This window comes from Crinia signifera, chromosome 19, assembly GCF_055691185.1.
Source record: "Crinia signifera chromosome 19, ASM5569118v1, whole genome shotgun sequence".
NCBI classification, from domain to species: Eukaryota; Metazoa; Chordata; class Amphibia; order Anura; family Myobatrachidae; genus Crinia; species Crinia signifera.
Genome location: NC_139226.1, coordinates 116,237,760 through 116,522,988, shown reverse-complemented (window position 1 = coordinate 116,522,988; position 285,229 = coordinate 116,237,760). Strand labels below are relative to the sequence as shown.

The 285,229-nt window shown below is 45.7% G+C and overlaps 3 protein-coding genes across 6 annotated transcripts; 1 reads left to right on the top strand and 2 right to left on the bottom strand.

Annotated features, from left to right (window-relative positions):
- Positions 1 to 100,865: 100,865 nt before the first annotated feature.
- ALG9 (ALG9 alpha-1,2-mannosyltransferase) lies at positions 100,866 to 243,879 on the bottom strand. 2 transcript variants are annotated; one of them, XM_083163218.1, is made up of 15 exons: positions 243,705 to 243,879; positions 240,715 to 240,853; positions 238,231 to 238,365; positions 235,511 to 235,581; positions 231,689 to 231,777; positions 228,704 to 228,839; positions 206,865 to 206,952; positions 205,641 to 205,746; positions 173,386 to 173,508; positions 167,993 to 168,150; positions 159,825 to 159,954; positions 157,284 to 157,431; positions 156,206 to 156,335; positions 128,695 to 128,818; positions 100,866 to 104,148 (listed from the first exon to the last, which is right to left on the bottom strand). In XM_083163218.1, exons 1-14 carry the CDS (start codon positions 243,809 to 243,811, stop codon positions 128,726 to 128,728), a joined length of 1,653 nt encoding a protein of 550 aa, XP_083019344.1. In that variant the 5' UTR covers positions 243,812 to 243,879; the 3' UTR covers positions 100,866 to 104,148; positions 128,695 to 128,725. The 2 variants fall into 2 exon arrangements, with proteins under 2 accessions (XP_083019344.1, XP_083019343.1); XM_083163217.1 differs by having other exon boundaries at positions 128,695 to 128,822; positions 243,705 to 243,876.
- Positions 188,787 to 277,842, top strand: CFAP68 (cilia and flagella associated protein 68). Of its 3 annotated transcripts, none has more exons than XM_083163221.1 (4): positions 188,787 to 188,814; positions 273,195 to 273,399; positions 276,185 to 276,251; positions 277,665 to 277,842. In XM_083163221.1, exons 2-4 carry the CDS (start codon positions 273,196 to 273,198, stop codon positions 277,739 to 277,741), a joined length of 348 nt encoding a protein of 115 aa, XP_083019347.1. In that variant the 5' UTR covers positions 188,787 to 188,814; position 273,195; the 3' UTR covers positions 277,742 to 277,842. The 3 variants fall into 3 exon arrangements, with proteins under 3 accessions (XP_083019347.1, XP_083019345.1, XP_083019346.1); XM_083163219.1 differs by lacking the exon at positions 188,787 to 188,814 and adding an exon at positions 272,141 to 272,284; XM_083163220.1 differs by lacking the exon at positions 188,787 to 188,814 and adding an exon at positions 272,704 to 272,892.
- On the bottom strand, positions 253,690 to 262,239 carry FDXACB1 (ferredoxin-fold anticodon binding domain containing 1). Its single transcript, XM_083163216.1, has 6 exons — positions 262,123 to 262,239; positions 261,151 to 261,336; positions 260,625 to 260,781; positions 258,978 to 259,181; positions 257,976 to 258,134; positions 253,690 to 256,131 (listed from the first exon to the last, which is right to left on the bottom strand). The coding sequence occupies exons 1-6, from the start codon at positions 262,124 to 262,126 to the stop codon at positions 255,012 to 255,014; spliced, it is 1,830 nt and encodes a 609-aa protein (XP_083019342.1). The 5' UTR covers positions 262,127 to 262,239; the 3' UTR covers positions 253,690 to 255,011.
- Positions 277,843 to 285,229: the final 7,387 nt, after the last annotated feature.

Here is a 285,229-nt window from a genome sequence, read left to right as displayed (position 1 = left end):
TTACTTTATATAGATCTGTTTCAACATGCTCTCCACCCTCGCTCCATTCTACATATGGTTTAACATTTTCAGATATTACTACATCCTTTTTCAAATACTGTACAAGGAGTTGAGTCTTCTTACAACTTTATCCTTCCTACCCTATAAATTGATAGGGCGAGTATGTATCTTTGTTCTTATCTACAAGTTTATACTATTATTATATACAAAAAAATTGTTCTTGATCATTGTATAAACGGCTGTATGTACTGTATATGTTTATTGTTAAGAGTCAATTCCCCTGATGAAGTCTTGTTTGACGAAACGCGCCAGGTTATCTTCTATTTTGAAAGTACAAATCAATTAACACTGTGTCTGACTCTGTAAAAGTTTTTATTGTCTGTTTTAATAAATTTGATAAAAGCTGTCCCACTGTTTAATTGTACAAAGGTGGAGGCGGATTTCGAAGCGCACTCTTACTTTATATATATATATATATATATATATATATATATATATATACATACTTGTACAATACTTGAAGACCAAGGTTGGAAGCCACCATCTTAGACAGTGTCAGATTGCTGGTATCAAAGACATAACTATAACATATAACATACATGCACAAACACAGACTAGCTTTCTAAGCTTTTGCAGCTACAGCACAGTCCCTATTTCAACTATCGCTTCTCCCTCTGTTGCTCCCTCCCCATCAACGAGTGTGCATGCACTTGCCAATGCCGGTACCCTGATGTGTCCCACTGCCGCCAATATTGGGTAGTGTGTTTGGGCATTTAGGGTAGGTATTGGTGCTTTTTCTTATGTGTATAAGGGTCAGCAAAGGTCAGTGTACAATAGGTTTGGATAATAGATTGGGCTTCTCCTACAGGCTCCATTAATGTCATCTGGCTTTAGGCCTGTAAGATTCCATGGTAACCATGCCTGTCGTGTGGAATGAGTCAATGTTATGGGTAAATGCACATCATGTAATACAAATATACACACACAAATAATTCATGATATAGAGAAGACCATCCAAGTTTAAGCAGTGATATAACCTGACCTGTCAGACCCTCAAAATAAGGAGAACATGAAAAGACAAGGATTCACTGCAGGGTCACCCATAGGTTGCTGGATGACGCACCACTAGTGACAATGGGGGGAACTAAATTGAATGCAAAGTCCCTCATTGTTCCTTGGCACGTAAATCCTTGCCACGACTAATGCCCGAGGTTATCACAGGCGGTTACACTGTGACTAGCCCAAAGGCATAAGTTCAGTCAGATTTCTGTTCGCACCTGGATTGAGTTGAGGTATGTACAATAAATATATTGCATATCATAAATCCTGTAAAGGGATATAAATGCAGAAAAGGCCATGGGATACATAAAAAAAACTTCCTAGAAACATTTCCTAGAACATTTCCTAGAAACATAGCAATGTTCTTACTCATACAAGACATGCAGGATAGAACATGCTGGGTTTGTATAAAAAGTAATGAGACCATAGTCCGGAAAAAATATTTATTGAAGATATCGCTACAAAGAATTAAAATTCTTAAAAATATGACCCTTGTGTGTCGACACACTTCTGCCAATGAGTTGTCCATGCTTGGAAGGCGCCCTGGAAGTCATTTTCCGGAACATACTTAAAGCAGCACATCAAAGCCACTTTGATCTCTGCTGCTGTGCATGGTGGTGTCCTTTGCGGGCTGTCTTCAGTCAGGGGAACAGGAAAAATTCTGCCTGGGCCAGATCGGAACTGTAAGGGGGCTGGGGAAGCATTGTGATGCCGTTCCGGGCCATGTAGTTGTTGACTTAGAAGCAGGTGTGGCTTGGTGCATTGTCATGATGCAGCTTCCAATTGCCGGCATTGCACTTTCTGGATCATGGCCAACGTCTCCATAGCCGATTTTCGGAGTCCCACACAGAATTTAATCGTAGCCCTGCCCAAATTGATCAATGGAGACCAGGTTGACTTTGGGGCACGTCGTGAAGCCAGGGACAACACGACTAAGGCCACCGACCTGATACATTTCACCTCAGTCTCCTTAACACCCTCTATAATTCTATCAACAGATGCCGAAAAAGCATTTGATAGGGTTGATTGGAGATTCCTGAATGGTGTTTTACGCCACCTCGGCCTGGGCCAGACTTGTCTCCAGAGGATAGAGGCTCTGTACAGAAACCCCACAGCAAGGATAAGGATAAATGGATCCCTCTCACACCCGTTCGACATATCGAACGGCACTAGACAAGGATGTCCATTGTCCCCCCCTCTTGTTTTTACTCTGTATAGAAGCTCTCGCTAGAGCTATTAGATTGAACCCAGACATCTCAAGGCTACAGATAGGGGGACAGAAATATAAATTGGCTCTTTTCGCCGATGACTTACTAGCCGTCATCTCGAAGCCAAACCTCTCCCTGTCAAATCTTATGGTGGAATTCCAGAGATTTGGAGAACTCTCAAATTTTTAAATAAATTATTCAAAATCTGTAGCTATGAATCTTCCAACTCCTAATCATATAATTAATACTCTAAAACTCTACTTCCCCTTTACCTGGAGCTATGTGAAATTGAGATATATGGGTGTATACATTTCTAAAGACCTCTCAAAACTTTTTCCCCTCAACTTTATACCCTTATTAAATTCCCTTCATCTTGAATATCAGAGATGGAGAACCTTCTGTCATGGTTTGGTAGGATAAATATGGTAAAAATGAATTCACTTCCAAAGATTCTGTATAAACACCAAACGCTCCCAATAGCTATCCCTCCGTCTTGGTTCCGATCTGTTCAAAATTTGATTTGCAGTTTCGTTTGGGGATGTACTCCTTCCTGTCCGGACTCCAGAGATTAGCCGCGCAGCCTGAGTAGTACTAGTGTTAGTGTAGCAGGCAGTGTGGTACTTGTGTAGTTTCACGGTGGCAGGCTACGCTACGTTTTCAGCGTAGGCTAAGCTACGTTGTCAGCTTAGCCCAATGGCTGCCTAGTGTAGTCAGTGTAGTGTCCTTGTGGCAGCCCTGCGTAGTCAGCATAGTGTCCCCATCAGGCAGCGTAGTCACCGTACTGTTCCCAGGAGCTGCAGCTCTATCCCTGGCAAGCCTAGTGAGTGCCTCACACAGCATCGATAACCGCCAGATACCCTGCGCTGGCGGATGCCAGCAGAGAGGCGCTCCATCTGTCTGAGATGCGTCCTCCCGACCTGTTCATACCCCCACTATCCACATCGGCGTGGAGTTGACTTTAGAAAGTGTGGTGACAGGATGTGGATTACATGACGTGTATTCTACATCCCCTTGCGGGGCTCGCCATACTTTATAAAATCAAATCCACGCTGACGTGGATAGTGGGGGTATGAACAGGTTGGGAGGACGCGTACTGCGTTCCCTCGCGGGCAATGTAATAAGCGCTGACTGACTACGCTAACTGCGTAAGCTCCGGCTAGCTGCGAATGGGCGGGAACACGACGCTGAGCTGCTGATGCTGAGCTGTCTTGCACCACTCATGTACAGTGCAGTCAAGTGTGCACTGACTTGGACTCAACTGTCTGGACTCTCCTTCCTCCTGCTGAGCCTGAGTATATAGAAGTACTTTCACTTGCCATACTTTGCATAATATTCTGTTGTAACCTCTGTATACATTGTCAATTGTGAACACCAAAATTCTGTATTTTTGAGTGATACTGTTCATAAGTTATTCACATAGGTGAATCTAAGGGGTGCACCGGACCACCCATTAGACCGCTGGCTGCCTCCGCACACACAATTTAATAAAATGACAGCCGGGCTGAAAGAGCTGTGCGCTGCCCAGCTGTATAATCAGGTATAAGCAGTAGGTCCGCCCAATCTATCTTCAATGCTCCCGCTGGACCGCGAGCCAATAGGAGCTTGCGGTCCGGCAGCCAATCAGGAGCGGCCACCAATACCACCAATGCCGCTCCTGATTGGCTGCCAGACCACAAGCTCCTATTTGCTCATGTCCCAGTGGGAACATTGATATCGGCGGACCTGCTGCTTTGCTTAGACTATACAGCCGGGCAGCCCACAGCTCTTTCTGCCCGGCTGTCATTTCTTTAAATTGTGTGCGCCCGGTTTCACTCCCCCTTGACAATGAGTAATTCCTTCCTCCCCTTGACAACGAGCAATTTCACTCCCCTCTGGCAACGAGCAATCGCCCTTGGCAATGAGCAATTCCCCCCCCCCCCCAACAAGCAAATTCACTCCCCCTTTGCAATGAGCATTTAACTCCCCCTTGACTACAAACAATTCACTCCCTCTTGGCTACAATTATGTATTCCCCCTTGGCAATGAGCAATCCCCCCTCCTCCTTGGCAATGTGCAATTTCACTCCCCTTTGCAATGAGCATTTAACAACTCCCTCTTGGCAACAAGCATGTATTCCCCCTTGGCAAAGAGCATGAAGCCCCCTTGGCATTGAGCATGAAGCCCCTGGCATTGAGCAAGAACCCCCTAGCAATAAACATGTAGGTAAACGGCACTTATGTGTCAAATATTTCATGGGCATTATGGTTTGTTATATAGTATGTCATGGGCATCATGATGTGTGGCACAATGTGTAACGGGCATTATGGTGTGTGGCCTTATGTGTAATTGGCATTACGGCGTGTGGCTTTATTTGTAATAGGTATTACAGAGTTTGCTAAAATGTGTAATGGGCATTACGGTGTGTGGTCTAATGTGTAATACCACGCCCCTTTTTGTGGTGACACACCTCCTTTCCATGAGGCCACATCCCTTTTCGCCGCACAAAGGTCCAACCAGCTTCAGAATTTGGATCTGAGACCACCCATTGCCATATTTCTAGATTCGCCTATGGTTATTCACTAATTAATAATGAAATGAATAAAAACAGTTTAAACAATAAATCGTAGCGCTGTTCAATAGAACGTTGCATTTTTAAGCTTTAACCGAGCCTAAGGACAGGGGTCCACTAAAACCCTGATAGGAACCGCACAGAAGCTCGTAGGCGACTGACGCTCGGTGCGTGTTGAAGCTGACTTCCCTCTCCATTGAACCCGTCTGGAGCATGCGCGCTGCGATGTACAGTCACTTTTAGAAAAAAATAGGTCTCATTACATTTTATACAAACCCTGTATTATAACTGCTCTACAATGTGGTAGAAGGTATGGTTGTCACAGTACAAAGCCAATAGCACATTAATCCATGGCACAGTACACATTTTGCATATACCACAATAGTTCCCGATGTTTTGGCTGAGTAGGGTAAGAATGATGCCTTATTATATGGTGGTTGGCTCTCTGGTTGTGGAGCACGGTATTAGCGGATTAGTGCACATTTGCAGACTGTACTGCAGGAGAACTCGGGTATATATAGTTCTGGGGAGATGTTGGGGCATCAAGATGGCTCTGCCCATTCTGTGCCAAGATTTGGGGCAATGTGCAGCAGGGGCTGATACATGAATCAATGCTGACAACGTTGTCAAGTCCGTGGGCCTCCCATTTCTCCCAGACATTCAGAAAGAGGGGGCAGGTATTATGAGGCAATTGTCCTGATTCAGGCCTGTTAGCAAGGCAGCAATTTGTGAAGATGGTCTACATGTGCAATGCAGGTGGGGCAGATGTAACATGCGCAGAGAGAGAGAGAGATTTGGGGGAGTTATTTTGTTTTTGTGCAGATTAGATATTGGCTGCTTAAAGCCCTGTACACACGCTTAGATTTGCTTTAGATTTGATGTTAGATTCGATTTTCTATTAGATCTGGCATTAGATCATCCCATTCGATTTGGCATTACATCTGTTCTTTTGCATTCGATTCGATTTTGATTTCACAATGTAGGCACAATATACTCATTCGATTTACTGGATCCAATTCGAGATTTCCTTGGCTGCACAGTAGATTTTTCTATTCGATTTTGTGAAAACAGGAGCGCGCATCGAATCGAATGCAGATCGAAAGTGTCCTAAAATCCATTCGATGTGAATTCGATTTTGCTTCTATAAGAAAAATCGAATCGAAAACAGGGAAAAATCTAAGCATGTGTATACACAGCTTTAAGGAGCCCATAGACGCTCCGTTTTTGACGGCTCCGTTCTGTACTATGCGATGTGCGCTCCCATGACAGCACAAATCGAAACGCAGATAGACAGGGCAGCAATGACTATATAGTGCAAATGTAATGCAGATAGCAAGAATTGTATGTAAAAAGTACAAAGATAGCAAAGATTGTATAGCACTCGAATCTTCAGTCGAATAGCAAGGGAATCTCACCATATGTACACACCATAATAGTGTGTACACACTGTCTGATTTCTTTCCGATGTTGACGATATAGTCAACATCGGATCGGCATCGGAATCGAATGCAGATCGCAAGGGTTTTAACCCTTGCGATCCCGATCCGATCCCGATGCGCGTTCACGGATCGCAAGCCAGAAAGTCTTGGCTGCCTTGACTATATAGTGCAGATCTGCACTATATAGTCAAGATTTTATGCAAATCGGATGTGCCTTAAGATCCGATCCCGATACGATCTGATCGGATCGTGGATCGCATCTTAAGGCACATCTGACCATGTGTACACACCTTAACACTTCTACTGTATTTATGTTTTAATGTTTCTGTTTATTTTATTTTGAGAAAGTGACACCGCAAAATAAAATGAAAAGAACAATAAAAATACAATGCACAGGAAATGGCGGAATAGAGAAAAAAACACAGCAGAGGCAAATCACGTATGTGCTTTACCCAAACAGAATAGAAACCATTTGCATCAAGGCAAATAATGATTATTGTACTTACATTTATTTGTGTTAGTATTCTGGTCTTCAAAACTTTGTTTTGAGGGGATATCCCACAAATTTTATTTGATAAATACAAATAGTATTACAATTGTAAAACAAGCTCTTCTTTGGGTTTGTCTCACAGATGAAGTGACACCTTGTGGTGACATTTTGCACTGCATCTATACATTAATATTTTGTTATTATCATTAACCAAAATTTATCTTTTTCTAATTTAAAGAGACTTCCTGGTTTATAATGTCCAAGCTCTCACTATATTCATTGTGTCAGTGAGGCTTTCCCTACAGGCCTCATATAATGATCAGAAAATCTTACCGTACAAGGTATTAAAACAAGGGTGAGTTAGGCATGAGGAAATTTGGGAATCGCAACATCAGAATGCTTTGGTTTTGGTCTACTCATTAGGGCTGATTCAGACCTGATCTCACGGGAGCAACGTTTTACTGCCCTGTTATCAGTTAGAGGGAAGAGACACATACACCCGTCACTGGTGTAAGCCGGGCCTGACTTCCGTTAGTTTCCCTAGCGATTGCTCTGGGGGTTCCTTCTTATGTCAGCAAGGGGTGTGCTATACGACCCCGACAGTCTGGTTCCCGACAGTCATTAGCCTGACGTCGGGATCCCAACTGCCCGGAAGGGTTGCCATGGAAGGAACTGCACTGGAGTAACTAGGGCTCCGCAGCCCAAGCAGTGGCAGGGGGGAGCAGGCTCCATAGGGGTATCCGGCGCTGTAACCTGTGGGAGCTGGTGGATGAATACAGGGGGAGGCGAGGTGGTACCTGGGCAGCGTGAAGTAACCGGGGGCTGTGGGTGCAGTGGCGGAGCGGGCAGTCCGCAGTGTCTGGGAAGTGCTGAGTGAGCAGACACTGCAGACAGTGGTGGCAGAATTAGAAAATTCAAAAGATAAGCCGGCCGCTGATTGGCTGAGAGTGCTCTCTCTCTCTCAGCCAATCAGTGGCCTATCTTTTGAATTTTCAAATTCTGCCACCACTGTCAGCAGTGTGCGCTCACTTAGTGCTTGCCAGACACTGGGGACTGCCCACTCCGCCGCTGCACTCACAGCTGCCCAGGACCCCTGACGAATGAAACTGGCTGGTTGCCAGTTGAAACGGCTGTCGGGTCAGCTGTTGTACGCGTGATATGCCTTGCTTCTGAATACAAATGTTTTTGTACCTCTAAACTTGTGAGTGCTGGTTCTTTCCTTCCCCACCAAGGACACACTCAATATATATATATATATATATATATATATACTGTAGCTATAAGCACTTGTCTTTGAAAATAGTCAAGAAACATTTTGAATGAGTGGCCTTGGACATAGCAGGGGTGTCCAGCATCGGTGAAAGTATACTGTACATCAGTGGTGTCAAACTCATGGCCCTCAAGCTGTTCTGGAACTACCCATCCCAGCATGCCCTGCCACAGATTTTATGTAATGGATTGCTAAAACTGTGGCAGGTCATGATGGGACTTGTAGTTCCAAAACAGCTGGAGGGCCATGAGTTTGACACCACTGCTGTACATCCAGCGGCGTAACTATAGCACCGCAGCCCCCGCCACCGCGGGGGGGGGGCACTGTGCATGTGGGGGCGCCGGGGGCTGCGGTGCTATAGTTAAACCCCCCCTCAATCCCCCGCAGACTTACCTATCGCGCTGGTCACGGCGGCTCCGTTCTTCTGCTGAGGACCACCACAAAATGGCCGCCCCCATATAGCACACTGTTCTCTGAAACTGTCTGCTGTATGGGGGCGGCCATTTTCTGGTGGTCCTCAGCAGAAGAACGGAGCCGCCGGGACCAGCGCGATAGGTAAGGCTGTGGGGGATTGAGGGGGGGTTTGCATGGGCGGCGGGGTAGGGGTGCTTGGCGGGGCGGCGGCAGGGGGTGCGCCCCCCCCTAACGGCGGGGGGGCGCCCAAAACGTAGCTACGCCACTGTGTACATCCTTGTGCAGTATGCCTCCAGGTAATCCAGAGCATGTGGAAAAGGTACTGGATGTGCTGCTAGGCATATAGCAGAGTAGGGTTCCACAGTGAGATCCTAACCAGTTCCTGAGTGATACAGTGCAGTGTCTCTGGGCAAAGGCTATTTGACACTTGATCACACGTTTCTCAAATGCACAAAACCATGTTGCACTGCAGGTAGGGCAAATGTAACATGCAGATTTTGGGGAAGGAGTGTTCAAACTGATATCTACTGGTATATTGCATTGTAAAAATAAAGCAGCCAGTATTTACTCTGTACATAAACAAAATAACTCCCACAAATCTAACTTTCTCTGGACATGTTTCATATGCCCCAACAGCAGTGCACATGCTTTTGTCCATTAGAGAAAAAAAATGCGATTTGCGATTGATTCTGAATTAGGCCCAAGGTACAGAGGGGCAGATGCATTAAGCCTGAAAAAGAGAGTAACGTGAGGGTGAAAAAGAGTAATAAAGACTCAGCCAATCAGCTCATACAGTAATTGTCATTTTCAAACACTGCCTATACAATGGCAGTTATGAGCTGATTGGATGGATGTTTATCGCTCTTCATCACCCTCGCGTTAATCTCTTTTTAAGGCTTAATACATACGCCCCAGAGTGCGGTAACTCCATATTGCACCATACCACCATAAATGAATGGCCTGTGCGAGAGATTTAACGGCACTCTGAAGCAGGTGCTACAGACATTTGTTCCTTTGGAGGGTGGAAACTGGGAACTATACCTGCGCACCTCCTGTAAGGTTGGGCTGTGTTAATGAAGAAATACCCAGTGTAAATATACAGTCAGTAGGTTTACAGAATATGGTTGACATGCATTAGGTTAAGGTTGTCAGGAAAAAAAAGGATCAAAAGGTCGACATGCCAATGACGGACACATGTGTTTGGGTGTTTTTTGACCACATCTTGTATATTTCGTGTTCTGAGACCACTATCAATAAAATTGTCATGTCAACCTTTTGAGCATGTCAACCTTTTGTAAATGTCCACCTAATGCAAGTCAACCAGATGTTGTTGACCTACTGTATTGACGGTCTAATCTTACACTGTATATCTATCATCCAGTTACCGTAAGGTTAACACTAAACCATAATACAATGCCAATAATGTGCCTCTCAGTACTTACTTTTCAAAACCAGTTTCAGGGAGATTATAGATGGTAATAGAATTTTGCAAAGCGCCCCACTGAGGGGGCATGTCATGCTCCTCCCAAAGGGCGTATCTAGTTCCATATATAGAGAGACTGTGAACGTGACACCTAGAAGTGTGGGTGTGTCTTTAAAATGACTTATATCCAAATGTAGATGAGCCCCAAAGCAGTTAGTAAGAGTTACTGTACTTGGTAAAGTGCTGGGAAATGGCGCTGATGATTAAATGTAAATGTATCTGTCTCTCATTCCTTTTATCCCCAAGAATGTAACAGTGTAATGTAGGCTAGGTGACATGAGGGAGATAGCTAGACTAATGAGGGAGAGAGGGAGATTGCTGTTATTTCAGGGAGTCTCCTGCAGAATGCAGGAGGGGAGGTAACTATGATGTAACAGTGTAAAGTGGGCTAGGTGATATGAGGGAGATTGCTAGACTAATGAGGGAGATTGCTGTTATTTCAGGGAGTCTCCTGCAGAATGCAGAGGGGAGGTAACTATGACGTAACAGTGTAATGTGGGCTAGGTGAAATGAGGGAGATTGCTAGGCTAATGAGGGAGAGAGGGAGATTGCTGCTATTTCAGGGAGTCTCCTGCAGAATGCAGGAGTGTAGGCAACTACAGTATGCTCTTTTCACACTATTAGATATTTTATTATATATATAGATGTGTGTTAATGTTATATGATGGTTTTTTTCATATTTTTTCAACTTATTGTGATTATTATTTTAACTAGTATTCTATTTTTTCTGTAATTAATTGTTGCACATTTTTTTCCTTCGGCCTACTGCTCTGTGGGAAATTTTGCCTCTGGTTGATGAAATAAGCACATAGTAATCTTTCTACTGATCTGAGCATAATTAGACACATTAAACTGCCTGAACTAAATGTAAATCGCTTTGATCAGACATTTCTTATTCTCTTTATCTGTCCCTAAAGGAACAGGCCTTCAGACATTAGCGTTTGTGCGGGAACATCTGATCACCAGCGTTCTGTGGGTTATAGCTTCAGGATGTACGCAGCTGAATATTGTTGGCCAAATGCACAGCTTTGTGTGGTAGGACTGGATGAAAGCTGCATTCTCTGCTGTTCCATATTCAGCTGTGGATATAGAATGATGATAAAAGATAACAGAACTTGCCTGGTGCTGTCCTACAGAGAGGGACTTCTCTAATTGCTCTCATTCATACAGAGATCAAAGGGCCTATGTATTAATAATCGTGGCAGTGCCGCCATCATTACCAATCCCGCTTGCATTTTTAACATCATTATCCAAAAACACCTTGTACTGTACCTGTGAATTTATTTACCTGCACCGCTACACCCCTGCCTGCACCACCCATGTAAGTAAATGTGCCGGGCGGCCAGTTTGTGTGGGGTGGGGGGGCATCTGCCCAGGCCACTCTCCCTCCTGCCACCCGCTCGGCATAGCCCCCGGCAGCATGGACAGGCCTCACCCTCATCTCTACAGCATTGTACTGGCACTGCCCTGCCCAGGCTGCCTCCACTCCCTCTTGGCCTCCCCTCACTGCTCTTACCGTGGGGTCTCCTCCATCCACTCTGTCACCTCCAGAGCCCACACACAGACTCTTTCGTCACCTCTGGGACCCTGGGCACCGCTAACTGTATATGCAAATGTAATGAGTGGCTGCGGAAGTAAGGAAGCGATGGGATGGTCGCAGTGCCGAGACACAGCCGGGCATGCATATAATAAATTCATATGCATGCCCGTTTGTGCCTCCATTACCCCCAGGAATTTCAGCTTTACCCTATTTGGGGTAATTTACCCAGGTTCCCCGACCACTGCTCTATCAAATCGCAAAAATAACCTGGATATTTGCAGGGTTGCTGCCGGGTCAACCCAGGTCGAGGTGTGGTGTGAAAGCGCCACACCTAATAACCCAGGTCGATCAACCCAGCAATTCAACCTGGGTTATAAGAAAGGTTAAACCCGGGTTGCCATATGTACAATGGGTGACCCGGGTTTAGTGTGAAAGTGTAGCCGGGTCGGACCCAATATCAAGATCCCGGGATCTGAAAGCGGTAATAGGGGTACATTTACTAAAGTATCCAATCAGATTCTAGCTATTATCTTCCAGAAGGTGCTAAATTAATAAAAAGTAGAACCTTATGGGTTCCTATGGGCAACGCTCAATCTTCAATAGAACTCCCATTTTAGTACATTTACCCTGTGTGTGAGTTCTCCAGCACTCGTAGGGACTCTCTCAGAATGACAATGACACTTTGTGGGTCAGCGAGATGTTACTGAGAATTGAGAGAGCTGATTAAAGAATAAAATCCTGCTAAGCAGAGTCGGTAACCTCTCGCTCCACAATCCACCAGCCACGGGAGCTGTTTGCAAACAGACATCAGATGTGGGAAATTTTCCCTGGCCAGACGGCTAAGACAATTAAGCTTTCCTTCAGTAATAAATTGAACCCAATTCAGATCTGACAATGTAACCGGTTTTTAGTGAAAGTGCAAAATGAGCACAATATGCAGCTGCTAATGGCTGACAATGACTGTCAGATTTAACTCTCCTCTCCTCAAAGCTGCTTCTGAATCACTCAGGGCTGCTTGGCTGGGTTACATTGCTGACAGGGAGATAAATGCTGGCTGTTATCAGCAGGGGAAGCGGAGCCAGATATTATTTTAAGGGGCTGCCGCAGCGACAAGTTGTGAAAGTAAAGGTTGCACCATGGAAACCAGAAGTATTCCGAAATAAAAAAAAACTGTTTAATCAATGTTGAACTCTATCATTTCAGTTCTTTTCAGACATGTCTATTCGCAATGTTGTCATTCAGAGATGCTGTAAGATAGACTGCAACTCTGCATAGGACCTGGTTGCATACCTCCCAACTTTTCCAACTGAAGAATAGGGGAAAGGGGGCGTGGTGTATGCAAATGAGGGCACAGCTTATGCAAATTATTTCCAAGGCTTAGTACATAGGCCCAGATCTTGGAGCCTGATTGAGAGTCCATTGTAATTTATTGAGGATATGTATCCCATTTGCACTGTATCATGCACTGTATCTAACATGCATTGTATCCAAACTGCTCTATATCCCGTATCACTGTATCTAACCCGCACTGTATTCCACACTGTATCCAACCCACACTATATCCAACACACTCTGTATCCAGCATTGTATTCAATCTGCACTATATCTAATATGCACCGTATCCCACCCTTTCTGTATTCCGCATTGTATCCAAAGTGCTCTATATCCCGCACTGTATCCGACCTGCATTATATCAGACTCTGGGACAGATGCACTAAGCTTCAAAAGTGATAAAATGGAGAGTGATAAACAGCCAGCCAATCAGCTCCTACCTACCATGTCACAGACTGTTTGACAAATTCTAGGTATGAGCTGATTGGTTGGTTATTTATCACTATCCATTTTATCACTTTTGAAGCTTATTGCATCTGGCTGGCCCCCATACTGTATCAAACCCTCACTGTATCCAACAAACTCTGTATCCTGCATTGTATCCAACCCACACTATATCCTGCACTATATCTGACAAGCACTGTATCAGTCGCACACTGTAACCAACACTATCTAACCCACAATGTATCCTGCACTGTATCAGAAATGCACTGTATCTTGAACAGTATCTGATAAACAATGTATCCGATGTGCACTGTATCCGAGGAGCATTGTAACCCTGTGTGTTAGCTGGTGCAGTGTGGTGTAACCCTGTATGTGTGCCGGTGCAGTGTGGTCATACCTCCCAACTGTCACGATTACAGCGGGACAGTCCCGATTTTCGGGTCCTGTCCCGCTGTCCCACCCGCGGCAGGCATTGTCCCGCTGCGGGGGGTGGCAGTTGGGAGACCCCCCAATCTAATAGAATAGACGCTGTGCGCATGTGCACAGCGTCTATTCTCATATGAAAAGGAGGTTGCGGCTAATTAGCATAAGCTGCACCCTAATTTGCATACGCCCCACCCCCTATTCGGGCGCTCGCGCGTGTCCCTATTTCTTCCCCATACAAGTTGGAAGGTATGAGTGTGGTGTAACCCTGTATGTGTGCAGGTGCAGTGTGGTGTAACCCTGTTTGTGCAGCTGCAGTGTGGTATTTGGAAAGCTTCCAAAAACGGGTCCGCCAGTGTCAAAAAAACACCACTTAAACGTAATCTACCGTTTAAGAGATGCGGTGTGAAAGGGGTTTTACCAGGCAGACCCATTTTTAGAAACGTTTCAAAATACCTGGTCAAAGCCAGTTTTGCGGTCTGAAAGCAGCATTAATTAGTATCTGAGGGATTCTGATTAAACCATCTGTGCTGAAGCCTGGATATCACTAATGCTGTGTACACACGGGGGCGATAGGGGCTATAATCGCTGGGAATATGGTCGCAGGCGACCATATTGCCAGTGATTGGAGGTCGCACCAGCGATAAATCGCCGGGTGCACGCTCCCGTTTTCTGCCCCATTGTAATCGCTGGTCGCAGGAGCTTGCTCCTGTGACCAGCTAATTACCTCTGCGGCTCCCCCAGCAGAGGTTCCTTTTCATCAGCGACCATCTCTGGTCGCTGATGCAAAGGAGAAACTGGACAATATAGTGCTCAGGAATATATTGCTAGCAATATATTCCTGAGCAATATATCTCCCCCGTGTGTACGGGGCTTAAAACCTGCACTGTTGGTGTGCCTTGAGGACCGTGGTTGGGAATGCCTGCATTATATCATGAACTATTCAGTACAACTTTGCCCAAAAATTATGTTATATATATATATCTTTATTTATTTATCTATTAACAGTTTCTTATATAGCACATACATATTCCAAAGCGCTTTACAGAGTATAGTTGAACATTCAAGTCAGCCCCTCCCAGTGGAGCTTACAATCTATGTTCCCTACCACATATACATGCACACACAGACATTCTAGGGTTAATTTTGTTGGGATCCAATTAACCTACCAGTATATTTTTGGATTATGGGAGGAAACTGGAGTACCCGGAGGGAACCCACGCAAGTACGGGAAGAATATACAAACTCCACCCAGTTAGAGCCATGGTGGGAATCGAACCCGTGACCTCAGCGCTGTGAGGCAGCAATGCTAACCATTACACCATCCGTACTGCTATATAATAAGACGCCACAGTAGGACGCCGAAAGTGTTCTTTTCCCAAATGCAAATTAAATTTGTTCAAGGTATTTTAAACATTTATTTCAGTCCACAACCCCTCCCCCTGCTCCTGAGGGAAGGCAGTGTGTGTGATAATGACTCATCCATAACCTGTATTCACATGCCAATTCTTATACTTCTGTCTGTCTGCCGATCTATCTGATATCCAAGGGCTTCTCTCTGCAGCGCAGTGCGAGGGATCCCTTGCGGCAAATGAAAGAACTGTCCTTTGCATTACTAGTCGCATATGTTAGTATGGAAGTGGTAGCCAGCGAAGCTGGGCGGCGGATGTTAGAAGAGATGCACTGTGATACTTCCTTTCCATATTTTCTTGTGAGAATTGAAGATATTTCTGGAGTAAGTGGAAAAAACATGTGGTCCCTAAAATATTCTAAACCAGATAAGCTCTAAATAATACATTTTTGGTACTTTAACCCTTTGACTGCCAACATATCTGTGAGAGATGTTCAAAATATATATATGCTAAAAATGCCATCGGTCACATTTGTTATATAAGCGGGTGGCCGGAAGTACCACATAATTTGTCGTCTACAGCAGGATATCTGTTTGCGGATACTACATCACCGCGTGCCACTGGGTTGAGCCCTTCCTACCATTAGGCTCCCCGTGCCCTCCGGTCAAACTCTACAAGGAGGGTGAGCATTATACAACTGGACCAAGTGTGTTCCCTGACTGACAACATCTTGCGTTTATGCGCTAACAGGCTTCACACAGCTTATCCACTGCTCTAACTTACCTGCTTTGACCTACGCCATTTACCTCTTCCCCCCCTGACTCCTTACAAGCTAACCCACTGGCTTTTTTGCTACTAACCAATCACTGGCTGCTTGACTATTGCATTTATCTGCTTTGTGGATATATCCAGTTACATTATATCTTTTCAGCTTGCGACCTCATTGGAGTGAGATACTCAAATATTATCAACTTAATTGCTTACCTGTTTTTATATTGTATCATACTTGTTTTTAGACTAAATTGTTGTCTAAATTGTATGTAATTTAATTTTTTTATTGTGTATTCTTTATAAAATTTAATACTGAAACTTCAAATGTGTCTGGATACTTTTTTGTTCAGCATGGTTCACAGGTTATCCCATTAGACCCAGCAGCGCAAGTGCAAAAAAAACCCTTTCTGTACTTCTGTGAGACGTAGCAGTCTCATCTGCATCTGCTGCAGCTGGCAATCTAAAAATTAAAACAAATTATTGGTATTCCACCAAATATATATAGAACTACCTTTATAGTTCATTTAGCGCCAGGATCTGTGAACAGGGGTGGACTCCTTTTGGAACCCTCCCCCATTCATAGTTTTTCCCTTTGCTCATATCTGTGAGAGATGTTCAAAATATATATATGCTAAAAATGCCATCGGTCACATTTGTTATATAAGCGGGTGGCCGGAAGTACCACATAATTTTCGGGACCATCCGAGGGAGGGTAGACAAGTGTGACATGTACTATATTTTGCCATAATCCATTATACCCTAACGGTACCAACGGTTCTCAAACTGTGGGTCCTGACTCCAAAGTGGGTCCCGACCTTCTCAGCAGGGGGTCACGACTCCATGTTGCTGACCATCAGGCTGATGATTTTTTTTATCTCAGTCAGTGATTCAAGGAGTCTGAAAAATCTGTTGAATTGTCTTTTATTTCAGACTCCTCCCATCATTTTGTGCCTCCACAATGCTGCCATGTATGTTCTGTCTGCTGACTACACGTGTGATGTGATGGGTTATGATATATTAGACTCCTCCCATCACTCTGTGCCTCCACAATGCTGCCATGTATGTGCTGTCTGCTGACTACACGTGTAATGGGTTATGGTATATTAGACTCCTCCCATCACTCTGTGCCTCCACAATGCTGCCATGTACAGTATGTGCTGTCTGCTGACTACACATGTGATGTGATGGGTTATGGTATATTAGACTCCTCCCATCACTCTGTGCCTCCACAATGCTGCCATGTACAGTATGTGCTGTCTGCTGACTACATATGTGATGTGATGGGTTATGGTATATCAGACTCCTCCCATCACTCTGTGCCTCCACAATGCTGCCATGTATGTGCTGTCTGCTGACTACACGTGTTATGTGATTGGTTATGGTATATCAGACTCCTCCCCTCACTCTGTGCCTCCACAATGCTGCCATGTATGTGCTGTCTGCTGACTACACGTGTGATGTGATTGGTTATGGTATATCAGACTCCTCCCCTCACTCTGTGCCTCCACAAAGCTGCCATGTATGTGCTGTCTGCTGACTACACGTGTGATGTGATGGGTTATGGTATATCAGACTCCTCCCATCACTCTGTGCCTCCACAATGCTGCCATGAATGTGCTGTCTGCTGACTACACGTGATGTGATGGGTTATGGTATATCAGACTCCTCCCATCACTCTGTGGCTCCACAATGCTGCCATGTATGTGCTGTCTGCTGACTACACGTGTGATGTGATGACCGTCTGCAGTAACTTGCTGGGGTCCTGTCATTATTTTTATTGTCTGATGGGGTCCCAGAGCAAAATAGTTTCAGGACCCCTGCCCTAACCAATACAGCTATTGTGTTTTACATTAAGCTAGGGGGATACAGTCATTTGGTCTACAACAAGAAGGTCGACAAGCATTGGGTCGACACCATTAGGTCGACATGCAGAAATGGGTCTACGTTGACATGGGTCAAGCTCGACATTGGTCTAGGTCGACATGGGTTGGGTCGACACAAGCATTATGTTGACATGACCAAGGTCAGCAGTCAAAAGGTCGACATGGGGTTTTTCACTGTTTTTGAGCCGACATGTGCGGACAGGCGGTATTTCATGCCCTACCATCCACTAGGGCGTGGTGGGAGAATAAAATAGTGTGCTAGGCACCGTGCCCAAAGCATTGCGAGCGCAGAGAGCCATGCGAGGGGATGCGGTGCACTTTAACCTGTGTCCATGTCAACTGTGTCGACATTCGGATAAAAAAAACAGTGAAAAACCACCTTGCCCATGTCGACCTAATGACCCTGTCGACCTAGACTCATGTCGATCTTTCTATATGTCAACTTAATGGTGTCAACCTAATGATCCATACCTAAGCTAGGCACAGAACTGTTATTGTAGCACTCTGCATCTGGATGTCCTGATTATCAATGCAGATGTCCTTGTACAACCTTCCATCTATAGAGGTCTCTGTATCTATTGTTGCTGGTATTTCATTTCGTGTAACTGTCGTTGCTGTAATTATTGAGCTTACGGCAGTCATTAAATAACGAATGACGGGGGAAAAAACAGTGAATGCAATTGTTCAAAATAAATAAATGGGCTGGGTGATGTTAGAGGTGTGAATGTCATTATTACACATAGGCAATACATTGTGCGCTAGACACAGAACTCCCTTTATCTCAAGGCTGGAGGATGGGTTCAGAGTAATAATTCAGCAGCCCGGCATTATAACCTGTCAACCTTAGCCATGTCAACATATTTCATGTGTCGAGCCAACCTTTAGTGGTCGACCCAATGCAAGTCAACCGGACCGTATCCCTTTTGTTCTTGTGTCACCCCACCCACAAGGTTCAAACAGGACTGCGATGTCCAGACCAAAACAAGCAGTCACTACCTAACCTGTGGTTGGCCACAGCAGCGTGCATGCACGAAGGCTCAAACTGCACCGGCATCCCAGGAGGAAGCTACCACAGTCTGAGTGACAGCGATGCAGCGTTGGGTGGCTGTAGTCCAAACAAGGCAGGCGTGTCCAGACTGTTCTTGGTGCGTTTTGCTGCAGCCGCATGACAGAAAAATGGCTGCCCTGACCATAAAAGGGGAGTATGCTTGGCCTCGGTTATGTGGGCCTGTACTGGTGGCATGACTCACTCAGCATTTTGGGGGCATGCCCAGCGCTCCTAGACAGCCCCTGGCTCACCTCCATGCACTGAATAGATACTGCGCGCATATTCATGGCATCTATTTAGGGATCGCTATCTGCTTTGCGGAGCAGCAGGTGAGCAAAGGCAATGTGGCATCAGCTGGTTGGGGCCTAGTACTGAGGGCGTGTCCTCATGGCCCAGATGATTGATTTGGGGGGTGGTATAAGAGCAGCTGGGGGAGGTCCTCAGACTCGTGCACATGACATCTAATCAGTCTCTTCAGTCAACTCTGTTTTGCTGTGCAGTACAGCAGTGATCAAAGACTCCCCAGCAGGACAGTGCCAGAAAAGCTGGATTATCCCACTGTAATAGATATAGATGAGAGAGAGGAATGTAACTGTCACCTTAGAGACTGTTTGGAAAACCACAGTTATGAGCTGATTGGTTGATAGTTTATAAAAAAAAAAAAAATAACCCACAAGTCTCATCCCTACAGCATGTGACCTTATCATAGTGATGTCACAATGGGCCCAACAGCATGTGACATCACAATGATGTCACAATGTGCCCAACAGGCACAACAGGCTCAACAGCACAGATCATTTTCATTTCTCTGCATAGAGAGCGAACATGATGGATTGTTTTATTTGCCTCCTGCTATTATTGGCAGGAATGCTTATTAAAGTCTCAGATGGACAGGAAACATCACTTAGTCCACTGAGCGATGAAGATGAAAAGAATATATTGGAGATGACTAATCAACTTTTGAAGGAAAGACTTGCCATGGCCGTTCCCAAAGTGATTGTCACAGAGGGAGCATTGTTAGTCCCAGCTCAAACTCTGAAGACGGCTCTAAGTCGCATGGCTGGTACCGAGGAGCCCGACACAAACATGAGAGAATTACAGCCAACTCCATCAGGCTGGGACTCTCAGAATAATAAGCTAATGCCGGAAAGTCGCATGGCTGGTACCGAGGAGCCCGTCACATACATGAAAGATCTAGAACCAGCTCCAATATATTGGGACAATGAGGAGGACGAATTCCTACCGGAAAGTCCAATGGAAGCTGTTACCGCGGAGCCCGACACCGACATGGAGTCAAATCCAGCATCATCAGATTGGGACACTGAGGATAAAGAGCAAATGTCGGATAGTCCAAGGGCTGCTATTACCGCGGAGCCCGACACAGACATGGAGGAGGAGGAGGAGTCAGCTCCATCTGATTGGGACACCCAGAAGAGACAGCTAATGCCAGTAGGTGACATTAAAGGATATCTTGGGGATCTGAAAGATGACATGAAAGATCAACAAACACAAAGCATCGCCATCATCTGCTTTGCTGCCTTTGTCATCACAATCCTACTTACAGCAGTTGCCATAGCCATTATCTATTACCATCATTTCCGGCAAACCAGAAGATTGGCTAGGTGGACAAATACAAGTTCCAGGCAAGATGCTGATCTAGAAGCTGGCAGTGATTCCAACCCTGAATCATTGGGCTAAAATGTATTTCTGCAGAACATCAGTGCAGAATGTATTCCACAGGCTCAACAGAGTCATGCCCATTGAATGAAGGGTTGAGGGGAAGCTCCGAAATCTTCCAACTGTTCCTGATGGACCATTACCATTGGAGCTCCCATACCCACTGGTCCCATTTCATCATAATCTGAACATAAAACAAACTGGGGATTAGGGCTACTGGCGACACCCCAAAAACAAAAACGACATTGGGCAGCCACCTCATGGGTGTGTTGGAAGAGCTGCTTACCCTGACCACGCCCTCCCTTGAGGGTTGTGCACTAAGAGAGGGAGCTGTGAAGACAGAGATTGGAGGTAGGCGGGACTAAGCGGTCATTCTGATGGGCTTTTAACTAGTTTTATATTAGTCACAGGTAAAACTGCAGCAGAAAGTGAAAGGAAGGCAGCAACTGAAGAAGCAGTATGTGTTTGGCAGAAGCAGCCCTCCATACCCAAACAAGTGTGGCCCCTAATCTTTATCTAAGAACGCTTCAAATAACCCAAGCAATTCTGTCCTACATACAAGCTGCACCTCTTAACCCTTTGAGTGCCAAGTGAATTTGTCAAAATAGATGAGAAAATTTAAAAGCAACATTTTTACTCCTAGTAATGACCTGTAATGTTTACCTTTATATAGGAATTTTTTTTTTTTTTTACACATTTTTGTTTGAATTTATATAACAAATGTGAGTGATGCTGACATTTTTAGTGGCTATTTCTTTTACATCTCTCAGAGCCGTTGGCAGTCAAAAGGGTTAATAAAATGTAAAAAAATAAAGAAAAAGTTATGTCTCAATTTTAAAGTATGTTAAAATATACGAGTAATTAGGGGGTCATTTTGGAGAATGGGTATTTATGCAACAAATGGGTTAACTATTTAGGGGTTAAATTACTCTAAATGGGTATTTAGTGCAGTAACACAAGACTGCACCAGGGGATCTTACACATTATGGCCTTTATTCCGGGAGAGAGTTAGATTTGGGTGGGGTTTTACGTCAAAGTGAGATCTATATTGCAGTGTAAAAATAAAGCAGCCATTATTTTCCCTGCACAGAAACAAAATAACTCACCCAAATCTAATTCTCTCTGCACATGTTACATCTTCCCCACCTGCAGTGCACATGGTTTTGTCCATTTGAGAAGGAATTTGTCTTTGCGAGTGAACCAGAATAAGGGCCTATATTCCCTACTCAGTGTCTGACTGGGGCATAAAGGGCACACTGGGGGACTGCAGAGGAAGGGGACCTTAATAACGCTCTCTCCCAGGCTTCATGTGCCCATACACTACTGTGATATACTGCAGCAGTGTATGGGCCATCCGACCCCCTGGAGCAGCCTGGGACATTCCCGGGTGTCAGGATCATATGTGATACATTGCATGCAGTCCTTTCACATGCGATGTACTCCATGCGACCCCGCTCCCCACCAATGGGAGGGGGATGGGCGATTCGGAGGTCGGACGGGCAGCAGGTCTGATGCACATTGGACCCGAGAGGGGCATCAAACACATCCGATTTGGGCTGATTTCTCTGTCCGATCTATCGGGATCGGCCCAAATCGGACAAGTGTATGGCACCTTTAGTAAACACACCCCCTAGTTCCATCATGTCCACAGTTCCCCCCTTACTTTGGGATCAGCAGTCTACCTGGAATGGAATATTTTACCTGGAATGGCTCGCCACGCTTCGGGTTCACGTTGATCGTGGGGTGGCGTTAACTAATTTTGGGGGGCCATTTCACTGTTCTGGGGTGTTTTGGGGGGTTTCTGGACCATTTAACATTGTTCCCTGTTCATTTGGGTAACTTGAGGCATTTAACATTGTTACCTATGGGAACTCGGGTGCATCGCGTCGGGACCATCGCATGCGATTTTTTAGCACGCATGCGATGCGACCGATTAGATTTTTTTACCTGCGATGCCCCAGATTAGAATCGGTGTGGCTGTGCTAGGAAACAAGTACCACACAAAACAAAACAAAACATGACATGACAAAGAAATGATCAGACAGACAAGATGACCACAAATGGCCTTACATATATTAGGGATATGTCTGGTCCTTTAGCCCACGGTATAATGTGCTCATCTTGAGTACAGTAACACATGTAGATCATAAAATAACAGATCCCTCCAGTTAAACTCAGCCCTGTTCCGTACAGGCCGGATACACATCAGAGCAATGCGCCCGGCCATTACACCGGCTGTACACACTGCACAATGCAGTGATATGACAGCACAATCTGTATTTATCAGCACGGAATGGTCAGCGATATCTTCTCATGACCGTGAAACCCGGCTAAATTATAATCCAGTGGTCACATTAATACTTAGCGGGATCTATGTACTATGTCTTGGAGAGAGATACAACACCAAGCACCAGCTCCTGTCATTTATCAAACACAGTGTGTAATGTGGCAGATCGGAGCTGATCGTCTGGTACTTTAGCTCTCTCCAAGACTTTGTACTACAATGTATCTCATTTTCTCCCTGAGTGTACTTTGCCAGGACTACAATATCTCGGAGAAGCATCCTTATAAGATTTGACAAGGAAGAGGAATTATGGAGGCGATGCGTTTGGTCGTGGCTTCTGATTGGTCCACCCACACTCCCCACTGTACTTCCGTATTGCCAATTCTATAGAACAGAAACCCGTATAACAGCAGCTACATGCAGCATTCTGTTCTGCTCTTGGTATTTGTAGGAGTTATAAATACATCTTAAAGATTAGGTGGTAATAGTACATTATACGCAGCAGTAATAGCAATACACCTACAGTATCATACTTTCTCTCTGCGAGCATTCCCTCAGGACACACCTTGAAAAAGATCCATGTGGGATCGAAACGCGTCGGTGGAGTCTCTCTCTGCATGATTATACCCTTGGAGATCAACAAAGTGATAGGACGGAAAAACCTGGTTTTAAATGTGAGCAGAAGTACGGGGCCTCATTCAATCTGTTCACACAGAGAACAACATCGTTTTCAGGTCAGACCGGTCCTATACAGTGAAGTGGCTCCAGTGTGGTTTTCAACTTTTAATTATTTGTTTAAACAATAAAGGATACTGTATTTATTGAACTTAGTACCCTTATTTCGCTAATCCTTTCATCACAACGGGACGGCAATATGTTTTCCCTTGGTGGAAGGAACAAGAAGGCGAGGAGAAAGACCCACCTGATCTGCGACTTAAACTTGGGTTCTGAGTGAGTAATTTGATTAGGGGGATTCAACCCCACTACATTATCATTTACTACAGATCAAGATACACCATATATGGTGTGATATGTGCTGTTGCTATTTATACCTTGTGAGTGTTTCTTAAAGGGGGACAACCCCCATAAAAAAGCTGCTAATTATAGTTTGCCTTTTTGAGTTTAAAATACGTTGCTTCTGCTGGTTCTACGACCAAACAGTATTACACAAGGGTAGTTGCCCTCCATCTCTCTTGTCATTACATGTATCGACATTGAACGAAAATAGCGACGAGAGACATCAGGATCAAACATATTAACAGGGGAGTATTAGTCTCTCTTTATCAAAGCACCCATATTTCATATATTGAGATATTTTTTTCTACACAGCTGGGCATGGAACAAAGCATGCGTGCAGTATACACATCACATCTGTAAATAGGCTACACCAGTGGTTCCCAAACTTTTTTGCATCACGCACGCTAGATTATCAGAATATTTGTCAAGGTGCAAAGTTTGCTACCGAGAATTTCAGAAAACAATATTAAATTAAATAAGTTGTGCTTATATGTCATCCTTAGGTCCAGTTATGTGTTGCGGGACAGATTTCACTTCTGTTTATCCACATATTTAAAAACTGGAACCACAAGCACTGATTTTGCCTATTACATTGACGATAAATTATTTGAATCGATTCTGGACAACCAAACTGAGGCACCCCTGCAAGTGCTCCGAGGCACCCCGGGGAGCCTAGGCGCATAGTTTGGGAACCACTGGGCTACACGGATAGACAAATACAGCCAATACTAGGATAAAATGTCATTGCAGAGCAAGAAAATTGTTTGCACACAGAGGGGTATTCAAATACTGCCAGAATTTTACACAGGTGAAAAATCGGCAATTTTCGACCGATTTTATGGCGAATTGGACTTGCCCTATTTAACGCCCATGCCAATTTTTCGACTGGTTGGGTATGGGTAAATGGTCTCCAAATGGCTCTTGAATAGAATGATGCCTATAGTGGTTCCGGTTTAAAGCTCTACAGTGTCTAAATAGACAGTCAATAGGTCTACCTCAAAATGTCGACAGGGTCAAAAGGTCGACATAAAAATGGTAGACATGACAAGGTTAATATGAATTTTTCACAATTTTTTTTTTAACCGGCTTGTTCTTACTCCACCATCCGTGCCTCTATATAGCGACGGCTCCTAGTGAGTTCTTCGGTGAGAGACTCGTGAATACGGTGTCTGACCTCACGCTGGTAACAAGATTGACCAGAATAACTTAGTCCTATACAAACCACATATTGATTTTTGTTGAATAATCTGCTTATAGCAGTGGCGGAACTACCACCGGTGCAGACGGTGCAGTGCACCGGGGCCCAAGGGGTTAAAGGGGCCCGGTGCCGCCATCTGCCCGGCATTTTAAAGTTATATATTGTTAATTTTTTTTCTTTAAACGTGTGGCGCTACGCACGGCCGGGCAGTGGGGGGTTTAAGGCCGGACAGCGGGGGATATGCGGCCGGGAAGCGGGGGGTATGCGGTTGGGTAGGGTGGCTGCCAGACAGATATATGGATGTAGAGACAGCAGCAGCGCGCTGTACCTCTGCATCCATTTCCGTCTGGTGAGTGGCAGCTGGGCTTCTTCGGTAACTACAGCAACAGGCAGCCAATCGCAAGGCTGCCTGTTGCTGCTCTCAGTCTCTGAGTCAGACAGGAAGTGATTTCCTGTCTGCTCTGAGGCTGAGCACGGGAGGACTCGAGGAGGAGCAACAGAAAGCAATGGCAGATGCTGCAGCTGACCGAGGTAAGTTACTTTAATCGGGGAGGGGGAGGAGGCACAGAAACCAATTAACACACAATGGGGGACTCACACATTTATAAAAATATGATGGGGCCAAAATATTATACTATAATAACAGGGAACAGGAGGACAGAAAAACAAGTGAATAATATAATGGTGCACAAACCCTACACCCCCCACCAGCCTAGCTTTAACCATACACCCCCTCCCCTGCACCTCAGCTCTAACTATACACTCCCGAGTCCCCACCACTGAAGCCTAACCTTTATTGTACACCCCCCAGTAGCCTACACCTATCTATACACCCCTCCACAGCCCAATGATTCCCCAACCACCTGCATCCTAAACCCACCCATCCCCCTCCACAGCCTAAACTTTACCATACACTCCCCTCCGCAGCCTAACCATACACCCCACTCCAGCCTATAACACTAACCACACATACACACCCCACAGCCTATAACCCTAACCACGCACGCACACCTTGCAGCCTATAACCCTAACTACACACACACACACCCCGCAGCCTATAACTCTAACCACACACACACACACACACACACACACACTGCAGCCCATCTTTGGCGCACACTGTTCCCATTTCGAGGGGGGGGCCTAGGGTTACCACCTAGTCCTTTTAATTCCGGACACATATTAATTACACAGGTTCTGTGGCTGGCTGACTTCAAGACTCCACTTCACCTGATTTTAAACTGCCACAGAACCTGTGTAATTAACTTGTGTCCGGAATTAAAGGGACTAGGTGGTAACCCTAGGGGGGCCCAAAGCATATTTTCGTACCTGGGCCAACAACGCTTTAGTTCCGCCTCTGGCTTATAGTGCAGTGGTTCTCAATCCTCGGTCCTCAGGACCCCACACAGTGCATGTTTTCCAGGCCTCCTCACAGAATCACAGGTAAATAATTAGCCCTACCTGTGGATCTTTTAAAATGTGTCAGTGAATAATGAGTGCACCTGCCGGGTGACCTGGAAAACATGCACTGTTGGGGGTCTTTGAGGACCGAGGTTGAGAAACACTGGCGTAGTGGATTAACACATACAACATACCTCCATGTGTACTCACAAACCACCTATCTATTAGGAACCGGATAGGGAAATGGGAATCTGTGGGTAAAGGTTTGTTTTTAAAGACCAATAATGTCTGTGTTCTGAAGCAGTGCCTGGTGTTATCCATGCTAACCTGCCTAGACAAAATCACTTGCACATATTAAAGAATTGGATATAGATATGTGCATTAGGGTGGGGTGACCCACTGTAATGTGAATATTGTGGGTAAATGGGGCCTGCCACATACTAAACAGACAGTATCACCTGAGATAGTATATAAGAGAGAAGCACTAACCTGTCACTGTGCACAGCCAGCTACTATATACCCCTGGAACGTGACACCCCATTACTATTATAAACCCCTGGAACGTGACACCCCATTACTAATATAAACCCCTGGTACATGACACCCCATTACTATTCTAAACCCCTGGAACGTGACACCCCATTACTATTATAAACCCCTGGAACGTGACACCCCATTACTATTATAAACCCCTGGAACGTGACACCCCATTACTATTATAAACCCCTGGAACGTGACACCCCATTACTATTATAAACCCCTGGAACGTGACACCCCATTACTAATATAAACCCCTGGAACGTGACACCCCATTACTATTAGAAACCCCTGGAACATGACACCCCATTACTATTATAAACCCCTGGAACGTGACACCCCATTACTATTATAAACCCCTGGAACGTGACACCCCATTACTATTATAAACCCCTGGAACGTGACACCCCATTACTATTATAAACCCCTGGAACGTGACACCCCATTACTATTATAAACCCCTGGAACGTGACACCCCATTACTAATATAAACCCCTGGAACGTGACACCCCATAACTAATATAAACCCCTGGAACGTGACACCCCATTACTATTATAAACCCCTAGAACGTGACACCCCATTACTATTATAAACCCCTGGAACGTGACACCCCATTACTATTATAAACCCCACCCCATTACTATTATAAACCCCTAGAACATGACACCCCATTACTATTATAAACCCCTGGAACGTGACACCCCATTACTATTATAAACCCCTGGAACGTGACACCCCATTACTATTATAAACCCCTGGAACGTGACACCCCATTACTATTATAAACCACTGGACCCTGGCTCCCCTATACTGTCACTTCTTACTGTATTATGTCATCCTACTAAATCAATAAGTGCAAACATACTGACACTTTTTTTGTTTGCTTGACTTGGTCGGTGATACTATATGGCAGTGGTAGCCAACCCTAGCCCTCGAGAGCTACCAACAGTTCATATTTTCCAGACAACCTAGCTGCTGCACAGCTGCACTCATTAATCACTGACACATTTTAAAAGATACACAGATGGAGCTAATTCTGATTCTGAGAGGAGACCTGCAAAACATGCACTGTTGGTAGCTCTCGAGGACTAGGTTTGGCTACCCCAGCTATATGGGATAGATAGCAAAGCCAGGAAAGAATTAAAGTAGAGAGAGATAAAGTGCTATCCAATCAGCTCCTGTCATTTTTCAAACACGCCTGTAAAATAGCATCAGTTGATTGATTCGTACTTTGGACCAGATGTATTCAAAAAGTGATAAAGTGGATAGTGATAAACAACCAGCCAATCAGCTAATACCTTTGATTTTTCAAACCCAGCCTGTAACATGACAGTTAGTAGCTGATTTGCTGGTTTTACAGGCTGTGTTTGAAAAATGACATGAGCTGATTGGATAGTACTTTATCTCCCTTCAGTGGTCGACCCAATGCAAGTCAACCTGACCGTATCCCTTTTGTTCTTGTGTCACCCCACCTACAAGGTTTAAACATTACTGTGATGTCCAGACCGTGCCCCAAAACAAGCAGTCACTACCTGAACTGTGGTTGGCCACAGCAGCGTGCATGCATGGAGGCTAAAACTGCAACGGAATCCCAGGAGGAAGCTACCACAGTCTGAGTGACAGCGATGCAGCGTTGGGTGGCTGTAGTCCAAACAAGGCAGGCGTGTCCAGACTGTTCTTGGTGCGTTTTGCTGCAGCCGCATGACAGAAAAATGGCTGCCCTGACCATAAAAGGGGAGTATGCTTGGCCTCAGTTATGTGGGCCTGTACTGGTGGCCATAGGCGTGCGCAGCCCATTTTCTTAGGGGGTGCACCATCACCTCAGGCCGCAGAGTCTGCCACTGCAGCACTTACAGCAGGCAGACACAGCAGGAACCCTGATGACGGCTGGGCTCTGCTGTTCTCCCTTCCCGGCTCCCGTGCCCCTCTGCTACTGCGGGCACCTGGGGTTGGAGGGGGTGCTCTACAGATGGTGCTGACTCCCCAATACTGCTGGGCTCTGCTATCTCCCTCTGCTGCTGGGGGCGCCTGGGGTTGGAGAGGTGCTATACAGATGGTGCTGACTCCCCAATACTGCTGGGCTCTGCTATCTCCCTCTGCTGCTGGGGGCGCCTGGGGTTGGAGAGGTGCTATACAGATGGTGCTGACTCCCCAATACTGCTGGGCTCTGCTATCTCCCTCTGCTGCTGGGGGCGCCTGGGGTTGGAGAGGTGCTATACAGATGGTGCTGACTCCCCAATACTGCTGGGCTCTGCTATCTCCCTCTGCTGCTGGGGGCGCCTGGGGTTGGAGGGGTGCTCTACAGATGGTGCTGACTCCCCAATACTGCTGGGCTCTGCTATCTCCCTCTGCTGCTGCGGGCACCTGGGGTTGGGGGATGCTGCACCGATAGAGCTGCTGGGTGGCCCTGTGCTGACCCTCAATTGTAAAGGGGCGCGGGTGTTGGTATTACCCGTGTCTGCCCCTCTGCTGCTGCCACTGCCGTCCTCCTTCCTTGCTTACCGGCTCTCTTCACCCGGCAGGTCGGCGGGGGTCAGCGTCGCACGCTGTCCCTTCTCCTCACTCCGGCTGTGATGTCACTCCCGCGCTGCTCTCCTCGGCAGGTCGGCGGGGGTCAGCGTCGCACGCTGTCCCTTCTCCTCACTCCGGCTGTGATGTCACTCCCGCGCTGCTCTCCTCGGCAGGTCGGCGGGGGTCAGCGTTGCACGCTGTCTCTTCTCCTCACTCCGGCTGTGACGTCACTCCCGCGCTGTTCTCCTTGGCTCCCGGCGTCTGTGAGTCCCCGCGTCACCGCTTTCACCTGCTGTCCCGGGCCGCCGCTGGCTCACTTCACTGCGGCACCGCTCAGCAGCTCCGCACACGCTGCTCTCCTGACCCCTCGCTCCACGTGAGTTCCCTTCCTCTCCTTCCTGCCTACCCTCCTCCCCTCTCCTGTATCCTCCGCCTATCCCAGGCCATGCAGGCCTGTCAGTCACTGGCTGGGGAGACGTGCTGGGGGCCGTGTTAACCCCTGAAGTGCTGGGGCTTACATCTATACAGCTGACCGCCGCACAGATAAAAAAAAAACCTGTGTGTGTCTGGATCCTTGCGCATCTGACAGGCTGCAGCTGCCGGCCATTAGGAGGTGCCTGTGCACCCCTGGCACCCCCCGTGCGCACGCCTATGTTGGTGGCATGACTCACTCAGCATTTTGGGGGCATGCCCAGCGCTCCTAGACAGCCCCTGGCACACCTTCATGCACTGAATAGATACTGCACGCATATTCATGGCATCTATTTAGGGATCGCTATCTGCTTTGCAGAGCAGCAGGTGAGCAAAGGCAATGTGGCATCAGCTGGGTGGGGCCTAGTACTGAGGGCGTGTCCTCATGGCCCAGATTATTGATTTGGGGGGTGGTATAGGAGCAGCTGGGAAGGTCCTCAGACTCGTGTACATGACGTCTATTCAGTCAACTCTGCTGTTTTGCTGTGCAGTACAGCAGTGATCAAAGGCTCCCCAGCAGGACAGTGCCAGAAAAGCTGGATTATCCCACTGTAATAGATATAGATGAGAGAGAGGAATGTAACTGTCACCTTAGAGACTGTTTGGAAAACCACAGTTATGAGCTGATTGGTTGATAGTTTATGAAAAAAAAAAAAAAAACACAAGTCTCATCCCTACAGCATGTGACCTTATCATAGTGATGTCACAATGGGCCCAACAGCATGTGACATCACAGTGATGTCACAATGTGCCCAACAGGCACAATAGGCTCAACAGCACAGATCATTTTCATTTCTCTGCATAGAGAGCGAACATGATGGATTGTTTTATTTGCCTCCTGCTATTATTGGCAGGAATGCTTATTAAAGTCTCAGATGGACAGGAAACATCACTTAGTCCACTGAGCGACGAAGATGAAAAGAATATTTTGGAGAGGGCAAATCAACTTTTGAAGGAAAGACTTGCCATGGCCGTTCCGAAAGTGATTGTCACAGAGGGAGCACTGTTAGTCCCAGCTCAAACTCTGAAGACGGCTCTAAGTCGCATGGCTGGTACCGAGGAGCCCGACACAAACATGAGAGAATTACAGCCAACTCCATCAGGCTGGGACTCTCAGAATAAGGAGCTAATGCCGGAAAGTCGCATGGCTGGTACCGAGGAGCCCGTCACATACATGAAAGATCTAGAACCAGCTCCAATATATTGGGACAATGAGGAGGACGAATTCCTACCGGAAAGTCCAATGGAAGCTGTTACCGCGGAGCCCGACACCCACATGGAGTCAAATCCAGCATCATCAGATTGGGACACTGAGGATAAAGAGCAAATGTCGGACAGTCCAAGGGCTGCTATTACCGCGGAGCCCGACACAGACATGGAGGAGGAGGAAGAGTCAGCTCCATCTGATTGGGACACCCAGAAGAGACAGCTAATGCCAGTAGGTGACATTAAAGGATATTTTGAGGATCTGAAAGATGACATGAAAGATCAACAAACACAAAGCATCGCCATCATCTGCTTTGCTGCCTTTGTCATCACAATCCTACTTACAGCAGTTGCCATAGCCATTATCTATTACCATCATTTCCGGCAAACCAGAAGATTGGCTAGGTGGACAAATACAAGTTCCAGGCAAGATGCTGACCTAGAAGCTGGCAGTGATTCCAACCCTGAATCATTGGGCTAAAATGTATTTCTGCAGAACATCAGTGCAGAATGTATTCCACAGGCTCAACAGAGTCATGCCCATTGAATAAAGGGTTGAGGGGAAGCCCTGAAATCTTCCAACTGTTCCTGATGGACCATTATCATTGGAGCTCCCATACCCACTGGTCCCATTTCATCATAATCTGAACATAAAACAAAACTGGGGATTAGGGCTACTGGCGACACCCCAAAAACAAAAACGACATTGGGCAGCCACCTCATGGGTGTGTTGGAAGAGCTGCTAACCCCGACCACGCCCACTTAGTGCACAACCCTCCCTTGAGGGTTGTGCACTAAGAGAGGGAGCTGTGAAGGCAGAAATTTTGCAAACACCGCCTGTAAAATAACATCAGTTGATTGATTTGTACTTTGGACCAGATGTATTTAAAAAGTGATAAAGTGGATAGTGATAAACAACCAGACAATCAGCTAATACCTTTGATTTTTCAAACCCAGCCTGTAACATGACAGTTAGTAGCTGATTTGCTGTTTTTACAGGCTGTGTTTGAAAAATGACAGGAGCTGATTGGATAGTACTTTATCTCCCTTCAGTGGTCGACCCAATGCAAGTCAATCTGACCGTATCCCTTTTGTTCTTGTGTCACCCCACCCACAAGGTTCAAACAGGACTGCGATGTCCAGACCGTGCCCCAAAACAAGCAGTCACTACCTGAACTGTGGTTGGCCACAGCAGCGTGCATGCACGAAGGCTCAAACTGCAACGGCATCCCAGGAGGAAGCTACTGCAGTCTGAGTGACAGCGATGCAGCATTGGGTGGCTGTAGTCCAAACAAGGCAGGCGTGTCCAGACTGTTCTTGGTGCGTTTTGCTGCAGCCGCATGACAGAAAAATGGCTGCCCTGACCATAAAAGGGGAGTATGCATGGCCTCGGTAATGTGGGCCTGTACTGGGGGCATGACTCACTCAGCATTTTGGGGGCATGCCCAGCGCTCCTAGACAGCCCCTGGCACACCTCCATGCACTGAATAGATACTGCACGCATATTTATGGCATTTATTTAGGGTTTGCTATCTGCTTTGCGGAGCAGCAGGTGAGCAAAAGCAATGTGGCATCAGCTGGGTGGGGCCTAGTACTGAGAGTGTGTCCTCATGGCCCAGATGATTGATTTGGGGGTGGTATAAGAGCAGCTGGGAAGGTCCTCAGACTCGTGCACATGACGTCTATTCAGTCAACTCTGCTGTTTTGCTGTGCAGTACAGCAGTGATCAAAGGCTCCCCAGCAGGACAGTGCCAGAAAAGCTGGATTATCCCACTGTAATAGATATAGATGAGAGAGAGGAATGTAACTGTCACCTTAGAGACTGTTTGAAAAACCACAGTTATGAGCTGATTGGTTGATAGTTTATAAAAAAAAAAAAAAACACAAGTCTCATCCCTACAGCATGTGACCTTATCATAGTGATGTCACAATGGGCCCAACAGCATGTGACATCACAGTGATGTCACAAAGTGCCCAACAGGCACAATAGGCTCAACAGCACAGATCATTTTCATTTCTCTGCATAGAGAGCGAACATGATGGATTGTTTTATTTGCCTCCTGCTATTATTGGCAGGAATGCTTATTAAAGTCTCAGATGGACAGGAAACATCACTTAGTCCACTGAGCGACGAAGATGAAAAGAATATATTGGAGAGGACAAATCAACTTTTGAAGGAAAGACTTGCCATGGCCGTTCCCAAAGTGATTGTCACAGAGGGAGCATTGTTAGTCCCAGCTCAAACTCTGAAGACGGCTCTAAGTCGCATGGCTGGTACCGAGGAGCCCGACACAAACATGAGAGAATTACAGCCAACTCCATCAGGCTGGGACTCTCAGAATAAGGAGCTAATGCCGGAAAGTCGCATGGCTGGTACCGAGGAGCCCGTCACATACAAGAAAGATCTAGAACCAGCTGCAATATATTGGGACAATGAGGAGGACGAATTCCTACCGGAAAGTCCAATGGAAGCTGTTACCGCGGAGCCCGACACCCACATGGAGTCAAATCCAGCATCATCAGATTGGGACACTGAGGATAAAGAGCAAATGTCGGATAGTCCAAGGGCTGCTATTACCGCGGAGCCTGACACAGACATGGAGGAGGAGGAGGAGTCAGCTCCATCTGATTGGGACACCCAGAAGAGACAGCTAATGCCAGTAGGTGACATTAAAGGATATTTTGAGGATCTGAAAGATGACATGAAAGATCAACAAACACAAAGCATCGCCATCATCTGCTTTGCTGCCTTTGTCATCACAATCCTACTTACAGCAGTTGCCATAGCCATTATCTATTACCATCATTTCCGGCAAACCAGAAGATTGGCCAGGTGGACAAATACAAGTTCCAGGCAAGATGCTGATCTAGAAGCTGGCAGTGATTCCAACCCTGAATCATTGGGCTAAAATGTATTTCTGCAGAACATCAGTGCAGAATGTATTCCACAGGCTCAACAGAGTCATGCCCATTGAATGAAGGATTGAGGGGAAGCTCCGAAATCTTCCAACTGTTCCTGATGGACCATTATCATTGGAGCTCCCATACCCACTGGTCCCATTTCATCATAATCTGAACATAAAACAAAACTGGGGATTAGGGCTACTGGCGACACCCCAAAAACAAAAACGACATTGGGCAGCCACCTCATGGGTGTGTTGGAAGAGCTGCTAACCCCGACCACGCCCACTTAGTGCACAACCCTCCCTTGAGGGTTGTGCACTAAGAGAGGGAGCTGTGAAGGCAGAGCTTGGAGGTAGGAGGGGCTAAGCGGTCATTCTGATGGGCTTTTAACTAGTTTTATATTAGTCACAGGTAAAACTGCAGCAGAAAGTGAAAGGAAGGCAGCAACTGAAGAAGCAGTATGTGTTTGGCAGAAGCAGCCCTCCATACCCAAACAAGAGTGGCCCCTAAGCTTTATCTAAGAACGCTTCAAATAACCCAAGCAATTCTGTCCTAAATACAAGCTGCACCTCTTAACCCTTTGAGTGCCAAGTGAATTTGTCAAGTGAATTTGTCAAATTAGATGTGAAAATTTAAAAGCAACATTTTTACTCATCGTAATGACCTGTAATGTTCACCTTATATAGGAATAATTTTAAATTTTTTTTTTTTTTTTTTATACATTTTTGTTTGAATTTATATAACAAATGTGAGTGATGCTGACATTTTTAGTGGCTATTTTTTTACATCTCTCACAGAGCCGTTGGCACTCAAAAGGGTTAATAAAATGTAAAAAAAATAAAGAAAAAGTTTTGTCTCAATTTTAAAGTATGTTAAAATATACGAGTAATTAGGGCGTCATTTTGGAGAATGGGTATTTATGCAACAAATGGGTTAACTATTTAGGGGTTAAATTACTCTAAATGGGTATTTAGCGCAGTAACACAAGACTGCACCAGGGGATCTTACACATTATGGCCTTTATTCCGGGAGAGAGTTAGATTTGGGTGGGGTTTTACGTCAAAGTGAGATCTATATTGCAGTGTAAAAATAAAGCAGTCAGTATTTTCCCTGCACAGAAACAACATAACTCACCCATATCTAATTCTCTCTGCACATGTTACATCTGCCCCATCTGCAGTGCACATGGTTTTGTCCATTTGAGAAGGAATTTGTCTTTGTGAGTGAACCAGAATAAGGGCCTATATTCCCTACTCAGTGGCCCTTATTAAGATCTGATCGCAGTACAAATTTGTTCTCAAAATGGGCAAAACCATGTGCACTGCAGGTGGGGCAGATGTAACATGTGCAGAGAGAGTTAGATTTGTGTGAGTTATTTTGTTTCTGTGCAGGGTAAATACTGGCTGCATTATTTATACACTGCAATTTAGATTTCAGTTTCAACACACCCCACCCAAATTTAACTCTGTTTGCACATGTTACATCTGCCCCACCTGCAGTGCACATGGTTTTGCCCATTTTGAGAACAAATTTGTACTGCGATCAGATATGAATAAGGGCCAGTGTCTGACTGGGGCATAAAGGGCACACTGGGGGACTGCAGAGGAAGAGGACCTTAAAAACGCTGTCTCCCAGGCTTGATGTGCCCATACACTACTGTGATATACTGCAGCAGTGTATGGGCCATCTGACCCCCTGGAGCAGCCTGGGACATTCCCGGGTGTCAGGATCGTATGTGATACATTGCATGCAGCCCTTTCACATGCGAAGTACTGCATGCGACCCCTCTCCCCACCAATGGGAGGGGGATGGGCGATTCGGAGGTCGGACGGGCAGCAGGTCTGATGCACATTGGACCCAAGAGGGGCATCAAACACATCTGATTTCGGCTGATTTCTCTGTCCGATCTATCGGGATCGGGTGAAATCGGCCCAAATCGGACAAGTGTATGGCACCTTTAGTAAACACACCCCCTAGTTCCATCATGTCCACAGTTCCCCCTTACTTTGGGATCAGCAGTCTACCTAGAATGGAATACCATATGTAACAGGGGTTATAACTCCTTGGTGACAGGGAACAGCCATACATAGCACATCCCATCTGACATAACACTAGTTTGCAGGAATCTATGATCTGCAAACTCTCTTTGTTCTAGGGAATAGGATTGCCACCTAGCAACAGCTGGTGGGTTATGGTGTAAGCCTCCCGACATACGCTGGAATGGTATAGTGAAATAAAATTTTCACTTACCTTACCACAGCCAGGGGAGTAGGGAGCTTAGCTGCTGATGCATGACATGTGCACAGGCAGTGCACATATACTGCAGGTCATGCAGGTGCACTCTAGTCACATGCACCTGCTGTATATAAGGCTAAGCTCCGCCCCCTGAGGTCAGATTTTACAGAAGCTTACAAATGGCAATCCTAAAGTGCAGAGCCGGCCCTAGCCTAAATGACGCCCTAGGCAAGATTTTGGCTGGTGCCCCCTAGCACTGCCACTAGTTCCGCCTCTGACCCTGCTCCCCTTTCCCAGCACCATCAACCCTCATCATAGCAGTCATCATTTTGGTGATCCTAACCGCAATATTTTAAATAGAAACAGTGCACACATTCGGTGCGCAGCCCAAACAGGGGTGTGTTCTTGCTGGGAAGGGGCATGGCCACCCAATAGTACACCCAATTCACATTATGGCACACAGTAGTGCAACTTTATTCACATTATATAATGTGATGGTGTCCCTTATTCACGTTACATCACACAGTAGTACCACTTTATTCACATTATATCATGCGATGGTGTCCCTTATTCACGTTGCAGTGTGTGCTGGGCAGAGGAGAAGAGATGCAGCTGCTGCTGTCACTTAAGGGGAGGGGCCCGTGGCCCCCACTGGGCCCTTCCATCAGACTTTGGCCTGGGTAATTTGTACCCCCTACCCCTTTCTCTCGGCACCCCTGATAATACCACACAGTAATGCCCCTTACACATGACACACATTATTAATGTCCATATAAACATAATGCCCCTTACACATTATGCCAACCTTTATTAATGCCCTTTATACACATAATGACACACATAGTGCCCCTTACACATATGTTGCACATTATTAATGCCCTTATTCACATGACTCACATAATGCCCATTACACATATGTTGCACATTATTACTGCCCTTATACACATGACACACATAATGCCTGTTACACATATGTCACACATTATTAATGCATTTATACATGGCACACATAATGCCCCTTACACATATGCCAACACTATTGCACAACCAACCCACCCGCAGACAGCACTCGCACAGCCGATAACACTGTGACCTCTGCCTCTGCTTGGATACAGATGTTTCCTCATACATCTTGCCTCAATAGGCCATGCAGCTCCTGGCCAGTTCTGCTAACGTTGGGTGCATTTTTTGCTGAAAATTCATCTTATTTGCATTGTGACCAGCACACAAGGAGCTTCCGATGATTAAAATGATATGTGGCATGCCTATTTTCTGTGTGTGACTGTGGCTCTACCTGCATACGGAATGCTATTTTACAGTGATTTCCATGAATACACTATTTCATATGCAGATACAGCCTCACTCACACACATAATATAGGCATGCTGCATATCATTTTAATCAGCAGAAGCTGCTGATGCCCCTAGGCATTTCAAATGCCCTAGGCAATTGCCTAGTTTGCCTATGCCTAAGGCCGGCTCTGCTAAAGTGGAACAAGAGAGAAATACCATTGTATGCAAAGACCATTGTATGCAAAAATAAATGTTAACTAGAACATTCATAACGAACATAGATCAGATCTGAGAAACTCTACTGGAAGGAGTAAGAATGAAACTGGGTTGGACTAGGAACCAACAACTGAAATAACTGCCATGCTGTATTGTAGCCAGGCATGTTATAAACTGAGGCAAACTTGTGAGTATAGCAGAGAAGAGGAAATAATTCATTTCTGATCTTTAGGTGACTGCACTTGTTGCTTCTTCTAGGCCTTTGGAGTGCCTTGAATCAAAGGATAAGTTAGGTATATAACCGAACCTTAGAGAGAACAAGCAGCAGACCTAGCAAGGTACTGGGTGGGAAGGGTGGGAGCTGTTGCTAGGTGGCAATCCTATTCCCTAGAACAAAGAGAGTTTGCAGATCATAGATTCCTGCAAACTAGTGTTTGTTCGTCGGGAGGCTTGCCACCTAGCAACAGCTGGTGGGTAGACTACCACACACCTGGTGGTTGCTCTAAGGAACACAATTCTTTGAGAACCAGAAGGCCTCCAGCAATGTCTAAAGAAAGTCCAAGCGGATGAACAATGTGCAGCTTGCAATACAGGCTGAAATGGTATGCCTCTAGCAGCCATTGAATTAACTGCGTCACAGTGAAGGGGATGGCCTCTGAAGTGGAGTGTCTATTCCAGAACTCTGTATGGTGGAAACTATACACTCCCTGGTCATAAAAAGGTCTGGCAGGATGAAAAATATTCTGGCATGTGAGAGAGAAGTTTGTTTGATGTCTCTCCTTACAGGTACTGTGAGGGGTAAGTAAGTGGATTGGCAATCAACTATACAAAGATCTGGATCTGACTGGTCTCTGACCAGATCACATTCCACCAGAGGTGTGTGCATGGAACTTGTTTTTGTGTGTCCCCGTAGAATAATAAGGAAACCCATTGGCGTAGGGGTCATCCAGGTTCAGATATGTGGTTTGACGAAAACTCAGCCCCTCTGGCTGCAAAGGCAGGGGCTAACAGTGAAGCTAACTTCTTTGAAAGGCCAAAGATATCTGCAGATGGTGGTATAGTGGCCAAGAAGTACAAAAAGGGATTAATGTCCCACCAGGTAGAATGCCGTAGCATGGTGGGCTAGCTAGAATCCTTTAAATATTCTTATTCTCTGAGGCCTGGGATAAGGAGAGCTAGAGTCAAGCCATATGAGCATATCTTGGCATAAGCCAAACCTGTTTCGAATGTGGTGGCAAGGAAGTCCAGAGTTATGCTAGGCTCGGAAAAGGGGGCCTGAAGAAGGAAGGTTAGAGGACTGTAAGGCTAGAAATTCAATTATGGATTGATATCTGGATCTTATTCTAGGCCTAAAACAGGCAAGGCGTGGAAAAGGCAGAGAGGTTGGGAATGGTCTGCAACCTAGTAATGTTGCAATCCACATACAATGTGGAAGATGTTTCAGTAGGTCTGTGCTGCCCTGGAAGCAGTCTATAGATGAACCTAGAGGAAGCCCGGAACCTTGTGAAAAAGGTTGATAAAGGGAACAAAACTCTGGAGGGCCAGACAGAGTATGCCAGAAATATTTGGGTATTTTGGACACGTCTGTTTCAATTTTGTGGATGACCCACAACCGCAGAGCCAGAGGGAAAAAGGCATATGAAAGTGGAATGTCAGCCCGCGAAAAAGGACATAGCATTCATGTGGAGAGTCCCTTGATATTTGGATATGAATGTCAGAACTTGTACGTTTGATGGTGTTGCAAACGTATCCACTTGTGGGTGACCCAAGGTCTTTGCAATTCTGAGAAAGTTCTCTGGTGTGTTATGGCAGCAGTGGGATCTAAATCTACACCTCCGAAGGAACTGGAGAGTCGCTCAATCCACAGTATGACTGGTTATGTATAAGGAAATGGCTGTCTTGTTTAACTCTTCTTGTATGCATGTAGCAAACAGGAGAATGGACCGCTGTACTGCCCACTTCCAGGCATTTATTGCCTGCTGACAGAGAATGCAAGATCAAGTGCCTATTATTCTTTTGAGGTAGATAAACAGTGGTTTTGTTGTCCAGACAGAGCTGAACTGAATTATCCCGTGGGTCTGAGGGAAATACAGAGGATATAGCCAATCTGGCAGCTCTTAGCTCTGAGATTGATATGAGCTTTAGAATCTCAAGCGGTCCACTTCCCTACTACTGTATTGCACTGGGTGAATGCCCCCCAGCCCATGAGGGATGCATCTGATGTGATGACTATGTCTGGAGTAGGAGGTAGGGGAGATCTGGAATAGGAAATGTTTTCCAACTGTGAATCTCCCTGTGGACTATGGGAGATAGTATCATTTTGTCTGTCCTAATCCTGTCAAATAAGGGATGATAGGAGGTTCTGGAATTGTCTGCATATGAGAGGTACGTGGAGAAAACCCAGGATCTGAGGCTCTCATTTTCCTTATCAGCCTAGCCAAGTCTCTCAGTGAAAACTGAGCACCTAAGAAACAGACTTGTATGGCGTTCCACTTGTCTGAGGGAACCGCTATTGATAAAGAAGAGGAATCTATCAAAGACCCCAGAAAGACAACAGATTGGGAAGGTATTAATACAAATTTCTCAAGGTTCTTATGAAAACCTAGATGCCAGAGGAGCGACAGGATAAGATACCTGGGAGAAAAGGGGGACAATTGTTCTGCATGCACTACCAGGAGATTATGTAGGTAGATAATAACAGTGAACCCTTTACTGTCTGAGGTGTGTAATTGCTGCCTTCATGATGCATATGAGTATGTAAGGGGCATTGGACAGTCCGAAATCCATTACAGTCCAGTTGCATGGAACGTCTCTCCACAGGGAACTTAGCAGCCTCCTATGATTTGGATGTTCCAGTATCATGTTCAATGCCTCCTTCGGGTCTGTTTAGCTACAATGTTTAGCTTGGACCAGCCTAAAGGGTATATCTGCTAAACCCTCCATATGGAAAGACCAAGGTTTCATATATATTCAGTACTGGCCTATATGAAAGGTCCTGTTTCCTTACAGGGAAATGGTAGCTGACCCAACCTATTTGCAATTGTCTGCCGACTCGATCTAGCCCTGTTAAAGGGCCAGGGACATTATTTATCCAGCATTCAGAACTAGTGTTCCCTGGATGGGAGCATATCTGGTTAGGAAAAGGAACAAGGGGAATATGCCCCTCCTCCCACCAGTACATGGTAGTCCGCCTAGAGGAGGCCAATGCTCTGGAAAGACAGGGAGGAATCCTCTGTCTTTATTAGGATGATATTCACTTCACCTCTCGTGACCTGTGTCTTGGAGAAGCCTCCTCTGAGCACTCTGTGGCTGTCACATTGCTCTAGGTTCAAACTGCTGGCTCTAACAGAATGACCCTCCTAGCAAACAGGCCCCTTGAAGGGCTGGGGACTTTAGCAGAACTTAACCTTGTGTATGAAGTCAGGACTGAAAGATCAGAATTAGGTTTGGGACATCCACTGATGCAGGAGCTACATTACTGAGATCTGCACTTGCTTGCTGGCAGTTCTGCAGGCATTTGAAATAGAATTAAAGGCCTGGCCAATCATCAGGGTAGCTCTATTATAGGCTTTCAATAGGGCCATTTGGAAGCAGGGAATCTAGGGAGTTCGCTGGAACCCTTTTTACTCTGCCTTATCCAGGGCAAATAATACTGGCCCACAGTGTCAGTTACTATGAACTTTATTTATTTTTATTTATTTATTTTTTGCAGCACTTTTCCCCCCACTTGTGCTGAGAAAGCAGAGTCAATCTCTAGGGTAAAAAGGGCAGGGATTTCAGGAATGCCCAGGTGTTACAGAGAACAATCTGTCCTCCTTAATGAGGGGCTGCAAAAGCCAGCTGGGTGAATTACTACACCTCAAGCACTTGTTCAGGGCAGAGTGTGCTGTGTATAGCATAAATGGGGCATTTCACTTGCCAATGCCACTCAGGTCATTTGCAAATCACTATATTCACCCCTGTGAGAGGATTCACTGGATCTTGTTACATCCTCCAACTCCCAAGCCACTCCCTGTGAGTTAGCTGGGGACTGTGTACTGTGGTGACTAGTCCCTTTTCTGAGCACTAGTCCCTGTTATGAGCTTGTTGTTGAGCATACTGCCAGTGACAGGCAGGAAAATGTGCTGGCCATGGGCAAGAGAGGGTGGTCTGTTACAGACCTCTCAGGTATTCCTACTGCAGGCAATACCTGGTAAAGAGATGTTATTGCCTGAACAGGCATCTCTTGAAGAAATATGTACTGTTGTTTGTTTATTTATTTTTGTGCCTTTCCACAACACTGTGAGAATAGGCAAGGGGAGGAGGAGACTCTGCCTGTCTGGGCTCTCCTTTCTCCTTTTACAGACCTCTCAGGTATTCCTACTGCAGGCAATACCTGGTAAAGAGATGTTATTGCCTGAACAGGCATCTCTTGAAGAAACTCTGCCTGACTGGGCTCTCCTTTCTCCACAGAAACTTCCCTGCTGTCTTCCGACCTGACAGGGTTAAATAACTTTCTCCTCTTAAATAATACCTCATTCTGGCCCTTATTCTGGTTGGTGCGGCCGGAGCCGCACACGGTGCTCCGGCCGCACAAACCAATCCCCGCCCACGAGACGGATCGCCACGGCCGTCCGTACACGGACGGCTGGCGATCCGCATAAAAATGGTGGGGCGTACGCCTCCACCATGGTGGGAGCTGCCCCCTGCATTCGATGGTCGTCGACCATCGAAGGCAGGGCCGCACGCCACAGCAGCTCCCGCAAGCTGAGACCACACGGACAATCGTCCGTGTGATAGCTTGTATGGGGGCTGAGAGCTGACATCCGGCGACGTCAGCTTTCCGCCCCCATCAGTGGCGTCATACCCTGATTAGCATGCATACGCCCCGCGTTTGCATGGGAACGCCCATGAAACGCGGGGCGTATACATAGGGAAATGAGGGTATGAAGCCCCTCACGCCCCTATACGCCCCCTTTGCGGCGGACGAAATACGTCTGCGGCGAATGGGGCTGCACATGCGCAGATTGACCTCTGCGCATGTGCAGACTAAAAACATCGGCGGTACGGCCGCACGCGGGCCGTACCGTCCGATTCAGAATAAGGGCCTCTGTGAGGAAGAGGAGGTATAAGCAGCCACAGCCATGTAATGTTTGGAGGGCCGTTTGTTTTGCTGAAGGATGGGGATTTTATTAGTCTGTCTGTAGCAGACACAGACACAGCTTCCTCCTTCCTTCAGCGCTGAGGTAAAATCTGACCTCAGGGGGCGGAGCTTAGCCTTATATACAGCAGGTGCATGTGACTAGAGTGCACCTGCATGACCTGCAGTATATGTGCACTGCCTGTGCACATGTCATGCATCAGCAGCTAAGCTCCCTACTCCCCTGGCTGTGGTAAGGTAAGTGAAAATTTTATTTCACTATACCATTCCAGCGTATGTCGGGAGGCTTACACCATAACCCACCAGCTGTTGCTAGGTGGCAAGCCTCCCGACGAACAAAACACAGGAACACAGGTGACTTGTTTAAAACTTTTATTTAAAAAAACAAAACATGACAAAGAAATGTTCAGACAGACAAGATGACCACGAATGTCCTTACATATATTAGGGATAGGTCTGGTCCTTTAGCCCACGGTATAATGTGCTCATCTTGAGTACAGTAACACATGTAGATCATAAAACAACAGATCCCTCCAGTTAAACTCAGCCCTGTTCCGTACAGGCCGGATACACATCAGAGCAATGCGCCCGGCCATTACACCGGCTGTACACACTGCACAATGCAGTGATATGACAGCACAATCTGCATTTCTCAGCACGGAATGATCAGCGATATCTTCTCATGACCGTGAAACCCGGCTAAATTATAATCCAGTGGTCACATTAATACTTAGCGGGATCTATGTACTATGCCTTGGAGAGAGATACAACACCAAGCACCAGCTCCTGTCATTTATCAAACACAGTGTGTAATGTGGCAGATCGGAGATGATCGTCTGGTACTTTAGCTCTCTCTAAGACTTTGTACTATAATGTTCTGGTACTTTAGCTCTCTCCAAGACTTTGTACTACAATGTATCTCATTTTCTCCCTGAGTGTACTTTGCCAGGACTACAATATCTCGGAGAAGCATCCTTATAAGATTTGACAAGGAAGAGGAATTATGGAGGAGATGCGTTTGGTCGTGGATTCTGATTGGTCCACCCACACTCCCCACTGTACTTCCGTATTGCCAATTCTATAGAACAGAAACCCGTATAGCAGCAGCTACTTGCAGCATTCTGTTCTGCTCTTGGTATTTGTAGGAGTTATAAATACATCTTAAAGATTAGGTGGTAATAGTACATTATACGCAGCAGTAATAGCGATACACCTACAGTATCATACTTTCTCTGCGAGCATTCCCTCAGCTTGGCATGGAAGGAAGCATGCGTGCAGTATACACATCACATCAGTAAATGGGCTACACGGATAGACAAACACAGCCAATACTAGGAGAAAATGTCATTGCAGAGCAAGCAAATTGTTTGCACACAGAGGGGTTATTCAAATACTGCCAGAATTTTACACAGGTGAAAAATCGGCAACTTTATGGTGAATTGGACTTGCCCTATTTAATGCCCATGCCAATTTTTTGACTGGTTGGGTATGGGGTAAATTGTCTACAATTGGCTCTTGAATAGAATGATGCCTATTTGTAGCTCATGTGTCACGCACCTAGAAGCGGAGCCGTGGTTCCGGTTGAAAGACAGTGTCTAAATAGACGGTCAATAGGTCTACCTCAAAACATCGTCAGGGTCAAAAGGTCGACATAAAAATGGTAGACACATAAGGTTAATTAGAATTTTTCATGATTTTTTTTTCTTTAACCGGTTCTTACTCCACCATCCGTGCCTCTATATAGCGACGACTCCTAGTGAGTTCTTCGGCGAGAGACTCGTGAATACGGTGTCTGACCTCACGCTGGTAACAAGATTAACCAGAATAACTTAGGGCCTTATTCTGATCGGTGCGGATATTCCCGCATGCGGACGGACCGCCGATGTTGATCGTCTGCGCATGTGCAGAGGTCACTCTGCGCATGTGCAGGCGATTTCGCCGCACGGATTCTTTATACGCCGCACAGGGGGCGTAGAGGGGCGTGAGGGGCTACTTATCCTCATTACCCTATGCATACGTTTCATGGGCGTTCCCATGCAAACGCGGGGCGTATGCATGGTAATGAGGCCGTGACGCGTGGGTACGTGGCGGGCATCTGACAACGCCGGATGTCAGCTGCCCGCCCCCATACATGATTTCACACGGACAAGTGTCCGTGTGGTCTTGTGTTGCGGGACCTGGTGGAGCGTGCGGCCCTGCATTCGATGTTCGGCGACCATCGAATGCAGGGGCTGCTCCCAAGACGGAGGAGGCGTATCCCCGTCCAATTTCATGCGGATCGCCACATATCCGCGTACGGACGGCAGGTGGCGATCCGTATGGAAGGCGGGGATTCGCCTGCACGGTTGCGGCCGCATATTCTGATCGGGCCGCACCGATCAGAATAAGGCCCTTAGTCCTATACAAACCACATATTGATTTTTGTTGAATATTCTGCTTATAGCGCAGTGCAGTGGTTCTCAATCCTCGGTCCTCAGGACCCCACACAGTGCATGTTTTCCAGGTCTCCTCACAGAATCACAGGTAAATAATTAGCCTGACAGGGTATTGTCTAATCGCTGTGACCATAAATCCACCCAAAAATGACACAACACTCCCGTTGGATAAAATTGGCCACAGCGGCCATCTTTATTAAAACAATACAAATTTAACAATAACCAAAAAACATTCCCAACGGAGGTGGTCCCCGAGGCCCCCAATAAATCTATCCACACGTTCAAGCACTTCCAGGAGTTCTTACCCCCAGCCGATAGCGATTGGCTCGAGGGCACCAATTGTCAACACCCAGTGCTCATTACTTAACCTCACCCAGGGGAGTCCAGCCCCCTCATGGGGCCCTCCCCGCCGCATAAATAAGCCTCAATGTCACTAACCTCGAGGACCCCCCTCCGCACAGGCCACTGTGACAGAAAAAGACATACTATCAATTATCTACCTAAAACCTTATAAAAAACCGGGAGGGTGGATGGGAGCTGTTGTAAAAAATTCTCCCAGTGTCCCCTTTTCCCGCCTGAACCCTGCTTATAAACCCCTCCAACACCCCGTTAAGCCCCTCCCCCTATGACCCACTCCTCTGACACCCCTTCTATGACTATCCTGCTAATCAGCTCCCTACAAACCCTGTCAGGGGAGCCTACCCCCAGGCTTTGCCTCCAGTTCGGCCCCTACATGACAGGGTATTGTCTAATCGCTGTGACCATAAATCCACCCAAAAATGACACAACACTCCTGTTGGATAAAATTGGCCACAGCGGCCATCTTTATTAAAACAATACAAATTTAACAATAACCAAAAAACATTCCCAACGGAGGTGGTCCCCGAGGCCCCCAATAAATCTATCCACACGTTCAAGCACTTCCAGGAGTTCTTACCCCCAGCCGATAGCGATTGGCTCGAGGGCACCAATTGTCAACACCCAGTGCTCATTACTTAACCTCACCCAGGGGAGTCCAGCCCCCTCATGGGGCCCTCCCCGCCGCATAATTAAGCCTCAATGTCACTAACCTCGAGGACCCCCCTCCGCCACCAAGCACGGGGTTAAACCCTTAACCCCGTGCGCCCCCCCACATCCGGAACGCTGTTTCTACTCCCTCTTGTAGTCCCAAAGACCAAATATCTATCCCCACAGCATTCAAGTGCACACCATCCCCTCTCCAAAATGCCCCGGCACCGGACTCGAGTTCCCTGTGCCTAACCACCACTGCCCCATTCCTAGCCATAAAACGCCCAATCGCCCTGTTAACCTTAATCCGCGCCTTATTGAGCTTGTCAGCCGACCTTGCATCCCTCCAAAATTGACGTGGCACAATGTCCGACCAAACCGTGATCACCTCCGGAAACATTGACCATAAACGCAGGAGATCAAACTTGATATCCCGTATCAACTCCCTAAATGGTCTGCCCCCAAGGTCGTTCCCCCCCACATGTAACACTAATATATCGGGAGCCCTGTCGAGACGAACAAAGCGGTGGAACTCCTGCCATACTCCACTCCATACCATACCGCGCTTCCCCAGCCAGCGGACCAACGCCTCCTCTCTATCCAAACCCAGCTGGCGGCCATTCGGTCTCACATCAGCCCGTAACGCTCCCCAAAAGACATATGAATGTCCTAAAATCCAAATCAGGCACGGAGGCTGCCCTAAAACAGAAAAACACGCAGTCAACCTTAACAATCCCCTAGGTGAACATAAGAACGAAAACGAGACGATTCCCACCGCCCAATACGCTTAATTAACTCATCACCAAACCCCATTCTAGCAGCCTCAGTTGCGGCCCCAATACGGAAAGAGTGCCCAGCGTATTCCTCCCCCTTGAGGCCCAACGTCCGCAGAACTGCTCTGAAAACACTTGTGAACTGGAATCGTGACAAAAAGGACCCATCTGCATGCACCAACAAAGGATCACTTCCCCTGCCACCTCTGACTTCCTTAAACTTCCTTAGTCGTGACACCGGGCACATCTCCGACCCTGGTACAGAGAAGAGGACTACCCTCTTTCCCCTCCCTAACTGATCCGTCTTTGACCTCCTAACCACTAGCTCGACCCTGTCTGCATATAAATCCACATCCTCCTCTAACAACCCCCCTGGCCTGGACACGCTTGGACTCACGAGCTCACCTATCCGCAGTGCACCGAAGAAAGCAAGCGAAAAGGCTACCCCGAACAACCTTTCCTCGAAATCGGAACTACAAACCGCCCCTAACTTCTTGCCCATATTCTGCAACAACTGAAAGGAAACCGGCCTTCTCTGATCCTGGACCACATGGCCTCTCCTCCACCCTTTCAGTGCTTGCGCAATCAGGAAATTCTTAGTGACATCAGGCCTACCACCTGAACGGAACCCAAAAGCCAAACCCGCCATGCAGCGCGTGATTTTTGCCACTGACCAACCAATCTCCTTACAATGGCCTATATATAACAGAACAGCCAACTCGTCATCATCCTCCCTCAAACCTGCTACCTCACGCCATTCCAACCAGCTCCGCCAGTCCTGATTATACGCCGACCATGTATTCGGGGCCAGAGATTCCCTGATGAGCTGGTCAACTACCCGTCCAGCAGATCCCAGAGCCGATTTGGGAACTCGGTCCCCTCCCTGTCCGCCTCTGGCGCCAACTCCCGGAAACGCTCCCACTGTGAACGAGATAAAGAATCCGCAATGCCGTTAGAGACACCGGGGACGTGCCTGGCCACCACCCACAAATTCAACGCCAGACATTCCAATACTAACTGCTGCAAAATAGTGACCACTGGCGGGGAAGATTATCGCAATGAAAACAAATCTTCCAATTGCGGAACAACTCCCCTCAAATCACTACTGCAACTAAAATAGGAAACAACTCCAACAAAGCCAAGTTTTTTACCATGCCCCTCTGCACCCAAGACTCAGGCCACCGGCCCACACACCAATGTCCCTGGCAATATGCCCCAAAACCGACACTCCCAGCCGCGTCTGTGAAGAGGTCCAGCTCCGTGGCCACGCATGCGTCTGACATCCACAACGCTCTGCCATTAAAAGCCTCCAAAAATGTTGCCCATACCCGCAAGTCACCTTTTAATTCCCTACCTAGTCTGACAAAATGATGAGGAAGAACCACCCCCGCTGTCGCTGCTGCCAGCCTCCTGCTGAATATGCGGCCCATAGGTATGATGCGACACGCGAAGTTCAATTTACCCAGCAAGGATTGCAACTCCCGCAATCTAATTTTCTTCAACAGCAATGCCCTCCCTACCTCAGCTTTCAAACCCAGAATTTTTTCTTCAGGCAAGCGGCACTCCATATTCTCGGTATCAATGACAATACCCAAAAAACTGATCACTGTCGCAGGGCCCTCTGTTTTACCAGGTGCAAGCGGGACCCCAAAGTCCGCCGCCACCTTTTCAACCGTCCTCAACAACAAGTCGCAGACCCCGGTACCCCCAGGACCAATACATAAGAAGTCATCTAGGTAATGAATAACTGAACTGCACCCAGAGACATCCTTAACCACCCACTCCAAAAAGGAACTAAAGGCCTCAAAGTAAGCACACGACAAGGAGCAACCCATCGGTAAACATCGATCAACAAAAAACTCCCCGTTCCAACAACAACCTAACAAGCGCAAACTGGTTGGGTGAACCGGCAGCAAACGAAATGCCGATTCAATATCAGTCTTTGCCAACCGGGCCCCTTTCCCAAACCGCTTCACCCACTGAACAGCCGCGTCAAAAGATGTATAAACCACCGAACAGATGTCGGGGTCAATGCCATCATTGACCGACGCCCCCTTCGGAAAAGACAGATGGTGTATAAGACGAAACTTGTTCGCCTCCTTTTTAGGCACCACCCCCAATGGTGAGACTATCAAATCCGGCCATGGTGGCGACCCAAAAGGCCCAGCCATACGACCCAGCTGTACCTCCTTAAACAGTTTATCCTGAACCACCTCCGGGTGTTCCCTTGCAGACTTCAAATTCCTCCTAAAAACCCCTGAAACCCGGACATCGGAAGGTATCTTAAAACCTTCCCTAAACCCTTCCTCCAACAATGCGGCTGTCTGCTGATCAGGATATCTACGCAGATAGCCCAGCATCCTTTCCAGCCGAACCGGCGTCTCCCCCTTTTGCATTACCATCCCGTGACTTCCCCCTGAAGCATTTATTTGCACCATGGGTCCCTCCACACGAGGAACATTCATGCTTGAATTTGCATTTTGCCCCAAAACGGCATGACCCGTCGTTGAAGGCAAAACAGAGTCCCTTCTGCATGGCCGATCCATTTGAAGCCTCCCTCGCCCCCCCCCCCCCGTCCCCACGAAAGGGCTGCCCGCTTTTTTATGGGAGCCGTCACCTTTAACCATAAAGCAATGTCCTTATGATCCCAACGTAAGTTAGGCCGCACCGCCTTCCTCTGTCTAAACTGTTCATCATACCGGAGCCAAGCCAGGCCCCCATACACCCGGTACGCCTCCCCTATCGCATCCATGTAACAAAACAAACCTGAACAATTTTCAGGTGCCTTTTCCCCAATCACGCTAGCCAAAATAGCGAATGCTTGTAACCAGTTCGCGAACGACCGCGGTATCAGCCGATACCGCCGACGTTCTTCCTCCTCCTTCTTCTCCTCCTTACGGGGCCTATCCAGATTAAAACGCTCCAAAGGGAGCAGTGAAAAAATATATCCACGTATTCCCCTTTCCAAATCCTCTCCCTCACTTCCTGCTTTAGGTGGGCCCCCAACGGCCCCTCAAAGCAGACGTACACTCCCCCTTTCGCAGTGTCACCGAGCCTCCCTACCTCCTCTTGCGTCTCCCCGCTGCTCGCTTGAGCCCCCACACTGCTGCTGATTGGCGCACCACTGGCCACCGGCACCCCGCTGCTAACTGGCACCCCACTGCTAGCCGGCACATTACTGCTGACTGCCATGCTACTGCCCACCGGCACCCCACTGCTAACTGTCACACTACTGCTGGCTGGCGTGCTCGCATTCTGCGGCACCCACGCCGCCGCCGGGGACGGCCCCACCCCCTGCCGCAAGCCAGCCAACCAATCTGCAAAACCACTCAATAATTCCGTAAAACCCCTGCTCATTTCCCCTTGGAGGGCTGCCCCTCCCCCCCCCTGACTCTGCGCTAATGCATTAACAGACATAGAGACAGACTCACCAGGCTGCCTGGGGGCTGTGAACCCAGCAGCCGCAGTTCCAGCGTCCTGACGTGCCCCAGCCTCTGTAGAAGGACCAGGTACTTCTCCGTCACCCGCTGACGATGGCATCACTCTTCCCCTGGTAACGCGACCCTCAGGTACAGCGCCAGCCGGCGTGACCTCATTGGGGCCGGGATGTATCAATATTCGCGGGTGTAAGGTGCAGTTACCGTTTATTTATCGTGGTTGTTTCGCCGCCGTTTTGCGGGTCTGTCCGTGTCATGTATTATTTTTTTCACTTTTCTAATATGTTGCGTAATCGGCGGCCTCCTCCGGATAGTTATCGGGTTTTTTTTTTTCCTTTCTGCGCATGCGCAATGTAGTTTGATTTTCCTGTCGTGCGCAATCCACAAATCCACAAAGGATGCAGGGGGACGCACATGTATATTTTTAAAAATATTCAACAAATATATACTAAAATATATTTATATATTTCTGTTCTTAAAATTGCATGCTCTGCACCATAATAAGCCTCACACCTCATCCTACACACCAAACCCTAACATGCCTCATACCTCGCCCTCTGGTGCCTCCCACCTCCAGCAAAACTGCCTCTCCCATCCGACCCTCTGGTGCCTCTACCTCCACCCAAAGTGCCTCCCATCCCACCATCTTGCCCCTCCCACCTCACCTTCTGGTGCCTCCCAACTCCTCTGACCCAACAATATATTATATAAACAATAAAATTACCTTATATATTTAATTTAATATGGCACAACAGTGTATAACGCCACAAAGACTTGGCGAACAAAACCAAGGATGATCATTGCGCTACGAATGTTAATACATTCCACAGCGCATCACCTTGCATTGAACACAATGCAAATGTTAGCCGCACCGGAAACTCTGCGATACTTGAAACCGGCGGAGTTTTTTGTCTTCAAAATTGCGAAACTTTATTAATACATTAAGCGAGGGCACTGTGGATGCGAAAACGGGATGTCAGCGCAGCGGTAAGCGTTGATACATCCCGGCCTGGAGGCGGAGCCAGTTGGGCGCTGCTCGCTCCGTGTACCAGGCCTGCGTTCCTCTGCCTGTACTTCTGCCCCCCTGGCACGACTCACCCCGCGCTGGGCAGCAGCATGCTCCGCATGCCCCACCGCTCCAGGTCCAGTACCCCGCACCGCCGGATCTTCTTGCACGGGGGGGGGATCCCCCCCCGCGCGGAGGGTTCCGCCTGCTATCCGGATTCCTCCCAGACCTGGTCCTGCGGGCGGAAGGTGCCCGGCCCGCAGCCCGGCCTGGAGGGTCCCTGACGGGGCTCCGTGAACGGTGCTGAACCCTAGGGGACACAGATGGGCTGAAGCGCTCCGGAGGCCTAGACCTCCGAGGCCGTGCGCCCGCTGGAGCAGCCTCTTGCGTTGCTGCTCCCAGTCCCCCCAGCAGACCGGACATCTGCTGTTGAAGCCATCCAGCCCCTCTAGTGCCCGCTGCCTCCCTAAGGGCAGCAAGCGCAGCGGATACCTCCGCATCAGCGTCGCCTGGGGAAGCCATGGGAGTTGCCAGAGCTGTTCAGCTGTTGTAAAAAATTCTCCCAGTGTCCCCTTTTCCCGCCTGAACCCTGCTTATAAACCCCTCCAACACCCCGTTAAGCCCCTCCCCCTATGACCCACTCCTCTGACACCCCTTCTATGACTATCCTGCTAATCAGCTCCCTACAAACCCTGTCAGGGGAGCCTACCCCCAGGCTTTGCCTCCAGTTCGGCCCCTACAATACCTGTGGATCTTTTAAAATGTGTCAGTGAATAATAAGTGCACCTGTGCACCTGCCAGGTGACCTGGAAAACATGCACTGTTGGGGGTCTTTGAGGACCGAGGTTGAGAAACACTGGCGTAGTGGATTAACACATACAACATACCTCCATGTGTACTCACAAACCACCTATCTACTCGGAACTGGTAGGGAAATGGGAACCTGTGGGTAAAGGTTTGTTTTTAAAGACCAATAATGTCTGTGTTCTGAAGCAGTGCCTGGTGTTATCCATGCTAATGTGCCTAGACAAAATCACTTGCACATATTAAAGAATTGGATATAGATATGTGCATTAGGGTGGGGTGACCCCCTATAATGTGAATATTGTGGGTAAATGGGGCCAGCCACATACTAAACAGACAGTATCACCTGAGATAGTATATAAGAGAGAAGCACTAACCTGTCACTGTGCACAGCCAGCTACTATAAACCCTGGAACGTGACACCCCATTACTATTATAAACCCCTGGAACGTGACACCCCATTACTATTATAAACCCCTGGAACGTGACACCCCATTACTATTATAAACCCCTGGAACGTGACAACCCATTACTAATATAAACCCCTGGAACGTGACACCCCATTACTATTATAAACCCCTGGAACGTGACACCCCATTACTATTATAAACCCCTGGAACGTGACACCCCATTACTATTATAAACCCCTGGAACGTGACACCCCATTACTATTATAAACCCCTGGAACGTGACACCCCATTACTATTATAAACCCCTGGAACGTGACACCCCATTACTATTATAAACCCCTGGACCCTGGCTCCCCTATACTGTATTATGTCCAGGGCCGGTGTTAGGCGCCGGAGTGCCCCAGGCGGTAGGGGTGCCCCGTCGCTCAACTGCTGGGGGGGGGGGGGGGGTGCGCGCTGTCTCTGCCCGGCGCCGGGGAGGGTGTGTGTGTGTGTTTTGCGATGTCTCAGCCCGGCCGCCGGCAGGTGTGCGGTGTGTCTGCGCCGCAGCGGGGAGTGTGTGTCTGTGTGGTGCGTCTTCCCGGCCGCCGAGGGGGGTTGGTGGATGGGTGCTTGTGATACGGCCGCCGTGCTGCTGGGGGGGGGGGGGGGGTTCACTCACCGAACACCTGCTCCTTCCTCTGGCTCTCCTGCTCCGCTGCTCCTGCGGTGGTAGAGCTTTCCAGCTCACTACCGCCCTCCAGTGGCCGGCACCCTAGGCAAATGCCTAGACCTGCCTAGTGGTGGCGCCAGCCCTGATTATGTCATCCTACTAAATCAATAAGTGCAAACATATTGACACTTTTTTTGTTTGCTTGACTTGGTCGGTGATACTATATGGGATAGATAGCAAAGCCAGTAAAGAATTAAAGTAGAGAGAGATAAAGTGCTATCCAATTAGCTCCTGTCATTTTTCAAACACAGCCTGTAAAATAACATCAGTTGATTGATTCGCACTTTGGACCAGATGTATTCAAAAAGTGATAAAGTGGATAGTGATAAACAACCAGCCAATCAGCTTATATCTTTCATTTTTCAAACCCAGCCTGTAACATGACAGTTAGTAGCTGATTTGCTGGTTTTACAGGCTGTGTTTGAAAAATGACAGGAGCTGATTGGATAGTACTTTATCTCCTTTCAGTGGTCGACCCAATGCAAGTCAACCTGATCGTATCCCTTTTGTTCTTGTTTCACCCCACCCACAAGGTTCAAACATTACTGCGATGTCCAGACCGTGCCCCAAAACAAGCAGTCACTACCTGAACTGTGGTTGGCCACAGCAGCGTGCATGCACGAAGGCTCAAACTGCAACGGCATCCCAGGAGGAAGCTACTGCAGTCTGAGTGACGTTGGGTGGCTGTAGTGCATACAAGGCAGGCGTGTCCAGACTGTTCTTGGTGCGTTTTGCTGCAGCCGCATGACAGAAAAATGGCTTCCCTGACCATAAAAGGTGAGTACGCTTGGCCTCGGTTATGTGGGCCTGTACTGGTGGCATGACTCACTCAGCATTTTGGAAGCATGCCCAGCGTTCCTAGACAGCCCCTGGCTCACCTCCATGCACTGAATAGATACTGCACGCATATTCATGGCATCTATTTAGGGATCGCTATCTGCTTTGCGGAGCAGCAGGTGAGCAAAGGCAATGTGGCATCAGCTGGGTGGGGCCTAGTACTGAGGGTGTGTCCTCATGGCCCAGATGATTGATTTGGGGGTGGTATACGAGCAGCTGGGAAGGTCCTCAGACTCGTGCACATGACGTCTATTCAGTCAACTCTGCTGTTTTGCTGTGCAGTACAGCAGTGATCAAAGGCTCCCCAGCAGGACAGTGCCAGAAAAGCTGGATTATCCCACTGTAATAGATATAGATGAGAGAGAGGAATGTAACTGTCACCTTAGAGGCTGTTTGGAAAACCACAGTTATGAGCTGATTGGTTGATAGTTTATATATAAAAAAAAAAAAAACACAAGTCTCATCCCTACAGCATGTGACCTTATCATAGTGATGTCACAATGGGCCCAACAGCATGTGACATCACAATGATGTCACAATGTGCCCAACAGGCACAATAGGCTCAACAGCACAGATCATTTTCATTTCTCTGCATAGAGAGCGAACATGATGGATTGTTTTATTTGCCTCCTGCTATTATTGGCAGGAATGCTTATTAAAGTCTCAGATGGACAGGAAACATCACTTAGTCCACTGAGCGACGAAGATGAAAAAAATATATTGGAGATGACTAATCAGCTTTTGAAGGAAAGACTTGCCATGGCCGTTCCCAAAGTGATTGTCACAGAGGGAGCATTGTTAGTCCCAGCTCAAACTCTGAAGACGTCTCTAAGTCGCATGGCTGGTACCGAGGAGCCCGACACAAACATGAGAGAATTACAGCCAACTCCATCAGGCTGGGACTCTCAGAATAAGGAGCTAATGCCGGAAAGTCGCATGGCTGGTACCGAGGAGCCTGTCACATACAAGAAAGATCTAGAACCAGCTTCAATATATTGGGACAATGAGGAGGACGAATTCCTACCGGAAAGTCCAATGGAAGCTGTTACCGCGGAGCCCGACACCGACATGGAGTCAAATCCAGCATCATCAGATTGGGACACTGAGGATAAAGAGCAAATGTCGGACAGTCCAAGGGCTGCTATTACCGCGGAGCCCGACACAGACATGGAGGAGGAGGAGGAGTCAGCTCCATCTGATTGGGACACCCAGAAGAGACAGCTAATGCCAGTAGGTGACATTAAAGGATATCTTGGGGATCTGAAAGATGACATGAAAGATCAACAAACACAAAGCATCGCCATCATCTGCTTTGCTGCCTTTGTCATCACAATCCTACTTACAGCAGTTGCCATAGCCATTATCTATTACCATCATTTCCGGCAAACCAGAAGATTGGCTAGGTGGACAAATACAAGTTCCAGGCAAGATGCTGACCTAGAAGCTGGCAGTGATTCCAACCCTGAATCATTGGGCTAAAATATATTTCTGCAGAACATCAGTGCAGAATGTATTCCACAGGCTCAACAGAGTCATGCCCATTGAATGAAGGGTTGAGGGGAAGCTCCGAAATCTTCCAACTGTTCCTGATGGACCATTATCATTGGAACTGGTCCCATTTCATCATAATCTGAACATAAAACAAAACTGGGGATTAGGGCTACTGGCGACACCCCAAAAACAAAAACGACATTGGGCAGCCACCTCATGGGTGTGTTGGAAGAGCTGCTAACCCCGACCACGCCCACTTAGTGCACAACCCTCCCTTGAGGGTTGTGCACTAAGAGAGGGAGCTGTGAAGACAGAGATTGGAGGTAGGCGGGACTAAGCGGTCATTCTGATGGGCTTTTAACTAGTTTTATATTAGTCACAGGTAAAACTGCAGCAGAAAGTGAAAGGAAGGCAGCAACTGAAGAAGCAGTATGTGTTTGGCAGAAGCAGCCCTCCATACCCAAACAAGAGTGGCCCCTAAGCTTTATCTAAGAACGCTTCAAATAACCCAAGCAATACTGTCCTACATACAAGCTGCACCTCTTAACCCTTTGAGTGCCAAGTGAATTTGTCAAAATAGATGAGAAAATTTAAAAGTAACATTTTTACTCCTAGTAATGACCTGTAATGTTTACCTTTATATAGGATTTTTTTTTTTTTTTTACACAATTTTGTTTGAATTTATATAACAAATGTGAGTGATGCTGACATTTTTAGTGGCTATTTCTTTTACATCTCTCACAGAGCCGGTGGCAGTCAAAAGGGTTAATAAAATGTAAAAAAATAAAGAAAAAGTTATGTCTCAATTTTAAAGTATGTTAAAATATACGAGTAATTAGGGGGTCATTTTGGAGAATGGGTATTTATGCAACAAATGGGTTAACTATTTAGGGGTTAAATTACTCTAAATGGGTATTTAGCGCAGTAACACAAGACTGCACCAGGGGATCTTACACATTATGGCCTTTATTCCGGGAGAGAATTAGATTTGGGTGAGGTTTTACGTCAAAGTGAGATCTATATTGCAGTGTAAAAATAAAGCAGTCAGTATTTTCCCTGCACAGAAACAAAATAACTCACCCAAATCTAATTCTCTCTGCACATGTTACATCTGCCCCACCTGCAGTGCACATGGTTTTGTCCATTTGAGAAGGAATTTGTCTTTGCGAGTGAACCAGAATAAGGGCCTATATTCCCTACTCAGTGTCTGACTGGGGCATAAAGGGCACACTGGAGGACTGCAGAGGAAGGGGACCTTAATAACGCTCTCTCCCAGGCTTAATGTGCCCATACACTACTGTGATATACTGCAGCAGTGTATGGGCCATCTGACCCTCTGAAGCAGCCTGGGACATTCCCGAGTGTCAGGATCATATGTGATACATTGCATGCAGCCCTTTCACATACGATGTACTGCATGCGACCCCGCTCCCCACCAATGGGAGGGGGATGGGCACTTCGGAGGTCGGACGGGCAGCAGGTCTGATGCACATTGGACCCGAGAGGGGCATCAAGCACGTCCGATTTGGGCTGACTTCTCTGTCCGATCTATCGGGATCGGGTGAAATCGGCCCAAATCGGACAAGTGTATGGCACCTTTAGTAAACACACCCCCTAGTTCCATCATGTCCACAGTTCCCCCTTACTTTGGGATCAGCAGTCTACCTGGAATGGAATACCATATGTAACAGGGGTTATAACTCCTTGGTGACAGGGAACAGCCATACATAGCACATCCCATCTGACATAAACACAGGAACACAGGTGACTTGTTTAAAACTTTTATTTAAAAAAAACAAAACATGACAAAGAAATGATCAGACAGACAAGATGACCACGAATGTCCTTACATATATTAGGGATATGTCTGGTCCTTTAGCCCACGGTATAATGTGCTCATCTTGAGTACAGTAACACATGTACATCATAAAACAACAGATCCCTCCAGTTAAACTCAGCCCTGTTCCGTACAGGCCGGATACACATCAGAGCAATGCGCCCGGCCATTACACCGGACCCATACACACTGCACAATGCAGTGATATGACAGCACAATCTGCATTTCTCAGCACGGAATGATCAGCGATATCTTCTCATGACCGTGAAACCCGGCTAAATTATAATCCAGTGGTCACATTAATACTTAGCGGGATCTATGTACTATGCCTTGGAGAGAGATACAACACCAAGCACCAGCTCCTGTCATTTATCAAACACAGTGGCCCTTATTCAGATCTGATCGCAGTACAAATTTGTTCTCAAAATGGGCAAAACCATGTGCACTGCAGGTGGGGCAGAAGTAACATGTGCAGAGAGAGAGTTACATTTGGGTGGAGTGTGTTGAAACTGAAATCTAAATTGCAGTGTAAAAATAATGCAGCCAGTATTTACCCTGCACTGAAACAAAATAACTCCCCCAAATCTAACTCTCTGCACATGTTACATCTGCCCTACCTGCAGTGAATATGGTTTTTCCCATTTTGAGAACAAATTTGTACTGCGATCAGATCTGAATAAGGGCCAGTGTGTAATGTGGCAGATCGGAGCTGATCGTCTGGTACTTTAGCTCTCTCCAAGACTTTGTACTACAATGTATCTCATTTTCTCCCTGAGTGAACTTTGCCAGGACTACAATATCTCGGAGAAGCATCCTTATAAGATTTGACAAGGAAGAGGAATTATGGAGGAGATGCGTTTGGTCGTGGATTCTGATTGGTCCACCCACACTCCCCACTGTACTTCCGTATTGCCAATTCTATAGAACAGAAACCCGTATAGCAGCAGCTACTTGCAGCATTCTGTTCTGCTCTTGGTATTTGTAGGAGTTATAAATACATCTTAAAGATTAGGTGGTAATAGTACATTATACGCAGCAGTAATAGCGATACACCTACAGTATCATACTTTCTCTCTGCGAGCATTCCCTCAGGACACACCTTGAAAAAGATCCATGTGGGATCGAAACGCGTCGGTGGAGTCTCTCTCTGCATGATTATACCCTTGGAGATCAACAAAGTGATAGGACGGAAAAACCTGGTTTTAAATGTGAGCAGAAGTACGGGGTCTCATTCAATCTGTTCACACAGAGAACAACATCGTTTTCAGGTCAGACCGGTCCTATACAGTGAAGTGGCTCCAGTGTGGTTTTCAACTTTTAATTATTTGTTTAAACAATAAAGGATACTGTATTTATTGAACTTAGTACCCTTATTTCGCTAATCCTTTCATCACAACGGGACGGCAATACGTTTTCCCTTGGTGGAAGGAACAAGAAGGCGAGGAGAAAGACCCACCTGATCTGCGACTTAAACCTGGGTTCTGAGTGAGTAATTTGATTAGGGGGATTCAACCCCACTACATTATCATTTACTACTGATTAAGATTCACCATATATGGTGTGATATGTGCTGTTGCTATTTATATCTTGTGAGTGTTTCTTAAAGGGGGACAACCCCCATAAAAAAAGCTGCTAATTACAGTTTGCCTTTTTGAGTTTAAAATACGTTGCTTCTGCTGGTTCTACGACCAAACAGTATTACACGAGGGTAGTTGCCCTCCATCTCTCTTGTCATTACATGTATCGACATTGAACAAAAATAGCGAAGAGGGACATCAGGATCAAACATATTAACAGGGGAGTATTAGTCTCTCTTTATCAAAGCACCCATATTTCATATATTGAGATATTTTTTTCTACACAGCTGGGCATGGAACAAAGCATGCGTGCAGTATACACATCACATCTGTAAATAGGCTACACCAGTGGTTCCCAAACTTTTTTGCATCACGCACGCTAGATTATCAGAATATTTGTCAAGGTGCAAAGTTTGCTACCGAGAATTTCAGAAAACAATATTAAATTAAATAAGTTGTGCTTATGTGTCATCCTTAGGTCCAGTTATGTGTTGCGGGACAGATTTCACTTCTGTTTATCCACATATTTAAAAACTGGAAGCCACAAGCACTGATTTTGTCTATTACATTGACGATAAATTATTTGAATCGATTCTGGACAACCAAACTGAGGTACCCCTGCAAGTGCTCCGAGGCACCCCGGGGAGCCTAGGCGCATAGTTTGGGAACCACTGGGCTACACGGATAGACAAATACAGCCAATACTAGGATAAAATGTCATTGCAGAGCAAGAAAATTGTTTGCACACAGAGGGGTATTCAAATACTGCCAGAATTTTACACAGGTGAAAAATCGGCAATTTTCGACCAATTTTATGGCGAATTGGACTTGCCCTATTTAACGCCCATGCCAATTTATCGACTGGTTGGGTATGGGTAAATGGTCTCCAAATGGCTCTTGAATAGAATGATGCCTATAGTGGTTCCGGTTTAAAGATCTACAGTGTCTAAATAGACAGTCAATAGGTCTACCTCAAAATGACGACAGGGTCAAAAGGTCGACATAAAAATGGTAGACACATGACAAGGTTAATATGAATTTTTCACAATTTTTTTTTTTAACCGGCTTGTTCTTACTCCACCATCCGTGCCTCTATATAGCGACGACTCCTAGTGAGTTCTTCGGCGAGAGACTCGTGAATACGGTGTCTGACCTCACGCTGGTAACAAGATTGACCAGAATAACTTAGTCCTATACAAACCACATATTGATTTTTGTTGAATAATCTGCTTATAGCAGTGGCGGAACTACCACCGGTGCAGACGGTGCAGTGCACCGGGGCCCAAGGGGTTAAAGGGGCCTGGTGCCGCCATCTGCCCGGCATTTTAAAGTTATATATTGTTAATTTTATTTCTTTAAACGTGCGGCGCTACGCGCGGCCGGGCAGTGGGGGGTATATGGCCGGACAGCGGGGGATATGCGGCCGGGAAGCGGGGGGTATGCGGTTGGGTAGGGTGGCTGCCAGACAGATATATGGATGTAGAGACAGCAGCAGCGCGCTGTACCTCTGCATCCATTTCCGTCTGGTGAGTGGCAGCTGGGCTTCTTCGGTAACTACAGCAACAGGCAGCCAATCGCAAGGCTGCCTGTTGCTGCTCTCAGTCTCTGAGTCAGACAGGAAGTGATTTCCTGTCTGCTCTGAGGCTGAGCACGGGAGGACTCGAGGAGGAGCAACAGAAAGCAATGGCAGATGCTGCAGCTGACCGAGGTAAGTTACTTTAATCGGGGAGGGGGAGGAGGCACAGAAACAAATTAACATACAATGGGGGACTCACACATTTATAAAAATATGATGGGGCCAAAATATTATACTATAATAACAGGGAACAGGAGGACAGAAAAACAAGTGAATAATATAATGGTGCACAAACCCTACACCCCCCACCAGCCTAGCTTTAACCATACACCCCCTCCCCTGCAGCTCAGCTCTAACTATACACTCCCGAGTCCCCACCACTGAAGCCTAACCTTTATTGTACACCCCCCAGTAGCCTACACCTATCTATACACCCCTCCACAGCCCAATGATTCCCCAACCACCTGCATCCTAAACCCACCCATCCCCCTCCACAGCCTAAACTTTACCATACACTCCCCTCCGCAGCCTAACCATACACCCCACTCCAGCCTATAACACTAACCACACATACACACCCCACAGCCTATAACCCTAACCACGCACGCACACCTTGCAGCCTATAACCCTAACTACACACACACACCCCACAGCCTATAACTCTAACCACACACACACACACACACACACACACACACTGCAGCCCATCTTTGGCGCACACTGTTCCCATTTCGAGGGGGGGGCCTAGGGTTACCACCTAGTCCTTTTAATTCCGGACACATATTAATTACACAGGTTCTGTGGCTGGCTGACTTCAAGACTCCACTTCACCTGATTTTAAACTGCCACAGAACCTGTGTAATTAACTTGTGTCCGGAATTAAAGGGACTAGGTGGTAACCCTAGGGGGGCCCAAAGCATATTTTCGTACCTGGGCCAACAACGCTTTAGTTCCGCCTCTGGCTTATAGTGCAGTGGTTCTCAATCCTCGGTCCTCAGGACCCCACACAGTGCATGTTTTCCAGGCCTCCTCACAGAATCACAGGTAAATAATTAGCCCTACCTGTGGATCTTTTAAAATGTGTCAGTGAATAATGAGTGCACCTGCCGGGTGACCTGGAAAACATGCACTGTTGGGGGTCTTTGAGGACCGAGGTTGAGAAACACTGGCGTAGTGGATTAACACATACAACATACCTCCATGTGTACTCACAAACCACCTATCTATTAGGAACCGGATAGGGAAATGGGAATCTGTGGGTAAAGGTTTGTTTTTAAAGACCAATAATGTCTGTGTTCTGAAGCAGTGCCTGGTGTTATCCATGCTAACCTGCCTAGACAAAATCACTTGCACATATTAAAGAATTGGATATAGATATGTGCATTAGGGTGGGGTGACCCACTGTAATGTGAATATTGTGGGTAAATGGGGCCTGCCACATACTAAACAGACAGTATCACCTGAGATAGTATATAAGAGAGAAGCACTAACCTGTCACTGTGCACAGCCAGCTACTATATACCCCTGGAACGTGACACCCCATTACTATTATAAACCCCTGGAACGTGACACCCCATTACTAATATAAACCCCTGGTACATGACACCCCATTACTATTCTAAACCCCTGGAACGTGACACCCCATTACTATTATAAACCCCTGGAACGTGACACCCCATTACTATTATAAACCCCTGGAACGTGACACCCCATTACTATTATAAACCCCTGGAACGTGACACCCCATTACTATTATAAACCCCTGGAACGTGACACCCCATTACTAATATAAACCCCTGGAACGTGACACCCCATTACTATTAGAAACCCCTGGAACATGACACCCCATTACTATTATAAACCCCTGGAACGTGACACCCCATTACTATTATAAACCCCTGGAACGTGACACCCCATTACTATTATAAACCCCTGGAACGTGACACCCCATTACTATTATAAACCCCTGGAACGTGACACCCCATTACTATTATAAACCCCTGGAACGTGACACCCCATTACTAATATAAACCCCTGGAACGTGACACCCCATAACTAATATAAACCCCTGGAACGTGACACCCCATTACTATTATAAACCCCTAGAACGTGACACCCCATTACTATTATAAACCCCTGGAACGTGACACCCCATTACTATTATAAACCCCACCCCATTACTATTATAAACCCCTAGAACATGACACCCCATTACTATTATAAACCCCTGGAACGTGACACCCCATTACTATTATAAACCCCTGGAACGTGACACCCCATTACTATTATAAACCCCTGGAACGTGACACCCCATTACTATTATAAACCACTGGACCCTGGCTCCCCTATACTGTCACTTCTTACTGTATTATGTCATCCTACTAAATCAATAAGTGCAAACATACTGACACTTTTTTTGTTTGCTTGACTTGGTCGGTGATACTATATGGCAGTGGTAGCCAACCCTAGCCCTCGAGAGCTACCAACAGTTCATATTTTCCAGACAACCTAGCTGCTGCACAGCTGCACTCATTAATCACTGACACATTTTAAAAGATACACAGATGGAGCTAATTCTGATTCTGAGAGGAGACCTGCAAAACATGCACTGTTGGTAGCTCTCGAGGACTAGGTTTGGCTACCCCAGCTATATGGGATAGATAGCAAAGCCAGGAAAGAATTAAAGTAGAGAGAGATAAAGTGCTATCCAATCAGCTCCTGTCATTTTTCAAACACGCCTGTAAAATAGCATCAGTTGATTGATTCGTACTTTGGACCAGATGTATTCAAAAAGTGATAAAGTGGATAGTGATAAACAACCAGCCAATCAGCTAATACCTTTGATTTTTCAAACCCAGCCTGTAACATGACAGTTAGTAGCTGATTTGCTGGTTTTACAGGCTGTGTTTGAAAAATGACAGGAGCTGATTGGATAGTACTTTATCTCCCTTCAGTGGTCGACCCAATGCAAGTCAACCTGACCGTATCCCTTTTGTTCTTGTGTCACCCCACCTACAAGGTTTAAACATTACTGTGATGTCCAGACCGTGCCCCAAAACAAGCAGTCACTACCTGAACTGTGGTTGGCCACAGCAGCGTGCATGCATGGAGGCTAAAACTGCAACTGCATCCCAGGAGGAAGCTACTGCAGTCTGAGTGACAGCGATGCAGCGTTGGGTGGCTGTAGTCCAAACAAGGCAGGCGTGTCCAGACTGTTCTTGGTGCGTTATGCTGCAGCCGCATGACAGAAAAATGGCTGCCCTGACCATAAAAGGGGAGTATGCTTGGCCTCGGTTATGTGGGCCAGTACTGGTGGCCATAGGCGTGCGCAGACCATTTTCTTAGGGGGTGCACCATCACCTCAGGCCGCAGAGTCTGCCACTGCAGCACTTACAGCAGGCAGACACAGCAGGAACCCTGATGACGGCTGGGCTCTGCTGTTCTCCCTTCCCGGCTCCCGTGCCCCTCTGCTACTGCGGGCACCTGGGGTTGGAGGGGTGCTCTACAGATGGTGCTGACTCCCCAATACTGCTGGGCTCTGCTATCTCCCTCTGCTGCTGGGGGCGCCTGGGGTTGGAGAGGTGCTATACAGATGGTGCTGACTCCCCAATACTGCTGGGCTCTGCTATCTCCCTCTGCTGCTGCGGGCACCTGGGGTTGGGGGATGCTGCACCGATAGAGCTGCTGGGTGGCCCTGTGCTGACCCTCAATTGTACAGGGGCGTGGGTGTTGGTATTACCCGTGTCTGCCCCTCTGCTGCTGCCACTGCCGTCCTCCTTCCTTGCTTACCGGCTCTCTTCACCCGGCAGGTCGGCGGGGGTCAGCGTCGCACGCTGTCCCTTCTCCTCACTCCGGCTGTGATGTCACTCCCGCGCTGCTCTCCTCGGCAGGTCGGCGGGGGTCAGCGTCGCACGCTGTCCCTTCTCCTCACTCCGGCTGTGATGTCACTCCCGCGCTGCTCTCCTCGGCAGGTCGGCGGGGGTCAGCGTTGCACGCTGTCTCTTCTCCTCACTCCGGCTGTGACGTCACTCCCGCGCTGTTCTCCTTGGCTCCCGGCGTCTGTGAGTCCCCGCGTCACCGCTTTCACCTGCTGTCCCGGGCCGCCGCTGGCTCACTTCACTGCGGCACCGCTCAGCAGCTCCGCACACGCTGCTCTCCTGACCCCTCGCTCCACGTGAGTTCCCTTCCTCTCCTTCCTGCCTACCCTCCTCCCCTCTCCTGTATCCTCCGCCTATCCCAGGCCATGCAGGCCTGTCAGTCACTGGCTGGGGAGACGTGCTGGGGGCCGTGTTAACCCCTGAAGTGCTGGGGCTTACATCTATACAGCTGACCGCCGCACAGATAAAAAAAAAACCTGTGTGTGTCTGGATCCTTGCGCATCTGACAGGCTGCAGCTGCCGGCCATTAGGAGGTGCCTGTGCACCCCTGGCACCCCCCGTGCGCACGCCTATGTTGGTGGCATGACTCACTCAGCATTTTGGGGGCATGCCCAGCGCTCCTAGACAGCCCCTGGCACACCTTCATGCACTGAATAGATACTGCACGCATATTCATGGCATCTATTTAGGGATCGCTATCTGCTTTGCAGAGCAGCAGGTGAGCAAAGGCAATGTGGCATCAGCTGGGTGGGGCCTAGTACTGAGGGTGTGTCCTCATGGCCCAGATGATAGATTTGGGGGGTGGTATAGGAGCAGCTGGGAAGGTCCTCAGACTCGTGTACATGACGTCTATTCAGTCAACTCTGCTGTTTTGCTGTGCAGTACAGCAGTGATCAAAGGCTCCCCAGCAGGACAGTGCCAGAAAAGCTGGATTATCCCACTGTAATAGATATAGATGAGAGAGAGGAATGTAACTGTCACCTTAGAGACTGTTTGGAAAACCACAGTTATGAGCTGATTGGTTGATAGTTTATGAAAAAAAAAAAAAAAACACAAGTCTCATCCCTACAGCATGTGACCTTATCATAGTGATGTCACAATGGGCCCAACAGCATGTGACATCACAGTGATGTCACAATGTGCCCAACAGGCACAATAGGCTCAACAGCACAGATCATTTTCATTTCTCTGCATAGAGAGCGAACATGATGGATTGTTTTATTTGCCTCCTGCTATTATTGGCAGGAATGCTTATTAAAGTCTCAGATGGACAGGAAACATCACTTAGTCCACTGAGCGACGAAGATGAAAAGAATATATTGGAGATGACTAATCAACTTTTGAAGGAAAGACTTGCCATGGCCATTCCCAAAGTGATTGTCACAGAGGGAGCATTGTTAGTCCCAGCTCAATCTCTGAAGACGGCTCTAAGTCGCATGGCTGGTACCGAGGAGCCCGACACAAACATGAGAGAATTACAGCCAACTCCATCAGGCTGGGACTCTCAGAATAAGGAGCTAATGCCGGAAAGTCGCATGGCTGGTACCGAGGAGCCCGTCACATACAAGAAAGATCTAGAACCAGCTCCAATATATTGGGACAATGAGGAGGACGAATTCCTACCGGAAAGTCCAATGGAAGCTGTTACCGCGGAGACCGACACCGACATGGAGTCAAATCCAGCATCATCAGATTGGGACACTGAGGATAAAGAGCAAATGTCGGATAGTCCAAGGGCTGCTATTACCGCGGAGCCCGACACAGACATGGAGGAGGAGGAGGAGGAGTCAGCTCCATCTGATTGGGACACCCAGAAGAGACAGCTAATGCCAGTAGGTGACATTAAAGGATATTTTGAGGATCTGAAAGATGACATGAAAGATCAACAAACACAAAGCATCGCCATCATCTGCTTTGCTGCCTTTGTCATCACAATCCTACTTACAGCAGTTGCCATAGCCATTATCTATTACCATCATTTCCGGCAAACCAGAAGATTGGCGAGGTGGACAAATACAAGTTCCAGGCAAGATGCTGATCTAGAAGCTGGCAGTGATTCCAACCCTGAATCATTGGGCTAAAATGTATTTCTGCAGAACATCAGTGCAGAAAGTATTCCACAGGCTCAACAGAGTCATGCCCATTGAATGAAGGGTTGAGGGGAAGCTCCGAAATCTTCCAACTGTTCCTGATGGACCATTATCATTGGAGCTCCCATACCCACTGGTCCCATTTAATCATAATCTGAACATAAAACAAAACTGGGGATTAGGGCTACTGGCGACACCCCAAAAACAAAAACGACATTGGGCAGCCACCTCATGGGTGTGTTGGAAGAGCTGCTAACCCCGACCACGCCCACTTAGTGCACAACCCTCCCTTGAGGGTTGTGCACTAAGATAGGGAGCTGTGAAGGCAGAGATTGGAGGTAGGAGGGGCTAAGCGGTCATTCTGATGGGCTTTTAACTAATTTTATATTAGTCACAGGTAAAACTGCAGCAGAAAGTGAAAGGAAGGCAGCAACTGAAGAAGCAGTATGTGTTTGGCAGAAGCAGCCCTCCATACCCAAACAAGAGTGGCCCCTAAGCTTTATCTAAGAACGCTTCAAATAACCCAAGCAATTCTGTCCTAAATACAAGCTGCACCTCTTAACCCTTTGAGTGCCAAGTGAATTTGTCAAGTGAATTTGTCAAATTAGATGTGAAAATTTAAAAGCAACATTTTTACTCATCGTAATGACCTGTAATGTTCACCTTATATAGGAATAATTTTTTTTTTTTTTTTTTTTACACATTTTTGTTTGAATTTATATAACAAATGTGAGTGATGCTGACATTTTTAGTGGCTATTTTTTTACATCTCTCACAGAGCCGTTGGCACTCAAAAGGGTTAATAAAATGTAAAAAAAAATAAAGAAAAAGTTTTGTCTCAATTTTAAAGTATGTTAAAATATACGAGTAATTAGGGCGTCATTTTGGAGAATGGGTATTTATGCAACAAATGGGTTAACTATTTAGGGGTTAAATTACTCTAAATGGGTATTTAGCGCAGTAACACAAGACTGCACCAGGGGATCCTACACATTATGGCCTTTATTCCGGGAGAGAGTTAGATTTGGGTGGGGTTTTACGTCAAAGTGAGATCTATATTGCAGTGTAAAAATAAAGCAGTCAGTATTTTCCCTGCACAGAAACAACATAACTCACCCATATCTAATTCTCTCTGCACATGTTACATCTGCCCCATCTGCAGTGCACATGGTTTTGTCCATTTGAGAAGGAATTTGTCTTTGCGAGTGAACCATAATAAGGGCCTATAACCAGGGGTGCAATTGAGGCGGTACGGGGTGGTACGGCGTACCGCTATATCATAAACCGCCGGCACCCCGTACCGCCATAAGAAAACTACGGACAGTGCTGACTGCGCATGCGCCGGAATACACAATGACGTAATTGTGCTGGCGCGTCCTGCGTGCCGCATCAGCGCAGCAGCGCTTAAAATCTTCAGAGGACGTCGCCGCGGCCAGACCACTTGGTGCCGGCACCGCGGGACTCCTCTGTAGTCTCTGTGTGTGACTGTGACGCAGCAAACGGGAGGCCGTCTGAGATGTAGTGGAGCGGCCTCCGGAGTGTGTATTACTATATTGTAAGTATGGCTGCGCTGCTGCTAGCTTATGTTTCCATCATGTTTCTAGATGGCACTGTTAGTTACATGTATATTTCTGGGCTTGCTTACTGCTGGCAAAGTAACAGACTGTTACTTTGCCAGCAGTAAGCATGCCCAGAAATATACATGTATTTTACATTTCCCAGGCTTGGCTATGTAAGTAATGATATCTGGCACTGGGGCATGTGTTGCACTGTGGGGCATATGGCATCTGGCACTGTGGGGCATATGGCATCTGGCACTGTGGGGCATATGGCATCTGGCACTGTGTAGCATATGGCATCTGGCTCTGTGGGGCATATGGCATCTGGCTCTGTGGGGCATATGGCATCTGGCTCTGTGGGGCATATGGCATCTGGCACTGTGGGGCATATGGCATCTGGCTCTGTGGGGCATATGGCATCTGGCACTGTGGGGCCACTGTGGGGCATATGGCATCTGGCACTGTGGGGCATATGGCATCTGGCACTGTGGGGCATATGACATCTGGCACTGTGGGGCATATGACATCTGGCACTGTGGGGCATATGACATCTGGCACTGTGGGGCATATGACATCTGGCACTGTGGGGCATATGACATCTGGCACTGTGGGGCATATGTGTTGCACTGTGGGGGCATATGACATCTGGCACTGTGGGGGCATATGACATCTGGCACTGTGGGGGCATATGTGTTGCACTGTGGGGCATATGATATCTGGCACTGGGGGCATATGTATGGCACTGGGGGAATATGATATCTGGCACTGTGGGGGCATAAGTGTGGCGCATATGATATCTGGCACTGGGGGCATATCTGGCACTGTGGGGGCATATTAGTAATCAGTTGTGTGGTGTAATGAGCATTATGGTGTGGGGCATAATGTGTAATGGGCATTATGGCATGGGTCATATGTATTGGGTGTGTGACGCGTAACAGGCATTACTGTGTGAATTTTGGCCATGTGCCTTCGGCGTGCAATATTCTAGCCACTCCCCCTAGTGTCATATGACCACGCCCCCTGACCACGCCCATTTTTCACGCACAGTACCACTAAGCCAGTTTTCCTACTTGCACCACTGCCTATAACAATCTGCTTATAGCGCAGTGCAGTGGTTCTCAATCCTCGGTCCTCAGGACCCCACACAGTGCATGTTTTCCAGGCCTCCTCACAGAATCACAGGTAAATAATTAGCCCTTCCTGTGGATCTTTTAAAATGTGTCAGTGAATAAGGAGTGCACCTGCCGGGTGACCTGGAAAACATGCACTGTTGGGGGTCTTTGAGGACCGAGGATGAGAAACACTGGCGTAGTGGATTAACACATACAACATACCTCCATGTGTACTCACAAACCACCTATCTATTAGGAACCGGATAGGGAAATGGGAACCTGTAGGTAAAGGTTTGTTTTAAAAGACCAATAATGTCTGTGTTATGCAGCAGTGCCTGGTGTTATCCATGCTAACGTGCCTAGACAAAATCACTTGCACATATTAAAGAATTGGATATAGATATGTGCATTAGGGTGGGGTGACCCACTAGAATGTGAATATTGAGGGTAAATGGGGCCTGCCACATACTAAACAGACAGTATCACCTGAGATAGTATATAAGAGAGAAGCACTAACCTGTCACTGTGCACAGCCAGCTACTATAAACCCCTGAAACGTGACACCCCATTACTATTATAAACCCCTGGAACGTGACACCCCATTACTATTATAAACCCCTGGAACGTGACACCCCATTACTATTATAAACCCCTGGAACGTGACACCCCATTACTAATATAAACCCCTGGAACGTGACACCCCATTACTATTATAAACCCCTGGAACGTGACACCCCATTACAATTATAAACCCCTGGAACATGACACCCCACTACTATTATAAACCCCTGGAACGTGACACCCCATTACTATTATAAACCCCTGGAACATGACACCCCACTACTATTATAAACCCCTGGAACGTGACACCCCATTACTATTATAAACCCCTGGAACGTGACACCCCATTACTATTATAAACCCCTGGAATGTGACACCCCATTACTATTATAAACCCCTGGAACGTGACACCCCATTACTATTATAAACCCCTGGAACGTAACACCCCATTACTATTATAAACCCCTGGACCCTGGCTCCCCTATACTGTCACTTCTTACTGTATTATGTCATCCTACTAAATCAATAAGTGCAAACATACTGACACTTTTTTTGTTTACTTGACTTGGTCGGTGATACTATATGGGATAGATAGCAAAGCCAGGAAAGAATTAAAGTAGAGAGAGATAAAGTGCTATCCAATCAGCTCCTGTCATTTTGCAAACACTGCCTGTAAAATAACATCAGTTGATTGATTTGTACTTTGGACCAGATGTATTTAAAAAGTGATAAAGTGGATAGTGATAAACAACCAGCCAATCAGCTAATACCTTTGATTTTTCAAACCCAGCCTGTAACATGACAGTTAGTAGCTGATTTGCTGTTTTTACAGGCTGTGTTTGAAAAATGACAGGAGCTGATTGGATAGTACTTTATCTCCCTTCAGTGGTCGACCCAATGCAAGTCAACCTGACCGTATCCCTTTTGTTCTTGTGTCACCCCACCCACAAGGTTCAAACAGGACTGCGATGTCCAGACCGTGCCCCAAAACAAGCAGTCACTACCTGAACTGTGGTTGGCCACAGCAGCGTGCATGCACGAAGGCTCAAACTGCAACGGAATCCCAGGAGGAAGCTACTGCAGTCTGAGTGACAGCGATGCAGCATTGGGTGGCTGTAGTCCAAACAAGGCAGGCGTGTCCAGAATGTTCTTGGTACGTTTTGCTGCAGCCGCATGACAGAAAAATGGCTGCCCTGACCATAAAAGGGGAGTACGCTTGGCCTCCGTTATGTGGGCCTGTACTGGGGGCATGACTCACTCAGCATTTTGGGGGCATGCCCAGCGCTCCTAGACAGCCCCTGGCTCACCTCCATGCACTGAATAGATACTGCACGCATATTCATGGCATCTATTTAGGGATCGCTAGCTGCTTTGCGGAGCAGCAGGTGAGCAAAGGCAATGTGGCATCAGCTGGGTGGGGCCTAGTACTGAGGCTGTGTCCTCATGGCCCAGATGATTGATTTGGGGGGTGGTATATGAGCAGCTGGGGAGGTCCTCAGATTCGTGCACATGACGTCTATTCAGTCAACTCTGCTGTTTTGTTTTGCTGTGCAGTACAGCAGTGATCAAAGACTCCCCAGCAGGACAGTGCCAGAAAAGCTGGATTATCCCACTGTAATAGATATAGATGAGAGAGAGGAATGTAACTGTCACCTTAGAGACTGTTTGGAAAACCACAGTTATGAGCTGATTGGTTGATAGTTTATAAAAAAAACAAAAACACAACAGTCTCATCCCTACAGCATGTGACCTTATCATAGTGATGTCACAATGGGCCCAACAGCATGTGACATCACAGTGATGTCACAATGTGCCCAACAGGCACAATAGGCTCAACAGCACAGATCATTTTCATTTCTCTGCATAGAGAGCGAACATGATGGATTGTTTTATTTGCCTCCTGCTATTATTGGCAGGAATGCTTATTAAAGTCTCAGATGGACAGGAAACATCACTTAGTCCACTGAGCGACGAAGATGAAAAGAATATATTGGAGAGGACAAATCAACTTTTGAAGGAAAGACTTGCCATGGCCGTTCCCAAAGTGATTGTCACAGAGGGAGCATTGTTAGTCCCAGCTCAAACTCTGAAGACGGCTCTAAGTCGCATGGCTGGTACCGAGGAGCCCGACACAAACATGAGAGAATTACAGCCAACTCCATCAGGCTGGGACTCTCAGAATAAGGAGGTAATGCCGGAAAGTCGCATGGCTGGTACCGAGGAGCCCGTCACATACATGAAAGATCTAGAACCAGCTCCAATATATTGGGACAATGAGGAGGACGAATTCCTACCGGAAAGTCCAATGGAAGCTGTTACCGCGGAGCCCGACACCGACATGGAGTCAAATCCAGCATCATCAGATTGGGACACTGAGGATAAAGAGCAAATGTCGGATAGTCCGAGGGCTGCTATTACCGCGGAGCCCGACACAGACATGGAGGAGGAGGAAGAGTCAGCTCCATCTGATTGGGACACCCAGAAGAGACAGCTAATGCCAGAAGGTGACATTAAAGGATATTTTGAGGATCTGAAAGATGACATGAAAGATCAACAAACACAAAGCATCGCCATCATCTGCTTTGCTGCCTTTGTCATCACAATCCTACTTACAGCAGTTGCCATAGCCATTATCTATTACCATCATTTCCGGCAAACCAGAAGATTGGCTAGGTGGACAAATACAAGTTCCAGGCAAGATGCTGACCTAGAAGCTGGCAGTGATTCCAACCCTGAATCATTGGGCTAAAATGTATTTCTGCAGAACATCAGTGCAGAATGTATTCCACAGGCTCAACAGAGTCATGCCCATTGAATGAAGGGTTGAGGGGAAGCTCCGAAATCTTCCAACTGTTCCTGATGGACGATTATCATTGGAGCTCCCATACCCACTGGTCCCATTTCATCATAATCTGAACATAAAACAAAACTGGGGATTAGGGCTACTGGCGACACCCCAAAAACAAAAACGACATTGGGCAGCCACCTCATGGGTGTGTTGGAAGAGCTGCTAACCCCGACCGCGCCCACTTAGTGCACAACCCTTCCTTGTGGGTTGTGCACTAAGAGAGGGAGCTGTGAAGGCAGAGATTGGAGGTAGGAGGGACTAAGCGGTCATTCTGATGGTCTTTAACTAGTTTTATATTAGTCACAGGTAAAACTGCGGCAGAAAGTGAAAGGAAGGCAGCAACTGAAGAAGCAGTATGTGTTTCGCAGAAGCAGCCCTCCATACCCAAACAAGTGTGGCCCCTAAGCTTTATCTAAGAACGCTTCAAATAACCCAAGCAATTCTGTCCTACATACAAGCTGCACCTTTTAACCCTATGAGTGGCAAGTTAATTTGTCAGAATAGATGTGAAAATTTAAAAGCAACATTTTTACTCCTAGTAATGACCTGTAATGTTTACCTTATATAGGAATCATTTAAAAAAAAAATGTAATTTTACACATTTTTGTTTGAATTTATATAACAAATGTGAGTGATGCTGAAATTTTTAGTGGCTATTTTTTTTACATCTCTCACAGAGCTTTTGGCACTCAAAAGGGTTAATAAAATGTAAAAAAAATAAAGAAAAAGTTATGTCTCAATTTTAAAGTATGTTAAAATATACGAGTAATTAGAGGCTCATTTTGGAGAATGGTTATTTATGCAACAAATGGGTTAACTATTTAGGGGTTAAATTACTCTAAATGGGTATTTAGCGCACTAACACAAGACTGCACCAGGGGATCTTACACATTATGGCCTTTATTCCGGGAGAGAGTTAGATTTGGGTGGGGTTTTACGGCAAAGTGAGATCTATATTGCAGTGTAAAAAATAAAGCAGTCAGTATTTTCCCTGCACAGAAACAAAATAACTCACCCATATCTAATTCTCTCTGCACATGTTACATCTGCCCCACCTGCAGTGCACATGGTTTTGTCCATTTGGGAAGGAATTTGTCTTTGCGAGTGAACCAGAATAAGGGCCTATATTCCCTACTCAGGGTGACATTCTATGGGATGAGAGTTTTTCGCACGTCAGTTTTTCGCCCATTATCGCACTGTTTTCAAATCGCATTTTTGCCTTGGATTCGCATATTTAATGAGGTGCGTGTTCCGGCAAGAAAAGTGCGATAATGGGTGAATTTTCGGCATGAAAATGTGCGATTTTTAGGCATGAAAATGTGCGAATTTGAGCTTATGCCACAGCCGGGGGATACTTTTTACATAAGGTCCCCCGGCCGTACCATGAGCACCGTGGCTGGTCAGCCTTGGACGGGGTACCTGGAGGAGTGGGGACCCCCCCAATAAAGGGGTCCCCCCCCCAGGCTTCACCCGTCCAGGGCTGAAGCCCGGGGCTGTCACCGGCATCCCTGGCCAGTGGACGCCGGCCTGATGGGGTTAAATCTTTCAATCCTAACATTGCTTTATACAGGAGAACTACAAGTACCAGCAGACCTCCCCCGCAGGATGGGACTTGGAGAACCACAAGTCCCAGCATGCGGGGCATTAATGGGCCCGCTGGGACTTGTAGTCCACCTGTAAAAAGAATGTTAAAAGAAAACACACACACAGAAAAGTAAAACTTTATTACATACACACACACACACACACACACATCTTACTTTTACAACAATATACTCACCGATCCAGGATCCAGCGCTGGTCTCCCTTCTGCAAAGCCGGCTACCCCTGCACTGACAGCGGGGACAACAGGCTTTCTCCGATGCAGCTAACAGCTTCTGTCGCGTTGTCCCTGCGCAACAGAGGCTGAGAGCGTCTTCGGCTTATGCGTCTCGATGGAGACGCATAGCTCAGCCAATCAGGGCTGAGCTATGCGTCTCCATGGAGACGCATCGCCCAATCACGCTCTCAGCCTGTGACGCGCTGGGACAGCGCGACCTGAAGCTGTTAGCTCCATCGGAGAAAGCCGGTTGTCCCCACTGTCAGTGCGGGGGTAGCCGGCTCTGCAGAAGGGAGACCAGCTCTGGATCCTGGATCGGTGAGTATATTGTTGTAAAAGTGAGATGTGTGTGTGTGTGTGTGTGTATGTAATAAAGTTTTACTTTTCTGTGTGTGTGTTTTCTTTTCACATTCTTTTTACAAGTGGACTCAGGGCCGGCGCCACCACTAGGCAGCTCTAGGCATTTGCCTAGGGCGCCGGCACCCGGAGGGCGGCAGTTCGCCCCTCACCCCCAGCGAACTGTGTAAAAAACTTGCGGCCCCGGCGTCCCTGCAGTGCTGGGGCGGTCAGGGGTGTCCGTGCCGTAGGGGTACCTGCGGCGCCGTCATGTGTGTAAAGCTGGCTGCGGCCGGCGGGGTCCCTCTAGTGAATAGAAAATAACTAGTGCTATGCGCCCAGCGGCGCGGGAAGCGCAAGTTATTTTCTATTCACTACAGGGACCCCGCCAGCTGCAGCCAGCTTTATACACATGTCTGCGCCGCAGGTACCCCTATGGCACGGACACCCCTGACCGCCCCAGCACTGCAGGGACGCCGGGGCCGCAAGTTTTTTACACAGGTACCACCCCCCCTCCCCCCGGCACCGGGGCGCCCCCACCCCGACTCGCCTGGGGCGCTCCGGTGCCTTGCAGCGGCCCTGGGTGGACTACAAGTCCCAGCGGGCCCATTAATGCCCCGCATGCTGGGACTTGTGGTTCTCCAAGTCCCAATGAATCCGTTGAATGGTATTCCTGAATGTCCTATGGTCTCCTGGTTCCGAACCCGTTGGCATAGGATGTTGTTTAGCCAGCCCGGGGGGACCTATATACGGCAGTCCGATAGGTCAGGTGTTTTGATAACGGTGAATTGCTTTAAAGTTGGAAGGACGTGATCCAATAATAGGCAGGTGGTCAACCTTTTCTCCAGATGGTATAAGATGTTTGTTCTCCAAGTCAGGTCTAGCAGCACCAACGTGTTTCGCTGTGTTCACCCACAGCACCCGCTAGCGGGGCGGTGCCGGCTGAGGCGTACAGTCCGCAGGAAGTGAGGTATAAAAAGCCGACCCTCTTCACCATTCACTACACCTTGATAAAGCTGTGGGTGAACACAGCGAAACGCGTTGGTGCTGCTAGACCTGACTTGACCTAACTTGGAGAACAAACATCTTATACCATCTGGAGAAAAGGTTGACCACCTGCCTATTATTGGATCACGTCCTTCCAACTTTAAAGCAATTCACCGTTATCAAAACACCTGACCTATCAGACTGCCGTATATAGGTTCCCCCGGGCTGGCTAAACAACATCCTATGCCAACGGGTTCGGAACCAGGAGACCATAGGACATTCAGGAATACCATTCAACGGATTCATTGCAATTACTGGACACTATCCATGATCCACGCAGGTTATATCAATCTTCCCCCTTTTTTCTGATGTTTATTGACTCTCCATAGGTCCTTAATTTTACCTCATCAGGTCCTTTTAAATTGTGATATATGAATGTTTATATGTGAATAAATTGTTATATTTTTAAATTGATGCATACACCCCTTTTTTATTAGATATAGCGCTGCTCCTCCCCCTTTTTTCCTTTTTCTATATGTTTACATTGGGGAACTGACCACCCCCGGTAGCAGCTGCTAATTAGAAACTTATTCATTACAAGGCGCTCTAAAAATCAACCTAGGTTGATCACTTGCTTCTTTCTCCAAGTCCCAGCCTGCGGGGGAGGTCTGCTGGTACTTGTAGTTCTCCTGTATAAAGCAATGTTAGGATTGAAAGATTTAACCCCAACAGGCCGGCGTCCACTGGCCAGGGACGCCGGTGACAGCCCCGGGCTTCAGCCCTGGACGGGTGAAGCCTGGGGGGGGGGACCCCTTTATTGGGGGGGTCCCCACTCCTCCAGGTACCCCGTCCAAGGCTGACCAGCCACGGTGCTCATGGTAAGGCCGGGGGACCTTATGTAAAAAGTGTCCCCCGGCTGTGGCATGACACTGCGGGCTGTTGGAGCCCGGTGCTGGTTTCAGAAATACGGGGGACCCCTACGCTTTTTGTCCCCCGTATTTTTGGAACCAGGTCCGGCTCAATGAGCCCGGGGCTGGTTATGCTCAGGAGGGGGGACCCCAGTCAAAAAAAATCAACACATTTTTTTTTACCACAGAACCATGCACAGATCTCAATGATCTGTGCAGGGTTCTGGCCAACTCGCATATCAGAACCTGGTCTGATTTTTTGGCGAATTTAAGACACATTTCCCAAATTCGCATCTCATTAAATATGCGATTTGTATACTTTTCAATGGAAAAACATCTGGATGCGAGTTCCGGCGCGAGTTAAAATCGCACTTTGTAAAAGTGCGATTTCGCAGCAAAATTAGCGATTTTTGCCGTTTTTCGCATCTCATTAAATATGCGAAAACGGGTTTTGGGCCGTTTTTTAGCGAAAATTTTGCCAAATAACACAAATCTCATCCCATAGAATGTCACCCTCAGTGTCTGACTGGGGCATAAAGGGCACACTGGAGGACTGCAGAGGAAGGGGACCTTAATAACGCTCTCTCCCAGGCTTAATGTGCCCATACACTACTGTGATATACTGCAGCAGTGTATGGGCCATCTGACCCCCTGGAGCAGCCTGGGACATTCCCGGGTGTCAGGATCATATGTGATACATTGCATGCAGTCCTTTCACATGCGATGTACTGCATGCGACCCCGCTCCCCACCAATGGGATGGGGATGGGCAATTCGGAGTTCAAACGGGCAGCAGGTTCGATGCACATTGGACCTGAGAGTGGCATCATACACATCCGATTTGGACTGATTTCTCTGTCCGATCTATCGGGATCGGGTGAAATCGGCCCAAATCGGACAAGTGTATGGCACCTTTAGTAAACACACCCCATAGTTCCATCATGTGGAATGGTCAAGAGCATGGCAACTACAGTTTAATGCCAAAAAATGCAAAATCATGCACTTGGGTCTCAGAAATCCAAAGACTCAAGATAGTATAAATGGCACTATAATGGAAACTACTGAGGAAGAGAGGGATCTAGGTGTCACTATTTCAGGGGACTTAAAAGCAGGTAGGCAATGTAACAAAGCAATGAAGAAGGCAAGTCAGATGCTTGGTTGCATAGGGAGAGGTATCAGCAGTAGAAAGAAAGAAAGAAAGAAGTAATAATGCCACTGTATAGGTCATTGGTACGACCTCACCTAGAGTATTGTGTTCAGTTCTGGAGGCCATATCTCCAGAAGGATATAAATACATTAGAGACTGTACAAAGAAGGGCAACTAAAATGGAGCATGGCCTACATCACAAAACGTACCAGGAAAGACTAAAAGATCTTAATATGTATACTTTAGAGCAGAGAAGGGAAAGGGGGGACATGATAGAAACTTTCAAATATATCAAGGGCTTTAACAACGTACAGGTGGCAGACATTCTTCACAGGAAGAGGAGCAACAGAACACGAGGACATGCACTGAAACTAGAGGGAGGAAGATTCAGGGGAAATGTGAGGAAGAATTACTTCACAGAAAGAGTATTAGATAAGTGGAATAGCCTCCCATCAGAGGTGGTAGACGCAAATACGGTAGTACAATGTAAACATGCTTGGGATAGGCATATTGATATCCTTACAAAAAATTGAGGATCAAATATGGTTTGAGGTAACATGTTTAAAAAAGATGGGCCAAGTGGTTCTTATCTGCCGTCAAATTCTATGTTTCTATGTCCACAGTTCCCCCCTTACTTTGGGATCAGCAGTCTACCTGGAATGGAATACCATATGTAACAGGGGTTATAACTCCTTGGTGACAGGGAACAGCCATACATAGCACATCCCATCTGACATAAACACAGGAACACAGGTGACTTGTTTAAAACTTTTATTTAAAAAAAAAAAACATTACAAAGAAATGATCAGACAGACAAGATGACCACAAATGGCCTTACATATATTAGGGATAGGTCTGGTCCTTTAGCCCACGGTATAATGTGCTCATCTTGAGTACAGTAACACATGTAGATCATGAAACAACAGATCCCTTCAGTTAAACTCAGCCCTGTTCCGTACAGGCCGGATACATATCAGAGCAATGCGCCCGGCCATTACACCGGACCCATACACACTGCACAATGCAGTGATATGACAGCACAATCTGCATTTATCAGCACGGAATGGTCAGCGATATCTTCTCATGACCGTGAAACCGGGCCAACAGAAGTGATTGTTAATGACCCACGGGAGCACACAGGTGTGTACCCGGCTAAATTATAATCCAGTGGTCACATTAATACATAACGGGATCTATGTACTATGCCTTGGAGAGAGATACTGTACAATACCAAGCACCAGCTCCTGTCATTTTTCAAACACAGTATGTAACGTGGCATACTGATCGTCTGGTACTTTAGCTCTCTCCAAGACTTTGTACTACAATGTATCTAATTTTCTCCCTGAGTGTACTTTGCCAGGACTACAATATCTCGCAGAAGCATCCTTATAAGATTTGACAAGGAAGAGGAATTATGGAGGCGATGCGTTTGGTTGTGGATTCTGATTGGTCCACCCACACTCCCCACTGTACTTCCGTATTGCCAATTCTATAGAACAGAAACCCGTATAACAGCAGCTACTTGCAGCATTCTGTTCTGCTCTTGGTATTTGTAGGAGTTATAAATACATCTTAAAGATTAGGTGGTAATAGTACATTATACGCAGCAGTAATAGCGATACACCTACAGTATCATACTTTCTCTCTGCGAGCATTCCCTCAGGACACACCTTGAAAAAGATCCATGTGGGATCGAAACGCGTCGGTGGAGTCTCTCTCTGCATGATTATACCCTTGGAGATCAACAAAGTGATAGGACGGAAAAACCTGGTTTTAAATGTGAGCAGAAGTACGGGGTCTCATTCAATCTGTTCACACAGAGAACAACATTGTTTTCAGGTCAGACCGGTCCTATACAGTGAAGTGGCTCCAGTGTGGTTTTCAACTTTTAATTATTTGTTTAAACAATAAAGGATACTGTATTTATTGAACTTAGTACCCTTATTTCGCTAATCCTTTCATCACAACAGGACGCAATACGTTTTCCCTTGGTGGAAGGAACAAGAAGGCGAGGAGAAAGACCCACCTGATCTGCGACTTAAACCTGGGTTCTGAGTGAGTAATTTGATTAGGGGGATTCAACCCCACTACATTATCATTTACTTACGGATCAAGATACACCATATATGGTGTGATATGTGCTGTTGCTATTTATACATGTGAGTGTTTCTTAAAGGGGGACAACCCCATAAAAAAAGCTGCTAATTATAGTTTGCCTTTTTGAGTTTAAAATACGTTGCTTCTGCTGGTTCTACGACCAAACAGTATTACACAAGGGTAGTTGCCCTCCATCTCTCTTGTCATTACATGTATCGACATTGAACGAAAATAGCGACGAGAGACATCAGGATCAAACATATTAACAGGGGAGTATTAGTCTCTCTTTATCAAAGCACCCATATTTCATATATTGAGATATTTTTTTCTATACAGCTGGGCATGGAACAAAGCATGCGTGCAGTATACACATCACATCTGTAAATAGGCTACACCAGTGGTTCCCAAACTTTTTTGCATCACGCACGCTAGATTATCAGAATATTTGTCAAGGCACCCCTAGGTGCAAAGTTTGCTACCGAGAATTTCAGAAAACAATATTAAATTAAATAAGTTGTGCTTATACTGTATGTCATCCTTAGGTCCAGTTATGTGTTGCAGGACAGATTTCACTTCTGTTTATCCACATATTTAAAAACTGGAAGCCACAAGCACTGATTTTGCCTATTACATTGCCGATAAATTATTTGAATCGATTCTGGACAACCAAACTGAGGCACCCCTGCAAGTGCTCCGAGGCACCCCGGGGAGCCTAGGCGCATAGTTTGGGAACCACTGGGCTACACGGATAGACAAATACAGCCAATACTAGGATAAAATGTCATTGCAGAGCAAGAAAATTGTTTGCACACAGAGGGGTATTCAAATACTGCCAGAATTTTACACAGGTGAAAAATCGGCAATTTTCGACCGATTTTATGGCGAATTGGACTTGCCCTATTTAATGCCCATGCAAATTTTTCGACTGGTTGGGTATGGGTAAATGGTCTCCAAATGGCTCTTGAATAGAATGATGCCTATAGTGGTTCCGGTTTAAAGATCTACAGTGTCTAAATAGACAGTCAATAGGTCTACCTCAAAATGTCGACAGGGTCAAAAGGTCGACATAAAAATGGTAGACACATGACAAGGTTAATATGAGTTTTTCACAATTTTTTTTTTAACCGGTTTGTTCTTACTCCACCATCCGTGCCTCTATATAGCGACGACTCCTAGTGAGTTCTTCGGCGAGAGACTCGTGAATACGGTATCTGGCCTCACGCTGGTAACAAGATTGACCAGAATAACTTAGTCCTATACAAACCACATATTGATTTTTGTTGAATAATCTGCTTATAGCAGTGGCAGAACTACCACCGGTGCAGACGGTGCAGTGCACCGGGGCCCAAGGGGTTAAAGGGGCCTGGTGCCGCCATCTGCCCGGCATTTTAAAGTTATATATTGTTAATTTTATTTCTTTAAACGTGTGGCGCTACGCGCGGCCTGGCAGTGGGGGGGTATATGGCCGGACAGCGGGGGATATGCGGCCGGGAAGCGGGGGGTATGCGGTTGGGTAGGGTGGCTGCCAGACATATATATGGATGTAGAGACAGCAGCAGCGCGCTGTACCTCTGCGTCCATTTCCATCTGGCGAGTGGCAGCTGGGCTTCTTTGGTAACTACAGCAACAGGCAGCCAATCGCAAGGCTGCCTGTTGCTGCTCTCAGTCTCTGAGTCAGACAGGAAGTGATTTCCTGTCTGCTCTGAGGCTGAGCACGGGAGGACTCGAGGAGGAGCAACAGAAAGCAATGGCAGATGCTGCAGCTGACCGAGGTAAGTTACTTTAATCGGGGGGGGGGGAGGAGGCACAGAAACAAATTAACATACAATGGGGACTCACACATTTATAAAAATATGATGGGGCCAAAATATTATACTATAATAACAGGGAACAGGAGGACAGAAAAACAAGTGAATAATATAATAGTGCACAAACCCTACACCCCCCACCAGCCTAGCTTTAACCATACACCCCCTCCCCTGCACCTCAGCTCTAACTATACACTCCCGAGTCCCCACCACTGAAGCCTAACCTTTATTGTACACCCCCCAGTAGCCTACGCCTATCTATACACCCCTCCACAGCCCAATGATTCCCCAACCACCTGCATCCTAAACCCACCCATCCCCCTCCACAGCCTAAACTTTACCATACACTCCGCTCCGCAGCCTAACCATACACCCCCCTGCAGCCTATAACACTAACCACACATACACACCCCACAGCCTATAACCCTAACCACGCACACACACCTTGCAGCCTATAACCCTAACTACACACACACCCACCCCGCAGCCTATAACTCCAACCACACACACACACACACTGCAGCCCATCTTTGGCGCACACTGTTCCCATTTCGAGGGGGGGGGGGGCCAAAGCATATTTTCGTACCTGGGCCAACAACGCTCTAGTTCCGCCTCTGGCTTATAGTGCAGTGCAGTGGTTCTCAATCCTCGGTCCTCAGGACCCCACACAGTGCATGTTTTCCAGGCCTCCTCACAGAATCACAGGTAAATAATTAGCCCTACCTGTGGATCTTTTAAAATGTGTCAGTGAATAATGAGTGCACCTGCCGGGTGACCTGGAAAACATGCACTGTTGGGGGTCATTGAGGACCGAGGTTGAGAAACACTGGCGTAGTGGATTAACACATACAACATACCTCCATGTGTACTCACAAACCACCTATCTATTAGGAACCGCATAGGGAAATGGGAATCTGTGGGTAAAGGTTTGTTTTTAAAGACCAATAATGTCTGTGTTCTGAAGCAGTGCCTGGTGTTATCCATGCTAACCTGCCTAGACAAAATCACTTGCACATATTAAAGAATTGGATATAGATATGTGCATTAGGGTGGGGTGACCCCCTATAATGTGAATATTGAGGGTAAATGGGGCCTGCCACATACTAAACAGACAGTATCACCTGAGATAGTATATAAGAGAGAAGCACTAACCTGTCACTGTGCACAGCCAGCTACTATAAACCCCTGGAACGTGACACCCCATTACTATTATAAACCCCTGGAACGTGACACCCCATTACTATTATAAACCCCTGGTACATGACACCCCATTACTATTATACACCCCTGGAACGTGACACCCCATTACTATTATAAACCACTGGACCCTGGCTCCCCATTACTATTATAAACCCCTGGAACGTGACACCCCATCACTATTATAAACCCCTGGACCGTGACACCCCATTACTATTATAAACCCCTGGAACGTGACACCCCATTACTATTATAAACCACTGGAACGTGACACCCCATTACTATTATAAACCCCTGGAACGTGACACCCCATTACTATTATAAACCCCTGGAACGTGACACCCCATTACTATTATAAACCCCTGGAACGTGACACCCCATTACTAATATAAACCCCTGGAACGTGACAACCCATTACTATTATAAACCCCTGGAACATAACACCCCATTACTATTATAAACCCCTGGAACGTGACACCCCATTACTATTATAAACCTCTGGAACGTGACACCCCATTACTATTATAAACCCCTGGACCCTGGCTCCCCTATACTGTCACTTCTTACTGTATTGTGTCATCCTACTAAATCAATAAGTGCAAACATACTGACACTTTTTTTGTTTGCTTGACTTGGTCGGTGATACTATATGGCAGTGGTAGCCAACCCTAGCCCTCGAGAGCTACCAACAGTTCATATTTTCCAGACAACCTAGCTGCTGCACAGCTGCACTCATTAATCACTGACACATTTTAAAAGATCCACAGATGGAGCTGATTCTGAGAGGAGACCTGCAAAACATGCACTGTTGGTAGCTCTCGAGGACTAGGGTTGGCTACCCCAGCTATATGGGATAGATAGCAAAGCCAGGAAAGAATTAAAGTAGAGAGAGATAAAGTGCTATCCAATCAGCTCCTGTCATTTTTCAAACACCGCCTGTAAAATAGCATCAGTTGATTGATTCGTACTTTGGACTAGATGTATTCAAAAAGTGATAAAGTGGATAGTGATAAACAACCAGCCAATCAGCTAATACCTTTGATTTTTCAAACCCAGCCTGTAACATGACAGTTAGTAGCTGATTTGCTGGTTTTACAGGCTGTGTTTGAAAAATGACATGAGCTGATTGGATAGTACTTTATCTCCCTTCAGTGGTCGACCCAATGCAAGTCAACCTGACCGTATCCCTTTTGTTCTTGTGTCACCCCACCCACAAGGTTCAAACATTACTGTGATGTCCAGACCGTGCCCCAAAACAAGCAGTCACTACCTGAACTGTGGTTGGCCACAGCAGCGTGCATGCATGGAGGCTAAAACTGCAATGGCATCCCAGGAGGAAGCACCACAATCTGAGTGACAGCGATGCAGCGTTGGGTGGCTGTAGTCCAAACAAGGCAGGCGTGTCCAGACTGTTCTTGGTGCGTTTTGCTGCAGCCGCATGACAGAAAAATGGCTGCCCTGACCATAAAAGGGGAGTATGCTTGGCCTCAGTTATGTGGGCCAGTACTGGTGGCATGACTCACTCAGCATTTTGGGGGCATGCCCAGCGCTCCTAGACAGCCCCTGGCTCACCTCCATGCACTGAATAGATACTGCACGCATATTCATGGCATCTATTTAGGGATCGCTATCTGCTTTGCAGAGCAGCAGGTGAGCAAAGGCAATGTGGCATCAGCTGGGTGGGGCCTAGTACTGAGGGTGTGTCCTCATGGCCCATATTATTGATTTGGGGGGTGGTATACGAGCAGCAGGGAAGGTCCTCAGACTCGTGTACATGACGTCTATTCAGTCAACTCTGCTGTTTTGCTGTGCAGTACAGCAGTGATCAAAGGCTCCCCAGCAGGACAGTGCCAGAAAAGCTGGATTATCCCACTGTAATAGATATAGATGAGAGAGAGGAATGTAACTGTCACCTTAGAGACTGTTTGGAAAACCACAGTTATGAGCTGATTGGTTGATAGTTTATAAAAAAAAAAAAAAACATAAGTCTCATCCCTACAGGATGTGACCTTATCATAGTGATGTCACAATGGGCCCAACAGAATGTGACATCACAGTGATGTCACAATGTGCCCAACAGGCACAATAGGCTCAACAGCACAGATCATTTTCATTTCTCTGCATAGAGAGCGAACATGATGGATTGTTTTATTTGCCTCCTGCTATTATTGGCAGGAATGCTTATTAAAGTCTCAGATGGACAGGAAACATCACTTAGTCCACTGAGCGACGAAGATGAAAAGAATATATTGGAGATGACTAATCAACTTTTGAAGGAAAGACTTGCCATGGCCGTTCCCAAAGTGATTGTCACAGAGGGAGCACTGTTAGTCCCAGCTCAATCTCTGAAGACGGCTCTAAGTCGCATGGCTGGTACCGAGGAGCCCGACACAAACATGAGAGAATTACAGCCAACTCCATCAGGCTGGGACTCTCAGAATAAGGAGCTAATGCCGGAAAGTCGCATGGCTGGTACCGAGGAGCCCGTCACATACAAGAAAGAGCTAGAACCAGCTCCAATATATTGGGACAATGAGGAGGACGAATTCCTACCGGAAAGTCCAATGGAAGCTGTTACCGCGGAGCCCGACACCGACATGGAGTCAAATCCAGCATCATCAGATTGGGACACTGAGGATAAAGAGCAAATGTCGGATAGTCCAAGGGCTGCTATTACCGCGGAGCCCGACACAGACATGGAGGAGGAGGAAGAGTCAGCTCCATCTGATTGGGACACCCAGAAGAGACAGCTAATGCCAGTAGCTGACATTAAAGGATATTTTGAGGATCTGAAAGATGACATGAAAGATCAACAAACACAAAGCATCGCCATCATCTGCTTTGCTGCCTTTGTCATCACAATCCTACTTACAGCAGTTGCCATAGCCATTATCTATTACCATCATTTCCGGCAAACCAGAAGATTGGCTAGGTGGACAAATACAAGTTCCAGGCAAGATGCTGACCTAGAAGCTGGCAGTGATTCCAACCCTGAATCATTGGGCTAAAATGTATTTCTGCAGAACATCAGTGCAGAATGTATTCCACAGGCTCAACAGAGTCATGCCCATTGAATGAAGGGTTGAGGGGAAGCTCCGAAATCTTCCAACTGTTCCTGATGGACGATTATCATTGGAGCTCCCATACCCACTGGTCCCATTTCATCATAATCTGAACATAAAACAAAACTGGGGATTAGGGCTACTGGCGACACCCCAAAAACAAAAACGACATTGGGCAGCCACCTCATGGGTGTGTTGGAAGAGCTGTTAACCCCGACCGCGCCCACTTAGTGCACAACCCTTCCTTGTGGGTTGTGCACTAAGAGAGGGAGCTGTGAAGGCAGAGATTGGAGGTAGGAGGGACTAAGCGGTCAATCTGATGGGCTTTAACTAGTTTTATATTAGTCACAGGTAAAACTGCGGCAGAAAGTGAAAGGAAGGCAGCAACTGAAGAAGCAGTATGTGTTTCGCAGAAGCAGCCCTCCATACCCAAACAAGTGTGGCCCCTAAGCTTTATCTAAGAACGCTTCAAATAACCCAAGCAATTCTGTCCTACATACAAGCTGCACCTTTTAACCCTATGAGTGGCAAGTTAATTTGTCAGAATAGATGTGAAAATTTAAAAGCAACATTTTTACTCCTAGTAATGACCTGTAATGTTTACCTTATATAGGAATCATTTAAAAAAAAAATGTAATTTTACACATTTTTGTTTGAATTTATATAACAAATGTGAGTGATGCTGAAATTTTTAGTGGCTATTTTTTTACATCTCTCACAGAGCTTTTGGCACTCAAAAGGGTTAATAAAATGTAAAAAAAATAAAGAAAAAGTTATGTCTCAATTTTAAAGTATGTTAAAATATACGAGTAATTAGAGGCTCATTTTGGGGAATGGTTATTTATGCAACAAATGGGTTAACTATTTAGGGGTTAAATTACTCTAAATGGGTATTTAGCGCACTAACACAAGACTGCACCAGGGGATCTTACACATTATGGCCTTTATTACGGGAGAGAGTTAGATTTGGGTGGGGTTTTACGGCAAAGTGAGATCTATATTGCAGTGTAAAAAATAAAGCAGTCAGTATTTTCCCTGCACAGAAACAAAATAACTCACCCATATCTAATTCTCTCTGCACATGTTACATCTGCCCCACCTGCAGTGCACATGGTTTTGTCCATTTGGGAAGGAATTTGTCTTTGCGAGTGAATCAGAATAAGGGCCTATATTCCCTACTCAGGGTGACATTCTATGGGATGAGAGTTTTTCGCACGTCAGTTTTTCGCCCATTATCGCACTGTTTTCAAATCGCATTTTTGCCTTGGATTCGCATATTTAATGAGGTGCGTGTTCCGGCAAGAAAAGTGCGATTGAGTGCGATAATGGGTGAATTTTCGGCATGAAAATGTGCGATTTTTAGGCATGAAAATGTGCGAATTTGAGCTTATGCCACAGCCGGGGGACACTTTTTACATAAGGTCCCCCGGCCGTACCATGAGCACCGTGGCTGGTCAGCCTTGGACGGGGTACCTGGAGGAGTGGGGACCCCCCCAATAAAGGGGTCCCCCCCCAGGCTTCACCCGTCCAGGGCTGAAGCCCGGGGCTGTCACCGGCATCCCTGGCCAGTGGACGCCGGCCTGATGGGGTTAAATCTTTCAATCCTAACATTGCTTTATACAGGAGAACTACAAGTACCAGCAGACCTCCCCCGCAGGCTGGGACTTGGAGAACCACAAGTCCCAGCATGCGGGGCATTAATGGGCCCGCTGGGACTTGTAGTCCACCTGTAAAAAGAATGTTAAAAGAAAACACACACACAGAAAAGTAAAACTTTATTACATACACATCTTACTTTTACAACAATATACTCACCGATCCAGGATCCAGCGCTGGTCTCCCTTCTGCAGAGCCGGCTACCCCTGCACTGACAGCGGGGACAACCGGCTTTCTCCGATGCAGCTAACAGCTTCTGTCGCGTTGTCCCTGCGCAACAGAGGCTGAGAGCTTCTTCGGCTTATGCGTCTCGATGGAGACGCATAGCTCAGCCAATCAGGGCTGAGCTATGCGTCTCCATGGAGACGCATCGCCCAATCACGCTCTCAGCCTGTGACGCGCTGGGACAGCGCGACCTGAAGCTGTTAGCTCCATCGGAGAAAGCCGGTTGTCCCCACTGTCAGTGCTGGGGTAGCCGGCTCTGCAGAAGGGAGACCAGCTCTGGATCCTGGATCGGTGAGTATATTGTTGTAAAAGTGAGATGTGTGTGTGTGTGTATGTAATAAAGTTTTACTTTTCTGTGTGTGTGTTTTCTTTTCACATTCTTTTTACAAGTGGACTCAGGGCCGGCGCCACCACTAGGCAGCTCTAGGCATTTGCCTAGGGCGCCGGCACCCGGAGGGCGGCAGTTCGCCCCTCACCCCCAGCGAACTGTGTAAAAAACTTGCGGCCCCGGCGTCCCTGCAGTGCTGGGGCGGTCAGGGGTGTCCGTGCCGTAGGGGTACCTGCGGCGCCGTCATGTGTGTAAAGCTGGCTGCGGCCGGCGGGGTCCCTCTAGTGAATAGAAAATAACTAGCGCTATGCGCCCGGCGGCGCGGGAAGCGCAAGTTATTTTCTATTCACTACAGGGACCCCGCCAGCCGCAGCCAGCTTTATACACATGTCTGCGCCGCAGGTACCCCTATGGCACGGACACCCCTGACCGCCCCAGCACTGCAGGGACGCCGGGGCCGCAAGTTTTTTACACAGGTACCACCCCCCCTCCCCCCGGCACCGGGGCGCCCCCACCCCGACTCGCCTGGGGCGCTCCGGTGCCTTGCAGCGGCCCTGGGTGGACTACAAGTCCCAGCGAGCCCATTAATGCCCCGCTTGCTGGGACTTGTGGTTCTCCAAGTCCCAATGAATCCGTTGAATGGTATTCCTGAATGTCCTATGGTCTCCTGGTTCCGAACCCGTTGGCATAGGATGTTGTTTAGCCAGCCCGGGGGGACCTATATACGGCAGTCCGATAGGTCAGGTGTTTTAATAACGGTGAATTGCTTTAAAGTTGGAAGGACGTGATCCAATAATAGGCAGGTGGTCAACCTTTTCTCCAGATGGTATAAGATGTTTGTTCTCCAAGTTAGGTCAAGTCAGGTCTAGCAGCACCAACGCGTTTCGCTGTGTTCACCCACAGCACCCGCTAGCGGGGCGGTGCCGGCTGAGGCGTACAGTCCGCAGGAAGTGAGGTATAAAAAGCCGACCCTCTTCACCATTCACTACACCTTGATAAAGCTGTGGGTGAACACAGCGAAACGCGTTGGTGCTGCTAGACCTGACGACCTAACTTGGAGAACAAACATCTTATACCATCTGGAGAAAAGGTTGACCACCTGCCTATTATTGGATCACGTCCTTCCAACTTTAAAGCAATTCACCGTTATCAAAACACCTGACCTATCAGACTGCCGTATATAGGTCCCCCCGGGCTGGCTAAACAACATCCTATGCCAACGGGTTCGGAACCAGGAGACCATAGGACATTCAGGAATACCATTCAACGGATTCATTGCAATTACTGGACACTATCCATGATCCACGCAGGTTATATCAATCTTCCCCCTTTTTTCTGATGTTTATTGACTCTCCATAGGTCCTTAATTTTACCTCATCAGGTCCTTTTAAATTGTGATATATGAATGTTTATATGTGAATAAATTGTTATATTTTTAAATTGATGCATACACCCCTTTTTTATTAGATATAGCGCTGCTCCTCCCCCTTTTTTCCTTTTTCTATATGTTTACATTGGGGAACTGACCACCCCCGGTAGCAGCTGCTAATTAGAAACCAATTCATTACAAGGCGCTCTAAAAATCAACCTAGGTTGATCACTTGCTTCTTTCTCCAAGTCCCAGCCTGCGGGGGAGGTCTGCTGGTACTTGTAGTTCTCCTGTATAAAGCAATGTTAGGATTGAAAGATTTAACCCCATCAGGCCGGCGTCCACTGGCCAGGGACGCCGGTGACAGCCCCGGGCTTCAGCCCTGGACAGGTGAAGCCTGGGGGGGGACCCCTTTATTGGGGGGGTCCCCACTCCTCCAGGTACCCCGTCCAAGGCTGACCAGCCACGGTGCTCATGGTAAGGCCGGGGGACCTTATGTAAAAAGTGTCCCCCGGCTGTGGCATGACACTGCGGGCTGTTGGAGCCCGGTGCTGGTTTCAGAAATACGGGGGACCCCTACGCTTTTTGTCCCCCGTATTTTTGGAACCAGGTCCGGCTCAATGAGCCCGGGGCTGGTCATGCTCAGGAGGGGAGACCCCAGTCAAAAAAAAACAACACATTTTTTTTACCACAGAACCATGCACAGATCTCAATGATCTGTGCAGGATTCTGGCCAACTCGCATATCAGAACCTGGTCTGATTTTTTGGCGAATTTAAGACACATTTCCCAAATTCGCATCTCATTAAATATGCGATTTGTATACTTTTCAATGGAAAAACATCTGGATGCGAGTTCCGGCGCGAGTTAAAATCGCACTTTGTAAAAGTGCGATTTTGCGGCAAAATTAGCGATTTTTGCCGTTTTTCGCATCTCATTAAATATGCGAAAACGGGTTTTGGGCCGTTTTTTTGCGAAAATTTTGCCAAATAACACAAATCTCATCCCATAGAATGTCACCCTCAGTGTCTGACTGGGGCATAAAGGGCACACTGGAGGACTGCAGAGGAAGGGGACCTTAATAACGCTCTCTCCCAGGCTTAATGTGCCCATACACTACTGTGATATACTGCAGCAGTGTATGGGCCATCTGACCCCCTGGAGCAGCCTGGGACATTCCCGGGTGTCAGGATCATATGTGATACATTGCATGCAGTCCTTTCACATGCGATGTACTGCATGCGACCCCGCTCCCCACCAATGGGATGGGGATGGGCAATTCGGAGGTCAAACGGGCAGCAGGTTCGATGCACATTGGACCTGAGAGTGGCATCATACACATCCGATTTGGACTGATTTCTCTGTCCGATCTATCGGGATCGGGTGAAATCGGCCCAAATCGGACAAGTGTATGGCACCTTTAGTAAACACACCCCATAGTTCCATCATGTGGAATGGTCAAGAGCATGGCAACTACAGTTTAATGCCAAAAAATGCAAAATCATGCACTTGGGTCTCAGAAATCCAAAGACTCAAGATAGTATAAATGGCACTATAATGGAAACTACTGAGGAAGAGAGGGATCTAGGTGTCACTATTTCAGGGGACTTAAAAGCAGGTAGGCAATGTAACAAAGCAATGAAGAAGGCAAGTCAGATGCCTACATCACAAAACATACCAGGAAAGACTAAAAGATCTTAATATGTATACTTTAGAGCAGAGAAGGGAAAGGGGGGACATGATAGAAACTTTCAAATATATCAAGGGCTTTAACAACGTACAGGTGGGAGACCTTCTTCACAGGAAGAGGAGCAACAGAACACGAGGACATGCACTGAAACTAGAGGGAGGAAGATTCAGGGGAAATGTGAGGAAGAATTACTTCACAGAAAGAGTATTAGATAAGTGGAATAGCCTCCCAACAGAGGTGGTAGACGCAAATACGGTAGTACAATGTAAACATGCTTGGGATAGGCATATTGATATCCTTACAAAAAAATGAGGATCAAATATGGTTTGAGGTAACATGTTTAAAAAAGATGGGCCAAGTGGTTCTTATCTGCCGTCAAATTCTATGTTTCTATGTCCACAGTTCCCCCCTTACTTTGGGATCAGCAGTCTACCTGGAATGGAATACCATATGTAACAGGGGTTATAACTCCTTGGTGACAGGGAACAGCCATACATAGCACATCCCATCTGACATAAACACAGGAACACAGGTGACTTGTTTAAAACTTTTATTTAAAAAAAAAAAACATTACAAAGAAATGATCAGACAGACAAGATGACCACAAATGGCCTTACATATATTAGGGATAGGTCTGGTCCTTTAGCCTACGGTATAATGTGCTCATCTTGAGTACAGTAACACATGTAGATCATGAAACAACAGATCCCTTCAGTTAAACTCAGCCCTGTTCCGTACAGGCCGGATACATATCAGAGCAATGCGCCCGGCCATTACACCGGCTGTACACACTGCACAATGCAGTGATATGACAGCACAATCTGCATTTATCAGCACGGAATGGTCAGCGATATCTTCTCATGACCGTGAAACCGGGCCAACAGAAGTGATTGTTAATGACCCACAGGAGCACACAGGTGTGTACCCGGCTAAATTATAATCCAGTGGTCACATTAATACATAACGGGATCTATGTACTATGCCTTGGAGAGAGATACTGTACAATACCAAGCACCAGCTCCTGTCATTTTTCAAACACAGTATGTAACGTGGCATACTGATCGTCTGGTACTTTAGCTCTCTCCAAGACTTTGTACTACAATGTATCTAATTTTCACCCTGAGTGTACTTTGCCAGGACTACAATATCTCGCAGAAGCATCCTTATAAGATTTGACAAGGAAGAGGAATTATGGAGGCGATGCGTTTGGTTGTGGATTCTGATTGGTCCACCCACACTCCCCACTGTACTTCCGTATTGCCAATTCTATAGAACAGAAACCCGTATAACAGCAGCTACTTGCAGCATTCTGTTCTGCTCTTGGTATTTGTAGGAGTTATAAATACATCTTAAAGATTAGGTGGTAATAGTACATTATACGCAGCAGTAATAGCGATACACCTACAGTATCATACTTTCTCTCTGCGAGCATTCCCTCAGGACACACCTTGAAAAAGATCCATGTGGGATCGAAACGCGTCGGTGGAGTCTCTCTCTGCATGATTATACCCTTGGAGATCAACAAAGTGATAGGACGGAAAAACCTGGTTTTAAATGTGAGCAGAAGTACGGGGTCTCATTCAATCTGTTCACACAGAAAACAACATCGTTTTCAGGTCAGACCGGTCCTATACAGTGAAGTGGCTCCAGTGTGGTTTTCAACTTTTAATTATTTGTTTAAACAATAAAGGATACTGTTTTTATTGAACTTAGTACCCTTATTTCGCTAATCCTTTCATCACAACGGGACGGCAATACGTTTTCCCTTGGTGGAAGGAACAAGAAGGCGAGGAGAAAGACCCACCTGATCTGCGACTTAAACCTGGGTTCTGAGTGAGTAATTTGATTAGGGGGATTCAACCCCACTACATTATCATTTACTACGGATCAAGATACACCATATATGGTGTGATATGTGCTGTTGCTATTTATACCTTGTGAGTGTTTCTTAAAGGGGGACAACCCCCATAAAAAAAGCTGCTAATTATATTTTGCCTTTTTGAGTTTAAAATACATTGCTTCTGCTGGTTCTACGACCAAACAGTATTACAAGAGGGTAGTTGCCCTCCATCTCTCTTGTCATTACATGTATCGACATTGAACGAAAATAGCGAAGAGGGACATCAGGATCAAACATATTAACAGGGGAGTATTAGTCTCTCTTTATCAAAGCACCCATATTTCATATATTGAGATATTTTTTTCTATACAGCTGGGCATGGAACAAAGCATGCGTGCAGTATACACATCACATCTGTAAATAGGCTACACCAGTGGTTCCCAAACTTTTTTGCATCACGCACGCTAGATTATCAGAATATTTGTCAAGGTGCAAAGTTTGCTACCGAGAATTTCAGAAAACAATATTAAATTAAATAAGTTGTGCTTATATGTCATCCTTAGGTCCAGTTATGTGTTGCGGGACAGATTTCACTTCTGTTTATCCACATATTTAAAAACTGGAAGCCACAAGCACTGATTTTGCCTATTACATTGACGATAAATTATTTGAATCGATTCTGGACAACCAAACTGAGGCACCCCTGCAAGTGCTCCGAGGCACCCCGGGGAGCCTAGGCGCATAGTTTGGGAACCACTGGGCTACACGGATAGACAAATACAGCCAATACTAGGATAAAATGTCATTGCAGAGCAAGAAAATTGTTTGCACACAGAGGGGTATTCAGATACTGCCAGAATTTTACACAGGTGAAAAATCGGCAATTTTCGACCGATTTTATGGCGAATTGGACTTGCCCTATTTAATGCCCATGCCAATTTTTTGACTGGTTGGGTATGGGTAAATGGTCTCCAAATGGCTCTTGAATAGAATGATGCCTATAGTGGTTCCGGTTTAAAGCTCTACAGTGTCTAAATAGACAGTCAATAGGTCTACCTCAAAATGTCGACAGGGTCAAAAGGTCGACATAAAAATGGTAGACACATGACAAGGTTAATATGAATTTTTCACGTTTTTTTTTTTTAACCGGCTTGTTCTTACTCCACCATCCGTGCCTCTATATAGCGACGGCTCCTAGTGAGTTCTTCGGCGAGAGACTCGTGAATACGGTGTCTGACCTCACGCTGGTAACAAGATTGACCAGAATAACTTAGTCCTATACAAACCACATATTGATTTTTTGTTGAATAATCTGCTTATAGCAGTGGCGGAACTACCACCGGTGCAGACGGTGCAGTGCACCGGGGCCCAAGGGGTTAAAGGGGCCCGGTGCCGCCATCTGCTCAGCATTTTAAAGTTATATATTGTTAATTTTTTTTCTTTAAACGTGCGGCGCTACGCGCGGCCGGGCAGTGGAGGGGTATATGGCCGGACAGCGGGGGATATGCGGCCGGGAAGCGGGGGGTATGCGGTTGGGTAGGGTGGCTGCCAGACAGATATATGGATGTAGAGACAGCAGCAGCGCGCTGTACCTCTGCATCCATTTCCGTCTGGTGAGTGGCAGCTGGGCTTCTTCGGTAACTACAGCAACAGGCAGCCAATCGCAAGGCTGCCTGTTGCTGCTCTCAGTCTCTGAGTCAGACAGGAAGTGATTTCCTGTCTGCTCTGAGGCTGAGCACGGGAGGACTCGAGGAGGAGCAACAGAAAGCAATGGCAGATGCTGCAGCTGACCGAGGTAAGTTACTTTAATCGGGGAGGGGGAGGAGGCACAGAAACAAATTAACATACAATGGGGGACTCACACATTTATAAAAATATGATGGGGCCAAAATATTATACTATAATAACAGGGAACAGGAGGACAGAAAAACAAGTGAATAATATAATGGTGCACAAACCCTACACCCCCCACCAGCCTAGCTTTAACCATACACCCCCTCCCCTGCACCTCAGCTCTAACTATACACTCCCGAGTCCCCACCACTGAAGCCTAACCTTTACTGTACACCCCCCAGTAGCCTACACCTATCTATACACCCCTCCACAGCCCAATGATTCCCCAACCACCTGCATCCTAAACCCACCCATCCCCCTTCACAGCCTAAACTTTACCATACACTCCCCTCCGCAGCCTAACCATACACCTCCCTGCAGCCTATAACACTAACCACACATACACACCCCACAGCCTATAACCCTAACCACGCACGCACACCTTGCAGCCTATAACCCTAACTACACACACACACACCCCGCAGCCTATAACTCTAACCACACACACACACACACACACACACACACTGCAGCCCATCTTTGGCGCACACTGTTCCCATTTCGAGGGGGGGGGGGGGGGGGGCAAAGCATATTTTCGTACCTGGGCCAACAACACTCTAGTTCCGCCTCTGGCTTATAGCGCAGTGCAGTGGTTCTCAATCCTCGGTCCTCAGGACCCCACACAGTGCATGTTTTCCAGGCCTCCTCACAGAATCACAGGTAAATAATTAGCCATACCTGTGGATCTTTTAAAATGTGTCAGTGAATAATGAGTGCACCTGCCGGGTGACCTGGAAAACATGCACTGTTGGGGGTCATTGAGGACCGAGGTTGAGAAACACTGGCGTAGTGGATTAACACATACAACATACCTCCATGTGTACTCACAACCCACCTATCTATTAGGAACCGGATAGGGAAATGGGAACCTGTGGGTAAAGGTTTGTTTTTAAAGACCAATAATGTCTGTGTTCTGCAGCAGTGCCTGGTGTTATCCATGCTAACCTGCCTAGACAAAATCACTTGCACATATTAAAGAATTGGATATAGATATGTGCATTAGGGTGGGGTGACCCCCTGTAATGTGAATATTGAGGGTAAATGGGGCCTGCCACATACTAAACAGACAGTATCACCTGAGATAGTATATAAGAGAGAAGCATTAACCTGTCACTGTGCACAGCCAGCCACTATAAACCCCTGGAACGTGACACCCCATTACTATTATAAACCCCTGGAACGTGACACCCCATTACTATTATAAACCCCTGGAACATGACACCCCATTACTATTATAAACCCCTGGAACGTGACACCCCATTACTATTATAAACCCCTGGAACGTGACACCCCATTACTATTATAAACCCCTGGAACGTGACACCCCATTACTAATATAAACCCCTGGAACGTGATACCCCATTACTATTATAAACCCCTGGAACGTGACACCCCATTACTATTATAAACCCCTGGAACGTGACACCCCATTACTATTAGAAACCCCTGGAACATGACACCCCATTACTATTATAAACCCCTGGAACGTGACACCCCATTACTATTATAAACCCCTGGACCCTGGCTCCCCTATACTGTCACTTCTTACTGTATTATGTCATCCTACTAAATCAATAAGTGCAAACATACTAACACTTTTTTTGTTTGCTTGACTTGGTCGGTGATACTATATGGCAGTGGTAGCCAACCCTAGCCCTCGAGAGCTACCAACAGTTCATATTTTCCAGACAACCTAGCTGCTGCACAGCTGCACTCATTAATCACTGAAACATTTTAAAAGATACACAGATGGAGCTAATTCTGATTCTGAGAGGAGACCTGCAAAACATGCACTGTTGGTAGCTCTCGAGGACTAGGGTTGGCTACCCCAGCTATATGGGATAGATAGCAAAGCCAGGAAAGAATTAAAGTAGAGAGAGATAAAGTGCTATCCAATCAACTCCTGTCATTTTTCAAACACCGCCTGTAAAATAACATCAGTTGATTGATTCGTACTTTGGACCAGATGTATTCAAAAAGTGATAAAGTGGATAGTGATAAACAACCAGCCAATCAGCTAATACCTTTGATTTTTCAAACCCAGCCTGTAACATGACAGTTAGTAGCTGGTTTGCTGGTTTTACAGGCTGTGTTTGAAAAATGACAGGAGCTGATTGGATAGTACTTTATCTCCCTTCAGTGGTCGACCCAATGCAAGTCAACCTGACCGTATCCCTTTTGTTCTTGTGTCACCCCACCCACAAGGTTGAAACATTACTGTGATGTCCAGACCGTGCCCCAAAACAAGAAGTCACTACCTGAACTGTGGTTGGCCACAGCAGCATGCATGCACGAAGGCTCAAACTGCAACGGCATCCCAGGAGGAAGCTACCGCAGTCTGAGTGACAGCGATGCAGCATTGGGTGGCTGTAGTCCAAACAAGGCAGGCGTGTCCAGACTGTTCTTGGTGCGTTTTGCTGCAGCCGCATGACAGAAAAATGTCTGCCCTGACCATAAAAGGGGAGTATGCTTGGCCTCGGTTATGTGGGCCTGTACAGGTGGCATGACTCACTCAGCATTTTGGGGGCATGCCCAGCGCTCCTAGACAGCCCCTGGCACACCTCCATGCACTGAATAGATACTGCACACATATTCATGGCATCTATTTAGGGATCGCTATCTGCTTTGCGGAGCAGCAGGTGAGCAAAGGCAATGTGGCATCAGCTGGGTGGGGCCTAGTACTTAGGGTGTGTCCTCATGGCCCAGATTATTGATTTGGGGGGTGGTATACGAGCAGCTGGGGGAGGTCCTCAGACTCGTGCACATGACGTCTATTCAGTCAACTCTGTTTTGCTGTGCAGTACAGCAGTGATCAAAGGCTCCCCAGCAGGACAGTGCCAGAAAAGCTGGATTATCCCACTGTAATAGATAGAGATGAGAGAGAGGAATGTAACTGTCACCTTAGAGACTGTTTGGAAAACCACAGTTATGAGCTGATTGGTTGATAGTTTATAAAAAAAAAAAACACACAATTCTCATCCCTACAGCATGTGACCTTATCATAGTGATGTCACAATGGGCCCAACAGCATGTGACATCACAGTGATGTCACAATGTGCCCAACAGGCTCAACAGCACAGATCATTTTCATTTCTCTGCATAGAGAGCGAACATGATGGATTGTTTTATTTGCCTCCTGCTATTATTGGCAGGAATGCTTATTAAAGTCTCAGATGGACAGGAAACATCACTTAGACCACTGAGCGAAGAAGATGAAAAGAATATATTGGAGATGACTAATCAGCTTTTGAAGGAAAGACTTGCCATGGCCGTTCCCAAAGTGATTGTCACAGAGGGAGCACTGTTAGTCCCAGCTCAAACTCTGAAGACGGCTCTAAGTCGCATGGCTGGTACCGAGGAGCCCGACACAAACATGAGAGAATTACAGCCAACTCCATCAGGCTGGGACTCTCAGAATAAGGAGCTAATGCCGGAAAGTCGCATGGCTGGTACCGAGGAGCCCGTCACATACATGAAAGATCTAGAACCAGCTCCAATATATTGGGACAATGAGGAGGACGAATTCCTACCGGAAAGTCCAATGGAAGCTGTTACCGCGGAGCCCGACACCGACATGGAGTCAAATCCAGCATCATCAGATTGGGACACTGAGGATAAAGAGCAAATGTCGGATAGTCCAAGGGCTGCTATTACCGCGGAGCCCGACACAGACATGGAGGAGGAGGAGGAGTCGTCAGCTCCATCTGATTGGGACACCCAGAAGAGACAGCTAATGCCAGTAGGTGACATTAAAGGATATCTTGGGGATCTGAAAGATGACATGAAAGATCAACAAACACAAAGCATCGCCATCATCTGCTTTGCTGCCTTTGTCATCACAATCCTACTTACAGCAGTTGCCATAGCCATTATCTATTACCATCATTTCCGGCAAACCAGAAGATTGGCTAGGTGGACAAATACAAGTTCCAGGCAAGATGCTGATCTAGAAGCTGGCAGCGATTCCAACCCTGAATCATTGGGCTAAAATGTATTTCTGCAGAACATCAGTGCAGAATGTATTCCACAGGCTTAACAGAGTCATGCCCATTGAATGAAGGGTTGAGGGGAAGCTCCGAAATATTCCAACTGTTCCTGATGGACCATTACCATTGGAGCTCCCATACCCACTGGTCCCATTTCATCATAATCTGAACATAAAACAAACTGGGGATTAGGGCTACTGGCGACACCCCAAAAACAAAAACGACATTGGGCAGCCACCTCATGGGTGTGTTGGAAGAGCTGCTAACCCTGACCACGCCCACCCTTGAGGGTTGTGCACTAAGAGAGGGAGCTGTGAAGGCAGAGATGGGAGGTAGGCGGGACTAAGCGGTCATTCTGATGGGCTTTTAACTAGTTTTATATTAGTCACAGGTAAAACTGCAGCAGAAAGTGAAAGGAAGGCAGCAACTGAAGAAGCAGTATGTGTTTGGCAGAAGCAGCCCTCCATACCCAAACAAGTGTGGCCCCTAAGCTTTATCTAAGAACGCTTCAAATAACCCAAGCAATTCTGTCCTACATACAAGCTGCACCTCTTAACCCTTTGAGTGCCAAGTGAATTTGTCAAAATAGATGTGAAAATTTAAAAGTAACATTTTTACTCCTAGTAATGACCTGTAATGTTCACCTTTATATAGGAATTTTTTTTTTTTTTTACACATTTTTGTTTGAATTTATATAACAAATGTGAGTGATGCTGACATTTTTAGTGGCTATTTTTTTACATCTCTCACAGAGCCGTTGGCACTCAAAAGGGTTAATAAAATGTAAAAAAATAAAGAAAAAGTTATGTCTCAATTTTAAAGTATGTTAAAATATACGAGTAATTAGGGGGTAATTTTGGAGAATGGGTATTTATGCAACAAATGGGTTAACTATTTAGGGGTTAAATTACTCTAAATGGGTATTTAGCGCAGTAACACAAGACTGCACCAGGGGATCTTACACATTATGGCCTTTATTCCGGGAGTGAGTTAGATTTGGGTGGGGTTTTACGTCAAAGTGAGATCGATATTGCAGTGTAAAAATAAAGCAGTCAGTATTTTCCCTGCACAGAAACAAAATAACTCACCCAAATCTAATTCTCTCTGCACATGTTACATCGGCCCCAACTGCAGTGCACATGGCTTTGTCCATTTGAGAAGGAATTTGTCTTTGCGAGTGAACCAGAATAAGGGCCTATATTCCCTACTCAGTGTCTGACTGGGGCATAAAGGGCACACTGGGGGACTGCAGAGGAAGGGGACCTTAATAACGCTCTCTCCCAGGCTTAATGTGCCCATACACTACTGTGATATACTGCAGCAGTGTATGGGCCATCCGACCCCCTGGAGCAGCCTGGGACATTCCCGGGTGTCAGGATCGTATATGATACATTGCATGCAGTCCTTTCACATGCGATGTACTGCATGCGACCCCGCTCCCCACCAATGGGAGGGGGATGGGCGATTCGGAGGTCGGAGGGGCAGCAGGTCCGATGCACATTGGACCCGAGAGGGGCATCAAACACATCCGATTTGGGCTGATTTCTCTGTCCGATCTATCGGGATCGGGTGAAATCGGCCCAAATCGGACAAGTGTATGGCACCTTTAGTAAACACACCCCCTAGTTCCATCATGTCCACAGTTCCCCCCTTACTTTGGGATCAGCAGTCTATGTGGAATGGAATACAATATTTAACAGGGGTTATAACTCCTTGGTGACAGGGAACAGCCATACATAGCACATCCCATCTGACATAAACACAGGAACACAGGTGACTTGTTTAAAACTTTTATTTAAAAAAAAACATGACAAAGAAATGATCAGACAGACAAGATGACCACAAACGGCCTTACATATATTAGGGATAGGTCTGGTCCTTTAGCCCACGGTATAATGTGCTCATCTTGAGTACAGTAACACATGTAGATCATAAAACAACAGATCCCACCAGTTAAACTCAGCCCTGTTCCGTACAGGCCGGATACACATCAGAGCAATGCGCCCGGCCATTACACCGGCTGTACACACTGCACAATGCAGTGATATGACAGCACAATCTGCATTTATCAGCACGGAATGGTCAGCGATATCTTCTCATGACCGTGAAACCCGGCTAAATTATAATCCAGTGGTCACATTAATACTTAGCGGGATCTATGTACTATGCCTTGGAGAGAGATACAACACCAAGCACCAGCTCCTGTCATTTATCAAACACCGTGTGTAATGTGGCAGATCGGAGCTGATCGTCTGGTACTTTAGCTCTCTCCAAGACTTTGTACTACAATGTATCTCATTTTCTCCCTGAGTGAACTTTGCCAGGACTACAATATCTCGGAGAAGCATCCTTATAAGATTTGACAAGAAAGAGGAATTATGGAGGTGATGCGTTTGGTCGTGGCTTCTGATTGGTCCACCCACACTCCCCACTGTACTTCCGTATTGCCAATTCTATAGAACAGAAACCCGTATAACAGCAGCTACTTGCAGCATTCTGTTCTGCTCTTGGTATTTGTAGGAGTTATAAATACATCTTAAGGATTAGGTGGTAATAGTACATTATACGCAGCAGTAATAGCGATACACCTACAGTATCATACTTTCTCTGTGAGCATTCCCTCAGCTTGGCATGGAAGGAGGCATGCGTGCAGTATACACATCACATCAGTAAATAGGCTACACGGATAGACAAACACAGCCAATACTAGGAGAAAATGTCATTGCAGAGCAAGCAAATTGTTTGCACACAGAGGGGGTATTCAGATACCGCCAGAATTTAACACAGGTGAAAAATCGGCAACTTTATGGTGAATTGGACTTGCCCTATTTAATGCCCATGCTAATTTTTCGACTGGTTGGGTATGGGGTAAATTGTCTACAATTGGCTCTTGAATAGAATGATGCCTATTTGTAGCTCATGTGTCACGCGCCTAGAAGCGGAGCCGTGGTTCAGGTTGAAAGATCTACAGTGTCTAAATAGACAGTCAATAGGTCTACCTCAAAACGTCGACAGGGTTAAAAGGTCGACATAAAAATGGTAGACACCTGACAAGGTTAATATGAGTTTTTCATGAATTTTATTTTGTTTAACCGGCTTGTTCTTACTCCACCATCCGTGCCTCTATATAGCGACCACTCCTAGTGAGTTCTTCGGCGAGAGACTCGTGAATACGGTGTCTGACCTCACACTGGTAACAAGATTGACCAGAATAACTTAGTCCTATACAGACCACATATTGATTTTTGTTGAATAATCTGTTTATAGCGCAGTGCAGTGGTTCTCAATCCTCGGTCCTCAGGACCCCAACACAGTGAATGTTTTCCAGGTCTCCTCATAGAATCACAGGTAAATAATTAGCCATACCTGTGGATCTTTTAAAATGTGTCAGTGAATAATGAGTGCACCTGCCAGGTGACCTGGAAAACATGCACTGTTGGGGGTCTTTGAGGACCGAGGATGAGAAACACTGGCGTAGTGGATTAACACATACAACATACCTCCATGTGTACTCACAAACCACCTATCTATTAGGAACCGGATAGGGAAATGGGAATCTGTGGGTAAAGGTTTGTTTTTAAAGACCAATAATGTCTGTGTTCTGAAGCAGTGCCTGGTGTTATCCATGCTAACCTGCCTAGACAAAATCACTTGCACATATTAAAGAATTGGATATAGATATGTGCATTAGGGTGGGGTGACCCCCTATAATGTGAATATTGTGGGTAAATGGGGCCTGCCACATACTAAAAAGACAGTAGCCAGATGCACTAAGCTTCAAAAGTGATACAATGGAGAGTGATAAACCACCAGCCAATCAGCTCCTACCTGACATGTCACAGACTGTGTTTGAAAACTGTTAGAAAGGAGCTGATTGGTTGGTTGTTTATCACTCTCCATTTTATCACTAGTGCATCTGGCCCAGTATCACCTGAGATAGTATATAAGAGAGAAGCACTAACCTGTCACTGTGGACAGCCAGCTACTATAAACCCCTGGAACGTGACACCCCATTACTATTATAAACCCCTGGAACGTGACACCCCATTACTATTATAAACCCCTGGAACGTGACACCCCATTACTATTATAAACCCCTGGAACGTGACACCCCATTACTATTATAAACCCCTGGACCCTGGCTCCCCTATACTGTCACTTCCTACTGTATTGTGTCATCCTACTAAATCAATAAGTGCAAACATACTGACACTTTTTTTGTTTGCTTGACTTGGTCGGTGATACTATATGGGATAGTTAGCAAAGCCAGGGAAGAATTAAAGTAGAGAGAGATAAAGTACTATCCAATCAGCTCCTGTCATTTTTCAAACACAGCCTGTAAAATAACATCAGTTGATTGATTCGTACTGTGGACCAATCAGCTAATACCTTTCATTTTTCAAACCCAGCCTGTAACATGACAGGTAGGAGCTGATTGGCTGGTTGTTTTGTCACTCTCCATTTTATCACTTTTTGAAGCTTGACACATCTGGCGCTAAATCGCACTCCGAGCTTTGATAAATGCCCCCTATCTTCAGAAAAGTGTACCTGCAGGTTGCAAAAAATAGTAATTACTGTACATGTAGTGGCAAAATGCCATCACAGACATCCCTTGGGTCCCAACAAGCCACTGAAAAGTAGAAATAGCAGTAAACAGACTCTATAAGAAATGCCATTACCCTAATATGCACCAGCTACAGAACACTGAGGTACTGGAGTACCAACCACTGGAAAGGAACATGAATGAACGCACTTAAATGACCATTGTAAAATCAGATGAGAATAACGTACAAGACTTCAGGTGGGAGGCAAAGCCATAGAACTGCCAAAAGTGGTCCTTAATCCATAAAGTCTCTGGGACAGCAGTGAATATTGGACATCACCTAATGAGAGCAATGGTTATTTTGTTCTAGTGTCAAGTCTGGCTCTTCCATTATCCAATGTTCCTTCTCTTCACCTGCTTAGGCCGGTGAGCTTTCAGAATGGTGTAGTTGGAATAAGTTGTGTACCAGCTGGATACGAAAGGGACATAAAATGCTCGGAAGAGCTTTGAAGACCTGAAATATGCAAGAAAATGTTTAATGCCATAGTAATTTTAGTACTTTAACTGCTTCAAATGCATGAATAAGGCATACATAAATTATACAATCACTTTCCAACGCAGACTTCCAGGCCTTGACAACAGAGCTGTGAGGGCCAGTGTGAGGCTCCTCAAGGCTCCTCAGATGGTCTCACAGATGATCCAATACTTCCTCTTATTACACAGCACTCTGGACTATGATACCATCAGGAGACGTCTTTTTTTTTACCCTCAGACTCTTCCTGTGGCATCAACATATTTTGCCATCACTACTGCAACCAAAGACTCAGAAGCAGTGTCAACTGTGTCCATCTCTGAAGCATGCCTAATGTAAGTTACATTCATTTATGATTTTTAGAATTTATTCTGAGCCCCCTCTAGGATCTAGTTTACAAGCAGATGTGTAAATGAACATACTGTAGATAGAATAATGTAGTATAGAAAAGGAAGAACAGCAGCAAAGTCCAGGTTATTTCTCAGGCTCACATTAGGCTAGCCACTCAGAATCCAGAACAAACCCCTAGCCTTCACTTACACAGCCTTACACCACTTTTCCACTCATTTCCAGCTTCTCACCCTTTCCAGTCACCTCCACACACACACACTTGTCTCACCTAGGTATCTCCAAGGCCCCTCCTCTGAAATTTACATCCTTACCTAGTCATCTCCAAGGTCCCTCCTCTGGAACTCAGTCCCTCACCCAGTCATCTCCAAGGCTCCTCTGGAAATCACTCAGTCACCTAGTCATCTCCAAGGTCCCTCCTCTGGAACGCAGTCCCTCACCCAGTCATCTCCAAGGCTCCTCCTCTGGAAATCACTCCATCGCCCAGTCATCTCCAAGGCTCCTCCTCTGGAAATCACTCCATCGCCTAGTCATCTCCAAGGCTCTCAACCAATCATGCACAAGGCATGTGAGCAGCGCTTAAAGAATATAAACCAATATGGTGGAAAAATTTGTATTACTTTACTAGGTATAAAAATAATAATACATATAACAATACACAAACAGAGATGCACAGTATTAATACATAATATAGAATTAAAAATAAGCCACAGGAAAATATATAGGAGTGGATGGTCCAGGGGAACAAGGGATAAAGGGTATGTGGTCGGTCACAGGTAAGTTCACTTTACCAATTGTCAGGTGACCTTTTGATCCAGGGGAGTCCATTTTTTTCCCCAAAATAAGCGATATTGGTCCTCACTATTTGTCATGGTGTTTGTTGGCCGTTGGAGGGATGTAACCATAGGCTTCCTAACCCGTTGGAGGGATGTAACCGTAGGCTTACGCTGTTTGCTGGTATTTTTGTCCTAGCGGTCTATATTGGTCAATATAGACCACTAGGACAAAAATACCAGCAAACAGCGGAAGCCTATGGTTACATCCCTCCAACGGCCAACAAACACCGTGACAAATAGTGAGGACCAATATCGCTTATTTTGGGGAAAAAAGTGGACTCCCCTGGATCAAAAGGTCACCCGACAATTGGTAAAGTGAACATACCTGTGACCCACCACATAACCTTTATCCCTTGTTCCCCTGGGCCATCCACTCCTATATATTTTCCTGTGGCTTATTTTTAATTCTATATTATGTATTAATACTGTGCATCTCTGTTTGTGTATTGTTATATTTATTATTATTATTTTATACCTAGTAAAGTAATACCAATTTTTCCACCATATTGGTTTAAATTCCCCCCCCCCCCCCCCCCCCCATTTTGAGCAGCAGCTTTTACCCAGAATCACAGCTACTGTCATCTCCAAGGTTCCTCCTATGGAACCCACTCCTTTACCTAGTCACTTCCAAGGTCCCACCTCTGGAACTCACTGCCGTACCTAGTCATCTCCAAGGTTCCACCTCGTGAACTCACTCCCGCACCCAGTCTTCTCTTGATCCATGTCCTCCACTTCTAACACTCAATGCACCAAACATCCTCATATAATTTAATACTGTTTTCTCTTTACTATTCCATCAAATTATATTGTATGCTTCCCACATCCGCCTCCAATTACTAACCCCTTTCCTATAGATTGTAAGTTGGTAGGGATCACACTCCCCTGTATTCTTACCTATCACACTCCTTGTGAACAGCGTGATCCATTGCATTCTTCTCTAAAGTAATTCTGACAATGTCTGCTTGCCCATATGTTGGGTATATGCTCTTACTAGCCTCAGTGAGCGCCACTACTATTGTCCCTGTTATCTGCCCTACCCACTATATATGAATTTATGCTCTGATACACTTTATTTGAAATGCTTCTACTTCTTTGAACTGTACAACGCTGTACACGTTGTACATCTACCTCGTAACACTACCTACAAAAAAGGTCTCTCAGAAAACTTTGGTTGCTTCAAAAGATAATTTTCCATTGATAATTAAGGTGATTCTTTTTCCTCAATTTGGTCCTGGCACTTTTAGCAGATATTTTGTACATCACTCACAGCAATGTTGGCGCTTAAAGGGTTAATAAGAACAACTCTAGTACAGATCCTCAGTACAATAAAATAGTTGCTTGTACTGAGTGAACAGACTCTGTGGCCTGGGTAAAACATGGCGTATTAATAGCAATTTTACCAAACCGCTCCACCGGAAGGTGTGGTCTGTCAGCACGAGTCCCAAACAAACACCACAAGTGCTGGTGCTCTCACTAACTATGCTATACTGATAGTGCTAACCAGTGATACATTGCCAGTAATCGCTCTCACTGTGCTATACTGATAGTGCTAACTAGTGATACATTGCCAGTCATCGCTCTCACTGTGCTATACTGATAGTGCTAACTAGTGATACATTGCCAGTCATCGCTCTCACTGTGCTATACTGATAGTGCTCACCAGTGATACATTGGCAGTAATCCCGCTCACTGTGCTATACTGATAGTGCTCACCAGTGATACATTGCCAGTCATCGCTCTCACTATGCTATACTGATAGTGCTCACCAGTGATACATTAGCCAGTAATCGCTCTCACTATGCTATACTGATAGTGCTCACCAGTGATACATTGCCAGTCATCGCTCTCACTGTGCTATACTGATAGTGCTCACCAGTGATACATTGCCAGTCATCGCTCTCACTGTGCTATACTGATAGTGCTCACCAGTGATACATTGGCAGTAAACGCTCTCACTGTGCTATACTGATAGTGCTCACTAGTGATACATTAGCCAGTAATCGCTCTCACTATGCTATACTGATAGTGCTCACCAGTGATACATTGCCAGTCATCGCTCTCACTGTGCTATACTGATAGTGCTCACCAGTGATACATTGCCAGTCATCGCTCTCACTGTGCTATACTGATAGTGCTCACCAGTGATACATTGGCAGTAAACGCTCTCACTGTGCTATACTGATAGTGCTAACTAGTGATACATTGCCAGTAATCCCTCACTGTGCTATACTGATAGTGCTAACCAGTGATACATTGCCAGACATCCCTCTCACTGTGCTATACTGATAGTGCTCACTAGTGATACATTGCCAGTAATCGCTCTCACTGTGCTATACTGATAGTGCTCACTAGTGATACATTGCCAGTCATCGCTCTCACTGTGCTATACTGATAGTGCTAACTAGTGATACATTGCCAGTAATCGCTCTCACTATGCTATACTGATAGTGCTAACCAGTGATACATTGCCAATAATCGCTCTCACTGTGCTATACTGATAGTGCTCACTAGTGATACATTGCCAGTAATCGCTCTCACTGTTCTATACTGATAGTTCTCACTAGTGATACATTGCCAGTAATCACTCTCACTATGCTATACTGATAGTGCTAACCAGTGATACATTGCCAGTCATCCCTCTCACTGTGCTATACTGATAGTGCTAACCAGTGATACATTGCCAGTCATCGCTCTCACTGTGCTATACTGATAGTGCTCACCAGTGATACATTGGCAGTAAACGCTCTCACTGTGCTATACAGATAGTGCTAACTAGTGATACATTGCCAGGAATCCCTCTCACTGTTCTATACTGATAGTTCTCACTAGTGATACATTGCCAGTAATCACTCTCACTATGCTATACTGATAGTGCTAACCAGTGATACATTGCCAGTCATCCCTCTCACTGTGCTATACTGATAGTGCTAACCAGTGATACATTGCCAGTCATCGCTCTCACTGTGCTATACTGATAGTGCTCACCAGTGATACATTGGCAGTAAACGCTCTCACTGTGCTATACAGATAGTGCTAACTAGTGATACATTGCCAGTAATCCCTCACTGTGCTATACTGATAGTGCTAACCAGTGATACATTGCCAGACATCCCTCTCACTGTGCTATACTGATAGTGCTCACTAGTGATACATTGCCAGTAATCGCTCTCACTGTGCTATACTGATAGTGCTCACTAGTGATACATTGCCAGTCATCGCTCTCACTGTGCTATACTGATAGTGCTAACTAGTGATACATTGCCAGTAATCGCTCTCACTATGCTATACTGATAGTGCTAACCAGTGATACATTGCCAATAATCGCTCTCACTGTGCTATACTGATAGTGCTCACTAGTGATACATTGCCAGGAATCCCTCTCACTGTTCTATACTGATAGTTCTCACTAGTGATACATTGCCAGTAATCGCTCTCACTATGCTATACTGATAGTGCTAACCAGTGATACATTGCCAGTAATTGCTCTCACTGTGCTATACTGATAGTGCTCACTAGTGATACATTGCCAGTAATCCCTCTCACTGTGCTATACTGATAGTGCTAACCAGTGATACATTGCCAGTAATTGCTCTCACTGTGCTATACTGATAGTGCTAACCAGTGATACATTGTCAGTAATTGCTCTCACTGTGCTATACTGATAGTGCTAGTGAGTGATACATTGCCAGTAATCCCTCTCACTGTTCTATACTCATAGTGCTCGCTAGTGATACATTGCCAGTAATCCCTCTCACTGTGCTATACTCATAGCGCTAACTAGTGATACATTGCCAGTAATCGCTCTCACTGTGCTATACTGATAGTACTAACTAGTGATACATTGCCAGTAATCGCTCTCACTGTGCTGTACTGATCGTGCTAACCAGTGATACATTGCCAGTCATCCCTCTCACTGTGCTATACTGATCGTGCTAACTAGTGATACATTGCCAGTAATCGCTCTCACTATGCTATACTGATAGTGCTCACTAGTGATACATTGCCAGTAATCGCTCTCACTGTGCTATACTGATAGTGCTAGTGAGTGATACATTGGCAGTCATCGCTCTCACTGTGCTATACTGATAGTGCTAGTGAGTGATACATTGCCATTCATCGCTCTCACTGTGCTATACTGATAGTGCTAACTAGTGATACATTACCAGTAATCGCTCTCACTGTGCTATATTGATAGTGCTAGTGAGAGATACATTGCCAGTCATCGCTCTCACTGTGCTATACTGATAGTGCTAGTGAGTGATACATTGCCAGTCATCACTCTCACTGTGCTATACTGATAGTGCTAGTGAGTGATACATTGCCAGTCATCGCTCTTACTGTGCTATACTGATAGTGCTCACTAGTGATACATTTCATGTAATCCCTCCCACTGTGCTATACTGATAGTGCTAACTAGTGATACATTGCCAGTGATCGCTCTCACTGTGCTATACTGATAGTGCCAACTAGTGATACATTGCCAGTCATCGCTAACACTGTGCTATACTGATAGTGCTAACTAGTGATACATTGCCAGTAATTGCTCTCAGTGTGCTATACTGATAGTGCTAACCAGTGATACATTGACAGTAATCCCTCTCACTGTGCTATACTGATAGTGCTAGTGAGTGATACATTGACAGTCATCGCTCTCACTGTGCTATACTGATAGTGCTAACTAGTGATACATTGCCAGTCATCGCTCTCACTGTGCTATACTGATAGTGCTCACTAGTGATACATTGCCAGTCATCGCTCTCACTGTGCTATACTGATAGTGCTCGCCAGTGATACATTGCCAGTAATCGATCTCACTGTGCTATACTGATAGTGCTCACTAGTGATACATTGCCAGTCATCGCTGTCACTGTGCTATACTGATAGTGCTCACCAGTGATACATTGCCAGTCATCGCTCTCACTGTGCTATACTGATAGTGCTCACTAGTGATACATTGCCAGTCATCGCTCTCACTGTGCTATACTGATAGTGCTCACCAGTGATACATTGCCAGTCATCGCTCTTACTGTGCTATACTGATAGTGCTCACTAGTGATACATTGCCAGTCATCGCTCTCACTGTGCTATACTGATAGTGCTCACTAGTGATACATTGCCAGTCATCGCTCTCACTGTGCTATACTGATAGTGCTCACTAGTGATACATTGCCAGTCATCGCTCTCACTGTGCTATACTGATAGTGCCAACTAGTGATACATTGCCAGTCATCCCTCTCACTGTGCTATACTGATAGTGCTCACTAGTGATACATTGCCAGTAATCGCTCTCACTGTGCTATAATGATAGTGCTCACTAGTGATACATTGCCAGTAATCGCTCTCACTGTGCTATACTGATAGTGCATACCCTCCAACATGACCCATTCCATTAGGTACAAAATGCTCTGTTCCTGGACTTCCCTGCCAGTGGCAGTTACAGAGGTGGGGCTCCAGCACAGTCCAATATTCAAAGAGGGGAAGTCACATCAACTGCCAGTAAGTCCAGGACAGTGATGTTTGGGGTTGCAGTTTGTGTGGCTCCCCTTTTTGAATATTGGACTGTGCTGCAGGCTCACATCTGTAACTGCCACTGGCAGGGAAGTCCAGGAACAGAGCATTTTGTACCTAATGGAATGGGCCATGTTGGAGGGTATGATAGTGCTAGTGAGTGATACATTGCCAGTAATCCCTCTCACTGTGCTATACTCATAGTGCTCGCTAGTGATACATTGCCAGTAATCCCTCTCACTGTGCTATACTGATAGTGCTCACTAGTGATACATTGCCAGTAATCCCTCACTGTGCTATACTGATAGTGCTCACTAGTGATACATTGCCAGTCATCGCTCTCACTGTGCTATACTGATAGTGCTCACTAGTGATACATTGCCAGTCATCGCTCTCACTGTGCTATACTGATAGTGCTCACTAGTGATACATTGCCAGTAATCCCTCTCACTGTGCTATACTGATAGTGCTAACTAGTGATACATTGCCAGTCATCGCTCTCACTATACTGTAGGGAGGATTTGTACTGGCTGTATCTCAAGAGACCAATTACGCTGTGAGTAAGGGATGAGTGTGTCATAGCCGGGAGCTGAAAAGCCTGCACCAAGATATGCCGAATCCGTAGCTCTCGCCTTATCTATAATGAAATGATTCCTGACAATGAAGTGCCTGTTCCGTGTAATTAGGTGTCTGCGCTCTAATTCAATTACTATCTCCATGTATCAGGAGCTCATCTCTGACTGTACAGGACCTGACGTCAATTGAGCTCCATGAAACCCCTCCAGAGTATAGAATTGGGTGTCCGTGCCTGCTGGTTCCCTTTCATCATTAACCTTTCCTTTACTGCAACTGTTCTGAGTATGTAAATGACAAACAGACTGCCACTACTAATCGCATGATCACTTCAGACACCTTGATGTGTAAACAAAGGTATGTACGATTTACTGAGTGCGGAGGAAAAGCAAAAGGTTCTTACACGATAGAATCATTTATACCACATCGTAGATCAGCAAGCAGCTCGATATATAGCCCTGCTGGATCAGGGCTGTCACCGTCACACATGGAAGGCAGCCACAATCAATACGCCAGCCAGCAATTCACGTGGAACTTGTGACATCAGCTACGCCAATATTATATACTGTACATAGTATACTGTACATCAGACCCATTATATACATATATTATATACATAGTATATATCAGACCCAAACTATTGCCGGAAACAGCATTATGTCAGCATATAAACTACTACTGCTCCAAGAACAATAATACTCTGACAGGATTGCTCTGGTAAGATTCTTATATCAGATGACATTATTTGCAGATGATTTATTTATCCTGGCGAAGTAAAAAAAGTAGCTGCTACTTTATCACAGGCCAATCAGCTCCAAACTATCATTTTTGAAACCCAGGGGTAGATGATTGAAGCAGTGATAAGGGAGGAGAAGTGAGCAAGAGGAGATGTGGTCCATGGCAACCAATCAGCTGCTCTGTATCATTTTATAGTATGCAAATTATAGATGTTACCTCAGTGCTGATTGGTTGCCATGGGCCACTTCTCCTCTGGCTCACTTCTCCTCACATCTACCTCTGTCTGTAACTTGACAGTTAGGAGTGGATTGGCTGGTGATCAAGTAGCAGCCACTTTACCGCCCAGCTTATCAAATCTACCCCACTGTCCATAAAGATTTCAAGCACTGCCCCACACAAACATTCCCATAAAGCAGTGTGTATTCTGTGCATTCAACCCATTCTATGGTTCCTTTACTGCAGTCCCCCATAGTAAAAGGGGGCAGTAAGCTTCAGCACAGAACAGATGCTTGGCTGCACTGGATGCTTAGAATTCTGGCTATTATTACTACACTTTGAAAGCGATGTGATTGTAAGGGGCATTTGATACAGTTCAACCTGCAAATGTTTCCTGAGCAGCAGCATTTAGGGTGATTTCAGCAAAAAACTCCAAGGGGAAAGCAATCACTAGGGTACAACAAGACATGGAGGAAGTGCACACCCTTGGATCGGGATAACCAGCCATTATGAGGTTGAATTGCAATGTATAGACACAAGCAAATGCAGATCAACTCGCTGCCAATTTCAGCCTGTGGCGCAAGCAGCCAGCTGATTGCAAAACAGTCTGACAAGAAGTCCACAGAGCAGGATTTATTTAGTTATTTATATAGCGTATACATATTCCGCAGTGCTTTACAGACAATATTTGAACATTCACATCAGTCCCTGCCCCAGTGGAGCATCTATATTCCCTACCACATGTACAGGCACACACATTCATTCTGGGGTTAACTTGTGAGAGGAAATGAGAGCACACGGAGGAAACCCACGCAAGCACGGGGAGAATATACAAACTCCACACAGTTAGGGTCACGGTAAGAATAGAACCCATGACGTCAGTGCTGTGAGGCAATAATGCTAACCATTACACCGTGTTGCCCAGGATATCTATTACCCCTTTCACAAGGCACCTTGGACCTGGGTTATTGCCGGGTTTGTGACGTATGGACCCAGGGCGAGGTGTAAAAGCACCACAGTTTATAATCCAGGTCAACCAAGCCCGGTTCCCTCTCTGTATAATGAGCGACCCAGGTTTAGTGTGAAAGCGCCGGACCCAGGATCGGTCTGACCCAGCTTAGCAATGTGAAAGGTGTAATAGTGAGAGCATACTATGGGCCTTATTCAGATCTGAGCTCAGTATAAATTTGTTTGGAAAATGGGCAAAACCATGTGCACTGCAGGTGGGGCAGATGTAACCTGTATAGAGAGAGTTCCATTTGGGTGGGTTATTTTGTTTCTGTGCAGGGTAAATACTGGCTGCATTATTTTTACACTGAAATTTAGATTTCAGTATCAGCACACCCCAACCAAATGTAACTCTCTCTGCACATGTTACATCTGCCCCACCTGCAGTGCACATGGTTTTGCCCATTTTCCAAACAAATTTGTTATCTGAATAAGGCCCTATATGAGTACATTAAGGAGTCCAGAGCAGCAAAGACCTAACTGAGACGGATGAAAATGTGGTTGTGAAAGTGATCCCTGCTGCAATCTTTTACGCTCGTCGTAATACCATCGTTGTAGATTGGGCAGCTGCCTACCCTGAGTCTGAGCAGCCTACGGGTCCTGTTCACCGGGACCTACTGCGTTGCAAGGAGCCTGAACAAAGGCTCCTATGCTGCTGCCCACACAATGGCAGTAGGACCGGACGGCGGGAGAACCGCATTTCAAGGGGAACACATACATTTGAATGTATGTGTTCACACAGTATGGCGGTGCCGCACTGTTCACTTGAAATCTGGTCGGCAATGGGCGGATCCTGTTCTGCAGGATCCGGATACAATTCTGTGTGTGGCCACACACAGCCTTATTGCGGCCGAGCCGACCCACTGAAAGGGACCACCTTGGCCGCTATGTGTGGCCCGGCCCTTACATATTCCCCCCATGAAAGGTACCAGGTGACGCAGCCATTTTGTGCACACTATGGAGGATTACCCTGGGTGGAATAGGTCACACCTACAGTAGCAGTGTCCTAACATAACAGTCAGGCCCATGTTTTTCTCACCCCATCCAGGAGTGTACCTGGTGAGGCAGGCATGGTGGACACACTACAAAGTATACACTGTGGGAGATAAGCCATAGATTTATCATAAGGCTTAATACGTTCGCCCCATCAGTCCCCAGGACACACCAAAAGCCCATGCCTCCAGTGATATCCATGCTAGAGCACAGGTGACTTAATTAGTACCTCAGCTATTTTGATGTAACCATCTGTGCTAAAGCCTGGGCTGCCAATGCCCTGCTCTATATGAATAGAATTACGGTTCTAAACAATTTGGTCAGTCTCAATGGTATGAAATCCCCCTCTGTAAATGGCCTTCAGACCCTGTCGACCCAATATATGATTGGTTCGACCCAGTGACCATGTCCCGGCGAGCCTGAGTTTTTGCAGGCACCATATTCTATTTAACCCCCCAAAAATGCTTCTATTCCTAGATTGGCAGCAATAAACCTGAAACCCCTTATCATTCATAAGACGGAATGTATTTTATGGATATTATACTTCTGTTTTCAGCCTCCTACTCCCTATAGAATACTCTGTACTTCATGAAGCAGTTTTAAACAACAGCAACCGGCAATTTAAGCCGTGGTAAGGAGATACAAGCAGAGGTTAAATCTGCCTTGATTCAGGGTTGCATTTTATTCAGAGCAGCCTGGAGTAAGAGTATTTCTCCTGTATGGAAAGAGCGGCACAGTGTACGTAAGCAAGTGCGTCAGAAGGGATTAGGAAGCGCAGCTGCCTGCAGAGACAGGAGAACACTGGGGCATCTTGCAGCACAAAGCCTACAAGGAAGCCTGTGACAAGTGATTAATGAAGCATGGGCCTTCAGGAGACGTGGCTTATGGTTCAGTGCTGAAGGGGCTGTGAGTAACGCACACATATACGGAGCCCATTGACTGTAACGGCATAAGAAGTATTGCGCTTTTACATCGATGACGTGACATTTAAATATTTTCACTTCATTGGAAGAAAATAAAAATCCTTAATAAATCCTCAGTGTGCCTCAATGCCCAGTATGTGCCCAGCGCCTAGTGTGCTTTTAATGTAGATAACCATAACTTAAATGAGTGTGGTCTAACGTGTACAGATGACGAACATGCTGATAATAGGAATAAAACTGATGGATCAGGATGCGAAAGGCTGTTGACTGACGGCTGCTTCAGCCCATGTGGTGGAAGATAGCCCTCAAGTAGCATGCTACCATTCATCCATTATTTTGTGCAGCCTGCAGCGCCAACATCCGGATCTGCCCAATTTTGCTTACAGTACTGTGTGAGACTGGGCTGATGATACTGGTCACCAGCCTGCAGCGCCAACATCCAGATCTACCCAATTCTCCCTACAGTACTGTGTGAGACTGGGCCGATGATACTGGTCACCAGCCCTGCAGCACCAACATCCGGATCTGCCCAATTTTGCTTACAGTACTGTGTGATACTGGGCTGATGATACTGGTCACCAGCCTGCAGCGCCAACATCCAGATCTACCCAATTCTGCCTACAGTACTGTGTGAGACTGGGCGGATGATACAGGTCACCAGCCTGCAGCACCAACATCCAGATCTACCCAATTCTGCCTACAGTACTGTGTGATACTGGACTGATGATACAGGTCACCAGCCTGCAGCATCAACATCCATATCTACTCAATTCTCCCTACAGTACTGTGTGAGACTGAGCCGATGATACTGGTCACCAGCCTGCAGCACACACATCCAGATCTGGCCAATTCTGCCTACAGTACTGTGTGAGACTGGCCCGATGATACTGTTCACCAGCCTGCAGCACAAACATCCAGATCTGCCCAATTATCCCTACAGTACTGTGTGAGACTGGGCCAATGATACTGGTCACCAGCCTGCAGCACCAACATCCAGATCTGGCCAATTCTCCCTACAGTACTGTGTGAGACTGGGCCAATGATACTGGTCACCAGCCTGCAGCATCAACATCCAGATCTACTCAATTCTCCCTACAGTACTGTGTGAGACTGGGCCGATAAGACTGATCACCAGCCTGCAGCACCAACATCCAGATCTACCCAATTCTGCCTACAGTACTGTGTGAGTCTGGCCCGATGACACTGTTCACCAGCCTGCGCACAAACATCCAGATCTGACCAATTCTCCCTACAGTACTATGTGAGACTGGGCCAATGATAATGGTCATCAGCCTGCAGCACCAACATCCAGATCTGGACAATTCTGCCTACAGTACTGTGTGAGACTGGGCTGATGATACAGGTCACCAGCCTGCAGCACCAACATCCGGATCATCCCAATTCTGCCTACAGTACTGTGTGAGACTGGGCCGATGATACAAATCACCAGTCTGCAGCATTAACATCCAGATCTTCTCAATTCTCCCTACAGTACTGTGTGAGACTGGGCCGATGATAATGGTAATCAGTCTGCAGCACCAACATCCGGATCTTCCCAATTATGCCTACAGTACTGTGTGAAACTGGGCCGATGATACAAATCACCAGTCTGCAGCATCAACATCCAGATCTACTCAATTCTCCCTACAGTACTGTGTGAGACTGGGCCGATGTTACAGGTCACCAGCCTGCAGCACCAACATCCAGATCTGGACAATTCTGCCTACAGTACTGTGTAAGTCTAGCCCGATGATACTGTTCACCAGCCTGTAGCACAAACATCCAGATCAACTCAATTCTCCCTACAGTACTGTGTGAGCATGGGCTGATGATACAGGTCACCAGCCTGCAGCACAAACATCCAGATCTACTCAATTCTCCCTACAGTACTGTGTGAGTCTAGCCCGATGATACTGTTCACCAGCCTGCAGCACCAACATCCAGATCTACTCAATTCTCCCTACAGTACTGTGTGAGACTGGTCCGATGATACTGGTCACCAGCCTGCAGCACCAACATCCGGATCTACCCAATTCTGCCTACAGTACTGTGTGAGACTGGGCTGATGATACAGGTCACCAGCCTGCAGCATCAACACCCAGATCTACCCAATTCTCCCTACAGTACTGTGTGAGACTGGGCTGATTATACAGGTCACCAGCCTGCAGCATCAACATCCAGATCTACCCAATTCTCCCTACAGTACTGTGTGATACTGGGCCGATGATACTGGTCACCAGCCTGCAGCACCAACATCTGGATCTACCCAATTCTGCCTACACCATTGTGTGAGACTGGGCTGATGATACAGGTCACCGGCCTGCAGCATGAACATCTGGATTTGCCAAATTCTGCCCAAAACAGAAGTCTAGGACCTTCCGGTATTCTGTTCTGACATCGTCTCTGCCACAATTATCGATTTGGAATCTCAGCATCACAAAGCAAGCAGAAGACTTTCAATCATTTCTTTCAAATGCTTCTTTTAAATTTACGATGCTCCATATGTTATGACTGTGGGGATCTTAGTGAGATCATTCATAATGGAGGTGCCGAAATCAGTTAGTCACATAGACATTGCCTTCTGTGTAAGGAATATGTGGATCACCAATTTATAGTTCTTTATTAACCCTTTGGGTGCAAACGCTGCTGTGAGAAATGTGTAAAATATCCGTGAAAAATCTTTTTTTGGCGCAATGTTTAACAAAACTTCAATTAACGGACTTCAGATCATTTGCCGGCAATAATTAAAGTGATTCATATTTTTCGACTTCTACCTTTGCATTGTTTTGGCGGATATGTTGTACATGTCTCGCAGCAACATTAGCACTGAAAGGAGGGGGGTTTGTTTCAGAATAAGTTGCCAATTTTATTTTTATTTTTTAAATATCATTGCCTGAGGTCTGAAGTCTGTCACTCTATGGCAGGGGTGGCCAACCGGTCAGAGGTAAAGAGCCGAAAAATATCGGTAGTCAAGCTAAAGAGCCGACATCATGCGCGCGCTGAAGGCGCATGCGCCAAAAAAAGGGGCGTAGTCTATTTTGACCCCTTGGGTGGGTGTGATACAAATATGCCTCCAATAGTGCAGTGCCATATATACATATGCCCCCAATAGTGCCAGATACACATATGCCCCCCACACGGTGCCAGGTATGCCCCTACGGTGCCAGAAAGCTGGTATGCCCCCACAGTGCCAAAAACCTTATGCCCCCCCAGTGCAAATTTCCCAGCAGCAACTCTCACCGTTGTTGCTGCTGCTGCCGGGCGGGGAGAGGACAGTCTGGCGTCCCCCTGCAGTCCTGTGATGTCACCGAGGGGAGGAGAGCACAGCACACCGCGCGTCTCCTTCCCCCTCACTTCCCTGTGACTGGGCCATCCACCAATCAAAGCTCGCTAGCCGGCTCCTGATTGCCAATTAGAGCTCGCGGGCCAGCAGCCAGACGGCCCAGTCACAAGGATGCACAGTAAGGGGTAGGAGTGATGCGCGATACCCACTCTTCTCCCCTCAGAAGGAGAAGGGATTCAGGGAACCTGCAGCAGGGGGGACTGGGACGGACGGTGGGCAACAGTGGGAGCAGGAGCCACACTTTACAAGGGGGGGAGGGGCATCATGCTCAAGAGCCACGGGTTGGCCACCACTGCTCTATGGAATATACAAATAAAGAACCTTGCCCGGGTGCCTGCGTAAGAACTACAAGTTCCCTCTTTAGATAGTGCGGCACTTCAGGTCTGATGAAGCACGAAACCAATGCTTTATTGCGATCTACACCATTTCGGGTCTAAGCCCATCTTTTTCGACCCACTGTGTGTTCTGAAGACGGGTTTAGACAGAAAATGGCATAGACCACAAGAGTGAGGGCCAAATTGACAGACTGTGTGAAAGAACGCTTCTCATTGAAGTTCAGAAGGTCTTGTGTTGTGGCAATATTTGGATATTAAACTTTTCATTGTTTGCCATTTGATTATTGTGCCGACAAATAAGGCAAAACTGGCACAGCTACAAAAGCCTTCATTAGCTGCAATCAATGCGAGGCGCTGGAGTGTGCGCTAATCCCATCTCCAAGTACTAATATTGGCTGGTTTGTGTTTTGACCAGACCAGCATCTTCTTCAACTTGATCCTATTAGGGAAAGCGTGTGCCCTGACAGCTCCAGCTGGGGAATGTGAACGCCAGGCATCCTAATCACCCCGTTTCCTTGGAAACCTTGCTGACTTTTCTTTCCTCGTTGCTCGACTTGCAGCTGCCGATACAGAAAGTATCCTCACATAACATTTCACGTCGGGCCATTGCTGTGAACATAGCAATTGTTTGGGGGTAATTTTGTAAGTGACATCGCAATTGTCCACAATCATTAATTGTGGACAATCAAATACTGTCTGCTCTGACAGCTGCAATGAAATTGGTTGAAGTTAACCTGGTTAGATGCAGCAATGGGACAGATTCAGTCCTGATCTCGGCTGTGAGAATTCGGACGATTATCGATAACTGCACAAGCCTCAGGGCCGCAATGGGCCGTCCAGCGATGAAATCCTACTACTTTTTTTCTTCGCTAGCGATTTGCAAGTTGATTGACAGGAAGCGTCTAACAAGGGTGGTAACTGGTCGATTTCTAAGCGTGCTAAAAAAGTGTCAGAACAACCGCTAGACGTGCCTAGAGAAAATTCAGGCGTACCTGAGAGTTTTAGGGGAGGGTGACATTCATTTGCAGGGCAGGATTTCACTCTAGCGGTGCAGCGTTTAACTGAAGGCTAACACTGGCAAATTCGCTGCCTGCCAGTCAGGTCTGAATCGGGCCTAGTTATAAACTGCGCCATCTGAGATCGGGATGCAGTGAATAGGTCGATACAAGAAAAAAGGTTGACATACCTTAGGTCAATATGGTCAATGGTTGACACATACAACAGATTGACATGACAAGGTCAACATAAAATTACATGAACTAATAAAACATAATCTTTAATGAATTCATATTAAAAATAGCTGCGAAATAAAACCACACATACATACATATAACAACAACATGAAGTTTAAAAAAAAGGAAACACACCTAGTGGGACCCACTTAGTATCCCTATTGTCAGTATTGGATGGGTGTAACGCTACACACTGAATGCTTAATGGGATTGGACCAATCCTTCAATTAACGGGATTTTATCCTTGTTATTATAGCTGAGAATGTTCTCAGTTCAATGTAAATAAGCGGAGCATGGATCTACAGCGGGCTTTCACCCGTCGCAACAGACTGAAGCGGGTATAATTCCTGTCACAATGTAACTGCTAGTTCTGTATACGTTTATGAATGAAGGCTGCTCCTGCTGCGTACCGTGTCAGCTCAATGACAAGGTGTGCAATGTGCTACTGCCTCGTTGGCTGGGGTATGCAGGGAGAGTATGAGGACGTGAACCTGGCGCCAGGTAACACGTAGCTCAGTCCGGGTCTCCGTGTCCTACGGGACTCGTGTTAGCGCTACCAATTCACAATTCAACAAAATACATTTGTATGTGGGGAAGGGATAGTGGGATATTAGACACACACTAGGACACGGAGGCCCGGACTGAGCTACGTGTTACCTGGCGCCAGGTTCACGTCCTCATACAACAACACATTATAAAGAAGGTTGGCACTTCGGTTCTATCCACCACTTTATAAGGTGCCCCTTGAATAGTCAGCCCATGCGATTTTACATTATTAATGACCAGTGGCAGGTACCGTCCAGTGGGATTATCCGGGATACACTTCTTTATACAGGATTCTCTGTGCAGAAATGCACTACTCGAAAATGTTCCTCACCTAACCAATGACACCTTTGGTGATTACGCGGAGAACTCTAAAAAATTAGGTTTTCGCAAGTAGGCTTTGGGGTGAATGACCGTGTTCTACCACAACTGAAGCCTATAATTCATCTGAAACAGTTAAACATTTGTTGGTACTTATGTATTATCTGGGCTCCCATGTTAAATGCACCCCGTTTTTTCATACCCCTACTATCCAACTACGCATGGAGTTGATCTTATATAGTGTGGCGAGCACAGCGAGCCACCGTGCCCGAAGCGTGGCGAGCGCAGCGAGCCCCGCAGTCTCATAAGAAAAACGGGAGCACAGATGTTACATAAGTACCCATGTGTTTTACAATCAATTTTTTCACTGACATTGTGGGGGTAGAAATCAGTGGATATCACCAACTTCTGTTTATAGGAGGCGCAGCTACACCCAGGGCAATAATCACAATTTTTGGATATTCAAAACATAATATTATTTATTTTCCATAAATGTCATAATTTTATTGATAAAAAAGGCATTGATATTAATCGATATATATTAGTTTATATTGCATGAATTAATAAATGTGAGAAAATAGATGTATTTATGCACATAATGATTATGAATGAAATGAGGCATAAGAGGCTTTGGTGATTAAGGATTAATGAGGCATGGAGATCTATATATAAAAAAATGAGGCAATTATATATGGAGGCTATTATATGGTCTGTAGAATATATGGTAATAAGGCTTGGTAAAATAGAGACATTTTACATAAGTTCGGAATATGAATCCAAAATGTCCGCCCGCTACATCTGATTGGAGGCTGAAAGCGAGGCATGGCTAAATCAACAACTAGGAGTACATGGAATAAAGATAGACGCTATCCGATGCCCATAGGATAATTAAAATGAGACTTGGAGTACAATCAAAGATGGCCGCCACAAGCCTATAAAGACTTGAAGTGAAAGAGAGGCTTGGAGCGCAACCCGGAAGTAGAACCCGGAAGCGCACTCGCGGCAAAACCCTGCGAATATCCAGCTATAAATAAGTGGCAGTGGAGTATTGGGGCTTATCTGAGGAAGCCGCTGATGTACCAGAGGCGGAGAAACGCATATGTAGGCCTCAAAAAAGTTGCCAGATACCGCTGATAATAGCAATCCATCTTGCATTGGGCTGACAGAGACTTTATTTGTGTTGTGGACCTGAGTAACATCTGAGCCTGGGAGTGTGGAGTCCAGCTGAAAGCAAGTAGAGGGGGCATCTATACCTCATACGAAAAGACTGCCTAAAGCACACCAGGAAGGAATATCCTCAAAAGTACATCTACATGGCCACAGGAGAGATTTACTCTCTAATGCGGGACTGGTAACTATTATCCATTGCCTCATATGAATTGAAAAGCCTTAATTACCAAAGCCTCATTATACTAATTATAGCCTCATAAGGTTTCTATAATGATTTTATGTTACATGTTGTCTGTCTTGTGTGTCTATTATATTGTGTTAGAAGTGCACTTCGATAAACTGTTTTTTATGACATTTATGGAAAATAAATAATATTATGTTTTGAATATACAAAAATTGTGATTATTGCCCTGGGTGTAGCTGCGCCTCCTATAAACAGAAGTTGGTGATATCCACTGATTTCTACCCCCACAAAAGTCTCCACCAGAGGATCACAAAAACCTCTGAATCTAGGGGGCAGCAACTTAAACCCAGGTTATAAAAGGTTCCCCCATTAAAATAAAAAAATATCAGCGCTCCTGTGTGACATATTGTCCCCCCCTGCCCAACCTTTTCACTGACATAGTGCAAGAAAATAAAAAGTAAAGGCACAAAACCTGTTCTAAAAAATTTAAAAGCCAGATCTTTCGTTGTGCAGGGGCACGGGGAATACAACTTCCTAGACATCCGCACCCTCTGCCCTTGGCCCTTATTCAGATCTGATCGCAGTACAAATTTGTTCTCAAAATGGACAAAACCATGTGCACTGCAGGTGGGGCAGATGTAACATGTGCAGAGAGAGTTAGATTTCTGTGAGTTATTTTGTTTCTGTGCAGGGTAAATACTGGCTGCATTATTTTTACACTAGTTAGATTTTAGTTTCAACATACCCCAACCAAATTTAACTCTCCCTATACATGTTACATCTTCCCCACCTGCAGTGCACATAATATTCGCCATTTTGAGAACAAATTTGTACTCAAAGCAGCACTATATGAATTAAAGTGATAATAGTTTTGGTTCCTAGCACCCCCACCTTCCTCACTGCTGCTACAGACAAGGAATACAAGGTTTACTGAATAACAATACTACAGAAACGGAGCTCATCCCATGTCTTAAGGGCCCTACATACGCAGAGATGTGTGCCAGAGATACATAACGGGAGATTCAGCACAAGAGATTTCACTCTTGTGGCTCATTTCAGACAATGAGCCACATACAGAGAGATTTGTGTCAGAGATTCAAATTGGGAGATTCAGCACGGGAGATTTCAAATCTGTCACAGAAAGTGAAGTACAACACTGCACTTCATCACAAAAATGTTATTATTACTGAACATTACTTATTACTCTTTAATAAGTATTCTTTCACCTCCCCCTAATATTACCCCCCCCCCCAAAAAAAAAAGTTAATCATTGGTGGCTAGTGGTTCCCCCTGCACCGACCGACCCCCCCATATGCAAACTTTTAAACATTGGTGGTACAGTGGGAACGGACATAAAAAAAAATACTTACCAAGTCCGGGGTCCAGCGTCTCGCCGTCATACAATCATTTTGTAAAATAAAAAAATGGCATGGGGTCCCCCCCCCAGGCATGACCAGCCCCGGGCTTTTTGAGTGGTCCTGGTTCCCAAAATCCAGAGGACAAAGTGCGTGGGGTCCCCTGGATTTTGGGGACCAGCACCAGGCTCTTGAGCTGGCCCTGGTTTCCAAAATACGGGGGGACAAAATGTATAGGGGTCCCCCGTATTTTGGAGACCAGCACCAGGCTCCACTAGCAGGGGGTGTAATGCCATAGCCAGGGGACACGCTTGATGGTGTCCTGTGGCCAAAGCATTACCCACCCTAACTAGTCAGCCCAGGCCGGGAGTTTTTGGGGAGGGGGTCCCCCCTCTCCAGGGCACCCCAGGCCTGGGCTGCAGCCCGGGGCTATCCCCTGCACCCCTGGGCGGTGGGTGCAGGGTTGATAGCTTGTTTAACAGTAATATTGTCTTTTACAGTAGGACTACAGGTCCCAGCAAGCCTGCCCCACATGCTGGTACTTGGGAGAACCACAGGTACCAGCATGTAGGGCATTAAAGGCCCGCCGGTACCTATAGCCCCCCTGTAAAGGAAATATTAAAATAAAACACACAAACACTGGTTAATATTTTATTAATCTGATTCTTCTTTTTTCACCCAGGGGAGCTCAGCCCCCCAGGGCTTCTGCGGCATCTTCACCTGGGGGCGGCAGCCGCCTAAGCTCTTTTGCATGGCTGCCGCCTCCCAGGGCTTCTGCCTCTTCATCTGTGTTCTTCACCTGGGGGCGGCGGCCTTTTAAGCTCTTTTGCATTGGCCGCGCCTCCCAGGACTTCAGGAGCTCTTCTCTCCTTCTCCGCCGTCGGACTGAATGCCCCTACCCCGTCTCGAGCTGGCTAATATAGCCAGCTCTAGGGGGCGGGGCAATGACGCGGCGAGCCGTGATTGGCTGGCCGCGGCCATTTTGAAATGTAATTTTTTTTTTTTTTTTTTACATGTCCGCCGCGCTGCCGCCCCGCTGCCGAGAGGAGAGGTGAGGTGGGGGTGGCGATGGGTGCTACAGCTGGTGGGGGAGGGGGGTCAGGGGTGGCGGCGGGTTCTGCGGCGCGGGGTGTGGCGGGTCTGCAGTCGCTCGGCCCTGCTCATCTGCCCGCAGCCACACATGCGGGAGATGAGCAGGAGCTTTCTGAGCGACTGCTCTGAATTGTACAGCCCTTCCGTTCTGAATCTTGGACAGATTCAGAACGGCGGGTGCGCGCATGTAAATCGCTGTGTGGGCTATATACACAGCGATTTACATGCATCTTCAGGCATTTTCTGAGCGATTTGTTAGAATCGCTCAGAAAATGCCTGAATATCGTGCTGTATGTGGGGGCCTTTACATTTCATGTCAGTAGTAGAGGGGGGTGGGGGTGGGTGTGTGTGTGTGTAAATCAGGCCTACATCAAACCCAATGTAGGTTTAGGTTTTATAAATAAAATGTATAACTCCTCAAACTGAAATATAGCATGTTACTACACAGATATACATAAAGTATTCACACTAATACACACACACACACACACACACACACACACACACACACACACACACACACACACACACACACACACACACATATATTAAATTAGATAAACACATAAAACAGATGAATGGCAGCATTATTAGGAAACATACTGCAGTGTGTGCACAGTTGTGTGATAGTCATAATCCATTTAGTCTATTACATTTGTCATTACTAAAGCCGCCAGCTAGGAAGACAATGAACGAGCCCCCCCCAGTTAGATCTGCGTGCTGGAGTGTACTGAAGCAGCGGAACTGATGGGATCCATGCAGCTGAGGACCTGTCTGCCTGACATTCTATCTCCCGCCGAGACGCAGGCTTTTACGTCAATGCTGTGTGACTTAACCTGACAATGGCAAGAGAGCAATGCGGGATGTGCTGAGCCAGGCTTCTCATTCCCAGCGCCCCTTGGGACCAGAAGGCAAAAACGCGTGTCTGATCTCTGGGGGAAAGCGTGGAGCTGCCTGCGCATTGGAATGCACATATGTAATGAATGATAATGTCCTAACCTTGGGATGCGGAATACCGTCCTCCCAACCTGAGGGGCTAGTAGTGACGCATGTGAAAAGTAAAAAAAAAGAAGAAAATCCAATACTGTCACAGAGCGGCAGGATACGTTTTTTCAGTGTTCTGCCCACTTGCGAGAGCAGAGATACGGGGAAGGTGTCCTTTATGATGAGCACGTTTGGCTCTGTCACAAGCAACCAGCCGCGCAGTCTCTTCTGCCTCAGCCTCAGCAGAACACCCTAGTACCCTATGTAAGGCCATTACTAGGCTGTACAAGTAAAGTCTGAAATATAGATAAATATAATCCTGCACTAGTTTTTTTTTATACAAATATTTTTTTTTCCATTTGCTTTAATAAGTCAAATACACATATAGGTATGAATAATCTATAAACAATTTGATTAAATACAAATCGTATTAAAATGATATAAAATGAATATTTCGGAAGGTACAAGTAAAGTCCCCCAACATCAGTGGCAGCAACCCACAATCCCTAAAATTCATAGGTATAGAATTGATACACCCCAACTGGCGAGGGGGAGATTATACGCATAAGATTAACAAAACAGAGCTGAAATGGATGTACGTTTTAAAAACTTTCACACTCAGAGGGTAACATTTGGATAATGAAATGAAGGCAATCATTGGTAAAAAAATAAAAAATAAAACACCACACTACCCGTAATGTAATATGAGCTGCACAGGGAAGATTAGCACAAGACTAATTAAGACGATCTTCCAATTGACACATATACTTGCATCAACTAAACCATTAAACTTCGGATACATGCACACAATATGGCTCAACATATTTGAGCTAATTACCAACATAGGTGTTTGTTCTGAAAGGGAGACAATGACAATATTAACAATCATGGCAAGCAGCTGAGTGAACTATCACAATCAAAGCAGAGGTGAACGTCTGCAGGAGGCCACACCTGCAGACAAATGATTGACGTCTGTATGGACAAATGGAAAACAGACATACAGACCAATTACAGACCAGAGAAGGTATTTAAACAGACAAGGTACCACACATGTCAACCTCCTTGAAGAAGGCTTGCTGAGCAGAAATGCGTTGAGGAAGACACCCACTAAGAAGTAACCAAGGCACATATCCACAGTAAATACCCCGATGAGAAACATCCACCCGCTCCCCTCACGGCGCAGCACGCTCTGACAGAAGCAAGCGACGGGAGAGAGACGGAGGACGCACCAAGCTGTAAGGAGACGGTAAGTAGGAAGTAGGTTCAGGAACGCGAGGCAGGAGGGACCCCAGGCAGGACGGTGGAACACGGCGCACACGTCAATCTATTGGCTACGGCGGCATCAGTCCCATCTCCTGTACATACACGGAGCTGCTGACACAGAGACCGCGACCGCAGCACACTGTGTTAACCACACGTGTGCCGCGCTCAAGCGGACCTGAGCACTCCTGTTAACACTGGCACCCTAAGCTGCACCATCCACACCCTCTCCCGAAAACCTGCACACTTACAATTTGACGTCATAAAGGGGTACCCGAAGATATGCATACTTGTACAGACCTCACTATGGGCCTTATTTTGAATCACTCTTTCTGACAAAATCCTTCTTAGATGGACAAAACCATGTGCACTGAAGGGGAGCATATGCAAAATGTGCAGAGAGAGTTAGATTTGGGTGGGGTTTTACTTCAAAGTGAGATCTATATTGAAGTGTAAAAATAAAGCAGCCAGTATTTTCCCTGCACAGAAACAAAATTACTCACCCAAATCTAATTCTCTCTGCACATGTTACATCTGCCCCCCTGCAGTGCACATGGTTTTGTCCATCTAAGAAGTATTTTGTCAGAAAGAGTGAACCAAAATAAGGCCCTATCTGATTTGCAGGACGCCGCACTCAGAAAAACTGGACTTTTGCAGATTTGTACTTTATCTCTCCCCCATAAAGGAGGATAAGTGGACAATACTTTATTCTTAAGCTTTCAGGGTAATAAGGAGACCGTCCCCCACAGAGTCTGGCACGACGGGCTGCAAGCCTGGTGCGCATTCTTAGGGGACCTCGATCTCATTCTTATTGAACCCAGGCACTTGCAACTGTATCACTTGTTATTAATTTTTATTATTTTGTTTATTAAGTAAAATATTGTTACCACATACAGATTGCCTACTTATTCAGTGCACCACAGTAAGATACAGGGATAGAGCTCAGCACAAAAAAAAACACTTTTTATGCTTGTGACAAAAGTTGGACCAATTTAATCCATATCAAATCGATGTTTCGGGGCAAGAGCGCCCCGTCATCAGGATATAATCCACAACCCACCCAGACGCAAATTTGTCTATGTAAGAATGCTCTGGAAAAGGCCATTTACATGCCTTCCGGCATAAGAGGAGATGCAACTAAAGGATTACAACTCCGCGTTGCTTACACCTTTTCCTGCTTTAAGACTACTATACATGTACACCACCAATAATCCGGCACCCTTGGATCCAGGAGTGTTCCGGATTATCTGTTTTGCCGGATTAACGATGGTATCCCCCGCAGTGCGATTGTCCCGGCACCTAGTCGTCGTCCCCCCACAGTGACTCCCTCCACCTTCTCTCACTCTCCACAGCCACCTCACCCCCCTGAAGCAGTCTCCTTACTGCAGCAGGACTTTCACCTCCCGCAGACCACCATCCCCCCCTCCCACAGAGTGTCACTCTGCCAACAGCGCAGCTCCCTCTAAACCCTCCCACAACCTAAATTCCCCCAGGCCATCAGGTGCCGGAAAATCGATATTGTAGTAGAATAGGTGGGACTTAGGATATAGAATACTCAGTCCTTACCTTGTGGCATCCATGAACGGTTTGTAGGCTATCACCATCCAGTCTTCCTTTGTAGAGTATTTAGGCTCCCGGATTGTTTGAGTGACCGTATCCAAATCAACCAAATAGTGACACTTGCCAAGGTCTATCTAAAAGACATTTCATGATAAAAAGAAATAAGTTTATAATACATCTTTGGAGATAAACTAAGATTGTCCCCACAAAGTCAGTATACATTAACATACAGTAGTAGTACAATGATTGGGTACAAAAGATGATACAGGTAGAATCTCCCATATCTGAAAATCCATTTTCCAAAATCCAAGTGTTTTGAGCATGACACCTCTGACGGGTAATGTACCTTACACATAATGAGAACATCGTCTAAAAATACCTTCAAACCTGGTGTATATGAAACACGGATGCATTGTCTTTAGACTTGGATTCCGTCCCCAAAATATCTCATAAACATTAAAATATTGAATATATTAAAAAACCCAAATCCTTTGTGTCCCAATCATTTCAGATATGCGTGAGACAACCTATTCCTGGAATTCTTGAGTCATGTTGTTCTAGTGCACAATGTTTAGGTGCTAGAACAAGGCTGGGGAACCTTTGTGCTCAACCCCACATCCCAGCATGCCCTGCTACAGTTTAGCTATTTGGCCATGCTAAAAACTGTTGCAAGGTATGCTGGGATGTGTAGTTCAACGACAGCTGGATTGCCAAAGGTTCCCTATCTCTGCGTTAGAGTATGGTGACACTTTATGTTGCAATGAGCAGAACTCTTCTTCCCCCCTAGCACCAGCTCTTCCAGGAAGACCAAGTAGTATCATGTCTTACCTCTGACCAGAGACGCACAAATTTAGGAAAATAAAACACCCCAAAAAAGTTGCCCATCAGCTAAATTCCAAGGAACCAGCATGTAGCTAGATCGCTAGACAAATGAACATCACCACCTGATATTAATCAGAACACTACATATCCAGGAGGAATAAAGGACTATAACAATACCAAAAGTATAATAAAAAAAGACAAACATGAAGCAACACATAATCCACTAATGCCCCTTTCAGACCGCACTAAAAAACCGGTATCTTGCCGATTTTTAACCGTTTTGAAACTGTATTCTGTGCGGTCTGAAAGGTGCTAAGTGATTTAACCGCTTCCAAAAAAACGGGTTTTGGAAACGGTAAAAAAGCAGGGTCCTACCCGTTTCAGACCTGTTTTTTTGGGTGTCACAACGGATCTGAAACGGGATTCCCCCCCCCCCCTCCCCCCTGGGCAGTGCAGGGAGGGGAATAATGGCGCTGGGGGCAGGGGGTCCCTACAATGTGTGTTATATTAGTGGCGGAGTCCCTGCAGCTACTAGTTCCCATACTCTGCAGGGACCCCGCCACTGATATAACATACACTGTAGGGACCCCCAGCTTGATTATTCCCATCCCTGTGCTGTGGCTGCCCAGGGTAGGATCCCTGCTGTGAGGTTCTGGGGCTGGCTGCTGCTCTTCCCCCCCCCCCCCCCGTGTCCATACCTCCGGAGTCTGTATCGCCGGAGATGGAGTGCAGATAGCCGGCTCCTGTCCTGCACCCAGCAGCAGTGAGCGTTACGGGGGAGCCCTGCTCCCAGGCTTACAATCATTCAGTTCTGTGCTCCTCAGTGCACTGTGGCGGCCAGTCCGGGGGGGATTTGTGGGGGGAGAGAGGCTGCCCAGAGGTCCTCCCGCAAAACAGATTAATTGGGGGGGGGGGGGGCGAGGCTGCCCAGGTGTCCTACGGCAAAACTTATTCATTGGGGGGGGGGGGGAGACGCTGCCCGGGGGCCCTCCCGCCACACTGATTCATGGGTGGGGGGTGCCCACAGTGAGTAAGCCTGGGGGCCCTAATGTTAACACGGCGAGGGGGGGGGGGGTGCAAAGCTGCCCAGAATTTACAGTTTTCACTATCGCTTTCACACCGCAAACCTGCTTTAGACCAGGTATTTAGATGCGGTGTGAAAGGGGTTAAACTTGCTCTGACCCCTTTTAAAAAACGTTTTAAATACCTGGTCCAAAGCAGATTTTGCGGTGTGAAAGCAGCATAAGAAGTGCAACAGAATTAAAACATCGCTTTCTATTTTTTGGGTCCATATTTGTTTGTCAAACACATGAGCACAGAGAGAAAAGAAGAAAAAAAAATCAATGCTCATTCTCTCCACATCACTCTCCCATCAGACGGAGGCCGAGCGTCAGCCCCAGCCTGATAACATATTATTTGTTGATCTTAGCATGTAGTATAAAGATTTCTGATAACGACAAGTCTGTCATCTGCAAGATATATGATCTCTTACTGCCAAGACTTAAATGCTCTGTGCTCATTACAAAGTGCTACAAAGGAGAACATTCGTGCCACTTAAGGTTAGCGTAATGTGCCCATTACAGTAGGCCGCTACAAATCCAATATACTGCTACATACAGGAGTCCACTACATCAGCACGGTGTCCCCAGGGGAAGACACTGTACATGTGTGAGTTTTGAGAGTAGATAACATGTACCCAACAAAGACTAATTCAGACAAAAAGAAAAATGGGATCAAACTAAAACCAAATTCCAAATACAGGATGAGTATTCCCTATCCAGATATCTGTTATCCAAATTATTCAGAAAACCAGAGTTTCCGGAATGGCACTACTGAGGACATGATATGTAACTGACACTACTGGGGACATGATATGTAACTGGCACTACTGAGGACATGATATGTAACTGGCACTACTGGGGACATGATATGTAACTGGCACTAGTGGGGACATGATATGTAACTGGCACTACTGAGGACATAATATGTAACTGGCGCTACTGGGGACATGATATGTAACTGGCACTACTGGGGACATGATATGTACAGTAGCTGGCCCTACTGGGGACATGATATGTAACTGGCACCACTGGGGACATGATATGTACAGTAGCTGGCCCTACTGGGGACATGATATGTAACTGGCACTACTGGGGACATGATATGTAACGGGCACTACTGGGGACATGATATGTAACGGGCACTACTGGGGACATGATATGTACAGTAGCTGGCACTACTGAGGACATGATATGTAACTGGCACTACTGGGGACATGATATGTAACTGGCACTACTGAGGACATGATATGTAACTGGCACTACTGGGGACATGATATGTAACTGGCACCACTGGGGACATGATATGTACAGTAGCTGGCCCTACTGGGGACATGATATGTAACTGGCACTACTGGGGACATGATATGTACAGTAGCTGGCACTACTGAGGACATGATATGTAACTGGCACTACTGGGGACATGATATGTAACGAGCACTACTGGGGACATGATATGTACAGTAGCTGGCACTAATGAGGACATGATATGTAACTGGCACTACTGGGGACATGATATGTAACTGGCACTACTGAGGACATGATATGTAACTGGCACCACTGGGGACATGATATGTACAGTAGCTGGCCCTACTGGGGACATGATATGTAACTGGCACTACTGGGGACATGATATGTACAGTAGCTGGCACTACTGAGGACATGATATGTAACTGGCACTACTGGGGACATGATATGTAACGAGCACTACTGGGGACATGATATGTACAGTAGCTGGCACTACTGGGGACATGATATCTAACTGGCACTACTGGGGACATGATATCTAACTGGCACTACTGGGGACATGATATCTAACTGGCACTACTGGGGACATGATATGTAACGGGCACTACTGGGGACATGATATGTAACGGGCACTACTGGGGACATGATATGTAACGGGCACTACTGGGGACATGATATGTAACGGGCACTACTGGGGACATGATATGTAACGGGCACTACTGGGGACATGATATGTAACGGGCACTACTGGGGACATGATATGTAACGGGCACTACTGGGGACATGATATGTAACGGGCACTACTGGGGACATGATATGTAATGGGCACTACTGGGGACATGATATGCAACGGGCACTACTGGGGACATGATATGTAACGGGCACTACTGGGGACATGATATGTAACTGGCACTACTGGGGACATGATATGTAACTGGCACTACTGGGGACATGATATGTAACTGGCACTACTGGGGACATGATATGTAACTGGCACTACTGGGGACATGATATGTAACTGGCACTACTGGGGACATGATATGTAACTGGCACTACTGGGGACATGATATGTAACGGGCACTACTGGGGACATGATATGTAACTGCCACTACTGGGGACATGATATGTAACTGCCACTACTGGGGACATGATATGTAACTGGCACTACTGGGGACATGATATGTAACGGGCACTACTGGGGACATGATATGTAACGGGCACTACTGGGGACATGATATGTAACGAGCACTACTGGGGACATGATATGTAACGGGCACTACTGGGGACATGATATGCAACGGGCACTACTGGGGACATGATATGTAACGGGCACTACTGGGGACATGATATGTAACTGGCACTACTGGGGACATGATATGTAACTGGCACTACTGGGGACATGATATGTAACTGGCACTACTGGGGACATGATATGTAACTGGCACTACTGGGGACATGATATGTAACGGGCACTACTGGGGACATGATATGCAACGGGCACTACTGGGGACATGATATGTAACGGGCACTACTGGGGACATGATATGTAACTGGCACTACTGGGGACATGATATGTAACGGGCACTACTGGGGACATGATATGTAACGGGCACTACTGGGGACATGATATGTAACGGGCACTACTGGGGACATGATATGTAACGGGCACTACTGGGGACATGATATGTAACTGCCACTACTGGGGACATGATATAAACAGTACACAGTGTAGGGCATGTAAGAGACCAGTTATATACACAGTGTAGGGCATATAGTTGACCAGCTATATACACAGTGTAGGGCATGTAGGTCACCAGCTATATACACAGTGCAGGACATGTTGGAGACCAGCTATATACACAGTGTAGGGCAGGTAGGAGACCAGCTATATACACAGTGTAGGTCATGTAGGTGACCAGCTATATACACAGTGCAGGACATGTAGGTGACCAGCTATACACACACAGTGTAGGGAATGTAAGAGACCAGCTATATACACAGTGTAGGGCATGTAGGTGACCAGCTGTATATACACAGTGCAGGACATGTAGGTGACCAGCTATACACACACAGTGTAGGGAATGTAAGAGACCAGCTATATACACAGTGTAGGGCATGTAGGTGACCAGCTGTATATACACAGTGCAGGACATGTAGGAGACCTGCTATATACACAGTGCAGGACCAGTAGGTGACCAGCTATATACACATAGTGGAGGACATGTAGGAGACCAGCTGTATATACACAGTGCAGGACATGTAGGTGACCAGCTGTATATACACAGTGCAGGACATGTAGGTGACCAGCTGTATATACACAGTGCAGGGCATGTAGGAGACCAGCTGTATATACACAGTGCAGGGTATGTAGGAGACCAGCTGTATATACACAGTGCAGGGTATGTAGGAGACCAGCTGTATATACACAGTGCAGGACATGTATGATACCAGCTGTATATACACAGTGCAGGACATGTAGGAGACCAGCTGTATATACACAGTGCAGGACATGTAGGAGACCAGCTATATACACAGTGCAGGACATGTAGGAGACCAGCGGTATATACACAGTGCAGGACATGTAGGAGACCAGCTGTATATACAGTGCAGGACATTTAGGTGACCAGCTATATACACAGAGAAGGACATGTAGGAGACCAGCTGTATATACACAGTGCAGGACATGTAGGAGACCAGCTATATACACAGTGTAGGGCATATAGGAGACCAGCGGTATATACACAGTGCAGGACATGTAGGAGACCAGCTGTATATACAGTGCAGGACATTTAGGTGACCAGCTATATACACAGAGAAGGACATGTAGGAGACCAGCTGTATATACACAGTGCAGGACATGTAGGTGACCAGCTTTATATACACAGTGCAGGACATGTAGGAGACCAGCTGTATATACACAGTGCAGGACATGTAGGTGACCAGCTGTATATACACAGTGCAGGACATGTAGGTCACCAGCTATACACACAGTGCAGGACATGTAGGTGACCAGCTGTATATACACAGTGCAGGACATGTAGGTGACCAGCTATATACACAGTGCAGGACATGTAGGAGACCAGCTCTATATACACAGTGCAGGACATGTAGGTGACCAGCTCTATATACACAGTGCAGGACATGTAGGTGACCAGCTATACACACAGTGCAGGACATGTAGGAGACCAGCTGTATATACACAGTGCAGGACATGTAGGTGACCAGCTGTATATACACAGTGCAGGACATGTAGGTGACCAGCTATACACACAGTGCAGGACATGTAGGAGACCAGCTCTATATACACAAGGTAAAGAACACACTAACCTTTTATACAACTAGTGCTTTATATTACTGGTATCTGGTAGAGCGAGGAAACCCACGTTATGAATGCCCATGGCAGTATTACATGTATGTATATAATGAGGAATGTGCTCCATTCCAACAGCTTACTGTACATACAGTACTGTGAATAATGTAACCAGTGGGAAGGTTGTCCCTTATCTTACAAAATAACTGTTCAGTGGGAGATAGACAATCACATAACAGAATGTATACCTCCCATGGGAAAGACTTCCACAGAAGCTGCAAGAAATACAGCATGTTCCTAACTCTTGGTGTTGCAGAGGAACGTATACAGATTATACAGCAATAGGAGGCTTGTTCCTACCACGGCACATCTGAAGCATACACACTGAAACCAGCTTTGTATACTGCTGACCAGACAAAGACTGGAAGGAATATAACGCAGGATATAGGTGTGTATATACTGTATATATCTCTGCTAACGAGGGGAGTCAGACCAGGAGCACCGTGCAGCTTCAGCAGAGCAGGTATTTCCATAAAGAACCGCGGATGCCATTTAACAGTTAAACTTGAACCTTAAGCTGGGTACACATATATACAATTGTCGGGCCGTTCAATTGTATATGTATGTATGCTGTCCCGTACGAGCGATAAACGGCAAAAAACTGTATTGACCGTCCATACTCGGTCGGTCGACGGTTCTTTGCTGTTTAATTTTCATCCGACAGGACGGCCTCATATCGGTACAAAAGTGCAGTGTGTACGCACGTTCGACCGATATGCTGCCGTCCTTGCGACTATACTGCCAAAGCTGGAACGCCCATGTGGGTGTTCCATAGCTGCAGCATCTCTGGCAGGGTGACAAAAAAAAACAAAAAACGGCGTGGGGTCCCCCCCCACAGCCATAACCAGCACCAGGCTGAAAGAGCCGGGGCTGGTATTAAAAAATCAGAAACCCGACAAATAGGGCTTTGCTGATTTTTCAAAACCAGCCCCAGGCTCCAGGTCCGGGGCTGGTTCCCAAAATACGGGGGACAAAATGACTAGGGGTCCCCCGTATTTTACGAACCAGCCCCAGGCCAAACCAGCCAGCAGGGTAATGCCACAGCCGGGGGACACTTATTATATAAGGTCCCGCGCGGCCAAAACATTCAGCCCTCTGACCGGTCAGCCTGGCCAGGGGTCCTGGGGGAGTGGGGACCCCCCCAATTAAGGGGTCCCCCCCCTCCAGGATTAACCTGACCAAGCTGAAGCCTGGTGCTGTCCTCGATGCCCCTGGGCGGTGGGCATCGAGCTGATCTTTGTGTAAAAAAATAGATGAAAAAACTATTGTTTTAAACTGTGGAACTATGAGTTCCAGCAAGCGTCCCCCGCAAGCTGGGACTCGGAGAACCACAAGTCCCAGCCTGCGGGGCATTAAAGGGCCCGCTGGGTCTTGTAGTTCCACAGTAAAAAAAATAGTTAAATAAATACACACGGACACATTAGAAAAATAAAAGTTTAATACATACATACATTACACAAACACACTGATACTTACCTATCTTGATCCCGTAGGTAGGTCCCAGGGTCCAGGGCTCCAGGGCTGAAGAGTCCGGGGTCCTGGATCCGTAGTAATCCAAAGGGGTACCTGGGGAAGGAAATCCTACTCACCTGCTCCTGTGGCGACCACCTCGTCATCTTCTCTGCAAGTAGCGCTGCTCCCGGCTGCTGTGGTACCCGCTCCGCGGGTATCACTGCAGCCGGGAGCAGCGCTACTTGCAGAGAAGATGCTGGGTTGGTCGCCACAGGAGCAGGTGAGTAGGATTTCCTTCCCCAGGTACCCCTTTGGATTATTACGGATCCAGGACTCCGTACTCTTCAGCCCTGGAGCCCCGGACCCGGACCGGCCCCGGAACCAAGCCACCGGACCGGACCCTGGGACCTACCGACGGGCTCAAGATAGGTAAGTATCAGTGTGTTTGTGTAATGTATGTATTAAACTTTTATTTTTCTAATGTGTCAGTGTGTATTTATTTAACAATTTTTTTTCTGAGGAACTACAAGTGCCAGCGGGCCCTTTAATGCCCCGCATGCTGGGACTTGTGGTTCTCCAAGTCCCAGCATGCGGGGGAGGCTTGCTGGGACTCATAGTTCCACAGGAAAAAACAATAGTTTTTATTCTATTTTTTTTACACAATGATCAGCCCGGTGGCCACCGCACAGGGCCACCAGGGATAGCACCAGGCTTCATCCTGGTCAGGTATGTCCTGGAGGGGGGGGGGGGGGGGAGGGGGGGGGGGGGGCAGGCTGACCGGTCAGAGGGCTGAATGCTTTGGCCACGGGACCTTATATAATAAGTGTCCCCCGGCTGTGGCATTACCCTGCTGGCTGGTTTGGCCTGGGGCTGGTTCTTAAAATACGGGGGACCCCTGGTCATTTTGTCCCCCGTATCTTGGGAACCAGCCCCAGACCTGGAGCCTGGGGCTGGTTTAAAAAAATCAGCGAACCCCTATTTGTCGGGTTTCCTGATTTTTTAATACCAGCCCGGCTCTTTCAGCCTGGTGCTGGTTACGGCTGTGGGGGGGACCCCACGCCGTTTTTTTTTAATAGGTAAAAGGGTGACAGCTATAATTATGCCCTACCCCAGCCCATTATGATAATTTTAGTCACATGTGACGTGTCAATAGCCCAAATCGAGACAGTGTGTACGGTGGTACAATCTTTTTCTTGCGACTGTTTGGACGGAAGTACAACAGACGTCGCAAGTAAAATTGTACAGGTGTGTACGCGCGTCGGCTGTTGTTTGTGGACGGTCCGACGGGCGTACGGTCGGCCGAACGGTTGCCAGAAATAGGGATTGTATAGATGTGTACCCAGCTTTAGTGAAGCTAATGGCAAAGTGCGGAGCAATTCCCATTATAAACACAAGGGTCCACAACAAAGACTAGCAAAAAATAATACATTTCTAACACATTTCCTGGGCACAAACCACAGCATGATGATGAGAAATGGAGTAGGTAAGAGAACATAGAGCAGATGCTGTCCAATATCAGTAGTTTGGTTGCAGCATCACGAGGGTTGGAAAAGAGGTGTGGCCTTATGGACACCACCATTATCATCATTCTGGGGGTGTGCCCCAAGGCCCCACCCCTTCTCCATGAGGCTGCACAACCTGATCACTCAGGGCTACTGCCAGAGACTATGCTTATGCCAGCGGCTCTTCGGCAGTGCTAAGCCGGGTCGGACCCGGCTCTGATTCTTTCACATTAAACCTGGGTCACCTATTATACACAGGGTGACCTGGCTTTAACCCTTCTTATAAAGTTCACAGCCCCTTACATACAAAACTGTTACATTTCATTATCTATAGCAGAGACAATAATGCAACAGTCATGCGGCAGTGAACTTTTACTTGATTAAGTTAATAAATTATATAAAAAAAAATTAGTATATTTAGTATAAGCTATTTTTTTATTGTATATTTCTGTAGATCTGTAAAACAATGCAAAGTGAAATAAAGAAAAAATATATCGGTGGCAAAGAAGTTTAAAATGATTAAAATCTAGTCGACGGGTTCTGTCCCTTCTTGTATAACGGTCTTCAGTGCTTGCTGATTTTTCATCGTATATATAGTGACCACATTGCGATCATTATTATTCCTTCGTTGGGAATGTTCATAATTTATGTGAGATGTGTACTCTACCTCTCACGGGTGCCCTTGTTCTTAGATACTGCCTCAAACATTTTGGCCATGCAAGCTCGTTTTGCAGATGAACAGTACAAGTACTTCTGACCTCAACAAGATCCCCGTTGGAGAGGAAAATAGGATTTATGGTCTTACCTTGATAAATCCCTTTCTTTGAGTCCATAGGGGGCACAGGAGTTCACGCTGGGTATGAGAGGTGAGGTAGCAGAGCGTGCACCAAAGGGTTACAGAAATGTACCCAGCATGCTCCCTGCCTCCCTTCTCCCTCATATCCCGCCCCCTGACCCTGGGTCACCAGTTTCGTTAGCAAGCCCAAGGCAGGAGCGGAGCAGAGAAGAAGGAAGAGCAAACACACACACATAGCATACAAGGCCAAAGCCATGGAACTTCCCCATATAGGAAGCCCCGCTACCAGGTGCGTCTGGGAGGGCGTCCTGTGCCCCCTATGGACTCAAAGAAAGGGATTTATCAAGGTAAGACCATAAATCCTATTTTCTTTATCGTCCACTAGGGGGCACAGGAGTTCACGCTGGGACGTCCTAAAGCTGTCCCCTCACGGGTGGGGGACGCTCCTGGACTGCGGAAAGCACATGTCTACCAAACTGTGCATCAGCCGATGCAAAGGTATCAAACGCATAGAATTTGATAAACGTGTGGGAAGAAGACCAAGTCGCTGCCTTGCAGAGTTGTTCTGCCGAGGCCCCTCGACTAGCGGCCCAGGATGTACCCACAGACCTGGTAGAGTGTGCCGTAACCCCCTCCGGGGGAACCAACTGCGCTGAAAGATACGCTTGACGAATGACTGACCTGAGCCATCTCGCCAAGGATTGCTTGGAAGCAGGCCAACCTCGCTTCCTGGCCTCATACAAAAGAAAAAGAGAATCCGACTTACGAGTCGCCTTAGTCCTGCGAAGGTAAATCTGCAACGCACGGACTACATCCAGAGAAGCCTCTGCTTCTGATGATCCAGGAAAAGAAGGAACTACAATCTCCTGGTTGAGGTGGAATTTTGACACGACCTTAGGAAGAAAATCTAGCTTGGTACGTAGGACCGCCCTGTCTGGGTGAAACACCAGAAAGGGGGGCCTACAAGACAATGCACTAAGGTCGGAAACCCTTCTAGCCGAAGAGATAGCCAGGAGGAAGGCCACCTTCCAGGACAGCCACTTCAAATCCACCTCCTCCAAAGGTTCAAAAGGAGCTGCCTGAAGAGCTCTGAGAACTAAAGCAAGATCCCATGTAGCCACCGGTGGGCTTACCGGAGGCTGCAGATGAAGAACCCCTTGAAAAAAAGTTTTTACATCTGACATGAACGCCAACTTCCTTTGAAACAAAATTGACAAGGCAGACACTTGTACCTTTAAAGAGGAAAGGCGTAAACCTAAATTTAAGCCCGCCTGAAGAAACTCCAGCAGGCGGGACAAACGAAAACGTCTAGGCTGAAAACCTCTAGACGAACACCAATCAAAATAGGTCCTCCACACTCTGTAATAAATCCGTGCTGACGAAGGCTTTCTAGCACGCACCATAGTATGAATGACCTCCGGTGAAAATCCTTTATCCCTTAAGAGGGATACCTCAATAGCCAGCCCGTCAAAGCCAGGCGGCTCAGGTCCGGGTGGTGGAGCGGACCCTGAAAAATGAGGTCTGGACGTAGAGGCAGTCTCAGAGGAGACGCCACTGACAGATTCCTTAGGTCGGCATACCAACCTCGACGGGGCCAATCTGGGGCCACTAGAATCATCATCCCCCCTTCCTTCTTGAACTTGCGTAGAAGACGAAGAAGAAGCTGAAATGGAGGGAATGCATATACCAGACGAAACGGCCACGGTGCCGTGAGAGCGTCTACCAGGAAAGCTCCGGGGTCCCTTGTCCGAGAGCCGTACCGAGGAACTTTGCAATTGTGCCTGGACGCCAACAGATCTATTTCCGGCACTCCCCATTGGGACGTCAGCCACTGGAACACTTCTGGATGAAGTTCCCATTCTCCGGTGTTGATGTCCTGCCGACTCAGATAGTCCGCTTCCCAATTGAGAACCCCTGGGATGAAGACTGCGGAGATTGCGGGAAGCCGTCTCTCCGCCCACCTGAAGATTCTGGACACCTCCTTCATTGCTCCTTTGCTGCGTGTCCCGCCCTGCCTGTTGACATAGGCCACGGCTGTGGCGTTGTCGGTCTGGACTTTTACCGGGCAGCCTTGAATGAGAGATTCTAAGGCCTGAAGAGCCCGAAGAATTGCTCTCAACTCCAGGACATTGATAGGCAGGTGACTCTCCTGTGCTGTCCAACGACCCTGAACCGACTGAGAGTTGCAAACCGCACCCCAGCCCCGAAGGCTGGCATCCGTGGTTATTAGAATCCAAGATGGAATCCAAAATGGACGACCCTGGGATAAGTTGTCCGCCTTCAACCACCAAGTGAGAGACAGGCGGACCTCCGGAGATAACGTGATCAACTGACTCTTCAGACGAGAATGATCTCCTGACCATTGGGCTAGAACGCACAGCTGAAGCTGTCGCGAATGGTACTGTGCATACTCCACCATGTCGAATGAAGCGACCATAGAGCCCAACACCACCATGCAACTGTGCACAGAGACCCTTCTGTGACTGAGCAGGGAGAGAATCTTTTTCTGTAGAGAGTGGATCTTGCTCTCTGGCAGAAAAACCCTCTGGAGCTGAGTGTCCAGCAGAGCGCCCAAGTGGACCATCCTTTGAGAAGGAGTCAGAAATGATTTTTTCCAGTTTATCTTCCAGCCGTGAGATGATAGAAGCGTAATCGCCAATTGCAGATGATTCTGCAATAGGTCTGGGGAATTCGCCACAATCAGAAGATCGTCCAGGTACGGGATCAATCGAACCCCCAGACGGTGCAAGTGAGCCGACATAACTGCCATCACCTTGGTGAACACCCTGGGAGCCGTGGACAGTCCGAAGGCCAAAGCCCTGAACTGAAAGTGGTCCTCCTGGATGGCGAACCTCAAAAACCGCTGATGGTCCAGCCGGATGGGAACGTGGAGGTACGCGTCCTGGATATCGAGCGAGGCCATGAAGTCCCCCGGTTCCAGGGATAGAATAATGGACCGAAGGGACTCCATACGAAACTTCGGCACCCGCAAAAACACATTGAGCGACTTCAGATTGAGAATCGGTCTGTGAGAACCGTCCGGCTTGTCGATCAGAAACAGAGTGGAGTAGAACCCCTGCCCCCTCTGTTCCTGAGGAACTGGAACAATAACGTTCGAGTCTAAAAGGGATCGGATGGAAAACTGCAGCGCCAGTTGTTTCGCTGGGTCCCTTGGAAGACCCGTGCGAAAATAACGCTGAGGAGGGGGAACCCGGAACGTAAGGGCATAACCCCTGGAGACCACCCCCCTGACCCAAGCATCCGTCGTGGTGTCGCACCACGTCGGCGCAAAGGACAGGAGACGGCCCCCCACCCTGGGATCCCCCGGGTGGGGCCTCGCCCCGTCAGGCTGCAGGCTTGTCAGTCTGCTTGGCCGCTGGGCGTCTGGTAGCCCAGGGCTGCTTGGTGCGGGGTTTGGCTGTTTTGGAGGCCGAGGCAAATCTGGCAGCAGATTGACCTCTGGCCTTACCCTGGTTCCGAAAGGACCGAAACGTCGACTTCTGCCGGGGAGGCGCTGCTGAAGGCAAAAATGCAGTCTTAGAGGCCGCCAGGGTAGTCACAATTTTGTCCAACTCTGGACCAAACAGGGTATCCCCCTGAAAGGGGAGAGCCTCCAAAGCCCTCTTGGAATTGTTATCCGCTCGCCAGGACCTAAGCCACAAAACACGTCTGGCAGCAATAGTGGCTGCGGAAGCCTTAGAAGCTAGGACTCCCGAGTCCAGAGCAGCCTCCCCCAAATACAAACTAGCTTTTTGTATATTCTGTACGTGGCCCAGGAGAGATTTGCGACTAGAACCATCGGACAATCCCGACTCCAACATGCCCGCCCATTCAGAAACTGCCTTGGCAACCCATGCTGCTGCAAGAGAGGGACGCGTGACTGCGCCCACCTGTGAATAAGCAGTTTTAAGGAAATTTTCCAATTTCCTATCCGACGGGTCTTTTAAGGAAGAAGAATCCGGAATGGGCAGCACTGAAGAGCGCACCAGCCTAGCCACATGAGCATCCACCGGGGGAGGCTTCTCCCACTTAGCCCTCTCTGAGGGAGGGACCGGATAGAAAGAAGTAAGGCGCTTAGGAAGCTGGAACCTTTTAGCCGGCTGAGCCCAAGCTGTTTCCAATAAATCTTCCATATGGGCCGAAGGTGGAAACTGAGCCAACACCTTCTTAGGCCGCTTAAACAGCGGGACCTTGCTACTAGGAGCAGGGGCCTCCTCCTCCAACTGGAGGACTGCCCTGACCTCCCGCACCAATGAGTCTACCTCTGCTGAGGACAAAGTGTCGTCAGCCACAGTGGATCCGTGATCTGAAGTATCCGTAGACCCCCCTGCAGCCGAGTCCGAATCGGAATCGTGAGAATCCTGCACAGGACTCCTGTGCCTAGGCTGCCGCCTGGACCCCCTGTCCGCCAAACTAGCCGATAACCCCTGCACAGACTGTGCAAAGGACTGCAACCATGGGGGTTCTACATAAGCCTGAGCTGCCCCACCACTGGTATTAGCGACAGGGGGCAGGGGCGCAGGGGGAGCTGGTGCGGACAAGCGGTCAATAAGCTGTGTCATTACCTGAGTCAACGTCGAGGCCCAGGCCGGTTCCTGCTGGGTAGGAGGCAGAGGTAACGGGTTTGCTTCCACCGTGATACACCTGGAACAAACCTCCTCCTCTTCTTGAGACAGTACATCCGAACAGTCTCTACAGGTACGCTGCATTGGAGAAGGAGCCTCCTTGCTCTTCGCCTTAGGCATACTGACCGAGCAAACAAACAAACACCAGCAGTTACTACCAGACACAGAATAAGCAAGTGTCCCTATATAGGAAAGGCCCAGGGGCACCACACACTTGCAGCCTTTCACACAAAAAGCCTTAGCAAAGCAATTTGTAAAGGGCAAATATATCACAGTTCAGCAAGCTGAATAGGAGACAGAGATTATGCAACACACAAACTCTGTATGGTGACAACTCCTTTCACCTGTAATAGACAAGATTGGCCTGTCTGTACACAGGAAAGGAGACAATAGCAGGGCTCAACAATCCAGCCAGTAGCAGGAGAGGAGAATACTATACCAAACCAGGCTCCAGGAGCAAGGTGTAAGGGAGAATTCCAGCAGCCTCCTGTCTCTATACCCAGCATGTGCCAGAATGGCTGCTGATTAGGCTTTTTAAAGGAGGAGCTGGAACACCTGGGGCTGTGAGAGGTAGCACTCAGCACTTCCCAGGGGTGGGGGAGGGACCTCAGGACATCCCATTAACCCCCTCAGGCATCAACCTCCCGGGACACACCTGAATAAAAGTCCCTGGTGGTCTAGTGGAAGGGTGGCTACGCCAGACCCACACCGCCTGCCCCCCCGCTGACTCCCACAAAACGGGGGGGGGATCTGCTGCTAGACGCGGTCCCCTGCACACAGGGAACCGCTGCTTACCTGTCCCAGGACGGGGCGCAGCTGCGGGAGCCTCCGGAGTGAAGACCCCGCGACGGAAGACCCCAGCCCAATTGCCAGCGCTGCCGTCTCCGTCTCCAGGTGTAGGAGCTGCGCCGCTGACACTCACTAAAAGAGCAGTCGCTGCGGCAGCTCAGTAACCCTGGCTGTACTAACAGCCGAGAAAAAAAAATGGCGCCGCTCAGTCTGCCTGAGCACCAAAGAAAAAACTGGTGACCCAGGGTCAGGGGGCGGGATATGAGGGAGAAGGGAGGCAGGGAGCATGCTGGGTACATTTCTGTAACCCTTTGGTGCACGCTCTGCTACCTCACCTCTCATACCCAGCGTGAACTCCTGTGCCCCCTAGTGGACGATAAAGAAAAAGGGTTGGTGTCTGGTTTAAAGAAATTTAAAAAAAAAATGGTGTCGACCATGTTGACCATAAACTTGTCAATGTCAACCATTTTCAAGTGTTGACCTAGTTACACTGTCCACCATTAGTGGTTGACCTAACCCTGCACCCTGCCGCCTAAACCTAACCGCCCCTTCCCCAGATTGACACTAACCTGCTCCACCTACTCACCAATCAGTATGCCGTCTGTCAGTATTCCGGCATCGGCATTCTAAAGGTGCACATACACTGCCTGCGACGTCTCGCAGCAGTGTACGGACACCCGACAGAGTGCGAGCCCGACAGAGTGGACCTTCCCGGCGGCAGGGACACATGCAACACGTTGTGATGGATCGCATGCGTCCCTGCTTCCCACCTGCCTCGCCGCCTGGAGGAACGGGTGGACGGACGGCCTGCCGGTCCGACCACCTGGTTGGGTCCTAAGCGCACGGGACCGCGCATCGGACCCGACGGCGTGTCAGGAGGCGGCGATTTGGTCCGATTTAACAGCACGATTGGTTGCAAACGGCCGAAATCACCTCGATTTATGGGGGCCTTAAGACTTCTGATGCCACACTTCTAAACGCTGGCAGTCTGACCGCTGGGATGCCGAGTGCATACCTTTGTAGGGAGTATGGTGTTGAAAATGGGGGAGAGGGAAACCCCCTGAGGGTAGAGGGCCCTGCTCGTGAGAGCATACATTCTGAAGATTTTTGCTTTATGCTACATTTATGTCACACATCTGTTTTTGCTCTGCATGGATTTACAGAGCTACATAAATATAAAACACATTTTAGGCAACTGAAATAAAGATCAAGATTTCAACATTATAAGCAGACAAAAGGGCACCACAGCATGGAAAAAAAATTCTGTTTTACGAATTTATGATGAAATCCTATTTTAGCACCTGCTATGACCACATACCTGTAATGGAACATCTTTACAGCAATCATAGAATGACTTGTTTCGATCACCTATAACAACCCCATTTTCTAAGCATCGCACATAATACTAATAGCTCTGTTGTGTCCTATGAAGAGCTTTTACTTCCCCACGTCTGTGTCACAGGGTCCAGCATGGCATCGCTGTACTGAATGATGGGCTATAAAGCAACCGGGCCGCTTCTCCAGGGGACAACAAAACAAATTGGGGATTGACGTCATATAGACCACTTCCAGCCAGGGATATTATCCTCTCTACAAATATGTCTCTCGCAGAGCTCAATAGATATAAATCACACGCCTGGAACTACTGAGCTGTACCGAGCTGAGACCAGCACAAAAGGAGGACCGGCCCGCTGTGAGGAAGCAATTAGATTCAATTTGGGGACTGGAGTTTCATCCTATTCTGTTGATTCTAAAGATTTCTGGCTTCGGGTGGGTCTTGTTAATAGCTTTGGCAACTTAAACCGATAATGTCAAGTGAAAAGTAAAAATCCAATCATCTGTATACAGAATATTCTTAACCACTGAGTTACAAAAAAAGCAAATCTACACAAATATATAGGAAGAGATACCTCTAATGGCTAGACCAAAACTGTATACAATACGATAATAACAGCACTAACCACAAACAAAGACAAATTTGCCTCATACTGGTTTCACATTGCAAACCTGCTTTCAACCCGTTTTTGTAAACGTATCTTAAAACGGGTCAAAAGCCAGTTTAACCCCTTTCATATTGCATGTTGTAAACGGTATATTGTAGTTTCAATACTGTTTTTGTACCTTTCAGATTCAACCCGTTTCACCCATAGAAAGCCATACAATGTCATTTTAAATGTTTATTTCCTGCTTGTGGGCGGGAATCAAGCAGGGAGATAACCCATCACCCATGTGTGGTTATCATTTGTAGCAAATACCGTTTCTGAGCTGTTCAGACTGCAGGGAAAATGGCTCAGAAACGTGTAGGATCCTGCTTTTAACACGTTTCAAAATAACGGTGTTCTGTAACCGGTAAATTGACAATGGAGCTTTCACACTGCAGCTGTTCCTGTTTTTAAACGGTAAAAAAAACGGCAATATACCGTGTTAAAGCTGCAATGTGAAAGGGGTATTATACTACTGTATATGTGTTGCATTTCTAAATTGTGAAATAACAAGTCAACATCAACATCTTTTTTCCACCACTGACAACAATGTAAAAGGCGGCCATTTTCTAGGAACATAGAAATGAATGCATGAAGTACTCACAAATATAGTACTACACTACACAGCACAGACATCAGCTCAGTGGGGTTTCACGAGACCCCAATACTGAATTATTGAGGTATTAAATCTTCCTCCCAGCTGGGGGAGGGGGCATTGATGTGCAGTGATGCTGATGGCTAGGGCAAGAGGACCCATGGGCACAACACATGGAGGCCAAAGATGGTATGCATTCAGAAGGGCCAGGGAAGTGTGATTTCCCACTTCTCTGCATGGGCTACAGTGGTAAAGCAGATGGCATGTGAGGAAAGGTTGATGGGCAGAGGATAGCATGTGAGGCAAAACTGGCGTTCAGATGGGGCATGTGAGGAAAAGCCGGTGTCGAGGTGGACCATGTGAGGGAAAAGCTAGTGGACAGAGGGGCATGTGGAGGAAAAGTTGGTGGGCAGAGGGAGAGTGTGAGAAAAAAAGCTGGTGGGCAGAGGAGACATGTGAGGGGAAAGCTTTGGGCAGAGGGAACATGTGAGTGTAAAACTAGTGTGCATATGGACATGCGAGGAAAAGATGGTGGACAGAGGAGGCATGTGAGAGAAAAGCTGATAGGCAGGAATTGACATACTGTATTATATTTTGTAAAGGTATACAGATATTACACAGTCCCGTTAAAACTACTGTATTTGAGAAACATTATAAACTAAAAGTGTATATAGATTTTATTCCTGGGAAATATGGTCCAAAGCCTGCCAATATATTGCGATAGGTCAGACCAATCAGATTCTGCGGCCCTTGGGATCAGCAGCACATACATTCTCTTTTCCCTGTGTGAGCTGTACAACTCCTTGCAGCATTGACTGCTTGAACTCTTTTCTTTCAGATCACTGCATGGAAACTTGGCAGGAACACACCTAACGACTGGCCCAGTAAGGACAGAAAAGTCCAGATTAAAATGGAGTGTACCTTGATTCAGGACTCTTGCTTCGATTCAATGACAGTTTGGGGCATCGATAGTGTATTCTAAGGGGCATTCCCGAGGCAAATTTTTCTGCAAATTTTTTTTCGTATCTGAGAATCGGCTTGGAACGATTGCAGCTCAAATCAAGCGACAATAACACAGTATAGGCACGATTCAATGTGTACATATTTTCTTATGTTTGCCTACAGTATTTTCGCATTTACCTCCTCTGTCTGGTGCTGATGACATTGACAATAAGCAGGTCGGTTGTACAATTTCTTTCTATGTAAACACAATCAGGAAGGGTTATGCAGGCCAGACATTATATATTGCTGAAGATGCTGAGATTTATAAAGTTAACCATACATTTTTCCAAACGTAATGGGGAAAAAAAACACCTTCCAGCATTATTTCTGCTAAAGGGAAGCTTTTTTTCCTCCTTATATAACCGACAGAGCTCCCGTGAGAATTTGGTACGCTAAGACTTTAGGTAATATGCAAAAGGCATCCAACCTGCTCATATGCACTCATGTGAGAGACTCTATTATACCAAGCAATGCAAAGGCTGATCTTCAGTCTCTGAGCAATTGCACAGATCTTGGCCGCGGTTACAAAAGAGTTAAATCTGTGCAGAAATTTCAACCTGCTGGAAAAAAATGTGTTCTAAATCAGACTTTCCCGCAGCAGTTCTCCAGCCAAAAAGTGCACGTTCTCATTACTCCTTCCCTGTTGAACCAATCTGTACCATTCCTCTAATATCCTTTGACAATAGGGCTGACGAGCTTTTCAGAGTTTTTAGCCCGTGCTGATTTCTCCTGAATGCGCTGCTGATGGCAACGTGTGGAGCTGCGGTCTGAGCTCATAAGACAAGCCCTGAATAGGATGGTAACAAGCCGCACGCTTCTCCCTGTGTTCTACCCACTACTAGGGAAACGTGGCTGTTGAAAGATAGAAGACGCAAAACATTATTACGCCGATAATGGATGAGCAAGTTGAGGAAAGACAAAGCCTGGTTTATGAAGCAGGGACCGCCGGCCAAAAAATCAGATTGGTACTTTCTTCCTCTTTTGTCCCCACCAGCGAGCTTATTAAAGTCTCATTAGCCGTACTTCTTGTTCCACCATACTACAATTAACTGTGTGAGTGGTTGGCAAGAGAAAATAGTAAGGATGTAAAATCTATATATATTAACGGAATTTTAACATTTGATGTGCCGCAGTGCGGTCCTGCTGAATAGATCGCAGCAATTTGGTTTAATTTACCAATGGCTATTGAGAATAAAAGAAAAAATAATATATTTCTCTTTCCTCCATTTGGGGCGGTAGACGTCTTGATCATGGGGTATAGTTAGGGTTGAGGGGGGTGCACTTAATATGTTAACTTTTTGTAGTCTGTAAGCTTCTACCCTCCAAGCGCTTCCCCGGTATACTTTTTTGAATCAAGGCACCCAGAGCATCTAAATGTTTTTCTGGGTGCCCGTAGGCCAAAGGTTTCTTATGGAGAAATTTAGAAAATAATAATAAATTAAGTCATATTTGTGTATATGTCATCCTTATGCTCAGTTAATTGGTCCTGGACCACCAACAGAAGGCTCCCCCTGCAAGTACACCAAGGCGACCAGGGGTTACATTGTGGGGGAGCTGGGTGGAAGGGAGTTCCACCACCTCTAATGGTAGGGGGAATGGAGTTCCACCATATCCACAGCCCTGCAGGTAATTCCAACAGAAAAACTTGTCCCTGGGGCTTTTTTCTCCGGTACAGAGTATGTGATGGCATGCCGTCACCGCCGCTGAAGTGAAGAGAAATTACTAAGAGCAGCAGGATATGTGCATACTGAAGACAGGATAAAAGGGGAAATGGTAGAACACAGAGAGGTGAGGAAGCTGCTGGAGGGACAGTAAGCTGATTGAGTGACAGAGAAAGATATGTGTATAAGCAGTAGTACTGTGGACATTATGTGTATAAGGGGCACTACTGTGGACATTCTGCGCATAAGGGTCACTACTGTAGGCATTATATGTAAGGAGCACTACTGTGTAGCGCAACTTAAATAAGGGACACTACTATGTGGTGTATTGCAAATCCGGGGCACTACATCAGGTGTAATGTGAATATGATTGTGCTACTGTGTGGCATCATTTTAATTGGAGTCACTATTCTGTGACCCCTTCCTTTTATATTGTATTGGATGTAGGGCACAAATTTATAATTTGCAGGGGGAGCCAAAAACCATGGTACTAGCTCAGGCTCCGCCTATTGGGGAAGTGTCGGTATCAGGGTAAATGAGTTCCACCACCTCTCCAGGACTGCCGTATATTATTTTTGTCTGCAGCTCAGCACTGCTGAGTGGAGCTAGTGGAGGAAGGAGGTGGGTGCCGGTGGGCCGCCGTTTTTGTCAACAGAAACCATGCTCCAAAGCAAGTGTGCACTGGGACTTGCTGCTCAGGTGATGGAAGCGAGTGCAAGGTCAGTGCGGCAGTAGCTGCATTCTGGAGGAGACACCCTACGCAAAGAGTGAGAGAGGGTCCAGCCACTCGACCTACCCCCTTTCACTAATAGGCAGAAGAACCATCAAGCCTCCTGGAAGAGATTCAGAGATGGTACAGTACAAAAACATGACTGACCAGTGATGACTGCTTTACAGCTCCTCTCTTCCCACACCTCTCAGAGATGTCACCTAGCTAGAAGTCGGTGACAAATATTTGACATATTTTAGTATCTCTATTCAGATATTGACATATTTTCTTTATGCATGCTGTTTACATACTGTATATTACTGTGTTTTGTGGAATTATGTATTTCTATGAATGCTAGCTGTGTTACATGCAAGAAATGCTGGTGACCCACAACCAACTGCTGAAGTCTCTGAAGGCCCTGTGGAAAAATGGAATAGGTTGTTGACTCTATCCATAGCATCATGAGACAGGAACCATCAAATATAATGTTCAGCCAGAGTAAGAGAGTAACGGATACAGGTAAGACCGGCACAAAAGTAATTTTTTTCTTGGTTCTCAAGTTCCATAACTTCATGGTCCATGGAAGCACCATCTTGGGTGAAGACATCGATCTGGATATCTGCCTCTCTCTCTCTGATCTCTGTCCTTTTTACCTTGTTGGGTGGGACCAGAGGGTTTAATACAGTTGGGAGGCAGAGGGGAAGTAAGGGGTCATCTCCAAGCACTAGCTTCCTATCTGTCCCCCTCCACTCCCCACCCCCATATCTGTCCCTCATCTCTGGATCTCATTTTCTTATTCCCCTTTCTGTCTGGTCACCCACCATCTATTTTATTTGTGTCCCCCTCTTTCCCCTGTCTCTCTCATCTCTGCCTCCCTCCTTCTCCCATCTCTCAAACCTCCCCAACTAGCTACATATGCTGTATTTGTTTTATTTACAATTTTCATTTTAGAAATAAAACTTGAACTACGCTGTGCAGAATGTGGTATATAGGGCATACTGACAAGCGAAGTATATACCAACATTTCCGTGTCCCTGGGTGGAGCCTGAATAGGCGTTGTCCTAATTCTCTTTCAAATGTGTAACGTAGCAATTATAGTCTCCAATAGAAAACTATATTGCGGTCTGCCTAAGCCACATGGTCTGTATAGTGAATGCAGCGTAGGTCAAAGTACTTATGGAGAATTGCACTTGAATTAATTGAAGTACATTTTTTAATACAGACTGAAGATTAATTCTGTGCTTCTTAACTTATTTTGTGACAAAACATATGAACCCTTAGGGCTATTTCACACGCTCCGGCTCCTGCCGGGCGGTGAAACCCCGCACTACCGCACACAGTAGTTACGATTGTGTCCGTTCACATGAGACGGCCACGGCCCGGCCGCCCGGTTGCAGCTGGATCCAACCACTGGAAGGGACGGCTGCTGGGCTGTGGCCATCCCCACCATTGAAAACTTCTGAGTGCGGCACGGATTCTTGCCTGTGCAGGGTTTTGCCGCCTGGCAGGAGCCGGAGTATGTTAAATAGCCCTTATAATGTGTTTATGCTTCAAACAAAATATACATTTACATAAAAAAAAAAAAATAATGTACGGATATACAGGATTATCATTACAAGTTTACAGTGATTCTGTTGCAGATTCTACACAAGTCGTATTTCAGATAGACCAAGCAACTGGAGAATTACATTGGTCTTGACGTATTTATTTATTAACAGTTTCTTATATAGCGCAGCATATTCCGTTGCGCTATAGCTTAAAAAATATAAAGGAAAACACTGACAGCTCTTTAACAGTCCCCCCAAAAAATCTGCACAAATCGTTCTGTGCATTTAAAAATCCCAAATTCCAGTTGCTTTTGCATATTTATAAAAATAACCAGTGCGTGAGTGCAGAAGGTGCTGGCGGTGTGATGACGTTAATCAATGTTCGCTACTTGCTGTGTGCAGTCAGAAATAGGAACGTTTCTGAGTCAGTTCTGCAAATAGAATTATTTTGGGTCTTATTCTGATTGAATGCTGACAGATCACTAAGAAATCATGCTCAGCGTGAGACGCACAGCAGGCAGTTAAAATGTTTAAGACGTCACAACAAATTAACCTTCGCGTTTTAGGAGACAATTTCTAGCACGGTTCTAATCATCTAACATAAATTACATTTTTTTCCCCAAAATTTCTTTTCAGCGCAAACCATTAGATTCTTATTTCTAAAGCACAAACTCTGCATGAATTCCTCGGAAAGGAGACATGCGGAGTTCTAATCAAGCTGTTCAACCAGCAAAGCAGAGATAAGACGAGATTTCCATATCATATCTATGCTACTGATCTGAGACCGGTTCCGGTAAACAAAATAATCTCAACCCTAGGTGTCCTATTTGTGTTTGTATGTTTCTGTTGTCATGCGAACACCAATTGCCGACATCATGTATGATGACAGGGGTATTGTAACAGCAAGGCAAACGCCAGATACACAATGAATTGGTGCTACGGTTTACGGCACAGGTAGCTTTTATGTACACGTCTCAAGAAAGAAAAAAATTAACCCTTTTCACCTTAAGGGAGGTATTCAATTCAGCCAGATAAATTTTCACATTAAAAAAATTTCCCCGAATAATTTATGGGGCATTAGAATTGCCGACCATTTTTTCCCCTCAATAAAACCCTGTTTTCCTGTGAAAACACATAAGATCATGATCCTTGTGTTTTTGCGGCCGGAAGCATGAATACAGGATATAGTGTTCATTCTAGCACCCGCCATATTTGAAAACCCATGTAGTTCCTCTTCCCAGCCTGGGCTGTCGCTGTCTGCTGTAGTGCTTCTAGCACAGTGTGGTCTGTATATCAGCACTGATATGCAAACCAGACCTGTGCTAGAAACACCAGAGCAGACGGTGACACCCCAGGCAGGGAAGAGGAACTGCATGGGTTTTCAAATATAGCGGGTGCTAGAATGAACACTACAGGTAACATCCCAACGTGGGTACCACGGTTTAACGCAAAATTTTCAGTAACATTGATTGGCTACCAGAGACTCATACAGAAGTTCAAGCCAACTTTTAAAGCCATAGCACAGCCCTATAAAACTCCCACGCAAGATACAGTCTTGACGTCCAAAAGACATCACCGAAAAATCCTCACTAGCCACACGCTGTAACTGATGATAGGATTCAAGCTGTCAAACAATAGCAATGGTGGATTTACCAGGCATAAAGCCAGTTTAGCCAGGATTTCCAATATCACTTTAAACAACTAGCCAGAATGATAACCAGTATACAATGTCTGTGTACAGCAAGACACAGCCGTAAGTTCATCCCAGCCGCCCGGAGGCAAAATAAATGTTATTCCATAGCTAGATAGTTCGATAGTCAGATAGGAATATAGAATGACCTCATTAAAATGTTTACACTGAAATAAGTCAGTAGCCCAGTCCACATCTGAGGAGAGAAGCCTACTTCCCAGCAGGAGCCCAGCAGCAGTCGACTCCATTGCCTCCCACAGTTCCGCCTCTGCAGCACGAGAATGGGGCAAGGGAAGAACAATAAAAACATCTGCCATAGGAGAAGGCAAATAGGCCATCCAATCCAGGGGCCTTACACTGGGAATAGATTGAACAGATCCTTAATACTACTGAGAGTATCAAGCCTGGGGAGCATAGCCGTCAACAAAATCATTATTAAATACCCTAGCTATAGATTGAGCAGTAGTATGAATAGAATCATGTGTACACAGTAGGCAGCGTAGCCCCATTCCAACCTTAAATCCCAGAAACATAGTTCTAATAGCCTATATACAGTATATATATATATATATATATATATATATATATATATATATATATATATATATCAGTCCAATCTATATGAACTATAAGCCATTCAATTCTATAAACGGCCTGTTCATCCGTAGATATTTCTGCTCCAAGCCATGGTTTCGTTGCTCCAACTTCCTATGAAAGATCTTAATGTGCCACATCTGAGAAATCAAAGATCCACTCTAAAAGCACCCCAAAACACAGGAGGACTACTTACAGCAGAATTATCCCTCTATCAGATTCGGAGTTTGCTTTTGGCTATGAAATCGGATCAATGAGTTGGTTAGAACTGGAGTGAATTAGGAACTAGGAGGTTGAATGATGCTTCTCTTCAGCGTCACCCTTAAGATTAAAATATGACCAAACCCCAGTGTTATTTGCTACCTACACACAGATCTGCAGTACCTTATTGTAAGTGCTGACAGAAAAAGTCCTTCTGTTTTGTATACACATTAGTACTGCCACGCCGCTGGTACTATGTACAAGATGCAGCTCTACCGAATGACCTCAGATTATCTGTATAAATATGTATTACTGCGGTAAAACCATCCATTGTTGTTGCATTAATACATAGGGCAGTATTCAATGAGCATTTTGGCGATGTGCAGCGAATCCTGTTTAGGATTTGCTGCACATTCGCCACTGCTTGCCATGTTCCGGAGCCTCGCCGGCTCCAGTATTCAACGAGTCAGGGGCTCGCTGCCCCTGACCGGCAAATTTTAGCTCCTGCGGCGGATGCCGCAGGGAGCCTGAGGACGGCGGCAGGCAGGGAGATGGAAGTCTCCCTGCCTGCCCCAGAACGTTTGTGGGGGGGAGGTGGGCTCCCCGGGTGCCAGGCAGCACAGGCTGCCCCCCGGGGGTACCAGCAGGGGACCGGGTATATTCACTACACCCAATCATGCATATGTAATGATCGGGTGAAGTGAATATATGAATATCTAATGAGCGGCTCGGCTCCGGCCCCCTGCTGGCTGGTCTGTGTAAAAAAAAACACCTCACTGAGGAAGCCTCACCACTGTGGGAAAAGACATTTAAAAGAGTCCCATTACAGAATACTATCCACACAACCTTATTCATTGTTTTTTAAATCTTCTGTTTCTTGTGAATTTGAACATTGTTACAGTTGACAAAATTGTAATGAAATCTCTTAACCCTTTAAACACCAACATCTCTGTGAGAGATGCGCAAAAATATCCGCAAAAAACGCCAACGGCTCTATGAGAGATATGCAAAATATTCGCTAAAAATACCAGCGTCGCTCACATTTGTTATATCAATTCAAATAAAAATATTGTGTTAAAAAAAGATTTTATTTCCTATATAAGGTAACATTACCGGTCATTATGACGAATAGAAATGTGTGCTTGCCAATTTTCACACCAATTTCGACAAATTCACTTGGCACTCAAAGGGTTAACACACTTGGACGAAACATGAAGTAAGCAAGGACACTCAGTTTACCAGCAGAAATGGCTTTAGCTTACAGAGAAGTCACCTTAGCACAACTTATGTGACATCAGCAAGCACATTAATTTGAACAGGAATATTGCCGTAATACTGTATATTTAAAAAGGGAACACTAGGATCAGCTATACACGCCACATAATGGTATCATTAAATCAACACCAATGTTTCTGAAAAAGTCAGAAATATCGACAATTTTCACCGATAATATGTCGAATTTCCATTTGACCCATTCAATCTATCCAACCATCTGAAATTTTGAGACGGTTGGATCTCCTAAAACGAACGCAAATTCCACAATTACGGGCAGTTTTCTCTATTGCGGATCCGTTTTTGAAAAAGGTAAAAAAAGCATTGGAAAAAACGGCCGTTGAATTTGCGTCTGTTTTCACCCATCTATAGACACATTCAATAGGCGTGTGCCGATATTTCCGCCTGTTGGAATGCAACATTGAGCAAATGATTCCTTTAATGAATGGTGGAAAATAGTGGCAAGATTAAAGAACTTGTTACAGTTTATAAGAGGGTGTAGCCCTGTGCAAACCGGCCTGAATAGGGCCCATAGTGTACATAGGGTATTCATGGTTTCAAAGGCTCAAACCAATAGAACTCTACATATAGCATGTACTCACATATCTAGACGTCTCTTCCAGATTCTGATCATTCATGTTCTTGGGAACAATTCTTGTCGCTCGACGCCCCTTAGAATAAGGTTTTGGGAGTTGACCTCTGAACTCTGATTTAATGAACTGGAGTTGCCAACTACATTAGAAAGACATCAAAATATGACCATAATTATGGAACTGATGTCGGACTCTGGGGTTAATCAGAGAGACGTAGCTTGTGTCCTAACATCCAGTAAAGATATGGGGGAGATTTTGCAAATCTTGGAGAGAAATAACTTGGGAGAGAGCTAAAGTACCAACAAATCCACTTCTGTCTGTCATTTTATAGGCTGTGCAAGATATGATAAATCTCCACCATATGTTCTTCTCAATATCACAATATCATATGTTTGCTACATCACACATACCAAAGACTTTAAATATGTGCCAGACAGAGCAATGGTTACATCTAGGATAGAGCAAAGTACACAAAAATTCTCATTCAAACGAGGGACGGGGAGAGACATCAAGTGTAAAACAAAAGGGATGAAAGCAGATTATTTGAAGGCCATGTATTTCTACACCAGATTAACCCTTTGGAGTGCCAATATCTCTGTGAGAGACGTTATATGTAGCCGCTAAAAATACCAGCGTTGCTCTCATTTGTTATATAAATCCAAATTAAAAACGTGCAAAAAAAAATCATATTTCCTATATTGCTAACAAATGAGACAGAGCGATAGAGTTCCAAAAGAAAAAAAATTGTATATATGTTTACCGAATTACTATAATATTTTTGGAACAATAGGAGTCAGCAGAATTTTACTTCTGCTGAGAGTAAAACAGGGCTGGGCAAACCGGTCCTCCAGATCTACCAACGGTCCACGTTTTCCAAATCACCTACTGGGTGCACAGCTGTAGTCATTAGTAACTGTCACATGTTCAAACATGCTGCATTCATTTCTACTATAGACCTGCAGGTTGTCTGATATACATGAACTGTTGGTAGATCTTAAAGACAGGTTTGGCCACCTGGTGTAAACATCTGGCCCGCGGGCCGTAGTTTGAGGACCCCTGGTCTATAGGATGGACTTCTGTCACTCACTTGTCTGGAAGGAGGAAATTACTGGGAAATCGGTACCATTCCTTCCCCACACACACGCTCACGGTCTTGCTCTCTGGCACAGTGTGAACAGATGGGTCTTTGGCAATTCGGTAGAACTCAGGATAAAGATCTAATGGTGCATGGTATCCTGAAAAACAGAAAAGGCCAGGCAAATGTAAAACGCACTTACAATGTGTCTGTATTTTGTGTGTATTCTTGTAGAGATGTATTATTTATTTTTTAATTATAGTTTCTTATATATAGCGCACACTGATTCCGCAGCGCTTTACAGAGAATATTTGAACATTCACATCGGTCTCTGCCCCAGTGGAGCTTACAATCTATATTCCCTACCACATGTACACGCACACACAGATATTCTAGGGTTAATTTGTTAGGAGCCAATTAGCCTACCAGTATATTTTTGGATTGTGGGAGGAAACCGCAGTACCCAGAGTAAACCCACGGAGCCATGGTGGGAATCGAACCCATGACCTCAGCGCTGTGAGGCAGTAATGCCAACCATTACACCATCCGTACTGCCCCGATCTTATGAAGGCTTTCAGCAATAACAGAGACCTTTTAACAAATATTGGCCCTCAATCGGCTGAAGCTCATCCCATAGCTTTAGGACTCTTCATTAGAGAACAATGGCTGGCAATTGCAGTTATCTAATGTAACGAAACATCACAGGCCCTGCCCTGTTGCATGATACTAACAATTCCATTTGGTTCACTATGCAGCTTCTACATATACTGTATTATATATATTGACATCTGGCCTGACTCAATTGCTTCTCCAATCCTACATCTCTGGCCACATCTCAGTCCTCTTTCCGCTCTTGCTCGGATTATAGCCTTGTGTCCACACTGATTACCTCCTCCCACATCCAAATGCTGCTCCCGCCCCTGGAAGACCATAACTGCTTACAATCAGGGCCCTCCGCCTTCTTAGTTTTCACTCTCCATTACCCTGGTCTCCACTCCCCAGTCCCATTTACAGTCATTCACTTTGATCCTTTCTATCTGTCATTCCCATGGTACTGGTTCATTGAGTAATACCCCTTTTACACCAAAATCCCTGGTCGGACCCTGGTCTTTGAACATGGGAGTTTCCAGGGTTGGACCCAGCTTCATACCCCATTTACACAGCACTGTGACCCAGGTCTGCGCCGTTTACACTGAACCTGGGTCAGCCCTGCTTTTCCCTATGGATGACATAAAAAATGTCCATTTTAGGATAAACTGCCATCCAACCTCCCCTCAATGATTTAAAATAAAAATTAAAAGACATGACAAGTTAGCTTTGAAAAATGTTGGTTTGTTTATTTAGTAAAATATTTTTCAAAAAGTTTTATTCATTGCTCAAGCACACATAGCGGTATAAAAGTGCAGCATCACCCATGTGCTCTCTCCCCAGCCCCCTCCCCTGCAGCAGCAGACCGAATCTTCCATGTGCTCTGCCGCCCCCCCCCCCCCCCCAAAAAAATTATAATAATAATAATATAAATGATACTGCATCCAATTATCCAATTATTTTGCCACTGCAGCGCACTGTGGAAAGGCGTCCAGCACTTCTGGTATCCTTTCAGCACTACCTGGATGTCCCAACCTGGGTTGGGACCATTTACTCCGCCCACGACCCAGGTCCAACCAGTGTTCAACCCTGGTCAGGACCTGGGTAGGAGACCAGTGTTACTGGACCTGGGTTGACCCCTTTTACACCAACGCTGACCTGGGTTATTCCTTGGTGTAAAAGGGGTATAATACTGTTGTAGTTATTCTGTCATCAAGTTGCTAAATTTTCTCCCCATTTAATTTCTTTCCCTTCGGAATGGTCGATTTAATGTATATGCTTTTGAACCAGGGGGGGGGGGGGGGGGGAGACACACACGCAATCTTCAAGGTCACTTTTGTACAATTACAAAAAGCAAGTTTGGGCACACTGCCTTCGCCGTGTGAAGAGAAATAAGCTAATGCTATTTTCTGGGAAATAATTTGTTGTAGGAAGTCCTGATACTAGATGTTGGAATGTAAGAATCCCAAAAAGCAGCAAACTCTAACACACTTGACAAAAGGTTAACGGATAGACAATATCTAGGTCAACACCAAAAGGCTACGATGCACAAGGTCGACATTGAGAAAAGGTCAACACAAGCAAAAGATCATGTCGACACGAGTTTAAAACATTTTTTTTTGCAGATGTTGACACCTAAGATTAATGCAGCGTGTACCCTCGCCATGCTTCTGGGCTCGTGCCTCCTCTTCCAACGCTGCGCTCGGAACACTTTACATTCCCAAGCGGATTCCAAGTGGATTTAAAAGTATGAAAAAGACTCCAAAAATTGTGAAAAACTTATTCCACGTGTTGACCATTGGCACGTCAACCTTTTACCTGTGTCGATATTGTATCAATGCCGACCTATACATTGTATATACATCCAAATCCCTTGAAGACAGAATCTGGTTTCAGTGATTTGCACTGGCATCAACATACTGCAGTATCTGTATAGGGAGGATTACAAAGCGCACTTCAGCTTACCTCTAAACAAGGCTATGGAGCGGGAAAAAGACAGGATGCCGAACAGCAGAACAGTACCAAGTGCAAGCCAGTTGGAAGAAACCGTGTAGTGCTCCAAACGATATCTCTGGAATAGAAAGTGGTAGCATTTCTGGGGAGAGGAAGAGAAGAACAGCAATGTCAGAGGGAACAAAACTGAAAGAGCAGCAATAAGTATGTTTAAAGGTGCGTACACACTAGACAATATATCACATGATATGCACGATAACAACAACATATCGTAACAACATTTTCATGTATATCGTCCAGTGTGTAAGTACAATGGGCCCGATTCAGAGTTGATTACGGATGTGTCAACTAAATTTGCAGATTGAGCAATTAGCGAATGACTGCATACAGATGGAGCCAGCTTTAACTTTGCAGGGGCTGGCGATTCGGACGGCTACCGCCAAGGGTGCGCGCACGAGACGCTCACGCGCCCCGTGGCAAAGGAGCATGCTGCCGGTCCCCCTCGCATCCCTGACCCCCCCGAACTGGGCAGCGTCTCCCTGAAGCGGAGACGGGCAGGGAGACTCTGTCCAGCCGCCGTGGTACTGGGACGAGCGTGCGCATGCGCGTCCCAGTCCCTATTGCCTGCGCTCGCCAGTGAAAAGGATCTGGCGGGCGCCCAGCAAAGATTACACAGGCTACATCTGTATGTGTATGCATCGTAGCAAGCAAAACTACAACAGAAATAGCTTATGGGTTGTCATTGCAATCCTCTTACAATTGGACTGAGAGGAAGCAGGTGTATGGGGCAGACATCTGCAGTTTTCAGAGAGTCTGCAAGGTAGGTGTGTCCAGTCATTGTCAGTGAGGGTCTGTGAAATCATCACTGGCCTTGATCAGCCGGTCTCTGCTGCAGATGACCGGTAGGGTCAGACTTACTCACATTTGCAGAGACTGGAATAGTTTGTAAATTGCATTTGGATGTGCAAGTGGATAGTGATCTGTGATAGTTCGCAATTTATTTGCAGATTTGGGTACTTGTTTCCTAGCACGGCCACAATCGCGGGCATCGTGTGCCTTAACTTTAAGGCCCGCGATTTCCCCATAGGCTTCAATGTTAAAATATTTTAACATTGAAGCCTATGCGCGTCCACGCGATGCCCCCGATTTCTCCATAGGCTTCAATGTTAAAATATTTAAACATTGAAAATGAGTGCATTTAACATAGGAAAAAATGGGAAATGGCCCAATATGGGCCATTTCTCACTGGGTATGGCCCGGCATATGTGTGTAAAAAATAATGGCCCCCCAATGTGACCGCCACCCCCACTATTGACGCGAACCCGAAGCGTGGCGAGCACAGCGAGCCCGCGAGGGGCGGCGGTGCGCGTCCTCCGACCTTTTCATTCCCCTACTATCCACGTCGGCGTGGAGTTGAGAATATATAGTGTGGCGAGCGTAATGAGCCACCGAGCCCGAAGCGTGGCGAGCGCAGCGAGCCCCGCGAGGGGACGCGGATACCTGTCAAGCCCACGAGGGGCGTCCCTCGCGGGCTTGACAGGTATCCGCGTCCGCTCGCCACGCTTCGGGCTCGCCACACTATATATTCTCAACTCCACGCCGACGTGGATAGTAGGGGAATGTTAAATTATTTTAACATTGAAGCCTATAGAGAAATCGGGTACATCGCGTCGTGTGCGGTTTGGTATGCACCCGACGCGATTTTTTTTTCCGACACGACCACCACGATAGAAATTGTGGTGGTCGTGCTAGGAAACAAGTACACAGATTTGTACCAGGCAGGTTTTCTTTGTGTCTTGGCGGCGGCTATATACTTACAGTCATCTGCAATGTTGCAGATGACTGCTGGTCTGGTCTGGATCACACCTTAAATCGTTAAAGATACTGTCCCGAGTCATCGGTACATGGAAGATGACAGAGGAGATCACTAGCAATAAAGTGCGTATTTTAGTTTCTCCTCCAACAAAGGTAGATGGAAGAAATATGAATTATACCAAACTAATTTTTAAATTATACATTGTCTCCATTTGATTAACTTTTACAACTTCCTAAACACATTATGAAATACTGGTCAAAACCTTGTTGGGTACTTGTGTATTATCAGGGCGCTATGTTTTCAACGTAGGCTAAGCTACGTTGTCATTGTAGCCGGCGCCGTGATAATACAGGAGGCAGCAGGGTGGTGTGGTTTATATTTACCCTCCTCCGGCCCAGGCACCGCGTCAATCCCCGCGATCCTCGGTTACTCCCCGGCAGTCGCATTCAGTCCCCCTGCTCCAGCACTCGCAGCGGATTCTGTACGTAATTCAGCGTAGTGCCGCTGGCAGCGCACCACATGGTTTCCCTGCTCCCCCAGCGGCACTACGCTAATTGCGTACAGCATCCGTTGGGAGTGCCGGAGCAGGGGGACTAAATGCGACTGCCGGGGAGTCACCGTGGATCGCGGGGAGTCAGCAGGGATCAATGCGGAACTCGGGCCAGAGGAGGGTAAGTATAGACCAGCCAACTTACCCCCACTATCCACGTCGGCGTGGAGTTGATTGTACAAAGTCTGGCGAGCGCAGCGAGCCCCACGAGGGGACGCGTGCGCTCGCCACACTTTATAAAATCAACTCCACGCCGACGTGGATACAGGGTGTATGATGTGGATATTAAGCATTGTGTATTTTTAGGGCTCCAGAGCCACTTACATAGTTTTTCAAGGATCCTAGGATGCTTTTTTACTTGAAAAAGCATCCTAGTGATGTGAAACATGGATTAAAGAGAGAGTTCAGCGGAACAAGCGGTAAGGTCATCCAATAGACTCCCGCCGATCTCTGCACTCTGAAGTCCCGGACCAGAAATTGAAATCTCACTGCCGTTTTGCGTACCTACTGAATGGACTCCAGGTATGATTAGATAGGGCACAGGTCTTCAACCTGTGGCCCTCCAGATGTTGTGGAACTACATGTCCCAGCATGCCCTGAAGTTTTTTGTCATGCTCTTATAGGAAAAAATGTGGCAATGCATGCTGGAACATGTAGTTGTCTGGAGGGCCACAGGTTGAAGACCCATGAGATAGGGCAAGACAGCATTTAGTCCATTCCGGGACTGTTACTCTCAAATTAACCCCAAAATGGAATGTAAACATTCATCACCAGTGTCTGTAATTTAATTTTATAATTATTATTATTATTTATTTGTATCTTTCTTTATCACTCTATTTTTACATTCTATTCTTAACCCCCTCGTGCTCTGCTCCCTTTCACAAGCACCCAGTTCATTTGCTTTCTGAGCTTATCCTACAGTATTATTTTAAGACCCCAGGAAGCTCCAACACTAGCGCAAGTACCGTTTTTTAGGATTTCTCCTAAACATCTTTCATTGTGTTATACACCTTGATACTGTAGCTAGAAAATATACACTTGAAGCAACTTTTTGTTTCAAGACCAATTAGATATTATAGTATATGTATGTCTAACTGTGAACTGTGGAGGCCCCATACCATGCACTGCGACAATTCCGTGCCGCACATCCATGGTCAAAAGGCCAACAGGTTCAAACAGTTGACAATGACAATGTTCGGCACCGTAAGGCCAACACATGCGGAGTGAGGCATCTTGCCCGAAGAGAAGGGAGGAGGTACACTAATTGGGGGTTCATGTTATGAAACCTTCAAATTGACAAAAACTATTTTTTAATCTGTCGGTCATTTTCATTTGGACCTTGAGTATGTCGACATATTTTTTACAAGTGAATTGTAAAGACATAACTTCTAATCCCACACCTCCCAATCCTAATCCCTCCTATTTCTAATAGGAAACAAAATCTCCATGACAGCCTGTCCCACACCTGAAATGCCCAGAAAACCTCTGCAACACTTTTTAATGACGCACAGCATCATCATTATCAAAGTGTATTTATAGAGTTCACCGCTCAGTACAGATGAATACAGTTATGACAGACAGAGAAGCCTTTTGAGCTAAATGAAGCATGCATGGGTGCAATTAATGACAATGTCAAAGCCTACAGACAAGATCCACATGAGTGCATACATGAAAGTCACAGTTCAGCTGCATAAAATTGAATGGATTACATTTTGAGCAAATTGCATGACAAGGAGAAGAACTTCTAGGAGGACGACCTCTAGAAGGGTGGCACTGTGGATTTTGCTGTCCACGTAGAGGACCCACCAGGGAGATACAGGAGTAAATGTAATAGAGTCCAAGTTGACAGAGTTTCGGGATTTTGTCTGAGAATCTGCATATTTTAAAAGCAGCAATCATTTACAAGGCAGCCCAACCTGGTTCTGGCTTGTAAGTATTTTGTTGCTTTAGAAACGCGGCCATTCCTGGGCAAAATCTGTGACCTCTGGCCCTATTACTTTACCCCTCTATGTTACAGATTGCCTGATTCATGGAGAGTAAGTGCGCAAAACAAGATGGTACAGTATAATATATACCAGTTTGGTGCAAAACCCTCTTTTCATCAAATATGTCCGTTTCATACTCGCAGCCATGTGACACCCAGGAAAGGATCATAAGGTTTCACATACTCCTAAACTAGGGATGGTCATCGACCATCGATGATTCAAAATCATCGATGGTTTATGGCCAATGTTGAATACTTTTGCCACTGATGGGGGAGAACCAGATGATTTCCCTCCATCGATGGAAAAGCAAAACCGATGTTTTGTTTTTGATCTTTTATTCAAGGTGCCAGGAAGCAGAGCATGGCTTCACTCCCCTGACAACCTTGAAGCCCTGCCCCCACACTCTGATTGGTCCACGGGCCAGTCAGTCAAAGAAAATGGATGAACATTGATAAGAAAAACTTTATAACTATATGGTAATCCATCAGATAATTTGGTTATTATCGATGGCTGGTTGCAGTATCATCATTGATGGCGACTGCATCGATGGCCATCCCTATCCTAAACCCATCCCCAGACTTCTATGAAACAAGCCAATGAAAGTCTGGGGGCAGGCTTAAACCCTATACACACTTGCCAATTCCCCCCGCCGATGATATAGTGTTTTTTCGATTTACTAGTTTCCCCTGCACAAAATTACTTAAAAATAATATACACATAAAACAAAGTAATAAGTTATCCTTTTTCATACCTAAATCGAGGCTACAAGACACGTCTTTCCCTCTACAACTAAATCTGCAGAGACAGATTTAATTTATTGGCAACATATTCAATCTCGTCTATTCCTTTGTCCCTAATCTAAAAGCAGGAGCCACGTTTCCTCCTCTTGCTTCCAAGCCTCTTTAAACTGTTCTCCTCATTTGGCTCCCCCATGACGGCGGCAATGTTTAACGGGAACGTTCTTGCGGTACTTCAGGTCTATTCATTTCCCCGCTCCCTCTTTATAATCCTGCTTTTATTTGTAATTGCATCCCTGCTGGCAACCTGAATTTGTCTCTAAACGTACCCCAAAGCCATCGAGAGGCCACTTCTAGCGACAATCTGGACGGAGGCCCTGCGTGGTGGGAAAGCAACACTTCAGTTTTTAGAAGGGACAATTTAATTCCTAAATGAGTCTATCCACCTGAAATTTAGAGTTCAAAAACAATTAATGCCTAAGGAGTAAAGTGTTTATTTCCTAGCAGGGAACGGGTTAGATTTTAAGTGATCGCTGTCAGAAAGCTCTTTATGATCTTAAAAAGCCTCGTAACGGAACAAATGACCGAGCGACTGAAATGGCGTTTTATTGCGAGACATTTTTCCATTGTAAACTCGGGAAACATCTTATTGTTCCGATCAATGCATCCTCCGTTCAGCAAATGTACAGCAATTTCATTGCATGGATAGAAAATAACCTGCACTATAAATCTGGGTGAAAATGTTGTCGCTGTAATAAAAAAAAAGTTAGGAAACATTTCCAACCCAGCACATCTATAAAGAGCATGTATTCTCGTCTGTAACACTTTTACGCCGTACTTTCAATAGTATTAAATCTTCTCTGGTACATTTATAAAGAGGCAATATTGGATATAATGCGGCAGGTTGGGCCTCTGCATAAAGGCTGCACACAAATATCCGCCAGATACGGCATTCTCGACAATGCTTCAAAGCGCAACAGAATATGCTGCGCTATACAAGAAACTGTAAATAAATACATTTACCGCACCACTCCCTATATGAAAAGTGACCCTAGGCAGGTCAGCGGTCCCAGGCGCAACAATATAAATTGCCCATCCGCGTCTTGTTTGTTTTGCTGAAATACGTCCTAGCCCAGGGGACGGCAATAAGCGGCCCTCCAGCTGTTGATGAACTACACATCCCAGCATGCCTTGTATCAGTTTCAGCATGGCCAAATAGCAAAACTAAGCCAAGGCATGCTGGGATGTGTAGTTCATCAACAGCTGGAGGGCCGCTTATTGCCCACCCCCTGTCCTAGCCACAACGTAATGAAAGGATATACAGGACTAATCTAATTAATTTGATATACGACATTTGTAGGTTTCGGTTGTGGCGTACTTGTGCATGTGCAGACTCCAGGAGCGGGCACGGTGGACACCGGGTCGGAGCAGGGGACCGCCCAGCGTTTTATGGACGTCCCTATGAAATTGCTGGGCGATCCCCTGGGAACACAGGAGAGCCGATACCTGCTCGGGGCGGGCAGCTGAGGTCACATGACGTCAGAACCCGCCCAGGCTTCAGTGGATAGTGGGCCAGATGCACTAAGCTTCAAAAGTGATAAGAGAGAGTTATAAACAACCAGCCAATCAGCTCCTACCTGTCATTTTTCAAACCCAGCCTGTGACCTACATAGCAGCTAGGAGCTGATTGGTTGGTTGTTTATCACAGCGACCATCCAATGATTTCTCCTGCAAGTAGCAGCCTGCCAGGGGGATGTGTTAGCGAACACATCACGCATGCTGGCAAAGGGATTTGGGCACCAGACGTTTGGCGGATCGGTGTTAAGGTGCTCGTTAGGCAGTGAACGCTCCCTAGCAAGCCAACCTTAATCAGGCCCATAGAGTATAGACAGTTGCTGAATAGACCACTGTAACCGAATTGCGAGAGAAGAGGACTAAGAGCGTACAATCTACACAAGGGAGGGGGAGAGAGACAGGTGACATGAGGCGCAAGCCAGGTGGCCTGGTGGCAGAAAGTATGGTGAGCGAGGCAGGGATTGCCAAGGCATGAGGCTGATTCTTCTCTGCCAGCTTTATCTAGTACGCTAATTCATTCATCTACACATTATTTTGGTTAAATGAAGTGTGAGGCCTAGAAAACAGAACATATGAGATGTCAACGTCACAAACACCCCCCCCCCCCCCCCCCACATACATATACACACACACACACACCAACATACATTATGGGACCCATTTCTCACCAAGTTTAGCATATGTACTGTAACTAGTCTGATTGGTGATCCAGCCAATCAGCTCACAACTGTCACGTTGGGAGCTGACAGGAGCGGATTGGCTAGAGCGCCGCACATTGTGTACGATAAAAGACATTCATAAGATAAATGAGCCCCTACAAGTTCAACAAAAGTCATCCCTTCATCCCATTTCTCAGAACTTGCCAAAACTAGGGGCCCAATTCAGACCTGATCAATACGCTGCGACTATTTGGAGCCCAGCGATCAGGTAAATGCAGCGCTGCCACAATCTTCCCCCGGTCCCTGTGCAGTGTGTACAGCCGCAAATACGTTTGCAATCATGCACGCAGGGGGAAACCACTGAATCACTCAACATTCAATGGTTTTCCCCTGTTCGCAACCATTGAGGAAGTCTACACTTCCGTGGCGCGGTGATCACCGGTCCCGTCTGCATTTTTAGGCGACATTCTCAGAAAACACTGTACTCAATCCGGGATTCCGACTGTCAGAACGTCCCGGCAGTCGGAATCATGGGCCATTTTTTGCTGAGCTCGACTGTAACTCTACAGCCGGAGTTGAGTGTCGGAAAGCGGGTGTGTCAGCGAAAACCGCTACGGATTGTTGAAAAAACGGCCGTGAATTCGACAATCCAAGGCCATTTCCGACAAAACAGATCCGACTCGTTTTAAAGTCGGATCTGTTTTGTCATAATCTGCATTCAATGCTGTCGGTAACGGCCGCTATTTCTGCAGGCGGAAATAGCGTCCGGGTGTTTAATTATTATGAATGAACAATCTGGCATTCCGTCATATTGTATACATGTCCACTAGTATGTGCTGAGTGGTACATGTGCATTACCTGGAGTGCCGAGAGTGCCACCGCACCAGACAGACAGATCAGCGGGTAGATGGGAAAGAGAAATCTCTCTTCTTTATGGGGCCGCGTGAAGAAAATCAGAATCCAGATGTACATGGGAGCCAAAGTAAGCCAGTAGGGTCTTCCGAGGTTCTGGACTGCTGTAACAATAAAATGATGGTATTAGCCCCTCAATTCTGGTAAGCTTATAGAAAAGGAGGCTTTTTATTGGGGAGATATAGCAAACCTTCTAAACAGTGGAGAAACAGATAAGTTGCCCAAGTACATTCTATAAAATGATAGTAGATATATAAACACAGCTGTCTCCTCTGCAGTCCCGCCAAACAGCCCCTCTTGGCGCTCCAGGTCCCGTGAGAATCTGCTATCACTGAGCATCTTTTTTGCATCATAACGGGTTAGAAATCTGCAGGAGTTGCACTATGACTACCTGCCACCAAAACATATTCACTGCCCCGTAATAGTGGCCAAATTTACTTTTCACTGAGAGGTAGATGTATGAAGCAGTGATAAGGGAGAAGTGAGCCAGAGGAGAAGTGGCCCGTGGCAACCAATCAGCAATGAAGTAACATCTATAATTTGCATAATATAAAATTATACAGAGCAGCTGATTGGTTGCCATTGGCCACGTCTCCTCTGGCTCACTTCTCCCCCCTTATTACCGCTTCATACATCTACCCTTCAGTATCTGAAGTGCAAGGCGATGGCAAAGTAGTGCTGGCAACAGATGCAGTTCACAGAGAAAGAGCGGCAGTTAACAAAGTAGAGAGCCCTAATAGAGGACATTTTGGTTGAGTGTAGTGTCCTTCGGTTGGCAAATGAGAGCGATTCTCTGATCCATGGCTATGCAGCCTCCCACACACAGAGGGGTAGATATATGAAGCAGTGATAAGGGAGCAGTGATAAGGTGCCTGTTGCCCGGCACATGGGGTTAATGGCGGCCACAGCTCTGAAGGAGTTAACCCTGAAGCGAGGCACACTTAACCCCGGCAGTGCTGCGTAGCCTCCAGGCACCGGAGGAAGGGGAGCCGGAACGGGCAGGGTGCGCTGCAGCCCCGGGTCAGCTCCAAGGGCTGCAGCAAGGCGGCAGAGTTAACCCCGGACAGGAGACGACAGTAGTGCCGCGCTGTCACCAGGCACCATGGGGAGACCCTGCAGCCAGCCAGATGGTAAGGAGCCCCTGCAGCCAGGATGGCTTTCCTGGGCTGCAGAGCTCAAGTAGCCCAGCGCTGGGGCACCATAGCAAAATAAAGAAAACATATTGTAAATGATATGTGGAGCACTGAGCTGGGACTACAGGTCCCATGCTGCACTGCTGCAGGGGGATGAAGCCTGTGCTGGACACAGGCTTAAGACAATGTATAAAGTGTACAATGTATTTTTACATAAAATGCACTTACTGTACTGGGTTGCACTTACTGTACTGGGTTGTATCCCAGGGGGAATACAGAGTCCTGTGTGGGCTGCTGGGTTCCCCCCAGTCTTTAGCCCAAAAACAGGCTGCTTTCCCAGATAGCCTCCAAGCTGTGAGCTATAGGGATGGTAGCAAGGCACATCTGTTTCCAACAATCTGAGTGGGTCCCTGGAGCTCCATGGGGTTCTCCGTCAGCGGGCAGGGGATCAGGGCTGCCCATCTCTGAGCTCACGTCTGGGCTAGAGGTGTTCAGCTGTTACCCTGGCAGGCTCCAGGAAGTACGTTTTGGAGAGAAACCTTCCCCCTAGCCAGACAGACCGGCACCTGGGTGGTACTTAGCACGCCAGGTGGGCTGTGACTCAGAGGAGTAACCACTCCCCTCTGTCCATAGAGGACAATGCAGAGCGTGCATGTGCCTAGCACATGCATGGCTCTAGCACTTAAGATGATTGGTTGGAGACCACAGGGTGTCCTGTGGTAGTATATATTGGAGTAACATAAAAGGAGGGCTGCTGCCCTGTGTAAATTGTACATCTGCCTGTATCTGAAGCTGTAACATCTGTATGCTGTCCCTCCTAGAGATAGAAGAGATCTTTTCTGATCTATGAGCAAATAAACATCCTTTGCCGCAAGACGACCGTTTTCATCTTGCGACTAACAGAATTACTGCAATAATTCCTTTCTCCGGCTGTACTGGGTACAAGGATCTGGCATCTCCAAGTTCCAGTCTGCCAGCTACCGAAGCAGAGGTCTGGTCCATGAACAGTGGGGAACCAACCGACGCCAGTCGGGGGTGTATCAGCAGCATGTAGACTCATACATCCCAGCAGGTAGAACTCAGGTGCCAGAGTTTGGGCCTGAGGAGGTAACCATGGTTCCAGACACCACGTAGGAGAAGTTTGGTGGTGGCGGCAGTGATATCCCCGCCCACTATGTAGTGGGCGGAGTCAGTAACAGGCAGTTACTGATGGTAACAAGGAATCCTCCTATTGCCCAGGTACGGTGAGACCAGGAACCGCCATCTGTGGACCCGAAGGGCGTAAACCAAGGCGAAAGGGCCGGCGTCCGGTCACAGTGCCTGGTACTTCATCACCAGCCAATCAGCTCCTATTTAACAGTATAAAATATGATTCTTATGATGTATCCAAAGCGCTGTCCGTAAATAGAAGGTTATTCCATAATAGTGCAAGTCCAGATAGCCATTTCTGACTTTGTTAAATTACTTTCCACATCTCTACCTTTTTAGCTTGCTTTTATATTTTGGATGCCAATAAACCTTTTAAGTGCATTCACTGAGCAATTGTGTTTTAATTTAAAATGTTCAGATACAGTGTGTGTAATTAAGCCTTTTTGATATTCCTGATGTGCTCGGAAATCCTTGTTATATAAGCAACATAAAAATAGTCCAAAACCTCATTCAATTAAATAAACCACATTGCAAACTTTGTAGTTGTGGAGGGAATTGCCCTACATGCTATACAGGACCCACATCTGTGGAAACCCTCCGTTCGAACAGGATTAATTGCTTCAAAAGGGAAAGCACTTTTAACAAGTGTATTTTTAAAATTTGGGGCTCTACAATATATAAAAGTGGGTTTCATAGGTAAAGAATTCTTATAAAATAGGGTCCTTCAGGAGAATACTCCAGTGATTTCTCATTTGTTTATATTCGGAGCTGTAACCCGAGAAGAAGGCCGATTCTATATTAGTATTTTTTATATCTTTTTTGATTTCTCTACTAAAAGATTGAACTTCTTACTTCACACTTTCAATATTGTCTGGTTTGTATCCATTTTTAACAAATCTTTTTCCCATAGTTGACATCTGTTTTTTTTTTTTTATTCTTCTTCACTACAATTCTTTTTTAACCGATGGAACTGGCCCTTAGGGATTCCTTTCAACCAATTTGGATGGTGGTTGATATTATGGGGATGTAGCTGTTGGTATCAGTGGGTTTTGAATAACATTTTGTATATCATTTATTATCTTTAATGCATATGATCAAACCTAAAAAATGAATTGATTATTTACTCTTTTCAAACTTTAAAACAATATTCTTTTCATTTTCATTCAATTCTGTGCAAAAAGTCAAGAGATCTGACTCAGTTCCTCTCCAGAAAAAAAGAATATCATCAATAAATCTGTGCCAGGATACCAAGTCTGCGCCAACCTCCCAAACTACATCATGTTCCCACCTAGACACGAACAGGTAGGCGTATGCCGGTGCAAACTTGGTACCCATGGCATTACCAATCCTCTGGAGGTAATAGTCTACTTCAAAGAAGAAATAATTATTATCCAAGATTAAGGCCCCCCATACATTAGGCCGACTTGCCCTTAGGACAAGTCGGACCCAATTCTCCTGTGAGCCGCCCGGCAGCTCCCCGGGAGGCTCACATAAAATTTGGCACTTGATGAGCCAGATTTTACATGTGATAAATCGCATGCGATTTATCACATGTAAAACAAATGGGGAGCTGCAGGGCGGTGAGGAGCAGTGGGGCGGGCAGCGGCAGTAGTGGGGGCGGGCGGCGGCAGTAGTGGGGGCGGGCGGCAGCTCACAAATAAGTTCCCGGCGGGTGATGCTGACCTGGCCGGCATGCTGTGGTCACAAATACAGTAGTAGCGCTGCCGCTGCGGGACGCACAGCGGCGGCTATTAGATTTTCAAAATAGCTGTCAAATGACCGGCCGTTCTGTGATTGGCTGAGAGAGCTCTCAGCCAATCACAGAACGGCCGGTCATTTGACAGCTATTTTGAAAATCTAATAGCCGCCGCTGTGCGTCCCGCAGCGGCAGCGCTACTACTGTATTTGTGACCACAGCATGCCGGCCAGGTCAGCATCACCCGCCGGGAACTTATTTGTGAGCTGCCGCCCGCCCCCACTACTGCCGCTGCTATTGGTGATCACAGCCGGCCAGGTCAGTGTGTCTGCCCGCCGTGCTCCCCCGCCCCCCGGTGTCTGCATGCATATGCCTGACAGGTGGGCAGGCATATGCATAGCATACAGGGAGGTCGGATGATCTTATGTGCTGACCGTCCGACCTCCCTGATCCAGTCCGATGCGCACGGGACCGCGCATCGGATCGGATCATACATCACACACCTGCGATTTTGGGGCGATTTCATCTGGTTATCGGCCCAAAGTGCCGAAATCGGATGAAATCGTCCCAAAATCGTATAGTGTATGGGGGCCTTAACTCTATTCCCTCAATGATGAAATCAATTTTATCTTTCGTCATTTCCGATTTTTCTAAATGCCACCTTACTGCCTCAACAGTACTGACCTTTATGGTCAGTAAATCGCATACAGAGAGGTGACAGTGGCAGTCACCAGAATTACATTTTCTACATCTTAAATTTTTTTCCAATTTTTTAATTATTTCTAATGTGTCTTTTAAATAAGATCTGCCTTCTTGAACAAATGGCTGTAAGTAATAATCAATAATTTCAGACAAATTTGTGGTAAGGCTCCCTGACCCTGCAATAATTGGGTGCCCCGGTGGGGCCAGGGGATTTTTGTGCACCTTGGGTACAACTCCTATTTAAATCCAGCCTATAACTTAACAGTCAGGAGCTGATTGGCCAGTGATAAAGTACCAGGCACCTTATCACTTCTCCTCCCTTCATACATCTACCTCAGTGTTCTCTATACCGTTAATGGAACTGGTTGGTGGAAGGGATTCATTGGATTTTGAGAATAAGACATCAGCTGGACATCTCCACATTAAAAAAAGACTATCTTATTAAGGCGCATATACACGGTGCGATTTGAGCTTCTGATTTCGACCATATAGTTTTCAAAAGAAAAGTTATCACAAATCGCACAGTGTGTATACAGCGTGCGATGCTGACACTCGCCCCTGTGGGATCGGTATTGCACGTAAAAATAAACTGTGCATAGCAAAGCTATGGAGAGGCCTTGTGTTACGTCGGTTATAATGGATACATCCTAAATCCTTACTGTTGATTTTCTGCAGCAGGTGCTCCATCAGCCACGTCAGGGGCAAAGCAAACAGGGCCATGACAAAGACTATATTGAAGTTGAGGAACCCATTAATGAAATAGAAAGGCCAAGGTTCTGTGCCTGCAAATAAAGGAAATCAAACCATTAACATTCCATGCATTCCATCTATATGCAAACTGACATCCACTAAAACAGGCATTTTAAAGAAAGGTTCTTATTCAGTAAATTGTGTAATCATCTATCTCTTATATATTTAGCCAGATCTGTCACTCATCCCCTGTGTGTATAACGCTGGGCGGGGTTACAAGAGTGATTGACAGCGTTATACACAGTTTCTGCCTAAGGATACCCACCCAGCATTATACACAAACACGCCCCCTCTAAGGATAGACCAGCGTCATACCCCACAGCCTGGTCTACAGCACCATCCACCATTATACACCACAGCAGCCAACAAGTGAGCGGCGGGACTGGACGCACCCCCCCCCCCACATTGAGCGGGTTTTCCCGCACCCGCCCCCGCGAGCGGGTCTGCCAGCACGAGACACACCCCCCCCGCACCCTCCCCCCCCCCCCCCCCCCCGGCGAGGTCAGTATCACAGTTTGTAAACTTTTTTTGTAGCCAGCCAAGAGTCTTTCAATTCTTGTTTGAGGTATCTTCAAAAAATGATCTCTGTAAAAGCGCTGCGGAATCTGTGTGCGCTATATAAGAAACTGTTAATAAATAATAATCTTCGGCCATTCTTCCTTACAAAAGTCTTTCAGTTCTTTGAGATTCCTGGGCTGTCTGTGACGCACTGCTCTTTTAAGGTCTATCCATAGATTTGAAGAGATTGTGAAGGCCATGGCAAAACCTTCATTTTACGCCTCTTGATGTAATCCAAACCATGGATTTTGAGGTGTGTTTAGGATCATTATCCATTTGTAGAAGCTAGCCTCTCTTTAACTTCAGCTTTTTCACAGATGGCATCAAGTTGGCGTCCAAAATTTTCTGGAATCTTTTTTTTCCTTCTACTCGTGAAATATTCCCTGTGCCACTGGCTGCAATACAACGCCAAAGCATGATTGATCCACCCCCATGCTTAACAGTTGGACAGAGGTTCTTTTCATTAAATTCTGTGCCCTTCCTTCTCCAAACGTACCTTTGCAAATTCCAGCCAAAAAGTTCAATTTTAGCCTCATCGGTCCACAGAAGCTCGTCTATATGTTCATTTGCAAACTTCAAACGCTGATTTTTGTGGTGAGGACGTAGAAGAGGTTTTCTTCTGATGACTCTTCCATGAAGACCATATTTGTACAAGTATCGCTTTATAGTGGAATAGTGTACCACAACTCCAGTGTCTGCCAGATCTTCCTGGAGGGATCGTGCAGTCAAACATGGATTTTGACTTGCTTTTCTCACAATCCTGCGAGCTGTTCTGTCTGATATTTTTCTTGGTCTTCCAGATCTTGCTTTAACTTCCACTGTTCCTGATGACTGCCATTTCTTAATTACATTCCGAACATAGGATATGGGCATCTGATAACGCTTTGCTATCTTCTTATAGCCTTCTCCTGCTTTGTGAGCGTCAACTATTCTCAGTTTCAGTGTTCTACAAAACTGCTTAGAGGAACCCATGGTGCTGATTGTTGGGGCAAGGGTCAGATGAGTCTGGGCTTTTAAAACCTTTGAGATTGACATCATCTGGTCTTTCCAGATGATGATTGAGAACAATCCATGTCACTGCCAGGTCTCTGCTGTCCAAAAGGGGCGGTGCATGCTATAAACTCTGCAGGGTGCCCAAACTTTTACAGACACCATTTTTTGCTTTCTGTTATTTTGAAAGTGTAAGAATTTCTAATCTGTAATTTGATGCCTTTTGGAGATTTTTCCATCTTTCCTTGGCTTCTTTTTGCACATTAAAATATTTTTTTTTTGCGGGGCGTGGCCTAGCGGGGAACGGAGCCAGACGCACCTTTACAGTGCTCCTGCTGACCCCTCTAATTGCAGGTGTTTCTCACCCAGCCAGCGCTATACATCCGTCCCCTCACCCTCCAGGGACCCCCCGGACCACACTGCTGTGTACTGCGGAGCCGGGGAAGGTCAGAAACCCATCCCGCAGGTTGGGGCCTACCCAGCACCTGAAGCCGCGGCCTCAATTTACAGGCCTGCCCGGGATTCAGGCTCCAGACCCGCATCGCGGCCGTTCGCGGACTGCCGCGGCCGCCAGACCCGCGAATTTCGCAGCTGGAAGGTGAGCTGCACTCCCCTTCCACCACCCAAGCCTGTCCCACCCCACACCTACCAGTGCAAGCCCCAGGGAGATCAGTGGGGAGCTGCAGGGGACATCATCCTCCCGGCGGCGGCCATCTTGGATTCAGCCTGCAGTGCTCAGACTGCATTGCAGGCACAGCTATAAAGTGTGTGAAGTGCCACAACCTTCCCCAGCTGCACCAAACCACTGACACTGTGCTGTCCATCACCTCTGATCTCTGCCAGATAGGAGACCAGCCTGTTATTGGCATCCTACCTAGCCCCTTAACAACTGCAGTCCCCCCTTCAGCAGTGATTGCCCTGCCAGTACCCCCCACTGCATCCACAGTTTCCCGACAGGGGACTCCCTGGCAGACTTCTCTGTACATTCCTTGATGCTCTACTATTGGAATTGCTGCTGATCTCTCAAGTTTACTATACTGCTGCATCTGCTGACCTGCATCAACTTATACAGTGTGCCAAACTCCCAAAACTCAGTGACTTAACTTACTATCCCATCAGCTTCTAGCGGTCCTGGGTGACACCCTCGCTCCCGCCGGGGTACCGGCACCACAGCCCTTCATGATGTAACCCTGTACTCCGATCCGCCACCACCCATGCTGCCCGCGCCTTCACTGCCACTCCATGATAGCGAAGTTTAACGCCTGACCAACCAACACGGATAAAGCTGTGCAACTCCTTCTCTGTGTCCTGCTGACCTGACTCGGTTCCCCATTATGCCTACCAAGAAGCCCAAGGAGACGCAACCCCCCCGTGTCTCATTTTCCACCAGGAAAAATGCTGCAGGCAACACACCTTCTCCCAGCCAACCGGCACCTGTCGCTGCGGGGGATGCCCTGCTACGTAGCCCCAATCTGCTTCTCTCCACAATGGGCGCTGACTGCGACCCCGATGCACCGCTCACAATTGGAGCTCTGTGTCGGGTGATGTCCACCTTCAAATCTGAACTGACTAAAGATCTGGCCTCTGCAATTCGGGAGGTCAAGACGGAATTGGTCGCTATTGGGGATCGTACAGATCATCTTGAGAGGAAGATGGAGGAACTAGTTACCTCACACAACGACCTTGTATCCTCGTATGACCGACAACAAACCGAGATTGAGACATTTCAAAACAAGATGGCAGATATGGAAGACAGGTCCAGGAGAAATAACATCAAAATCAGAGGGATCCCTGACTCGGTGTCTAATTCAGAATTGGAAAACTACGTTGACATTCTGTTCCGTAAACTACTGCCAACCGCTGACGGGAACGAACTCCTAATTGACCGTGTCCACCGGCTGCCAAGACCTCGCTCAGTCTCTTCAGCACTCCCCAGAGACACTCTCCTGCGGGTTCACTTTTTTACCACCAAGGAACGTATCATGAGGGCAGTAAGGATGGCTGGCGACTCTGACATCCTGGGTGGCCTACAACTCTTCCCAGACTTCTCCGCACTGACCCTAGCCAGGAGAAGATCGTTGGCTCCAATCACGACAGCCCTTAGAGCACATGATATTCCATACCGCTGGGGGTTTCCGGTGAAGCTCATGATCACTCATGAAGAATCCTCGTACACTGTCTCCTCCCTGGATGCGGGGGTCAAACTCCTCTCGGAGTGGGACATTACTGTGATTCGCCCCTCCACTTCCAAACCAAGTTCAGCACCCCACACGGAGTGGTCGACCACTTGAAAGATCGAGCAGCACATTCTCATACAATTTCTTGGTTGCAACAGTTCATAGCTGGACAGTTACCTACCTTCGGCTACAGGGGGAGAGGTCCCCCGGATAAGTATAACAACTTATTGCCTGTCCAGACTTTTCATTGCCTGTTTACCTATACATTTTATAAGTTCATATAGTTTATTACTGTCTATCATTGCTTTCCTCATCAGGTTACTATACGTCGGCTTTTCCGCCGGCCGTTCAGATGTGTTATAATATATTGTTAGCAGATGCATAGATAGCCATGTTTCCATTCTCTCTTTCTTCAGTTGCCGCTATTTAATGGTTACTTATTCATGGTTGTGTTATTTGATATAAAGTATTTAGTGGGTTTCTATGGGTGGTGGCGCTAGGCCACACATTATGCCCCCTACTTCTCCCATACTACTGCATTTACCTTTAATTTTTCTCCCTGCAGTAGTCATGCCGGTCCGATATACTGGACCGTTTTGGTTTTGTCTTCCCTTATCCCTATCCCAGTTTCCCCATTACCTCCCATGTTGTCGTGCCTTTCCCCCCCCTTCCAGATTCTGCATCATGCTCCAAGCCATGGGCGTCCCTCCCACCAAGTCAATACCACATTGTGTGTTAGATCTCTTACCCATCTGCAGCCCCCAGTGGTATTCCAATGATTAATGTCCTCTCCTTAAATGTCAAGGGATTAAACTCCCCCAATAAACGTAGGCTAGCTCTCACATTTTTCCACAAGCAGAAGGCAGACGTTGTTGCCCTCCAGGAAACTCACTTTTCCTCACTAAACCCTCCCCTATTTAAAGACAACAGATACCCCCTTGGCTTTTATGCCAATGGTCCATTTAAACGCAACGGAGTTGCTATAGTGTTTAGTAAAAATGTGACCTTCGTGCAGCAATCCCAAATCGCTGATAAGAATGGACGTTATTTAATCTTAACTGGGACTCTGGAAGAGAAACCTGTTACTCTTGTGTCCGTATACGCCCCTAATTCTAACCAGATTCCCTTCTTACGCAAACTGTGCCTCTTAATACGTAAATCAACAAAAGGTTCACTACTAGTAATGGGCGATTTTAACTTAGTGTTAAACCCGCTACTCGATAAATCCTCCAAAACCACATCCTCCCGTCCTTCCCCCTCCTCAGGCCCCTCCCTGGCATTCCGCAACCTCTTAGCCGAGTTTGACTTATATGACATATGGAGAATCCATAACCCCTCTGACCGCGAATATACCTTTTATTCCCCCGTCCATAACACCTACTCCAGAATTGACCTGCTTTTATGTGATAAGTGGACTTTACAACAATCTAAAAACATAACTATCCTCCCCATCACCTGGTCAGATCATGCCCCTTTATCTTGGAAATGGAGACTGCATAGCCACAGTGTGCCCCCCCGGCCGTGGCGTCTCTCGCCCCACCTTCTATCAGAACCAATATCCAAGAAAATTATCTCTGATAACATCACCTCCTATTTTTCCTCCAACTCCCCCCATGATACATCCATCCCGAACCATTGGTGTGCCTTTAAGGCAGTCACCCGAGGTGCGGCTATCCAGGCTGGCGCAACCCTTAAAAAACAAAATGCCCAGAAGCAGTCAGATTTAGAAAAAAAACTCAAAGAGTTAGAAAACAAAAACAAATCTTCCCCCTCCCCCGCACTCCGTAAAGAGCTCTCTGAAACACACAGTAATCTGCAGAAACTGCTGATGGCACGAACGCAATTAGCTCTTAATAAGCTACGCCAGAGATTCTACCTATTAGGTAACAAATCTGGCAAGATGTTGGCCCGTAAATTGCGGATGCAACATGCTAAAAACAGAATCAAGCTCATCCATACCTCCTCCAATGAGAAGCTCATGAACCCGCGGGACATATCTAATCAATTTGCTAACTATTACTCTCAACTCTACAACTTGTCCCAAGACCCAGAAACCCCCCAACCCACAAATATTTCTATCGCCTCTTTCTTGGACGGACTAAACTTGCCCTCTCTCACTACAAATCACCTAGAGGCCTTGAATGCTCCCTGGACCCACCTCGAAGTTACAAACGCAATTAAGTCCCTACCGCGTGGTAAGGCCCCTGGCCCCGATGGTTACATTAATGATTTCTATGTGACTTTTCGTGACACCCTCACCCCTTACCTTACAGATCTCTTTAACTTCATCTCCTCCTCAGGCTCTCCTCCCAAGGAAATGCTAGAGGCGCAGATTATTACCCTCCCTAAACTCGGAAAGGACCCAGCCCACTGCCACAACTACCGCCCAATAGCTTTACTCAATGGGGACATCAAACTATTTGCTAAGCTTATTGCCGTACGGATTAATGCCCACCTACCCTCGCTGATACACTCGGACCAGACTGGGTTTGTACCTGGGAGGCAGTCTTCTGACAACACACGCAGAGTGTTTAACTTAATTGACTCCTTGCAGGATAACCAGGGTCTTCTTCTGCTGTCATTGGACGCAGAGAAGGCCTTTGATCGCTTAAATTGGCTATACATGCGCGAAGTCCTTTCTAAATTCGGTTTTAGAGACCGTATCCTATCGTCTATCCTTGCTCTTTATAGCGCACCTTCGGCCCGAGTGTTCAGCAACGGTTTCCTCTCCGACTCCTTTTCTATCTCAAACGGCACTAGACAAGGTTGCCCCCTCTCCCCTTTAATTTTTGTGTTGTCTATCGAACCTCTTGCGTGTAAAATTCGCCAAGACCCCCTCTTTCCTGGAATACAGATTGGCCCCTCCACGCATAAGCTGAGTCTCTTCGCGGATGATGTTCTCCTCTTTGTCTCTGACCCCTCCTCAACCCTACCTCATCTACATGACACACTCGACTCATTTAGTAAAGCGTCCTACTATAAACTTAACACCACAAAAACTGATGCCCTTCCCATTAATCTCGCTAGCTCGTCACCTATATTACACTCTAGATTTCCCTATAACTGGCAAACTGAGTCCATCCGATATCTGGGCATAAATATCCCTGCTGACACCAAGAAAGTTTTTGAGGTAAACCTTCCGTCCCTTCTAAGCTCCCTAAAAGCCCTCACCAAGTCCTGGCTTGCATTCGACATCTCCTGGTTGGGCCGCATGGCAGCCTTCAAAATGACTCTCCTGCCTAAATTAATGTATTTATTTCGTACTATCCCATATACCTTCCCTAAAAAAGAACTTGCTACATGCACTTCAATTATGCTCAAATACATTTGGTCCTCTGGCCCCCCTAAACTGGCCCGCTCCAGAATGATCCTCCCTAAAGCTAAAGGTGGCCTGACTCTTCCGGACTTGAGTCTCTACCACAATGCTTGTAAACTGGCCCAATTAAAACTCCTCTCTGATGCTGACTCTGACTCGAGGTGGGTGGGGCTTGAAAGGTACTATGTCCCTCTCCCTGCTGAGGACCTTTTTCGGATGCCCAAAGCCCTCAGGCCCAAAATCCATTTGCTCCTCCCCTCTACCCAAGCCTCCCTCCTAGTATGGGATTCACTAGCGGCTAAGCTTCCTCATTCCACGTCCCAATTATCATACATCTCCCTGAAGTCGATATCCAAATTGATACCGGATCTGCACCTCCAGCAATGGATTGCCTCTGGTGTGACTAAATTAGGTGATATTCTAGATGGCCAATGCTTGCTACCATTCCCCCAAATACAGAATAAATACTCTATCCCAGGGTCTGAACTTCTCCACTACTATCAAATATGTCATTGGTGGAAAAGTGCCCCCCGCCAGTCGGACCCACACAACGCCCTATCCCTACAAATCTACTCTCGCCTCAACCAGCCACAATCCAGAGGAGACATCACGTTCTGGTACAAAATGCTCCTAGACTTATCCGATATCCCTAAATCAAACGCGCAGAAAAAATGGGAAACTGACCTAGGCTTAACACTTTCAGATGCCCAGTGGAGTAAAATTTTCCTATCCTCCCACTCCATGTCACGTTGCCTAAATCATGCTGAAATGCATATAAAGTTGATTCACAGGCTATATTTGACTCCTGACAGACTAAACTCTTTTTGGCCCTCTTGCTCCAAATTCTGCTGGAGGCAGTGTGGAGAAATTGGCCATATCTATCACATATTTTGGTCCTGCCCTTCCATCACTAGCTATTGGAGAGATGTATTTGACTTAATTAAACAAGTTCTAGATATTTCATTGCCCCCCTCTCCCTCAGTGGCACTACTAAACATATTTCCTGATTCCATTCCTCCTCACAAACGTTATGTTTTGGGACACATTTGTATTGCAGCCCGCTCAGCCCTGGCTCAATGCTGGAAACAACCTATGCCTCCCCAAATTGTGAAGGTTATTCAAAAAACCCACTTCAACTACACTATGGAAACAGAATACATCCCATACACCTATTCAACTTCCTCCCCCCTAGTACGCTGGTCCTACTGGCATGACTTCGTCACTGACGGACAAGGTTCACAATATTTCCCTAAGCCATCCCTCTGCGATCCCCGCCAATTTAGCCTTAATGAGTGAGTCTCGATAGCTCTAAGCAATGTACATTCCCCCAATGCCACATTTCTACTTACCTGACCTTTTGCCCACGAACCACGGAAAGTGGCGGACGCCCGCAACCTATGGTTATTATGTTCGGCACGTATGCCTCCAGCTGTTATCTGTTTCTGCCCATGTCTTTTTATGCTTTGTATTTTATGTCTAACATATGTACTCTGCCAATTTGATTGTATGTTTGCAGAACTCCCCCCCTCCCCCCACACTTGTACCTCCTATCCCCCCTACCCTTTCTCTTTTTTCTGTACCCCCCCCCCCCCCTATAATTGCATTCAATAAAAATATTGATGTAAAAAAAAAAAAAAAATTTTTGCCTGGGATGCCCAAACTTTCGACCCCCACTGTATGTATGTCTAGACCTAATGACTGTACACTGTATGAGCAACAGGAAAAGCTTCATAAACAAATTTGAAAATGTTACCTCTAGATATCTGCTATACTTAAATGAAATCAAATCAAATGAATCAGCAGTAATATAATTATGGAGAAACTTTGGTAAGAATTTTCCTAAAGACTCAAAATGATGAATAAATGAAGGTACTAAAACGATTTAACGGAAGAACCAGCGTTGAGTCATACCGGCGCAATGGACAGCTCTTTCATTTTTCATTTGATTGAAACCACACAAGTGCTTAGACAATGTACTGCACACTTCTCTTGTAACAAATGATTAAACACTTGATGTGCAATGAAACATGTCAAGGGTACTTATTTCAGTGAGAAAGCACACAGCAAACCTAAGACTACATCTATATTACATGCCATTTAAACGCCTGCAGGTTTTCATTAACTTCAAATACTCCTGTTTTGCACCCAAGGGCTCTATACTATCACTTAAATTCTTCAGAGACAATACGAACTCGATCATTCTTTATTCCGAACAGACTGAAAATTTAAATGAGAGTTTAGTCTAGGGCTACAAGTGCAGCAGACAGAGGCAGGAAGATGGCACTAGCACACACAGGGTGTAACATAAGGAACATTTAAACTCTTCAGCAACTTCATCCATCAAGTTGGAACACAACAAAAAAGAATATATAAATGACAAAAAAATTACAGTAAAACTAAGCTACCTTAAAACAAGGTGACTAGGTAACTGAGCCACAGGAAGTTAGTGGTAGCCAGAAATAAGGCCAATACCCGTAAAAAAATGTCTATAAACGACTGCAGTTTCTATTAACTCAACCATCAATATCAGAATTACGACTTTCAGGAGCCCGACAGTTGGAATCCCAACTTGGATTCCGATGTCGGAGACACAACCGTCAGAATCCCAACTGTCAAGGACTTATACCATACCCATCAAGGATCGGCCAATAACTTTTACTTTGCCCGTTAACGGAGATTAGTCGTTCTTTTGAATTATGAGAAAGAAAAATACTTTCATGATATTCTATGCTCCCCCGATAGAGTTTGTGACTCCAAGCCCATGACATTGGGCCTGATTCAAGGGTGCAAGAAAAGTGATTTTCTTGGCCTAATGGAAAGTGAAGCCACACTGGGAAATGCAAAGAAACACCCACCGGATCTACCGTAACTCATTCACAGTTGTGTACAAATATGCAGCCTATAAGCAAGAACAAGGTACAAGGGCTTATGGCTACGCAGACTGGACCTGGCCACTCACAGCTGACGTCAGATACACGCCCCGAAAATGGCCATGACACTCCTGCATTTTTTCCAACTATTACACCATATATCCGGGCTCAAACTGGCATTATACCGCTGGTGCAACATAAACACCAACGGAGAGTGACGGTGAGCCGGTGTGTGGGCAAAGGTGATTGTCCATTTGCGGGCCCGCAGTGGACTAAATACCAGCCACGCTAAGACGATACTCAGCACTGACCCCTATATACATCCCATAAATGTTTGGGTAACGGGAATTAGTCAGCTACTGAGCAATATCGTCTGTAGCGAATTGTGTGTACCTGATAAAGGGCATTACCACTAATGATAAATCTATCCGAGGTTCTTTATACAATAACCATTTGCCCAACTAACGTATAAACACACCCACTGACTCAGATTACCCTGAATATTTGTGAGAGAGCGATCTACTTGCCACCTTTATTTTAATTATGTGTGATTTCCTACTATCATTGTTGTTTGTCTTTGCTATATTTTTAACATATTTCGCAGTTTATTTTATAATTGTTTATTAAAAGTTACATTTTATTAGCACTAGGTGCACCCACATTAAAGGACACTCTTTTCTTCTCTTTTTCTCGATATTGCCTACTGTCCTGGGGTAGCACACCTCCGTATATGGAATGGTTGCATTAAATATTGTAATATATCTGGGGGTCCTACTGTATGATTTGGTCATGTGCGACTGACGTTTTCCTCCGTTGTTTTTTCCAACTACTCCTCGTTAACTTCCCATTAACACCCACAAAAGTTCACTTCCTGTCAAATACTTTGTAATGAAACCCTCATTGCATGAAGGATCGCACCTTGACGCATGCACAACGCGATTGCAGCACATGCACAGTCTGTAGATCAGGGATGGGGAACCTTCGGCCTGCCAGCTGTTGTTGAACTACACATCCCAGCATGCCCTGCTACATGTTTGCTATTTGGGCATGCTAAAACTGTTGCAGGGCATGCTGGGATGCGTAGTTCAGCAACAGCTGGAGGTTCCCCATCCGTGCTGTAGATAATCGCTTAGCTCCATGGAACATCTCTGAATCGGGCCCATCACCGAATAGAAATGGCAAATTTTCGATGTACAGAGAAAAGGCTTCTGAGGTACAGTATACCTTCAGGAAAACAATTCACCATTCACTTTTTATTATTTAGATATATAGTGCTTGTGTGAGTCTGGGATTTGTACGTGTTACAAAAGTTAGTCAATAAAGAATAAAACAAGGGTTTAAAGAAAAATACGGCTATTTCTGCATATAGGAAATCCATCCGTCGTCTTTTTGCTTGTTTGCCATATGAATATATTAAAAATATAAACTTTATTTTCCCAACTATTTATAGTATTTTACCCTTGAGGTGCCCATACACTAGAGAAGGGGTAAGATTGCAATACGAAGCTCGTTCCCATGGAATCACTCTAGTGCACAGGTTCTCAAACTCGGCCCCCAGGGACCCACGCAGTTCACATTTTCCAGGTCACCCGGCAGGTGCACAGGTGCATTCATCACTCATCAACACATTTAAAAGAGCTACGGGTGGAGCTAATTATTTCACTTGCGATTCTGTGAGACCTGGGAAACGTGCACTGTGTGGGGCCCTGGGGACCGAGTTTGATAACCTGTGCTCTAGAGTGATACTGAGGGAACGAGCTTCGTATTGCAATCTTTCTTTATCGAAGCTTTAACATGTAATTATACAAACAAAAGCACAATGTGTAATAGTACCATCGGCATTGAAAACAAAATGTTACACAAGTCATCATTTCAAAAGTTGTCGTCACAAATTTTACAAAGTGAGAAGAATGAATAAAAATAATCAGGACATTAGATAAATCGGAGGGTTCCACTCTGGCCACACGTGTTTCATACCATAGAGTTCGGTACTTGTGTATTTTGGCGGCGCCCGATTTGTGCATCGTACGATGATCGCATCGCATGCCATGTACCCGATGGCATGCGATGCGAGACGATTTTGACCCCCTATACGATGAAAAATCGTATAAGCACCCTTTTGAGCACCCTAATGGGTGCTTACAGTGTTAAATGCACCCCCACGCCACCCCCCCCCCCACTATAAACGTGAACCCGAAGCGTGGCGAGCGCAGCGAGCCCGCGAGGGGCGGCGGTACGCGTCCTACGACCTTTTCATACCCCCACTATCCACGTCGGCGTGGAGTTGAGAATAGAATAGTGTGGCGAGCGCAGCGAGCCACCGAGCCCAAAGCGTGGCGAGCGCAGCGAGCCCCGTGAGGGGACGCGGATACCTGTGAAGCCCGCGAAGGGACGCGTTTACCTGTGAAGGTATCCGCGTCCGCTCGCCACGCTTCGGGCTCGGTGGCTCGCTGCGCTCGCCTCACTATTCTATTCTCAACTCCACGCCGACGTGGATAGTGGGGGTATGAAAAGGTCGTAGGACGCGTACCGCCGCCCCTCGCGGGCTCGCTGCGCTCGCCATGCTTCGGGTTCACGTTTATAGTGGGGGGGGGGTAGCGTGGGGGTGCATTTAACATTGTAAGCACCCATTAGGGTGCTTATACAATGTTTAATCGCATTGCATCGTATGGCATTGTATGCCATGTACAATGGCATATAATTTGAAAATTGTATGCCATCGTACACTAACCACCGAAATCGCGTCGCATACCATCGCATGCGTTATGGTATACGATGCGATGGGCGCCGCCAAAATACACAAGTACCGAGTTCTTTGAAAACATTTTCCAATGAAGGGTGAAATGTAATAGGATGAGAGATTCAGAAAGTGAGAAATTTGTTAAGAAATCTCCAAATTTTTTTTTAAAGCGGCAATCATTTATACGGCAAAATCAAACTGGTTTTGCAGTGTAAATGATTGCCGTTTTAAAAAACTGTTGATTTCTTATCACTTTCTTTATCTCTCATCCAATTAAATCTCACCCTCGAGTCTTTAGGAGGATTTGTCAGTGTGTCTATAACACATGCGACTTTGACTCTTGGCGATGCGATAGATCTACAGTGCAGCATGGGCATCGCAGCTTCGCTGGGATCGCACACGATACCTTGTACGTAAAAAGACTGCATACTGTGTATCGCGTGCAGTCCTGCCACCCAGAAGCTTCCCGGGCGGTTCATGGAAGATCGCGGGCGAATTCTCCCTTCGGACCTTTAAATTATACTGAAACGCTTAGGACATGTCATATTTTAAACCATCTGACAGAGATAGACCAATATGACTCATGTGCCCATATCTCAATATCGTCACGAGCCCATAGCACCCTACCCAAGCACTGATTTCTAGCACACGTCTAGGCAACATTCCAGTGAATAAATAGGACAGATCGAGTCACCCATTTGTAGGGATGAAGCAATATTTATAGTATCCATGATGTGATCCAGTCATCCAGAAGGGGATGTAACATGGCATATGCAATTAGTAAGCGTTACATTCTGCGGCGTGGGCTTATTAGTGGGAGTGGTGTCCAACACTTGACAGGTTTCTGTGACGGTACTCTCCTAGTCCAATGATAGGAGCAAGAATATGGTTCACCACACAAAACGGATACTTCCACTCTGTCTGATGGGCATCATTTCAAGGACAATTCTCTTATTTCAGCAACAGCAATGCATGAACCAACTTCTGACTGAGCACTATCAAATCAATGTATATGCTGCTATAAAAATAGGGTTTATATCTATATCTCTATCTAACTACTCCTCACATCTATGAGAAGTACCGCCACTGGAAACTAGGGGCCACTCAACGGAACAAATTACTTCTTTGTGTGCTGAAAGAGGCCATAACAGAAAGTAAAAGCAATTATTGCAGGGACCAACTTACTTATTTGTGTGCTAAAAACTATCACAGCTCAAAGTGAAAGTAAAAACAGTCACAGTACAAAGTGAATATAGTATAGTATAATATAGGTATATTTGTACTATTGCTATTCTCTTACACATAGGTTTCTGTGCTTGGGTTCACAGGAATGTTTTTGCAGTTAAAAGCCTGTCAAAAAGATGGCTTCTGCAATTTAATGTATGTTCACTTTGAGCTGTGACAGTTTTTAGCTCACAAACTTCCACCCCATTCCCAGTCCCTATCTGCTCCTACCTCTAATATCAGTGTTCATAGTCCCCTTTCTCCATATCCGGCAAGTTTGAAACAAATCAGTGTCCCTGCAAAAATTGCTTTCATTTACTGTTTTGACATCTTTTAGCACACAAAGGAGGAATTGGGCCTGTCGAGTGGCCTCTAGTGGTCACTAGCAGTACTTCACCAAATAGGGGTGAGGAGTCGTTAGCCTTTTATATATAGATAGATGAGACCTATACTGCCAGATTGTCACACATCTATTGTACTACTCCGAAACATGTGCAGTGTATGCAATGCTTAACTAAACTGGAACTATTATGTACATGGTCTGGATCAACCGCCGTTTTTTTTTTTCCGTCCATGTGCCTCAATTGTAAAACAGATGGATAACAACAACAAAAACTACATATATATATAATTGCGGGTCAGCAGGAACACCGGCGCTGATTCAACGTTGCACTCAATGCTCATTCATGCCAATGGCCAATGTTTCAAACTGCACATGTGTCCAAGACACTATAAGATTGCACAGTTGCAACTAAGACGAGCAGTATCTGAAGCATCTGGGAAAGGTGGTGGCTCAGTGGATCAGTCGCAAAAAGACAATTATGGGCGATCAAGGGAAGTGGCGCTGAACTGATTGTGTCCTCAGATGCTTATTAAGGCTATAATTATTTATTTACAGTTCCTTATATAGCACAGCAAAATGATGTTGTATTGAAAACAGACTGGGTACTAACAAACTAATATATAGGTCGGAGGACCCTGCTCACAAGGGATAATAGGAGGGATACATAAGGATGGCATGGCAGTCCCACCTGATTGCAAGACAGACAGTCCTGATGGAATGCAATTATATATGAATGCTACTAGAGGTTGTGTGGGGTTCCGGAATATGATAAGCTGCCTAAAGAGGAGAGTCTTAATGTGCGTGGGCATTTCATAGGGTGGGGGCTGCCCGAAGACAGTCCTGCAATTGTGAATGGGATCTAGTAATGTGTGGATGAGAGACGCAGATCTTGGGCAGAGCGGAGAGGTCCGGTGGGGATAGATTTTGATATAAGCGAAGAGATATATGTTGGTGTAGTCAGATTAATGGCCTTGTATGTGAATATAATAATTTTTTAATGCGGTAAAATACAGGGAGGGACTAACAGAGCGGATCAGCAGAACGTCTAGTCAGGAAGATCAGCCTCGCAGCTGCATTCAGAATGGATTGTAATGGTGAGAGTCTTTCCTTAGGAAGACCGGTAAGGAGGCCATTGCAATAATCAATGGGTGATATAATGAGTGCATGGATTAGAGTTTTTGCAGTGTCTTGTGTAAGGTACGGACGGATTTTGGATACGTTTTTTAGATGCATGTAACACGATTTAGAGACAGACTGAATGTGAGGAATAAAGGAGAGTTCAGAGTAGAGGATGACCTCTAGGCAGCGAGCTTGTGGAGTAGGATTAATTGTTGTGTTCTCAACAGTGATAGAGATATCAGGTTGGTAACTACTCTTGGCTGGTGGGAATATAATTAATTCTGTTTTGGAAATGTTGAGTTTGAGGTGGCGAGGTGACATCCAAGATAAAATGGCAGAAAGGCATTCAGATAAACGGAGCAATATTGATGGTGTCAATGCATCAAGGGAAGTATCAAGGAGGTTCCGGTCACATGCAATCATTTACTTCAGAATTCCATACAATATCTGTATGGAGCCAACACGGATTGCTGGCACCTCAGGGTGATGTGATGTCTGTGGCTTATTGCCGGGTCGCTGACGTCATCCGGGGGCAGGGCGGAGCATCAGGCGGGGGGGCAGGGGAGAAGGAAGCACTGAGATGATGTTGCTGCCTCCTCCATAGAAGTGAACAGGACCCGGGTTACCCTTTCACACTGCTCCACAACCTGGGTCCGACCTGGGATTAACACTTCTTTTATCCTAGGTCAGATTGCCGGTTTGCTGGGAACTGAATATTCAAAATGGCGCTTGCACACTGCACGCCAACCCTGGTCTGTCACACCACGCTGCATGTCTACTTCTATTATTAGCTACACCCTGCAGTGGGGAGCGGCATAGCATAGGTCAGCAAAATGCATTTCGCCAAGTGGGCTAGTTCACTTTTGACATAGCAAGAATAAGGGGCACTATTGAGATGTAACATGAATAGGAGGCACTACGGTGTGTCGTAACCTGAATAAGTGGAACTACTCTGTGTCATAATGTGAATAAGAGGCACAACTGTGTGTTGTAATGTGAATAAGGGGCACTATAATGTGGTGTAATATGAATTAGGTGCACTACAAATGGTGTAATGTGAATAAGATTGTGCTACTCTGTGGCGTAACTTAAATTGAAGGTACTTTTATGTGACCACACCCCTTCATTGTGAGACAATTGTCCTGTTATATAATATTGGAGGTAGGGCACACATTTATCGTTTGCAGGGGGTTGGCAAAAAATCGTAGCACTGTCCCTGGCTCTGCCTAACGGGATGCGAGTGGGAGTACGTGGAAGGGTAATGAGTTCCACCACCTCGTGTTCTGATTATCTGCATTATCCATATGGGACTGTGCTATAAAGCAATTCTAAAACAAGTAATTATTGCCTCAATATATTGATTTGGGGTTTAGAAGTGCACCGTGTGTTATTAATAATAAAGTGAACTTGTTAGAAATATATATTTTTCATTGTAAAGGTGGGAAACACTGACCAATATATCGACTGAAAGGCCAATATATCGAAGGACCATTGGTCATTGTGTACGATCGATATATCTGAACTGCATTGTTCAAAGATATATCACGTCTGTGTCCAACACAGACGATGCCCGATATATATCTAAAGATATCTGTGCGTAATAATGTGTGTATGGGTGATCCCCCAACCGCACGTAAAGCCGATGCAGGCGTCACCAGTGATTGACATCGCAATGGGCGGGTGCATGCAAACGTGTCCGTCCAATTGCGATCGGGCAGCAGTATGGATCCCTCTGTAGATATATCTGCATATATATCTAACAGTGTGTACTCGGCTTTAGTTGATCATTCTTATTGTGTAATCCCAGCTGTATACACATTTCTAACTATACAACATTTGGATTTTATTGTATTGTATGTTATAATATATAAACCGTACATCCGGGCCGCAGATCTCCGCACAATGTGCTTTGGGGAATGGAACACAATACATACACCAGTTTTGTGATTCATATCAACATATACAGGGTACAGTACAGGAGGATAGCACACTGATCCATGTGAGCCCTTGTGGAGAGCGACGGTACAGTCAAAGGAATGAACTCTTCCAGCTTAATACAGACATGTATACGCATATCAGCTACAGCTAATTCTAAAGTGGTAAAGCATAAGTAAATAGACATTGGGTAACGGTGCCAGGTCTAATATAAAATGCCTGAATTATAGTTCTAAGCATTCCAAGAATAAACAAAGTATAGTATGGATTTTTGCTTTTATAGAAGAACTAATGGACGGTCTGCTCTTATCAGGGACACAGTAGGTGGACATGTGGTTGAGTGAGTGGCAGAATGCGTCAGTGCATACAGGTTGTTTTACACTTAACATTCCAATAGTAAACACTTGAGTGTGTTCAGCGGATAAACCTGTCATTTGTAATGGGTGAATCATTGTTGCTATGTTACTTATGGAGATCCCATAATGGGACAAGCAGAAGTATAGTAACTGCTGTGTGCTTGAAAGGTATAAATATTATTGGCATTACAATGTTATACAGTAAATGATTTTCAGATGATTTGATAAGTAAGCTTTAAGATCCATATCACAACAGACAAATATTCTATGTTAGCGGTGAGGAGAAAAAACTCCACGCCGACGTGGATAGTGGGGGTATGAAAAGGTCGGAGGACGCGTACTGCCGCCCCTTGCGGGCTCGCTGTGCTCGCCACGCTTCGGGTTGACGTTGACACTGGGAGTGGCGTTGACAATGGGGGGGCATTTAACATTGTAAGGACCCATCAGGGTGCTTGTACAATTAAAAATCGGATGCCATCGCATCGCATGCCATTGGATGGCATACGATGCGATATTTTATTGTACAATATCGCGTTGCATCACATACCATATTTAGTGGTATGGTATACAATGCGATGGGCGCCGTGATAATACACAAGTACCGAAAAAATATATATACAGATGTAGCCTGCTACATCTTTGCAGGTGCTGGCGATTCTAATGTCAGCCCCCGCCAGCGGCCGGCAACCGCCAGGGGCGCTCGCGGGCCCTGTGGCAATGGAGCCTGCCGCTGGTCCCCGCCACAGTGGAGACAGGCAGGGAGACGCTGCCCAGCCGCCGTGATACTGGAACGCGCGTGCGTGTGAGACGCACGTGCGTCCCAGTCCCTATCGCCGGTGCTCGCCAGTGAAAGGGATCTGGCGGGTGCCAGGCAAGGAAGAGCCCTGCTACATCTGTATATTACTCCAAACAAGAGACTCTGTTTGTGCTCCACACTCAGAGCCCAGAATGCTGTAACAGATTCAGCGACAAATCGGTAGTGAATTTTATTATGTGAAGGCCGATGAAACTAGATAAATAAATCATAAGGGCAGTCGTGACTTCCCCGGCGTCTTCACCCGGAGGGGTGGCGGCCTGTAATCTCTTTTGTGGAGACCTCTGGGATTCCCCAGCATTTTTTTCCTTCAGGAGTAATTGCTCGCTCCATCTACGCTGTTGGACTGCCATCCTATCCGCATGCTGGCTAATATTAGCCAATGCAAGGGGGCGGGACAATGGCGCAGTGAGCCATGATTGGCAAGCAGCGGCCATCTGTGCAAACCAATTGGCGTCCTTTTTAAATATCCAAGATGGCCTACCCCAGCGTCTTCACCTGGAGCGTCATTGCCTTGCCCCCTCGCATTGGCTAATATTAGCCAGTTCGATGTCGGCAGTCTGACAGCGGAGAAAGTGCGAGCAAGTGCTCCTGAAGACGACATGGGGGGAGGCCCTTAGGCGCGGTGGCCATGCAATAGAGCTTAAAGGCCACCCTCCAGGTGAAGACAATGCGGAAACCAAAGAGGTTCTGGGTAAAGATGTCAGGAAAGCCCTGGGGAGGAGTTGGCCCTCATGGGTGAAGAGGCAGCTAAATTTCAATATTTCCTGTACTATAAGTACCAGTGGGCCTTTAATACCCCACAGGCTGATACCTGTGGTTCTCCTAGTACCCACATTTGGGGCAGGCTTCCTTGGACCTGTAGTCCCACTGTATTATTATCTATTAACTCTACTCCCACCACCCAGGGGTGCGGGGATAGCCCTGGGGAAGATACATGCTTTGGCCATAGGACCCATCAAGTGTGTCCCCGGCTGGCTGCGGCATTATCTCCCTTGCTAGTAGAGCCTGGTGCGGGTTCTTAAAATATGTGGGACCCCCACTCATTTTCTCCCCCCTATTTTAAGAACCAGGGCCGGCTCCAAGAGCCCAAGGCTCGTACCTAAAATACAGGGGACAGCCATCACTAGTTTTACCCCCCCATAGTTATAGAACCAGTGATGGCTCCAAGAGTCCGGTACTGGTCATGGTTTGGGAGTAGAACGTATGGGGTAGAAAGTTATCAACCCCACATCCACCATTCAGGGGTGCACGGGATAGCCCTGGGCTTCGGCCAAGGCCTGGAGTACCCCAAGAATCCCTGGCCTGGGCTGACTTGCAGTGGTTGATCAATGCTTTGCCCATGGGACCCATCAAGTGTGTGGCAATATCTCCTTTTCTAGTGGAGTCAGGTGCTGGTTCTCAAAATACAGGAACCCCCCACTCATTTTCTTCCCCATATTTTTAGAACCGGGGCCGGCCCCAAAAGCCCGATACCGGCTCTCAACAAATAGATTCACTTTTAAAAAACGATGGTGTTCCAGTTTCACAGGTCCCATTAAGGCTTCTTAGACATGATCAGTGCTCGAAGTGGAAATGTAAAAGTGGGGGTATGGGAAAAATAAAGGATGCAGTTACCTGCACGCCGAAGGCGCGCGCACTCTGAAAAAGGGGGCATGGTCACTGGAAAAGGGGCGTGTCTATGTGTAGTGTACCACAGACCACAGGGATATAAAAAGATAAGAGAGGAAGAGAGGGTGAAAAAGAAAATAAGATAGGGGTGTTGGGAGACAACACAGGAGAGAGAAAAAAAAAAGAGGGGGGGGGGGGAGGGTGTCCAGGAAAAAAAAAGAGAAAGACGGGGGGGCAGGGAGTGCGGGAGAGAGAAAGAGAGGGAGGGTGAGGAGACAGAGTGGTTAGAGAGGCGGGCGGGGAGAGAGAGTGGATGCTGGAGCAGACAAGGAATTAGAGAGAATGGGGGGCTGTGGAGAGAGGGGGGAAAGAGAAGGGTGCTGGTGAGACAGGGATGGGGATTGGGGGCGCGAGAGAGAGAGGTGCTGTAGAAACAGGGATGGGGAGAGTGGTGGATGGAAAGACAGGGAGTTGAAGAGAGAGTGTGTGCAAGAGAGGGGTGCTGTGGAGAGACAGGGATGGGAAAAGAGAGGGGGTTGGTAAGACATGGAGGGGGAGAGAGGGGCAGTTAGGAAGACATGAGGGTGTTGGGGAGAGAGAAGGGGCTGGGAAGAGAAAGGGGAGCATGGGAAACAGGTAGATGGAAAGAGGGTCTCTGCAGCAGCACCCCCCTCACCTCCGCAGCGCCTCCCCACACCTCCTCCGCTCCCCAGGCCCCAGCACTACTAAACTGCAGCCTTCCTTTACCCAAGCCCTCAGGAGCAGCGCCCATCTCCAAGCCTAGGAGCATCTCACCTCCCCACCCCCATGTTGCTGTCCTGGACGTGGCGCCGGCAACCTCTGGTTGCAGTGAGCTTTGTCCATTGTCGGCGCTGTCAGTCTGCAAGGCTCACTCCACAGCCGCACCGCTCCTCTTCCTCCTGGTGGGGAATAATAGCAGCGACGACTTCCCCCATGAGTCACGATGTGTCAGGAACTGTTGGTCACGGGGGTGATTGTCCCCCAGTAAATCCACCCCCTCTTGCCACGGAAAGTGACACGGGGACTTCCTCCTAAATGTCAGCTAGTGGTGGCAGAGTGATTAGGAGGATACAGACCAGCCGCCGAGCTCCCTGTCCCCGCTTCTGCCGCAGCGGTACTGTTTTAAAGAAGGCTACTTCTAAAAATAGGGGGGAAAAAATCAGTGCTCGAAGTGAAGTGCCGGTATGCCATACCGTTGTATACAGGCCCACTTCAAGCACTGGACATGATCTAAAATATCACGTAACTACTGAATATCTTCCACTCAACATAAAAAAAACAAAAAATATCATTAAGGTTGCCACCATAATGGACGTGTTCCTTGCGCAATACAGATATAGAGTGCCGCCATACCCTGGGTACATTTACTAAAACTTCTAAAAATGAATAGTAACTAATCCGATTCTATCATTTCTACTGCATCCTAGAAAAAATTGGTGACAATCTTATCGGTTGCTATGGGAAACATCACTCTTTAATTTTTAGAAGTAATATCCATACTGCAGCTCCGGGAGAGCAATAAATAGAGAAATACAAGTATATATTTCTAAAAATATCTATGCATCATTGGTTCACTGTTATTGAGAGCCGTTCTACCCCAGGCTACACCTGCGCATGAAAGTAATGCTAGACCACATTGCAAACCAGGACACAATAGTGTGCAGTGAAGTATCATTGTCAGTAAACCCTAGATCACGCAATGAACGATGGCTCTGGCATCAACAGAGTTAAGATGCCAAAAACCACCGCCATGCCGCTTCAGGCTGCAGGAGTTCACCTTCCTTCTTACATCCGCTCCTACTTCTATCTGATCGATGCAATCAGGCGGCAAATCACAAGCGCTGCTCTTAATCACCGCAGTGTTGTGACAGCTGCTACCAGCTATGGCAATTTGCTGCAATCAATCCCTCTTAAAAAGTGAACAGAAAAGTGGAGGGGGAGGAAAGAGAACAGAGGGGAATGGGAAGAGCGACCAAAGTGGGAGCAGAGGGAGAAAAATATAAAGCTTAGATTTAGGACTGTCAACAGAGAGAGAGATTTAGGATCATTCGCTGCATCAGACAGAAAGCCATGAGATCGAAGCTGTTCCATAACATTCCTTATCCAGGCTCTAGGATCTGCCAGTGTACAGTCATTCTGCCCATCTTCTGCCATGGAGAAGCCAAGCTGCAATGGCTCACACACCACTCTCTATGGGCCTAATTCAGACTGGATCGCAAAGCACATTCTTTTCTCTAATGGACAAATGACCACCCAAACAACACCAGTCAGCAGGTATTAACAATTGCAAGTGTAATATCAAACTCTCTAAGCCTATAGAACTCTTTGTTTCAAATACAACATGGACTACAAAGTATTTCTCGGCATTGCTCTCCATGGTATTCTCTCAATATTCTCTTCTAACTGGGGCACTGGCAGTGGAGAAGACAGCGGTCAGAAGACTGACCGCAGCATCCCAAGGCTAACTATCCTGATAGTGGACTGTTACGTTTACTTACCTTCTCCACGTCCCATGTCTGATAATTGTATTCATGTGTGTGTGCTCATCGAGTATACCCGTTTTAGGTACAGATAACCATTAAAAGTTATGTTTTAAGACTCTAGTCAATCTTTTTTAAGCCAGGTCTGTACCACCGGAGCCTACTTGAGCTCTAAACATTCCATTACCAATTTTTGGGAAATTTGTGTTATCACTGCACCAGTACGTCATACTACAGTAACATTTTAGATCCTCTATTCATTCGGGATTTGAATATTGATTAGATTATCTTTAACAAGAGTGCCCCAGCAAAGAGAGAGAACTTACGTCTTCAAAACTGTATGTCCCATCTCCATGTCCCATCTAACCTTAATCCTCCCTACCCTCTCCTCCATAGTATAACCCTATCCCCCCTTTATTATTGCATAATCCTAAACCTCATTTCCTGAAGCCTGAACCTATATATTTTTAAGAGACCAAACCTTATCCACAAACTCCCCTGTTGGCGGAATGGGATCATTCGTCAGACTGCATTTAGGTCTACAGTCATTAGGTCAACCCCACTAGGTCGACTGGCAGGAAGGTCGACCTGACTTAAGGTCGACATGGGCCAAGGTCGACATGACGTAAGGTCGAATTTGCATAAAGGTCGACATGAGGAAGGTCGACTGGTCATAAGGTCGACATGGGTTTTTCACTGTTTTTTGATCCGAATGTCGACACAGTCGACATGGACACAGTTGGCAATGAGAATCGGACCCTCGCATCGCTCGCTTCACTCGCGATGCTTCGGGCACGGTGCCTCGCTGCGCTGGGCACACTATTTTATTCTCCCACCACGCCCTAGTGGATGGTAGGGCATGAAATACCGCCTGTCGGCACATGTCGGCTAAAAAAACAGTGAAAAACCCATGTCGACCTTATGACCAGTCGACCTTCCTCATGTCGACCTTTATGCAAATTCGACCTTACGTCATGTCGACCTTGGCCCATGTCGACCTTAAGTCAGGTCGACCTTCCTGCCAGTCGACCTAGTGGGGTCGACCTAATGGCTGTAGACCTAAGTTCATTCTAATAGATGACCGCATCCCCTGTTGGCAAAGGGGCAAAAAACGGGTGTGGATCGTATTGTCGACCCGACTTAGGTTGACAAGGTTCTAGGTCGACATGGGTGAAGGTCGACAGGTGCTTAGGTCGATATGGGACAAGGTCAACATGGGTTTAGGTCGACAAATGTGTTAGATCAACATGGGTTAGGTCAACAGGTTGCAAGGTCGACATGGGTTTTTTCACTGTTTTTTGACCCGAAAGTCGACACAGTCGACATGGACACAGTTGGAAGTCAACCGCAGCCCCTGGCATCGCTCGCTATGCTTCGGGCACAGTGCCTCACTGCGCTCGACCCACTATTTTATTCTCCCACCACGCCCTAGTGGATGGTAGGGCATGAAATACCGCCTGTCGGCACAGGTCGGCTCAAAAAACAGTGAAAAAACCCATGTCGACCTAGAACCCTGTCAACCTTCATCCATGTCGACCTAGAACCCTGTCGACCCAACGAAGTCGACCTAATGACTGGTGACAATACGACCATATCCCGCACAAAACATATAAACAATTGTGGGGTGGCGCCCTAGATCCTATCAAGTTCTTAACACACCTCTACTGGTCTCTCAAATAATGTTGAACACAGAATTCCGTATCAAAGGTTTTATTTATGAAAAAAGTCTCTTTCAATGGAATAAAAATGTTCAATGACGATATTTTGTTGTATATTCAAGGAAAAACGTGCTGCATCACCCAACGCATTTTGTCCCTTACGGGACTTCTTCAGGGATTAGCTAAAACATTTTGGAAATCTCGTAAAAACTAAGAGTCTAGAACTGATCTAGGTCAGGCATTCCCAACCATGGTCCTCAAGGCACACCAACAGTGCAGGTTTTAGTGATATCCAGGCTTCAGCACAGGTGACTTAATTAGTACCTGAGTGATTCTGATTAAACAGTCTGTGCTGAAGCCTGGATATCACTAAAACCTGCACTGTTGATGTGCCTTGAGGACCGTGGTTCGGAATGCCTGATCTACGTAGCCACGCCTTGTATAAGGTTACAATCTGATTAGTGGGGATTGGGTTCAAGCAGCCTTTATACTCAGTACTAAAGTCCTTTTAATTGAATAGTACTATATAGTGTATAAGGGACAATTCCATTCACTCTAGTGGTTTTAAATGTAAAATGCGCTTGGTCCCCTCATGGGGCATAGAAATTCAGATTATTATTACACAGGAGGGGGAGAGTCACGGAGACCTGCTTACCCCCGCCGGCTGCTTCCCAAAGGGCAGATCTTATCACAAGAGAGTTTGTGGGCTGAAAACTGTCACAGCTCAAAGTAAAAGTACTTTGCAGAAGTTGCCATTTTGAAGGGCTTTTAACCAGTATCTATAATACAGTCTATGGATGTCTTCTCGCCAACTCAAACTCAATATTTCCAAAACGGAATTACTTACATTCCCACCAGCCAAGAACAGTTACCATCCTGACATCTCCATCACTGTTGACAACTCAACAATCTACCCTACCCCACAAGCTCGTTGCCTAGGGGTCATCCTCGCCTCTGACCTGTCCTTTCTTCCCCACATTCAATCTGTCTCCAAATCATGTTACATGCATCTAAAAAACATATCCAAAATATGACCCTATTTCACACAAGACACTACTAAATCTGTTATCCATGCACTCATTATATCCCGCATTGATTAACTGGTCTTCCCAAGAACAGACTCTCACCACTGCAATCCATTCTAAATGCTGCTGCTAGGCTGATCTTCCTTGTAAGACGCTCATCGTCTGCTGATCCGCTCTGCCAGTCCCTCCATTGGTTGCCTGTATATTACCGTATTCAATATAAAACACTTCTACTTGCTTATAAAGCTATTAACCATACTGCACCAGCATATATCTCTGCACTTATCACAAAATATCTCCCATCTCGACCACTCTGTTCTGCACAAGATCTGCGTCTATCTTCTGCACGGATCACTAGCTCCCATTCACTATTACAGGACTTTCATCGGGCTGCTCCCATCCTATGGAATGCCCTTCCACGCACAATAAGACTCTCCGCAAGCCTCCAAACTTTCAAGCGTTCCCTGAAAACTCACCTCTTCAGGCAAGCCTATCATATTTAAGTACCACAAGCATAACCCTCTGAGGCACTTATGTATTATATAGCTTTTCTTCTGGACTTGCAACTTGGTGGGACTGCTATGCTATTACTGATGCCTGTCCTTGTGTTTCCCTCCTATGTCCCTATAGATTGTAAGCTCGCAGCAGGGCCCTCTAGCCCCCAAGTCTGTCTGTTGTTACCCAGTTTGTTTTATCACTGTCTACTATTGTAAAGCGCAACGGAATCTGCTGCGTTATATAAGAAACTGTAACGGAATCTGCTGCGCTATATAAGACACTGTAACGGAATCTGCTGCACTATATAAGACACTGTAATGGAATCTGCTGCGCTATATAAGAAACTGTAACGGAATCTGCTGCGCTATATAAGACACTGTAACGGAATCTGCTGCACTATATGAGACACTGTAACGGAATCTGCTGCGCTTTATAACAACCTGTAACGGAATCTGCTGCACTATATAAGACACTGTAACGGAATCTGCTGCACTATATAAGACGCTGTAACGGAATCTGCTGCGCTATATAAGACACTGTAACGGAATCTGCTGCGCTATATAAGACGCTGTAACGGAATCTGCTGCGCTATATAAGACACTGTAACGGAATCTGCTGCACTATATAAGACACTGTAACGGAATCTGCTGCGCTATATAAGACACTGTAACGGAATCTGCTGCGCTATATAAGACACTGTAACGGAATCTGCTGCGCTATATAAGAAACTGTAAATAAATGTATACAATATCTAACGTGAGCAACCTGCCTACTGCAATTAGCAGTATTCATATGCAGCATTCAATAAATCAAACTACCCGAGGAATTTAAATATATTTATGTGAACACTCAAATCCTGTTTTATATGGCTCCCACTACAATAACAATTCAGTCACGCAATTAGAAATAACAAAACACTGAGTAAAAATCATTTTTCCCTGACTGTACGTAAAGCGCAGCGGACAGGATTTTTTCATTTCAGCATAAACACGTTCCCTGACTCCCCCAGTGTGCTCATTAGGAGAAAGCAGAAGCAGCCCTTATCTGTGCACTGGGCTATAATCAGGAGTTATTTCCTACGTGTGTCACAGCTCAACTGCATGGACACAATGCGTCACTGGAGATTGGATCAGTCAGCTGCTGACGCAACGTGTCTAGAAAGGGAGGGAATGAAATGAGGTACATGTCAATTCTCAGAGATTTGTGTTCAGGACATGTACCATAGCTGTTCACATGGATCAAAAGCTGCTCGGTTTGACAATTTATGGACCAAAGACACCAATAATATTAATACTCTGCTCAATAGTAGCGTTGGTAGCAACATGATCTGGGTATTACATGAAATAGGAGAGCAATAGAATACCAAGACAATTCTGCTAGATAAACTGCAAGATTATAAAACAAAAGTCTTGGACTATTTCCATTTTATGGAATTTTGATACTGCTAAGCTACAATATAGAAATCTATTTAAAGCGGAAAAGTGGTAAAGATTAAGCCATCCCATTGGCAGGGCTCGGCGGGCATGTGTTCCCCGCATGTAATGTCTTAATGTAATGTGTCCCCCCCCCCTTCATCCCTGCTTGATGCTGCACTGTAATCCACAAAAAAATGTGTGTGCAAGCATACATGGCCAATAAAGTTGATTCTATTCTATATAATGCCAGCTGTATGACCTCTAACCCCTCCCATCACGGTCACTCCCTGCACAGAGAATACCGGCATTTCCCAGAATGACTCATCACTAAGGCCTGGATTTTTAGGATCTAAAAAAACTAAAATGTTATTTTTTTTCAATGAATGCTTTGGAATTGTATAGGCTTTTAAAAAGTTTCAGTTTAGGAAGTTATGCATTGTATGAAAATAAAACAAAACTCTGCAACATATTATACGTGGAACACTGTGGGGGGTATAAAATCTGCCGCCGCTATTTCAGACGTGGGAAATAGTGGTGGCTCCCTATTCAATGCTGTCTTTAGCGACAGCATTGAAGCGGGAGCACGGCAGAACGGGCCTGATTTTAGAAGCTGTCGGGCCTGTTCTGCCGATAACGGCAGATGATTGTCGCGATCCCGGCCGCAGATCACCAATCCGCGGCCGCCCCCTTTGTCCCACGCAGGATATTGAATCCCGCCTGTCGTTCTGCGGTCGATCAGACCACAAACGGGACAGAATCACGGCTGTCGCTGCGACAGCCGTGATTCCGGATTGCATACCTCCCAGTGTTTTTATTACAGATGTACAGTGGTGTCACTTACTACTTCCACACCCGATGTGGTGGCCACTAAAAACAGAGCAAGGGACCTGGACTTAGTTTTGCCAGAGTGGGTGTGACTAAGCATCCTGACCCCTGTTTCTGTCATTTTGGGGGCCGGAGGCATGTGAGCTGCCCCTGGAGACTGCCTGTTTGCATTGCTGGCTCCTACACTTTGACAGGAGCCGTGTGCTTCATGTAATGTTACAGTGCAGCATCAGGCTCCTGTCAGTGAGCAGGGTGATACCGGGATGCAGACCACACCCCCTTTGGGATGTCTCCGCAGATGTGTCCTGCTACTGCCGCACAGCATTTGCACCTGTGATGCTCACGCAACATGGAAGCGCTATGCCACATGAGGCTGCCATCCAATTGCAGCCATGGCATTCGTGGTTTTTCCTATGATATTGTATATACTTTGTATTATTTTAATCACACTTCTCACTTACGTACATATCACTTATGTGCTTCTTATTAACCCCTACTAATTTTCATTTGTGTGCTGCCCTGGAGTAGTCAGCCTGTGCCGGCATGTTGGGGGCCCACACCCCAGACCCATACCCAATATTAGGGACCCCCAGTGACACAGACGCCTTGGCGTACGGCCTGGGGGCTTAGCCCTATATCTGCAGATCTCTGTATTATCTGATTATTATGTAGTTATTTCTCACTCAGTATGCAACTGGGATAGCAAAAGACCCTGTAGTACCCCCGAATATTAGGAAGACAAGTCCTCCTTGATCCTTCTTCCCAGAAAGCAAAACAAGCTTCAGACGGGGTCTATGCCCTCCCCAAACAAAGTCTCTAGCCTAAATATCCAAAAACCATTTATGAGGTAACTGAATGGGCAATGTTTGCAATAAATATAAAATCTTTGGGAGTTAATTTTAAGGATTCCCGACCACCCAAACCAAGAAAATGGTCTGGGCCTCCAAAGCTGTAAATCCATGCAGATTTGTGTCAGGAGTGGGGTAAAGTTAGCACGAAATAGACGGGATAGGTCTCTAGTCAGAACAACACCAAGATACCTCAAATGAGAGGCAAAAGAGAAAGCAGCCTGGAGGCCTGCTACCATGTGAGGAGGTGCTGTGATATTTAGGGCTACTGTGATATTTAGGGCTACCGATTTGGAATAATTCACTTGGAAATTAGAAAGGTTGCTGAAAACCCGTAAAAGGTTCAGCAGGGAGACAATGGGTTTCGTAAACGTAGCTAACAAATCATCGGCAAAATGATATTAACTGCCATTCAGCATAAATCCCGAGATATGGGGGCTTAATCTGATCGACCGAGCCAAGGCCTCCATACACAAAATAAAAATATGGGGGGATAGTGGACATCCCTGCCTAGTTCCAATGTTAATGCCAAAGGAGCCAGAGAGGGAGCCATTCATTTTAATTGTAGCTGAAGGGGAATGGTAAAGGGTGAGGATACGCTGAAAAGATACAGGACCCAGTCACAAATGTCCCAGCACCCCGGCCATAAAATCCCATCAAAAGCCTTTTCCGCATCGGACGACAATGCTGCATATTTATATGCAGGTGCTGAGGACTTGGCAATGGCACCAGTGGGCGTCCGTATTCTTTCCTGGGCATCAGCCTCAGTTGCGATGATTAGCAAGTCCATAGACTATATTTACATATAGAAAATATCTTGTGTTAAAACCCGGCCTGCTAAATGCCTTACCTCAAACTGGGCAACAGAGACCTCTACTGGCCCTGAACTGAACGCGCATTTAAGAGACCATATTCTATAGATTAAAACAAACCAAACAGTGTCCCAGACAATGTGTCATTTTCTGAGGACATATAGCCAGGCCGGTATACTATATAAACTACACATTACAGTATTTACAGTGGCTATGCAATGTGTGCGGTTATATCTGAAAGTCATAAATATCGGTACACATCTGGCACATGCAGCCATTTTTAGCCACATTTTCTCCAATGCAGATTTGATTTTGCTAAACCTCAAATCTGCATTGTCGAAAAAGGTCACTAAATTGATGAATCCGTGGCCATTTCCACAAAATACACGTGGATCAGCGAGATTTTCACAGATCCACATGTTCTCTGCCAGTCGGAGATTGCCATGCTCTGCCATGCTATCAGTGCCACAGTAATGGGTACAGTGGTGTGCCATGCTATCAGTGCCACAGTAATGGGTACAGTAGTGCGCCATGCTATCAGTTTCACAGCTACGGGTACAGTGATGTGCCATGCTATCAGTGCCACAGTACTGATGATGATGATGATGTAGATGTAGATTATGGGGGAGGAGGAGCACCTCCTAAGTCCACAATAATATCCCAACTGGTTAGACCACAAAAGCTTTTTAGCTTGTGAAGCAGATTGCCAACTCCAATAGTCTGACCACCCCTGTGCTAATAAAATGTTCTCCTGCTATACCAAACCGTCCCTCCTGATCTGCCACTAGTAGTGCAGCAATAACCTATTGTAACACTGGTCTCCTACTGTATGGATTTAAATCATTGCAAGCGTAGGACTATCATGCTTATAAAGGGTAATCCGGTCTTTTATTGCATCGCTCATGTAACCTGGCCTATCTACATTGTGATTACTGATGTTTTCCCACTAGAGTCCGATTACGTGTGGTATACGTAATTTATATTTATTTCAAAATATTATTATTATTTTTTTTTAATGAAAAGCATAAAACTAAATGGAGGAGAAAATATAAAGAACAGTGACACAAACTAAACTCTAAGAAAAGAAAATAATGGAATAGACCATACAATCAGACAAGATGCAACAGTCAGTCCTTTAAAAACAAGAAAAGGACAGGTTTTGATACTAAGACCAGGGCGCTCCCCTTTTAGGATGACCGTCACTGAAAATTATATATAAATAATTTGTTATACTCCCCTTTCTGGGTGTGTAGTTTTTTTCTTTTTTTTCCCTTTTTATTCTCCAAGTACATGATTTGCGTTGTTTGCGTTGAAGAGGTCACGATTTATATATGTGGATAAAACACAGGATATATGTGCAATGGGTAAATCTGTGACATAAAAATTTTCAGGTTCTTAAAAGTGACTCTCTTTTGCAGTAAGATGTGTACCAAGACTCACATGAGTGATGGTATAGTTACATTCATCAAGGTATCTTTGGTAAGAAATCAATGGCGTACCGGTACTCACGATATAAATTGTAATGATACTCCCATCAAGGTTTCTTTTGGCTTTTCAAGTAAAACGTATTTATTGTAAAATTTCATATGGTAAATAACAGACAGAATTAGAATAAAATAAAACCAGTGTAAGCTCCAATAAGGTATTAGGAGCTTACACTGGTTTTATTTTATTCTAATTCTGTCTGTTATTTACCATATGAAATTTTACAATAAATACGTTTTACTTGAAAAGCCAAAAGAAACCTTGATGGGAGTATCATTACAATTTATATCGTGAGTACCGGTACGCCATTGATTTCTTACCAAAGATACCTTGAGTCTTGGTACGCATCTTACTGCAAAAGAGAGTCACTTTTAAGAACCTGAAAAATTTTATGTCACAGATTTACCCATTGCACATATATCCTGTGTTTTTAATCCACATATATAAATCGTGACCTCTTCAACGCAAACAACGCAAATCACGTACTTGGAGAATAAAAAGGGAAAAAAAAGAAAAAACTACACACCCAGAAAGGGGAGTATAACAAATTATTTATATATAATTTTCAGTGACGGTCATCCTAAAAGGGGAGCGCCCTGGTCTTAGTATCAAAACCTGTCCTTTTCTTGTACCAATTAGGAGATCTGTGGGTAGTTCTCCGTATACATAGACCGGCTGAACCCCAAGTGCAGCGCTTATAACCCTTCAAAAAACCTCTACATTACTGTATAAGTCCTTTAAAAACAGGTTGTATGTTCTCTCTCTTAATGATAAGTATTGTGATGTCTGGGCGTACTGACCAGAAGGCCTAGTCTATCCTTGGTCATCACTGGGATCAGTTCATAAACCACATTCTACGACTCCGCTGCTCTAATGTCAGCTTACACTACCCAGAAGACCCACCAGATGTTACCTTATGTAAGACAAATGGCCACTGCCCTAGGACAAGATATCTTTTGGTTATAAAATGCATCTTCATTGTATAATGCTCTGTCTTAAAAAAATGTCTTCATTAATAAGGATAAATAATCATTAGTCACCTACCGTACAAATCAGGTCCGTGTGGTGAAAAGACATTGTAGAGGACAATATTAAGCGGGGCTATTACAAGTTTCCCATAGTAATAACTGTCTATAGCCACCAAAGGAATCTGCAACAGAGAGAGATAGAGCAGCAGCGTCATTTCTTTGCTTGGAATATCTACCTTTAGTTTAATCATAGGGTGTGTACACACGGGGGCGATTTTGTGTAATATCGCGGGCAATATGGTCGCTGAGCTACCATATTGCCAGCGATGGGAGTATGCACCGGTGATATATCGCCGGGTGTGCGCTCCCGTTTTCTCCCCCGTAGTGATCGCTGGTCGCAGGAACATGCTTCTGTGACCAGCTGATTTCCACTGACAGGCTCCCACGGCAGTTTCCTTTTCATCAGCGACCATCTCTGGTCGCTGATGCAAACGGGACACTGAGCGATATATCGCTCATCGCGAGCGATATATCGCTCGGCGATATATCCCCCCGTGTGTACAGGGCTGTAGTTTCACAAATCAATATGGGATGATACAAATCCCCATTCTTTCCCGACCTGCAACACAGATGTGTGCACAATGCATTATTATGACATTGTCCTCTATGCTGGTCTCCTCCTGGCCACATCAACAATCTGTGATGAAGGCAGAAATGATCCCAGCTGACCAATGAATTGCTGGATTTCTACCATTTCCGGCCATCAATGTACAGTACGTGGCCAATCCTAGCAATGATCCTGTTGCTGGTCTTTAAAGTCGAACAGCAGGTTGGGACTGTACTAGGGTGGCCAATTGCGGGATCGGCTGGATCCCGGGATTTGGCCCCTGAAACGCCGGGATTTTAGTGCAGCGTGCCGACGTCAGAGGTCACGCTGCGCAGTCCACACAACAGCCGCCGCCTCCTTCTGTGTGCGGTGTGCACCGCGCGGCTGACCTCCTGCCACCGCCTCCATGAGACCGCCCGCCCACCCAGGCTGCCTGCATATCTTCCCGGACCCCCGTACCATCGCCCGACTCCACCCGCCCAGGCTCCATCGCCCACCCGTCAGGCCACACCGCACCAGTAAGTAAATATGCGTGTGGCCGGGGCAGGTTTTTGTATTTGTATTAGGGAAGCCAAGCCCGGGATTGGGCATATTTCAATCCCGAATTCCAGGATTGAAAAAATGCCCCAGGATTGGCATCCCTAGACTGTACGTTAAGCCTCATATTTACTGTATACCAGGACCAGAACTTACCAGGAATAAGATCAGTGCCACAAGAGACCAGCTGATAAAACTCTTCCATTTTTGTTTCAGGAAAAGTAAATCAAAGGCAATCGGAATCCTGAAAACGAGAGATGTAACATTAGATGACTGTGTGGAGCAGTGTTCCCCCATAACCCTTCTAATGGTATACAAGGCAACAATTCAGTAATCACAATCAAATACAATGTTCAGCAGCACATCCTATTTAACCTAGCAACAATAGGCAATCCTACTGTAGATATTCCACATCAAACAAAAGATGCTTGGTTAAAAAAAATAAGTCTGTCACATACTTCACATTATAAGTGTTACATTTGTGGTGTCCAGTAGATGGATGGGTAAAATGAGCCTGGGCAGAGGCAGGACCAGGATGTAGCGCTGAAACATATGCATGGTGAATAAATGTCCATAATCCACCAGGTAATGGACTGTTGGACACACACAAACCCACCTATGAGGATCAAAAAGAACACATAGAAAACCTAACGCATTCCCATGATAACTCTGGGCATACATATGCTAATGCGTCAGTGATGCACGTGCAGGGGGCGGACAGCCGACATAACCGGATGTCAGCTGCCCGTCCAATTCCCTGCAATTCTACTCGCATATGTAAGGGTTGTCTGGACCACCCTTACATATACATGTGCCTTCACCATCATTCCATGGTCGGCGACCATCGAAAGATGGGGGAGGTTCCCACTGGCATGGGAATGGATGTTTATGTAAAACATCCAGTCACAAGCCTTGCGAACGATGCCCGCTTGGGAATAGGTGGCGCGGGCTAACCATTCGCAAGGCAGGGTTAGGGTGACTCGCAAGGATGGGAATTTGCATCCGAGCAAGTCAACCAGAATAAAGGCCATAGATCCTTAACACACAAAAGGCGTGCTCACTCACAGGAAGAGCGGGAACCAACACTTCCTGGTTAATGGGGTAGCTAGAGACCACCTTGGGTAGAGAAGACAGATTAGTGCAGAGGAGCACCTGTCCAACCCACAAACAGTCAGACTCGGAGGCGGTCTACATAGGGACAATTGTTGAGACATTTCCACCATCAGCCTACACAGTTTCTGAGGAGCCCTCTGCAGCTCAGACCAGTTTATTAAACAGGATGTATAACGTAGCTCCGGAGTGCACTCACCCATTTCACTACTAGCTCCTCAATTATTTTATTTGGAATACTACAATTAGATAAGGGTAACATTCACCTCGTGTTACATAAAGAGAACACGATAACATTAGGAAACTAGTTATATCCAGCTTAAAAGGAGAGATTCTGTGCGGGATCAAAAACTCCTTTTTCAGCTCCGCAAACCAAACTTGCTTGGCGAGTAGGTCAGGGGCAATGGGAATAACCCCTCCCAGGGGCAACACTCTGGCAGTGTCCGATTCTTCTGCAACAGGCTGCCTGAAACCCTGGTGGACCAGTGAGGAAGCTGTAAACTTGGTGGACACTGGCCCATCCCACATCCTGACAGTCTTCACTACCAAGGTGGAAATGCTACTTGTAGACACTCCCATGGTCAGCAGGACACCGCTTGCCTGGCAGATATGTGATCCATGTTGTGGCAAGCAGGAACGGTCAGGGGAATATAGCTCAATGACTCTGTGACCTGAAGTCCTGCTGTATCCTCACCAGAGCCTGCTCAGTCAAGGCAACCATTTTGGTCACACTGCCATGACTCCGTAGTGGCTACAGGGTGGAGAACGGGCTGACAGCTGTTACACTCTGCAGTGTACAGTACAAGCTATTCTCAGACAAATAAAAAGAAGAAGCTGCAGAGCAACTTAAACTCTGTGGCACGAGGAGGCAGGGGGATGGCGGTATAGAGAGCAAGAAACCTGTGCAGTCAAGACATTCACCATTTAGTGCCCAGACTCCTCTTGTCACTGCTATACCCATTGCTTCCAGTGTTACCCATGGATCAAAGAGAAAATACAAACCACCAATAAGACATTGCTATAACACATTTAAATTTTAAAGATTTTTTAACTACAAGATTGATGTTAAAGTTTCTAAAGTCTTCTATAGATGTATGCTTATCACCGATTAAGTGCAGGAATGGAGTAGATATGGATTTTTGAAATCTCACGTGACCAATCCTAGAGAACTTGCTGGAATCTGGCAGACTTCCTACAGTTTAAGGAGGTCACAGAGAGTTTGACAACAGTAAAATGAACCCTCTCCAGAACATGGCATGAAAGCTCATTATTGCTCATGAATACTTAATTCTTGCCCATAAAATGTCATACAGCTTTAATGCAAAGCTGATGTAGCACACAGAAAATAGAACAAGTTTAATTAAACATTTTTTTTCTTTTTAATAATTGCTGAATTTGCAAAGCCGATTTGCTTATTATTTTCTGTTGTTATATCACCAGATAATATGCCATTGTGTGTCTTTGCTATTGCTATATTCTGATGGTTAATCTCTACAATGTCCCATATACTGTATATGATTGACAGCAGAGTCTCCATAACGGAACATCACAGCAGTGAGGGGTTCTGCAACCATCTCTGAATCAGCTTAATACGTTTATCATACAGGGCAGAGGAACAGGGATTGTGGAATAAATCAGCTCTCTCTACAATGTGACCCTACAAGTTCCTCCGTTGTGGATGTTGTGATATCACACTTCTGGGATCTGACTGTCATGAAAGTGTGGGCCATGATAGTCTAAGGCCCTTATTCAGATCGATTCGCTCAGATGCGTGCACGGGCCGCAGCGAATGTACTAAACCCCGCCTAGCGAATGGATCATCAGTGCCGCCCATACGCACCCCGAATTCGGCCGCTTGGCATGCAACGTATGTTTTATGAGAACATCCATTCGGATGCCTGTGGGAACCTTCCCCATCATTCGATGGTTGCCAACCATCGAATGATGTGGAGAGCGCTCGCCCATGCACGAGTGGTCTAGACCACTCCTACATATGAGCGAAGAAAAGCAGGGATATGGGCGGGCAGCTGTCCGCCCCGCGCACGCACGTCACGACTGCATTTCCATACGCACGCCCTGCGTTTTCATGGGTACGCCCATGAAACGCAGGGCGTGAGCATATGGTAATGACCCTGATCAGGCCGCAACGCCCCTCTCCACCCCCTGCTCGGAAGGCCAGGAGCGAGCACTCGGCAACTGGACTTCTCGCCGAGTTCAAACGATTCCTGCGTACAGACATGCACAGAAATGGTTCTGCGAGAAGAGAAGAAGTGGAGAGACCCGCACCATAAGGTGCTTTTGAAGCAATGTATGGTATCGTGGAATAATTGTGCTTATATTCGCTGGAAATTTTTATAAATATCTTTCCTGGCAATTTAGGGTGCTAATCCCCTGATTCAAAAATGAGCAATAACAATGGAAGAGAAAAAAGGTGAATCAGTTTGACTGGGATGCACTCCTGTTCCACAGTAATAAAATATTATTTTTACCTAAAAAAGGTGTATACTTTATTTGTTGACGTATTTGATTATTTTTAGAAGTTTTATTTATTAAACTTTATTAAGAGCTAGTAGGTCATCATTCTGTAATGGTGCTGGATAATACAGTTTGTCAATGATATGAGACCTTAAGGTAAGTAGTGAAAATATTAAAACAAGATATAGATTTAAAGAGAAAAAGAAATTTTAAAGATTAAAAATCACTCTGTGAATATTGTAGCTTGAGTATACTTGTCTAGTTACTGCTTAAATTCCACAGTGTGATAGTGGATTAATGCAGTGCCTGTGTAGGGTGTTTGATTAACACGGTGATATTCTCACTGTCTGTTGTCTAATCAAAGCAATGTATTGCCCTCTGCGTATATATTCCTCAAATGGGGTTGATTCTGCCCACGATAGTTCTATCTGAACCACTGCATATGGTGCAGATGTATAATCCGTACGGACAGGTTTGTCCTACACTAGTACTAGTGCTCACAATCTGTCAGGCAGAGTCACTGGTAATTGTCAAAGGGTGTGCACTCAATTAGTGCCGTGCACACTGTGCGATCTTCCAATTGGATCTATGCTGATCCTATAAGGTGCTCTACATACAATTCATGTGGCACATATACGTGGGTCGTACACACTGTGCAATCTTCCGATTGGATCTGTAATGATCCTGTGCTTCTGAGCTTAAATGGCTGATGTGCTTTATGGTGCACTACATACAGTTCATGTGGCACGTATACATAGGTAGGAACAGTACTGATGGTATGTTGTGCACAGTTTAATGAATCACGTGTTCACATACATGCATTTCTTTATTGGGCAAGATCACTGGTAGGCTGCCAGTACGAATGTGTGATCGCTGGATGTCATACACACTATGCAATCCTCAGGTTGGATCTACACTAGCATTGTGTTTTTGTGCTAAAATGGCTACTGCATTTTGTAATGCGCTGTTAACAAGTTAATATATCACATATACATCAATGAAAGCAAATGCCAGTGGTGTACTGCACACAGTGAGTCACTGTTAACTGCCAAGATGGATCTTCAATCACTGATTGCCATACACACTGTGCAATCCTAAGATTGGATCAACACTCGCACTGTGCTTCTATGTTTTGATAACTCATACGCTTTCTGATGCGCTTATTAACGAGTTCTGATATCACATATACAAGAGTGAAAGCCAATACCAGTGACGTATTTGACAGGCTTAAATGGATTATATGTGCACAGCAAAACAGTTCTCTAACGGGCACAGTTACTGGTAGCTGTCGCAATAAATGTGCAAACACTGATTGCCCTACACACTGTGCAATCCTCAGATTGTATCCCCACTAGTGTTGCGCTTCTGTGTTTTAAATAACCAATGCGCTATTAAGGGTTAGTATAACATATATATGTGAATGGAACTTGTGTCAGATCGTATACACTAGATTCTATGCCAGGATCTCCTTTACTATTGACAGTGATCCATTGCCTGTGTAGGGTGTTTGATTAACACGGTGATATTCTCACTGTCTGTTGTCTAATCAAAGCAATGTGTTGCCCTCTGCGTATATATTCCTCAAATGGGGTTGATTCTGCCCACGATAGTTCTATCTGAACCACTGCATATGGTGCAGATGTATAATCCGTGCGGACAGATTTGTCCTACACTTGTACTAGTGCTCACAATCTGTCAGGCAGAGTCACTGGTAATTGTCAAAGGGTGTGCACTCAATTAGTGCCGTGCACACTGTGCGATCTTCCAATTGGATCTATGCTGATCCTATAAGGTGCTCTACATACAATTCATGTGGCACATATACGTGGGTCGTACACACTGTGCAATCTTCCGATTGGATCTGTAATGATCCTGTACTTCTGAGCTTAAATGGCTGATGTGCTTTATGGTGCACTACATACAGTTCATGTGGCACGTATACATAGGTAGGAACAGTATTGATGGTATGTTGTGCACAGTTTAATGAATCACGTGTTCACATACATGCATTACTTTATTGGGCAAGATCACTGGTAGGCTGCCAGTACGAATGTGTGATCGCTGGATGTCATACACACTATGCAATCCTCAAGTTGGATCTACACTAGCATTGTGTTTTTGTGCTAAAATAGCTACTGCATTTTGCAATGCGCTGTTGACAAGTTAATATATCACATATACATCAATGAAAGCAAATGCCAGTGGTGTACTGCACACAGTGAGTCACTGTTAACTGCCAAGATGGGTCTTCAATCACTGATTGCCATACACACTGTGCAATCCTAAGATTGGATCAACACTCGCACTGTGCTTCTATGTTTTGATAACTCATACGCTTTCTGATGCGCTATTAACGAGTTCTGATATCACATATACAAGAGTGAAAGCCAATACCAATGACGTATTTGACAGGCTTAAATGGATTATATGTGCACAGCAAAACAGTTCTCTAACAGGCACAGTTACTGGTAGATGTCGCAATAAATGTGCAAACACTGATTGCCCTACACACTGTGCAATCCTAAGATTGTATCCCCACTAGTGTTGCGCTTCTGTGTTTTAAATAACCAATGCGCTATTAAGGGTTAGTATAACATATATATGTGAATGGAACTTGTGTCAGATCGTATACACTAGATTCTATGCCAGGATCTCCTTCACTGTTGACAGTGATCACTGAGTGTACACGTGCTGCTAGCGCTGTCAGAACATGACACTATGCGCTGCTGTACACGAGTAATGATTGTGGCTATACGCCAGTGTGGGCAAGGACGCTCACTCTCCTATTAATGCCTGTTGCCAGGGATGTAATCCCCTTGGCCGGCGTGTGCTGCTGCGCCTCAGCGCTACTCGCACAGGAGCTGCTGAGCTAACTAAACAGAGGTATTTTTACATGAGACAAACAGACATTACATAATTTAACAGGCTAAATTGCTACAATTTCACAGAGGAGGGCTGCCAATGCGCATTTCACTAAGTAGCTTTTTCAAGGCTATCACCTAAGTACCTGGCCCCCCCTGGATTGGTGATATTTATGGGATCAGTCTAAAATGGGCGTATTTTGCTTGGAGCCAATGGTAGTCCGTTTTTTCACTATTCAAATGGACTTTGGCATTCTCATTGGTTGCTTGAGCTTCCCAGGGAATAGGGGAGGATTTGTCTGATCCATCATAGAATGTGAGAGAAGTCACATTGCATCATTTTTATACAGATATGGCAACACATTGTACAATGTTATTGCAAATTATTGCATGGTAGAAGTAACACATTACCAATGTGTCACTATTAAATATATGGTAATTAAGGTTACCTGGTTTGTTAACTGCAATTAATAAATACAAATGGTGATGCTGCCACTGTACTGTTGTCGCTTGTTTATATATATTATTTTGTTATATATTATTTTACCATGTTCATCCCTAATTATATTAAGACTCCACTTGGTCCTATTATAAATTCATAAATGCACTGATATGTTATGTGCATGTTGTGAACTGTGTGTGTAGTGAAAACTATGCTGTTGCTGAGCGTGGAATGTTCAGGCATAAATAAATAAAAAAATAAAAAATAAAAAATATGACACACGAGTGGTGAGAAACACTAAAAATAAAATAAAAGTGATAGATAAAAAAATGTGCTGGTGACAATGCCTATTAAATTAGCTGTGCATGTACAGGGATTAATACTGATTACCCTGGAAATGAAATTCCTAAAGAAGTTTTTTAATTGTGACAATTGCTCTGAATAAATAATTAAAAAGTGTTAGGTGTTATACTGAGATGAGTTTACCCACGGTGCTGATGAGGCCAACAGTGATTTGACCTTGATGTTGGTGCTGGTTGTGAGAGTATTAAGTGACCAAAATTATACTACACAATAACGTGTCTGTGAGAGTCTGTGGTATTGAATAAAGAAGTATTGGAACAGTATGATGATATTTTACTGTGCTGATCCATCCCTCTATTGGGTCCCAATAGGTGTACAGTGTCTGAATAATTGGTGGAGTAACATGATGTGGAGAATACTGTTATATGACAACTCGTGGTGTTTTTGATTAGTCCGGGAGAACATGTGTAGAAGTAATGGGTATAGTAATCACGAACATAGTACACCGGCATGATACATTTGTTGTACTAATTGCTGGATATTTAAGGGCAGTGGGGATACTGGCCTTTGAGAATTAAAAGACATGTAAAGGTGTGTGACTGTGCTTTTTCTGGGGGTCCCAAGGGTGGCCTCCACCTCCAGCACAGTACACAAATTTTTATTACTTTACAGATAAGCAGAGTAATGGATTTCTTCATTCAGACCATGTGGTTTGAGGCTATCCATTAGAAAGATGTATCTGGATTCTTTCTTCAGAAGTTCGAGTGTAATGTCCCCACCTCTGATACCCAGTGTAATTCTCTCCAAGGCAATGGCCTTCAGACCTTTGGGGTTACTTTGATGGTACTTCCTGAAGTGCCTCGCCACACTGGTGATTTTTTTCATTTTTTCCCAATCTTTCTCTGCATTTTTAATGTTTCCTACATGTTCCAGGATTCTTTTTTTCCACGGTCTCTTGGTCATTCCTATGTACTTTTGTTCGCAAGGGCATATTAAACAGTAGATCACTCCCATGGATTCACAATTGATGAAGTCCTTGATCTTTATGACCTGGTCGTACCTGTTCTTCATTTCTTTAGTGTTGGATACATATTCACAGGCCTTGCATCTGCCGCATTTGTAGCAGCCTACTGTGGCGGGTGTCGTCTTCGATTTTCGCGTGAAGTGACTTTTTGTTAATTGGTTCCTCAAATTGGGTGATCTCCTCCAGCTACTTTGAATGCGATCCCCAATGCTGTTTTTGAGATCTTCATCCGTAGTGAGGATGTGTTGGTGTCTTGCTAGGATCTTATTTATTTCTTTCCAGTCCGTGCAGTACGTGCTAATGAATCTGGGGATGGAGTCATCACTCTTTTTGGCCTTGGGTGTGAGTAGTGTCCTCCTTGGCATCTTCTTGGCTGCTCCGTATGCCTGTTTTAGTAACTTGTTACTGTATCCCCGAGACAGCAGTCTCTGTCTCAGTTCTTTAGCTCTCTGCTCAAATGTACCGTCTTCCGAACAGTTACGTCTTAGACGTATGTATTCCCCCTTAGGTATTCCTCTGAGGGTTGCTGGAAAGTGTGAGCTGGTTTCATGTAATATACTGTTAGTTGCAGTGGCCTTGCGAAATATGTCAGTTGTCAACTTGTTTTCGTCTGTTTTTCTTATTTTTAGGTCCAGAAAGGTGATTTCTTCATTGCTGATGCAGGAGGTAAGTTTTAAATTCAGTGTGTTGGTGTTGAGGTTGTTAATCATTTCTTTGAGTAGGTCCATGCTCCCTTCCCATACGATTAAGATATCGTCTATGAATCTGTACCAGCCTACTACACAGTTGGTATATCTCTCATTTTCAGCTCTAAAAACCCACTCCTTCTCCCACCAGCCAAGGTATATGTTGGCATACGTCGGGGCACAGGTACTACCCATTGCAGTCCCACGGACCTGCAGGTAGTACCTGTCATCGAAAGTGAAGCAATTGTGGGTGAGGACAAATTCTAGTAGCTCCAGTGCAAATTCATCTATTTCCTCAAATTTTCTCATTCTGAGGAAATATTCAGTGGCTTGGATACCTCTCTCATGGCTGATACTCGTGTACAGTGATTCTACGTCGAGTGTACAAAGCAATGTATTTTCCAGGACATGCACATCCTCTAGCTTCCTGAGGATGTCCATAGAGTCTCTGATGTAAGACGGTAATTCTACCACAAATCTCCTCAAATGGTGGTCTACAAATGTGGATGCTCTTTCTGTTAGGTTGGATATTCCTGAAATAATTGGCCTTCCTGATGGGTTATTTCTGTTTTTGTGGATTTTGGGTAGCATATAAAAGGTAGCCATTTTCGGGTTAGTGACCCCTAAATATTCCATTTCAGTCTTGGAGATGGTACCTTTATCATATGCAGTTTTTATCATCCTTTCATATTGCTTCAGGAAGTTGGCAGTTGGGTTGAAGATGAGTCTTTTATATGTTGTGGTGTCCAACAGCTGCCGATTCGCCTCTTTCAGGTAGAGCTCCTTATCCCACAGCACAATATTACCCCCCTTGTCGGATGATTTGAAAATCGTGTCTTCCCAAGTTTGCATCTCCCTCAGAGCTAATTGTTCTTCTCTGCTGATGTTATTACAGCATTTGGATTGTTTGTTATGTAATAATTTGTCAAGGTCCCTTGACACCAATTCCGTGAAGATGTGTACTTGAGGGCAGATTTTTGCATCGGGGGTAAATGTTGATTTTTTCTTAAGGGGTTTTAGATTGAGATTATACGGTTCTTCACTATCCTCTCGCTCTGCTTCCAGATCTTCCAGTATTTTTAGGATTCGTTCATCCTCTTCTGTGAAGCTATTGGAGGTTGGTTCACTATCTCCCTCCTGTTCCTTTTTGGTAAATAGTTTTTTCAGGAGTAGTTTTCTAGCGTATAAATGAACATCTTTTTCAACCGTAAATCTATCCATTTGGTGGTCTGGTGAGAAGCTAAGTCCCTTAGAAAGGACACTGATTTGTGAGTCTGTGAGGATTCTTTTGGTGAGGTTAATGATTTGTAATTCGTCCTTACTTAATATCTCTTTGCTTGACGTCTGTTTCTCTGCGGGTATCTCTCCCACTCTCTTCTCTCTCTTTTCCTTATGTTTCTTCCCTCCTCTTCGGATTTTCTTAGGCTTTCTGGACCTCGATCCCCCTCTCGGGCTGTGCCCTGTCCTAAAAAACGGGCCCTTTGCCATTTGTTGGATGAGGCCAGATTGAGTTCTTCTCCATCTGAGGATTCAACCTCTGAGGTGCTGATATTAAAGGAGTTATCAGGATCTTTCCGTTTCTGCCTAATATTCCATTTGTATACCGTGTTTTGGGTATAGTCCCCTTTATCTCTGTGAAATTTTGATCTTTTCCTTTCCAAAATAGTTTTTTCAAATCTATCCAGATCTTCCTTGTATTTGCTATACATCTTTTGGAATTCTTCCTCTTTTTCAGACGATTTAAGTTTTTCACTGATTTTATCAATTTCCACCGTGTACTTCTCTAAATTCCTTGTGTCGTGTTTTATAAGAATCTCTATGCATTCTTTGGAACATTTGAGGAGGACTGTCTCCCATTCTTTCCTCAGATCTTCATCCAATTCGAAGGATGGGAATAGTTTGGGTCTCAGTCCTCTCGGTGTCATGTCAAATTTAAGATAATTCTCAAAGGTCACCTTATTCCAATGTGCCTTCGTTTGTTTGTATAGTAGATTCTTTAAATTGGTTAAATCTGTACTCCAGTGATTGTCCTGGATCATTGGTTGGTTATCCCCAAACAAACTACCTGATGCATCATTCCATCTCTCCCTTCTGTTCCCCAGCTCTTGGCTAAGACTGAAATTGCTCATAATGATGAGGGTAGGTACTTTGTCAGAATTGGACCTACTAAAAGGTAGGGAGTTGATTTCGTTTTAGTTTCTTGTGCAATGATGCACTGTTCGCGTTATGTGCAGGGTCTGGAGTCGAGTGGTATTATCACTCTTAAGTAAATGCGAGAAGAGAAGAAGTGGAGAGACCCGCACCATAAGGTGCTTTTGAAGCAATGTATGGTATCGTGGAATAATTGTGCTTATATTCGCTGGAAATTTTTATAAATATCTTTCCTGGCAATTTAGGGTGCTAATCCCCTGATTCAAAAATGAGCAATAACAATGGAAGAGAAAAAAGGTGAATCAGTTTGACTGGGATGCACTCCTGTTCCACAGTAATAAAATATTATTTTTACCTAAAAAAGGTGTATACTTTATTTGTTGACGTATTTGATTATTTTTAGAAGTTTTATTTATTAAACTTTATTAAGAGCTAGTAGGTCATCATTCTGTAATGGTGCTGGATAATACAGTTTGTCAATGATATGAGACCTTAAGGTAAGTAGTGAAAATATTAAAACAAGATATAGATTTAAAGAGAAAAAGAAATTTTAAAGATTAAAAATCACTCTGTGAATATTGTAGCTTGAGTATACTTGTCTAGTTACTGCTTAAATTCCACAGTGTGATAGTGGATTAATGCAGTGCCTGTGTAGGGTGTTTGATTAACACGGTGATATTCTCACTGTCTGTTGTCTAATCAAAGCAATGTATTGCCCTCTGCGTATATATTCCTCAAATGGGGTTGATTCTGCCCACGATAGTTCTATCTGAACCACTGCATATGGTGCAGATGTATAATCCGTACGGACAGGTTTGTCCTACACTAGTACTAGTGCTCACAATCTGTCAGGCAGAGTCACTGGTAATTGTCAAAGGGTGTGCACTCAATTAGTGCCGTGCACACTGTGCGATCTTCCAATTGGATCTATGCTGATCCTATAAGGTGCTCTACATACAATTCATGTGGCACATATACGTGGGTCGTACACACTGTGCAATCTTCCGATTGGATCTGTAATGATCCTGTGCTTCTGAGCTTAAATGGCTGATGTGCTTTATGGTGCACTACATACAGTTCATGTGGCACGTATACATAGGTAGGAACAGTACTGATGGTATGTTGTGCACAGTTTAATGAATCACGTGTTCACATACATGCATTTCTTTATTGGGCAAGATCACTGGTAGGCTGCCAGTACGAATGTGTGATCGCTGGATGTCATACACACTATGCAATCCTCAGGTTGGATCTACACTAGCATTGTGTTTTTGTGCTAAAATGGCTACTGCATTTTGTAATGCGCTGTTAACAAGTTAATATATCACATATACATCAATGAAAGCAAATGCCAGTGGTGTACTGCACACAGTGAGTCACTGTTAACTGCCAAGATGGATCTTCAATCACTGATTGCCATACACACTGTGCAATCCTAAGATTGGATCAACACTCGCACTGTGCTTCTATGTTTTGATAACTCATACGCTTTCTGATGCGCTTATTAACGAGTTCTGATATCACATATACAAGAGTGAAAGCCAATACCAGTGACGTATTTGACAGGCTTAAATGGATTATATGTGCACAGCAAAACAGTTCTCTAACGGGCACAGTTACTGGTAGCTGTCGCAATAAATGTGCAAACACTGATTGCCCTACACACTGTGCAATCCTCAGATTGTATCCCCACTAGTGTTGCGCTTCTGTGTTTTAAATAACCAATGCGCTATTAAGGGTTAGTATAACATATATATGTGAATGGAACTTGTGTCAGATCGTATACACTAGATTCTATGCCAGGATCTCCTTTACTATTGACAGTGATCCATTGCCTGTGTAGGGTGTTTGATTAACAAGTATACTCAAGCTACAATATTCACAGAGTGATTTTTAATCTTTAAAATTTCTTTTTCTCTTTAAATCTATATCTTGTTTTAATATTTTCACTACTTACCTTAAGGTCTCATATCATTGACAAACTGTATTATCCAGCACCATTACAGAATGATGACCTACTAGCTCTTAATAAAGTTTAATAAATAAAACTTCTAAAAATAATCAAATACGTCAACAAATAAAGTATACACCTTTTTTAGGTAAAAATAATATTTTATTACTGTGGAACAGGAGTGCATCCCAGTCAAACTGATTCACCTTTTTTCTCTTCCATTGTTATTGCTCATTTTTGAATCAGGGGATTAGCACCCTAAATTGCCAGGAAAGATATTTATAAAAATTTCCAGCGAATATAAGCACAATTATTCCACGATACCATACATTGCTTCAAAAGCACCTTATGGTGCGGGTCTCTCCACTTCTTCTCTTCTCGCATTTACTTAAGAGTGATAATACCACTCGACTCCAGACCCTGCACATAACGCGAACAGTGCATCATTGCACAAGAAACTAAAACGAAATCAACTCCCTACCTTTTAGTAGGTCCAATTCTGACAAAGTACCTACCCTCATCATTATGAGCAATTTCAGTCTTAGCCAAGAGCTGGGGAACAGAAGGGAGAGATGGAATGATGCATCAGGTAGTTTGTTTGGGGATAACCAACCAATGATCCAGGACAATCACTGGAGTACAGATTTAACCAATTTAAAGAATCTACTATACAAACAAACGAAGGCACATTGGAATAAGGTGACCTTTGAGAATTATCTTAAATTTGACATGACACCGAGAGGACTGAGACCCAAACTATTCCCATCCTTCGAATTGGATGAAGATCTGAGGAAAGAATGGGAGACAGTCCTCCTCAAATGTTCCAAAGAATGCATAGAGATTCTTATAAAACACGACACAAGGAATTTAGAGAAGTACACGGTGGAAATTGATAAAATCAGTGAAAAACTTAAATCGTCTGAAAAAGAGGAAGAATTCCAAAAGATGTATAGCAAATACAAGGAAGATCTGGATAGATTTGAAAAAACTATTTTGGAAAGGAAAAGATCAAAATTTCACAGAGATAAAGGGGACTATACCCAAAACACGGTATACAAATGGAATATTAGGCAGAAACGGAAAGATCCTGATAACTCCTTTAATATCAGCACCTCAGAGGTTGAATCCTCAGATGGAGAAGAACTCAATCTGGCCTCATCCAACAAATGGCAAAGGGCCCGTTTTTTAGGACAGGGCACAGCCCGAGAGGGGGATCGAGGTCCAGAAAGCCTAAGAAAATCCGAAGAGGAGGGAAGAAACATAAGGAAAAGAGAGAGAAGAGAGTGGGAGAGATACCCGCAGAGAAACAGACGTCAAGCAAAGAGATATTAAGTAAGGACGAATTACAAATCATTAACCTCACCAAAAGAATCCTCACAGACTCACAAATCAGTGTCCTTTCTAAGGGACTTAGCTTCTCACCAGACCACCAAATGGATAGATTTACGGTTGAAAAAGATGTTCATTTATACGCTAGAAAACTACTCCTGAAAAAACTATTTACCAAAAAGGAACAGGAGGGAGATAGTGAACCAACCTCCAATAGCTTCACAGAAGAGGATGAACGAATCCTAAAAATACTGGAAGATCTGGAAGCAGAGCGAGAGGATAGTGAAGAACCGTATAATCTCAATCTAAAACCCCTTAAGAAAAAATCAACATTTACCCCCGATGCAAAAATCTGCCCTCAAGTACACATCTTCACGGAATTGGTGTCAAGGGACCTTGACAAATTATTACATAACAAACAATCCAAATGCTGTAATAACATCAGCAGAGAAGAACAATTAGCTCTGAGGGAGATGCAAACTTGGGAAGACACGATTTTCAAATCATCCGACAAGGGGGGTAATATTGTGCTGTGGGATAAGGAGCTCTACCTGAAAGAGGCGAATCGGCAGCTGTTGGACACCACAACATATAAAAGACTCATCTTCAACCCAACTGCCAACTTCCTGAAGCAATATGAAAGGATGATAAAAACTGCATATGATAAAGGTACCATCTCCAAGACTGAAATGGAATATTTAGGGGTCACTAACCCGAAAATGGCTACCTTTTATATGCTACCCAAAATCCACAAAAACAGAAATAACCCATCAGGAAGGCCAATTATTTCAGGAATATCCAACCTAACAGAAAGAGCATCCACATTTGTAGACCACCATTTGAGGAGATTTGTGGTAGAATTACCGTCTTACATCAGAGACTCTATGGACATCCTCAGGAAGCTAGAGGATGTGCATGTCCTGGAAAATACATTGCTTTGTACACTCGACGTAGAATCACTGTACACGAGTATCAGCCATGAGAGAGGTATCCAAGCCACTGAATATTTCCTCAGAATGAGAAAATTTGAGGAAATAGATGAATTTGCACTGGAGCTACTAGAATTTGTCCTCACCCACAATTGCTTCACTTTCGATGACAGGTACTACCTGCAGGTCCGTGGGACTGCAATGGGTAGTACCTGTGCCCCGACGTATGCCAACATATACCTTGGCTGGTGGGAGAAGGAGTGGGTTTTTAGAGCTGAAAATGAGAGATATACCAACTGTGTAGTAGGCTGGTACAGATTCATAGACGATATCTTAATCGTATGGGAAGGGAGCATGGACCTACTCAAAGAAATGATTAACAACCTCAACACCAACACACTGAATTTAAAACTTACCTCCTGCATCAGCAATGAAGAAATCACCTTTCTGGACCTAAAAATAAGAAAAACAGACGAAAACAAGTTGACAACTGACATATTTCGCAAGGCCACTGCAACTAACAGTATATTACATGAAACCAGCTCACACTTTCCAGCAACCCTCAGAGGAATACCTAAGGGGGAATACATACGTCTAAGACGTAACTGTTCGGAAGACGGTACATTTGAGCAGAGAGCTAAAGAACTGAGACAGAGACTGCTGTCTCGGGGATACAGTAACAAGTTACTAAAACAGGCATACGGAGCAGCCAAGAAGATGCCAAGGAGGACACTACTCACACCCAAGGCCAAAAAGAGTGATGACTCCATCCCCAGATTCATTAGCACGTACTGCACGGACTGGAAAGAAATAAATAAGATCCTAGCAAGACACCAACACATCCTCACTACGGATGAAGATCTCAAAAACAGCATTGGGGATCGCATTCAAAGTAGCTGGAGGAGATCACCCAATTTGAGGAACCAATTAACAAAAAGTCACTTCACGCGAAAATCGAAGACGACACCCGCCACAGTAGGCTGCTACAAATGCGGCAGATGCAAGGCCTGTGAATATGTATCCAACACTAAAGAAATGAAGAACAGGTACGACCAGGTCATAAAGATCAAGGACTTCATCAATTGTGAATCCATGGGAGTGATCTACTGTTTAATATGCCCTTGCGAACAAAAGTACATAGGAATGACCAAGAGACCGTGGAAAAAAAGAATCCTGGAACATGTAGGAAACATTAAAAATGCAGAGAAAGATTGGGAAAAAATGAAAAAAATCACCAGTGTGGCGAGGCACTTCAGGAAGTACCATCAAAGTAACCCCAAAGGTCTGAAGGCCATTGCCTTGGAGAGAATTACACTGGGTATCAGAGGTGGGGACATTACACTCGAACTTCTGAAGAAAGAATCCAGATACATCTTTCTAATGGATAGCCTCAAACCACATGGTCTGAATGAAGAAATCCATTACTCTGCTTATCTGTAAAGTAATAAAAATTTGTGTACTGTGCTGGAGGTGGAGGCCACCCTTGGGACCCCCAGAAAAAGCACAGTCACACACCTTTACATGTCTTTTAATTCTCAAAGGCCAGTATCCCCACTGCCCTTAAATATCCAGCAATTAGTACAACAAATGTATCATGCCGGTGTACTATGTTCGTGATTACTATACCCATTACTTCTACACATGTTCTCCCGGACTAATCAAAAACACCACGAGTTGTCATATAACAGTATTCTCCACATCATGTTACTCCACCAATTATTCAGACACTGTACACCTATTGGGACCCAATAGAGGGATGGATCAGCACAGTAAAATATCATCATACTGTTCCAATACTTCTTTATTCAATACCACAGACTCTCACAGACACGTTATTGTGTAGTATAATTTTGGTCACTTAATACTCTCACAACCAGCACCAACATCAAGGTCAAATCACTGTTGGCCTCATCAGCACCGTGGGTAAACTCATCTCAGTATAACACCTAACACTTTTTAATTATTTATTCAGAGCAATTGTCACAATTAAAAAACTTCTTTAGGAATTTCATTTCCAGGGTAATCAGTATTAATCCCTGTACATGCACAGCTAATTTAATAGGCATTGTCACCAGCACATTTTTTTATCTATCACTTTTATTTTATTTTTAGTGTTTCTCACCACTCGTGTGTCATATTTTTTATTTTTTATTTTTTTATTTATTTATGCCTGAACATTCCACGCTCAGCAACAGCATAGTTTTCACTACACACACAGTTCACAACATGCACATAACATATCAGTGCATTTATGAATTTATAATAGGACCAAGTGGAGTCTTAATATAATTAGGGATGAACATGGTAAAATAATATATAACAAAATAATATATATAAACAAGCGACAACAGTACAGTGGCAGCATCACCATTTGTATTTATTAATTGCAGTTAACAAACCAGGTAACCTTAATTACCATATATTTAATAGTGACACATTGGTAATGTGTTACTTCTACCATGCAATAATTTGCAATAACATTGTACAATGTGTTGCCATATCTGTATAAAAATGATGCAATGTGACTTCTCTCACATTCTATGATGGATCAGACAAATCCTCCCCTATTCCCTGGGAAGCTCAAGCAACCAATGAGAATGCCAAAGTCCATTTGAATAGTGAAAAAACGGACTACCATTGGCTCCAAGCAAAATACGCCCATTTTAGACTGATCCCATAAATATCACCAATCCAGGGGGGGCCAGGTACTTAGGTGATAGCCTTGAAAAAGCTACTTAGTGAAATGCGCATTGGCAGCCCTCCTCTGTGAAATTGTAGCAATTTAGCCTGTTAAATTATGTAATGTCTGTTTGTCTCATGTAAAAATACCTCTGTTTAGTTAGCTCAGCAGCTCCTGTGCGAGTAGCGCTGAGGCGCAGCAGCACACGCCGGCCAAGGGGATTACATCCCTGGCAACAGGCATTAATAGGAGAGTGAGCGTCCTTGCCCACACTGGCGTATAGCCACAATCATTACTCGTGTACAGCAGCGCATAGTGTCATGTTCTGACAGCGCTAGCAGCACGTGTACACTCAGTGATCACTGTCAACAGTGAAGGAGATCCTGGCATAGAATCTAGTGTATACGATCTGACACAAGTTCCATTCACATATATATGTTATACTAACCCTTAATAGCGCATTGGTTATTTAAAACACAGAAGCGCAACACTAGTGGGGATACAATCTTAGGATTGCACAGTGTGTAGGGCAATCAGTGTTTGCACATTTATTGCGACATCTACCAGTAACTGTGCCTGTTAGAGAACTGTTTTGCTGTGCACATATAATCCATTTAAGCCTGTCAAATACGTCATTGGTATTGGCTTTCACTCTTGTATATGTGATATCAGAACTCGTTAATAGCGCATCAGAAAGCGTATGAGTTATCAAAACATAGAAGCACAGTGCGAGTGTTGATCCAATCTTAGGATTGCACAGTGTGTATGGCAATCAGTGATTGAAGACCCATCTTGGCAGTTAACAGTGACTCACTGTGTGCAGTACACCACTGGCATTTGCTTTCATTGATGTATATGTGATATATTAACTTGTCAACAGCGCATTGCAAAATGCAGTAGCTATTTTAGCACAAAAACACAATGCTAGTGTAGATCCAACTTGAGGATTGCATAGTGTGTATGACATCCAGCGATCACACATTCGTACTGGCAGCCTACCAGTGATCTTGCCCAATAAAGTAATGCATGTATGTGAACACGTGATTCATTAAACTGTGCACAACATACCATCAATACTGTTCCTACCTATGTATACGTGCCACATGAACTGTATGTAGTGCACCATAAAGCACATCAGCCATTTAAGCTCAGAAGTACAGGATCATTACAGATCCAATCGGAAGATTGCACAGTGTGTACGACCCACGTATATGTGCCACATGAATTGTATGTAGAGCACCTTATAGGATCAGCATAGATCCAATTGGAAGATCGCACAGTGTGCACGGCACTAATTGAGTGCACACCCTTTGACAATTACCAGTGACTCTGCCTGACAGATTGTGAGCACTAGTACAAGTGTAGGACAAATCTGTCCGCACGGATTATACATCTGCACCATATGCAGTGGTTCAGATAGAACTATCGTGGGCAGAATCAACCCCATTTGAGGAATATATACGCAGAGGGCAACACATTGCTTTGATTAGACAACAGACAGTGAGAATATCACCGTGTTAATCAAACACCCTACACAGGCAATGGATCACTGTCAATAGTAAAGGAGATCCTGGCATAGAATCTAGTGTATACGATCTGACACAAGTTCCATTCACATATATATGTTATACTAACCCTTAATAGCGCATTGGTTATTTAAAACACAGAAGCGCAACACTAGTGGGGATACAATCTGAGGATTGCACAGTGTGTAGGGCAATCAGTGTTTGCACATTTATTGCGACAGCTACCAGTAACTGTGCCCGTTAGAGAACTGTTTTGCTGTGCACATATAATCCATTTAAGCCTGTCAAATACGTCACTGGTATTGGCTTTCACTCTTGTATATGTGATATCAGAACTCGTTAATAAGCGCATCAGAAAGCGTATGAGTTATCAAAACATAGAAGCACAGTGCGAGTGTTGATCCAATCTTAGGATTGCACAGTGTGTATGGCAATCAGTGATTGAAGATCCATCTTGGCAGTTAACAGTGACTCACTGTGTGCAGTACACCACTGGCATTTGCTTTCATTGATGTATATGTGATATATTAACTTGTTAACAGCGCATTACAAAATGCAGTAGCCATTTTAGCACAAAAACACAATGCTAGTGTAGATCCAACCTGAGGATTGCATAGTGTGTATGACATCCAGCGATCACACATTCGTACTGGCAGCCTACCAGTGATCTTGCCCAATAAAGAAATGCATGTATGTGAACACGTGATTCATTAAACTGTGCACAACATACCATCAGTACTGTTCCTACCTATGTATACGTGCCACATGAACTGTATGTAGTGCACCATAAAGCACATCAGCCATTTAAGCTCAGAAGCACAGGATCATTACAGATCCAATCGGAAGATTGCACAGTGTGTACGACCCACGTATATGTGCCACATGAATTGTATGTAGAGCACCTTATAGGATCAGCATAGATCCAATTGGAAGATCGCACAGTGTGCACGGCACTAATTGAGTGCACACCCTTTGACAATTACCAGTGACTCTGCCTGACAGATTGTGAGCACTAGTACTAGTGTAGGACAAACCTGTCCGTACGGATTATACATCTGCACCATATGCAGTGGTTCAGATAGAACTATCGTGGGCAGAATCAACCCCATTTGAGGAATATATACGCAGAGGGCAATACATTGCTTTGATTAGACAACAGACAGTGAGAATATCACCGTGTTAATCAAACACCCTACACAGGCACTGCATTAATCCACTATCACACTGTGGAATTTAAGCAGTAACTAGACAAGTATACTCAAGCTACAATATTCACAGAGTGATTTTTAATCTTTAAAATTTCTTTTTCTCTTTAAATCTATATCTTGTTTTAATATTTTCACTACTTACCTTAAGGTCTCATATCATTGACAAACTGTATTATCCAGCACCATTACAGAATGATGACCTACTAGCTCTTAATAAAGTTTAATAAATAAAACTTCTAAAAATAATCAAATACGTCAACAAATAAAGTATACACCTTTTTTAGGTAAAAATAATATTTTATTACTGTGGAACAGGAGTGCATCCCAGTCAAACTGATTCACCTTTTTTCTCTTCCATTGTTACAGAAATGGTTCTGCGCCTACGTATACGCACAACATTGGTACGCTGCCCGAATTTGCGTCCTAGTGAAGCGATCTGAATAAGAGCCTAAGTATAAAATGATTAACAGCTATCGTATAGTTCTATATTTGCACATTGGGCAGCACAGACAGTGTAATGGTTAGCATCCGAGGTCATGGATTCGATTTCCACCATGACCCCAACTGTTTGGAGTTTATATGTTCTCCCCATGCTTGCGTGGGTTTCCTCCAGGTACTCCGGTTTCCTCCCACAATCCAAAAATATACAGGTAGGTTGGCTCCCAGCAAAATTAACCCTAGAATGTCTGTGTATGCGTGTAGGTAGGGAATATAGATTGTAAGCTCCACTGGGGCAGGGACTGATGTGACTGTTCAAATATTCTTTGTACAGTGCTGTGGAATATGTGTGCGCTATATAAGAAACTGTTAATAAATAAAAATAGAGTCTGGCCAGGGCCAAAAGAGTGCAATGCAGAAGTTGTGTCATTTGCGGTAGTGAGCAGAGGGCTGCTTTAAATAGAGCAGGTAAGTTGCAGAAATCTCGCTGCTGAACGTAACTCACGGGCTAATAATTTGGCTCATTGTGGGGCAGATGTATTAAGCTTTGCGAAGAGATAAACTTGAGATAAAGTGGAGATAAATTGGAAAGAGATAACGCACCAGCCAATCAACTTCCAACTGTCATGTTTCAAACACAGCTGATTGGCTGGTGCGTTATCTCCTTTCAATTTATCTCCACTTTATCTCAAGTTTATCTCTTCGCCAGGCTTAATACATCTGCCCCAGTGTTACTTATTTGTGATTATGAAAATGACAAAATAAATCTTTAAAAGACACTCTCATAAGATACAGTATCTGAAGATATAACTGGAGACAGTACACCAGGGATGTCTCAACATTAGGGACAGACTACTGTAAATGTAATAGATTACTACTTACCCGAGGACACCACTAAAAGGCCAGCCCCAAATAGCTCCAGCAGCAACTCCCAACACCGCCACAGAGACCTTGTCCATATACCAGCCTGTCATGGCTATCACCGTGGTGTACATACAGAAACTGCTGGGGAGGTAGGCTGCAGGAGGAAACACAACGTTCTAAGCAGCTGGACACACGACATAATACATCCGTGACCTGTGCAATGCTAGTGTCATCACTATCGGCATCTCATTTATAATAATCTCCCAGCTAGAATACCAGGAATAAAGCGGAGAACAAGAATTATAATTGGACAACATTTTTATGTCGACATTTCGGACAAAAATAACATTTTGGCCTTTTGACTGTCGACCTCCCAATGTCAAACTAATGCTTGTGTCAACTTAAGGCCTGTCGACCTTAATTCGGTTGACCCAATGACCCATACCTGAAAAAAGTGCTACTTCACCATTAAAGGGGCATATACAGGGGGTGATTGTAGCCCTATTCCTAAGCTGAATAGAATGCTTACGAATTAAGCATGTATCGCTCCGTGTGTAGCCCCATCAACGGGTGCCAGTTGGGATCCCGACAGTTATTTACCCGACATCGGGATCCTGACTGTCAAAACGCCGACAGCCGGGTGCCCGACGGCCACCGGCTATTTTCCCTCGTGGGGGTCCACGACCCCCATAGAGGGAGAATAGGTGGCTCATGTAGCGAGCCACCGTGCCCACAAGGGGCTTAGTTGCGCTCAACATGCTGTCCGGGCAGTCGGGATCCCGACATCGGGCTAATGACTGTTGGGATCCCGACTGTCAGAACTCCATACCACACTCCCCATCAAAGGAGAGCCGGCCCCGCACGTCGCCATCCCCGGACTATATTTATATCGCATGCAGTATAGGTCTAGTTAGATCGCCAGTGTTCTCACCATAGAACACTAGTCAAGAAGGAAAAAAGTGCTGTATAGCCTGAAAGCGTTGATAACTTTTGGGAGCACCAACTATCTACTACCCACTTGCCCCTAACACCTGCTCCAAAATGCCAAAGACATCTCTCTTCTTTCACCTTTCTTCTTCTCTCCTCCATAACCTCAAAACTGTGTTTCTACCTAGCGCTCTTGTTTCACTTTTAAATGTTATACTCTTATACAAAGAGCTGCTGCTTATTACAACATAGGAGCGCGGATAACTATCCAAACCAACAATGGAGGTAACTCAGTGGTAGAAGTGATAAAGTGTCAGGTCTTTATCACCGGCCAATCAGCGCCTACATGTCATTTTTCAAACCAAGCCTGTAACTTCACAGTTAGGAGCTGATTGGTCGATGATAAAGTACCAGTCACAGTGGGGGAGATTCTCTAAAACTCTCCGCCCCCCTTTGCAATTATAATTATCGCATATGTTCTAACATATGCGATAATTATAGCAAAGGACAGCTCTTGAGCTGTCCTTTGCGGTGAGAGTCGCCGGGTCCCAGCAGGTCCCAGCGGCTCCCCCCTCCCTCACACATCCGGCGCTGTTGCTGCTGCGCCGGGCTCTCCTCCTCCCTGCACCCAGAAGAGGATCAGTGCAGGGAGGAGGTCACAGGTCCGGGCAGTACAGCTCTGTGCTGCCCGGACACAGGTGAGGGGGGAGGGGGCGATATGGGGCGGTGGGGGCCCTTGCGGGGCGACGGTGGGTTTGTGCTAGAAGCCCATTGGCTTCTATGGGGCATCGCCAGATTTTTCTGGCGGTGCCCCCCGCCGCGGTAACCCGGCGGGGGATGCTTAGAGCATCCCGAAATGCGGTAAAAACCCCGATAACAGGGTTTTTACCGCATTTTTACCTTAGAGAATCTCCCCCATTATCACTTCACCGAGCTTAATAAATCTGCCCCACAATAACGGCAGTTTTTACATAAGCAGGTAAAACATAAACAACCAGTTTCCTTTCTGACTGGGTGTCATTGAGGTGAAGACTTTTGGCAGTATTCAATGCTCTTGATTCACGTTTTTTTTCAGCAATCAGGGCTGTTTTGTGGCGAAATGGCAAATTATTTCGCTGAAAATTATGTTTGCTGTCTGCCGAAAGCGAACCCCGAATGTCGTCCAATTCGCCATTTTATAGTCGCCACTATTGGCTTTTGGTTTTAAATGGGAAATTTAGCATAGTTCGGCAGAAGTGTATTCAACGCTAAAATGGAGAACTGTGTTCACTTTTTTTTTTTTTGGGTGAAGTTCACCGTTCTGCTCTCGACATCTTTTTTAAATGAACTGAAATCTGTACTTATAAAATAAATGTTTTTTATTCATTTTTTTTTTTTTTGGTGTCTACAAGTCAATTTATTTATTATTTGAAGGATCTTGCTTATTTTATTTCTTTACAAGCACCACATTAATATATTTTTATTCATTTTTTTCCCCTCCATGTTGCATTTGATTGACATGCTCTCTGCCAGGGGTTAACCTGCTCTCTGCCATGCATTCGCCGTGCAGTTCAAAACTGCCCTTTAAGTGATTCAATCAACAATGGTATAATGTATGTTCCTATTTACAGACCTCTGTACTAGTGATCTGTATGATGAAATGCATAAAGCACAAATAAGGACACCATTGACCTGATCTTTCATGTTTCATGTTATCGTCTTGTTTTTCATCACATTCTTTAATTCATTCCTGGTAGCACGGAAAGTGCAGCCTACAGCAACATACCAACAGGGCCAGTGGGTAAGAAGAAACACATACATATAATAGAGTGCTCGCCAAATGTTTGGGGAGATCATTTTGGCTGTTTCCTCCACCAAAGTGCTAGAACTGTGACAGTAACTGTTTTATACCCTGGTGCTTTTTTATTGGGAGCGGTGTACATAAGTGCTCAATCTTTGTGCTGAGAGTAAGTGGGAACATCCTTCCTCTGTCGCTCGTGAGCGGCATTGTCATGTTACCACCTCCCGCACTTCACAGTGCAGTGAATGGGCGCGCATATGACTCAGACATTCCACAGTGACATCACAGGTACCTACCAGCAGCTGAACAAAACATTCCCGTGCTGAGGACAAGGAAAGCCAACATGAGGCGCCCAACATGAAGGCCGAATCTCTTGCATACAGCCCTAGAAACCGACAAAAAAACATTATTTTACAAATTCAAATGAAAAAAGATGGTAAAAGAAATGTTTTTCCAGTTACACACTCACTATGTTCTGTGTTTTATTTAATTGTTGTTACTGCCAATAAAGAATTTGGATAACTCCGTTAAATGCGCTATATTGCATTCAGTATAATATTTGGGAGAGTTATAGAAGAATACCCATTTTGCTAAGGAACGAAAAAATTCACAGTATAAATGTAATTTAATTAAGTAAAGCAGAGGTTCTCATACGTGGTCCTCAAGGCTCCCAACGGCCCTGGTTTTGAATATATCCATGCTTGGCCACAGGTGACTTAATTAGTGATGAAAATAACCATCTGTAATAAGCCGTGGATACACTTAACACCTGGACCAGTACCGTTCCTGGAGGACCATGTTCGAAAGCCTCTGAATTAAAAGTAATGGTAAATGATTTCACATTGGACAGGCTTATAACTATTATGTATGTACAGGCATATTACACGGTTCTTGGATTTTATGCAGCAACTCGGAAAAAAGGAAATCCTATTTAAATGCACAAACAACGCACACTATGAAACGACACACTCACCTATATGAAATAATGTACAAGACACAAAAACCACTGACCTCCATAGGTAATGGACAGATACTCCTTAGAGCTGCATGTTTCTCACAAAGGACACATTTTGTCAAAAACCACTACAGTGATGACACCAGAACTCATCAAATACTATTAAACCAGTCCTGGTTTTAAAAATTGACCAATTCACCAAATCCGTAAGACAAATAAGTAAGGGGCCCACCAAAGACAAGTGAGTTAGGGGCCCAGCATAGGTTAGGCCACCTCAGTCTGCCCCAGGCTCAAGCACTGCTAGCCCCCACTTCTTGGTGTGTCATCTCAGTATGCTTCGACTGTCACAACTTTGCATGCTACCATTGTCTTCTAAGCATGCTCCACTTATTACCACTGTCCTTCTAGCATGCTCCACCCACAACCGTCCTCCCAGCACACTCCGCTCGCCACCACTGTCCTCTCTGCACACTCCGCTCGCCACCACTGTCCTCCCAGCACACTCCGCTCGCCACCACTGTCCTCCCAGCACACTCCACTCGCCACCACTGTCCTTCGAGCACATTCCGTTCGCCACCACTGTCCTTCGAGCACACTCCGTTCGCCACCTCTGTCCTCCCAACACACTCCACTCGCCACCACTGTCCCCCTAGCAGGCTCTGACCACAAAAATCCTCCCAGCACACTTCACTCGCCACCACTGTCCTCCCAGCTCACTCGGCTCGCCACCACTGTCCTCCTAGCACACTCCGCTCGCCACCACTGTTCCCCTAGCAGGCTCCGCTCACCACCACTGTCCTCCCAGCACACTTCGCTCGCCACCACTGTCCTCCCAGCACACTCCGCTCGCCACCACTGTCCTCCCAGCACACTCCGCTCGCCACCACTGTCCTCCCAGCACACTCCGCTCGCCACCACTGTCCTCCCAGCACACTCCGCTCGCCACCACTGTCCTCCCAGCACACTCCGCTCGCCACCACTGTCCTCCCAGCACACTCCGCTCGCCACCACTGTCCTCCCAGCACACTCCGCTCGCCACCACTGTCCTTCCAGAACACTCTGCTCACCACCACTGTCCTTCCAGAACACTCTGCTCGCCACCACTGTCCTCCCAGAACACTCCGCTCGCCACCACTGTCCTCCCAGCACACTCCGCTCGCCACCACTGTCCTCCGAGCACACTCCGTTCGCCACCTCTGTCCTCCCAACACACTCGGCTCGCCACCACTGTCCTCCTAGCACACTTTGCTCGCCACCACTGTTCCCCTAGCAGGCTCCGCTCACCACCACTGTCCTCCCAGCACACTCCGCTCGCCACCACTGTCCTCCCAGCACACTCCGCTCACCACCACTGTCCTCCCAGCACACTCCGCTCGCCACCACTGTCCTCCCAGCACACTCCGCTCGCCACCACTGTCCTCCCAGAACACTCCGCTCGCCACCACTGTCCTCCCAGAACACTCCGCTCGCCACCACTGTCCTCCCAGAACACTCCGCTCGCCACCACTATCCTCCCAGAACACTCCGCTCGCCACCACTGTCCTCCCAGAACACTCCGCTCGCCACCACTGTCCTCCCAGAACACTCCGCTCGCCACCTCTGTCCTCCCAGAACACTCCGCTCGCCAACTCTGTCCTCCCACAACACTCCGCTCGCCACCTCTGTCCTCCCAACACACTCCACTCCTCACCCTAGCAGGCTCCGCCCACAACCGTCCTCCCAGCACAATTCGCTTGTCACCACTGTCCTCCCAGCACACTCCGCTCGCCACCACTGTCCTCCCAGCACACTCCGCTCGCCACCACTGTCCTCCCAGCACACTCCGCTCGCCACCACTGTCCTCCCAGCACACTCCGCTCGCCACCACTGTCCTCCCAGGACACTCCGCTCGCCACCACTGTCCTCCCAGGACACTCCGCTCGCCACCACTGTCCTCCCAGGACACGCCGCTCGCCACCACTGTCCCCCTAGCAGGCTCCGCCCACAAACGTCCTCCCAGCACACTTCACTTGCCACCACTGTCCTCCCAGCACACTCCACTCGCCACCACTGTCCTCCCAGCACACTCCGCTCGCCACCACTGTCCTCCCAGCACACTCCACTCACCACCACTGTCCTCCCAGCACACTCCACTCGCCACCACTGTTCCCCTAGCAGGCTCCGGCGACCACCGAGCCTGAAAGTTGACAAAAGCATTATGTCGGCAGTGGAAAGGTCGACAGTCAAAAGGTTTATGTGAGTTTTTCACATGCTTTTTGTCTCGAATAGTCAGTCGACATGGACATTAAGGGTCTTATTCTAGTTCACTCTTTCTTACAAAATCCTTCTTCGATGGACAAAACTATGTGCACTGCAGGTGGGGCAGATGTTACTTGTGTAGAGAGAATTAGATTTGGGTGGGGTTTTACTTCAAAATGAGATCTATATTGCAGTGTAAAAATAAAGCAGCCAGTATTTACCCTGCACAGAAACAAAATAACTCACCTAAATCTTATTCTCTCTGCACATTTTACATCTGCCCCCCTGCAGTGCACATGGTTTTGTCCATCTAAGAAGGAATTGGTCAGAAAGAGTGAACTAGAATAAGGCCCTAAGTGTACCGCTGCGCTCGCCATGCTTCAGGCACACTATTATATTCTCCCACCACGCCATATTGGATGGTAGGGTATGAAATACCACCTGTTGGCACATGTCAGTAGTTGACATAACGTATGTCGACCGTATGACCATAACCCTATTCTTACATTGCATTTCCTGGAAACAATGTGACATAATGCCCATTACTGCTGACAGACCACCTTCACTCTGCAATAAAGACCATGCTTCCCTAAGGGGAGTTTCCATAGTTACATGACACCAGAACGGGTACGGGACGGAGAGTACATCTTCAGGCTGACAATGTCATGGACAGTTTACGAAAGAAACAAAAACTAAAGGCAGAAAGAAATGAACCAAATAAATGAAGCAGAGCAGCAAATGTGTAACCAAGGTTTCAAAAACAGACACGATTTACTGTAATATACAAGAAAAAAACACAGGTAGTCTATGTCGCACTCCCTATGCCTACGCAAGCACACGTAAGGATTCATTTTAAATTAATGGGGGAAAAACATTCTAACTATGCTTCTAGGTCACTATATACAGTACACCCTGACATACTTACTTGTAGAAATAAAGTTCACACACGCAACTTATAAATGCTAGAAAGCATCGTATGAAGTAAAACACCAGAACCTGCAAGAGACAACAGGAGATTACACCACTTATTATTTCTCTTATCATCATCTTATCATGGGGTATCACTGACGGTGTAATGGTTAGCATTACTGCCTCACAGCGCTGAGGTCATGGGTTCAATTCCCACCATGTCCCTGACTGTGTGGAGTTTGTATATTCTCCCCGTGCTTGCGTGGGTTTCCTCCGGGGACTCCGGTTTCCTCCCACAATCCAAAAATATACTGGTAGGTTAATTGGCTCCCAACAAAATTAACCCTAGAATGTCTGTGTGTGCGTGTACATGTGGTAGGGAATATAGATTGTAAGCTCCACTGGGCAGGGACAGATGTGAATGGGCAACTATACTCTGTACAGCGCTGCAGAATATGTGTGCGCTATATAAGAAACTGTTAATAAGAAATAAATGTGCGTTTTCTTACTGGCAGTAGCTGCGCTTCTCATTATCACAATTCCATTATATATTTACAAATGATGACATGCATGAGATTGGGTTTTGCTTGGGGTATACAGTAGGCCATTTTGTCGACATGCATTGCGTCGACCACTGAAAGTCGACATGGCTCAGGTTGACACATGAAATAGGTGGACATGGATAAGGTCAAAAGGGTTAGAAGGTCAACACAAGCATTAGGTCAACAATGGGAAGGTCAACATGAGTTTTTCTGCCCCGAAAGTCGACATGGACACCGTCAAAGTGTACCGCTGCGCTCGCCATGCTTCGGGCGCGGTGCCTCACTGAGCTCGGCACACTATTATATTCACCCTTCACGCCATAGTGGATGCTGGGGCATGAAATACCGCCTGTTGGCTCAAATATACACGTCAACGGTTTGACCTCCCATTGTCGGCCTAATGTTTGTGTCGACATTGCAGCCCTGTCAATCTTAGCCATGTCGACTTAGCCATTCAGTGGTCGACTCAAGGCCTGTCAGCCCAATATGGGTGGACCCAATGACCATATCCCTTTGCTTGTACATAGGGGTAATGAAAGCAGCCGTAGAATGTATTGTAAGCTTTCAGCTCTCTGGCCAAGTGCCCGCAGCTATTCAATTACTGCCTGCAGTCAGCCCTGTGGGTAATACAAGGTGAGGCCTCGATTCCGGGTTAAGGGATAAAGTGGACAGAGACAAAGTACCAGCCAGCTCCTACCTGTAATTTTTCAAACACAGCCTGTAACAAGGCAGTTAGGAGCTGATTGCCTGGTACTTTGGGGACGATGTATTATAGTGACATGTATGGTGCCACTATAGCATCTCCTATACCCCCTCGTTACCGAGGTGAAGCAGGAAGCTACATACAGTATACAAGCTGCATGAACATCCTGTTTGCCGGAGAGAAAACTTCCCACCCCGGTGATCCCCGCTTAAGCACACAGCGTATCAGCCCAGTGATGAGGTGTTGTGTCTCCCTACCTGACCGGCTCCAGTGAGCAAGTGCGAGATCTCGCTAATCACATGACATCTCACACACAGCTCGGAACCAGCACCCACCACAGGGAGACCTGCAGTCAATACTGATTGCTGCAGGATTCGGAGTGGTCAGTGAACCTGCATCCCCACTTTTGTGCACATTCTGTAAAATGACAGAAGCTGATCGGTTAGTATGGGCAACTTCTCAGCATCAAAGGCTTGATATCTCGGCCACCAAACCTTTGTTGTTAATGATGCTGTTGAAAATAAAGAGGTTGGGACAGATTGTAACAAAGTTCACCAAAATACTTGATCTTGCCCACTCACGGTGAGATGTGTGTAGGTGCATATGAGTCATACAATTTGGACAGTACACGGGGTGCAATTTGAACTACACCTGATTTTTGACTACACTAAAATAGTCAATTACAGGGTACATGCGATCTAGTTAAATAATACCTACCTGCACATACTTTTTTGCCTTGCGACAGGGACTACGCGGAGCGTACATTGCAAGACAAAAAAACACTGTTCGCTTTTCACTAAACGTGATGCGATAATCGCACAGTGTGTGGGCACCTTAATGGGAAGCTTTATCAATGAGTGACATTCTTGTAATCATTTGTCATGACTGCTAAATAGTTCTCCAGCCAATCAGTTTATGTTATTTTTTTAAACACCTGACATGAAACGATTGGCTGGAGAAGCATTCATCATTCCCAACAAGCGATCACAAGAACACAGCTGCCCCTAGATCCAGCGTTCACAGAACATATATAATTGGCACAGGCAGGGTGTGTGGTGCACATGTCCAAGGAAGGACCAACAACGCCTGACCCGCACCCATAGGTGATATTACTGTACCTGTCCATCAGCCACATATCACTGGGAAAATGTATTTTCATGAAGATGGGCATCTGCAGGGTAGAGTGATCACTGGGAAAATGGTGTGGGTGCCATGTTGCCGGAGATCAGCACCTGTATAATAGACTGGGACACAGGTCCAAAGTCTACTTAGGGAATGTGCTGGCAAGAGAGGGGGAAGGGGGGGGGGGGGGGCACACAGAGAGGGGACACTGCCTCCCTTCTCTTTTAAACCATACCTGTATTCATAACCGTGTTTACCTGGGAGATAATCAGCTCTACCAGCGGCTGTAAATAACCATTGGATGATGCTCTGTATGAGCTTTGCTACACCTGTGTTATTACCAGACGTGTGAGGAATCGACGGTCTTACCTTGTTTGTCTGAAGGACATTGGCATGGAACCATGCAGGCAATGCATGGAGCCAGAGGTAAGCATAAGAGCGTATGGCGTACGCTGGAGAATACTCCCAGGTCTGGAATCCTTTGCCATAGACGAGGTAGTGCGTCTAAAGGAACACATCACTGTTATTCGAAATCCTTCATGGCAGCACGTTACTGAGACGAATGCTTCTGCTTACATGTATAATGCTCAATATTTCTACAAGGAAAATACTAAGAGGGGAAATAGATGTTGGTGTATTCCTGACAAGTAACAGCTACTGTACATAATATACTCACAGAGTTGTAGTTTTATGTTCTACTTTTCCTCTTCTAACAGTACAAAAAAAAACAACACTAACTACTAATATAAGATTACAGATCTACTTCTCAGTTCCCCATTAGACTTGAGGTGTTGCGGAGTAATTATGAGGATTAGCTTTCATGTCCCACAGCACTAGGGCCATGATTCCCACCCATAGGGTTGATTCTGAGGTAAATGAGAGAATATGCTATAGGCAGCAACTTGTGCAAATAGATGGCTGCTCTGCCTCGCTGCAGTGTCTGAAGATTATCTGTAAAAAGACATCTGATCGGAGAGCTCCAGATACAGCCAAACACTGGGCCTTATTCTGGTTCACTCTCAGAGGCAAATTATTTCTCAAATGGACAAAACCATGTGCACTGCAGGTGGGGCAGATGTAACATGCAGAGAGAATTAGATTTGGGTGGGGTTTTTCTTCAAAGTGAGATCTATATTGCCGTGTAGAAATAAATCAGTATTTTCCCTGCACAGAAACAAAATAACTCACCCAAATCTAATTCTCTCTGCACATGTTACATCTGACCCCCACAGTGCACATGGTTTTGTCCATTTGAGAAGGAATTTGCCTCTAAGAGTGAACCAGAATAAGGCCCATATTTGCAATCTCTCACCTTTGCTCAGGATTCTAACCATGAAAATCTCTTCTCAATTATCACGTCCCAAACCCAATATCCAACATGTTACTACTTTAAAGACAAGACTGTCAAGATCAGACATGAATGATCTCATTCTCTAAAGACACCTGCTCAGTTTCCTTCCCGTAATCTCTGTCATCGCTCTTCATTTGATCAGACACTTCCTCCTCCCACTATACTACCTAGCCATATGACCTCCTTCCTCCCCTAGTCTATTAACTAGTTACATGACACCCCTCTTCCCACTCTTCTACATTTCCAGTTCACACCCTCTGAGCAATCTACTACCTATCTAATTCACACCCCTCCTTCCACACTACTACCTATCCATCTGACACCTCCCACAATACTACCTATCCATCTGACACCTCCCACACTACTACCTATCCATCTGACACCTCCCACACTACTACCTATCCATCTGACACCTCCAACACTACTGCCTATCCATCTGACACCTCCCACACTACTACCTATCCATCTGACACCTCCCACACTACTACCTATCCATCTGACACCTCCCACAATACTACCTATCCATCTGACACCTCCCACACTACTACCTATCCATCTGACACCTCCCACACTACTACCTATCCATCTGACACCTCCAACTCTTACTACATATCCATCTGACACCTCCCACTCTACTACCTATCCATCTGACACCTCCCACTCTACTACCTATCCATCTGACACCTCCCACTCTACTACCTATCCTTCTGACACCTCCCACTCTACCTATCCATCTGACACCTCCCACTCTACTACCTATCCATCTGACACCTCCCACTCTAATACTTAGCCATAACACCCCTGCTCCCCCAGTCTATTAGCTAGTTACTTGACACTCCTCTTCCCACCCTCTCAACCTTCTACTACCTATCAATCTGACCCCCTTCCTCCTACACTTCTATCTATCCATTTCACAGCCCTCCCACTCTACTACCTATCCATTCGACAACCCTCCTCCCACTCTGCTACCTATCCACTTCACACCCCTCCACTCGCTCTAGTTAGTACCTATCCATCTGACACCTTTCCTACCACTCTACTACCTATCGACTTCACACCTTTCCCACTCTAATACCCTTCCTCCTACACTACTACCTATCTATCCATCTGACACCATTCCTACCACTAAACTGCCTATCCACTTCACACCTTTCCCACTCTAATGCCCTTCCTCCTAAACTACTACCTATCCATCTGACACCTCCCACTCTACTACCTAGCCATATGACACCCCTACTTCCCCAGTCTACCACCTAGTTACTTGTCACCCCTCTGCTACCTTTCCACTTCACACCCCTCCCACTCTACTACCTATCGATTCACGTCTCTGCTTCCACACCACTACCTATTCAGTTGACATCACTTCCTCCTACTCTACTAACTATCCACCTGACACCTTTCCAAAAGGGACAGGTAGAAATAAAAAAACGGTATCATGTAGAGCCAGCATTGGCAGTGCTAAAGGGTTCTCAGACTTTCCATTCCCGAACAGATATACTCACAGGTTCCCAGTAGTTGAAGGTTTCATCACAGTCGGAGATATTGCTCAGCAGTGCTGCACAAAACCTGGCAGATATCAGGCATTTAAATGCAGTAGCCCCTTCCGGTGCCCACACTTGGCCTGCTTTACTGTACGTAGAACTATAAAAACAACCCAAATGTGTGGTTAGTGCTGAATTTCACTACAACACCCTGTAAGTATGATTGAAATAAACGACAGAGCATATCTTGCAGGACTTTGTCAAGTACTTGCTGCAGAATGGATGCACACAAATACAGGCAATGTATACATTTCAAACATAAATCCAAACACATGCTACTGTATTGTACTATACAGGTGCCATGATCTGCAACAATATCCAATAACCAAACACACCACAGGCTACATGAAGTACTCTTATAGAAGCAACAGTACTCTTTACCTAGAAGGGCGGGCATCGCATGCACTAAAAAATCGCATGCGATGCGACCGACGCGATGCCCGCGATTTCCCATAGGGAACAATGTTAAATGTCCCAATTGACCCGATTTTCCTGTTCAATGTCTCAATTGACCCGATTTTTCCATAGGAAACAATGTTAAATGGCCCACAGAGGCCAAATAGGCACCCTGAAGTGTGAAATGGCCCCCACAATTGTTAACGCCACCCCACGATCAACGTCAACCCGAAGCGCGGCGAGCGCAGTGAGCCCGCGAGGGGCAGCGGTACGCGTCCTATGACCTTTTCATACCCCCACTATCCACGTCGGCGTGGAGTTGAGAATAGAAAGTGTGGCGAGCGCAGCGCGCCCCGCGAGGGGACGCGGACACCTTCACAGGTATATGCGTCCCCTCGCGGGCTTCACAGCTGTCCGCGTCCGCTCGCCACGCTTCGGGCTCGGTGGCTCGCCACACTTTCTATTCTCAACTCCACGCCGACGTGGATAGTGGGGGTATGAAAAAGGTCGTAAGACGCGTACCGCTGCGCTCGCCACGCTTTGGGTTCACGTTGATCGTGGGGTGGCGTTAACAATTGTGGGGGCCAATTAACATTGTTTCCTATGGAAAATCGGGTCAATTGAGACATTGAACAGGAAAATCGGGTCAATTGGGACATTTAACATTGTTCCCTATGGGAAATCGCGGGCATCGCGTCGGTCGCATCGCATGCGATTTTTTGGTCGCATGCGATGCGACCGACGCAATTTTTTTTTTACTAACGATGCCCACGATCAAAATCGTGGGCGCCCTTCTAGGTAAAGAGTACCGAAGCAACTGATGACAAGCCATCATAGAACTATCAGTATTTATAACTAATAGTAAATGCACATTATATATATAGGCACTCCAAACTACAATAAGCTGCATAAGCCCAATGGTTTAAAAGTGCAACATTTCAGACTTCCAAAGCCATTCCTCATGCAATACAAACATACAACTCTAAGAGAATTAAAAATTAAAAAAAAAAAAGTAAAAATCATAGTATAATGACCAATGTATGTTGTATGTTGGGTACTAATATGTTAGTTGGGCACCCACTATAGTTAGTACGCTCATATCCCCCACTATTCATGTCGGCATGGAGTTGATTTTATATAGTGTGGCGAGTGCAGCGAGCCCGAAGCGTGGAGAGTACGAGCCCCATGAGGGGACACAGAGAACTAAGCAAATAGCTTAGTGGGCGCCCAACTAACATATAAGTACTGTATGTTTTATACATAAGGATCATAAGCAGTCCAAGGTTTTATGGCTCCCTACGGAAAATTTCAACCAACCACACACCAATATCAACTTTCCACAACCTCAGATGAAAGTGTGGAAGTGGCATCTCAAAAGTACAGCACCTGCCATTTGCATTAAGTTCAAAAAGGATGCCTCTCTCATGCTTTATTTTGTGTAGACTCAGGGGCGCCCCCGAGATTCAGTAGCCCCTAGGCAGCTGCTTTATACCACTTTTACACTAGAACTGCTTTGTCGCACCCAGGTTTTTGGACTCGGCTCCAACCCGGATGCGACATTATGCCGGAGCTTGGAGATGACATCATCTCCAAGCGCCAGGAAACCAGCCAGCCGGGACCCCGATACGCTGGGGGCAAGCCCAGCACCCGGGAAAGCTGCTGGGCTGCCCCCTGCCTCCACACGCCCCCAGCTTCGTTCTGTGAGGTTAATGGATGCCGCACACAGGCATCCATTCACCTCCTCCAAGCCTCCGCTGCTGTCTGCATAGTACCGCAGACAGCAGCGGAGGCTGTACACTCAACCTCCGGACTGACCGCAGGACGCTGCGGTCCGGAGGTATGGGCTCCCCTATTGGTGGAAATGGGTCTGACCCGGGTTACCCATTTACACGGCCCCTGACTCTGGGGATGACCTGTGTCCGACCCTGAGCATCTGCCGGGTTGGACACCCGGAAAACAACACCCAGGTTATTTTTTTTTTTTTACCCCATTTATAACAAGTCCCGACCTGGAGTGGAGAGGCAATATCCCGGGTTGAGGCTCTGGTGTAAAAGGGGTATTATGGTACAGTTGGCAGTTGGCCCTGCAACCTGATACACGCTGCAACTACAGATTGTGAAAACAAATAGTCTAATGTTAAATGCGCAGTAACACATACAGTACTAGATACTGTACAGAACATCGGTTACTGTATCTACCTTTGCACCTTTAAACCAAAACCCATTGGACTTATGCAGCATATTGGAGTTTGGTGTGCAATTTATTGAAATCTTTTTCTGACACCCCATATTTAAACTAGACCCCTTGGCTTATAGTTACCAATGATCTTCTCACATGCATGCTGTCTGGCCATGCAAGCTACAGTATAACATATCTGCATCTAAACCCCAGGTAACATACAATCACAGCCAACGGTCTGTATTACATGACATATAGTGAATCATATGTAAGTAGTGTTATCACATGTAAAGCTTATGAACTGCTATGGAAATATGCATGCACAGAAGCACTCGTCACACAATAGACATGCATCTGATAGCCAAAGAAGCCCTTACTCGGCCGTGTGCTCGGTCGGCCGGGCTTCTTCTCTCTGTTTAACGCTATTCTCATGTCTCTCTCCTCCGGTTCCCTTCCACCGCTGGCGAGCTCCTTTGGATGCCATAGCTACTAAGGGCAAGAGATCAGCACTTCCGGGTAATCGTTATTACTGGGAAATAACCAGGCGCCATTTTTCTTCAGGGCAGCTTCACAAACAGCAGCCGTATTCTGCGGGTTTTTTAAATGACGTGTCCTAAACCCAAGCTATATGACAGGTGTAATAGGGTACCACAGAAAAACACATGGCACTGCTTTCTTTACTAAAACTTTGAGCAAATCTTTATTTTTTTTTGACGTTTTGCCATTTGGAGCTGGTTATATCTGCTTTATATACTGTTCTCATATGAAAATATAATTTTACTACAATTGTGATGCAAATTGCTTTTTTTATATGTCATACATATTTTAAATCTCTATATCAACTCAATATAGCTTGTGGTATAGAACTTTGCACAGTGGCATTTTCATAACTTATGAGGGCCAACTGAGGCAATATTATTTAATTGCCCACCCCTTGCCCCAACCTTTTGGCTTATTTATTTATGTTTCATGTGTGTTTTTGTTAAGTTTATTGGGCTGTAGACATGACCTTTATGTGCTGTCCTGCTCCCCATGTACTAAGGATGGCCATAATACCCCTTTTACACCGTCGCAAAAACCAGGGTTGCCGACCCTCCCGGAATTACCGGGAGGATCCCGAAAATCGGGTCCTCCTCCCGGCCCCCCGGAAAGGTGGGCAACCCTCCCGGATTCCGGGGGACCCCCATGCCACCCCCCGATTGCGGCGTCTTCCCCATACCTTTTGGATTGAAATAGTCAATCCGCGGGTGTCAGAGGAGGGGGCGGAGCTAAAATCGCGTAATTTTTAGCTCCGCCCCCTCCACGGAGATACATTAATTGGGGGTTTTAACATCCTGGGGGCGGGGCTTAATGATGTAAAGCTCAAGCCCCGCCCCCCGACCTGCAGCTGGAAGTCTCCTCTCCGGGCTTCTCCCGGAGAGGAGACAGAAAAAGTCGGCAACCCTGGCAAAAACCCAGGGTTTTCCCTTGTGGACCTGGGTCAGTGGCGGTGTAAAAGGGGTTAACCTGTGTCCCTTTACACAGAACTTCTACCCAGGTCCTGCCCAGGGTAGAACATGGGCAGGACCTGGGTAGAGGGCAGTGTAAACAGGTACGCCGGGTGATCTGGATTGATTTTGCACTTGCGCTGCTGAATCTAGATTGATACTCTGTGAACCACGCTGAACAAAAGGACACCTGGACACACTGTAAATATCACATTTAGAATTTTATGTATGAAAAGACATGTTAATAAAAACGGAGTATACAAATATAAGTAAATTAGATTAAAAAGCAGATACAATAAAATAATCTGTAACTTCTCATATACTTGGTTTCAATAGGGATTATTCTAGTTCATTCTTTCTGACAAAATCCTTCTTAAATGGACAAAACCATGTGCACTGCAGGGGGGCAGATGTAACATGTGCAGAGAGAATTAGATTTGGGTGAGTTATTTTGTTTTTGTGCAGGGAAAATACTGACTGCATGATTTTACACTTCAATATAGATCTCACTTTGAAGAAAAACCCCACCCAAATCTAATTCTCTCTGCACAAGTTACATCTGCCCCACCCGCAGTGCACATGGTTTTGTCCATCTAAGAAGGATTTTGTCAGAAAGAATGGACTAGAATAACCCCCAATATGAGGCAAGCGCTTGAATAAGGCCGTATCAGTAGCCAACTCAAATGAGGTCACAAATTAATTAATAAATGGGAGATGGATTCCAGGAGCAATATGAAGTCAACAGTGGATGAGATTGTTAGTAGCGGGGGGTCGTTTGTTATATGAATTGGGGAAGATGCAAGCCGACACAGCCAGAATGAAGCTGCGTGTAACCTGTTAGCGCATCCAACGCCAGGTGGTAGAGTTTCAGGTAACGCAATAGATCCTTGTGTTATGCTCACCCTCCTTGGTAGTAGATTCTGGAGGGATCGGAGAGCATGATGGCATGGCGGCTCGACCCGGCGCACGTGACGTTGTGTCGCCCGTGAGTGAGCGATCCGGTGGGATAACACTCCTGATGCTGGTGGCTGCGGGCAAAAGGTGGGCTCCAAATGTGATAGCGAGACAAGTCAAACGAGCCGGCTCCCTGTGCAGAAAGTCGTGACCTCAGAGATGGTTTGGCTCAGGGGCGGAAGTGACTTAGACGCGTTTCATTTCCCAGGCAACTGGAAGCTCTTTCAAGACGCCGTGATCTGACCTGGCTCCCATTTAGAGCAATGGGGGAAGCCCAACTTCCAGACCGCAGTGTCCTGCAGTCAACATGGAGGTTGGGTGGGGGGTGCACATAGCCTCCGCTGCTGTCTGCTGTACTCTGCAGACAGCAGCAGAGGCAGGGAGGTGGTGAATGGATGCCTGTGTGCAGCATCCATTCACCACAGGGGCTGAGGGGGTGCACAGCAGCTTACCTTGGTGCTGGGCTTGCCACAGTGCGACAATCGGCAATCCCGTTTTTTGGAAATGATGTCATCTCCAAGCACCGCCCCCGTTTACACAGTGTAAATGTTGCAAATCCCGTATCCGACCTGGCTTGGATCCGTGTTCCAAATGCCAGGTCAGATCCGCTTATTGGGTGTAAAAGGGGTATAATTCACATATTGGTCAATCTGCATTGCCAATTGCGATCATTTTTCTTATCACAGTCGTCCACGGGGGAAGCCAGCAATGCTTTAGGGCACAGGTCTTCAACCTATGGCTCTCCAGATGTTGTGGAACTACATGTGCCAACATGCCCTGACGGTTTTGGCATGCTCTTATAGGAAAAAATGTGGCAATGCATGTTGGAACATGTAGTTTCACAACATCTGGAGGGCCACAGGTTGAAGACCCATGCTTTAGGCAAGTTTAGGGCATTCATCAAAATTGTCAAATTGCCCCCAATCTATCGCTGATGTATGGGCAGCTTGCTAGTCAGGTGTATAATTGACCAATCATACCAAACACATGTGATAATGATCATTATTTTTATATGTAGGTCAAAACAGTCATTACCTGAAACAACTATAGTAGAAGCTTAAAACTGGGTGAGGAAACTCTGCTACAAAGGTGAGGTTGTGGAAGAATTTCATGTTATAGGGCATACACCATGGCAAGACTGAGCACAGCAACAAGACAGATGATACTTATACTACATCAGCAAGGTCTCTCCCAGGAAAAGATTTGAAAGCATACTGGGGGGGTTTCAAGATGTGCTTTTATAGCTAATTTGAAGAAGCACAAAGAAACAGACAATGCTGAGGACGGTAGATGCAGTGGCCAGCCCAGTGCTTAAAGTGGTCCTGGTGAGGTGGTGGAACTCAGCAGCAAGTGCTATGGACTGATGAGTCAAAATGTGAAATACTTGGCTGTAACAGAAAGCAGTTTGCCGGAGGGCTGGAGCATGGTACAATAATGAGTATCTGCAGGCAGGATAACATGAAAAGACAAAAGGATCTGAATCAGGCCCCAAGTTTCCTCTTCTTCTGCTAGTCCTCCAATGCGATCCATACTTTATCTTTCTATCATAATAACCTAGTTCCATGGGTATCCAGTCATTAGATCTAGTGTCTAGGTCGACAGTCAAAGATTAGACATGCGTTTCCTTTTTTTTTTTTATTTTTTTTTTAAACCAACTTGGTCATTCCTTACCATCCATGTGGGCACAGAGACATGCATTGGGTTGAGCACTGAAGGCCGACAAGGCTTAGGTCAACATCTGAAATAGGTCAACATGGCTAGGGTTGAAAGGTCAACACAAGCATTAGGGCAACTGGCAAGGTGAACATGAATCCCTTTATTTACCCAGATATCAACAGTCACCGTCTTAGGGGGTTATTCATTCCTGGTCGTGCTCCCGCAGCCATCTCCCGACGGGGGAGATGGCTGCTGGGCCCTATTCAATGCTGTCTTCCCCGACAGCATTGAACAGGGGTTCTCGGCAGAACGAGCCCGACATCACAAGCTGTCGGGCTCGTTCTGCCGAGAAAAGCCGGAAATAGGCGAGCTCCCGGCCGGAGCTTGTCTATTTCCGTCCTCAGCTCGCGGCCACGCCCCCTTCTCGCCGCTCAGTGGCCGGGACATTGAATCCCGACTGCAGAGCTCCAGGCGAGCAAATCGAGAACGGGACAGGGACACGGCTGTCACGCTAGCTCGACAGCCGTGCCCCTGACATTGAATACCCCCCTAAGTGTACCACGTTGAATAATCGCTCTGGCTATGGGTCGACCTAGACCATTTTGAATGTAGACCAACACAATCTAGATGTAATATAACATAACCGTTGAATGATCTTTTCCTGAAAAGGCCTAGCAGACAATTTTCCTGAGGAAAAATAATTTAAAAAAATAAACAAGTGCACTGCTATTCCCCTTTAGATGTATACAATTACATTTCTCCATTTGTACTGTACCTTCTGGACTCCTCAATGCCACTAGATGTCACTATTATTGCACTATGGTCCAGATGCGCTAAGCTTCAAAAGTGATAAAATGGAGAGTGATAAACAGCCAGCCAATCAGCTCCTACCTGACATGTCACAAACTGTGTTTGAAATAGGTCAGGCAGGAGCTGATTGGTTGGTTGTTTATCACTCTCCATTTTATCACTTTTGAAACTTAATGCATCTGGCCCTGTATCTTTATAATAACTATAGTCAGAACAATTGTTATTGATGTCATATACAGAAAAATCAAAGCAATGATAAACAGTCAGCAGTTGTAGGTTTTGCTATCAATATAGTTTGTTCACGAGTCTGTAGCCGAACCCAGTATTCTTCGGATTCATGTTCTCTATAGAAAGAAACCCTGTAATAGCATTTTACACTGGCAGATTATACAGGGGTCCTGTATCCCACTGAGAGGGAAATGTATCAAAGTTGGGAAAGAGATAAAGTACCAATCTAATCTTCTGTTAGTTTCCAACACGGACTATAAAATGAAAATGAGGAGTTGAGTGGTTGGTACTTTATCACTATGATAAGTTCCCCTGGCCTCTTACCTGTACTGTACCTAACCTCCACTAATTACTTTCCAGGTAATCCAAAGAGGGACAAAGTGCCGGGAATTCGGCAGTCGGGATTTTGACCGCCGGCATTCCGACCGCCGGAATTTTAACTGCATCCCTCCCATACTCATGGTTCACTTGCAAAGGCAAATTTCTTCTCAAATGGACAAAACCATGTGCACTGCCGGTGGGGCAGATGTAACATGTGCAGAGAGATTTAGATTTGGGTGAGCTATTTTGTTTCTGTGCAGGGAAAATACTGGATGCTTTATTTTTACACTGCAATATAGATCTCACTTTGAAGTAAAACCCCACTCAAGTCTAATGGTGTGTACACACGGTGAGATTCCCTTGCTATTCGACTTAAGATTCGACTGCTATACAATCTTTGCTAACTCTGTACTATATACCTACAATTCATGCTATGTACATTTGATTTGCACTATATAGTCATTGCTGCCCAGATTATCTGGGTTTTGATTTGTGCTGTCAAGGGAGCGAGCATCAGGATCGCAAGGTAAAAAACCTGTGCGATCTGCATGCGATTTTGACTATATAGTCAAAATCTCATGCTGGATTGTACCGTGTGTACACAGCATAACTCTCTCTGCACAAGATACATCTGCCCCACCTGCAGTGCACATGGTTTTGTCCATTTAAGAAGGAATTTGCCTTTGCAAGTGAACCAGAATTAGGGCCATGGTGTATTCGTGTAGATATTTGCAGGGGTGCCCTGGTTTTGTGTTTTCGTGGGACCAATTCAAATTGTTTATGGTTGGTCAATGTGAGGCAAAACCAGTGCTGGTGGCTTCTAACCATAAAATATGTGGACAAACAAAAGTGAATCCTGTCCCTTACCACATAAGTAACCTTAAGGATCTCATATAAAGATAAAGAAAAAAGATGGTGGAGCGCTTTAACTAGACAATAACACACATTAATCAATTGGGTATCACATTAAAATAAATAAAGATTTATTCAATAATATATACTCACGACAATTAAAATATGCACAGAATAAAAATTATTGCTAAGGACGGAGGAATAGTTAATGATTACCACTTGTTCCTATTATGGATCCCTTTTAAGGGCCGTACACACGTTTGGATTTTTGGCCATTTTCGATTCGATTTTGCTTATAGGAGCAAAATCAGATCGAATCCTGTAAGAAATCGTTTCGGTTTGTTGTTCCTTTCGATCTAAATTCGATTCGATGCGCGCTCCCGTTTTCGCCAAATCGAACAAAAAAATCCTCTATGCAGCCAAGAAAATCTCGAAAGGGTTCTAGTAAATCGAATGTGTTTTTGTTGTTTTCGATTGGAATTCGATTCGATTTCGATTGAGCATTAGATATGATATGATATATGATAATTATTTTTTTTTAAAGAAGGTTGCAGATCGAAGGGATATAGAAAGTAGAACGAAATCGAATCGATTGCACAAGTGCAAATCGAATTTCACATCGAAGGAAAAATCGAAAGGTGGTGGAGGGGGGAATCGAAATCGGATCTACATCGAATCGAAATCGATTCGAAGTCGATGCGTGTGTACGGCCCTTTAGATTGGTTTAGCTTGGTCTCCCATTTTGTAATCCAAATAACTGGTATTGTGGGTGTCCATATACCTGCTGAAGTCCCAAGGTGCTTTTCCTGAAGATGTTTATACAGGTGTCCTGTAGATACAGGTGGGTAGCAAAGTAGATAAATCCTTCACCAAGTATATGCGCTAAACAAAAAAATAATCAGACTCCCCTGTACATGAGCCCGTCTCCGGGTTGCTTCTTGGGGTAGTTCAATAATGATGATATGGAAGACAAAAAACAGAAAAAGGGCATTCGCCCTCGTATAATACTGTTTAACACGATGTATAAAAAAACGATACACTGAGTTGAGACAATTATTATCGTAAATATAAGTGTGGATGGTCGGGGGGTTCCCCCTCTCTGTGAACTCACATTTTCGGATATATATACAAGCTTATCACCAACACATCAGGTTAAAACCTTTTCCTCTTTTATGGATATTCCAATATTAGCGGGGATTCCCCCTTTCCATATACTCACGGTTAGGTGGTATAAACACAGCGTGTCACAGGGTCTTTCTCCTGGATATTCGGTCCAAGGAAAATTCCCACAAGTAAATGAAGAAGTGTTCTTTATTAGTAGTAAATCAGATAAAATCAGATAAAATGAGCAGGCTGTTCTACCATTCCTGGGCTGACTGGCTTCTCAGGGGTCCAGATGGTATCAGTCACGGGGCCCCGTAAGGAAAGGTCCCACTGAGTGCTGTCAGGTTACCGGTGCGACCTTGAAAAAGATCTCCATGTGAGATCGAAACGCGTTGGCAGTGACTTAGGGAAGCATTGGCTGGACCCATTCCGGTAATCTGACAGCACTCAGTGGGACCTTTCCTTACGGGGCCCCGTGACTGATACCATCTGGACCCCTGAGAAGCCAGTCAGCCCAGGAATGGTAGAACAGCCTGCTTATTTTATCTGATTTTATCTGATTTACTACTAATAAAGAACACTTCTTCATTTACTTGTGGGAATTTTCCTTGGACCGAATATCCAGGAGAGAGACCCTGTGACACGCTGTGTTTATACCACCTAACCGTGAGTATATGGAAAGGGGGAATCCCCGCTAATATTGGAATATCCATAAAAGAGGAAAAGGTTTTAACCTGATGTGTTGGTAATAAGCTTGTATATATATCTGAAAATGTGAGTTCACAGAGAGGGGGAACCCCCCGACCATCCACACTTATATTTACGATAATAATTGTCTCATCTCAGTGTATCGTTTTTTATACATCGTGTTAAACAGTATTATACGAGGGCTAATGCCCTTTTTCTGTTTTTTGTCTTCCATATCATCATTATTGAACTACCCCAAGAAGCAACCCGGAGACGGGCTCATGTACAGGGGAGTCTGATTATTTTTTTGTTTAGCGCATATACTTGGTGAAGGATTTATCTACTTTGCTATCCCTCTATTCACGGGAGGTCTGGTGCTTCCTCCTAAAACCCTCACCATAACTTGCTGCTATTCTGCGCAATAGGAATTCCTCCAAACTTTCTTCTCCAGATACAGGTGGGTCTCCAGCGATTGAGCAGGTGGTGGTGTCCCTTGATAGTGCAGTCCAGTATTGGGATTGGATGGATTTTGGGGGGGTCCAAGAAGATGTTTGATGAGGGAACTGGTTCAAGTGGAATGTTGGTAGGGATAGTCCAATGTCCAATAGCAAGCAAACTGACGCGTTTCGTTGTTATCTAACAACTTTTTCAAAGGTCTCCTTAAGGATCTTATATAAAGATAAATTTAATTGAAATATGATTTTCTTTGGTACTCGTTTCCTAGCACGGCGCCCGTCGGGTCCCATCGCATACCTTAACTTAAGGTATGCGACGGGGCCCGACCGACCCGATTTTCGGGCTTTAAAGTAGTTTCTAATACAATTAAAAAATCGGTCGCATCGCATGCCATTATAACGGCATGGGATGCGGTGCGATGGACCCAATTTTTACATTGGACCCAATATAAAAAATGGTCCCTGAGACCCAATTTTACATCAGACCCAATGTTAAATGCCCCCAGACCCGATTTATAATTGTAAACCCACCCTGATGGTTAATTATTATGTCAAATCCCCCCCCCCCCATTGTTAACGCAACGCCACGATGAACGTCAACCCGAAGCGTGGTGGTACGCGTCCTCCAACCTTTTCATACCCCCACTATCCACATCGGCGCGGAGTTGATTTTACATAGTGTGGCGAGCGCAGCGAGCCACCAAGCCTGAAGCGTGGCGAGCGCAGCATGCCCTGCGAAGGGACGCCTAATACGTGTGAAGTAATGCGTGTCTGCTCGCTGCGCTCGCCACACTATCTAAAATCAACTCGACGCCGACGTGGATAGTGGGGGGTATGAAAAGGTCGGAGGACGCGGGCTCGCTGCGCTCGCCACGCTTCAGGTTGGCGTTCATCGTGGAGTTAACAATGGGGGGCATTTCACATAGTAATTACCCATCAGGGTGGGTATACAATTAAAAATGGGGTCTGGGGGGCATTTAAGATTGGTTCCAATGTAAAAATCGGGTCGGTCGCATCGCATGCAATGCGACCGATTTTTCATACCTGATGGCATACAATTATAATCGGTGGCGCTGTGCTAGGAAACAAGTACCTTTTTTTTTAATTCCTCAATAAGAAACAATTGTTCTAGGGGTGCTGTGAAATAAAAATGATATTGTCGGGTGCAGTAATCATAGAACATTTTGAAAACACTACTTGAACCTTTAGTAACTGTAACAACTAGATAGATAATATAATGGGGTATGGATCTTATGGTCAACAGCTATTAGGTCGACATACTGCAAGGTCGACATGGCTGTAGGTTGACATGGGACAAGGTCGACAGGTCATTACATCCACACAAGCATTAGGTAGATATGTTCTAGGACGAGTCAAAAAGTCGACATGTGGGTTTTCACTGTTTTTTTTACCTGAATGCCGACACAGTCGACATGGACACGTGTCACTGCGCTCGCCATGCTTTGGGCACGGTGCTTTGCTACGCTTGGCACACTATTTTATTCTCCCACCATACCCTAGTGGATGGTAGGGCATGAAATACCGCCTGTTGGCACATGTCGGCTCGAAAAACAGTGAAAAACCCCATGTCGACCTTTTGACTGTCGACCTAAACCCATGTCGACCTTTCAGTATGTGGACCTAATGACTGTCGACCATCTTTAGATCGACTAACCAACCATATCCCATATAATGTGCAGGTGACAGAAGTCGCAGCCAGAAAGTAAACGAGGATAAATTAGCCAATATCTCAGTTGAAATAACTTTGTTCAGGGAACTAGAAAGAACAACTTGAAGGAGAACTAATCCAAAGCATAAAATAGTAATTTATTTGTAAATAAATAAAAGACAGTCACTGAAAGGCACATGTACGTTTTCTCTGACACTCCCAGTAAACGGCCGGGTGACAACCCTAAATGCCAGCTTCCTGCCAATCAACTTGCCTACGAGTGATGAAAAAAACACACTGGATTTTATTAATACCACTTTCACATCGCCGACAAGTTTTAAAAACCGGTATTTTAAAACGGTAATTAAAACGGGTCAGAGCCTTACATTGCCGCAGATTACCGTTTTAAATACCGGTTTATACCCCTTTCACATCGCACTTTTAAAACGGTAAATTGCCGTTTTTTTTTTCCTTTTTAAAACGTTTAAGCCTGCACTGTGAATGCATAGCATTGTACACATTCACATTGCACAAAAAACGGCAAGGAACCGTGTAGGACTCTGCTTTTTACACGGTTCGAAATGCCAGTTAACTTTAAACGGTAAATCGGCTGTGGTGCATTCACAGTGCAGGCTTAAACGTTTTAAAAAGGGAAAAAAACGGCAATTTACCGTTTTAAAAGTGCGATGTGAAAGGGGTATTATACTGCCAGCCGTAGGCATGCGCAGTGAATCGATAATCGCCTGGCCTACGAATTTGCAGCCGTGTGATCACGTCTGAATAACCACCTTGGTTAAGAAACCCCCGGCCATTCCCCCTTAATAACTAATTAGGCACTTTGAAAATGTTTTCATTATTCTTAATATAGTGGAGTGCTTTACGTTTTTTTGTTTTTAGGCTTGCAGGTGGGAGTAATCAGTTGTGTTTGCAAGATTTCGGAAAGTGACTATAATGGACCCAAATATATACTTCTACCCATTTTCATGTACCCCGAATTTTATGAGAGCATTTATTTCATACACAAACATATGCTTTTTTTTAATCTTTATTAAGTGTGTGTTTTTTTAAATGCAGATTGCAGCCATTTTAAACATATTAAGTACCTACAGTCTTTTTACTATGTCCTCCCCCACGCCTTAGCGGATGGCAGGGCATGAAATACCACCTGTCTGCACACACAAAAAACGTGAAAAACCCATGTCGACCTTTTGACCCTTCTAGACTTTAGGCATGTGGACCTTCAGTGGTCAACCCAATATCACATACCCAAAGGCCAAATCTCTACATTGCCCGTGTAAATAGTTATACTGTACCTTTCTTTGGTCAGTGGTTATTGGTGATGCTTTCTTTCTGGGCTCAATTATTAGCCCTCCTCGTTTATATTCCAAGCGGTTTATTTTTTATAATTCATTGATAATACTGCACTTGTCATGTCAGCTTTCACCACTGCGATGTTAAAGGCTACCGGAGAGTAACGTGTAAACACCTCTGCAGCTCCCCCCGTAAGACTAACTGCATTTCTAACGCCGTCTCATAACTAAGAGCCCGATCGCAGGACTGATAGGTCATCCGGTAACACAGACCGATCTTACCAGCTGCCACATTCTCATACCTGTCCTGCAGCTGCACACTGACAATGGTTCCCATAGACACCCTTCGCGCTATGGTGTGGAATTCTACTTCATCAAACACAGCGTCACCTTCAACCCAGAAACTTACATCATGGATGTAATATGGAGGGTGCAGGGAAAAGCTGGTAAAGGGTTTTAACTGTCGTTGACTGTACTGTTGTATGAATCGCTCATCGGCTGACCAAAGCACTCGCCAGTCTTCAATGCCCAATAGACACATGGCCATTATGTCTAGATTTAAAGTTGCCAAAAGGAAACCAAAACTGCTGGGTGGAGATCCTAGAGGAAGGACCTTCACCGTTCCGACAATGTGATCACAATCAGCTGGTGACACGGTAATCACATAATCTCCAGCACTTTTTTGGTGAAACGTTAAGGTGCTTTTCCGAACGTGGATTTTAGCACTTTCTAATTCCTCACTTGCAGATCTTGTCACGTCACTGTCCACTGATGCCACAACAGAGTCCACAGCATTCTCAATGGTGTCCATCAGCAGCTGGAGCTGGGCTGTCAATGTGTCACTCTGGTAACCCAACAGCATGAGTGCTTCATGGTAAACCGGCAAGGTCCATGAAGAGATCAAAGACTTTCTGAACACAAGTCCACTCAATACAGACAGACTGCTTGGAGTAAAGCCAGATTTCTGAATGATGTCATCAACAAAACATGCCAGTGAGGGCCTCAGGGAATATAACGGGATTGGCTGGCCGGTAGAATTATGAGCTGAGGTTCCAGACGATCCACCTGGTATCTTGCTCGCATCGGACATCACGTAGTAGAGATTGGTGCCAGTCATTGAACATAGAGGAACAGATGTAATATTGCAGGTCTCACAAATGAGAGGAAAAGTGTCCTCTAATATGTTCACTGGAAGTTGATTTTTAAAAGACCCCACCAGCTCCTTATACAGCAAACGGATGGGATGACGCAAGTTTTGCGCAAGGAAACCACTGGAAAATAAAAGAAACACACAGAGATGTCAGCCAGTGTCACCTGACCACATGCAGATTTATGCTAATGAGCTTCGTCTCTCATGTTCACCATTGACAGAAGTGACATGATTTATTGCCTAGAGCTTGCACTGCTCCCAATGTGTGTCCTGACCGAGTACCCCTCCTCTAGCCAAACCATGCCCTCAGTGAGCAGTTAGATTGATAGGAGATAACGACCCATGAGAGGAAATGATCTCCAAAATGACTACTTAGGAAAGGGTATTTCAAAGTTCAGACAAAGTATTGGGACAGATCTGCCTGTGGTTCTCCTTCAATGATGGAAGCACTTTCATACGTTACATTATATACCTATGATTCTTTACTAACGCAGTAAATGGTTATTCTTCAATTACGTTGTACAGTAGACTCTGTTACGGCTGTGGACAACATGCAAAATGTCGACAGGATCAAGGGGTTTACGTTTTTGTACGTTTCATCATGTGATCAGTTACTGAACGATGGATACTCGCCACTCTGGTGGCTTGTTGAGCTCGCCCGATCGAACTCATGTGGCTGATAAATAAAACAAAAGTTAAAAAAATTGTAATTTGCGTTGACCATGGTCATGTGGACCTTTTTAACCATGACGCCCATATCTTGTCTAACTAGATACAGCCGAACCAGTGTCTGGAACCCTTTTGTTTCTATGTGGAGCATCTACGCCAGGTATGGAAACTAACATCCTGGTAGAAATACAGGCGCTTATTAGGGTAGCAAGGAACCACTGAAGCAATGTAACAGTAACCAGTCTTCATAAGCATCTTCCACTGACGGGTGGACATTGGAATGCTGAGATGGAAAAGACCAAGCTGTATAGAACACTGCCAGCATTTTATACCAAGGTCTGACAATCAATGACTATTGTCAGTCAATTAAAATGAATATTAACTATTAGAAGATAAAATGAATATGACGGTACTTGTTTCCTAGCACGGAGCCTGCGATTTTGATTGTATCCATCGGGTCCAAAAAAATTGCGTCGATCGCATCACATGCAACCAAATCGCATGCGATGGACGCGATTTTTAAATCAGAACCAATGTAAAATGGTCCCTGAGACCCGATTTTACGTTGGGCCCAATGATAAATGCCCCCCAGACCCCAATTTTCATTGTATACCCACCCTGATGGGTCAAATGCCCCCCCATTGTTAACACCATCCCACGATGAACGCCTACCCGAAGCGTGGCGAGCCCCGCGAGGGGCCGCGCATTACTTCACAGGTATTACGCGTCCGCTCGCCATGCTTCGGGCTCGGTGGCTCACTACACTATATAAATTCAACTCCACGCCGACGTGTATAGTGGGGGTATGAAAAGCCCGGAGGACACGTTCCGCCGCTCGCCACGCTTCGGGTTGGCGTTCATCGTGGGGTGGCATTAACAATGGGGGGGGGGGGGGCATTTCACATGTAAAATACCCATAAGGGTGGGTATACAATGAAAAATCGGGTCCATTGGCCCATTTAACATTGTTCCCTACGTCCATCGCATCGGTCGCATCGCATGCCTTAACTTAAGGCATGCGATGGACGCAATTTTTTAATTGTCGGGGAAAAGGCTAAAAATAGCCCTGAAATCGCGTCGGTCGCGTCCATCGCATACCTTCAGTTAAGGTATGCGATCACCTGCGATGGGCGTCGTGCTAGGAAATAAGTTCCAATATGACTGTTCTACTAAAGAGGAAATAGCCAGGTTTAATTCTATTTTGTCTTTCTTATATTGGTTTAATATCTATGTGACAGGTCCTATATTCCACATTGCAAATAGTAATCACATGGAGAAAGCGGAGAGTAGAGTCACCGTTCTGTTACAACATCCTTGTATGCTGGATCCTGGACAGATGCAGAGAAGGTGGTTAACCGGTCAATCAGATGCAATGCTGCCATGTTCTCCAGGGGTAAACTTCTGGTGAATACGTGGTTCAAAGAGCCAGCCATGTGGAAGGATTTATCCTGGCTCCTGTGTAACAAACGGGTGCACTTAAATCAAAGTGGCACATATAAAAATGTACTTTGCTATGTTATCTATGATTACATACAGCAGTAGAGGGTAGCTGTGAGCGAGATATGTACAAATAGATTCATACCACTCACTACACACAGGCCATATTTTTATGGAACAGAAGTGCAAAAAAAAAAAAAACATTTAATGACATCACACATTTCCAGAGCGATTTGTTTTCTGCCTAAGTGCATGGAGTAAGTGGAGCCAGCGTTTACAGACAAACAATTATGTAACAGGCAAGGAGCAGAATGGAACAAAGTCCTCAACGGGAATGTATGGAGGAGAATGGATGCATTCAGTCATTTGAGATAAGGCTAAAATATGTCATTTTGCAGACTGAGATTATTGAAATGAGTGAATAGAGCCTGATGTATCAAGCTGCAAAAAGTGATACAGTGGAGAGTGATATACAACCAGCCAATCAGATCCTACCTGTCATTTTCAAACCCAGCCTGTAACATGGTAGTTAGGAGTTGATTGGCTGGCTGTTTATCATTCTCCATTTTATCACTTTTTGAAGCTTGATACATCTGACCCAGAGGGAGAACTTGCTGTGATGATCCTTGTTTTGAAAAAGGGCTCAGCCATTTCCACTCAATGTTTTGAACCAGCTTTAAACTGCCGGGGATTAGGCTTAGTCATATACAGTATGTACAGTACTTCTAGTGGGTGGTATTTTGCACAATGCAGTAGGTGCACTTCACCAAAGATTTATAAGTAAATGAATAAATAAATAATAACCTAGAAAATGGCCACTATCTCTATCACATAGTTGGCCATTCACGAATCCCATTTTACCTGTATCCGGTGCTCTGGTAACCGTAGTACTGATCTGATTCAAATGGAACCACTGCACTCAGGATGAATCCTGCCTTTGCTGCCATGGCGACCACTTGCCAGCTGTTGTGCCATTCCCTCTTAGGGTGATCGGCCGGAGTGCCACCTTGTCCTTGACATAATGCCACATGGATGTCTCCTTTCTGAGCAAGAACATTCGCACAGCTAGAATATAAATGATCAACAACAAGCACCATTATAAAATAACTGCTCACCCCAACTGCTAACAGCCCCCCTCACAGTGGTTTTAAAATCTATTAGTTCACTAACACACCCCTTTACCCTTTGACCCATCTTTTTTTATATATATATATATATATATATATATATATATATATATATATATATATATATATATATTATTTTAACCGGCATCATTTACGTTATATTTCCCCAACTGTTACTGATCTCAGTATAGGCATACACCCCACATGCGGAGTACAGCAGCACGTGTGTCAGGTAGGATTGATGATCAGACCCCCTTGCTGCAGCTGATCTCTGTACATGTAGAGATGAGCCAAATTGTGCTGGGAAAGGAACTAAAGCCGGCCATACACTAGTGCAATTTCATCCGACTCAGACGGATCGGGCTGAGAAATCAGATGAAAAGTGGCAAAATTGAATGTGTTTGACATCAGATCCGATCCAATGCGCGGTCCTGTGCGCATGGGCTTGGAGCCTGAAGATCGGAAGAGCCGCCTTATAGATATATCGGGTCCGGCAGAATCAGTCCGGCTTAGCAGGGGTCGCATAAGGTGTACTGTATGTAAAAGAACTGCATACGGTGTATCGTTTGCAGTCCTGCTGCCCAGGAAGCTGGCAGAGAGTTCAAGGGAAAACGCATGTGACCTCCCCTCGGAGAAGTCGCTCTAGTGCATGGGCGCCTTAAGTTGCAAGTCCAACACGGCATTCTAGTGCATACACACTGAGCGATATTCCCCGGCCCAGAGATTTTTACAAAACCACTTTCCACAGTAGGAGATTGTGGAAAGTGGTTCACTCGGACGGTAAATCAGGCCAACAGATGGCGATGATGCAGGAGCGCGCATCAGCACTCACCCCCCAGCCATACACACTTGGGAGATTTTGAGCTCAAGACGTGACAACTCAGCTACCTTCAGCTCAAAATTCACCTAGTGTATACGGGCTTTTAAGCAGAAGATGTACACATACCATCTATGATTGGAAATCTCTACTTTTAAACAGGGATCAGTAAGAGAAGTTTTAATATTATTGATTTCAAGTCTGCAATGTGGATTTGATCATTTGGAATATCTTATTGAGAAAATCGGCAGGGGTAGACCTGGGGTAATGAACCATCACAAATATCTGACTGCTATGGAACTGCGCATGTGCTGTGATATTCCTGCGACTGATTGCACTGCCTTGAATGCTGCAGTGTGATTGGGAGCAGCACTATTGGGAGAAGAGATGGGCAGCATTGCTCCATTTTGAGGGCGTGTCAAAGCTAGTGGCTGCATCCTTGGAAACAGCGTCACTGGCCTCTGCAGCATAGTTTTGCCAGACCATCCTTAATAATCCACGTAAAAATGTTCTTAATTTAAAAAAAAAAAAACACAAAATTTGCATCCAGGACACTAAACTAACCTGTGAAAAAAATTGACCAGCAAATCCCTGTTCTTCTTGACTCCAGCTTTCCTGCCGCAGTGTGGGAAGTTGAAAATAATTCTGTCGTAACTTTGCTTGCTGAGAAAAGCATAGTCTTTCAGCCTTGTAGCATCCACACCACAGTGAACCACAGCTCCTACAGGATTCCGGATGAAAATGACACAGATGGTCATTAGGTATGTGGTTATCATCACACAGCAGGATTAGAGGTCCCCTGTCTTATTACCCCACTTGTATCACCTTATTTATTAATAACACCGTAGTGGTTAGTACAGAGGTAATGTCTTACTACAAAAGGAGCATGGACAGAGCTAGAGCTCCGCCCCCAAGCAACCCTGAAGCACCACGAGCCAATCAGTCAAAGAAAATGGATGGCCATCGATGGGTAAAACTATCGATGGTCATCTATCACATAGATGGCTGGTTGCAGTGTCACCATCGATGACGACTGCACTGATGGCCATCCCTAATTCAAAGCACTTGTGTTTACAACTGCTTACTTTACCTTTGCTTTCAAGATGCTGAATATTGCCCCAGGCAATAGGCTGCTGTGATTTTGTATCTTCTGTCTCATAGCAGGTGGCTACAATGCGATCCTTCCCCTGGCTGTCATCGCATAGGGACGCAGAAAAAGAAAAGTTGCCCTCTCCTACCAACAAAATAGTAAGGGCCTTTCTTACCGTACCTTGACCTGTGTAGGGAACGCAGGAGTTGTAGAGCTTAGTAAGTACATGAGAGAACATTACAGTGACTATTACAGCTTTAATATAAAAAATACACCGTCATCACCTATTTGTGATCAGGGGTTAACTGATTTATTAATCTAAAAATACCTTTAAAATATCACAAGAGAAAAAACAGATTTGGCAGATTTGTAAACATGAGTGAAAGATGCCATAAACCCACATATCAGATTCCAATGTATACCTCAACCTGTGAGCCAAGAAGGTCTAATTGGGCAGTCATCTATCAGGCGGTGTTACACACAGTTTGTGCAAACAAAACCAATTCTAGGGGTTGGGTACAACTCTACTTATGGGAATCCAGAACACAAATGTTGCAGCTAATTCTGCAGCCTGAGGGGCTGGAAACATAGCCAGCAGCTCAACGAGCCACTAGCCAAGCCCCCACAGTGGCGAAAACAGGGCTTGGCCTCTCGGGAATAGGCCACATCTCTGTATTGCTAGGCCATGCCCCCCCTCAAAAAAAAAATTGAGCCGAGGGGTCACTCTTTAAGGCTGGACAGTGTTGGGAGGTATGTTATATAGGGGATATGTTTATTAAAGCTTCTAAAAATTAAATAAGATGATGTTGCCCATAGCAACCAATAACATTGTAAAATTTTCTGGGATGTAATAAAGAAATGACAGGTGTGATTGGTTGCTTTGGGCAACATCACCTCTTTCCATTTTTAGTAAATGGATCCCTAAGTGGTAGTGTATGTGTATGATTGTCAGCTATAACACACACAACTCACCCATGGCTCTGGACTGAAGACTTCACCATCTGCACTTTACGTAGGACATGTACGTATGTCACTGCAAACATTCTCTCCTGAGATCTCGTCTACCAGTGTTTCTTAATGATAGCTAAGTGTTGGGAAATCGATCATGCGCCGATGTATCGATTTCCTCATATATTAATTACCTTATTTGACCTCAGTGTGAAGACCCCTTAGAGCTCCGTGAGAGTGTAACCTCATATGATATGACCAGTAACGAGGACCACAGATACAAGGTTGAACTCTGATTTAATGATGACGAAAACAACATATTTATACACAACAAACGACGTTGGTTCAATTACATGATTGGTTAATATTTGGTGCAGAGGTAGGGAAATAGCAGTGTCTTTGTGGGGTGGCTTATACATCGCCTTTGTGTAGTATTCATTAGTTATGAGAAAGCACAGAATGTACAGTGTCTAAGGAAAGTAACAAAGTTTATGATAGCAGCGAGTACTGGAAAAGAGCCAGGATATAACCACCTTGAAATCAGCAGGGACAGACACAGAGAAACAAGATGGCTGATTAACCCCTCAATAGAAACAAGATGGCTGATTAACCCTTCAATCCCCTCTTAGAATCAATGTCCTTTTTAGACAATTTGATTCTTGTAGATGGCATCTTGTTTGGTACGATGGATTTTAACATATTCACTATAATCTTCTGGTGAGGGAAGGCTTTTGGCGAGATCAGTGTACATAGCAGGTGTTACATTATCCAGGTACTTGGAACCAATCTTCTTACATATGGGAAAGACACAATATCCTACTATCATAAGTACAATAATTATAATGAGAATAAACATGCCTATTTGTGTTAGTGCGTGTTTCCAATCATTTAACCATCCAAACCAGCTACTCCAGGGGTCCGTGACACCTGAGTTCTTCTTGAGTTCGATGGATAAATCTTCTAGATGTTTAATAGCTAGGGTAGTTTTCCCATTAGGACCTGTGTTGTCTGGGATATAAGTACAGCATCCATCAACCTTACCTATGTACACACAGGTTCCTCCTTTCTCGGCAAGCATCATATCTAAAGCCATACGATTCTGAAATGTCATTTGTGATGTAGCTTCCAACTGTTCAGCAATACCTTTCAAAGCGTCCCTAGTATCATTAACGAAACGCTGTTGATTATAATATATGTAATTTATCCAGTTCACATTTTTATTGATGGTTACCTGGGGAAGCAGGGACTCGAAGCCGGCAGCGACCTCATCACGAGCCTTAAATTCTTTAGGAACTCCCCGGGGAACACCAATAGTGTCTATGTATATGTGTGGATCGAAGCTTTCCTTTGGAGCTTCTCTTTTGTTTCTGGAGTTTGTGGTAGGTTTATTTGTGGGAGGAGGCTCAGACAAATCGGCTGGGAGAATGTGTATGGGCATAATGATCTTTGCCAGGGCACACTCTCCTTTCCAAGGATTGTCCAGCTTTGTCCTGAGTCTCATGTCTCCACAAATAAAATAAATGTCTCCTAATGATTTTTTCATGGTGGGTACACTGATATGTCTTCGTTCAGCACAATACCCATCAGGAAACAATTTCAGATCTACAGTGTTTTGTGCAGTGCTGTTTGAGTAATAACATGTATAATTACCAGGATAAATGGTTATGGTACTACCAGGATTGGTATTCTTTACCATTATGGGATATTCTTTCTTCCATTGTTCACATTTAGTTTCTTCTACAATAGTATCAGTATACAGGCTAAAGAAACATTTATCTTGGTCTGAAGGTATGTGTATGGGCACCGTACCCAAGTGGGGTCTGGATTTTCCACACACATAACAATCAGTTTGATTAACTTTACGTGCATTATATTTCATCCATTCTAGCCAATAATTTACGTCAGATAATCCAGTTTCTATGGATATAGTGTCTTCGTAAGTGGGGTTGTTAATGGCTAACATTTCATTAAAAGTAGTGACATGTGGTTTAAAGAATGATGATGGTGTTTTAGGTTTTACAGTGGTTTTGAGGGCGGTGTATTCTGGGTTATCATACATGTCTTTTAAATGAAATCTTCCCCTTGGGCCCCCGCTTTCTCCTGATTGATATTTACCCATGACATATAGTCCGGCATCGCCGGGGGCCGGGTTTTCTAGGTTAATGATAAATTGGCTATTGCAAGTGCCCTTTTTTCGTAGGGACATACGGGCTAGTAAGGATCGACCATTGGACCATTTATGGATGCCAACATCGGGGTAATATCCCCAGTCTTGGCTGATATCAAAGGCAGTGGTATCTGCTCTAGTGTTCCACCCAACAGCCCCCCATGAGTTGCAAGAATCTCCCCAGTAAGTACTAGTGATACAGATATATACGTGACTTACAGCGTGTGGTGTGTGGTGGATGTTACACAGCCATGGTAGCGGTGGTTCTCCTCGATTCCCGCCTTGATTGTTTGAACAAGATACAATATCACAATAAGAAAATATAAAAGTAGCGACAGTCGTGCTAGAAGAATTATACCAGAAGGTAAAGCGTCCATCATTTTGAGTAATATCAACTTCAGCAAAACAGTTATAAAGAACAAGCCCGAATAAAATCACTAGGGCTAAGGTGGGGGGAGTCATATCCTGTAGCGTCGTCCTTGGCTTCAGAATGTTGTACCCCTGATTCCTCGTCACCTCCAGCCGGCAGGTCTTCTCCAGGTTGGAGGTCAGAGCCACTGGCCCCCGTTATTACCTCTCTCGTCCCGTCTGTGTCAGTCTCGGGATCGGTGTCGACCTCTGTGTTGACGTGTGGTGGAGGTGGAATTTTCTTCACTCTGGATGCATGGATCCACGTTGGTCCTTCGTCGGTGAGGACAGCCGTCCTGGTGACTGCGACCACTTCTGTCTCTGGTCCGTAGGTGAAGTCTCCGGGGTGCTTGTTTCTCGGCAACACTTTCACTACGACCTTGTCTCCAACCCTGAATGGGTGAGTGGGTATCTGTGGATGAGAAGGATTCTTAAAGATAACATTTTGTTCAACTTCATTAAGTTTCTGTATTAGAGATCTGACGTACTCTTCTCTTATTATGTCTAGATCTCCCTCAGTTGTAACTAGTGGTTTCTTTGCCCAGGGCGTGGGAAAAGGTCTGCCCATTAGTATTTCAAAGGGGGAGTAACCTAGAGTCTTTTGTGGTGTCATTCTAATTTCAGCCAATACGATAGGAAGGACTTGTTTCCATTTTGCAAATGTACCTCCTGTCGCTTTACGTAGTCTATCTTTAAGAGTACGGTTCATGCGTTCCACGATACCGGAACTCTGTGGATGATATGGAATGTGAAACTTCCATTCTATTTGCAGTGCTTTGACTAGTTCTGCTGTGACCTTGGCTGTGAAGGCTGAACCTTTATCACTATTAATTTGAAGCGGGCATCCCCAGCGCGGAATGATTTCTCGCGTGAGTATGCGGGCTACTGTTTTTGCATCTTCTGATTTAGTGGCATATGCTTCTGGCCACCGAGAAAACATGTCGACAATGACCAGGGCATATTCCTGTCTTCCTGCATTATTGATATGTGTGAAATCGAGTTGCAGGTGAGTGAATGGAGTGGTTGGGTATTCTAGGTGCTGGTGTCTTGCTTTGTCTGGGTTATTTGGGTTGTTTCTGAGACATATTATACATCTACTGATGTATTGTTTAATGAGATCTTTTGCATTAGTAATGTAGAAATCATTGGAGAGGAGTAAAGTAGTTGTTACTATACTATGGTGTCCTACTCCGTGGTAGTGTGCTATGAACAATGATGCACTGGTTTGGGGTATACATGGTTTCCCCTCTTTGCAGATTAATCCAGTCCGTGGATTCTTCTGCAGTATTGGATATGTCCAATCTGATAGATCTGAATTAGAGGCAGCAGCCTGTAACTCTGTCAGTAGGTATGTATCATCTAACGAAGGAGGCGAGATGACAGCAAGAGTGAGGTTATATGTTGCTATAGTGGCAGCACGTTTAGCAGCGGTATCAGCAAGAGCGTTGCCTTTGCTGATATCATCCTTTCCTCCAGTGTGTGCTTTACAATGAAGGATGGCAATTTGAGATGGTAATGTAATTGCGTGTAAGAGATCTGTGATGAGTTGCGCATGTGATATGCCTTTCCCATCAGCGCCAGTGAAGCCTCGGCGTTGCCAGATCATACCATGATCATGAACAACTCCGTAAGCGTATTTGGAGTCTGTGTAAATTGTGACAGGTTTGTCTTTGTAAATGTGACAAGCTCGAGTGAGTGCAATGAGTTCTGCAGCTTGTGCTGACTGTAAGGGGACTGTCTTTGCTTCAAGGGTGGTGTTTGGAAGTTTAACCACTGCATATCCTGCCTGGTACGTGTTGTCATTGGGACGGCTGCAGGAGCCGTCAACAAATATTATGTCGGCATCGGGGATAGGCACAGTCGACATGTCATGTCTGGGTGAAGTTTCTGAGTCAATTGTCAGAGTACAGTCATGTTGAGGCGGCGCCTCGTCGTCAGGTCCTTTAAGACCTAAAAGTGCGTTTAGTACAGGGACAGGTCCTTCTGTGTTTGTTGCGTATTTTACAGTGAGAGAAGGGTTCCCTAGTAGGAGTACTTCATAGCCGCTGAGTCTTTGGGCAGACATGTGTTGTGTGTGTAGACCTTTGAGGATGGAGAGGACATTATGTGTGGTATGTAACACAGTAGGATGTCCTAATGTAAGTGATGTGGACATCTCAACAACCATTGCACAGGCAGCCAGTGCTCGAAGACAAGCTGGCATTCCTTGCACAGTGACAGGCATTACCTTTGAGAAGAATGCGACTGGGCGCATTTTGCCTCCATGAAGTTGGGTCAGTACACCCGCCATAGTTGTACATGTGTCCCTTGCAAACAAGTGAAATGATAACATATAGTCCGGGAGACCAAGCGCGGGACTCTGTACTAACATTTCTTTCAATTTTTTAAATGCAGAATACATTTCATCTGACCATTGTATAACCTTGGGTTTGTCTTTGAGTGTGCATTGTCTCAAGATATTATCATAGTAGGAACAATCAGAGATCCACTGTCTGCAGTAACTTACCATACCCAAGAAAGACAACATATCCTTCTGGGTAGTTGGGGTGACCAGGCCCAATACAGACTGTATGCGTTGTGGACTGATTTTTCTTTCTCCCTCAGAGAGTACAAAACCCAGGTAATTGACATGCGTTTTACACCATTGCAATTTTTCTCTTGACACTTTGTGTCCACATTCTGCTAACCAGTTTAACAATGAGATTCCATCTAACCGGCTGGTCTCCTCGGTGACACTACAGAGAAGCAGATCATCTGCATACTGTAGCAGGACAGAACTATGGGGGGGGTGCCAGGGAGCCAATGTGGCTTGGAGGACTATGCTATAGACCACTGGAGAGTCAATATAGCCTTGGGGTAAACGACACCAGGTTAATTGTTTACCTTCAAATGAAAAAGCAAAGAGTAATTGGGTCTCTGTGTCAATAGGAATGCTAAAAAACGCGTTTTTCAAATCTATTACATTAAAGTGGGTTGCGTTTGCAGGGATTGCTGAGATGAGTGAATTGATGTCAGGTACTATGGGTGCAATAGGAACAATGAGATCATTTACTTTTCTCAAGTCTTGTACGAATCTAACAGAGCCATCGGCCTTAGCAACAGGGTTGATAGGTGTCGAGTAAGGTGAGACAATGTACCTGAGTATGCCTTGTTCGAGGAAGTCATGTATCATAGGTCTAAGACCTTCAATCTTTTCTGGTGAGAGTGAATATTGTCTGCAAAACACGGGTTGTGTATCTGGTTTGAGCTTGGCTTTGTATGGTGTACAGGGTATGAAGCCAGTGTCATAAGGGCCAATGGCCCAAATTCTATCATCAATTTGATCAAGTGAGTTGTCCAGAGTATTTTGTAGTGACACAAAGTGTGGGGAGGTGACTTGGAGCCCACTCCCTTGTGGAGAGGGTGAGATGGAGATGTGGAATTTACTAAACAAGTCACGGCCTAGTAAGTTAACAGGACATTCTGGGATGATCCTGAATTGGTGTATACCTAAATGTTTTCCCTTGACAGAGCGTATGATAACTGGGTCAGTCAGGTATGTGTCAGTGGGTATCCCGTTGATTCCCATTGAAGGAGTAGTCTTTTGCAGTTCACCATCATAGTTAAGAGAACACAAAACACTGGTTGTTGCCCCACTGTCTACTAGAAAGGACAGTTTTTTATCATCAACATATAATGTGATGAGGGGTGAATCTTCCCAATGAGTAGTGAACTGTGCAAAAGATGGGATACCCTCCTCCGGGCCCCGTCAATGTGCAGGGTCAGACCAGTCCACTCTGAAACGTACATGGTCTTGAACTGATGTTGAGTGTGGTCTGTATGGTCCCTGTTGGGGTCTGGGAGTGTAAGGTTGTTGTGGTTTCTGGGGAGGGAGTGGACAGTCCCTAGCCCAGTGTGTATTCTGGCCACAGTTGAAACAAGTTGTTTGTCTTGGTACTGCACCAGTATTGTTGTAATCTCTGTTGTATGGAGGCTCACGGGGTGTTGGACCCTGAGGGGGTCTATATGGTCTTTTCTGGTTATTTTGTGGGATCCCCCTATTTGGTCTATTTGGTGGGCCTCTGTTATTATTTTGGAAGTTGTGAGTAGAAGTGACGACAGTCTTCTTCATATCAAAACATCCAGCAGATTCTTTTTCATATAAGTGCTCACTAAATTCAGTGAGTTTGTCAGATGTCCAGGTAGAGACATTCTGTTTGACAGTGGTAATAATAGATGGATGTAAATTATTAATAAATGTGGAAATGAGGAGTGTATCCATTTCAGGATCCAAACCAGCCTCCTCAGACCAACATTTCTTGAATCTTTTCCAAAATTCCGTGACCGTCTCAGTTGCCTTATGTTTGCAGGCCACTGCGACGGGCAGAGAAGACTTAGTTTTAAAAACTTTTGTCATTTCTGTACTTATTTCTTCCCACATGGTTTTTACGCTGTCTGTTTTGTTTAAAGGATAATCCTTAGTGGACATTTTAGCTGGACAGTCGACGATGGTTTTTATATTTTTCCAATCCCATTTGGGGTTGTGGTCAGTGACATTGTTGACAATCAGTATAATGTCATCATGGGTATAGTTGCGACCTGTGCAGGCCTTTTTTAAGTATGCTATAGTACCGGTGGGACTGACATGAGGTTTGGGACAATGTTTAATTATCCTATTTAGTTCTTCAAGGTCCATGGCCTTGATAAGAAGTTGGTCTCCTATAGTCATAAAGGGACCGAGAAATCCTGAGGCAGAGGCCCCGGCGACGGAGTCATCAGCCCCGGAGGTCCTCTGGTCAGTCATTTCTATTTTGGTAATGTTTCTACTGGCCCTAGTAATACTACTTAGTGACTGTGGATTTATAATGGAATCATCAGCTGATTTTCTGGTCTTTTGTTGTTGTTTATGTTTAAGCATCTCTGTGGCATCTTTTATTAATTCCTCCAATTCCTCCTCAGTAGGTTCTGTTTTAGGGGTTTCGTCGTCAGTGTCAGATTCTTCTCCTAGTTGTTGGTTTACAGGGGGTATGACGTTGTTAACAGGTGGTACTTGTCCTGAAGGTATTGTACCAGACCCCGGTACACCAGGATTGGGGGGTGGTGCACTGGGGTATAGAACCTGGTGACTAATGGCCATCAGGTCAGTATCTGTCAATGAGGGATAGACTGGGCTATAAGGGGGTGGTGATAATATTTTAACAACCTTTTTAATTCTCTTCTCCTCTTTGTCATGTAATGATTTAGATATGAGTTTTATCTGTCTTTGTTTCTTGGTGATTGTGGTGTCATGCCAGAAGGGGGCAATGGTGAGCCATTGTTCACCTCCTGCAGACATGTATTTCATGTCCCAAGACGGATCAGCATCATACCATGGCCAGGCCTGTTTGTCTCCAAGACACAATCCTTTAACCATTTCCATGTAATATGGGTAGTTGCCGCCATCTCTGGGAAATGCATCTTCACTACCACAATTCTCAGTCCATCCCGCTAAATTGTCTACCCATGGGTCAATTAAGAAGTAACTTGTGGATGAATTACGGGCCACATAGTCCTTACATGTTTCATTGGGTAGGGGAGGTGGATATTTGACAGTAGTTTTACTTTGCTTTGAACCCATGTTTACTATAAGTCTGTCTATGATGTCTTTGTGAAAATAATTTCCACTTCTTTATTTGTTGTTGATGGGTATAATCTTCACTATAGTCTAAGAAATATAATATGTCAGATTTCTCAGGTAATTTTTGAATTTGTTCTATCGATTTGGGACAGATAATTGGATAAGTGAAGAGATTAATCGGTATTGATGTCACAAAAGGTGGATATGGTTGATCAATGTATTTCTGAATAACGTCAGTGCGCAGATGACAGCCTAAAACAAGGACTGCTTCCGCAACAGTGCCGCTAGGCAGAGATGTAAGTGTAGATTTGAATCTTATGAGTTCACTATTGGCAGATATTAACTTTGGCCAATAATCGTCTCTTTCAGGGTTATGGTACCAGAGTACTATACTACACTGGCAATCTAAACAAGTTCCTATTTGTGGTGTTCTAGGATGTGACATATATGACTATAATATGAGAGCGTGAAAAATTCAAAGTTTACAGACTAGGGGCGCTGTCACAGAAAGGCAGGTACACCTATAGCGGCAATCTGCGAGAGTTAGTCTTTGTCTGTTCACTTTTAGAATTATGTATTCACTTTAGACATCTCATAAAATTTTTAAATGTATAATGATTTTGTTAGTGGAAACCACAGACTGTCTACGTGACAGTGGATAGAGTCCAGTGGTTTTGTTGCTGAGAACTGTATGTGAAGCCTCACATTGCGTTACTCCGAGAAGGAGAGCATAAAGTCCGCAAGTCTATTGGCATACAGTAGTCAGATTAGACAAATGGTGAAGTTATTGTGCGTGAACTTACCAGCCGCACGGTTTACAAGGAAATACAGATATCACGAGTGTGTATACTCACCAATCACACAGGGATATTGAATGAAAGAAAAACTTATACTTTAAGACAATACAATAAAGACAATTGGCCAATAAAGAATGGGCGTTCAAAGTGAGGTACTATTTAGACTAAAGACCCCAGGTCTCCTTCGTACTCCAAGTACGGCATCTGATCCCAGATCAGGTTATGTGCACAAAAATAGAAGACTTTAACTTCTATGATAGAAGACTCTAACTTCTATATAAGACATTCAACATACCCCAGGCATGGTGTCACAGGTTCAGGATCGAGTATGTCCGTAACCTCACAACAGATTCAGGCAGACTGTAAAATCTTTATGACATCTGTGTAGGAATGAACCTCGCATCCCGGTGGCCGAGCCCCCAGCTCTGTTGGGAAATCGATCATGCGCCGATGTATCGATTTCCTCATATATTAATTACCTTATTTGACCTCAGTGTGAAGACCCCTTAGAGCTCCGTGAGAGTGTAACCTCATATGATATGACCAGTAACGAGGACCACAGATACAAGGTTGAACTCTGATTTAATGATGACGAAAACAACATATTTATACACAACAAACGACGTTGGTTCAATTACATGATTGGTTAATATTTGGTGCAGAGGTAGGGAAATAGCAGTGTCTTTGTGGGGTGGCTTATACATCGCCTTTGTGTAGTATTCATTAGTTATGAGAAAGCACAGAATGTACAGTGTCTAAGGAAAGTAACAAAGTTTATGATAGCAGCGAGTACTGGAAAAGAGCCAGGATATAACCACCTTGAAATCAGCAGGGACAGACACAGAGAAACAAGATGGCTGATTAACCCCTCAATAGAAACAAGATGGCTGATTAACCCTTCACTAAGCAGTAGCATTATGCTTATATTATTATTACTAGTATATGTTAGTATTCACATGTACTATGCCCCATACGGTAACTGTGTATAACCCGCCCCCGGCACGGTAGATCGCTTTGTACACCGGGAGCCGCTAAGCGATGTTATTATTGATTCAATTTCTAACTAAACACATGTCAGTGCGCTGCTGCTGAGCCTGGCTCCCGGAACTTCCGGGTGGCGCTGATTAGTGACGTCACGCAGCATGATGTGTTACTAAGCAACGCAAACAGCGCAGCTGTCAGACAGGCGTGAGAGCAGAAGCCTCTGTAAAGCACCAGGTACTGTATGGTTATTATTACCAAGTGACTATACAGCAGGTGTATAATGTGTGCTGTAGATATGAAGGGGTAGTTTACACTTCCCCAGGCTGTATATAGCTTTAAACACACAGGGGTAGATGTATGAAGCAGTAATAAGGAAGGAGAAGTAGCCAGAGGAGAATGGCCCATGGCAACCAATCAGCTACTCTGGATCCGATAATGTAATATTATGCAAATTATAGATGTTACTTCAGTGCTGATTGGCTGCCATGGGCCACTTCTCTGTCTCACTTCTCCCTTATCACTGCTATATACATCTGCCCAGAAGTTGCATGATGTAATCATCGTTTAAAATCGCTCTTAACATTGAGTACAATGAAAGTGTATGTTTTACCATCCTGGCAATTAAAGTAAATAACATTTTATTGCTGCTTTCTTCCCAGCTGTATAGCACATCAAAATATACTGGAGCTATCTTATACTACCCCTTTCACACTGCACAAATAAACCAGGTTTGACTCGGGTATTTGCCGGGTCGACCAGCGTGATGTGAAAGGGCCTTTTGGAAAATTCGCCGGACAGCGGGCATCTGAAAATGAAGTGTAGAATTACTTTTCAGAGCGAAGGTTAGAGAAATCACTCAATGGGGATTGACCATCGAATAATTTCTCCTCCTTGCAGCCGCATGCGAGTGGTTGTGTAAGGGGGGGGGGGGGGGGAGGGGGGCGTTTGGTGGGGCGCCATTTACCTGTGGGCTTGGCAAGGAATATGCTCAGCCTGGAAAGGCCCTTTATCACCCTTCATTTTATTACTGTCCAAGGATTAGCATTAAGGACCCATCAGTAATTAAAAGTGAGTGGGGTAACAGTGCTGTGTGTTTATATGCAAAACCTGTTTTCTTATTTACTTCCATTGATTTCTTCTGCAGAATGTCATTATTTTATTCAGATCTAAAAGCAGATGGGCACGGGGAGGTATGGACGGACTGTCCGTCTGATGCTAAGCTCAAACAATATGGCTGGAGGTGCACAACTAAAGAGAACGCTTACTCCAACAAAACTCTCATTGGCAACTGGAATCAGGAACGTTATGACCTTTGTAAAATAGAAGAAAGGAAGCCACTTCCCTCTCAGGTATGGTCACATACTGTCATGTTGCATATTGGGAACTTGGATTGGGGGTAGATAAGGACAGCCCAAATTATATTTTTGCACCTGGGTTCCGCCACCTCAAAGACCGTCAGATAATTGGTTACAATAGTGACAAGCCCAACTCTATAGCCCTGTACACACACATCGATTTGCTTTTGATTCGATGTTAGATTCGATTTTCTATTAGATCTGGCATTAGATCTTTCCATTCGAATTGGCATTAGATCTGTACTTTTGCATTAGATATCGAATTCGATATACATTCATGGTACATTGTACACATTCGATTTACTAGATCGAATTCGATATTTCCTTGGCTGCACAGTAGATTTTTCTGTTAGATTTTGTGAAAACGGGAGCGCGCATCGAATCGAATGTAGATCGAAAGTGACACAAAATCCATTCGATTTCGTTTAGGATTCGATTCGATATTGCTTCTATAAGCAAAATTGAATCGAAAAAAATCGGGAAAAATCGATGCAAGTGTACAGGGCTTATCTCTAGGGCCCTGCTCTGGTTCCACTGTCGGAACATATAGGATTTATGCATGATTCAGATTAAATTGTAGCACAATTATTTTCAGTTACAATATAAACAAGACCCCCCTGAACCAAGTACAATGCCCCATAATAACGATCATACCTGTAATAGCCACCTTCAATGTTTATTTATACATGAGAATCAGTGGCATTATTACAGCTTAAATGTATCTGATAAAAGTGTCATCTTTAAAACACATATAAGTACTCAACTGAGCAACCACAATTCTGTGTGTCACTGTTCTGAGAGGCATGGACGAGAACAGTAGTTGGAGGACATGCTGATCCTTGTAGTGCCATATTGGAAGATATTAAAGGGTGAGGGCAGGGCCGGTGCAAGAATGTTGGGCACCCTAGGCATATAAACCCAAATGCGCTCCCCCCCCCCCCCCTTGACGCCCAGGAGGGGGGGTTGGTCAGGCAGCGGGCACCGCGCTCCGGGGGGGGGGGGTGCAGGCGCTACCTGCAAATTGCTGCTGCAGCTGACCAGCGGGGGGGGGGGCCCTAGCGTGCGCCAGTTGCCTTTTAGCGCTGACTGGGGGTGGCAGGCAGCGAGCGTCGCGCTCCATGGGGGGTGCGGGCGCAGGTTGCCGCTGTCCGGGGGGGGGCAGCGGCAACCAAGCAGGGTGGGGGCAGCGGCAGATTAACTCCAGGGGCCACCCGCCGATCAGGAGCTGCCACTGACCAGGGGAGGGGAGGAGGCAGCGGCAACCATGCCAACCATTAATTTCAGGGGGGGGGGGGTACGCTCACCTGCTCCCTCCTGGCCTGGTACTTTCCTTCCGGGAGGCACTGCTGCTGCTGGTGCTCGCATGTTGGAAGGCTGCAGGCAGCTCACTACCGCCCTCCAGTGACCGGCGCCCTAGGCAAATGCCTAAAGCTGCCTAGTGGTGGCGCCGGCCCTGGGTGAGGGACCTATTGGCTCTCACTTTAGAAATCCATAAACGCATGACCTAAAGTGGTGCTGTTATCAGGTCATGTGGGGCCATCGGCACAGAGACACATTGCCGTGGCTGGTGGCTGATCATGTGATTGCAAAGACAGCATTTCTATTATCTCGTATGGCGTGTGTCTCTCTTCCTGGCCCATTGCAGTGGGCTGGGGGAGCTTGTTTTTTTTACCTTGTCTAGATAGGGGTTTATGCCATCTTGACTTACTTGAACCTGTGATGTGCCAATACATTGATTAACCCTTTGAGTGCCAAGTGAATTTGTCAAATTTGGTGTGAAACTTGCCACGAAAACATTTTTATTCCTCATAATGACCTGTAAGGTTTACGTTATATAAGAAATAGAACCTTTTTTTACACAACATTTTTTATGGTACTTGTGTACTAGCACGGTGCCCATCGCATCGCAGACCATAAGGCATGCGATGGCATGCGATGCGATGTTATACAATTTTAAAATGTATACCATCGAATTGTATGGCGTTGTATGCCATTCTATCGCATATACAATGGTATGCGATTTAAAATTGTATAAGCACCCTAATGGGGGCTTACAATGTTAAATGCACCCCCACGCCACCCCCACTATGAACGTGAACCCGAAGCGTGGCGAGCGCAGCGAGCCCGCGAGGGGCGGCGGTACGCGTCCTACAACCTTTTCATACCCCCACTATCCACGTCGGCGTGGAGTTGATTTTATATAGTGTGGCGAGCCACCGAGCCAGAAGCGTGGCGAGCGGACGCGGAATACAAGTAAAGTAATACGCGTCCCCTCGCGGGGCTCACTGCGCTCGCCACGTTTCGGGCTCGTTTGGCTCGCTGCGCTCGCCACACTATATCAAATCAACTCCACGCCGACGTGGATAGTGGGGGTATGAAAAGGTCGTAGGACGCGTACCGCCGCCCCCCGCGGCCTCGCTGCGCTCACCACGCTTCGGGTTCACGTTCATAGTGGGGTGGCGTGGGGGTGCATTTAACATTGTAAGCCCCCATTAGGGGGATTATACAATTTAAACATCGATGCGATTATATGTTGTGCGACCAAATATCGTGGGCGCCGTTCTAGTACACAAGTACCTTTATTATTTGAATTTATATAACAAATGTGAGCGATGTGATGTTGGCATTTTTAGCCGATATCGTGCATATCTCTCTGAGAGATGTTGACACTCATATTTTGCACATCTCTCACCGAGATGTTGGCAATCAAAGGGTTAAGTACCCACCATTCTGTGCGATATGTCAGACCAGTGATGAAGGCTTTATTTGTCTATTACAGTATGCTCACTATTACCAGACCAGCTATTCTGATGGATATTGTCGGACAAATGACACTGTGAGACAAGGTGAGATGGTCAACGCATTGATGCTACTTATACTGTACTCTTCCAAATACATGGGGAATCTGTGGCCACCCAAATATCACACCCATCATCTAGCTGTTGAACATCCCATTCTAGAACCATGGGCACTAATATGGAGTTGGTCCTTCCTCTCATTGGCAATAATACAGCCTCCACTCGGGGAAAGAGCTCTGAATTGTTGAATAAATGACACCCTATAACAATGTTACATTGAAAGTCTCTAAATTCCATGTCTGTGTGCTTTAATTCCTGCACCTGCGTGAAACGGCTAAACACACTAGCCAGGTGGAGTGTCAACATACTTTTACCCACTATATATAGGGCCTTATTCTGGTTCACTCTCACATACCTCCCAACATGACCATGCCAGGAGGGACACAATGCTCTACTCCTGGATATCCCAGTGATCAGGACGGTATTTAAGTTCTAACTATCACGTTATGAGGCAGAGTAGTACACTAAATAGGTCATAGTAACCGAGTAATCTCGTACACAACACAGTACATATTAAGTTAAAATCAAAGAAAAGAAAGGAACAGCATTACTCCTTAAATCATGGAGTGTGCTGTCTGCCAATGCGCATTTCGCGTCAGCTTCATCTAGGTCCTGCAATGTAGCATGTTTTTTTTTCCATTTGCAAACAAAATGTGCCCTGCGATCAGGTCAGAATACAGACCCTAAAGGCGGATTCAAAGCTGAATGCTTCTGTCTTATACTGTAGGTGGATCTTGTGATTTCTTTAGCACTTCACATACTCATTAGCCGAGCATACACAGCTCTGAGCAACTACAGGTGTGTCAGAGTAACCGGCATCTCAGCTGCACCTCCACCTGTGGCTGAGTGGTTGTACCTGGGGAAGTGTACAGTATTAGGGCTATTTCACATGCTCTGGCTCCTGCCGGGCGGCAAAATCCCGCACTGCCAGGAAGCCGTGCCGCACACAGTAGTTTACAATGGAGGGGATGGCCACAGCCCGGGAGCCGTACCTTCCAGTGGTGGGATCCGGCTGCAACCCACATTTGTGTCCATTATTAACTGCGGTGTGCGGCACGGCTTCCTGGCCGTGTGGGATATCGCCGCCCGGCAGGAGCCGCAGCGTGTGGAATAGCCCTAAGTGGTCTGAGGGTGTTTCGTAGACAGAACTGTGGCCTAGGCTTGATTTCAGCATACGTAGGGGATACCTGGTTCAGATAGATATCTTATACTAGGTATAGGGCTGGTGCAAATGTACACTGATAGTAATGAGGAATATATTCATTAGTAGAAGGTTTCAGGAGGTGAAATAAATTAAATCAAATTTATTTACCGGTATTTCTAAAACTCTCCATCAGGCATTCATGGTACAAAATCCTATTTTTCTGCAATAATGTAAATGTCTTCTGTTTGTTCTCTCAGTTTTTCAGCGACAGCCTCACATTTTTCCAGGACATCAACCCGAACTGAACACACCACAATGCAGACGTCTCCAGTGATCCTGCTATATGTTCCTCTATAACTGCTATAAACCATCACCTATGTATTGGTCTGTCTGTGTATCACTTTTACCTGCCTTTAATAAATGTGTTATGTTGGGCCTGAACAGCTTTTCAATGACCATGATAGGATACATTTACACGCAGACTCCTCTAATCCTATTTATCATTAGAATGTTATTTTATGTAGGAGTGGATACCTTATTGCTATGTGGATTAACAATGATGTAATGCAAGTAAAGCCTCTGTTCTAGATTCACATTGGAAGTCTGCACTCATTGCCCTATTCTCTCTTTAGAAAGTAATATGTATACATTTGGTCTAGTCTGAAAAAAAAGCACCCTACACGATCACTGCACGAACTGCGGAGTAGACACAGAAGGTTTGTTTACATTCTGAGGCTCCTCCCCGAATAGCGCTATTGGCCACCTAGTGGCTCGTGATTGGCCGCAAGGCCATCAATGTGTGGCATAATGTCTACTAGCTGTGGGTCCTAATGTGTAACAGGCATTACGGTGTGTGACATATTCTGTAATGAGCATTAAAATCCAGGGCCTTCTTAACAATATAGAGGGCCCTTGAGCAAAATAATTTTTAGCCTCCCCTTCACAACCCCCCTCTCCTCCTCCTCATCCCCTCCACCCACCTATGTGCAGCAGCAGCAGCAGGGGTGGGCTGGGAGCTTGATGTAGCGATCCGGGCAGCAGCTGTAAACGGCGGCCGTTCTGGCAGCGGCGACTCAGACCTTGATGTAGCGCTATTTGCCGCCGTGCGGGAAGCGCTGCAGATTTTGAAAATGCTCGCCGGACACTGATTGGCTGAGCGTCTGGCCAATCAGCGTCTGCCCAGACTTCCCGCTCGGCAAATAGTGCTACATCAAGTTCTGAGTCGATGCTGCCTGGACGGACGCCGCTGACAGCTGCTGCCCGGATCCCCGCCTCACAGATTGCTACATTAAGCTCCGAGCCCCCATCTGCCCAGATCACCGCCGCCACCGCTGAGTCACCGCTGCCTGGACAGACGCCACTCACAGCTGCTGCCCGGATTCCCGCCACACACCCCCGGATCGCTACATCAACCTCCCAGATGCCCTGATCACCGCCGTCGCCGCTGCCTAAACGGATGCCGCCGACAGACGCTGCTCGGATCCCCGCCACCGTTCCCCAGGGCAGTGCCATCTTCCCCATTGAGGTGGGCCCCTACAATACTTGGGCCCCTGGGCAACTGCCCATTAAGCTCAATGGGAAAGACGGCCCTGTTAAAATCTGTGTGGCATAATGTGTAAGGAGCAATACTATAAGAAGGAAAAATGAATGGAGGGGTGCCGAAACATACATTGCTCTGGGCACCATGTCACCTAGCTACTCCTCTGGATCTATGTACTCTGTATTGTTCTAATATGTGCCCTGCGTATGGTGCTGTGAACCACTATTAATAAAATGTAATAATAATACATGTAGATACAGCAATCAGTGCAGCATTACAAGGGCTAAATAATAAAGACTGACAATGCAAAGTATACATAGTGTAAAGGGGCATACACACAGGGTGATTTTAGCCCCATAACTTAGAAATGGTGCACCGATCGATCGGTGTGTATTCCCTGCAGCGATGGCGATGCGCGGTCCCGCGAGACGCCATCGCCTGCAGGGTAAGCCAGTGCTTGCACTGTCTTTCCTGTTAGATCGTGGGGCTTTCCCTATAAAAAACAGGCGAAGCTCTGCTCGGCATGTTCGCTCAGCATCGTGGGGTGCATCGCGGGTACACCGCAATATCTGCTGAGCAATCATACTTAAGCCCGTCGCTCAGCGAGAGAGCTGGGTCGCCGCATCTGTATGCCCCTATAAACATAGGCTCAAATAAACAAAAAGAAAATAATAATAAACATGCTGAAATGTGTATTTCCTCTACCTCCCCCATGGCAGCCATTACAAATGGGTTCCTCCCCACTGGGTAGTGCTTCAGAAAGGGAAAAAAAGACACCGGCCCCTATAAGAAGGCCCCTCCTCCTGGCCTCAGTGTCTTTTTTTCCCTTTCGGGTAGTGTGTGAGAGGTGGCTTACCCTGGGGGCTGTAGAGGAAAAAGGATCTGACTATATGTGTCTCCCTGCGGCAGCTCCGGCGGTCCAGCAGTGAGGGAGGGCAGGCCGAGCCCTTATGGAGGTAATGTTATCTCCCTGGCCGCATGCGGACCCCTCCGGGGGCAGCTACAAGCGGCGGCGTCTACAGGCGTGTTGCTAATGGCGGCGCGGGATAGCGTTGCCGCAGCACGCCTGGCCTGCGTTAATCCAGTAGGTGAAAGCGGGAAGACGTCAGCGGCGGTGCGCGGCGCAGGTTGATGACGCGCTCTCCGTCCTCTTAAGGGCGGAAGTAAGCCGGCGTCTCTGTGTGCCTGTATCCCGGCGTCCACGTGCAGAGGGGTTGTGAGAAGCAGCAAACGGCATACGGTCTGGTGAGCCTGTATATTTTTCTTTCCACAGGTATTACGCTGTATCTGGTTAGTGTGTGGCATGGTTCCAGCCTTGAGTTCCATGCCACACGGAGTGTGTTTTATTCAGTCTAATAAGTGGTTTTCTTATTGTAGGGAGTTGGATAGCAAGGCATCCAGATTGCTATTAGAGTGCTTTCAGGTGTTCATTATTGGAACAGGTATGCGCAGCAATTAATGCTTGTGGGTTGCTGGCTTCTCTGACTATGCAGGGCTCTGAATTGTTGTTTCTAATTCTGTGTCAGTGCGCACCGCTGCTATAATATGGAAGAGGAAAATCGGCAGGCAGCCAAGAAGTCAGGGTAAGCCACAAACAGTGATTTTTTTGGGTGATTTTGTTTTGGTTTTTGTTAGTGGTACTTTGGTTTTGGTTTTTGTTGTTGGTACTTTGGTTTTGGTTTGGGAATTTTTTTCCTTGTGGTGATCAGGTGATGGTGCATTGGATTATAAGGTTAATTAAGCATGGTATTTGGCTGTTGCAGGTCTGAGGCCAGCAAAGAGAAGGAGAGTAAAGCCAAGCACAAGAGAACGCACTCACCTAAATGTTTTTCATGCGATAAAACTTTACCTGAAAAGCATGTGGGCGGCCTCTGTGAGGAGTGTAAGGCCCCTCAGCCTCTACCCATGGCTCAAATGACGAACCTAGTGGATATGCTGAAAACAGCATTAGCAGGGACTTTTGTTACAAAAGAAGACCTGAGTAAAATGTCTGAAAAAAGGAAGCATGTGGTCCTAAGTGAAGAGTCGGATGACTCTGTGGAGGACATAACTTGTGCGCAGATGCTGGGTCAGGATCCAGATGAGGATCAAGATATACCTCAGGATAAGTCGGAGGACTTTAATCCTGATATGATCAATAATCTGTTGGAGCTTATCCATAGGGCTCTCAATATTGAGGATCAGCAAGAGGACCTCAATTTACAAGAACTGTTGTTTAAGGACAGGAAAAGAAAGGGGAAATGTTTTCCCTTATCTCAGACTTTGAAAGCTGTTATTACTGAGGAGTGGAAACACCCGGATAAGAGAGTGGCTGCTTCCACCAGAGTAACAAAAATGTACCCATTCGACAAGGATCAGGTGTCGACATGGGAAGAGGCGCCAAAAGTTGACGCAGCTATCTCTAGACTATCAAAGAAGACTACACTTCCCTTGGAAGATGTAAATATCTTCAAAGACCCCATGGAGCGTAGGATTGAGCTGGGTCTAAAAAAGCAGTATCTTACGGCAGGGGCATCCCTTAAGCCAGCGGCTGCTATGGCTGTCACCGCACGTGTGATGCGAGGCTGGTGCCAGCAATTAGAGGCGGACATTTTGGACGGAATTAAGAGGTCCGAACTTATTAAAACAGTCCAAGATGTACAATTGGCTGTAGAGTTTATGTGCGAGGCAACTATGGACTCCATACGCCTATCAGCTAGAGCAGGAGCCACTGCAGCGGCGACACGTCGAGCCCTTTGGTTGAAACCATGGGCGGCTGACGTGCAGTCAAAAAATAAATTGTTATCCCTACCATTCCAAGGGGAGTATCTGTTTGGCAAACAGCTTGATGAGCTAATTACTAAAATCTCGGGGGGCAAATCAGTCTGGTTGCCCCAGGATAAAGCTGTCAAAAAGAATGTTCCAGCGAAATTTAATAGATTTCAGCATCAGGAATACAGAGACTCCAGGGCTTATAGGCCGGGAAGGGCCTATAGAAGAGGAAACTGGATGTCTCGGGCGTCCTTTCGTGCCCAAAGAGGGAAAGAAGGGAAGGCTCCTTTCCGAAAGGAGCAACAATGACGCCGTCATACAGAGAGTTGGCGCCAGGCTCAAACAGTTTTACCAAGCTTGGCGAGAATCCACCACGGACAGGTGGGTTCTGGAAATAATTCAGTCCGGATATCGAATCGAATTTATGAGATTTCCAGGAAGTCTCTTTGTGGAGTCGCCAGTGCCCAGCGACAGGGAGGAGAGACAGGCGCTATTTTCAAGTCTGGAAGAAATGCTAAGACAAGGAGTTGTCGAAGTAGTTCCGAAGAAGCAAGAGAAGCAGGGATGGTTTTCTCGCTTCTTTGTGGTAAAAAAGGCGTCAGGAGGTTTTCGGACCATCCTAGACTTAAGGCGCTTGAACAAGTTTGTGTTAAGCCGAACGTTCAAGATGGAGTCAGTAAGATCAATAATCCCAGACTTAAAACACGGGGATTACATGACGTCCATAGATCTAAAAGACGCCTATTTACATATACCCATCTACGCAAACCATCACAAGTTTCTCAGGTTCCGTCTGCAAGGGGTCACTTATCAATTCGTGACTCTTCCCTTCGGCCTGTCGACTTCCCCGCGGACTTTCTCAAAGGTGCTGATTGTGATCATAGCGAAGCTGAGACAGGAGGGAGTAAAACTCTGGCCCTATCTCGACGATATTTTAATTGTCGCAGATTCAGAAGAACTGGTAAGGGAACACACAGAGTTAGTGCTCGAATGTCTGGAACATCATGGATGGCTAATCAACGTAAAGAAGAGTCAACTGGTGCCAGTTCAAAAGATTACATACTTGGGGGTATCAATAGATACTCAAAACATGAGAGTGTCTCTCACAGAGACCAGAAGAGAGAAATTGGTACACCAAGTAACATCAATGATGAGGAGATCAGTCGTGTCATCCCAAGACTGCATGGAGATACTGGGATTGATGGCAGCCGCATTAGAGACCGTACCATGGGCAAGGTTCCACACAAGAAAATTCCAAGCTTGCTTCCTGTCACAATGGAACAAGAACAGCAAAGACCTCACTCAGAAAATAATTCTAACAAGAGCCGCAAAGTCAGATTTGGCCTGGTGGTCGGACGTGAAACGACTAGAAGCAGGAAAATCGTTTGCAGTAGTCAACCAGGTCACGGTAACAACAGATGCCAGCCAAGGAGGCTGGGGAGCGACATGCGGTCAGTCCATTGCACAGGGACGGTGGTCTCCAAGGTGGCAAGCCGCACATTCCAATCTCAGGGAAATGAAGGCGGTGGTCATGGCGTGTCAGGAGTTCCAGGATCTGCTGATAGCCAGAGACCTAAACGTAAGATCAGACAATCGGGCGGTAGTCTCGTACATCAACCGTCAAGGCGGGACGAGAAGTCGACGTCTCATGGAGATAACATCCCAGTTATTGGAATGGGCAGAGTGTCATGTACACAGCATTTCGGCAGTCTTCCTGGCAGGGAAAGACAATCTGGTTGCGGACTCATTAAGCAGAACAGAGTGCCTACCAGGCGAGTGGGCGCTCAACGACAGCCTGTTCAACATGATCGTAGAGAAATGGGGGTGGCCACAGGTGGATCTTATGGCCACGAGTCGCAACAAAAAAGTCCCAAGGTACTTTTCAAGGTTCAGAGATCCACAAGCGGAGCAGGTAGATGCCCTGACAGCGGAGTGGAACATGTTCAGAGCGTATGTCTTCCCGCCGATTCCAGTTATTCCGCGCCTACTGAGAAAGATACAGAGAGAAGAGACGGAAGTGATAGCAATACTTCCGTATTGGCCAAGGAGGGCGTGGTTTGCTACGGTGATGCAAATGGCAGTGGACGGACCATGGTTCCTGCCCGAATGGCCCGATCTCCTAGTCCAAGGCCAAGTACTTCAACCGCAGCCACCAGCATGGAAACTGACGGCCTGGCTTCTGAAACCGCTACATTAAAATCTAAAGGTTTCTGTGATTCAGTAATCAACACTTTGCTCAAAGCAAGGAAACAATCGACATCCAAAATATATTATCGAGTGTGGAAGAGATATTTGTCCTGGTGTAGCTCAAACCAACAAATACCGAGTAAAGTTGCCTCAGTACTTGGATTTCTTCAGGCAGGATTACAACTGGACTTAGCAGTAAGTACTTTGAAGGTACAAATATCAGCATTGGGAGCAATGTTAGATTGGGATCTGGCAGAGAACAGATACATACGCAGATTTGTCCAGGCTGCGAAAAGGATCAAACCAAGATTTAGGTCGCCAGTGGCACCGTGGGACTTAAATTTAGTTTTAGGAGTTTTGACGGAAGCACCGTTTGAGCCGCTACAAGAGGCTACACTGAAGTTACTTTCCTGGAAAGTCAGTTTTCTAGTGGCAATAACCTCCGCAAGGAGGGTGTCAGAATTGCAGGCACTCTGGGCGGAGGAGCCCTTTTTGAATTTTTTTGAGGACAGGGTAGTGCTGCGAACTAACCCTGAATTTCTACCAAAAGTTGTTTCAGACTTTCACATCAACCAGGATATAATCCTACCTTCTTTTTGTGCCAATCCGTCAAATGTGAAAGAAGAGCGATTACACAGATTAGATGTTGTAAGAGCGCTGAAAATTTACATACAAAATACGAAAACTATCCGTAAGTCGAAGAATTTATTCGTTTTAACGGAAGGAGTAAACAAGGGTCAAGCTGCATCAAAAGCCACATTGGCTAGATGGATCAAGGCCTGTATCTGCAGAGCATATCAGATTAGGCAAAGAGAGCCTCCAGTAGGTCTGAAGGCCCATTCCACAAGGGCGGTTGCATCTTCCTGGGCAGAGAGAGGATCTGCTTCTGTATTAGAGTTGTGCAAGGCAGCCGGGTGGTCGTCCATTCATACATTCACAAGGCACTATCGTGTGGATGTGATGTCGTCATCAGATGCTAAGGTCGGAAGAAGCGTCCTTAGCGCGGTGATATAAGGAAGGAGGCTGAAGCAGTACCTTATGATTTAATTTGAAGTCTGGAGTGAAGTAACTCTGGTTTCGTGAGTATGCCCTCCCATATATCAACTGCTAGGGTATTACCCATTTGTAATGGCTGCCATGGGGGAGGTAGAGGAAATACCAGATTATTACCTGGTAATATGTTTTCCTCTACTCCACCATGGCAGCATATATTCCCGTCCCATTATGTCATGACTGTTAACATGTGTTATGCGGATTAATGATGTTTTTTGTTTTAAAGCTGGAGAATGCAAAGACACTGAGGCCAGGAGGAGGGGCCTTCTTATAGGGGCCGGTGTCTTTTTT

Excerpts from the sequence above, each read along its gene's own strand:
- FDXACB1 (XM_083163216.1), bottom strand. Across the intron at positions 259,182-260,624 it reads CTGGTCAATTTTTTTCACAG|CTGTGCGAATGTTCTTGCTC; the intron begins GTTAGTTTAGTG and ends TTTATATTCTAG. Across the intron at positions 256,132-257,975 it reads AAGGATGTTGTAACAGAACG|TGGTTTCCTTGCGCAAAACT; the intron begins GTGACTCTACTC and ends TTTATTTTCCAG.
- CFAP68 (XM_083163221.1), top strand. The coding sequence starts at position 273,196 with ATGTCATTATTTTATTCAGATCTAAAAGCAGATGGGCACGGGGAGGTA. Across the intron at positions 273,400-276,184 it reads GGAAGCCACTTCCCTCTCAG|TATGCTCACTATTACCAGAC; the intron begins GTATGGTCACAT and ends TGTCTATTACAG. Across the intron at positions 276,252-277,664 it reads AAATGACACTGTGAGACAAG|TTTTTCAGCGACAGCCTCAC; the intron begins GTGAGATGGTCA and ends TTGTTCTCTCAG.
- ALG9 (XM_083163217.1), bottom strand. The coding sequence starts at position 243,811 with ATGGCATCCAAAGGAGCTCGCCAGCGGTGGAAGGGAACCGGAGGAGAG. Across the intron at positions 240,854-243,704 it reads CCGACCGAGCACACGGCCGA|TTCTACGTACAGTAAAGCAG; the intron begins GTAAGGGCTTCT and ends TTGTTTTTATAG. Across the intron at positions 235,582-238,230 it reads ATGTCCTTCAGACAAACAAG|GTTCTGGTGTTTTACTTCAT; the intron begins GTAAGACCGTCG and ends TGTCTCTTGCAG.